We start from the raw sequence: 288,358 nt of genomic DNA on the forward strand, positions 1-288,358 counted from the left end.
TGGTTACCAGACCATGGCACTAAGTGCCACATCCAGTCTCATCTTAAAAACCTCCGGGGAATCATAGAATCATAGAATCAGCTGGGTTGGAAGGGACCTCAGAGATCATCAAGTCCAATCCTTGATCCACTACCGCTGCGGTTACTAGACCATGGCACTAAGTGCCATATCCAGTCTCTTTTTAAAAATTTCCAGGGATGGAGAATCCACCACTTCTCTGGGCAGCGCATTCCAATGTCTGACCACCCTCTCTGTAAAGAAATTCTTTCTAATACCTAACCTAAACCTCCCTTGGCACAACTTGAGACCATGACCTCTTGTCTTGCTGATGGTTGCCTGAGAAAAGAGACCAGCCCCCACCTGGCTACAAACTCCTTCCAGGGAGTTGTAGAGTGATGAGGTCTCCCCTGAGCCTCCTCTTCTCCAGCCTGAACAGACCCAGCCTCCCTCAGCCTCTCCTCATAGGACTTGTGTTCAAGTCCCTTCCCCAACCTTGTTGCTCTTCTCTGGACCTGCTCCAGCCCCTCAATGTCCTTCCTGAGCTGAGGGCCCAGAACTGGACACAGCACTCCAGGGGTGGTCTCACCAGCACTGAGTACAGGAGCAGAATCACTTCCCTGGTCCTGCTGCCACACTGTTCCTGATCCAGGCCAGGATGCCTTTGGCTGCCTTGGCCACCTGGGTACACTCTGGCTCATGTTCAGCTTCCCTCTGTTACTCTTCCTCTGTGTGTGCTGCCTGCTCTCCATTTCTGCCTCACCTTTGCACTGACTCTGGTGTTTGTCAAACCCTTCACAAAACCAACTCAGGAGCAACATAACCACATCTTTTTCTCTGTGTTATTTTTTTCTGGATAAATGAACTGAATCAGGTCAAAAGGTAAGAGCTGAAGTTTTGTTAATAATGAGCAAAAAAATTTATTCCAGTGCTACCTGTTCTGATTCTTGATTTAATTGAGCTGTACCCTAGGATGTCAGGTAAGATTAAGTCTGTTCCTTTTTCTCACTTGTAACTGACCTCCACTTTTGATCCATTCTCCTTGGAACAGGGCCTGTTTCTCGGTGGGAGTTAAGTCTGGCACACACTGTAAGCATCCATCTAGTATAAATGACTGCTTTTGGCACTGAGTGTAGAAAGTTTAGCCTTATACTTGCAGTTGACAGCAAAATGAAATGAACATTCTAGTTTTTTGGGGTATTTTTTTAGAAGAACTTTATTTTGAGATAAACAAATAGAAATATGTAATCTTCTCCCTCTTTCCTCAGAAACCTGTGTGTTCATTAATAGCATTTTTGAAAGTGATAGTATTTCTAGAAACTCTGATTCTCTAAGAAATCTAATTACTTCTTTCTCCATGTCAACTTTGGAAGCATTATTCAAATATTTTATAGTCCTAACTGCACAGAGCACTTTAATCCTGTTGTTTGTACATTGTCATTCTACTGCCTTCTTTTTGCTTGCAGTCTCCCATTAGACACCACAGGCACATCCTGGTAATCTCAAATTCCAGCAAAGTGTTATCCGGCAATCAATGTCTGCCTACCCCTATATTTACTTTTCCACTCCTTGCATATTTTAAAATAAAAGAACTAGACTCACAGTCTTTGGTCTAGGACAGTACAAACTATGACTTTAAAAAAACATGTATAATTGGAATCTGTCCTTCTTAGTCCTGAGCTTGAGGATACCATCTCTTCTCTTGATCCTTTATCAGCCTTCTGATAACTCCAAAGGATTCATGTTTTTTGCCTTCAGACAGGGATGCCACCCTGGAGAAAGTATTAACAGAGCAAAATAAGATTCTAATCTCTTAGCTGAAAGGGAGATGGACATGAACATACATCACCAAGTAACGGGACCTAAATGACAGGTCCTAAATTTCTGTGTAACCTACTAAAGTGAGAGTGCCAGGAGTTTGGAAGAGCAGTAAGTCTCTGCTACTGGCTCTCAGACCTCTCAGAGAAAGGCAAGGTCAGTGTTTGCAAGCTGAAAACCAACTCTTACCCTGTCTGGTAAGAGCTTATTTGTACGTGATCATAGAATCATAGTTTAGTTTGGGTTGGAAGACACCTTTAAAGGTCATCTAGTCCGACAAGGTTAAAACTTGTCATACTGCAACAGGCCCTGCTGAAACAGCTGCAGCACCATGTGACTACTGCTATTTATCACAGAATTGCCATTAAATGAAGCCTTTTTTGCAGCATCATATCTTACTGTATCATTATGCATAATTTCCTGGGGTTTTTACCTTTTTCTAGACCAAATTAAGCAGATCAAATCAAGGAGATAAAACCTCATTTCCTTGCAACCTTTGAAATTTGTTGGGAGTGGGCTAAATGTCACTTTATCTGTTCTAATTTGCTTCTGTATTTCTTAACTGCTTCAGAATCAAAATGATCTGGGAGTTAATAGGACTGCACTTTTCATAGTTCCACTCTTCATCAACTGCATTTCATAGCATGGTGTGTCAAAATTTACCTTATTTCTGCATGTGCTTCAGAAAATAAGTGTTTTGTTTCCAACTTTTTTCACTGTGTGTGAACTCCAACCTCTCCCATTCCTTGACTGATAAACCAGTCTGCTTTTCCAGTTCAACAGCTTTGTTTCACAAGTACATCACCGGGTGAGAAGCACTCGCAGGCAGCTCTGCTGACAGGGGAAAAGGCTGCCAGAGCAGATTTTAGGAGTGGGGAGCTCTTGCCACCTGCATTGTTTGGAGATTTAACTGAACAGACTGGTGAGTTGACTTGTTGCAAGGCTGCCTGATCACCTTCTGCCACACACCCCTTTCATAATGATTTACCAGCAGGGATGAGGTCTCCAAATAGACTTAGAGCTGGCATGCACTTTTTACAAGATTTCACTACAATTCCTTTCTAGTAAGCATTGGGTTCTTTTATTTAACTTATCATTTTCTTATAAGGCATGAATCAGTCAAACATCCATAAATGTGTGACCAGTGTGAGTTGTTTTATGTAATATAAACACTGCACGTTCCAACAGGAATCTTGTTTGTTGTGGAATTGATTCTTCCAATGAACCTTTCTCCTGGTTCAAAGGAACTTTTTTTTTTTCACAGTGTTTGTACTTCTCTAGTCTTTTTTTAGGGAATTCAGGTTAGTTGAATTCCTTTGTCCTTTCTTTTGCACTTATCAGGTTTTATCTGCCCTGCTTGACCAAATTAAGTAGGTAAGTTTGTTCTCTAAGCAACAAAGAGGAAGGGTTATGGTTATCATCCATACTGGGAGAAATGTTCTGAAGAGGGAGATTTGCAGTAAATGGATAAATTTCTATAAGTCAGCCAATCTGATGTTCCCTGTCGTAGCTTGTACCAACCAGTCCTTTTAATGGATAAAAGAAACAAAACAGTAAAGAACATCTTTCTACTGAAGCACTTGACTTTCATGTACGGATTTTTCTCTGGAAATAATCAAATTTCCTTTGTTCATCTTTTTTTCTCACCTATTGGTAAAGTAGATGCATATTACCTTGAACATCCAACTTGACAGACAATGGAGATTTCCTTGAATTTTTTTTTAATGTTAGAAGTACCATGATTTGGATAAGGAGTAGAAGAAAATGCTGTTACATAAAAAATGGTGTTATAGTTGGACTTTTGACCCCATAAGAATGAATGTTGAAAGACGTGACAGAAAGACAATATACTGGGTACTTTTCTGATTATCATGTATTTTTCATGTGTTATAAAGATGCTTTGTAAAGAAACTTTTGCTTAAGTGTTCCATGAGATTGTCGAAGCCCATAAATTCATGGAAGCTTTTAAGTTCAGTGGAGTTGTGTTTGATAAAAAATATAATATTTTATTTTCCCATAAGATTAAGCAGCTGTAAGAGTCGTACCACTGAATATTCTACCTGTGATCAATGTTTGTCTTTTTATTCTGCTCTACTTAGCATAGTTCATTATCTATCAGGAATAGAATATGTCTCTTAGTTGACAATTTCAGTGTTTTATGTTGTGACCTAGTGTCTGTTGCGCTTGTTTTTGTTGCTTATGTGGGCTGCAAATAGATGTGTAGAACTGTATAATGGATTGTGTTTAAGTTACTCTATACCATAAGGGTAGGTAGTTTTATATACCCCACAGTGGGGCTTGCTAACTTTCACAGAATTTCTGATGGGGAAGGTAGGTTGCTGCAATAAAACCTTAGTCTCAAATCATGCAGTGTGAATAAAACTCTCTGGTAGTTGTGAAGGTGACAACATGAGAAGGTTCCAGGCATGCCAGTGGCCTTGTTTTTGAGATACTTGCTGATATATTGGTATTATGTAGGATAGAAAGAGTTAGCATTTTTTTTTGTCTCCTCATTTTTTACATTTAAATAAGAAGTGCTAATAATGCTGTAATGCGGCCACACATTTATTTCTACTTTGGTTGCTTCAAGGACACATATCTGACTATTGAAATCTATTCTAACCTTTCATTAAGAAAAGAAAAAGTGGTTTATAGGAAGTAAACAATCAGGAAATAGTCAATATATAGGATTACTCTTTTATTTCCTTCAGTGTCTCTATTTTCTTTTAAAGCTAGTTAAACTCATCTCTCCATTTTCATTTTTTCCCTAGGATTTTGTATGATCACAGAGCTTTGAAGCTGTCCCTGTGATTCTTAATTTTTTTTTTATTATTTTCCAGTAGGCTGTAGGGCATAATAGACTGGTGTGATAATAATGGGCCTAATTGAGATGAAGTTTAATGGCTTTTCTCACACACTTCATCATTAGGCCAGTGGCACATTTTATTGTCATCTTTTCTCTGTGGTTGTTGTGCTAGTTGGTACTAATTATTCAGTGTTTCAAGGCTATTTTTTTTTTTTTTGATGCCTGAGTCCTTTTTTTAGTTTGTGTATCTTTTTGGTTATTTTTCTCCTCCTCTCCCCCCCCTTTTTGTCTTTCTTTTTCTCCACTGTTATAAAAGGTTTAATTCCATCCAGCTTACCATCATCTGGAACAAAATATTTCTGTTTACGAACTTTTTTTGTTCATCCAGTTCATGGCTAAACAATTTGCATATAGCTCATCAAGTCTGTTAATCATATTTGACAATGTTTAAAAGATATTTTAGACAATCAAGGAATGAGTGTCATGAATATATCTCATGGACAATTCCTCTTACCATTATAACAAGGAAGGAAAACTTCTCTTATTTCTGAAAAGTTCAATAATATCTGTAGTGATCCTCAAGACACAGAAGTTTATCCCCATGCTACTAATTCTGATTACTCATGTGATAGTACTGCTCTACAAGTTTAGAAAGGATAATACCTCTGAAAGGGTAAATTTACTTTTTAAACCAGAGACTGAATGCATCTTGTACAGTCAGTCCTGGTTTTCTTGCAATTATGTTGTCAGTGCAGTTGAATGGTTGAATACAAAATGTGCTGTGGCTGGTTCACAGTAACAAAATTAGTTTTCTGGTGGATATTGTAATATCAAAAAGGTGCCTTGAGAGAGCAGTGCTGAATTCATGAGAGGAGAAGGGGTCACTAAGAAGCATACTTTTAAAGTATTACTAAGGTGTAGTCATTAGGAGCAGTTTTTAGTTCCCAAATCAGACATTCATTGTGGACAGCAATGCAATTTTGTCTTGAAAGCAGATTACTAAATGTATTAAGGATTAAACTTGCCTATGGCCCTATGCAGTAGAAAATGTAAAGTCCAGGGACAGACTCTATATCAACATTTAATGAAAAAATTAGTGAAGGTTTACCTGTGCTGACATGAGGCATAATGATTATACCTTTGAATAGTCTTGAATAAATAAATAAAATTACCATCTTAAGCAACTTGCACGAGTCACAGTCAGCGAGCTGTGTCACTGAGCTCACAGCATCCTTTGGACCTGCTGCAACAGCCAGGCTTTGGATTCCATCTGAAAGAGTGAAAGGAAAATGAGGAATACAGCAAAATTCAGAAAAATGGAACTGTATCTCAAGACCACGAAATATTTCTTGTCATTTCCTGTAGTTTACAATTTTAAGGCAAAAAACTGATGGCAAAAATTCTTCAGTCAAATTCTTAGAGGCCAAATGACCTTACACCTTAATATCCTATAAGCACATTTATTGTTGCTACCAGGTAGCTTTTCCCACCTTCTATCAAACTCAAGCAGTGTTAGTTTATGTTCTACATTTTTATTTGCTAGCCCTTAATTAAGTTTCCCAGCTGTGCTGACCTTTGATAGATCCTTCCTCTGATGACAGTGGTGATGATAATGGCAATAAAAATTTTAGGTAAGGGTTTATGCTTAGCCTTAGTTCCTAATATATATATAATCTATATGTGAGTAGTACACAGGTATCAATACCTTTGCTGTTCTTCAAAACACTTCTGTGTTCATAGTTCCCTTTCTCTTTCCTTTTCCCTTCCTCTTGTTTCTGTGTCAATAGTCTCAATAGACTTGGGAAATCAAGCTATGTGAGCAAATGTGATAATCCAGCTTGCTTTCTTTTAGCTGTTTTCCTGGCATCCAGATGATTACTGAAAGTTTAATTTAAGCAATACAGTGAAAACTGGAAGTGAAAACAGTCTTGGAGGGAGAATCTCCTGAAGCAGGAGGTGTCAATTCTGACAGGTACTCAGAGCTCAGATCTACACTGTAAGCAAGGATTTAGTTTACATGCGTACTTTTATAAAAAAAATAAAATCTGCAGACGCTTCTGGACAACATTACCAGAGACCACAGCTAGCTATAAGTATGTGAGATGTAAAATAAACAGAATTTAACCCTTCTGGAAAAAAATTTTCATATTAGATACAGGCATATGCAGATTATAAGCATGGGTTTTTTTCAATTGGGATTTTCCACAAGTTTAGTTTTGATTTTAATTCATCACCTCGCATGTCAAATTTGTCTGCAGCTGCTGTGCTCTTCAACCTGAATATGGGTTTTCTATACTTTCAAAACGCAGTTTGCTTGGCTTGAAGCTTATTTCAAAGCAGAAGGTACTGCCCATGGCAGTGAGGTTAAAACTATGTGATCTTTAAGGTCTCTTCCAGCCCAAATCATTCTAGGACTCGATGATTCTGCTACTGAGATCCCAGGATTTATCCTGGGTCATCTTTTGCAGTGCCATCTGGTGTCAATTAAAAGAATAGTTAGCCTTGTTTTCTAAGTATTCAAGCTGAAAACTAAAAGCAAAAGAATGGAAAAGTAAAACAGATGTTGAGTTTAAGAACAGTGTAAACTTTGCTTCTTATACATGTATTTTTAAAAAAAGGGGGACTTGACTTTTAAAATAGAATCAAGGTAACTTATAATTTTTTATCAAATACTCTTTTGAAGTAATTATGGTTAGTCCTATTTTGTGTTAACCATTAGAAAATATTCGGGAAGCATGGTTTGTGGAAGGTAGAAGTAATTTTGGATTTTTTTTAACTTGGGCTGCAAATAGCTTTATGGCACTACAGTTGCTGGGTTCAGTTTCTACCTTCCACAAAACAAAATTTTCTACCTGAAAGATAGATAACAAAATGTTATCACTTTTCTTCTTTACTTTAAAATATTAATTAAAAGTTAAGGTTTTATTTATTTATGTATATATAAGGCTTTAATATATATGACATGAACATCTAGTTGAATTTTTGCATGTGGGAGAACACCTTCTAACCATAATGGATTGTTTCATGTTCTCCTTTGGCAGTAAAAGTCTCATAACAAAAATCATACCCGTGACAGAACCCTCATTATTCCAAAATATTTTTCTTAGGTTTAGATTAAATATAAAGATGTTGTAATGCATTATCTAGGCAGATAAATTGTTAGCTCACGTTGGCTACAGTGGACAATATCCCTTCATGGCAGTCGACCAAATGGAGTTCAAATGTTGTCTAGAAACTTCTACTCTTTTGTAAGATTGGGATGCTGGTAATATTTGTTTGGGGTAGTGGGATGACACTAAGATTCATCCCAACTTGGACATGCCATATTTCTGGACTTAAGCACTAATATAATTTGAGACCTCTACCTGGAGAATTTTCCCTAATTTTTTGTGGTCTCAAAAAATTTTGTTCTTTTGCAGTTAATAAAAACTAAACCAAAACATATAGGGTGGTTTTGTTTTGGTGTGGTTGTTTTTGTTTTGTTTTGTTTGGTTTGGTTTTTTTTTGATTTGGTTTTTGTGGGGGGTTTTTTGTTTGTGTGTTTTTTGGGGTTTTTTTGTGGTTTTTTTTTTTTTTTTTTTGCTGTATTTTGAATCTAGCAGATGGTATTTTAGAGGTCAAAAAGACATGCTGCCTGTGCAAAAACTGGATCTCAGTACAACTGTAACTTGAAGTTACTGTAAAAACTTACTAAGCAGATTTTCTAATTGAACTGATTGACCCAATCCTTTGTATCTTTCAATTTATCCTTAATGTATCCATCAAGCTGTGCCTCAGAAAATGCCTAATTCTGAAATGCTAGCACTTGGAAGACATCTACCTTGATTCTTAATACTTTTAAGATCTGTGGTTGGAGTAATCTGATTGACTTAAAATGGCCTTTTTTGATTAGTGAGAAATTAAAGAAATAACACCAGAATGTCAGACCATTTTCAGAGATTAAGCATCAACATGAACTGTTGATTGGCTTCTCTGGGCTCAGTCTAGAGTTTATCCATCAAAGTCAAGCACAGATGTTTGTATTCTAGGCTGAAATGGGATCAGAACCTACTCCTGCTTCATTTTTTTGCCTTTCTTTGCATCATTAGTAGTTACCAAGGTCAATAACTGAGCTTGAGGTCAAGGAGCTAATGAGAGCTGTATGGCTGGATCTGTCTGCTGTTAGTACAGGTCACATCTGCTGCACAGGCATTATTATTTTCACCAGCAACTGAATCCTCTTCAGAGCAATCTTTAAGTCTTCCTTCTATGTGGAGTTTGTCACTGTGTGACCTGACTTGCTGTAAAGGTTTAGGTGCTTGTTCATTCGGGTCACATTTGAGATTCATGGAAAGAGAGGTGAAAAAGGCTGTGTTTCTGTCAAGGTCAGTGTAATGATGCTGATGATAAGAGTAAATTCACCTGCTAGGCTACCTAGCTAGAGATGAGCTAGGCTATGTGCTTTAAATTCTATTGACTAGGCTTGCAAAAGGTACCTTAAAAAGCAGGTAGGTACAATATTGACTCCCTGGAATAAATACAGGCTCATCATGAAGGTCTAGTAGAGAAAAGAAAAAAAAAATGTCATCTGTACCTTCAGTCTCTTGAAAACACGAAAAACTTGACCATTACCTGTGTCTGTGTTTTTGCTGGTTTGTTTTTTTCTTGGTTTTTTTTTTTTTTCTGCATTGAGAAAAACTCTTTAAGCATTATAAAATCTGGGAATCTGGGGAATGTTAAGTTTCAGCACCTATCTCACCTTTTTTGTAATCCAAGGTTGCAGCAAGAGGAAGAATACGGTAGACCCAATTATGCAACTGTAATCACATCTAATTATTCATTCCATGTGATGTAGGCAAGCATTTCATTTTTTTGGTACTTGTGACAACAAATTGCTTCTTACCAACATCATCTCTTTGCCAACAGATGGCAGCAAAGGATTGAAAAGGAAATTGGCTGTATTTTGTTTGAACAAATAATTATCTACCAAGGAGCAATCAAATATCACTGAAGGCATGTTTTCTTCATCTCAGCACCATGAGATAAATTTTTAAAGATGCTTTTTAGTGATCAGACAACACAAGAAAAATAAAACTTGTGATTATTCTTCAGGGTTGTTTTTAAGCTCATCTATCTGATAATGTGAATGCTTCAAACTGAAATTCTTCTTAGTATTAAGGAACACTGACATTCTGTTGTCAGCATGCACAAAGAATCAGACAATCATACTCTGTTTTTTTCACTGAAATCTGTATTTTGGATAAGCTTATGGCACATGACAGTTTCCATGGAATTTCCTGACAGAAAGGCCCAGATTCACAAATGCTTCAGGAGCATGGCTTCCTGCATGAAGTTCCCAGCATATTTTCCCTCTGAGCACGGATGCTCAGGAAAAGAGATTTGAGTTGGGTGCTGCAGGAGTAGTTGGCAAGAGACAAGCAAAAGATATACATGTGAAATCACAGACCCATAGATAGTTTGGGCTGGAAGGGGCATTAAAGCTCATCTCATTCCACCTCCTGCAGGGGCACCTTCTGCTAGACCAGGTTGCTCCAAACCCCATCCAGCCTGGCCTTGAACATTTTCATAGTTGGGGCAGCCACGGCTTCTCTTGGCAACCTGTGAAAGTACCTCACCATCCTCACAGGGATGAATATCTTCCTAATGTCCAGTCTAACCCTGCTCTCTGTCATTTGGAAGCCGTTCCCCCTTATCCTATTGCTTCATGCCCTTGTTAAAGGTCCCTCTCTAGCTCTTCTGTGGCCACTTCAGGTACTGAAAAGCTGCAATAAGGTCACCCTGGAGCCTTCTCTTCCCCAGGGTGAACAATCCCAAATCCTTTTGCTCTCCAGGACTTTGGTGCTTGCCATCTACCATAGAAGAACTACCTTCACCACCTGGAAAACCTTTGGTGAGAGACTAAAGGCAGCACAAGTGACCAGAGCCTGAAGCTGTAGGTGACTTCCAGATCAGAGAGCATTGTGTCAGATCAGCTCAGCTGTGCACCTCATACACTGCCTGGCTTGGTGGCAGTGCCACACTGGGGTGGCTGTACTCCTTCCAAACAAAAGCCGGAGTTTCTGTAAAAAAATGTTATTCCAACTGACCATACAAATTTGAATGAGGACTTTTGGACAGCTAGGGATTACTGCAGGCCTGGGTCATACTTAATGTTCTTCCATATTCCACGGAAGGCTGCTCTGTGCTTTGCTTTCAAAATACAGGGGTAGATGGTGGTGTTTCCAGATGGGTCTTAAGTGATTGCCAAGTTCAGCAGTTGCCAATCTGTCTTGGGCTGGTGGAATTACTAATTAAAGCTGCTTTTTCTCTTTCTCTGGGCAGTGTTCCTTTCTCTATTTTCTTTTTCTCTTTTAATCTCTTCATACCCAGTGTTTGACAGCCTTTTCACTCTCCCTGGTCTTTTCATGCTGCCTCTTTGCCTCCCATTCTGCTTCTCTCCTGTGTCTCTGTCAGACTTCCAGTGCTGCAAAGAGGCACAAGCAATACTAGAATAAGGGTGTAATTACATCTTTACTTTGCTTTCACATCCTTGCAGCTGCCAGCTCCCAGGAATAGCGAATCTTGCAAGGAACCAGGAAATCATGGTGGTGCTTACTGCCTTGTGCTCTGCCCTTCTGCAGTGTACCAGTTAAAACAGCGTTGGATCTGCTGAGGTACCAGTTAGAACAAATTCCCAGGAGGAGAGATTTAAGTTCAGTTTAAATCAACTAGAAGCACACACACTCACATATTCCACCTCCTTGGAGAATGACTGAGCCAAAATTTTAAAGGTACTGTGATGCTGATAAAAGAAATATAATATATTGCTGAGGTGAAAAACAAATAAAAAAGAAATAAGAATATGTGCTTGTGTGATAGAGTTCAGTTCTGCTCTGATCCAGAGTCCTTTTATGTATTTTCTCTAGTAGTTGCTTGACTAACCCAATTGGCTGTGATTGAAGTACCAAAGTCTAAGAGTTAGACATGAACCATAGGCATCTTTGGGTACTGGTGTAGTGTATTGTACAACACAGGCAGAAATACAAGAGTGGTGTAACTCAGTTAAATCTATATTATAAGAAATCTATTCAAAGTTTGCTTTATAGATAATGGAAAGTTAGCTTACATGTCTTCCATGTGTAGACTGTTCTCTCTTCAGCTCAATAGAGAGCTGAAAGAATCATATATTTTAATAATTTTCATTAGTATGTGTTTTCCAATAGCCACTACAGGACCAGGATAATTGGCTCTGATCTCATTGTTAGCATTGACATTCCTATTGTGCTTGACAGCGAAAGAGGACCAGTGATTAAAACACTGATAAATTGAATAAATTGATACAAGTAATATTTAATTTGCTTATTTGCTGTCTACTCTAGTAAAATATTCGTGCCAATCTGGATTTGTGCCATTATGTCTGCAAATTGCTCTGGTTTTTTTGTTATACAGTGTATCTTGCTTTGGAAAGGCACATCATTACATCTGAAAATTTTTTTGATGTCTAAATAGGTATATTTTGTAATACTGCAGTTATTAAATATGATATTTCAGTCTTGCTGCTTTGAACATTCTTCTTTTTCAGAACTACAGAAGACACTGGATTTTGTTCACCTTAAACAGAGCTGATACTGCACAAGAGGAAGGGATGGGAATGTTCCAGTTGAGTGTAAAAACCAGTGAGTCACTGAGAGTTGGTATAAACAATTAGAGAGATTTTGATTGTAGTGTGAATGTTCATAAGAGAAAAGCTTCTCTTTTCTCACATAATACCATTCTCTCCACCTACGTGTAGTCTAGGAATTTCTTATTTTGTGAGAAAGAGTTGCCATAAATATACTGAGGAAAAATTTCTGATTGTATTGTGTTGATAGATTTGCTGTTACATGAGTTATAATGCTCTTACATTACCTGTACAGCTGCCAACAGTGCTGTCTTTGATGCAGGTTTCCAAGAGTAAGAATTATGAGGCATTATATACATCCATCTCTCTCTCTCTCTCTACATATCTGAGAGGACTGATACAATAATGAACCACCCAAAATCATAGTGCTTTGTCTTGAAAACATACTTCAGCCTTGATCATTTTTGCTTGAAAATATTATGTTAAATGGCAATGTAAATTTTAACCAGTAATAATGAAACATTGTTTTCTTGGATATAGACACAGTAATGTAAATAATTATCTCAAATGTTTTAAATAGTTATTATTTTTTTGAAACTTACAATGGAAAGAATAAAAGTAGCAGAAAATATATATAGCAAAGTAGAGTGAGGGGGAAAAACAAAGAGAAGGAAGAAGAAACAATTCTTTGTGCTGGGTGGGGGTAAGATGCATCTGAATTTCAAACATCCCCAATGGTTTTACTCAGCAGAAATGATCTGCAACTCCTTTGTGTAAGTAATATCTCAGCAAGCCTTGGAACAAACCCTCACACCCTACTGACTTTTAATACTTAGCAGAAAATGAGTTACTGAATAAAAGATGCTACAAGTTAAAAGGGTCTTTCATTGGGAGTCCAAATAAATGCTGCAGAGAGTTGGTGTTTTTGCTGTCAGGAACAGGTGAATTATGTTTCCACTCTCATCCCATCTCACACAACTGCTTACAGCTTTTCTAACACATACCTGGGGATCTCTCTTCATGTGAAACTTAATCTATTTATGTGGAGGACAGTTAAGAGACTAGTCTGCTGCTCATTAAGGAGTGTAAAAGAAAGCCCAGGATAAGGAACATGTTTAAAACAGTACCCAGGAGAGCAAAAGGGTAAGCAGGGGATTGGAATGTGAGTATTAAAACAGTTTTAACTGTCATTATTTTTTATTAAGCATTGAGAAGTCTGAGGAGACTGTATAACACTAAAGATTTAATTCTCTATATGGTTTAGGGGCCAGGAGAGAGGATTTGTTTTAAAACACTGAAATGAAAATGACCTGGCATAGTTTTTTAAAGGAATAAAAAAAGATACAAAAATGAGACTCTGAAAAACTAATATAAAGTCATTGATTTCTGTCCTATCCCTTCCTTCAAGGAATCATTTATTGAAAGCACCACCAGAGAGGCTCTACTATTTTTATAAGGGTAAATCTAGATTAAGGTTTAGCTATGCTCAACCGACATGGTGTGCAGAGCTCACCTCATGGAAAAAATGCTGGGAAGGTCTCTAGAAAGTTCCTTGGAAAAAATGAGCTTGAGAAATCAGTAGCTCACTGAAAATAGATAGTAAACATTTATGACAAGTTAAAAGAGTTTCCTTGGCAGGTTGGCAGCCTTTTGCTATTGAATTATTGCATGAAAACAATGCATTCTTTTACTCCTGTAGTAACCTGCAAACATTCTCCTAAATATGTTTTATTTATTACGTCAAATTCTTATTTTCTTAATCCTAAATGCCAGTGTTAAAAGTCTCTTGTGACAAGTATGAATGAAGCATGATCTGCAAAAGCACTGACATTTCTAATACTTAAAATTACTTTATACCTGTTGTGCGGTGCCATAACGCAACAATTCACTGCATCAGCAGTAGTAAATCTGGATATTAAGGACAGCTTCTCATTCTTGGAAGCCAGAATGGATCAGTTTTATTTTGGATAGCACTGATAGCACTTTTCTGGCTAATGGGGAAAAAAAAAAAAATCAAAACTAAACTCCCCTCCAACAAAAGACACACAACTTTTATTCAATTTAAATTAAGAAATTAAGTTTATATCAGTGGAAAGAAACATAGACAAGGATTTGTCTTCTCAAAAAATATGATTCCTCCACAACTGCTTTTTAACTTACCTAAAAAAAAAACCAAAAAAAACCCCCCCACATAAGCTGAAATCTCTTTGTTATATTATGAAATATATTTCTATGTGTATGTTGTATCTGTGGCAGCCATGGTGCATGATTGATCTGTGAACATAACTATAATATGGAAAAAATGCTTTGGATTTGCATGATCTCAACCCTGCCAGCACAGAATAAATCCACTTTATTTCACATGAGATCTCATGTCCTATATTCTGCATAACTAAACTTGAACATCGGTGGAAGAAGAACGTGTGTAGAGAACTCAGGGAGTCTGGTGACTGTTGTTGAGGCAAATTCACCTCTTAATTTCCTAGAAGAAGGACTTAGAAGATCCAGTGTTTGTCTGGAAGAATTGGGAAGAGTCAAGTCAACAGCAGAGGTTTTCAGCCCTCAACACTAAAATGCTTTGCTGAAGGCTTCTTGTCTTTGCAGGTTCATACTCAAAGCCTTGCACTGTGACTTTCCTCCCTCTGCCTTCTCCCAAATTCTGAGTTGCTACAAGTTAATGAAAAACTTCATTCTCTTTTTCTTTCTTCTTTACCCTGGTTCTTCCTCTTGCAATAATTGTCTACAAAGTTTGGTGCCTGATAGCAGCAATAGCAGATGCTTTCTAGGAAGTAATTAGCTCAGTAGAGGTTTTGTTTTCACTTTTCTTCCTAAAAAGACTTGTATTTTTAGATGAGAATTTACAGATTGAATTTTGTAGTTGGTAACAATTCTGAAATAATTCTGAGATATGTTTTAATTGACCCGTTTACAGGAAAAATGAGTGTGAATAGAAGAATCTATTGAAAAGCCAGAGACATACAAAGTAGAGAGCTATAATATGGTTGCCATAGACACAATTTTATATTCTCTATTTACTGCATTGATAACTACTTTGTTGAAAACCAGGGGAAAAAAAATTCTGAAACAACAAAACCAAAACTGGGGATGTTCTGAAAAGGCTATTGTCCTTCCTATCATAAGGAGATTATTTTCAGAGCCCTTCTAATCACTAATTACCATAAGGAGATTGTCCAACAAGCTCCAGTTGAATATTTGCATGTGGAAGAATATATTCAAGATCAATATGTAATTATGATATGCATGGCAAGATTTCATAGTCAAATTTAGTAAAAACAGATGGACTTGCTACATATGGGTAGTGGAGATTTAAATCTAGTAGGAAAAGCATAAATTCTGTAGATATACAACAAGACTGTAAGATTCCTTATTCTTCCTTACCAGGAAGACAGAATGTTAATTCATCTGAAGTCTGTTGCTTTCTTCTTTTGTACATAATACCTAAAATGTCAGTAAGAGTTGATACATATGTGCATGTGGGATAGAAAAATCTACAGCTTTTCACATAGTTTTGCATGTTATTCTACTAGTAAAAGTCTCCATCAAATCACAGAAAGTTATAATCTCTTCTTATGGTATTTGGATGTCACCACGATACCCACTAAGCCCTTGAAAATTCTGTTTATTGGAAATAGATGCGAGATAGATTTTTAAAATGTCAAAGGGAAGACTTCATTTTGTCTAACATAAGAAGAAAAATCCAGACCACTCATTTTAAACCTTCGGTAGCTGGAATAGCTGCTAAGATATTATTGCTTAATAAAAACTTGACAACCCAACATGTAGGGATTTAATAGGTAACTCCATTAACAGTAACCAGAGCAGTTCAGCTAATCTCTGCCATTGTAACTACAGTGCTGACAAGCTCAGCTGTTCCTTCAGATGAGGGAATTGTGGCAACTTAAAAGGTGATAGTCACAGAGTGAAAGACATTGTCTGAAGAAGAGTTAGGATGTTTTCATTAACATTAAAGAGCTCTTGCTATTCATTAGGCAACTTGCTCTCAAGACCACATGAGAATTGTCACTCGTAGTATCCTTTCACAAGAAATGGATATATTGTATAGAACTGTGTTTTACCTGTCCCCTTATGGAGTTTATGCACAAAAGCAAAATACAGGAAGTTTAGTTTTTTTGTTAGGTGAATTTATTTTATCCTAAATTTTTAACTGATTTAAAAGACCTTTTACTGTTATGCTCAAGTTAGCATACCACGTCCTGAGCAGTGGTGGTGACAACATACATATACAGGAAGTTGAGTGGCAACATTTGTATATAAGAAGGCACCAGACCTCAACTAAAATGCTGTTTCAACTTTTTCAGGCCAAGTTCACTTTCCTGTTCCACTTGCACTGTACTGTGTCTTCCTGGTGTTACACACCAGCACCCCTCTGGCATGTGGTGGGGTTAGTCCTTGGTTGTAAAGCACTCCAACAAAAACCAGAATTAGGTTCTGGTTATGGAGTCAAGTTCAGGAGGGCTGAAGGTGGCACAGTCCTCTCAGCCGGGCACTTCATTACTGGGCTGCTCAAGATGGCAACAGAACCAGCGGCTGGCCAGGCAGAAATTTTATAGGCCAGTTACCAATGTCCAGTTTACGAAGGACCTCAGTTCTTCTGCAGTTTGTTTGACCCCAAAAAGGCAGTTCCAGAACACAGGTGGTCAAAGCAGGAAGCAGAACACAGAAATCAAATGTGAGTGCTTCAAAATAAGGATACAGGGTTCCACTTGGCTTCTGATCCCTCTTTAAACTGTGGCTAAATACTTACCCAATTAAAAATGTGTAATAGATGTATGACAGAGGATACCAAGCACATAGAAGGAAGATACTAAGTGGTTATGAGTTGAAGCCATCAGTCTTTGCTGTGACTTCAGGGGCAGGACTCCACCAGGTGCATTGATCGTCAGTGCTGATGCTTGTCTGTGCTACGTGACTTGAATCAAGAACCTTAATCAAGAAATGTCACTGGAAGAATGCTGTGTGTGACCAAAGGAACGGGTGCATCTTGAAGAGAACAACAAAGATTACCCAGGTATAACAAAGATAAAATGAAGCCAGGTGTAGCCTTTTCTAATCCAGAAGCCCTTTGTTCAGTAAATTGCTAAATTGCTCAGTGAGAGCCCTCTGTGTTTGCTCAGGATTATGGGGCATCGCAGACTGACACAGTTGCTGTGAGAATTACACAACACAGAAGTGTTTCTTCTGTCCCTGCTGTTCTGAAGTTTATTTTGAAGGGCACCAAACTTTACTTCTGTGTTAACTGTTCTTTGGTAATAACAAAATGAAAAATATTATTGCTGAACTTTCTAACTTATAATTTTGGATAAGTCTCTAACATTGTCTTGCTTACAAACTGTGACCTTTTTATTCTTTTGAAAGTTTTCCTAGCTAATGAGAGGCATATGTTGTTTCCAGTCTCATCTCCTATGCAAACTAGATTGTTCTGATGGGATTCTGTTTGGTTAATGCTTTTAAGGAATGAGCTTGTAGGAACAGACAAGAGAAATGAAACTGAGAATTAGTTGTTTTTTAGAAACACATTCACTATAGAGTTTCTTCTGCAATACCCAATTAAAATAAGAAATGTTTTTTTCCCCCTTGCTTTCTTCCTTTTGTTCCTTCATCACATTCTTCCTTTTAAAGTGACAGTTATAATTATAAGTCTGTACATGTAGTCAGTATGGAAACTTTCACCTAAATGGGGTCCCAGAATTGGTGAGAATGCATGAAATGTCACATTAAAGATTGTCTGTTGCTAATTTTACTATATTTTCATTTTGTTTCAAATATTATTTTGGGTACTTTGCTTGAAGCTTATAAAATCATTAAATCTTTAATCTAAAATTGTGATTATCTAGGAGCAGAATAATAGGAAATTATTCTAAATCAGCAGAGCTACACAAATACGTGAATTGCTATTTAATTAAAAAAATGTGTCAAAGCTATGCTCCAGTGTATGGAGTTATACTTTTAGTGTTCAGGTAAGTAAAATATGTACACTGTGTATGTCTTTTTCCTTTGTGGGGCAATAATAAACCTTTATCTAGATGCAAATTGTTGCCTTCCTCCATTAGTCATATCTAAGGTTTTATTTTAATATCTTCTTCCTTTGTCTTTAGCACTGCATTTAAATGTGGAGCTACACTGTAGTGTTTCAGTTGGGTTTTAATTGGCTTTATTATCTATTGTGTAGAACTTAATCAATTCTATTGGATGTTATCTTCAGGTGCCTACAGTAAGGGCATATTATATTGATTTTTCATTTTTCACATCAAACCCACTGCATACATGCAGTTGTTGCTGTGTTTGCTATTGACAGCGGGGTTATTTACAGGCACTCAGTCAAAATGTAACATAGATTTGGACAATTACAAACTCCATAGTATAGATTTATTAGACAGCAAATAGGAAAATAGTAACTTGTGGCAGCTGACTATCCAAGACGAAGGATTCAGGGGTGTGAAGGGCTTGGAAAAAGCATTCCACTTCAGTGTAAGAGTTCTCCAGCTGAAGGTGAATGTTCTCCAAGATTCTGTACTGATGAGTGAAGTAAGATGCTGCCTCCTCCCTATCATGAGTGCTCTTATGCAAGCAAGTATTTGATTTTTCCAAATTGCAGGTCAACATCCTTCATGCTGAAAATTTTGTAAAACTTGTAAAACCAGTTAAATTCCACAAGTGGGGGATTTTGGAGGTAGATGAATGTGCTGATTTTGGCTGGGGTAGAGTTAATCTTCCCACTGGCTGGCATGGGCTGTGTTTTGGATTTGTGCTGAACACAGGGGTGATAATATAGAGATGTTTTTGTTATTGCTGAGCTGTATTGCTTACACAGAGCCAAGGCTGCTTGTCATGCTGCCACACTGGCAAGGAAATTGAGGGTTCATGGGGGGGCTGTGAGGAGACACAGCCAGGACAGGTGTCTCAAACTGACCGAAGGGATAGTCCAGACCATACGACATCATGCTCAGTATATAAGTGGGAGGAAGAAGGAGGAGGAGGAGGGTTATTAGAATAGACAACATTTGTCTTCTCAGATAACTGTTATGTGTGATGTGGTCCTGCTCTCCTGGAGATGGCTGAATACCTGCCTGCCTGTGGGAAGTGGGGAATTTAAGCTTTGGGGTTTTTTTTGTTTGTGTGGGGGGGTTTTGCTTTCCCTATTGAACTGTCTTTATCTAGTTTTCTAGCTTTTACGCTTCTGATTCTCTTCCTGATCCCACTGGTGGTGAGGGGATCAAGTGGCTGTGTGAGGCTTGATGGCTGGCTGGGGTTAAACCACAACAATGAAGAAAATGTAATTGAATACTAATCCCAATTTAAAATTCAGTTGTGTATTTTTACTGCCAATAAAAAAAGAATGGGCAATTCATCTTAATTGTGAGGAAAGAGAGGTGAACTGGAAAAGGCAGATGGAGCATGTAGACAATCCTAACATCAAATGTAATGCTGTCATCCTTTCACTGTATTTTGTCCTGTGCAGCACTGGACCTTATATCTACATTTTCACAGACTTGCTGATCCAGGTGCAGTTGTCCATCTGAACAGAGCTTTTGGGGAGATAAGGTTTAGAATTCAGTTTGGAAGTGGCCAGATTTGAAAGCTATCCTTGTGTCTAAATTAAATATAACAAGTTTTAAATAATCTGTTTTAAATTGTGCTTCCTGGTTGCCCTCCCCCTAGAGAGCAGTATTTTATGCAAAATGGTTATTTTTTTCCCTTGTAGTAGTTTTTTTATCAAGGTTTCCAAGGTAATCTTAGAAACCTGAGATTCTCTCCGTAGTTTTTTTTTTTTTTTTTCTGATGCTGTGTTCTACACAGGGAGATATATATTATCATTTATGATATTTTACTTTTTCCCTTCATATAGTAGATGTTAGTAAAAATCTACAGCCCAGTTTTGTGCCTATTTTTTCCCTGTTGCTGAACACAAAGTGGATTGACTAGAGTCACACAACTCTTTAGGAGTATAGGTGTGTTTTTACTGACAAAAAGGGCTGTAATCAAGCAGGCTACCAGTAGGTGCTAAAGAAATGGTGCAAATAGTCTTGTATTTGTATTAATTTTCTTTCTAGACCTAACTCTGTCCTTTTAAGCTGAGAATAACTTCTTATCAAAAGTTCCTAAAGTTCTTATCAAAATGTGGAGAGGTTTGGAATGGTTTCAACATCAGGATTTCCACAAAATCACCTGTTTCAATTGACTAAAATAGGGAAGAAAAGTATTTTGGTAATATGTAAAGACTTGCTTGGCTTGATCAGACATCCAGCAAGGGTTTTTAATTCTTTGAGATATTTTGGGTGCCAGTGAAATTCCTTGGAAGGAAGTCAGCATTGCCTATGATTTGATGAAAGTGGTTCTCCTTTGTCTTTGAAAACACATCTGTACAGCTGGATACGGTCTGACCCATGTTCTGAATTGCTGGCATCTCTAAGTATGTTTTACCTTACATCTTTTAGAGATGCATTATTACCACCCAGTCTCTTAGTAGGAATGGTGAAAAAGAACTCTGTTTTAAGCTCCATTCAGTTAGAAAGATCAATGTCAGAGAGATTTCCCCGTTTTAGAGAAGCCACTGGTCTCTGCTTGCTGGATACCCTTGAACAGTGTTAAGTATTGGGTTGCACCAGTACAATGCATTACTCTTGCTGATAAAAAGCAGTGCAATTTATTGCTTAAATGGAATTTGAATAACATTGTTGAAATCGATAGTAGCTTCTTGTCCTTATAAAGATAATTGATCTTTTTGAAGCTCTTTAAATACAATGAGCATTTGCTTGTGTTTCCTTCCATTGCTCAGCTTAACATGTTACCACAGAAAAATTAAATGTTGCTTGTAAAATGACTGTAGCACTCAGTGGTTTTTACTTCTCCAACACTTCTTATGTCTGTTTTAGCAGATTAACTGTAAATGAAGATAAGAGCTGCTGCTTTGAAATGGGCCATACAGCAAGCACATTTCTGTGTTGCATATGGAAATCAGTTACTTGTGTGACCTCTGGTCACCCTACAATATGCACTTCACAATCCAAGATTATTGTTTTTCTTGTTTTCCAATATTAGTCAGATACCTCTTTTAGTCCCTCTGTGTCGATCTGATCTGAAACTTGGAGTTCGGAACTGGAGATGCAGAATATCTTTTATATTTCAAATATATATGTACACCTTAATCCTGCATTGACCCAGAAATGTGCAGTTCACTGCATAAGCATGTTAGGAGCATGAAGCAGAAGTAACCTTGGAGATTGGTGAGAGAACAGGTTTTCAGACTCTCTGTTCCCTATGATGATACTGTAAAGAAACTGCTTCAGCCTGTGTGTGATGGGTGTCAGCCTCTTCCCACTCTCGACATTAGTTCCTGTTCAAATATAATGAATTACAGAATAAGGATCTGCTTTGTAACATTGCTAAGAGAAGATTTTATTTTTACTATTTTTTTAAGTATGCGAGGTGTTCTACAAATTTTTAGTTGCTAAGACTGTTGGAGAAAATCCCTCCTGTTTTAAGGTCTGAATTTTCATTTCATTTGTTTTTGTGTATACTGAACATGAAAGTTTCGGGTTGTGTTTTAGTCAGAGCAGAGGGTAAAGATCTTTGAAATTTTCAGTGGATCACCTCCCTAAACAACTGCCAATGTGAACCCATTAGAAATTTCCCCAAAGGAGTGTGATTTCTTTAAATTTTTTTGTGATTTTTTACTATCACCACAAAATTTTTTGCTCGCTTTTGCTCTTCATTTATTCTCAATTAAAACTTGCCATGATCAGAAGTAGAGCCCTATCATTCTGCACTGCCACTATGATGTATTTTATATAATTTTAAAGTGATAGAAATTATCACAGATAAATTATACAGATTTTATACTAAGGGATTAAAAAGTTGTTAATTTTTTTAAATATGTGTTACAGTCTGAAATGGGAGGGGAGATCAAGTCTTTCCTACACACTGAAATTTTTATCCAAAGATTTTCTCTTTATATCTAGTATTAATAAATTTTACATTACCTTTCATCCCACTGCAGGTGACAAAATTTATCACACACACTCCAATGGAGCCTGTGGCTGATGAAGAGGTTTTGTTACTGACCTGATGATGGCTGATCACCATTACCTTCCATGTGTTCTGTCAGGTAAGTCATACAGTTACTGACCTGTGAAAATGCTGCCCTATTCCTTTGCAGCACAAGCATTTTGAACTGGCTTAGCAGCAAATAACTTTATGCATAGAAGAAGGGTAGGACTTCAGACCTTCTTGCATAATGTATTTGCTTAAAAGTGCAGAAAGTGTTAGTGAACAAGTAAATATTAAAAAAAAAAAAAAATCTGAATTTAATTACTGACTGGCTGCTGTTGAAAGTCACTGGGTGTGGCAGTTTGGTGGAGATGCCATGGGTGAGGGTAAACACACACACACACACGTCTCTGAGCGACTCTAAGCTGAAACATTCAGCACTCATGCAGCCAAAAACAGGATCCACAAACCAGGATCCAAAGCCTTATCCCCTTCCCTTTTCTGGCTGATCAGGCTGCAGGTCTGTTGTTGAGCTGGAGTATGAATGTGATGTGTATGTATCTATGTATGCAATGTGCATCTCCTCAGCGGCTGGCGTTAGCCTGGCTGGTTTGTGGCTGGTCCCTGCATCCCTGCTCTTCCAGCTGCTGGCACCTGGGTATGTGAGCCTCCAGAACCCACAGCCCCATTTCAGCTGCTAGTACAGAACCAAGTGGTCATTAGGGAAAAGTCCCTGTACGACTGAGCAAGCTAAAAGAGCTGCAGGCTGGCGAGTTCAGAGTTAGGCTGATGAGCTGGTGCCCGTGGCCACATGGAGCCAGCACAAAGTCGTGGCCTGTAGCTGGTAGTGGCAGTACTGAGCTTACTGAACTGCAGGGCTGCATGGTTCCATCTATAAAGGCAAGCTGAACAACATATGTCAAGATTCTTAAAAAAAAAACAAAAAAAGCCTGTTTTTTTGGAAGATTTTTCCCAGCAGTGTACCATTACATACAGTAGTTTCACTTAGGCATATCAAACATGGACTGAATTTGGCACTGTAATTTGACAACAGGTTTCACTAGAAGTGTATCCCATGAAGGTGTTGAGAACTTGCTCAGTAAGGCAGGGTATTTGTAATCTTGTGGTTTACCAGTGTGGATTATTTGCTCTTTAACCTGCTAGTCTTATTTCAGCTCTTTTTTTAAGCTTGCATTGCAAATCCAGTGTGACCTACACAGAGCAGTTTACTGGATGATGATGAGCTTTCCTATAAACAGGAAAAAGCAGTGGTTCTGAGGGGTTTTTTAGTGTTTATCAGTAGGAAAACAGAAGTGGTAATTTCTTTTAATTGCCCAACAATTTTATTATTGAAAAGATGGAATTTACAGGAAGCAGCTGCAGTTGTAACTGAACCAGCTCTTTTAATGTGTTCCTGTTTTTTTCCTGTATTATATTATCTAATGGTGATAAGCTGCTGGCTTCAGTCAAATTTTGAAGTACAATAAGAGTTGGATTTATCAAGCCCTGGAATGAATACTCCACTAGTCTCACTGAAAGACACCTTTGTGTATTTGGTGGTTCTGAATTGTCTATAGAAATCCCATTCCTTATATTAAATCAACTTTCATTCTTTGTTCTCTCAGTACACAAGAATTTTAAGACTCATAACCTATTTCTGTTTGGTTTTTCTCCCTTTGTAGTTTTTCCACCCATCTCTATGTTGTTATTCAGTGTGTAAGAAATTGCAGCCCTACAGTGAGCGTACACTGAATTAATTAGCTACTTTCTGGAAATACAAATAAATGACAGCAAGATCAAAATGAAAAGTGAAATGGGGAGGACTAGCTATTGTCACATCTACAGTTCTAGTGTTCCTAATTTTAAAATATGTCTTAAAAAGTACTGTAGTTCCTTTATTGCTGAATCATATATTTTACCAGTGTTGCTGCTCTTCACGTGACCAGGTCCCAGACCACAGAGTTGTCCCTGTGGGTCACACCAAACTCAAAACTTATATATAATTTCCTTTAGGTATCAGATCATGTTTGAAGGCTTGTGAACAGCTGATACAGCTAGTAGAATATAACTGACTCATCATAGATGACCAACGTTTGCAGTAGGCCAGAAATTCCCCTCAACCCTTTTGAACCGAATGTAATTTGACTTTCTCAACAGCAAAGAACTGAGGTGCCAGTTAGTGTGTGTGTTCATTATTCTTTTCCAATCTGACAGCTCTTGTCCGATTTTAGGAAAATGCAGATGCTCCCTGTGTGATCACGGTTGACTATTTGTGAGAGAAGAAAATTTGGTGGAACTGTCTTATTCATCGCAGACTAAACCAAGAGTTTACTGTTCTACCATGCTTTTTAGGGATTATTGGTACTAGTCTTGATTTGCTGGCTTTGTCCTGGTGAAAATCCCATTTGGTACAGTTTTAATTCACAACTGGCAATAGAGTATGGAAAATTGCAATGTGACCTGCTGCAGACCGAGCATATATACTAAATTGGCAGCTTAAATATGAAAGATGGGAAAATTAATATTTTAATTAGCTTATCCTCAGATAGTTATGTGTTTACTGAAAAACCCCCAGTGCTTGTAGTTTACAGAACTTAAAATCTTGTGTGGTGGTATTTTTATGGAATGTGGGGAAATTGATATTTAAGACATGTTCTTCCCCCAACTCACCTATGTTCCACATTAATATTGAATAGGACTCCAGAGAGATATGACTGTGCTTTTGTAAGTCTGGACAGGCAGTTGCAAAACACTGTTGTAATTATATTTCTCTTCTCATTTGAACGGTGGAATTAAACAAATATTTTCCTTTGGAGAAAAGTAACAATTTGATGTTAATTGCTTCTATCTGTTTCTCAGCATTGTCAAATAACTTATTGTAAAAGCTACTTAATATTTCCAGGGGAATGCCATCTATTGCATAACTTATTTCCTTTGCTGGCTGTTTCGTTTGATGTTTAAACAGTAATTGGAATGAAAGGAATAAAGAAGCACTTGTGGGTTGGGAACCACTCAAGGGATTGAGAATCTAAAGCAGAACAATGATTTTACATTTTTCTTTTGTTAGCTTTTTTCTTTTCTTATGTGAATTATGTGCAAGTAAGAGAGATTATAGTGAGAAAAATAAAGGGAGAAGGCAGAACTCATTTAGATCAAACTCACTGTGCCTAATAAGCAGACAGAAAAATCTACAAACTGTCTAATCTTTACAGTTCATTCTTAGCCTTCCTCGATGTCATAGAATTCACAAAATCATTCTGAAAAAGGAAATTAGTCTATTAAAAATGAGAAAACACAGAAACAAAGCTTCAGCATCATTCCAAGAGAGAAATGGCTTCTAGCTACTGTGGAAGGGACAATCATTAGAAAAAAGCAGGAAAAGAAAGAAAAAGCATCTGCAGTAGAGATTTTCAGGAATGAAAAATATGCTTGGATTACCACATTATTGAATTTTACTACTGTAGGACATATTAAAGGACAAACTAACTCTCTAGCATACATCCAAAATATACAAGGTATTTGCATGTGTAAAATGTCTATAAATATATGTTTACTTCAAATTCCAAGTATCAGTAGAACTTATGGGCTATGTAAAAGCAGTAGAGCTGATAACTTACAAATATTTAGATATTGTTTGCGTTTGTCATTTTTCAAAAGTGGCTGGGCAGTAGCAGGAAGGTCTTGTTTTCCTTGCCCTGGCTTCTAGGGTTTGAGACAGGGAAAGTGTGTTCAGGTGAGAAACTGGTTATTTCCTGAAAACAGCCAACCATAATTCAGCTCAAAGTACTTCTCTGGAGTAAAGGATAGAATTGGCAGGGAGACACAGAGTAAGTTGTATTCAGGAATGTTAGCTGCAAGGCCCCAGTGAGGATCAGGACTGTTTCACCTCAGGGCTCTGGGCATCTTGGAACCTGTAGAGAATTTCTGAGACAGAAGTTACAGAATTATAAATCACATTTTAGTGGAGGCATACCCTGCTGTGAATGTCTTTGAAGGGAGGATGAATTCTCAGTGACATATTAATCTATCTGATTGTTCAGTGGGAGCTCTGAGTCAACCAGTGTCACCACTTCTTTTGGGGTGCAAAGTGAGATTTTTCCCTACCTTTCTGTCACACTTTAAGGGTCTCCTCCCTGCTGAATACATGCTGGTTTGTGAAACCACCCCAACTATGTTGAAGAAATGAACTAGAGATTTTCCAGTTTATCACAAAAACAAATTCATCAACTATGTTTTTCACTTATGAAAAAAACGTTTCCAGATACTTAGTGGTTAATTATTTTACATAAAAAAATTAAAAAGGTACAGGTGAAATTCAAAGAAAGATATTGTATCAGAGGTAAAATGTAGATATTGCACTCTCTAATATATCTGAAGTATGTTCTATCTTTATTTCATTGTTCTGGAAGAGAATAACCCTGAATTTTTTTTGTGTGTGTTTGAATTTTCTATTAACTGAATTCCGTCAATTTGACAAATGAGTAAAAATTTTGCTGGGCCAGTTTTGCATCTTTCTAACCAATGAAAGATGTGACTGGTTTTCTTTGTCCACCTTTACTCTTAGTATGGATTTGGGCAGTAACTGATCACAGTTCTTATTTCTGAATGCCTTTTTAGTGTAACTGGAGGCAGGCATTTTTAGGGCAGTTGTTTAAGTGTTTAAGTGTTTCAAGCACTGAGCTATTGCCAGGGTTGAGTTTGTTTTTTTTTTTGGTTGTTTTTGTTTTGTTTGTTTGTTTGTTTTTGTTTTCAAATTTCCCCTTGTTCTCAGAAACGTAAACTTTTTGCACATTTCCTTCAATTGCAACATGACAAGGTGACCACGGATACAAGCTCAGCAAAGGAAGCTCTTCAATACAGAGAATATGCCAGTTCATGATGGAATATGCTTTAAAAAATTCATAAACCTAGTCTTGTTGGTTTTGTTAAAACTCTTACAGCAGACTTGTGTGTTTTTAATCTGATCTTCTTACATGGTCTGATATATGAAGAGCAGTCAGCATTCTTTCTTTATAAAACTCTGTTGTATTAAAAGAGAAAGCCAAACTATTCTTAACTTTCTCTAATAAAAAAACCTCAAAAAAACCAGATGAAGAAGCATTTCTAACTAACCTGTTTTATTTTCGTGTGGTTAACTGAAGGAGCTGTAGAACTGCACCATTCCCCAGTCTTGTAGCACAGTTTGATATGCAAATATATGTAACTGGTAGGCTGGGATTCCATTTTTCTTCTTCTTTGATATGGAAAGTTGCTTTTAGCTGAAATGATACTATTTATTTGCTCAAAAGTCCCCAATTTCTGAATGCTTAAGTGCATCACAGGGTGACATTTTTCTTCAGTGAAATGGAAGGAAACCTCAAACTGGGGCATTACTCCATTATTCTTGACATCTTTATGTGGGAACTAAGAAAAAATTAGATATTTTGGAGCATTTCTTCTCTTTCATTAAAATTGGATGCTCAAATACTTTTAAGGATTTCAATTAACTAAATTGAAATCTTACTTTTGTACGTTCCTTTCCATATTCACCTTTTAATTAGATATAAACAGTGTTTACACGCTTAATCATACCTTATTTTAGTAAGAGTGTTTTCAAGAGAATTTTTTCTTTTAATCACCACTTCTGTCACTTTAAAGCTTTTAAGGCCTAAAAAAATACCTTTTTTTTTTAGTTATTTAGAGTACCTAACTTGTTTTTTTCTGTCTTTTAGTGTCCAAGTAACATAACTAAATACCCAGCAGATGTGCATTTGCACCTTAAGGTGAATAAGGGTATAGATCCAGAAAGGTAAGAGCCAGAATATAACCCTCTGTGCTTGGATTTCGCTTGCTCATGCAGAGAACTCGTGTAGCTTCCACTGCTGTCTTGTACTTTTCAGTCTCACAGCTGTTTTCTCATCAGCAAAGGGATTTTTCCTTCAAATTTTTACCCTACTCAGTGTGGATTTTTTTACAAATTATTTTATAGACTGCTGTACCTCTCACAAATAAATACTGAAGTCTATAAATATAGGTTAGCAATTAAAGAATTAAGAATGTGGTTTACAGTTTCCTTTTAAGTCTTTCTCCCAGTATGTCTGAAAGCTTTTTTGTACCACAGCCAAATTTGGAATAACTCAATAGTCCATTATAAGTAACAAGTAAGAAATCTGAAAATGAAAAAACTCTGAATATATTGCAATAGGTCAGATTGGCTGTACTTGGAACTATTATTCAAATAACTCTGGGGCCGTGTCTTCCTCACCTCAGAGCAAACACACTTGGTCAAAAGTTCTCTCTGAGGAAGGAGGAGCAAAATATTTACAAATGTCGGCATATGAATTTCTGTGCCATTGGAAATTAATAACTTGTTTTTTTCCTGATATTTTTCAAAATAATTGTAATTAGTGTTTGGAACAGTAATTTCTCTCTCCAATAGATTGAGCACTCTTGGATTTTGTTACAGTATTACCCCTGCCCTGACAGCTAGTGATGTGGCACAAAAGGATCAGATCATTAGGTAGAAGCAATAGGTACTGAGACCTCTACAGCAAATTGAAACAGTTTGGGACTTCACTCCCTTGGAGCAACAGCACCATCACATATGGGTTCAAAACTGTGACAGACCAGTCACTGATGTCCCTACCTGTACCAGAGGGTTGGAACTAGACAATCTTCAAGGTCCCTTCCAACCCAGACCATTCTATGATTCCATGTGGTCCATATTTTCCCACGGACTCCTTGAATGCAGAGCACAGTTCAGCCTCCTTTGGATGGCAGTTTACACCCACCAAACCCACTGTGTGCCTGACCCTCATGCCTGGGGAGTCAGACCAATCAAGGGTTTTCCTCAAAACGGCTGCACTACTCTCATCCAACTTATTAGTGCAGACTCTACGTGCCCTCCTTTGAGCTGCCAGTTTGGCAGAGGGATCTGGGTACAGGTTCAGAAGGAGGTGATTAAAAGAGCAATGTGAGAATGGGTCGAAATTGAAGAACAAGAGTATTTCCTGGAATCCAGCAGTTTTGTCAGGCATGAGCTGGGAACTGAGTTTTGGCTTTATAGCTGAAGTGGCTTTGAGATAAAAGTCTTTCAATCTTCCATTAAGAAAATTGGCCCACCAAAATCTCGCTGTCAAAGTCCTTCCCCTCCCCTCTCAAGAGTGTGTGATAAATGTTTTAAGTTAAGGGCTTCAACTGATTTTTGCAAAGTCTCATAAATGTTCCATATGTCACTTTCCCTAAAATTATAATCTATTATCTCACTCAAGTGGAATAATAACGCATAGAAAAAACTAAATTTATCCCAGGTGCCCTAGCATGTTGATTCTTCATTATGTGTTAATTGTTAATGGCAATTTTCCATGAAGCATCTGCCAGTTACAGTGAGCAGAGCTTCCAGAAATGATATATTAATTTTAAGCATAGACACTAACAGTAGATAAAAAATGTTGATTTTTGTTTAATCTTTCTTTACTTACTTTGTGTGAATAAACTAACTGGGCATAATTATTATATTAAGCAAGAGCACAAAATATTTTGATTTATAGAGCAGCATAAAAATAACATTTTATTGAATGTCTAACTTAGTGGAATGTTTTTATTTCTGAAGTACTAAGCCTTCACTATGTTAGGGGTAAGGCAATGAAAAATATCAGCTGAGATATTAAACTAGTATTTTTATATACAAACAGTCATATAATACTATTATTATATATATTCTATATATTATATATAGAATATACTATTATATACTATTGTATACTTTAATACTATACAATATTAAGATTTAGGAATAGGATTAAGTTCAACTGGTGTTTAAGACAGGATATAATTCTGTGTTTCAGTTCTTGTTTCAAGATAAAAGAACTTGTGAAAAAATTAGAGTATGATAATAATTTAATTTTTTTCAGTTTTTTGAGCTGTGCTTTTCAGCACCATCACCACTGTGGATTTAAACAAATCTAGTTGAGGTGACTAATGTGTGCCTTCATGTTGTCCCATGAATTTAAATTATCAGTTACAGTGTATTTTATAAATACATAAAGGGATAATAATAAGTTATAATTGTTTTGAGAACATAGAAATAATTGGGGTTTACTACATTTCTAAGTCCCTTTGGGATCTATCTTTGGACTAAATATAAATAGTGGTCTGTTCAAGTTCTTTATGCCCTCAGAACTGAGTGAGTCTTTGGCTGTGTCTTAATTCCATCTCATTTAAGATTTGTGTGTGCAGAGTTGGGGGAAACAGCCACCCAGTTTATCCTGATTTGTATTATTATATTACCAAAATCACAGCAGGTCAAGGCATGATCTCTGTCAGTGTCTCTGCTTTCCTTGGGACAAGAGCTCATGTCAAAGTAGTACGTGTCTGAGTGTTGTTTCCATAGTGAAAAAGTCTACTCTGATAATGCATTAGCAAAAAGTTAATATTATTTTAATCCTATGGTTAAAAATGCTATACCTGTATTGAACAATGACATTATAGCAGGTAGATTTATGATGCATATTAAAACTAGTTTTTAAATTATGTCCAATCCATTACCCAGGTAAGGAACAAAAGGAACAGCAGGTTCAGGACTGTAATTTCAGTGTTGTTCTAACTACTTTCAAGAAAATAGGTGATATAATTTTATGTGTAATCCAGTATAGATATGTATGTAAAGGTACATAAAATAAAATTTAAGGAAGTTTTTTATAAATAACTTGAAGAGTTACTTGAAGAGGTTTCTGATGAAAAGATTATAATAGTATTACTTGACAAATATTCAAATTGAGTTCCTGATGGTGTCATTGAAGCATGTTATATTATCCAGTACTACGTTTCTTACACATCTTTCGTGTTCATTATCAACTTCTGCAGTGAACCTTGTTTATATTGTGGAGTTTATAAGCAAGATTTGCTGTTTAAATGACTCAAATAATCAGGAACTGATTATATGAAACATGTTAAAGATGATGGGAAGAAAAAGCAGAATATATTATTCCCTCTTCATAAAGCTCTAAATGTTCTTTTTGATAAATGTGTTTTTGAGTTGAATGTGATTCAACCTGTGATGAATATTTTCATCATACATGGCCAATTTCCAGTGAAAGTCAGGAAAGCAGTGTAGTTTTCTCTAACAAATACTTTTGTCTTGTAAAACCTTTTTTTTCCACGTGAACAAAACCCAAACAGGTGAATTAGAAACATATAAAAGAAAACGGGCATTCAGTGGACAGGTGTAAACAGTTTTCATACTGTTTGAATAGAAGAAGGACGTCTCTGTATTACAAGATAACAAATACCTTATGATTTTCAAATACTCAGCCTGCTGAAACTCAACATGAAGTTTTAGGAAGGCATCCGTGACAGATCAGTTTTCTTTTTCCCATTTGCAATATCATTAAATGCATATGATTTTATCCAGTTTGTTCCTGAGTTCAGCATGTTTGTATTTGATACTCACATTAATCATCAAGTTTGGCTTTTCACAGTCTGCTTGAAAAGAATTTGATAGATATCCAGAATATATATTTATGCAAAAAACCCACCTGTTTCCGTTTTCAACTAATGTAGTTTTGTTGTGCTTCTCAGGAATCAGACAAAGAAGTAGCATAACCAAAGAGAATCAGTTGTGGGAATATAGAAATTATCATGATGAGCTGCTTGGGATAGATTCCAGATAATGAAGCTATGTTTTAATTCAGATTTCCAAGAATGGCTGAGAGGATTTCGAGGCTAGAACTGGATTGTGGGGAGTACTAAATGCTTCTGGATTCCTGTTTTTGTAAGCTTTTATGGGAAAAATGCTAAGGATCTTGCAATGTGTACCTCACCTTGTCTGTTCAGGTGTACTGTTTACTGCATGTACCCTTTTTGGCTATCATATAATGTGACAGTGACAATTGATTCTGAATAGGAATAAGTGGTGGCAAGATTCTGGAGGATTTATAGTACAGTGGGAGATGATCTCTGTGAATTGGGAAGGAAGACACTTCAAATAATTTTGTTCACCAGGGTTGACTGTTTATTTTCAGTCTTGTAGTGGCTGGAGTTATTTATCATATTTAGCATGTTTCCATTATAGTATTGGTCTCCTGCTGTTGAGCCAACAGACCCAATTGAGAACTCCCTATATTTTTTACATTTAAAGTAAATTCAATAGGAAGACAGAAGAAATGTTTCTGTACTTGTCTATGAAAAATTGTCTGTAAGTAGACCATACCCTTATAAAAATAATCTTCAAAATCAAAGAGACTTGAGCCTATGAAAAACATGTTTTAAAGAAGACTTACAGAATTTGTAGAATACATCCCTGATGTACTTGAAACCACTCTTTGACATTTTTAAGCTAAAATATCAAAATCTCCACCTGTCTGAATGGAGTTTGTTATATAGTGCAAATCAATGTATTTTTACATATCACTACATCATTCTGCACTCAATGCTCTGAGGTTTCAGAGACCATTTTTTTATCAATGCTCATAGGAATTAAATGAAGTTCCAGGTACAAAAAGTAGTTCTTAATATGGGTGTATCTTTTTCAAGTTGCAAATACAATTATCCTTTCTGCATCAAGAAAGAAGTTCATCAAGGCACCCTGTACAGAGGTCAAGGCAGCATCACTTCTCATCAACTTAATGCAATGTATTTGTCCCAAATTCCATGTAATTTGTTCAGCCCATCTTTGTTTAAGAGAAGAACCTCTCTATGTGAAGGTCTACTTATATACAAATTGAACAACATTGAGTTTTGTCAGCAATGCAATTTATGTAAGCAAAACCACTGATCCGGGTAGCAGTATATTGAGAATAGAAATTGCAATACTCACCTACTTGAAATTTTAAAAAAGAAGTCTCTCTTTTTGTAATTACTAATTCAGTAATCTCAGATTTACACTTCATTGTTAATTGAAGCAGTGTTTTCTCTTCCTGTACTGCATTTGTCCACAAACAAATAAATCTCCAATAACATCAATTTTCAGGGAGTTACATCCTGCTTGGCATTTCCTGGTAAACCTTCTCTGTTTAATCAGATGCATTTTACCATTAAATCACCATAATTTCATGAGCACTTTATATTTAACTTCACTGGCCACCCATTTAATATTCGAGGTTTTTACTTCATATTTTGTTATTTCTACCAAAGAAATAAGTAGTGTTACCTTTTCATTTCTAGTATTGCCATTTTGTGCTGAAATGATGTTGATTTTAAGGGTCTTCTGGGTTAATTTAACACTGAGAAAAAGAGAGTGATGCACTGACTAACTTGTACTGTGTTCAGTGGACCTGAGACATGGAGCAGAACCAGCAAGCAAAACCCCATTTTACCAATTTTCAACCCCTCATCACCATTCAATTCGGAGGAAGATATTCTGTCTGAAATGTTGACAGGAATGGAACAGATCTTTAAAAAAAAGGAAGAAAATAGGTAAAGCAATGCTGCCTGTTGCTCAGCAGAGATTTGTTCTTAATTTGTTTTCATAATTGATTAACACATTCGAGCATTGTAAGCTAAAAAAAATACCTGCCAGTTTAAAAGACTGTATACAATATTGTTCCTTGCTGAGATCTCTGAAGTCAGCATTGCCTACGCTTCCCTTCACGATCCAACCCAGGAAACCTGGAGATTGTCTTTTTCCCAACTTGTTCAGACATTCTCTTATGGTTTTTTATCCCTTTTGCTATTTCTTTTCTTGCATGGTATGTTGGTTCTGTATCATTTCTGAGCCATTCTATAGCACTGTATCCATTATTTCCATGGAGTCTTAGTTGCTCTCTCAGAAATCAGATCCTTTTCAGAATGGTATGCCTGGCTGTAAAATGTTGATAGGTATTTCTAGATTCTTGCATTCATACATGAGTTGAAGTCAGATCCATGAGGTATTTTGTGATTGGGAGGCAGATATAGAAAACAGGCTGCTGGACAGTAATCAAACACTTTCCTTTCTTTCCTGTCTGTTCAAATAAGGGGTAAAAAGCAACATATCATATTGCCTACTGAGCAAAATGCACAGTAGTCCCAGCCTGTGAAGTGACGCCTCACAATGGGTTTCTCTTAAAAGAGAACCTATACCTGAGCTACAGAATATGTTTTCTGCCATCAGATAGGAATTCAAAACTCCTGCCAAGAATAGAGGTTATTTAAAAAAGACACCTTATAAAAAATGAAAACATCCAGAAGTCACAATGATGTTACAACTCCAAAGCAAGAAAGAGTTCATGTATTTCATACGCTTTTGAATGAAATGCAGTATAGATGATAACATAGTAAACTTGTTTCTGTGGGGGAGCACAGGGGAAGAACTACAAAACATTTCCAATAATCAGTTAAGCTCTTGAGGTATAAAGCAATATGTTGAACAAATAGAAGACTATTTTATACATCATGAATAGAAACTTTAAATATAATCTACTCTTCAAACTATCTGATGTAGTAAGTGTAGCAAGTAGGCCAGGTGGTCAGCAGAGAGAAATAAGAACTGAAGCTGTATTCCTTTGAATAATTAGCTGTTACTTTAGTTAACTTGAACATCACGGGTGAAAAGCTGTAAAATAAGGTTTTTGTATTAACACCCTGGGCTCTTTATAAAGCAGAGTCTGTGAATCCTCAGAAAAACTTAATTACTGCTTCTGCAGTGTGGAGGCTTTTTTGCAAGTTTGGTTTGGTTTGGGTTTTTTCCATAGGCAAAGGTCACAGCAGGATTTTCATTTAATACTGAGACTAGGAGAGAAATCATAAATAAATGAGTGGACTAAAGATCTTAAGATGTTTCAAGAGGTGTTAAAAGTGTTTTGAGTGGCCTTTGCTACATCCTGTAACTGTTTTTTAACTCTTCCAACCTTTTTTTCTCTTATCTCTTTGGTTTCAGTGCACGAGCACTGAATACAAGTGTTTATGTATTTCTTATTTTTCCAGAGCATTTTAAGTCCCCTAATAGTCTAAACTACTGATATAGTAGTATATTAAATTTTCCCTTAAATACCTTTTTATGTGAATATATTACATATTTATATACATTATATATATTAAAATCTGTATATTTGTGTAATTGGCCGTGTATGGAGTGCAACCATCTCCTGGAGTGCTGGAATTTCGGGGTGGATGTAGACTCTGGCACTTGAAATATCTATCAGCTTGCAAAAACATAACTTGTAATCTTCTCATGTTATCAGCACAGTTAGACAGTGCTGTCATTTTTAACTGTGCTTTCAGAGAACACCTTTGTTTGCTGAAGAAAAATAATATTTCTTGGATTTTTGGATTGTCCACAGGAGAAGCTGGATCACATGGCAACTCAGATTAGCCTTAGTTTACACAATATTATGCAAATGTAGATCCACAAACAGTCACCTCCAGCCATTTGCATGTTCCTCTTCATCTGCAACTGAATGTCTTGATCAGAACATTTTAAATTGCTGCCTTTCTGTTCCAGTTTGCTGGAAGGGAGTGGTGATAGTCTTTGCTGTTTAAGATGGATGGTTCACTTGTAGTTCACAGGAGGAGAAAAAATTTCCAATCATTCTGCACCACTGGAGTCTGGCATGAGCTGCTGAGAAAAAGGAGGATAAATGCCATCAGAAAAAAGCAGATGTGAGGGTGCTTTTCAATGGAGAAACTTACTAAAACAGGTGGCTGAAATGCTCAAAATGACAACCTGACAGTGATACAACTTAGAATTTACCTTGTTTTAAATACCTATTATGAATAATTTAGCATAACTGACAAATATTTTTTTTTCCAAACCCCTTACATATTGAAGTCATTCAGTCATAACAGTCTCAAGGTAAGCAATTGTTTATTTTATTGTCATTATGTTTTTTTTTTTCACTGTTTGAAGAAGTGCTCTTTGTGATCATATGTTAAGTATTGCCATGAGATGATTGGATTAGTTGCTGCCACAAATAAATAAATAAATAAATAAATAAATAAATAAATAAATCCGGGGAAACAAAATTTTTCCCATCTTTCATGGAGAAAGCTCTGAGGATGTGGGTGAGTGGTTTGGGCAAAAAAAATGCAGAATTTATGTTAAGTGTGAAAGCTGACTTTAATCTGGACTTTCTGGCTCTACCCATGATTTTGTGATTTTTAAAAGCTGTATCTGTTTTCTGTGGATGAAGTTGTTCACTGCAGAAGAGAAGGAAGGGAGCAATAATTTTTACCTCTTTTGTTAAAGTGCTTACTACTCTGCTCTTGATAAGACATGATCATGAATATTTTTGTATAATTCACCAGTTCAGTTCAAGGATTAAATCATGATCCAAACAGATTCTATCAATATATATGTGGGAGAAGCACTTTAATTACCTGAAAATACAACTAGAAGCTTCAGAGTTTCCATACCCTCTGTCACTGTGGGATAACACTTTCTTAATAATTCTCTTCCTTCTCTACATCTACTTGAAGTTGCACTTCTGCAGAATTCATTGCAGAAGCAATGAATTATGTCAGAGTTCACTGTGTCTCAAGCAGAAGAGGAAAGCCTTGGGTCTGGAGTTAGTGGTTTCCCAAAGGGTACCAATATGTGTTTCTGTCTGGGAGGAAATCAAACTAACTAAATCTGATTTTGCTGTTTTTTTCCAATTTTCATTGTTCTAGTGAATGCAGTGATTGTTACTAATTCTATGTCAAAGTCTTCTACCACGTGCTGTTGCTAAGAAACGGGGCTGTTGTAAGTGACCCAAATAAAAGAACAAATTTCTTTTAAATTCGCTATAAAAAAAGAGAGAGGTTATCTTCGTGATATCAGGGTTTTTGCTTCATGAATTACCCCAGTCAGATATTTAGCTTACATTTTATATGTTCTTGCTACAACAGTAGATGAAGTCTTTAATGTTGAGTGTTTGGAAGAAGGCCTCAGCTAAGTGCATTTGAAGGATCCCTCCAGCTGAAAAGCCCATGACACTCTTTAAAGAGTTTATAGCTCTGCTGAGGAAACAAAATCTTATGTGGAAGCTACAGAGCAGTAGAACTCTGTCAATAACTGATTCTTCTGGTTTTTTAGCTAAAGTAAAATAAAAGAAAATAGTCCAAAATGGCCTGAACCTTGAGAAGGGTGGAGAAGATGACATTTAACACAGAAAATATATTTTGGCTTAAGTGTAATGATGTGATTTTTACTTTTTCCAAATTAAAAGAGAAACTTCATGTCACAACAAAATAACACTAAAAGAAATCACCACACAATGAAAAGATAAGAAATATGTTTTTCCAGGTAAATCTCCTTGACAGATTTGTCATTAATTAGCAAAGAAAAAAATTGTCTAGCTTGAAATTAATTTCTATTCAAATAAGTACTGCCATGAAACACCATCTGAATAAGGGAGAGGGCCTAGTTTTCAGACATCTTCCAAATGCTCACATTTAAATCCTCAGGTTGTGACTTAGTGTATGGATGGCAGAAATGCTTTTTGGAGCCAAAAATGATGTCAGTGATTTCTACAGAGAGCTTGATGACACAATTCCATAGTATTTTTCCAAGCCGTAGATGATAAATTACACTATTCATATATTAATGGAATTTTGTAGCCTTGCTATAAAGTGTTTTTGAAAGCTTTTTTGCTTCAATTTCTGTTTGACTTTGAGTGAGCCTGAACTGTCAGTAGTGAAATAGGATAGAGTATGTACAGATGAAACTAATTAAATACTACCTGTCACTCTTCAATTTGAAGCCCTGATTTGAGCTTGCTGTCTCAACTTTGATTATTAAAATACCTATGGTAGTTCTCTCCCCACGTTCCCTGTGAGTGTTACTAATTAGGTGTCAGGATGTCAGTGATTAATGTAAAATCATGCATAAATTACAAATAAAGCCATACACATGTACAGTGCCATTTAACTATTTAAAATGCTCTGCAGCTCAAAGTACACTAGTGATAACCATTTCTGACCTTTGAGGTGGAGTTTCATTTCCCTGGAATTTCACTGATGGATTGATTAGATGATAACAGTCAAGTCAGAGTCACAACTGTAAAACTCATTTGTCACAACAATATAAAAGACAATCTCCATCTGTTATTATTCAACAGATTTGATCTACTTTTTAGTCCTAGGACTATTTGTCATTCATGGTTTACGTAGTGGAGGAAAATATAATTAGGGCCGTAGTCCTAAATAGTGATTAAGACTTAATCATGATGAACACAAACAGGTAAATAATAGAAATAGGTCTCGGAAAATTGTGCATTTTGCTTAAATGTGCCTATCTACTTTTTTGTGTTCGGTTTTTTGTTGGTTTTTTTTTTCATAGGAAGAAGATTACAGGCGTTAAATTATACATGATGAGAGATGGACAGAACACAATTGTAATCATTCCTGGTATACCTGAAGTAGAAGGAGTAACTTAGGGGAAGAAACTGTCACCAGTGCTGAGGTAGATGCATCTCTGGGCTTCCTGGATGTCCTGCGGTGTTCTTGATCTGCATCCAAGTGCAGTGGAAGTGACTGAAGCCCAGACAAATTGGTGATTAATAACTGCAGGTCACAGAATCCAGTCAGAGTTGTGTATTCCTGTGCTACTTTTGCTAGGTAGCACTGAAATCTTCTTGTCTACTTAGCTGTTCTGTAACTTTAGGGAGCAATCTCATGTCATAATTGTTTTGAGAGCTTTTCCCTGAACTGGTGACTGTTGTCTCCACTTTGTCTCATCTATTCTTTATCAGAGCCGTCATGATTTTTTTCGTCTTGTGAGTTGTGTTTCGGGTATATTGAGAAAAGGGGAGACTTGCTAGGAGACCAACCTAAAGTGTTTTGATGCTTCCATTTCTTTGAATGAAGGATTAAATGAAACCCAAACTAATGACAAAAAAAAACTCTCTTCCCCAAACTCAAGAAATAAAATATAATGCTTCCAAATATGCATGCTCTCCGTACCCCAGCTGCTCTGTAAAATTGTTTTTTGTGTGTTGCAGTTTCTCTGTTTCTACCCAAATATCAATTTCCTGGAGCAGATGCAGGGCTCTCAGGATCTGTGCCTTACGGCTGCTCTGCCATCCAGACTGCTTGTGCGCTGCAGGACCTGGGAACCCAGCCCAGAACTTCCAGGCTTCCAGCTCTGCAGCAGGGAAGCCCCAAGAGTCCTGGATTCGACCCACAGTTTCAAGGTTTACAGGTTTTGTAATGCCAACAGAGTAATGGATGGAGCTCTTGGCCTCATGGTTCCAGAATGGGGAACTGGGGGAACGAGGACTAGATCAAGGGAGGACAGCACAGGAGCACCTCGGGATGGGAAAGCCATGGGATACATATCAGCCCTGTGAAGCCTGATGTGAACTAGTGAAAACTTTGGTATGAGGTGAGAGAGTTGAATCTGTGTTTTCTGAATTCACTTCCACTCTGGATGCCCAAGAGTTTCTGTAGTTCTGTCCTTCAGTGTCCTCCAGTCTCATGGCAGGGCTACTGTCTAACAGACTGGTTGCATAAGTTCAAGTCTCTACATCATCTTGACCGGTGCTGTGATCCGTGGGTGCTACAGCTCCCTTGAACACCCAAAAATGGGGCACTGGGCAGGTAGGAGAGGTCGTGTGTTCTCTAGTACAGTCAGGAGTTTGCACCTCATTTACCAGTATAATTCTATAGATCTGCTTTTCGTCAGATTCATGGGGGATCAATGCTGGAGAATCATAGTTCTTTTTGTTAAAACACAGAGCTCTCAGCACCACAAACCCCTTCCCAGTTACCAGATCCAGGATTTTCTAAACATCTGGTCATTCAGCAGAGCTATAGAGAGATTTGTAATAAGCAACAGAAAGAAATTGAAATAAATATTCATTACAGATCTGTCTGAAATTTTAAAGTCCAAGATGAATGGATTTAATTAGCTCTGGACACTTTGGTTTTCCTATAACTCAAATGTGTCAACTTTACAATGTACAGACCCTTGGGCCATCATTTGAAGTGAGTCATCTTTATTTTACAGTGTTTAAACTGGGCATATATTCTGGGGTTTGTGATACTCGGTAAAATCTGACAAATTGTCACTGGGGGCTTTATTTTCATACCTGTAAATAAACAAAGAATTGTTTTACGACGTTCCAATAAGTCTATTTTACGATCAGCTGTGAAAAAGCTCAGAGAACCATTTTTAGAAAAGGCAGTGGATCTGCATTATTATGCTTTCAGTTAAGGTAATGGGAATTCAATAGAGTCCTGTCTGGATATATCCTACCAATGGTGCAATGAGGATCATTTTGGTAGGCTTTAATTACTTCAGTGCTCATCTGGTGAATTTTTTATTTTTTTTATTGTGAATCATGTATTACAGATCTAGTACAGAGGTGCAAACCTAGATATCTTTCCTTTGTCACTCTTTTAAATAGAGATACAGCACAGAAGTACATCCAGCAGCGTGGAGTGTGGAAGACATGACATTACTAGGAACTTGGAGTTCAGGTCATGCCCACTTTGGATCATTTACTTTTCTTTCTCTGGGATTATATTACAAGCTCTTTCCTTTAAGAGGGCAAGGCTTGCTCCAGATTTTAGTATTGATGTGTATCTGAAAATGCATGAAATAAATGAAGATATCAGCCAGGGGCCAATTACATCGCACACTATCAAGTTATACTAAAAAGACCTGAGCTTTTCATTCAGAAATGACACTAGAATCATACTTGTGAGAATATTTGATTTGTTTTATAAAAGACTGTTCAGAAAAAGACAAGATAAATTGCTAGTTTTATATAGCTATATAGACAAATTAAAGCAATAGATTCTAGGGTGCCAGAAAATTGTCCTTGCTCTTTGGCTTCTGCCCACGTATATTCTTTGAGATCTTGTTTATACTGGCGATTTGCTTCCGTTTCAGTCAAGGACAAGCTGCTGTCAGAATAGCTAATCTGTTGTAAATGCCAGCCCGTACTGGGGTCCCATTAGCATGGTCTGTCCTCCTCACTGTGGTTCCAGGGAGCAGACATTTGTGCCAGTCCAAGTGACAAACTTCATTTCCTATGCTGGACTGGGTCAGTGTGAGGTTCTGAGGTGGGTGAAAATATTGTTGCTTACAGCTGTTGGTCACTGCTCTCTCCCTGCTCTCTGGGAATGGGTCTGCCCTCTCCCCTGTTCATCTCTGCTGGTGCAGCAGCACATGTGGCTGGACTGCTCCCCTGCTGGGACACACAGCTGGCGCAGGTAAATTTGGAGGAGTGGCAGTTCTAGCACAGAAGAGGAGTGAGGGCAATGAGACACTGGGGTGGCTGGTAGGCTCAGCTACAAGCAGGACTGCTTGTCTAACCTAGTCCAACACTGCCTTGTGCAAATAACCCACTACCTGGTTGCTGCTGTCCACAGAGCCTGGCGATATTCTGGCTAATAGAGGCTTTGCAGGGGCAGCCAAGAAACCTGTTGCCACTGCCTGCATCAGTATTTTAAAGGAACAACTGTGAGGAAATAATGTTACAATTCTCAGATGGTATCTCTTGTGTGTTTGCAGAGCAGAATGCCAAGCTTCTGAAAAGGACACTTTCATCATCTCTATTAAGGACTAACATATTCAAAGTCATGAGCTTTTGCAGAAGCTTCCCATAGAAGAATTCATTTTGCCACGTTCATTCTTTTCAGTGTTAATCTGATTCTTTCCTCGTTGCCAAAAAGCATGAATAACAGCTTGAAATGCTGGAACCACAGAACAGCTAACTTTGAGGAGGTATAAAATGTTTTAATTCTCCTGGTTCAGATATATAACACAAGCTTCCCTGGGGGAGTATTTTTCCTTGTTAACTCATTTATAAGATAACTGAAGCTACAGGTGTTCAGCTTTAATAAGGCATTAGTGAACAATTATATAAGACACTAAAAATAAATCTGAAGTCTTTGCATGGAGGAAATCAACACTGAGTGAAAAAAATATTTAACAGCAAAGCTGCACAATCAAATAAGGGTGAAGATTTTTAGAAACAAGAATTGTTGGATAACATCTTTAATACATATAGAAAGGATGTTGAAAGAAGAAAGGGAGGACTGTATATTTTTATGTGCAAGATATGAAAAGACACCAATAATATATAAAAGAATAACTGGTGCTAACACTACTGATAAAATCATTTTCTGCTTGAATTAAAGTGTTCTTTAAAATATTGTTTTAAAATAGTGCAGAGCCAGCTTTCTGCTAACAGGCAATGCTGTATTCTCTTGATTTATGAAATCTCATTTCAATTGCAAACCACTGGCTCTTCTGTGTTTGTGCCTGGGCTCTGGATAATGCTGCAGACAGCTCAACCAGCAGCATTGCTAAGAGAAAGAGAAAATTAGATGTATTAAACCTGAAGAATCAGTGACATTCAAATAATAGTTTTGCTCTTGTATTTCTCATCTTTTACAAGGAATTCCTAATAAAAATTCTAATGCATCTTAGCCTCAGAAACAATGATCTGTTCTATTAACCTTAACAGAACAAATTTAGGACAGAGGTTCTGACACTTTCTTAATTATAAGGAGATATCAGGGGAAGTGCCTGGCTCCCATTTGTCTTCATCTGAACTTACCTTTTTCCTCTTCACAGTTACATCAGATTCCCTCTCAGTTTCAATGTGAAATGGTAAATTAGACCAATGCTCATCTCTCATAGGAAATTCCTTTCAGGTTTGTTTTCTAGTGATATGAATTTGAGACACAGGGAGGTGGGAACTTCAACAGTTCAGTGTCACAGGAGTGCAGGTCCTTCTACCTCCAGCATGACTTGTCCTCGTAAGCCACTAATTATGTTTGTAAAGTCATCCATGAATACCACTCTTCAGGTCTCATAAGATGCTGCACCTCAAAAGCTTGTTCGTGGGGATAAAGCCAGGTAACAAAGCCAGTGTAAGTGGCTTATCGCTTACCTTTATGATGTTCTCAGGCAAAATTAAGGACTATATAACTGAGGCACGGGTTGTGCAAGAAGACTGAGACGCTTCAACTCTGTACAGGGCTCTGAAAGCACAGGAATGAGTCCCTGCAACGAGTCAGTGCACAGCATTGTCCAGAGTCCTGAATACAGCCTGCAGCTGGGAAATACCTCTGCAGCACTCCCAACAAGAGAGCTTTGTGATCATCTCACACTAGAAAGCACTGCAGTTTCAGATGAGTGAACAAGTGCAATATTTGCTCTATCTCTTAGTCATTCCCAGCAAAATAGAGAAGAAAAGGTTATCTTTGTACATCTGTGAGAACTGCTGATGTTTGACTTACTGTTTGTCTATTCTTACAACAGATGCAAGATATGGTCCAAACTTTGCAGTTATTAATTGGATTAAGTTATGATAATTCTTTTTAGCATTCTCTTTTTTTAGCATTGCATGTGTTTCAATGCAGGTATTTATTTTATCCCTCTATATTTATGTACATATAAGTAGACAAAAATACAATATACGTATGTTTATACACTCACAGAAGTTCCTCTTTCTGATTTTGCAGGAGATGCCTCTACATCTTGTTGACTCTAGAGACTGTATGGTAATAAAACTCTTTTTCTTTTTAAAAAATGCTTCAGGTTGGAATTGGGCCACTGTTTTTTTACATAAGTTCTTTCAGAGTCAGTCAAGCTTATAAATATTTGGTGGCTACACTTGTTTCTTTTTGATAAGGTAGGAATAACTCTCTTCCTTGAAAGCTGATTGTGGTTTTGTTCTTGCTAGTTAATTTAAAAGCTAAAGTTCCAGAATTAACACAGGAAATACTATTCTAGGATATTCTTTGAAATTCTCATATTTAAGGCTATTTCTAGATATGTATTTTCACTACAGAAATAGAATATATTTTTATTTTTTTCTCTGCAGTTTCCTGAAAGTTCATTAAATGCTTATATATCTTCTAAGTTTATTAATAGCTTTTTATTACCACCTGTAAGTCATAGCCAAACTGAGAAAAATCAAGCAACACGAAATAAAAGTGAGAAGCTGAGGGTAGCATTAGGTACACAAGTAATTTTTAAAAGATAACTGAGGTTTGAAGGAATATCTAGAATAATTACAGTACACAGGGCACAGAAAAGCAATCTGGTAGCTGTTAATTATGTTGTGATCCCCTCCTCTTCTTTTAAGCCTGGAATTCTGGGGAATTCAGTTTTATTTTTCTGTGAGTTTTATTTGTTTCTTCATTTACATAAAATCTTGGCTGTTTCTGCTGCGTGGGAAAAAGGTCTTAACCCCACAGTCCCCATCAAGAACCTGAAGTTGTAACTGTGTTTGGCACATTTATACCTGAATATATTTTTCCATTGGATGCTAATGCTTTAATATATACTATTTCTGGTTGTTCTTTCATTTTCATTAAGTTTATATCTATTAATCTATATTACAAAGCTTATCTCAAACATATGCATTTTGTGGCAGTACTACATAACAATTCTGAGCAGACCCTTACATTTTCTGCTTTCTTACTTCTGTGTCTCTGCTTATTGCAATTAGACCTTTCCGTAGCTAATGAAACATATGTGATTTGTTTGTTTTGTTTATGCCTGAGGACTGAATTTGTTACTGAATAATACAGAAACATATGCAAGGACAAGTATAGAAAACGGAAAAAGGGATGTGTGCATAGAGGATATGTGAACAAAGCCAAGTGAAAGAGGTGTTAAAGCTTTGGCACTGCTCAGTGCAGGTGGAAACGTTTATGTCACTACTTGTGTGAGTAGAAATTCCCCAGAGGCTGCACAAGAATTGCTAGTGTTGACAAAAAATTAGTAACTCATATGAATTTTTACCATAAGTGGAATTAAAAACAGCAATCAGAAGAGTTCAGATGTTGAATGGGCTTATGTTGGTAAGATATGACTATTTGTTTTCCTGTCCTGTGCTGTGCTGACAGATTCTGAGCAGAGTGGTCTCTACATCCTGTAGAAAAGACAGTAAATGAACATCCAAGTTTCACTTTAAACTATGTTAATATTTGGGCTACAAAATAAATATTTTGCTAAAATCTGTTCTATGAGATCTCAAAGCAGGTTCTTGTTTAAGAAAAGGGTGATATAATTCTACCCAAGATGAACAATTTGAACTTTTTGTCCTGACACATCTAGTCATTACTAGTCATAGAATCATAGAATCTTGGAATAGTTTGGGTTGGAAAGGACCTTAAAGATCATCCAGTTCCACTCCAAGCCATGGGCAGGGATACCTTCCACTAGACCATGTTGCCTAAAGTCCCATCCAACCTGGCCTTGGACACTTCCAGGGATGCGGCAACCACAGCTCCTCTGGACAATCTGTGCCAGGGCCTCACCACCCTCACAGTCTAAAACTAGTTCACACTGAAAAGTAGTAATTTTCTTTTCAAAACAATAATTTTTCTCAAGCATAACAGATAAGATGAAGGGAAATCCAGTTTGTTTAATTATAAAGTTTCAACATGCTGCAGACTTACGTTAATGGATTAGATTTTCTCCCAGAAATAACTTTACTGGAATTGCATCATAAGTGAATGTGGTCCAGTTCATTTTATAATTATATTTTGAAGAAGTGCAGAACTGGGGAAGAATGAAGTCTTATATCCATCATGTATAAAAAATTCTGCCTTTGATGTTTCTTTGAGAAACTGCTCTGATTTTTATAGCAGCATAGTGGGTGCGGAGGTTGCATTTTCTTTATCCACAACACCTGCTTTTCTGTGGCATCTGCAGTGATGTGCAGTGTCAATACTGTTTTGCTCATAAACTTTGACAGATTCAGTGTATAATCTCTGACCCTGCAGGCAGACTTCAACTCTGCTGTCCATGTTGTGGAATTAATGCCACACAGCTCGAAAATTTGCCTTGAGCATGTCCTTGTAATATTTGATGGGCCTATCTCTCAGTCATTCTCTGTATTTTAAATAGGCATATAGAGGCAGCCCTGAGCAGTATTTGTCCAATATATGCATTGAGTGCCCACACCAGCACAACTAAGCTCCAAGAATCACTAGTTCAATGCTTAATATTTTATTGGGAGTTTAATTTTATATGGACTTTAATATCAGCCGAGTACCCTCCATGGGGAGTATTTTGTACAGATAATCAACCAGCAGAAATCAACTCAAAGTCATTGTGCCTGCTTAAGGATACAGTGATTTTCTTGCAGTAAGGCATTCAGCTAAGTTCTGGAGTGCAATGTAGCTCATGTGCATTTAGGAGAGTGACTTTGTAAACTATCCTGAAGTCTTCATTCTCTTACACAGCACCTTGTTATACTTTTACACAGAAAAAAAAAATTAACGCTTCAGACTTTACAAATGCAAGAAGAAACTTCAATGGATCTGTATTCTTTCCAAAAACACCTAATGAAAATGAAAACCAAATAAACTTGTAAGAGACTAATTAGTAAAACTACTGATCACGGGGTCTAATGAGTGAAGTTTTTCCCTAAGAAAGTATGATTAAAAACAATGCACACTGGACACAGTAGGCAATAACTGTGAAGAGATATTAATGTTGTCTGTAAAGAAAAGGTCAGTGGCTCTTTAACACCAGCTTTCCTAGAGGAATAGAAATCCTGCCTTGCAGAGTTCAAATATTTTGCCTCACAATCTAATAGGATAAGTTCTTATTAAGTAAGGAGACTACATCCTTACAGTCACTTTTCGTCATACTTGGAAAACACAGTATTATTTAGGTACTAAAATTGGGTCCTCTTTGTTATTAGACTTTTTTTCCTCAATAAATTAATTGTGTTCTTATATTTATTAATAATATAAGAAATATGTGCTAGATAGGAAAAATGAGAAAAAATTTTTTTTGAGCTCCAGATGTCACACAGAGATAATAAAAAGGGCAGCCCAGCCCAGTGATACCCATGAGGTATCTATTACCTTGTTTTAATAGCAACCTGATATCTATCTTCCAATACAAGTGACCTGGAGGGGAATGCCTTTCCTAAAGGGTAGCAGATATACTCCCTAGAAAGCATAAAATTATTGTGATTGATTTGCTTTGAGAAACATGGTTTCTAATTTGTGAAACTGATATTTCTCCTGTATAATCTTTGTTTCTGAGACCTCACCTTAAACAAACAGAAGAAATGTGAAAATACTCATTACTTTCAGAAAACTTTCTGCTGCCAGAATGTTTGCAGCGTGAAATAAAATTAACTATGATGGATATTTCTGTGTATTATGATAAACTTGACAATGTTAGTGTAAGTTATCAGCTAACTGGTGAAATGTCTATTCCAGCTATGCATATTTCATTGATAAGAGATAATACTTTTTTATAGTTTAAGTGGGTTTTTGCTGTTAGTGTCTTGTACTACTGTAGTGACTACTTTAATGCCAATTATTTTTCTTCCTTCCTATCTTTTTTCTATTGTTTTCCCTGAGGGAGAATGGAAAACAACAACAACAAAAAAGGTTGGGGATTTTTCTTGAGGAAATCCACAGATATGCATTTCACAGTTAAACAGTCTATCCAGGTTAGTTTATTATATGCATATAAGACCACACTAGTGAGTGTGTGTATATTTATGCATGTATATATGTGTTTTAACACAGAATTATAAAATACAGCGTAATAGTTGGTGCACCATTGTCTGGGAAGGGAGTTACTCAAGTAGGTGTCCTCCAAACCATAAAGTTTTATCTGCACTTGTTTAACCAGCTAAACCCAACTGTCTGAGACCTGCTCATAAAAAAAAAAAAAAAAAAAAAAAAAAAGTAACTGTTTTTGTTTTGTAACTGGGTCTGGTTTGTGCTTTATTATTTTAGGGGGCAAACATGCCTCTGATCACACGCCTTGCTCCCTTTCTGGCTGATTTCCCTTGTCTGTGTGTAGCCTGAGGCTGTTCTACCTCAGGTGAACGTCAGACATTTAGGTTGCCTTTGAATTTCAGCGTTTCCATGGATCAGATCACACAGTCCTCATCAACTGTGACATGGAAGGCAGTCACTTTCGATCCTGAATTAAGACAGCTTGCGTATGCTTTGAGCTTTAATTATTTGAGTCATACTGAAGATATCGTTAAGAAGACGTAGCCTGAAGTTTTCTGCTCATATGTTGGCAAATGTTTGCAGAATCAGACTCTAATTTCACAAATTAGTTTTGTGGAGAGACCTACAAGGCAGGCAGAGTTTTATAGACTGAGGGGAAGGTGGAAAACAGAACAGGTTTTCGAGAAAACTAAAGATTAATAGAAACCATATGTAGGACTCCAAGTGATTCAGTGGGGTCTAGACAGTTGCCCTTTCTTGCTGTTCGAATGTCATATGCAACAACGACAGAAGCCATATGTGAGCCACAAATAAACCCTTCCTAACTCATGTCTTCTCTGTTTAAAGTTTAATCAGTCTGGTTTAGCTGAAAGAAGATGAATGTTTAAGAGTGAAAATGTCACACAAACAGCATATCACTGTGTTGTACCGTGAGGTATGTTATGGAACTGAAATCATACAGTGGCTATTATTCCTTAATGAAACTCAGTGACAACACTAACTCCAAAATCTCTACTTACATTATGATGGATATATCTCAGTCTTAATTCTTTCATATCCTACCTTTCCTTGTGTTCTGATTTTCTTTGCTTCATACATTCCCTGTTGGGTTTTTTTTTGTTGGGTTTTGTTTGTTTGGGGTTCTGTTTGTTTGTTTGTTTGTTTTTACTGGATGTATTTCCTCATCTTTGTTTCTTTTTGTCATTTTCCTGTGTGTTTCTCTAACATGCTTTTCCCTATATACTTTTGTTATTGCTTTTAGGCAACTGGGTGTCTTTCTCAATGCTTTGCCTCCCTGACTCTTTATTACATACGAATCTCAACTTAAAATTCAAAGGGAAAAAGAAAAACTTTACTGTCTGCTTAAAAAACAAAATAATCAGGAACAGTTTCAATTCAGGAAGAAGGACTTGTCAGGAACTTCAATTACAATTCCAAAATTGATTGCAACATGGAGAAAATGGTTTTGCTATATAATTTTTCTTTGAATAGGTTGTTCTTCTAGGTAACATTTGAGAAAGACTAACTGTAGGCTTGAAAATCTAATGTAAAGAATTGAAAAAATAAGAAAACATCAATAAACAATTATTTAAAAGGGAGAACCATAGAAGAAAGAACAGAAAAAGTACTCATTCACCTATGAGTTGTATCTAGTACTGAGTTCCCAGTTTTTATATGGCCTATTTTGTCTTTCAGTTTCTCATGATCACAAAATCTGGTTCCCAGCTACCTGCCTCCCTTGCAGGACTGCAAATACTTATTTCATCTTCAGCTGCTGCTTTCACAGAAACTTTCTGGCATGGGTTGTGTATTTTCCTGTTAGCATCATGCAGTATCCTTGCATCTTCATCAAATGAGGTGAGTAATATTTTCTGGTGGACCTGGAGTAGTAATGTAATGCAATTATATCTCTTTGATATTTCCACACTACTACGATTATGGTAACAAGTTACCACCATTTTCTGTAACAGTGGTGAAGAAAAACAAGGAGTAAGTAAGGTGAAAAGTGTTCTTAATAGTATCATGAAATATTAGGTGCATGAAATGGAAGTAATTATAACATATTCAGAGAAAAAAAAATCTTTGGAATGCCTGTGTTTTCTGCTTTGTTTTTTTTTTTCTTTTCCTAAAAAACTGCATTATGGAGTGTTGGATGCCAAAAGGAGAAAACTGTCTCCTTAATTAGCATCAGTTTTTGTCTATCTCACCGGGACTAACAGTTTGTCAGTTGGTAAGTAAATATTTGACTCAAATGTAATCAGTGACTTCAGCATTTACACATTGTTTAGCTGTCATAATATTGGGAAATTAGATTTTTCCCAGGCCAGTGCAAGCATTAATGTTCAATCCGTCACAAAGCTTAGGTAGAGTCTGACATACTTTTAAAGATTTATGCTGTAACACTATATTTAGTAATGGTAATAAAGTGACTAAATATTATATTTCATTGTAGTGTGCATTTCCAAGCAGTTAAGTTATTTAGTCACTATGTGAAAAAACACAGAGATAGCGTGACATGAGATCTCTGAACTAGTTTTACTTTTAAATCAAAGTATGTGCTATATTAACAAATGGCAATATTAACTGAGGCAGACTAGAATAATTCTGCCAAAGTAAATGCTCTAAGTGCTGAACTATTTCCCTTTGAACCACTGCAACTTTTTGTGTAACTGGTTTAAAGAGCAAGGAGAGTTTCTACTCATTAGGTTTGTGGACAGAGTTCCATTTTATTAGGATTTAGAGTTGATTCAGCTTTTCACTGTGAAGTATTTTGAAGTTCAATTAATTGGAAAGAAGCACAAAAATATTTTCTTATATAAATAAGCTTCTCAGTTTTATTACTGAGTTTTGGAGCTTGACTCTGAGGACACACCACAAGATAAAGCTCTGAGCATCTGCAGTAGCTTGAGAATCTCTTGTCCCACCGTTTTGCTATTCTTATGCTGTCCCATGACATTTGCTCATTTGGGCTGGAACCATTTCTGTAGGATTTTGCTCTGAACTGCATCAAGGATTTGCTGTATTTTCTTTAAAACCCAATCTCGGTCCCAGCAAGGCCTTACAGTGCAAACTAAAGGGGATGTAGTCCATGAAGGCAGACAAAAATAGAAACCAAATTCTGAAATCAGAGTTATCACTAATCCCATCTATTGGGGAACTGTTTCGTTACATAATGGCAGAAGAATTCTGCCACGGCCTGAAGTGGACTTTCACACTTCTGCAATATGTTATATGTTGTGTTAGGGGTTTGTCCTTCCACAACATGTCAAAGGTTTTCTTAACAAGTACTCCCAACTTCTGCAAAATAATCTTTTGTATTTATTGAAAGTCTGTGTTTCAGTAACTGAACTTATTAATGGAATATAAGTTTTAAAACACTTATGTAAGTGAACAGTACTGCTGAAATAAATTTTATCGAAATGCTAAGTAAATCTGTCAATTTAGAACAAAGAAAAATGTTCAAGAAACTATAGAAGATGATTTTCCCTTAACACTCTAAAAGGTTTTTTATTATAATACAGAAAACAATTTTCCCCAAAGCCAATGTGCTTCATTTCTGTGGATTGTTTGTCTATATGCTCCTTTCTCCTGATGAAATTTCCAGAAAGTTATGCATATTCTTATTAAATGTGTGATCAGACCCTAATATTTATTTCAGGTAATGGAAAAAGTAGCTGGAAATTGGATTTCTGTGTTTTGCAAAACACACAGAAAATAAATTAACTTATAACTTGCTCTAATCTTTGAGCACCAACCTTTATATTATTTACAGTTCAGGAATCTTCTAAAAAATCTCATTTAGTGAAAAAATTATTTTTGAGAGGTTTATTGTCAGTCACCTTGCTGCTTGCTTGGTTAGTCCATGTCGCTCCACTTCCCACCAATATAGACTTCAAGACCAAAACTACAATTTTCTTCAAAGGACTTCAGAAATCTTCTCTAAAGGTTTACATTTTTTGTTGAATATAACAATCGGGTAAATTCTATTAAAAAAAAACAAAAACCCCTTTGAACATATTTGACTCTGCTTGTTTCCCCAGGGCATTATATGATAGAAATCGTAAGAAGTCTGTAGATATCTGATACCTAATGTTACTGAGAAGCCTGACTTTGTCTAGTAAGCTATCAGTCCAAGAGTAGTCCAGACCCTTACAATTTACTTTAAAATAAAATATAATTCCCTCTTGATATCTACCTCTTTTTTTAGTGGTGAAAAACATCAACTATAAACTTTATCTCGGAGATATAATTATTATTTCCCTAATTGTCTTCAAAGAGTTGAAGACAACTAATTTTAAGCAAGTCAATATTTTTATGTAGTTTTAATATAAACTAATATACTATACTTTTTTCAAGAATGGTTAACTAGGGCTTTTGAAAAAATCTCATGTGCAGTGGACATGAGAAGACTGGGGCTGTTTATCATACAGAAAGAATGAATAAGAAGGAGCACAGTAATAGAAATCACAATGAATAATTGTGTGCCCAGGCAGATTAGTTTATTTGTTTAGGGCTTCATTCACACTTTCTAACAAAATAAGACAGCCAATCAATTTAAAGCATATGAATGAAAGTAATTTCTTTACCATTCCTCATTAATGCATTGAATTCCCTGCTGCCAGAAAAAGTATGGGGACTGTTTCTTAAGATTCAAGAAGGGGAGGTGACACAGGGCGATGGTAACATCTACATTTCCAACCTCACAAAGTCTCTACTACTTCTACAGCATGGTTAATCCTGTTATAGAAAAGTATTTTGCAGGAAATATATTTTCATACTACTTAAGCAATTAAAACTGAGGCAAAGAAAAGTATGGAAACATTTTTATAGTGATTCAGTTTTTACCTGACTTGACAGTAGCCCAGCCCCTGAGATCTAGTCTAGTATTTTCTCCATTGAAAACAACATCTCACCAGTGCTTGTTTTCTTTTTTCTCCTTCTGTTCCTTTCTTTTGAGTAATATTTTAATTTTATTTTTCGTTAAATCATCTCCAAAAAATGGAGAAATTTTCTTAAGATAATGTAGTTCAGTTGTGTCCTTCTGCTACACTACTCTGTTTATCCAAGAAGTTCAGTAATAGGGATTGAAATTGTGTGAGATGAAGTTGGAGACAAGAAAAGTAGAGTGCTGAGCAGCCAAGAAAGTCAACTGAGAATAAAGCATAATAAACTAGGAAAAAATAGAATGAGGAATAAGGAAATTAAAAGGGAATTAGAAGAGTTAGTTGTGATGGAAGACAACAGTGAAGAAGATAGAGAAGCAAACAAGAGGCAGTTAAACACCCTGGCATGGGTAAAGAAAGAATTTAACACCCTTTGTCAGGCAAATATTTGCTGGTGTATTAAGAAGTCTAGAAGATATAATGTTTAACAAATCTGAACTCCCTAAACATCCTGTAGCCATAGAAAAGGAGAATGTGGTCTGGATCAATGCTGATAGATTGATACCATATTTTTCTGCCAACAAATTAATCACAGGCTCTTTCTTTATTCACTTTTCTCCCTTTTATGTTGTAAATGGCTAGCAGGAATGTTTTATACTTCAGACATTTTTAAAAGGGAGCAAAAAAAGGCCTTTTTGTTTTATTTTGCTGATCACACGCCGTATATCTTAGTGTGGCAATATTCTCTTCCCATCAATGGTTATTGTGAACAATTGCACAACTCATCATTAATTGCTGTCTTAAACTGAATTTTAATTAGTAGGTTTCACAGATAGGATAGTTTCCTAGATTTTTTCTCTGATATCAGCAGTGACTGAATCCTAAATATTATCTGTAATGAGGAAAATTAACCACACCAAGCTCCCACTCTTCTTCCCAAACTGAGCTCGTTTTCTCACTCTGCATTTGTATAGGTGAGTTATCTTTCATGTTAAGGTAAAGGTTGATTGAGCTTAAGGTAGTCACAATATTTATTAAGATTCTGATAAATTCAGTGGAAACAAATGCAGTAATCTCAGGAGACCAGACTATCCTGTTTTTCATATGCCAGGATCACGACTGAGCCATCTCACCTAAATATTTATTTATCATTCCCTTTAATATTGCCTTTGTTAAAACAGAAAAGAAGTGATTAAAGCATTAAGTGCTGTATCTTGAATAAAAACTGTCTGTAATTTAGATAAGATTGGGGACAAATAAAAGGAAATCGGTGTTTGGTGTCTGACAGGAGCAGACAATGGAGACTAAACATGCATGACAAATAATTAAGCTGAGATAGAAAGCTAAGCTTAAGCAAATTCAAAAAAACCAGGCTCATGATTACATTTTAAAGCACTGGATGGAAATTTAGGCATCCTAAAAAATGATGAAATTATATCATTGTGTCTGGAAAGCAGCCAGTAGTATTCTGCAAGAGTTGGAAAGGAGGTGAAGTAATCCCTGACTAAGGATTGCAGGACTCTCTTGATGAATACTGAACTGTGCAAGAAAAAAGAAAATTAATTCAGAATCAAGGCCCCACTGTCCTGTACTTGCCATTATTCTATATGTAGTAAAGGATATAAAAAAAAAAAAGATTTTCATCTATGTTTGGAAGACACTCTACCTGGAACATTAAAAAGACACAAAAATTGGAATGTGTGAGCGTGCCCTATACCCCTCTATGAATTAAACTCTAGGGAGATCTGTATTAATCTTTCCTCTCCCCTCCAATACAGTGTTAAAAATCAAGGAGACAAATCTTGTGGTCTGACTGCTGCTTCAGCTACTTAAATCCCCAAATTGCACACCTCCACTGCCAGCAGTAAAGTCCCCTTGATCTTCAAATTGTCATTCCTAAATCTTACCAATGTCAGAAGCTGGGTGACTCTCAGACTTAAACCTCCAGTTCCTTTAATGCACAATTAAGTAGAATAATGCAGGATAAAGTATCAAGATAAATATGATGAGACGTTTATAAAAGAGAACAAGGAACAAAAAAAAACCCCAATTATTTTTGTCATAGTTAAGGAAGCCAATAAAGCTTAAAGCCAGTTAACTTCAAGTGAAGTTAAAGATAAGCACATGCCTTTGTAGTAAATTGTGTGTTATCTAGTGAGGTACAGGAGGGATAGTCCTTCATATATATATGTATATATATACACATATGTTGTTTTCTGAACTTTTTCTTTGATGTATACACAGCAGCTGGGGGGCTCTGGGGTTTCCTGGGTTTGGCAGGTTTAGCTCTGGCTGTGCTTGGGGCACAGCTCTGGTACCCACACACACTTGACTGCAGCTTTAGGGCAAACTTGGGTTTCATACCCAAATCTCACTGACAACCTCGGTGCCTTAGAGCTGGCAACAGGTAAGTTGGACTCTTCTGGAATTTGGAGATCACATATATGTTAATGCAGAAAGTAATTTATAAACTGCTGAACTGTTTTCATTCACTGCCTTTATATTCATACTCTTCTAATTTGCATCATACCAGCAACACTGTCTTTGGGAAATGGTTAGAGAAAAGTTGATTGTACTTACAATAATCATGTCCAATATCTGTTGTTAATGCAAGCAACATTCATAACTCGCTCTGCATTGCACTGAAAATGTGAACCTCAGTGTTGTCCTAACGATGATCTCTAATAGGGTGAGGCTTTTCAATTCAGCTGATGATGTTTGTTAAACTAAAGTTTGTATTTCAGCTCACAGGTAGTTGGCACATAGTGGCACTGAAGTACAAATTACTGTTGGAGTTCCCGTTGTTATGTTTAGTTCTTTAGCCTTTAAGAGAATGAAAATTAAAAAAAAATTAGTGACTAGTTTTATAAGTGTCATAGTCCATTTCTTAGCTTGATTGGTCAGAAACAAGAATTAAGTAGGAAGAGATACTAAATTAGGGAGAAGATGCTATTGACATAGAAGTGGGTATGGAGTAATATATTCTGTATTTGCTTTGCTTACCAGTCAGTGGTACCAGAGTGCACTGTCACAGCTGGTAGGAATTGGGTTAGTTTTTAAAATTTTATTTTCAGTCATTAAATTAAATAAAATTATCAATAATAACAGAACCAAGTACTGCTATGTAACCATTCCTCATGCACCGTAAATGCACAGACAGTTCAATTACTGTAATTTGCTGGCCAAGCAAACATATATTACAGCTTGCAAGACTTCTTTGCTTTATTATTTTCCAGCACATTTATCAGGCATCTTTTATCAAGGCATCTGTGGCTTAATGATGAGTTTATAGTCATTGTCCTCTTTGACAGTTTCTCTGTTGGCCTTATATATTATACCCAATTCTGAAGTGAATTTGTCTTGCCACGCCCAAGGCAGGATTGGATGAAATTTAACTGAAAGTCTTAACTACCAAACTTGTCATATGTAATGCACTTATTTTTATCATCACTAGCATTTGTCTTTCTTTGATATGAGTTAATTTATATGGAAATTAATAATATTTTGTACTGTAAATAGGACATATATGTATCTCTTTTCATGTCTGTCAAGGACAGCGTCTGGTTTTCTTTTTTCCTGAAGCCTGTACTCCTTTTATATAATCCATTTCATTTACAGCAATGCATTGCATGAAAAATTTCACTAATAACTCTTTTATAAACACAAAATAAATATTTCTTTTTTTTTTTTCTTCTGGAAGTAGTGGCTTATATCTTTGTTTTCAAAGACTAATAAAGCAGAAAAGTTAGCAAAAATGTTTGTAAAGCAAAAGCATTAGAGCTCGTAAGTGATTGAGAAAGGATGGAGTTGCAGAGAGGGAGTACTGCTAAACAAGGGAAATACTTAATCCCGTGCTCCTGGTCTGCTGTGGTGACTGAAAGTTGAGGTTTTGAACAGGCTTACAAAGTGCAGAGGTGTAGTCATAGATGTTTATGACCTTTTCTGCAGGCAGCTCTTCTTCTCCTGAATCCAATATTAAGAGCTCAGGGTCATTCTGCTGACTCATTATGATTAGTTTTTCCTTTGTTTTAAGTGAGAAAAATCTATTTCACACCTTTTCCCTTGGATAAGATGATTCCTGTTTTGGTTTTGGACTTTTTTTTTTTTTGGTGAAACTTAAGGGTGAAACTAGATGTTACCTCTGATGCAGGTTTTATTGTTAGAGCCAGAGTGACATCCCCCCCAACTCTGAGAAAATCAGCAACAAGATACTCCAGAGCTTCTCTGAACATCACTTTACCTCTCATGTGTGATGTGTTCCCGCAGTCCTGGCATTTATGGAGTTTCTGACTGAGAAACAGCTTCCTGTGAATAAAAGCCAATCTTGTATTCACTCCCTGTCCAGCTCCAAGTGCAGGCGGTCAGCTCAGCCCATCAGTTGGATTTACCCTCTCTCTCGTCAGCACTGCCGTCTGTCAGGGGGTCACCTCCTAGTCCCCAAGGGGCAAAGTGCCCTCTGTTAGCTCTGCTGGCCTGTCACTTTTAGTCACTGGACTCTCTGCAGTAAGTCAGAGTGAATTTCCACAAGTATTCTTTGTCAGGTACTTTGTTTTGTCTTGATTAGGTGAAATTAATATTTGTTCCTGTGCTCTCACCTGAAGACACTTTCTCCTTAGTGCAAAAGGCACTGCATATGTCCAATTGTTTGTAGTCTTTGGACCCTTCCCTTGCTGGTATATTTGTGGGTTTTTTTCGTAGAAGAGCACATAGCAGATCTTAGCACATATGTGGTAACTCAGGGAAATTAAATTAATTGGTTAAAATCATACAGGGGGCTGTCATAAAGTAAGGCTTCTGGATTTCTAATTTTCACACTAGTGTTCTGAGTTAGTGGATGTTTATCCCTCTTTCGAATACATTTTAAGCAAACCTACCCTTATGTTTCTTAAGCTGTTTCAAAAACATCCTCCACTGCATATACAGGAACATCTTCTGTATCAAGATGACAAAGTATATTCTTTCCTGGCTAACACTTAAGGTCATTTATATATTTGTTCTGTCCCAGTTGAAACTAAAGTCCTTTTCCACCTACTACTTTTCTTTCCAGCATCTGTCTTTCCTGGCTGCAATCCTTCTGGATTCTAATTAGGCTTCCAATGGCTTGGCTCAGGGTGTAACCACAACCAATTTATCATTCTCTTAATCTCCCTCCAGGACACTCATTGAAAGAATAGTACCTGAATATTGCCTCTTTATCTACAATTTCCAGTCTATATCAAACATGAAATCTTGACAGATGGACTCCAATCTGTCACAGTGAGTTAGTGTATTTTTCTTCTGATTGAATGTATTTATTGCACAAAGTGAGATGGAAAAAAATGTAAAGGTGAATATTTAAAATTTGAGTTATAGAATAGCTAGTTGGGTTGGGCATTTCTTTTGGGTGAGTTTTTTTAATTTTTTTTTTTTTTTTACAACTGAGAATCTGGATTGTGTTAGATGAATGGGAAAACATCATGAGAGTTGTTTTCATTGTGATAAGAGGAGGAACAGATCCGATCATAACAAAAACAGATGTAAAGCCATAACGTAGTCCCTCATGTTATCTACTCTACACTCTCACACTGACCAGCAAAGAATGCAAGGAAACATTCTGCCTTCTGCCAACAGAGCCTCTGCCAGCAAATCAGTGTGTAAGATAGTTCCTGAAATACATTCTGTGTAGAAAAGTGTGATAAAAAAAAATATTCTGCCAAAGTGCTGGGCCAATCAATCAAATGTTAATGATGGATCATGAGACCCATTTGTTGACAAATAAAACCTTGTGTGCCCTGCCAGGGAAACCAACTGTGTCACCCGTCTTTCAGTGACTGCCTGAAATATTATTTGCAGACGGAGAATTTATTGATGGAAGGGGCTGATTCTACAGCAAGTCCATCCAACTGAGTTTGCAGGTGCATTTTAGCCTTAACTCTTAATGGTCCTTGGCCCCACAGAGAATATTGAAGTGTTCCCTAGACCAGGGGTTCTGTGGGTGGGAATGGACCAAGCCCAAGTATAACACAGGCTGGTTCATTTAAACCCTGCAGCTGGTTTCAGTATTTTTGGCCACGTGATGCAGATAGTATGGCTGCAGGCTGGTACAGGAATACTAAATGATGTGTTTTATTCTGGGAGGCAGCAGAGCTGAGCTATTATGTTTAAAACCTCAGAGGTTCTCCAGTAGTGATCAGAATTGGAATTCCTTCTATTGCCATGCCTACGAGCAGGTTTGGGAAGCTTTTATGGAGAGACCAAGTCAGCTGGCTATCAGTATGCTGGTACTTTTTGTTGCTCATGAATATTTTTTTTTGTTTTTCCAGCACTTATCTAACAGGCACAGGGAATAACTGACTGCCCCAGTAACTCTGAGTGATGTTGTAGGAGATTGCCATTGTAGGAAAGGGAGTACTTGACCAAAGGATCACTGAGGTGTGTATTCAAGGATCCCTGGCTCTCTACTTGCCTTTACATGCCAAAGTAGTAATGCTTTATTCATAGAAGCTGAGGAAGGAAATTGTGATATAAACCTTGTCACTATTTGTTACTTCATTTTTCCAGCTCCTTTGACCCAGCCCACACAGAAGTAAAAGTCTGGGCTCTTGAGGAACTTTAATGTTAAATTGTAAACAACCTAAGAAATAGCACAGTTACCTCCAGCGTAGTAGGTGATGACTGGATATTCTGCATTGTGGTACCTAAAGACCTCTGTGTAATGACATTAATTTCTTTGTTTTATCACATAGTTTCTGCTGATTATTTGTTTGTTTTTCTGTGCTGTGTTTTATCTAAAAAACATAGTAACATGAACCCTACCATTGCCTTCATAGTGCCTTCCTACTCAAAAGGACTGTTGGGATGAAATGTTTCCTGGGAGAGAGATTTTTTAGGAGAATTTTTGAGCTCTCAGGATTCCTTAAATGAGGTGAAAACCCTTTGAGTAATGAACTGAAATTTACTGTGGTGCTCTTGTGCAAAAGAATCACAAAAGGCACTTGTTAAAAGTGCAAAGTTTTAGCCCTCTGTGCTATTACAGATTTTTGATTCCCTTAGCAAAGGATAGAAGCTATCTTGTGCTGCAGCGCTTGGGTGAATGTTAAGGTTTTGATGTTTTGTGCCAAATTTTTGATCTGGCATTTGAAATTCCCTTTTCTTTTGTTAAAGGCACACAACTTTTCTCTTCCCCTTCAGTTTCCCTCTGCCCCCTTCCTTATCTCTCAGAATATTTTGTTAGTATCTTCGATTCTATATGCTATTTAGTTTTAAAGTAGTTAAGGAAATAAGAAACTGAAACATCCAAGTTTTTCTAGAAGTGCTAAGTAATTTTCCAAAGTAATGCATGTCCAGAAAGTATTTGACTGGTTTGTACTGGACCCTCACAAAATATTCAGCTTATACCTGCAGCAAAGCATGAGAATTTAATTTCAAAAGATTTGATTTATCTGTCATGATGTTAGGTGATTGATGTTGTATTCTGGCATAAACAAAAATATTGATTATAACTTAAATAGGAAACCAGAAGCTACAGTTGCAAAGATGAAGTCCCTTTGTCATACTTTTCACAGGCAGATATAAGTGAATGAAGAAGCCCCTGTTGGAGGTATTGACTCTCACCGTGCTGAATCCTTGAACATGCGGTTTGATACGAAGGACATTGGGTAATTTTAAGAGTTCACTGACCGACTAGTTTGCTTTTGGAAAAAAAAAACCCACCACACTTTGTTGTGCATTCAAATGCTGCTTTGGGTTTTGGATGCAGAAAGACCATCATATGCTGCAGCAGTCTGTGCTCTTCCCAGCAAGCACAGCACAACCCCTCTCTCTGTCTCTCTCGTAATCTCTTATGTTAGAGAAACAGCTCCCCAATCATTTACAGGCTCATAAACACAATCCAGCAGCATCCGTCTGCCCAACAGAGCAGGGAAACAGCTCAGAAATGAAAGCCAAATAAAACAATAACTCATGGCAAACAAACAGGCAACTACAACAATCAGATCATGCTGCAGGAGCTGTTCCAACTACCCAGACACTTCATTAGGCATGGAATAACAAAGGAAAATAGACCAGAGTCATCTCATTTAACTCTCTTAGGCAAATTACGTCTCTCATTTTTCCCCCCAACTCCTATTTATTCTTGCTTTCTGCTTGAGGTGAAGAAATGCAACTTAGGTCTGGAGACAAAATGAGTTGTGTTTGGAGCCACAGGACTGGGGATTGAAGAGTTCTTGCATTCTAGTTTTTCTGTCACTGACATTTTTCATAGTCTTTGGTACTATGGCAATTTTCAAGATCAGGTTTTTGATTCTTAATTTATAATCTGCTCTACACTTGCCCATAACTTTTAGACCATAGTGGAACTATGTGATAGAGAGAGAATTGTCCCTCACCGTGTATCAGATACAGAATAAACACTTTCTGCACCACCTAATACTTAACCTGGGCTTTATTTTACTGATTTGAATTATGCACATCCTTAAATTACAAGGGATTTGTGTGGCAGGATCATGCACACACACTGGCATATACACCACAAACCCCAGCCCAGTGGTAGGAATGCAAAGGGTGGGACCCCTTGGCAAAAGAAAGGGTCCCCAGACCATGAGAGACCTCATCCCAGAGAAGTTTCTGGGCCATCAGCAGATGTGACCATGACCTCTGACACAACCTGGTTTAAATGAGACCCCATCCAAATCCCCCAGGGTTGGTTTCCCTCAGATCAATGGGTCCGTGGTCAAAGTCACCCACGGAGACTGCCAAGGACTGAGTGCCCTCACACCCTGTCCCTCATGATGAGTGACTGTTTTCCTTCTGGAGCCCCCTAAAAGACCGTTTGGGTGAAGGAACTGATCCCCTGGATGTCCCTGAATGAGAGCCCTCCCCTGTGTGTGTGTGTGTGTGTGAGGCTGGGCAGTGTTGGGTCACTGCTCTGTCCATGTGGTGATGATGTCTCCAATGAGTTCATTAAGCCTAGAACCTGTTCCAGGGCACTGGAGTGTTGTCTTTGTGGTTATCACTGTTGGTTGTTAGTGTTGGCTTCTGGTTTTGGTGGTGAGTTAAAATTTGAATTTCTTCTCTGTGTGACACTGTTTCCACAGGCCTATATGACAATGTGAAACCAGTGTTTAACCTTGTCCAGAGGGGAGTTACCACCTTAAATCAATTAATGGTTGTACTTTACTTTGCTGATCAGTGTGTCAGTTGAAACAACTAAGAATATTTTAACAATCACTGTAAGATCTGCAGTGCCACCTTCTAGACTGAACTTTCCATGTGTTGTTTTCTTTTTTCATCTATGAATTCTGTGTTTTGTGGAAACCTCTCCTTTACAGGGCTTGTTCAACATTTGGGAAGTTTTTCTGTTGCTTCTGGCCCCAGAGGAGCTCATTGATCTGTTCCCTCCTTCTCTCTTCCTTCTGTGTGTTCAGACACACATTCTCATACCTGCAGACTTCTCAGATAGAGACTGGTCAGATTCTATAATATCTAAAGTTTTCATCCTTAAAAACCCCTCATCACATGCTACCAAAATACAACCAAACTGGTTTTTATGAACCATTTTTGTATTTAACTTAAAATATAAGGGTTTAGTAAGTAGACCAAGTCTGCCACTTATTAGTGCTCAGATGTACGTAACACAATGTAGACTAAAAATGCCAACGCTTCAAGATGCCAATAGTTTAGCAAGATAAATGTACTTCAAGTCTTCTAAGAGAAAATAACTGATGAAACCAAGATGTAGATTAAGACTGCAATGCTGATGCTCATACCAATACCTGTGTACATCATATGTAAAAAATCCTTTCAAGCCATTATTGAATGGAGACATCGTAAACAATGGATATCCTAAAGTTTGGAAAAGGTCACAAGCATCTAACTCCTTCCAGTGTTCTGTTGAACAGGTGGGTGGAATAGTAAATCTGTGAGGTACTTGAAGCAGTACTAAACCTGTGAGGTTTTAAAGCTGATTTCCTTAACTCAGAGGGAGCTTCAGATCTTTGAAAAGCAATTTGGAGCCTGGGGCTTCGGAATATCCACTGCTGCAGAGGATACAATTTTTATAAAAGGAAAAAACCCCAAATATAATACTTAGATCTTCACAGTCTATTGTTAGGATTTTTCTCATTAGGTAACTGATCTAAACACATTTCCATCATTTAATCAAAGCTGACAAGCTTTACAAATATTGTTGAGCAGAGAACACTTTTTCCCAGCGTTACGCGAACTGGGATTTTTCTGCAAGATATCCGTGTGACACTTTCCGTGACTTGTTTGCGAAGAGGATCATTTTGCATGCCCTGCTTGTTGAATTGGCACTTGTGGCATTTGATACTGTGAACAGTGGATGATAAGGATGGCACTTCTGGGGGTTTTTGAGGCAGTTTTGGCTGGCACATCACAGTTTCAGTGCTCAACAGGCCTCGCTGAGCCAGGTCATTTCACTGATGAGCATGTCATTAGATAAGTAGATATTAAGGGAGAAACCAAACAGCAGAAGATAACTTCAGTCTCTTTCTGCAGTCCTTGTTGAACATGTAGGTAGTAGGATTTATGGCAAACATTTTGGGCGTGGCAAAGAACAGTGCTGTTTAGGAGTTATCAGATTTAAACCAAAGTAAGCACTGCTAGTACTCAGTGTTCAGCTGGTGACATCTCTCTGCATGGAGAAACGTAGGATAATCTGTATTAGTTTTGTGACTGGTTGAATATCAGTTGTTAAAATGCTAGAAGTCTTCTACACTGACATCAGGTGTACGTGCAAATGTGAGATATTTTGCTAGGACACTGGTGATTGGTACATTTTTTTTTTTTAATCATACCTGTTAATTTGTCAATGTACTGATTTTTGAAGCAGGCAAAACAACAAAAATGCTTTGGAAAAAAGCTATTCTACTGAAATGCTCAATTCCTGTATGTAATAGTTCATTCACAGATCTATTCTATCCCTTAAATCAATAGCAGTAGGAGATGTTCTATATATTATGCATATTAATTTCTTTGGAGAATATTAATTTACATTCTGTGTAACAGTAAATCATTCACTTGAATTCTAATATTCAACTCTGCATAATTTCTTGTGAAGATTTAAAAAACTCTGTACACCAAAGACACATTCTGAATCAAGACCATGGAGCAGATCATATTGGTGAAAGAGGCAAGGATGTTCTGATGGAAATCAGACAGATTAAACCATAGCACTGGCCAATACTGTGCAAAACTGTCACATATGTGACAAATAAAACAATAGAGCTACATTTCCTGGCTGTAACTGATGTATTGGGTGTGAAAGGAGACAGTATTTTGTATGGATGGAAGTACTGCATATTCCTCCTTCCCTCCCCACACATACAGCCAGATGTCAGGGGCAGTGTCCCACCTGTGTTACTGCTGTGTTTTTTTGAGAGAGACCCAAGTGAAAACGCAGCCTCTGATCAACACCTTTGGCAGAAATCTTCATGTAGAAATATTGCTTTACACAAATTGGGAAACACTCAGCCCAGGAGGAAATTCCGCTGGAACCTATTTCCTTATGCTTTAAATATTTAGCTTAATTGCCAGAGATGCAATTAATCATGCTCTGTTGTGCCCTGCCTAACTTCTCTATCCTGTACTGAGCAAAACTGCCCGTGTTGCTGAGTGTTCAGGTGCTCTGCTCACCGGGTACTTCTTATCTCTCTCCACAGACCAGTCAAATGCTCCGCAGTATAAAGACTGTTTTCTTCCTCCTCTCTCCAGCCAGATTTCTGACTATCATCACTCATGTGAATGAAGGCAATCTTTCTTTTAGTTTTTGAACCGAAAGCCAGTCTTCCGGTTCAGAGACGAGCAATCTCTTACCTTTTTTATCTTCCCTGGTGAAAATCCATTGGCTTTTGTTGCAGCAGTCCGGCACGAGCCACTGCTTTTGCCAAGGGCATTTTGCCTCCCCAGAGTGCAGCACTGACCAACTGCCCCTACAAACTATCACACTGCACCCTCATGGTTCAGGGTTCAAGGACCCGTTATGGTGCGTCTGTTAAATTTAGTGTATCCTGCTAATTTCGTTTCTGCAGCTAGATGTCTCTCTTTCCTCCGTTTTTAAGGAATAGCAGGGGACCTGCTCTTGCCTTTAGAAAAGACTTCTTGCCCTCCATCATTTGTCCATTTTAGAGGCAAATTTTTGCTATAAATCTGTAACTCAGTGAACATGTGGCTTGATTTTGCGCCTAACTTTTTCAGATCATTGATTGTTTCCCTCTATTAATCTGTTGTGGCCTGAGGCTGACCTATGTTTTTGCTTTTCGTCTTCCTCTGTGCTTTCCAAGCAGGATTGTAGATAGAGACACTTTCTGCCTGTGGCATTCTTACTTTCTCTTAATCACTGTGGTTTTCCACTTCATGTTATAGTTTGTATTTTGTGATATGTTTTAAGTCAGAAATACTGTGATGCAAGAACTGAAATCTCTGGTGGAAGAGGAGGATTCTCTGTGTGCTGTTCTGGAGAGCAATTCTTTTCTCATAAACACTGTATGTGCTGTAGGGTCATAAATGATGTTGGGTTTAGTGAAGCCAAGTGGAATACTTGGAATCTGGAGAGAGCCTGGCATATTTTTACCATGCAGTGAAAATTTGGGGGGTTTTATTTTAAAAGACTTTCTTCTTGTTCATGCTTTCTCTTGCATTTCTCGTGTTACCTTTTTGTTATTCGAGGCTGTCCTCGGGTTGTTTCTGCAGGTGTGGAATGACTGACAGAAACCACAGGAAAGGTTCTTGTTTTGTTCTGCTTTGTAGTGAAAATAATATTGTTCCTCTCATGTCTTTCTCTAAGCTGTTAACTCTAAGGCTAAAATACCTCCAGCTATTGTAGCCCAGCCAGTCAGTGAGCACTTCAAATGAGTAAAGTACGTTGCTATTCCCCTCATCATAAAATGAGACAGCAAAGACAGAAAAAAAAAATATATCTATTTGTATTTTCTAAATTTTTCATAAAAAACATTTTCTTCAAAGGGTGTTTGGAGCTGGGCCCAGGAAAATTGTTCATTGTTGTTAAAAGAGAGCAATTTATCAGAGCATAGGAAAACTCTATTCCTTGGTGTTTGCTGTTGCTTGTACAATGCTAGAAATTATTTTATATATATATATCACTTGTCGTGGGATTTAAATCAGTTTTTCAAGTTTTTAGTATAATTAACATCATACTTTTCAAATTTTGAAGATGTTATAAGCCAGAAATAGCTTTATGTTAGCACATATCTCAGGTGAAAATAGTATTTGTGACATATAAAATATAAAGTAATAGATTAATTATTAATAGATTACTCAGACAACTTGTTCCATTGTTGGCAGTAAAGCTGGTATGCAGTGTGCTTACATATTGTATTATACTAGGTCTCTGCTAGGAAATTTTATGAAGCCTTTAGGATAATATGCCCTTTTGATTATAACATGGCTGAATGTCTTAAGCTACTTGAAGTTGGGTAGGTTGGGTACACTTTTGTAATTGTATGTTACATAAAGTATGTAACATATAAAATGTATTTGTATTAAATATACACCAGTTACTTTAGTAACATTATTGACATGTACTGACATACAGTAATGTATACTTATATATGAGTATATATTAAAATTTTGTTTTGCAGTGAAATATTGGTGTAAGTGTGCAGTGCATGCTTGCAAATGAAATTCCATCCATGTAATTAATCATTAAACTTTTCTGAAAACCTCTGAGTACCTTGAACTTTAGGAAAGGAAAGAAGAATAGACACAACATTTCTAAATGTCGAATTTCTTAGTTTGGCTCAGGAGTTTAGACTTGTAAAAGTCTAAACTTTTTATACTGTTTGCATCTTGGAGATGTGTGGTTGTGTGGGCATATATATTCCTGTGTATATTGTGTATAAAGTAAGCTATTCTTGTCCCACTTGTATGTTCAGTTTTGTAGGAGGTTTTTAGCTCTTCATTTTTTGTTGGTTAGCAAATAATATTTAAAAGAAGTAATTTGCCTAAATAACAGTATTCTAAATATGTTCATCATTAAGAGAAGGAAAATAGTATGTATTTTGTAAAAAGGCATTGGAATTTATTAAAGTCTCATTCATGGACAATGCTGACCTGTAAGTTGTAACAGTGTGTGAACACAGATTTCTGGTCAAACTCTACATGAGACTATGTTTTCAAAGACAAAGAAACACACACAGGTATATGCAGATAGAGACAATCTCCCTGTGCCTGTGCACTCAGCTGGACACGTCCAAGGCAGGTTTGGCTGCAGAAGCCACCCCTGCTGAGGTGAGAAGCAATCTGAGTGCTGCCTGCTGCACGAGGGATGGGTGTCTTCAACAGCATCAGGCAGAGGCAGAGTGAACTCCCACTGAGTGATCTCTGTCCCTCCTGTCCAAGGAGAGTTCGAAACAAGATCATTTCAAAGAGCAATGCAGTGAATCAGTCCCTGGGGTCAGGAGTGGAGGGGAGGCACTTTCAGGGACAAGGGTGTGTTCTCTACCCTACCTGGACTGACATCCACAGGGAACTTGGGTCACACACTAGCAGCTTAAGTTCCTGGGAACACTTCCACACATGTATGTGAAAGCTGGGCTCCTAACATACATCCTAAGTGCATGCTGGGCAGCCAACCTTTGTACCTATGGAAAGTTCACCCCCATCTCTTCTGCCTGCTCTGTGGCAACCTACAATAATAACTCATTAATCAAGTGTCACCCTTACTAATACAGAGGAGTTCTTCTTTTATTGCCTTCATTTATAATAATTTAGTTTATACTTTACAATGTTATTGATTTTATGAAATGGCTCATTACATTTACACAAAGCTAAATCATTCAATTAGATGCTTTAAATTAAGTCATATAAATTTCTTACTAGATTTACTGTTGGATTGAATTGGAAATCAAGCCCTAAGGAATTATTTTTTAAATAATTATTGGGAAGGCATTCTTACTTGTGTCATAGGCCAGCAAAAGAATATAAATAGCTCAGCAAGATTTTTTTAATTACTAAAAGCTAGATCCCGTTTTGTAAACTGCTGGATGGTTTAAGGAGTGGAAAGTTTACTTGACTTCTTCTGCATGAACTTGAAAGGGGAAAAGCACCATCAAAGGAGGTCTTCTGTAGGTTCAACTAAATGAAAAAAACAGTATTCTGGAAAAAGATTCATCAGTCAGCCCTTCTTACAAAGGTATGTGCATAGACACTGAAAAGACAGGAGAAGGGTCAGTGTGAGACCTTGGCCTCCTTGTGCCTTCTGTGCTGTCCTGCAAAGAAGGGGTGAAATCTGGTCCAGGAAGAAATCAGTCCACTAAATAAAAACCTCTGTAAATATCAATACCAGTAATGAATGAGTCCAGTGGTTTTAAACATGCAGGTTTTTTCAGCTTTTCCTCTTACTTTTCTGCTGCTGCTACTGTGGAAGTTCTTCTAACATATGCAATTAAGGAAATGAAGCTTTTTTTTTTTTCTTTTAAAATTGAAGTGAGGAGAAATATACATTGGAGGAATACAGGCACATCAGAGGCAAGTGTGTTCTGAAATGCTCAGGTGAGTTTGGAGCACTCATCTTTGTGATAACACAGTGCTTTTGAACAAAGTTATCTTCAGTTTAGAAGCAGTGAGAAAAACACATTGTAGTTAAAATCTCAGTAGCTAAACAAATAATTATTTGTAATACAAAATTTGTTTCCTTTTTGAGGCCATTGCTGAGATGTTGGGATTTAAAGCACTGACTGTGCACTGGCACCTCCTGTCCAGGGCTAGCCCTACAAAATATGCATTTTGTTTATATTCCTGTGTCATCTTGACTATTTCAGGTTAATGTCTTATTTTTTCAGTGTTCTTTAGTTGTCTCTATCTCTTTTCAGTGTTAACTGCAGTGCAGTTTTAACAATTTGCCTTTCTATTCCCTTTGGAATAGTTTGTCTTGCTGCTCTCCCCTCAGCTTCTCTTTGTCAGAGATGACAGGGTTACAATATTTAATTTTTTTGAATAATTAAAAGCCTTGAATCTTTGGTTACCCTCTGCTGGACTTTCAGCTTAAAAAACTCATAATTAGGTGGTCTGAGTTCTTCAAAGTATTCCAGTAGTTTCCTCTGTCTATTAATAAAAGAAGACTTTTGTGTTAGAAGGGAATCAATCTGTTCTTCACAAGGAATTATATTTTGTGTGCACATGGAGTTTCTAGGGGATATTTTTAATGCCCACTAAGTGTACCTTTTCTTTTTTCCACTTTATCTTGATTTCTAATTGTTTCCAGAGTTGTATATAATGTATTTACTGAAGAATTGCCTCTTTTCATTTCATTATAAATTAGTGGATTTTATATTTACTGTTCTTCTATGTTTATTCAGCATTACCTAGATCTTCTGGAAAAACATTTTTTTTAACCATCTTGTGTGTGTGTGTGTGTGTGTCTTGTGTAATCCTTAGTAAGCCTTTTCACTGTGTCACCTTAGAAGCAACTGTTGAATCTCTAATCACATTTCTGTTTTAAAGAAAAGACACTTCTGTTTTTTTTATATGATGTTAAAGATTCTCCTCTTCACTGCTTTTCTTCACAGTGGGATGTCCCATCACCAGTGCTTGACCCATTTCTGCTGCCTGTGGTGCAGTTCTCCTCAGCCTGTCAGCTAAAGACACAAAAGACTTTAGCTTGAAACAAGTCTTGCATACCTGTCCTCTTCTGTTGTCAAATTAACTTTGGGTCAGTCATATCGATGCCCTTGCTAGGACAGAGCTCCTTGGCTGGGAGATCAGCAGAAGTACTGTGGATGGTCTCTTTGGCTTCTCTGGTTTGGCTGAAAATGGAACACCACCACTTCCCCTCCCTCGTCGTGGTGCCGTCTGCAGCATTTCCAAGGGCTCCTGGTGTTTCTGAGAGCTCATCATGGGTGAGTTGGCACTGCTCTGCCTAAGTGTGAACTTCATGGACAACACAAAACCAGTAAGATGGGGACATATGGGGAGGAAATGGCTTATAAAGCACATCTCTCTTAAAGTTGTCAGTATCCCAGTCAGTGGAGATGGGGAATTCGGTAAATGGATTAATTAGAGAAGGAAGGAGATCAAAGCTACCTATTTGTTTGTCTTTGTTATTAGCTCACTTCATGTGTACTGTCTGGTTCAAGCAAGCATCTTATCCTATCCTACACTAGAGGGAAAAGAATAAAGCTCTTTGGATTATTTTGCAGTTTTACTCAGGAAGCTTTGATTAGTTCAACCCCAAACTCTCCAATATGATTTAGATTAGAAGTCTCTCACATCTCAGCAGCATCATGCTGAATTGCTACTCTGGAGTTGCTCCTTTTCATACTTGTAATCCTTGTTCTGCTACATATAAAGTAATTAAATATTTGTTGATTTAGAGCTTTTAATCTGAGTCTCTCAAGACCCGTCTTGAGAGTCTTTACCAGCAAGACAGTTAACATCTTTTCTCTGTGTGTCCCCCACTGAATTTTTAATTATTTATTCAAAAACCAGTGGTTGAAAATCAAGACACATCTACTCAAAATAACCAAGGAATTGATGGGGAGAGTAGTCACTTAGGAAATGGCAGCAGACAGCCCAAGTGAATTGCCCACCGAGATGGAGACTTCCATCCCTTCAGTTCCCAGGCAAGCTCTCAGAGTGGTCTGAGGAATTTGAAGTGTGTGAAATCCTCCTTTCTCCCCTCCCTCCACATGCCCTTTCCTCTTTTATGCAGTTTCAAAAGAGATTTTGATGCAATGTAGTACATAACACTTGCTTGTTTCTCAAAAAAAACCCCAACTATGGTGAGTAGCTTGCTGAGAGGTTGAGAAGAATGAAAAACGTTTATGTAGCACATAAATCATGTAGCAAATAAGTAGTTTTGGAACACTGCATTTCATTTGCCTGTGGGGAATTAATACCAATCCTACAGGACAGAACAGAAAGAATAAAATTGAGTTAAATAAACCCAAAGAGGTTTAGCCTTACAAACTCACCACCAGCATCAGTGCCAAGCATTAATTCCTTTCCTGCTGGCAGCAGGAAGGTGGGTGAGACAATACTGTCAGTGGCACAAATTAAGTCACTGTGGCAGAAACACAACACAAATAAATAGGAAAAACAATGCAAAGAAAAAGAGTCCGTTGTTGCTGCATAAACCTTCTTCCAAGCTGGAGGCACAGAAAAAGGAAATGTAATGGCTTGTGCACGTCATCTTGTAGCCTGACAAGCCCTTTCAGAATAGAAAAAAAAAGGAGCGGAAGATGCCAGGAGAGGTCTCACTGCACATTCTGATAGAGAAAAAGGGCTTGTAGGTAGCAGAATCTCCTTCTCAGTAGACTGAGAAATAGAACAAGTCAACTCTGCTGAGCCCTGGAAATTTAACAGAAACCCTCATCAGGATTAAACTGAGAGAGGAAGGATAGCTGATAAGAACACACAGGGTTTTTTAATCACTGCCATTTAACCGCTATAATATTACAGGCCAAACTTCTAAGACCTGTTTTCACAAAGGAAAGAAAAACATAAAATCCATATTTAACAGATCTAGAAGTTCCATCTCATTTAACAACACAGAAGCTGATTTTTCTCTTGTATCAGATTACAAATTTAAGGTAAGAAAAACACATTTTACATCACTTTTTATCTATAAACATCATACTGATATAAAGTAAAGTTATCTGTTGTATTTAAGCTTGGTTTTTTTAACAGTTTTAGCACTTTTTACACATGATCCATTTTCTTTACTATATTCCCAACTCAGCTGCTTGCAGAGAGTTCAGAGGGCTTCAAACTGAGGTAGAGGACATAAATAATGTCAAAGAAAAGGGAGTAAGTACATGTCCCATGTGCTTCTCGCAACAAGTTACCAAGAAATTACTGTGAAACAACTGTAATTCTTATAATAATTTAGAATTGCACACTTGTACAGTATTCATTTTCTCTTCTACTCCTAAAGTAATTTAGTCTGGCTCTACTGATTTAAAAGTAATGCATAAAGTCCAGTACCCAGAACAACCTGGTTCCTTGCTAACTAAGAGTGTACTTAAGTAGTCCAAATTGTTGTTTCTTCTGAAACCAGTGCTCCAGACTGGCAGGAACTGGGATGTTGTCACATCCATTAGCTAGAAGTAGTACTTGGAGAAGAGAGAACATACTGAGAGAATACAGATGTGCGTATCCTCTCTGGACAGCATTGGATTTAAGTTTTTTAGTTATTAAATGTCAAGAAAATTCATGTCACAATAAACAAGTAGCTGACGATAGAGACAACAACTTTCCTTGGATGTGAGTACTCTGCCTTATTCACTAAGACTGCACATGGGCTTGTGTGTGCTGTAATGCTTGATCCTGTGTGCTTCTGTCTGCCTCCACCTGAGCAGTTTACCTGGGGCTGAGCCTCATGTGGATGGGGTAAAACTCTAATTTTTCAATTCATCTCACACATATTTTTTCTCCCATCCACAGCGAACCCTGGGCAACATGGGAGTTGAAGACAGATTACCTTTACTGCATGAATCCCTATTGTGGTGCTGCATTAAGACCACAACAGGCAGGAGAGGAGTGAGAACTGAGAACAGGAACAGGATTGTCAGACTGACTGGGTAGGTTTGAAAGGAATAAACCAGGCCAGCGGCTGCACCCATACAGCTTCTGGGATTGCAGTGATTTCACAGCAATTTTTTTTCCACTTGATGCGTAGAAGTTTCCCCAGCTGATGGTTGAGGTGTCTCATTCCCAACTTGTGCTGAACTTGAACAAGGGGGCTGTCAAAAATTTAGATATCCAGAGTGGTCTCAAACTGTGAGGCAAAAAGAGTAGTGATACCCTCTTTTGTTTTACTGAGTTCATGCTGCAGCAGCGCTTGCTGTGAGGTGCTGGAGGTGATCATGCTATTTTGAATATGATTAAGTACTTCATTTTGTTTCTGCTTCACTGTCAGCTCTGAAGACCCCATCTACTCAGCACACAGCCCCCAAGTCTGAGAGGTCAGAAGGCCTTCCTAGCTGAGAAAGGTCATTATTTGATAATGCCAGTTGGTAGCTGACATCCAAAGTTTATATTTATAGCCATGCTTTCTTTAGAAAGTGTTCTTGTCCTACAGGTCTAGTTGAAGACAATAAAAGCTCTGACTTCCAGGATTCCATATATTAACAGATTAAATTGTTCAGGTCATTAATTTTACTGTGAGGCAGACAAATCATTTTTCTAGGAGTTCAGAGGAAGATTTAGTTCTTATACACTTAGCAGTTGATTCTGGAGAATGTTTTTCATCCTATCCCCAAGAAAAGGATGTCTACATTACACTAAATGCAGCACAAATGTAAGCTTAAAAAAAAAGAGAAAGGCATTTAAGTATATTTTTTAACTTAGGGACCTAATGCTTCAGGAACTCCCAAGTATACATGTGTGGAACCAAGAGCTGGACTCGATGACCCTTGTGAGTCCCTTCTAACTCAGAATATTCTGTGATTCTGTGAATCTAAGAGTTTCATCTCTTAAGGAACCTTTGAGAATGCTTGGGCTTGCAATTCAACAGTTCCATAGTTATTACATTTGCTTTTAAGTTCATCTAACAGATAACCTTGAAAAAGAGAGATGGCTGTTGCAGAGGCTGGTGAACAAGAGAGCTGACCAAGATTCACAGGGAGATTTGAGAAGTTGAAAAAGGAAAATGAGGAGGAGGGAACTTGCAATGTAAATGTGATTCCTGTTAGCTTGGACAGCTGTTTGACTTGTCCAAATCCTTTGACAGCTGGTATTATATTGATGAATTCTTTATTTAAATTATTTAATTTTTTAATGATTCAGTATGTTTATTTGACTTCCTTGTCATCTAAGATATTAATGGGTGTAATTTAGCCATAATTTGCCTCATTTAAGGAAGAATCCTGTTTTAACTTGCCATAAACAAGTAAATAAGCATTTAATTGGCAAGCTGCTTATTTTCATCTACTTTATCCCATTTGAAGGTGAAGATTTATTAGCTTCTCTCATGTATACCTGGATGGAAAGAACATGTTTAACAATAGTCATTGATGACAAAAAATAGTTTCTCACTTGACCACACGTATTTTAAGTTACTTGAAGTACAAATTTAATCAGTTGATATTTATTTATGAGAACTGAAATTAATTCTCTTCAAACTGCCTTTGTTAGGCTGTTTCTTAAACTATTCTAAGTTTATATTGGTTGTTAGTGATGCATGGAAAAACACGGACTTCATCAAATGAACAGAGAAGGAAAATTCTATAAATCAAATATTTATATGTACGTATATGTATTCCTTCATATTTTTTATAAAGTTATTTAGAATTCAGAATTTAGTAAATTATTTTGAGTGATTAATTATTCATATTGTACCAGCATAGAAAAAATAAGGATGTAAGATTCACTTCATAATTTTTTCAGTAATTTTTTTTAAGGTATCATGACAAATTTCGGAAAAAGAATCCAAATGTTTTAGTGTATATTTAAATTAAATTGTAGAATATATCAACCCAGACATGTATATAAAATCAATAATTATGATACAGTGGTAAGAAAGTTACCTTCCCTCTGTTAATAGAAAATAATGACACATTTCAACAGCAAGAAAATTTGTAATAGTAAGAATTCAATTAAACTAGTTCTTAGCTTAATCTTTCCCTTAATAAATGCTTTTGGTTAGTAATTGCCAATTGGAATATTGGAAAATTAATTAAAACCCATTATCTGATATTGAAATGCTCATGATATAGCATATGAAAAAAAAATAAGAGAAAATATATTCTCAATGCTACATTTTCCTTCTACATATTAAAGAAAAAAATGAAGAATTGGTCTTTGAGAAGCTACAAGTGGTTCTTGAATACAAGGTTAAAACTTGTACTAATACACTGGAAAAAAAAAAAAAAGACATTCCTTGCCAATATGTGACAACTCCATGAACAAATTTGTGAGGAATACAGACAGGACCACTGGGGTTTCCTTCCTCTCATGTTAGTTTTGCAATATATTCTGCCAAAAATCTTGTTTGTAACATATAAATGAGAAATCTAGGATTCTGATCAGCACTTTTGTTGATAATTAGCAAGTTTAAAGCCTGCAGGAAGTGAGTGGTTCTTTTCATATCAGGATATGATTTATTTTGGCAAATCACTACTCCATATTTCAAGTTACATCACTGAAGTATGGTGATACATCAATCCCATATGAGAACAGAGGGGAAAAAGACAAAAAGCAATGTGAGTACATTTCTTGGAAACACTTACTAACCACAGTGGAAAGGCAACATCCAAACTGCCCCAGTATCATCCAAGGTATCCCATAGTGAGTGGTAGAAAACTATTTTTGCAGCAGATTCACCTGCAAAATTCTTCAAGTTTATATCAAATTCATTTGAAGTTTGGGATTCATTCAAACCAATTTAAATGTGAATTCATTGTTGGAGTGGTTCCTATTTTCATTTGCAGACATGGTGAAAGGGAGCATTGTCTGATCCTAGAAAAGCAAAGGGAATGAACCAATCTCAGGGTTACCAAAACTGTGTAAATCTATTAAAGTGATATATGAGTGGTAGCTCATTATTTTGTGTTTTTTCTGCTCTTCCTTAATGCAAAGGATAAGGAGTTTGTGCAACTAGCTCATTCTTGGCTCTTTGAAGAGCACGTGTGTGAGTATCTGGAATGTGGACAATCAAGCAGTATTCCTGAGTTTTCAATCAGCATGAAGCACTGCATAATTAGTCTTATGCAGTTATTGCTGTGACCTTCCTCAAATCTTAGTTTCGTAATCATAAAAACTTGGTGTTAGCATTTGTTTGTCAGCCTCATTTTAAATGTCTTTGCTATTTACTTATATTACTAATACATGTAAAAGGGTATCACATAGCACTTTGCATGAAAACTAATTTCACTTACTGTGGTCAAGAGGTAAGATTGTAGGTTTGAGCAGAACTGTCTGAAACAATGTTCCCAGGTAGATGCAAGAACAGCAGTTCCCCAAAACCTGAAATAATAAATGGCAGGCTGTCTTTCCCAAGGGCATTTTAGGAATATTTAGCCTGTGAACACATATGAAAACTACAGTGGACTGCAAAGAGTACTCAGTATTATTGAAACTGAAAGGAGGCAAAGAGGTGTAGAAATGAATGGGCTCCTAGAGGCTTTTTTTATAGATTATGAGGGGAGGATGTGTTATAATAAAAGGTAATAAGAGCTTTCCTGCCTTCAATAGACTCTACCTTCAACTAACCTACAGCTATCAGGAGTCAGTAATCCATGTTGGATAAAGAGACTTTGAGGAGCAATTTTATTCTGTTGCAATGCACCAGTTTGCACAATGGATTTGTTCGCTTTTTGCAGTCAGCCTTCCTGAGGGACAATATTTCTGAAGCTCCACAAAGAAGCACCTTTTCTGTTTTCATTCTGCAGTCCTTTAATTGGATTGAATGGACTGCAGGGGCCTGGAAGTTGGACTGAGTAAAATTTGCAGTCTTTGAAAAATCAGCCAAACAAAACATGTCAGGTGGTTTCACATGACACTGGGATAAAGTGAACATAAAAGGAAAGCCTATTTAAAGAACAGTGCATTAATGTTTTAGTGGTGTTCACTTCAGGCCAGTACATTTTACATGAGTCTTCTTCCCTTATGGGAAAGTAATATGCTCTGAGTTGACTAAGTGCAGATCCTTTTCATAAGAGGTTGAAGGAATAGGCATTGGGAATGCAACAACAGTGGTGTACTGAGCTCAGAATTGGGATATAATGCCATAAGGCTAATTAACATCATGTTCTCCCATTGTGTTCCCTTCGGGGGAATTGTGGTTTTAAATGATAAGTATGTAGATTGAAACATTCTTAATCTAGGCAAGTGGTGCAGTAAAACATTGCTCACTGAATAACAGAAGGAATACAAAATGGAGTATGGGTGGTATATTTCAAATGAAGTGCAGAGTGTCCTTTTTCACCTTTTCATTGTGCTTAGTAACACTGATTTATTCACTGAATAGAAGATGGAAGATGTACTGTAGACTGGGAGTATAGGGTTTGCTTTATTGCAATCTATAAAGAATTTCCACTTCTGATGGGTTTGTCCTTTGGAATATTTTTCCTTTGGTGCAATCTCCATGCTCAGCAGTGACAGGAAAAGTCACACAGAATCTTTTTGAAGGGTCAATAGAAATAAGTCCATTGATTTGCTAATTTTTTCCTTGCATATGTTAGATGCTTCTGAACATCTCTTATAGGCTGCTACTGAAGCAGACTCAGTGGTGCAGGCAGGATCTCCTGCCACTGAGAGTTCCTACTTCTCAGGCACTAGTTAGAAAACTTATTGCAGAAATATGGAATCTTTTCTTTCCTCATCTCTTATGTCTAAATTGGTACCCAGGATGTTTCAAGACAGAAGTCTGACTCATTATGTGTTTTGGCTTGTTTTTTTGGTTTTTTTTTTTTTCATTATGACCCTTATTAATTTATCTTTTTATTAACTACTTTTTCTGAGAACTTTTATTCAGTGTAGATAAATAAATCATGACTTCAGATGCCTACATGCACATGTTCAAATAGAGTAATATCATCTTTAGGTGGACAGTAGAAAAATACATCAATTTACTGATGGAACTTGTTATGGACAGCTGTATTTTCAACTTTTGTTGGCCACAAATGTCATCCTTACAACCAGGTGTAGCTGTGCATCCTGTGTGAAGAGTTCTGTTCAGTGACTGAATACATTCAAAGATGTGGTGAGAGAAACTCCTCACCTATGCACAGCAAAGGATTGAAAAGTTGCATATGAGGTAGGGAACCATTCCTTCAGGAGGGCTGGTTAGCAGGCTGAGACTTCAGCAGGATGCTGAATATGGCTGCGGAAAGAGAAGGGGAAGGTGCATTTTTCTGTGAAGATGCAAGAAATCCACTCTGGAAAAAGGGAAGACTGTGAGTGTAACAAACAGCTGCAGGGTGAATTGATGAATCAGACCAGGAAAATAAGTAAGAGAAAAGTCAGAGAATACATTATTCCCTATTTGAAAGCTGCACAGGTAAAACAAGCATTGGATGGTAAAGAGGCTTAGTATGAATGGGCACAGCAGCTGAGCTGTGCTGGGGTGATGAGGAGAATGTATTACTATTTGGATTCTTCATAGACATTATGGCTTTGTAGGCCTTCTTTGCCTTGAACAACGTTTTGTCCTATTTTTGAATTAGGCAGAATCCAAATACCTCTAGCAGAGCTGAATTTTGTGACATGTCTAGGAATAGCAGCAATTGTAGGTCTGAGTCCAATGATTTTGAGCTGCAGTTCAAACTTCAAGTGTAGTGCAGATCACAGTTTAAAATGCCTGACAGTTTTTGATTTGTCTTCTGTCACTGAAGGAGAGAGCAAGTTAAATGGTCTGTGGTAAAAAGCGATTGAACAAATCATTTTAAAAAAAGAACAAGAAGAATGCATTTCTTTTTCTGCTTGGTTGCTAGCAGTAGCTTTTTCAAAAATTCTTCTTTCATAACAAAATAAGTAGCACTATCTATGTAAAAAGCTGCTTGTGTTTATGTTTACATATATATATATTCCCATGTATGTATCTGGCTTATATATGAACACATGTACACACTGTAGGTGTAAATAACCTTAGCTCACCACTTCTAAAGAACATGCAAAGATTTTCAACTTTTTCTTCATTTTCCTACTCCGAAGAGGCTGAAAACAGGAAGCTGTCATTTTCTGAAGTAATGGATAAATACAAATAAGAAAAGGTTATTGCATCTCTCGATTCTTTTTTTGTACAGCAACTCTTGTAACAAGGGGAAACCCAAAATGTTTAGGATTTGTAGCAGTATTATCCTTTACAATTAAGAGCATATATGATCTACCTCAGCCACAGAAAGTTATATGGTCTGAGGAGAATTTCTCAGGGCTTATAAACAATGTATATGACAGAGACAAATTAAAGCTTGTGTTTCATTGAGTGATGGAGATTTTTAGATTATATTTGACTGAGGGCTGAATACTTGCTTCTTGGATGTCTGCTTGCTTGTAACTTTTTTTGTTTTGTTTTGTTTTTTTTCTGAAAGAGATGGTTCTGTAGAGGTTTTTTTAATCTGTTTGTTACACTGGAGGTTTTGGTCATTCCCACTACCACCCCTTGTTTTGCCCTTCTTCTTCTGTGCAGGATGTAATACTTGTTTTCTGAATCATGCTGGAACATATTTTGGGAATTCATAGGATTATCACCAGGACTACTGCTATCAGGCAGAACACATGCACATTTTATTATCTCATCCAACAGGTTTTCATTTTCTATGCACATTGAGTCAGCAGAGAGGGGGAAACATGCTGCCATTACTACTGGCAGAACTCGATAAATATTATAAGTCTTTTCAGCCCTGCAGAAGCTCGTTCTGTCATGATAATTCAAAATCTAAGTCCTTATTTCCTGTCTCTTCCTTTCTCTCCTCTGCCCTTCTAAAATGGCTGGTATCCTGACCCTGATCTGCCTAAAAGATGGTACATATTACTGGGCTATGAGTTGGTTCAGTCAGTCAAATGAATTTGTGGAGCCTCTGAAATGTAAACATGCAGCTGCAACCAGTGTCTCCTTTTGGGAACTGTGGTCTCTGGCAGTCAGTTTGGAAGATAAGGCAGGCACATTAAGTGAAAATAACTATTAAAGAAACTGGTTACATTCACTTTCTAATACCCTGCAGAACACCAATCTGATAGTTTAATAATCTACTTGGATTGAATAATAATTTGTTTTGTATATACAGACTGCAGAGCATGTGGATCTCTATTTTGAGTTGACTAGCACTGTAAAATCTTGTGGGGTTTGTGAGAAAAACACAGGGTGAGCTTATCACAGGAACCCCATCCATGTGAAGTTGACTGTAGGATAGTCATTGCATGTGGGCTTCTGCTGTGGACACCAGGTGTGACCCCAAACTTTTGCCATGTACACACAGGCATCAGCAGCTCACATCTTCTTCTCTTGTCTCTGGCTTTCCCTGTTCTCCGCTTCCCCAGCTGGAAAAAAATAAAATAAAATCAAGTTTTTCTTGCAGAATTGTATCAGTATGAGTGCACATACCCTAAATACAGCTCACTGCTCACAGATCAGCTTTCTATGCATTCCTGACCAGGTTGCCTCTCCTGCAGAGCCTGAGGCAGTTTGATAGGAATGGGATACTACACCATTCAGTGAGTGAGAACCAGCTGTGCTCTGGCAGAATAACCTACCAAAATGGGAATTTCCCCTCCTGCAATCTGTCTCTGGTAGTGCCTTCGCAAGTTTGTTGCATATACATGTTTTTTTATTTTAAACAGACATTTCCTTCCTCCTGTTTATTGTAGATTGGAGATATTGTAATTAAACTACTGTAGGGATAAAATTTGTTCCTGTGATTTTTAACATCCCTGTATATCTGAAATTTAAGGCTTAAAACTCTTGGTGTGACACGCAATGCAATCTGTCCAAATCACTTACTGTTTTTGTTTTGAAACAAAAGTGTCTTTTTTCCTTTTCCCATTACAATTCCTTTCATTTGTAGGTGACCTCTGTGTTGTGGAAGAAATGTTTCTCTTACTGTAAGTTTCCTTTGTTGCTCATTTTGTCTAAATATATTTTCCTGACTACTTATACCACTCCTTTTCTATCCATTTGGAGTGTGTGATCCTTTTCTTCATGGATTCTTCCCAGCTGTACTTGTCCTGAACCTCTCAGTCCATCATGTGTCGTTTTCAACTCTGCAGCTTTTTTTTCCCCAAAGTTAATCCACTGTTCCTTGTTCTCTTTTTCCCATTCAAACATATGCACAAAGAGTTTGGAAATTCTGTGTGTTCTAGTTATAACTGGACAGAAGTTAGATTTGGAGTTTGTATCTCTCCTATACAAAATTTGAGGAAGATGTTCTGTTATCTTTCGTTGTATTAGCGATAATATTTCTGTCACTGTCTATTTCAGAGTAGAAAAAAGAACATTTAATTAGTCAGTGCGTATTTTCACAATCAGAAACCAGCCCATCTGCAACAAAGTTCATTGGAGATCCTCTGCAATGTAGGGCAAACCCCAAAAGCAGTCATTTCATAGTATTGGAAAGGAAGCATTCAGTTAGAACTTAACTTTGGCAGTATGAATAAGGCACATGGATAGAGAAGAGGAACTGTGCTCATAATTCAAGGACATTATGGCAACAAGCTGAGAAATCTATTTTTCTAATAAGCAGAATACTCTAAGAAGTAAATAGCACATACTTTCCTCTACTGCACCTATTTCTTATAGCTTAATCAATGACAGCACTGTGAGAGCAAGCCTTTATTATCCCTGATCATGCCTTTCTTGGGTTTAGATTAACAAGACTCAAACTCTGCCTGCATTCAGGTGCTCTAATTGTCACTTCCCAAGCACGTCCTTGACACGTTCACCCTGTGCATTTCTACAAGGTAGGCCTTGAAATGAAATTCAAGATTTTGAAGATCTAATTTTTATCTTGCTTTCCCCTATGCTGGAAACACTTGTCTTGAATGTACAAGAATTGCTCTGATGTGGGGCAGTCAGAAAATACAAAGTGTTCCTCTTCAGGTGGTTGGAATAGATGAAAGCTCTCTGCCCAGCATACAGCTGGGAGAGTGCAGAGAATGAATTACCCTCCATAACCCTCTAGGTACTGAAGAACCTGATTTTTTTTTTTATTTTCCAGCTGTGCCCTCCTCTGTTTATGTTTTTTTTTTTCTTTTATGAGCCTCATCATAGGTCTTTAAATATGGGATGTTGTTTGCTAAGATACCACTCCATTATTCCGGGAACATATGTTCGTGACAAGTACAAGTCATGAACATTTGAATAGTCTCCATCTGGCATGAATTAACATAGTATCATAATAAATGAGAAGTGTTAATACTAAGAAGCCTGTCTGGGAATTCTAGATTTAACCAATATTTATAACTATATATATGGAATTTGGGTTTGGTTTTAATTTGAAGAGCAGAGACAAAATTATTGGTTTACCTTTCCAGAAGAGACTGCAACCCATAGGATGCTTCCAGTAGTGTAATTCTTGAAATAACCTGATTATGCAGTAAAGTGTCTGTGAAATACCCAGGTGGTTTTTAGCTCTTAAAAATACTTCTAGGGAAAATAAGAAATAAAAAAAAATAGAATATGTTACTATTTGTTATAGTGATGACAGCAATGCATGGATGCCATTTCAGCATTATTTGTTAACATATGTACTTTAAACCCTTCAATGCCCCTTGAGTATATAACATATATCTCGTATCCATATGGCCATATGGAGACACTGCACTCATTTAAATAACAAGTGCACAGTAAAATTATCTTGGCCCCAGAGTGCATGTTGTTTATAGCAGGGAGTTACTCTTACTTCCTAAATTAAACAATTTTTTTTTCCTACAGAACCTTAAGGCTAAACTATTAACCAATATAACTTTTGAGACAAGATGAACTCTTAGCATAATATAACTAACACTGGTCTTTACTCACTACTGTGTATTCTGTAGAACAGTCAAATATATTTTAAAAAGTTTGTGAGTATATATATATATAAAGCTTTACTGTACATTTCTGCAATCTTCAGAAAGCTTTCTCTGTTTGGCTTTCAGTTTGTTTTGATAATCATGAAGTATTTTTTGAATGCGTGGAGAAGATACACGACATAACATCACTTTTGGAGGCTGTACTTTTTGTTGTGGTCTTTGCTAATACTGTTGTATTTAAGAACACAACGGCTCTGCTATGCATGAGTTAGACATGATTTTATTCTATCAGGCTTTCCTTTTCTGGCTATATTCCATTTAAAGTTGAATTTCCCTTGCTACTCAGAGTGTACACATGCTTGTGCCATGTGTACACCTTCCCTACTGCCTGAAGTGGAATAATTTGCAGTAAGGAAAATGTTTTCTATGTGGTAGAAATCTAAAAGGAAACGTAAAGGCAGAATTCTAAGGTAAAAATTTTACAATGTTCTATGTAAAAATGTACAGAAAGGTCTATTAAGATAAGTTGTGACTTATGGAGCATTTATAAATGATAAAAGTGTTGCGTAGACCTTCTGAAAGTCCCAGAAATATTTAAGCCAAAAGACAGGTACAAGGTTTCATCTAATGACTGGGGTCAAGTTTCCCCAAAACGACAATGAGCAAACAAATTCATGCAAAAGGTTTCTATAGCCATCCTGCAGCTCAATAGGTGATTGAAGCTATTTCTTTTTTTTTTTGTTAAAGCTATTTTGCTTAGTTTTGGTTAAAAAGACAGACAGTAATGCTCCAAATTCCTCCCAAGTCTTTGTTTTGTTGTAAGTTTTGGGAAATGAATGCATCCTGGAATAGTTCTGGGTTCTGTTATGTCTTGTTAGACACAGACAACATTCACAGCATTTGGCCAAAACTAAACTTTGGATGTGTTCACAGGCCCAAGGCAGCCTCAGGTGGAGATCTCAGGTGTGAGGGATCCTGGAGCCCTTGGCCAGCTCACTCTTTAGCCCACATTTTTATCATACTCTGCTGCAACAATTTCCCCACAGTTCTCCACGATACAGTGTTTGTGAGGAGACCCACCTTTGTTAGGAGACATCCCTTTGGATTCCTTTGTACTTGGCTAAGGTATTCTCTATAGTAACATTCATTCTGAAGAAAATTAGAAATTGTACTGGCATGAGGAGTTGAAGGTATAAAAACACATGGAACTGTGAATTTTCTGGGGATTTTCAACAGTGATTCATCTTTTTTGGTGAACCTCCTGTGAAAGCCAGTGAAAGAGAAGCAGGATTTTTTTTCCCTTCCTCTAGATATGAGTATGCCACTGTGTAAGAGTTGGGAGTAGGATGGGGGCAGAGTCTGGCAAATTGCATAATTCAAGTCCTGTTTTTAATAAAGGTCCTTTGATTTGGCAGTGTGGAAGAAGCAGATGGGTGGTGAGATAGCAGTCTCGGCTGGCTGCCACCCCCAAGTAACATACAGCCTCCTTGTTTGGTGTGTCTGGGCGTAATTTTCACTGACATACAAAGAAGTATTTTTAGGAGTGATGTCAGTTCATTGGCTGAACAGCATTGTTTGGCTTGCTGAAATGATTCCCAAAAGCACTCACTGCCTTTGAGAACGGCACTTTCCTCTTTGTATAATGTCATTATTCTGCATGGTAATGACTGTTTTGAAGGGCAGGTCAGGTAGTCAAATAAATGTGTGGTCGGTGCTTTCTGATTGTTTCTAAAATAGGCAGGCCAATTTCTGCTGAAGGAGACTGAGGCTGAAGTGTGCCAAAAATCATTCTGATTTGCTAGAGAAATTTCAGTAGCTGTAAGCACAGCCAGGGGAGCTGGGCTAATGTGTGCTGCAAAAATGATCATGTAATGCTCACAATGTGGTCATCTTATCTTTGTGCCTCTGTGCAGCCCATACAGCAGAGACAAATGGAGAGAGGCAGCAAAACTGTCTCTGAGTTGTGACCCAAAAACATAACCGTAGTAATCACAAATAATTTTGTTTGTGCTGTGAATGCTGCTTGTGTAGATATGTGTGCAGTGTTTAGTTACACCAGTGAGGAAACACAATTCATTTGGGTTATTTTCCATTTATGGCAGTAAGAAATGCTAGAGATTTTAAATAAGGCTTTGAAACTCTGTGGACTGAAGAGGCTGCACTACAAAAACCTCTACCTGAACACCTGCAAAACTCTTTAAAACATTTCTGAACAATTGAGAAATAGGTTTGTCTGGATTTCTGAGGAACTAGTCTCCTAAGCCACCAAAGTAATCTGCAGAATTCCATCTGTAATTACTGAACACAGGCAAATAGTGAGGAATAATAAGAGGAAAAGACGCCTAAAGTTGTTGCGCTCTTACAATGTGTAATGAGCATGTCGGGTAATACAGCTATTCTGTATGGCAAAGTGCAATCTTTCATCCTGTGTCAAAAAGCTTCCCTAAAGTGCTTTTCATATTAAAAGTGTCCGGTATATATCAAGGTTTTTTCCTCAATTTTATGAGGCAGAAATTGAAGAATGATTTGCTAAGATCACTAAGAAATCAAAACCAGAATGAGGAGCTCAATTCTACTTTCAGTCCTTTCCTTTACTCTCATGACATTTTAGGAGTTTAGGAATTTTTCTTTTTAAATAGTTTTAGAAATGGAGGAATGATACATTTAAAGACACCAAGTATTACATCCAAGCCAGTGGGGTTAATTCATTTCAGCATGTGCCTGTCATTTTGTGTCACTGAATGCTAAGCCTTCATTTTACAATTCATCTAAATGGATTTGTTCCCGGCTTCGCAGTAAATTTATTTTATAAAAAAATTCTGAGCTCTCAGCAGTATTCTTGACAAGAATCAGTATTAAACCAAGGTATTCTGGGTTACACTGTGAAAACTGAAAGAAGAAAAGCCAGTGGTTGAGTTATCTCACAGCAGTGCCAGCCGTGAGCTCTCTCCTGGTTTTGGTGGTTTTAAGTGTGGTGGTAAAGGTGCTGTGCTGTTGTGACTAAAGATGGAAGTTTTTCTATCTTATCTTTCATCAGAACAAAAGTATTGTGGAAAACAAGGCACTTCAGTGCCAATGAGCTTATCTTCATGTCTGGCACAGGATGAGCACCTCCAAAATGAGGCTGGGAACCACAATTCAGAATTTGGGTACCAGAAGCTGTGTTTCTGCAGAGTTTGGGGGAATGGCCTGTTCGTTTCTTACCACCTTTTAATTTTCAACACATGTTCACATAGATCTGTTCATCTTCATCCCATGGAGGATAGCAATTTTAGCTAGTCACATTAATCAGTTCTACTGTTAAAAGATAAAAGCAGCATGTACTTTACAGCACTAAGGGATATGATCAAGGGAATTGGTACTGACCTTGTTCCTCTTGGCAGTTGTTCCCAGCCTGTATTTAAATGAAGTTCAGTGCTTTTGTTTCATTTCCCTGGAAGTGCCCATGTGCCTGAAATAATGAATTGTTCAAACAGCAATTTTAACCCAGGTCTTGAAGCGTGAAGTTTTGTGACACCTAAGTTCATCTAACAGCTTGCTGCTTCCTACTGGGCTTCCTCTCTCTCATCCTGTAGTCCAGGCACTACTCCAGCTTCTCCTGTGTCAACTCCAATACTTGTCACTTTTTTTTTCCCTTCTGAATTATTATTTTGCTGGCAAAAAACTGAACCACTTTCTTGTGAGGTCAGATGAGCACGTGGCTGGTGCAAGAGAAGCTGGGAGCAGTGGGACTGCCCCTTTTGACATTAGCAAGCCCTTCAATCCTCTCAGGTGTCTCACAGGGTCCACCACAAGCTGTATTTTGGCAAATGCTGAAAACTGCTGCCAGCAGCAGCCCTGCTACCTCCGACCCCTGGTAGTACATTCCTTCCAGTGTGCCAGTCCTGGAGGCCCTGGTATGTCCCATCTGAGATGAATTGAGGAACAGATATGATACAACTAATGAGTTTTAAAAAGGAAGTAATGGTGCTGGAGTAGTTCTTCTTCCCATTTCACTGCAAGACTCAACAACTGGTTACTCTGGTGTCACATCTCCTGGTGTTCTTGGGGTTTCTGCTGACTCAGAGGTTGTTACATGAGATGTTTTCATTACTACCAGCTTGGTTCTGTTGATCTAGACGTTAGTGGAGCTATTCTGGACTATCAAAGCAAAAAAAAAAAAAAAAAAGTGATATTTTTTGAACTTCTGAGACAAATCTGATGTTTTTTAACTCAAATTTGTCAATTTGTTATCAGCCATAACTGTGAGAAGCTGTGAGCTGCAACTTAGAGACAGGAAATTCTTAAGCAGCTTTGTAACTGAAGGAAGCATCTGCCTAAACTGAATTGACCCATTATAATTTTAAACAGACCTGAGAAAATCCACTTATATCTAGTGAATTCTGTACTATTAGAAACATCAAGATTTGTATTTTCTGGGCACCCCTGTACGATCTCCCCTGACTAAGTAGCAAATTCCCCATTACTATTGCCTACTCATAGGACATTTTTTACTGCTTTTATGACTTTTCCAAACAGGTCTAAGAAGCGAATCAATCATATTAATGTAAGACATCTGTCAAAATAGAAATTCCGAAAACTTTTGAGAAATTAGAAGATTACGGTATTTGACTCATATCCAGTCTATTAGGATTCCTTCCATCCAGCAGTTATTTAAGCAGCTGTTTGCAGAAGTCAGTAAGAGGTCTGTGTGCTATAGTCGTGTGTGTGGCTTCACCTTCCCTCACAGCAGTAGCAACGCTGTTACTAACTGGCAACAGAAACAGCTGATGTTGGCAGAAAAGAGTTTGCAAACTTGACTAAGTGGGATTTAGCAAATTAGATTGGATCGGGTTATGTTGCAGCTTAATTTTGTTTTGTATTTTAAAAGTTGTCCTGTAGTGATATTGAGACACAATGCACCATTATATTAATGCATTATCATATTAAGGCTTTGAATGTATCTCTTAATTCTATAAAAAGTGGGTAACAGCTTGATGGAGTGTGGATTCTGCAGTTGTTACTGATTCTAGGATGCACTTAACTGTTTGGGGGGTTTTATATTTAAGAGAGTAGATTCCATTTATTTTATTTATCTTATATATTAGGCAATTGAAACTGTTTGTGCTAAAGGTCTTTGAATCTGTCCAGGAAAAAAAAGTTCAATTGTATCACAAAAATTCTAGCTCCAAGTGTGGTTTTTTTTAATAAGCAAACAATTTTTATATTTTAGCAGGGCATCATTTTGTAATTTTACTTGTGTTTGGAATAAATCTATTCTTTAGGTTGTTAATTTTTTCTTTAGCTAACCTATATCCTGAGTATTCATTTATTTTTTTCCTTATGTTTTCTTATTAAGAGTTTATGAAGTTGATATGAAAATATCTTTTTTTATGTGTTCAATTTTTGCTTGAAAAAGTTGGTTCTGGATTTATTTATCAAGTGCAGAGAGTCTGCTGAACAATATGCCTTCTGCCTGATTCTGTTCATGATGTTGGATGATCACGGTGACAAGTAACCTTCACAAACAAATATAAAAATATTTTAAACAGGTTGTTCCAGTGATTTGCACTTCTAAAAAACTTTGAATTTGCTGCCTATACTACTCTGTTTTGGGACCTATATTTAAATGAAATGAACCTGTATTTGTAGATACCTGTTTTGAGACATTGTTGTTTTAATTGCAAAATATGAAATAGAAGATGAGCTGTAGAATCCCCATTGCAAAACACAACTTCTATAAGTTGGACTAGATATAGAGGAACCACTGCTGCCTCCTCCTGTGCAGTGTAATTTGTGCTTTCTGGCTGTGTTTTTCCCAAGGAGAAAAAGACCTCCCCTCCCAAACTGGTCACAAAACTCGAATGTGTATGGTGTAAAGAGTTTGTGTAGGAACTGGCTTGAGATTTAGGGAAAAAATATTTGAGTTCTCAATAGAGATGTAATGAGCCACCTGAAGCCTCAATGCTCAAACTGCTTACTTTATCAGTTGGGCTTGTAACTGCCAGGAAAATGTTCTTTCAGCTATATTTATGTAGAGCATCCAGATGTCAGTTTGCTAAATCACAGTCATATACTCTCTAGAGAGATTTTAGGTCTTGTTTCTAGTTAAACGATCCAGCAGGTGGTAATCAGAATTCAGATCAGATGTCAGCTGCACCAGAAGTTTTCGTCATCTCCCCCTCCCGGTTTGTGTGCCTGTTTTCATGTGAGGTGGGCAGAGGAAAGCACAAAGCAGCACGATAACTCTTTGATTGCTACAGTAAAAGAGGTTTTACTGTAAGGATAAAGCAGGAAATGCTAATGACATCTCTTAGCAGCTTACTTTGGTTTTCTTAGTTTGAAGAACTGACTCAATTACCCATTTTAATAATTAATGCATTGTGAAATCTAAACTGAAGATTTAGAAAAATGGTATGTGTATAATGTATTTTAAATTTAACTAATTTGTTCTGAATTTTATAGAGAAACAGCAAATTGAACCTTTTCTTTCTCATTCACTGATACTACTACTTTTTCATCCCAAGTGTATAGTTATGTACTTTACCCTTAGTTTTTTTCTGAAGCCATCACTGCTTTTTGGAGATTTTTTAATTTCATCATAACTAAATCTGAAGACTTCATATGTTTGAAGTCTTCATGGTTATTCAAAATCTGTAAGTGTGGGTTTATTGAGAATGTTTGATGATTGAACAGGTCAGGTTTTTAAATTCATTAGGTAGGAACATTGGTAGAAACATCTTTGCCAGTAAGTCAATTATCAATTACATTTATTCATTAACTAATGTTTTATATGAAAACTATATATATTCATTGTTCTTTTGCATAGTAAGGCAGTCTGAAAACCACAACTTTTTACTTTTCAAGTATTGTCAATGGAGTAAAGGGAACATAAATACTCTCTGTGATGCTTTACCTCCCAGGATAGTATTTATTCTCTGATTATTGCCTAACTATCTGGTTTTATCTTATATCTGTGTCCTCTAGCGGATTACTCTGCTATGCAAGGTTGTTTTATTGCATGGCCATGTGTGGGCAAGAACAACCAATGAGGATACAGTTAAAGATGTGGATGGAGTTTTGGTATTTGGAAAAATGGGGGGGGAAAGCAGTAAATGGAACATACTTGTCTCAAAACTTTTAGACCAGTTTTATTTCTGGTGCACATGTCAGCTGAGTGTGAGCCCCAAGCAGTAAAGCAGTGCTTTGTTCCAAAAGAGAAGAGGCTGAGGGGTGTGCTCATTAGATGCAGTGCAGCATTCCTGGGGAAAAAGAAACAAACCACAAACTTTTTTATAAAGGTAGTGCATAACTTAGGGCTGTCCCTTGATGGCAGTAACTTTTGAACTGAAAATTTATATACATTTCACGTGCTTATTTTCCTCTGCAGTTCATGAATAAATGAACTAGTAGTGCAACAACAACATTATAGCTCAGGGTACTGCAGTTTTTGTAGACTGTCAAGTAGATGGTTTATGCCCATACCAGTGTGGTGTATGAACTCTGTCAGAGCCTTGGTCACCTCGAGATGAATATTGATAAGACTCAAATGCTATAGCAATCAATTTTGTATAATTTTCTCTTTTACCCCATCTATTGATTTTTATGAGAAGGGAAAGTAAAGGAATAGTACTGCTGCCTAATTTTACATCTTTCTTTCTCCTTCTTCCTGTTGACATCACAGTACTGTGGGTTATTTTCCATTACCATAATAGTATGGCCTCCAACTGGAACGTGTGCTGTTCATCATAGAGCTTTGAGCCCAGCAGTTCAGTCAGTTTTAACTCTGCTTCACTGTCTACTTCTCTTGTTTGTGCTATGTCAGTTTGTCCATGAGACCTTTATGAGATACAGCATTGGAGGTCCTGCTGAAGTCAAGATCCCCATCATCACTGCTCTCCCTTCATCCTCTGAGCACCTCTGAGCACAGGAGGGGGCTCTGGGATTCATCAGATGTCACTCTCCTTTGTAAATCCATGCTGACTAAAAAACATTGTCATGCTTTTATTTCATTATTTCCAGTACCACAACAAAAATGAGTCTTCATTAGAAAAAGTTGAGACTAGAAAACAGATTATTTATATTTTCTATTAATGACTTAGAGAAGTCCTACTTTGCTGTAATGTAACCTGTATTACTGTAGATCTGTGATTTTCAAATTTGTAGGAATAGGTAAATATGATCATATAACTTCACCTTCATATGCTATTGTTAACAAACTTTATTGTCACACAAAAAGTGTAAATGCATGTTTTTCCAATATCTGAAAGAAATTGTCATGGTTAGGTACTATTTGGTTTCACAGGTCTAGTTCACATGGAGACCACTTAGAACTGGACAACCACATTTCTGTTAGTGAAGTATCAGGACTAAAGTAGTAAAATTTGTATTTTTTTAAATTGTAGTATCAAAAGAACAAGAAAAAGTGTTTCACTGTTTATAAAGGTTGTTATTTAAGTATGTTAATTGGCCATTTCCACCCTATTTATTATTAACAGCTTGACAAGTTTAGAAAAACTTTTCAGACTCTGTAACAGTAGCTGTTTCTGAGTTTTGCTAATTAATAGTGTCCAATGCATTAATTATTTATTTTCAAGCATGTTTAAAGTGCCCCAAGCGGGATAATTCATGCTGCCTAAAATTAATGTGAAAATGTTACAAGACTGAGGATAGCCAGAAGCAAACTATTTGACAAGGGCTGCAAATCTCGTGTGTGTGTGTGTGTGTGTGTGTGAACTTCAGTGCTTCAATGGATTGCTTGGTGCTGTTGCCTTATTAATATAATTGTCTGTATTAAGGGAATCTGTGTTCAGGTTTTTTTTCCCCCAGAAGAAATGCTGATTAGTGAGTATTTCATGAGGTTTTCTACTCTGTAAACTAAACAAAAGTCAATTGTAGTCAAACTTTCATACACTGTGACTCAGAAATACACGGAAATTTCTGTTGTGGTTTCATTAGCACAGGTAAAATTTTCACACAGCCCATATCTGGAGCAGTAAATATCTGGAGCAGGAGTGCCTGTGGTGAACCATGGTATGCAAAAAAAGGATTTGAATATTATGAAATGATTTATGTAAGTATATGAGGATACTTAGAACCACAAGGAAGATCAAAGATGGTGTCAGGAGTGTTTCAGTGACAAGTATTAGAAGGATCATTCTCAAAAACTGATGGTGATTTCGAGCTAGTATATATCTTGAATGGAAATTGGACAGAGACAACTCTATAAACGTAAAGAGTGGATTTTGTTCTCCAAAGTAAAAGGGAGTGGATCTTGCCACCTCTCAATTAGAGGAGAAAGGATTTCTCTGTCATAAAGCGACAATAAAAAAAGACAAACAGAACCAATGAGGGAAAAATGTAATCTTAGGTAGCTTTTTTGTTTTCTAAAAATGAATGAATGCCTTTTGTTCTCCTTTCTCATTGTATACAGGGACTGTGAAAGGCTTTGCCTTTTCCCCAAGGTCTCCTTCTGGGAAGCAGTGCTCATTTTCCATACAGTGTAATGAGCAGTGCTCATTTTCCAGTGAAATTCTAACATCTTTACTACCTTTTTTTTTCTTCATTCCATATATATTAATTTTTAAATAGCTTTTAATAAATTTTACCCCATTCAATCTGGAAATGAGCCTGAGCAGTGCTCCTTTCTATTTTGATTTAAATTTTTCCTTTATGCTGTTGTTTATCTTTCAATTTTCTTATGAAAAAATGTATTTCAAATTCCAGGTACATTGAAAACTGACACTGATACTTTCTTTTTTCCTCTCTATCCCCATCCATGGCACTGACAGCACTTTTTAATTTACTCCTAGAAGCTGAACTATCTTTAGTGTGGCCATTCAAAACCAGCTAAACCCTGTCTTTAACTTATCCATTTTCTATTTGTTTCTAAGGTCACTACACTTTTCTTAATACACATTTTTGGGGTTTATGGCACCTGCCAAAACACAAGTCCTGAATGGAAACAGAATAATGCATCAGGGTTGGTTTTGGTCTGCTGAACACAGAGTTGCTCTCTGTTCAGCACTCTCTGCCCTGGCCACAGAATCTCAATGCTTGTCATGAATGATATATTTATGCTACTGTTAAAAAAAAATATGGGCAAAGGCAGTAACATGTACTCCCCTACTTCGATATCAACCAGAATAATTTTGTATGTTTTTGTATAACCAGATAAGGATGGCCTGTATTATTTTAGCCATTACATTTATAGTTAGTGAAAAATAACATTGCAAATTTTTTTAAAATTTGCTAATTCAAGACTTAGTCCCAAATGGCTAATGGGGCAGAAAAAGTGAGGGCTTAAATTCAGAGGGCAAGAGTATGAATTATTTTAATAGATGAGATGTACCCTTGCACAGACTCCTGTAATTCATAGTGATTGGGTTCTAGAGTGTTCAATGTTTGATATAGATACACATGTAGGTTTTCTTGCTTATTGTGTTACTACAGTTGAGTAGTTCTCTTATTATTTCAATTCTGAAGTCCGTATGTATTTCTATAAAACTAAAAAGCATAATATTTAGTGAGGGATAGAAAAATGAAAATATACCTTAGTTATGCTTTGGAATGAGCCACTAATTTTCTCTGTTTCATCACATTTAAGTCACAGAGATGTGGGTTTTTTTCCCAGTGACTGTTGAGCTGTATTTAGTGTAGTTGTACCTGGACAGACAATGAAGTGTTGTACTGAATTTGAATATTGGCTTATGTTGACTTTTGTTTGATGTGCATTAAACACTCTGATGTTGAGTTGTAGCCCAGATTCTACTGGTGCTTAATGAGATTGATGGATTCTGGAGAAAACTCTGCTATCAATCTTTAGAAAATGCCACTAGTAATAGGTGGAGTGTAGATGAAAACTATTTCTGAACTAGAATTTAAACAGTGTACTTAAATCAGGAGGTGCCTATGCCTTAAGACATATTAGATTTTTGTTTAAAATTATTTTGTCTTTCAACAGTGAAAATATTACACAGAACATAATGTATGTTCAGCACACTGTAATACAGACTGTGATTTATCTGTTTCCAGTCTTGCCCTGACTTAAACTAGATGTCATTTGATAACTGTTTGACATGGAATTCTTTTTTTGTAGATCTCAGCAAACACCCAAAACAATAAGAACACCCAGATACCCCCCAACACTGATAAACTCAGTTATACAATCGTTCAAACAAAATACAAGAGACAGTTCTATCTTAATTGAGATATTTTAGAGGATTATTTTTGAAAGTGGACCACTTTTAATGTAAAATAACGTGTGGATTTTACAGCTAAATTTTGTGTATAAACATATTCATTTGAGGAGGTTCATACCATTTCTTGTCACAGAGTAATAACTTGTTGAGAAACAATATATAATAACTTGTTGAGAATGCAATATGGGCATTTCCATACTTTTTGTTGGAAAACTGGAGTTTTTAAACTATTAGACCTCTCTTCTTGTAGAATTCTGATCAGTGCTGAAGCTCATAAACTACAGAACCACTTCTTACTTTAGGACTCCAGCCTCTGTACCCTGCTAACTGGGAATAGATCCTTCATCAAGTATTCAGGTGTCAAGCCTGGCAACAGGAAAGAAATACAACTTGAATTGTGTATATTGTCAGCTCAGACATCCCTTTCAAACCCCAAAGTCTGGTCTGAATGCAGATGTACCAGTGCTGTGTCCCATTCTCTCAAAGCAGTGTTCAAGAGATTAGCTTTTGTCCCCGTGTAAACACTCAAAATTCTGTCAAATGCGAATGTTTGAAAAAACTCCAAAATTACTGTAAAACTGAATTTCACCTTTTGCTTAGTTGTGGTAAATTGATTTATAGGGGCTTCAAAATGAGATAATCAGTTGTCAGAGCTCTGAAAATGATTCTATTGTGTTGGTTGTCAGTAAACTTGATTAATTTTCAGTGTTTGCATTAAATATATCTCTACTACTATAATATTCTAAATTATTTTAAAATAATGATCACTTAAACTTTCTCTTAATGGAGCAATTTAAATGGAATGAGTATACAAAATTCTTCCCAGAAATAAGATTTTTCTCTTTGTCTTAAATTTGCTTTTCTGAGGGTTTTAGAAATCTCTTCAATGTGTTTGTAAGGACATAGGCATCCTGTGTTACCCTGTTTTCCTGAGAGCGATCAATGCAGATTTTTATCTTTTGATTACTTCAAGTACTTTTCTGTCTCTTTCTTTGGAGGAAAAGGGTGATATACTATGTAGTCAAACCTATGTTTTATAAAAGCTTTCTGTTTAATACCATCCTGGTATTCCTAAAAGACTGTTCTTGGAAACCACTACATACTTTCATACCTGTTTGAATTGCATCTGTCCAAATCCACTCTCTTCTTTCGTTCTTGAATATCATATTTATTGACCCTCTAAACTCCTTCAGATGAGTTTAATTGCTGGTATTGAAGACAAGCACAAGCCAAAATCTTACTCTGTAAAACCAGACAAAAAGTTAAACAGATTATGACTTTTGATAGATACTTTTGACATTGTAATTTGCTAGTGCTGTTCACTATATTTTTGTCCAGCATCTCTTCCAAACCAGCCAACTTGAATAGTCTGAACTGCCCAAGGACTCATTTTATCCTACAAATGTTTATGCAAATGTGCTCTGTACAAGTTAGCATATTACATCAACTGAGTTTTATTCTCAAGTTTAGCATTTCATTTTATTGGTCTGTCATTAAAAATAACCAGTTGCAAATTAGCAGGGCTAGCCAACCGTCTTTAATCAATGTCCTTAGCAATTGTGAGGTTCAGAATTACTTTCAGAGGCATTTAATAATGCCAGTGTTACATTTTTATGGCATCTCAGGACAAAGGAGTTAATCACGACACAGAATCTAAACTACAGATTGACAGAAATAAATCAGATGAGGGAGAAGAATTCCCACCAATATTATTTTACAAACGGTGGCATCTAATTGCCTTCTGTGTGTTCACCAGGACTGCTCTGAATCTTGTTTCTGAATGATTGATTGCTCAGCTCAGCTGTTAAAACTGGATTTGCAGTTTATCTAAGGCTGCTGTGAAGTGAGTAAGCCTTGAAAATGAGTTGAACGGCGTCGTACATTACTGTTGGCTGCTGCGTTGGTTAATGCAGCACATCCAGCCCTCTGACATTATCACAGGCATTATAATCCTCTATTATTGCAGGGGAATGGCCTGCTATCAGTAATGTGTTCAGGCCTTGAACGATTCAATATCAAAAGCCATTTACTTCTGTGCGATTGCAAATTTGTTCTGTGGATTCCTATTGCCTTACAAAGGTGTTCACGAGTTGTTTGGTCCCTGTGTTCAGCTGGAGCATCCTGAGGAACTACAACTATGTATACATGTAGCATTTCGGTCTGACATTGAAAATGCTGCTGCCCCCACACATAATCTGTGTATGTTGATGTAGAAGGATGTACTGTCTCACTTGTTTTTTCCTCTTTGCTTCTACAACGGTGCTAAACCTGTCTCCCCAGTATCCAAAGGTCTCCAAGGACAGGCAATAAGCTCCAGAGGGCAAAGCACATCCCCATCTTCAGCTGTATCATTGTGCAAAAAGCTACAGGGCAGTACTATGGAACCAGAGAGACAAAGTAAAGTGATGGAGAAGCTCGAGAAATGTAAGGTTTGATTCCCATATTCAAACACTCGAGAATGGACAGCATCTTTCATGATTTTTCAAGCTGACTGAGAAATCAGCTGTACAATATGGCATCTTGCTGTTCAGTCTAGGATTAGCTTGATGAATAGTAATGTTGTATTTCAAATGGCTTGTTTTAGGCATTTCCCAAGTAGGAATATTTTACATGAGTGAAATATCAGCTGAACACAGCCCCAGTCACAGGTTTGTGCTGATATATACAACATATTTGAGTGCAGCTGGTAGGACTAATAAAGAATACTTGTCATCATGTATTATTTTTATTTAGAGAGAAAAAAACATAAAAGATTTAATATGTGTGAATAATGTACAAATTTATATTTATTAAGAGACTGTGTTGTTTTACAGTAGAGGTCAAATTTTGTCCAATCTATTATGAATTTATTCTGTCCAACATTTACCTGTGTTCTTATGGCTGTTTCTAGTGCTTGGTATAGGCTACTCTGACATCTCCTACTATGGTTAAAGTGTAATTCAATGTCATTTTAGGTCACTTTCAGAGCAGAACAGCACAGTTGTGTAGTGGGAACTATATGCACTGGCAGCTTGCCCAGCCACAAACCCAAAATATTAATTGGGAAGCAGAAATGCAGGTGGGGAATACTATGGGCACTCATTCATTCTGCATATCTAATGGGAAGGTTTGATTTTTCGAAGGATTTTGTTATTCCTTGAATATCTCAGTATTCTGCTTACTTTAGTTTGATGCTATCTGGCTAAAATATTTTCTGCATGATTGTACATTAAAATTTAAATAACTCTTTTTCTCGTAGTCATTGCTTATGGGCATAATTTGAAGCAGCTGATTAATTTCTCCATCTTTTCTATGGAAATCAATAATGAACACTAGGAAGATTAATGTTTGTGAAGGAAAAGATGATATAACAGTAATAAATCTTTTGTGGGACTCATATGTCTTCTTCAGTTACCCGTACAGAAACGATCAAGTTAAAACTGGTGCCTAATAGTGACTGGTTGTTGGTTACAACCCAGCAGTGGTAGGAAAGGCAGGTGAGGTCTTTTTGCTTGGGTGGCCCCAGTCCTGCAGCAGAACTCCTGAAATTCTGACCTCAGCATCATGTCCAAGTCCAGGATGCTGTCCTGAAGAATTCATACAGAACTTTTAAAAGCCCTGTAGAAGTAAAATAGCTTTTTTTTCCCATTAGCCTTTTTTTTTTTTTTGGCACCAAATAGACATAAAATTACAAAAAAAGAAAAAAGAAAAAAGAAAACCCTCTTCGAAGTAACGTTTGAGGAACATGTCCGTTTCCAATTCCTTTATCATAATTGACAAGCCATAGAAACTCATCTCCCAAATGTTTCATGACAAATGTTTTGCCAGGACAGCTGAGCAGGCTACACTGAAACAGAGTCCCAGCTGACATGTGAATAATCTCCACCCTGAACAATTTGGAGCTGTACTGAAAGTGTCGTCGGATAACAGATGGGTGAGTCCATGCCACAGCAGCTGAGGGAGATGCAAGAAGTGCCATGTGGCTGGATTTTATTTTTTATTTTTTTCCAAAGCCTCTCTATTGCTTCCTTGCCACAGAAACCTATTCCCTCAGCTTTCAAAGTGAGAAGGAAATTTTATTGTCTTAATCTCAAAGCTCTTTTCCACCAGTCGTACCTAGAGAGCAAGAGGACAAAATCTATGCTGAGACACAGCAAAGCAGTTTTCCTTCACTCAAGAGGTTTTACTTGTGAAGTAAAACATCCATCATAAAGGTCATTTTCACTCTGGTGGCTCTGGCTCCCTCCTTCTAAATAGGCAACAGTGTCAGCTAAACCCAGCTGCACAAAGCAATTCAGATCTCCTTGTGAGGTCCTACACTCCTATCGTTTTTCAGGGGTCACAAAGACTGTTCTTTGGCCATAGATTTCCATATGAAACAAAATACAGACTCCATGGACTATGAAGCTTGATTTTTATCCTTCAGTTTCCCCTTTACAACATCCCTGTAGGCTCTCTTTAGAGGTTATCCTGACAAACACTTAGATGACAGAGAAGCAAAGCAAAAAGGAATAAGAAGTCAAAAAAAAATACTCATGAGAGAATTGTCTCTAGAGTGGGGATATGGCATAGCACAGGTTCCCAACCAGCCCTCCTAAAATTCACATCAAAGAGAGATGATTTTATTCTAAACTGAAACACCAGAAAAAGCCTTAAAATTGGACTTTCAGATTTCTAACTCCTCCTGAGCTCATATATGTGAGTGGGATGAAGACAATATGCCAGTTTATGAACTAGAAGGTGAGCTCTTCAGTGCTCCCTGTTTACAACAGCCTGCCATGAGGAACTGGGAAAGTGATAGGCTTCTGTAAGAAGAGGTGCTCAGTAAGAGCACTGGGTATTTTGGGTTAATGCCTGAGCATTAGCCTGGGAGGGTGCCACACCTGGGAGAGTGCTCAAAACTTGGCATAAGCAAAATCTATGCTGTGTTTCTTTAGGAGACTTTTCTTTTTTCTCTTCCTTTTTCTTTCTTTTTTTTTTTTTTTTAAGGAGTGGTGGTAGTGTCTCCGTGATCCTGGGGTCACTGCCTATTCATAGTTTTTGAGGAGCTGCTGCACACCAACATGACACTGGCAATGAGTGCTGCACTATGGATGTCAGAGGGTGGGTAAGAGCAGTGCCAAAGTGGTCTGGAAACTATCGAATTTCAAGAGCTTCCTCTTAGTCTGGGTTTCCTGAGTCTGGGCTTCTGCTTCTCCTGAGAGACCTCCCAGAAGGGAGGATATGGAGAGAATCCCCTGTATGTCCTTGAATACTTTTTTTCCCCTGGACTCTCTTTCATGGAGCACACATTTATTTACTTTAGAATTTAAATAGCTATTTTAAAAACATGTGGATTATTTCTGTGCTTAGCCATGACTGCACTGAAGTGCATTGCACGATGGAGATGGTTGAAAACCGTAGATTGACATCTATGTACCACAGGTAATTTTCTCATGTGAGAATAAAGTTTTTCTTTCTAGGTGCAGCCTTCCTGCAAATGTGAAATTAACTGCTCAGAGTTTCCATTGGACTTTGAAACAAGATTAAGTTGGTTCAAATGAATTATCTAATATCAATTAAATCATATTACTGCTGTTTTAAGGAAGAGCTTTTAAGATTTTTGCAAATGGAATTTAATTGAATTTGTGCAGCTTTATAACTTACATTAACTTTTTGTCCACATTCATGTTTATCTCCTTTTGTTGTATAACAAAATACTGTTGAAATAATTAGTGAATATACATAATGTGACAGCTTTGTGGATCTCTGCTGCCACTAGAAGCTCTTTGTTAACAGGATGTAAATGTCATTACATAATTCGTTTTTCATTGAATCAGAGGTGCCTTTGTATCATTCTTGCTGTGCTATGGTGGTGTAACTTTCAACCTGAAAAAGTACTATAACATTTTTAGTGTGAAGCATTAGGCAATTTTGACTTTAATTATTGGGAATATCAAGCTTCATAGCTTTCATCTTGAAATATGAATGAAATAGAAGCATTAATATTTATTTATTGGTATTATTTATAAAGTGCAACACAGATGTATGTGTCCAGGGATTTCTTTCAATTTTTAATATATACTTTTAAAACAGGACAAAATTAATAATTAAGAAATTCCTCACACATCTAAATTACACCAGATAACATAAAGATGCACATTATAGCAGCTCACAAGAGAATACTGCTTGAGAAAATTTTCAACATAAATTTGTCTGATAAGGTCAAAGTAATGCTGCTGACAGTAGAATAAGGAAGAGAAAATATTTTGCTGCTTCCAGGCATCTTCATGTTAAGTCAAATAAAGACTAACAAGAACAACTCAAGATATATAAGGAAAAAAAAAAACACTCAAAGGAAAAACATAGAAAACGTTTTTGTATTGTTGGTACCCTTATAACACTGCATCACTGCAGTGCTGTAGCATATGGAGGTTGTGTTCCATGTTAGCTGAGACTGAGTAAGGCAGCAGATTTAATTATCTCTGGGTCACATAAATGCATGCTTTGCAACCCAAAATCATAATCAGAGTAAGGGTTTAAGTCCTGAAAGTCACGCTTACAATTTAAATTCCCTTTCATTCAATTTTATTCACTGTGGAAAATCTTAAAACACTGAACACAAACTGAAAGTGTGTTTTTTTTTTTCCTTAGCATCACCAGAAAGAACAGAATTTGGAAACTACCCTTGTGCTTTTAGATGCTATGTAAACACAGATCAGATTTAATCTTTGCTTGACTCTTGTGACTTGTATAGGGATGGCTTTTAAAAACTATATGACGACATATATATAGACTACATATAGACATACGAATCTATAAAATAATTTACATGGCAGATATGAATATTCACTCACTTGTTCCTAATTTCTGGGCTGCTTGCTCTGTTTCTGTGTATTAGACTGTACATACTTCATAGCTTAAATGTTTTTTTTCTAGAAATGAAAGTTGACATTTTTAGGCACATTGTGCAGAGCACTAATTGTGTCCTCACTGACATTAATAGGAGTGGTTGGCTCAGCACAGAGCACTGCTGCTGCCGCCTGTGTGTTTAGGAGCAGGATCAAGACTTCATCTCTGAGGTCTTTACAAAGGATGTTATCTCAGATTAACCTCAGTCTGTTCACCTAGAAGTACCCTGCATGCACAGTCCTTTTGTTTTTCTTTAAGTAAATTATCTGTCGTGCTGGGTGCAGAAAGATGAGAGAAGAATAATTCTGTCCTGCAGGCACAGCTTCCCTGATTCAAAGTACCTGTGGCTCTAGGACCCTCCAGCGTGCCATTCCCTAAGACAGTTTGTGAACTTATTTTGGGACAGAATGAGCTTTTATGGACAATGTCCTGGTGATTAGGGAGAATCAAGTGCAGGGGAGTCACTGGGAATGGAGCAGAGGAAAGCAAGGACAGCAGGGAGTGCAGAAATACAGCAATTCCAGAAAAAATGGAAAGGAGCAATGAAAGGTAAAGGCAGCCAAGATCTCGAGAACAGAGGGGGAGAAAGTTCGCTTAAAGCAAATTCCCCACAAGAATAGAGAAATAAAGGGTAGAAATAAGACTTTCCTCTTGTTTCCTCTGGTAGTTAATTGTGTTTGTGTCAATGATGCTGAAGAAAAGGGGGGGATAATATTATTTAATATGATACAAGAAAACTTTACAAGAAAAGGTTACTCATCTTTTTTTGGTGGAAAATCTATGTTTTAAGTGTTGGTGGATAGTTGATTTTGGTTTTTTTTATGAGTTTTATTTTGTATTCAGATTTATTAATAAAATTTGTACAAATATGATCTTTAATTGACATTTTCATTGCTTGTTCAGGTAGCAGTAGACTAAGGACAGTCTGTGAGGAGAAAGTGGTGATCATTTTAATTCTTTGTTGTGTAAGAAATGTTTTTGGTCATCTAATAGTACTTCCAGTGTCTTAACCACTTACATGTACCATTTAACATCTGTTTCTTTGACAAATTTGGCATTGCCACCTAGTTGAAGCAAAAGCTTTGTGAATGCTTTACAATGTCTTCAGTCCAATGCATTTCAGAATGTGTCTATAACCACCTGCAGCTACCTGGCTTAAATTCAGTTTGCAAATCATACACATTTATAGGTTGGTTTGTTTTTTTTACAAAAAAAAAAATGAGAGAAGTCATAAGGGAATATTGTCTATGTCCCCACTGGCAATAATCAGAGAAGTTAAGGGGTAGAAACATGAAATTTCACTCGAGGATGAACTGTCTCATGAACATATCACTGCCCATCTCTGATAAGTTGATGCTGGATAAACTCTTTGAATCTGGCCTTGCTCCTACTGTTGCAAAAGACAGCACCAGGAACTACCTGAAAGTACTCAGGCATAACTTCTTTCTCTATTTACCACAGTGCTTTCACTTTAAAATGAGAAATTTCTTCAGATCTCTTTTTTAGGCTTCTTATACTACCTCAGTTACACACTTATGCTCAGTAACACTTTGCTAACCTGAACAAGATTGTTCTCCCACTCAAAACACACTGAGGAATTTTTGTATCCCTCCAGTGTCTGTATGAATAGGTGTTTAGATTAATTGTGTCAAAGCTGCTGGACTCAACTTGTTCCATTTTTCTTTAATTTTAGCCCAAGAGGTCTGTTTTCTTTCCTGAAATTATTTGTGATGTTTGGTCATATTTCCCCATCAGATGTCCCACATAACCCTAGATGTTATATAAGAAAGCAGAACATATTTCTGTTTTTCAACAGTGGAGTACAATGTGAAGAAATAATACTTTCAAAGATATGTTTTTTTAAGGGTGCTTTTGCAGTGACATATAATTTTAATGTGTTATAGAAATTATTTGGAAATGTAGAGATGAATAATTATAAGAAGTTCCCCTTTTGTTAACACTGTAAGGTATTCTCTTTTTACTTTCATAATTATTTGATACAATCTATAAATGAGGGATTTTCTCAATTCCCTTCCTCCAGTATATTAGTCACTGGGATGGTGGGTTTTGCTTCCCAAGAAATAAGATTATGCTACTTCTCTTTTAAAATGTTTTTCAGCAAAGGCAACCTTTCCTGAGGCAGGAGTTGTAGGCTGTAAGGATGCTTTTCTTCAAGTTTCTCCCACCATACAGACTGCTTTTCTTATTCTTTGAGTACATTATATATTTCTCACATTCAGAATCTATTCCCATTTCATTATTTTTGTCTCTATTTCCTCCTGGTTCATGTGTACTTTATGCATATTTCAGGATGTTTTTCATATGATATGTGAAAATATCTCTACTTATTTCCTACATCAAACTTTGCAGTGTGGCATATTGATTATGGGTTTGGGTGCTTTCTGTCCCTTTTACAAGGACTTATGTACAGGCAAGTTGAAATTAATTTTATAAGTAAGATTTATGAAAGAGCATATGTGTTGTATTATTGTAATTGATTGTTAGAGATTGGACAGATTTTTCTTTTACTGGGGGTAATTAAATTCAATTCTGTACCTGACACTGTATGTTAACAACAAATTTTAGGCTATATTTGAGAGTCATGACTGAAGCCTGCTGTGTGTATTGCTACACAGGAACTCAGTATGGAAGATGATGATTGATCCTTTCAATCTAAAATATCAGTGACTTTTTCAGCAGAAAACTGTAACCATTTTACTGAAAACTTGCTTTCTGAAACTTCAAATTCTACAGTAAAACAGTGCTCTCAAGTTAAAATATGAGAAAAATGTAAGATCTTTTTTTCAGTATTCAAGTAGCATTTTGTATATCTAAGGGCAATTTCAGACTGAGTTTAATCCCCCAGCAATCCCTAGGCCAGGGTTTGAAGCACGTTGGAGGATCCTGAGGCATAATCCAGATCTCAAGTGATTTGCACAAGATTACACATAACAGGTTTATGTACTGAGAGATGGTTATTGTGAGGTGTGCTACAAAATAAATGCACTTACTTTCAGTAGCTTTTCTGGAGTGCATTTGGAGTAAGTTACTTAATTTGTACTCCCCACTGGTGAAACCCTTGGGGCTGTATTACCCACTAGTCAAAACCCACTACCACTAGGCACTAGTAGGGCTACATTCATTTGAAATATGTTCCCACAGAGGAGTTAATGGTCTTGAACTTCTCTGATTTCAGTACTGCCTGGCTTAATCATTCAAGAGGCAGAGGGGAGAGAACTGGTTGCTGCCTGGAGTAGACACCACCACTCTCCACCTCTTTTCATTCAAAGAAAGCCTCACTGTACAGGAATTCATCATTTGAATGCAGATTAAGCACTCTGTGTACACCCCTATCTCTGTGTAGCAGATAGATGTGCAAGCAACTTGACAAAGCTGAGTGCAGTTTGAATTCACTCGACACTGCAGGGTTCGAACACAGCAAATCCTCTCAATTCTTGGCAAGAAACAGAGGGTTGAGTCTCCTGCCTGGGTGTCATTGGAGAAAGACACATGCTGTTCTGCCCTTGACTTTAAAGTTCTGCAAACTTTAGGTGAAGTTTTGAGACTCTCAATGTAAAATAAAAGCAGAAAAATAACCAGTTGGGGTTTTGGGTTTAGTTTGGGGCTTTTTTTTTATATACAAGAGCAGGGAAGTCACTTATCATTTTCTATAGGAGTAACTTGTAGAGATTGTTAAGAAACTAATAAGAGCTCAAGGTCTTTCAGGAAAGAAAAGATTGAATGATACCCTTTTCATTTTGGATTACAGTAATTTATGTAGTGTCAGAGCCGACAGCACAGGCTGTCAAACTTACTGTCTCAGGTATTTATCACTTTTTATTCGAGATTTATTCTTAGAAGTTGAATCATAAGGTCTTATATGACTGAGATTGTATGGTAGGATTCCAGCTCTTTGCCAACATTTTTAAACTTCTGATCGAGACATTTATGCTTATTTTGCCATGAAGTATTTTTCCTTTCTCTGATTAAGTATGCTTATCTATGTTCATTAAATATGGGAAACTCTCTAGATGTTTCTCACCATGATGAAAATAGGAGATTACTATTATATTTAAAGACTAGATTTTTAAAAAAAGTAATAATTGAGGAAAAAAATTATCTATCTGTTTTGTTTTTCCTCTTCAGTGCTAGACAGACACCAAAAACTCCTAAATATTTTACTTGGTTACTCTATTCTTAATATATAGGACATATATATTGACCACATGTTGTTTCACTTTTTTTGTGAGCTGAAATAAATCGTTGTGAATGTCTTTCTGTTTAGAAAAATAATGGGCAAAAATTCAGCATGATTTTAGTCCTAAGAATTTTCACAAGGAGATATGAATATTAACAATACTGAGAATGTGTTCAGCAAAAAATAGATGTCTGATATCCAGAAACTGAAGACCACGTGCTTGCATCACACTGTTACTGTGTGCAGTATAGTTGCTTATTCAGCCCAACATATCAGCATTTTAAATTTGTTCTCCTTAGTACTTATGTTTTGCTTTTCTTTCCACTTGATGTCAGAATATAAACCTCTATTTACTGAAACAGTCATTATATAAAGAAAGTAGTTGTATCATTCAAATAATAGTAATTTTTTTACTCCTGTGAAAAGTAAGCTCTGCAGTATTCAAATAATAATGAAAGACGTCACGTGTGGATTGTAATTGGAAATACAATGAAGTCCAATGAAGTTTGCTCTTTGTGTTTAGTTAATGTTAGTGGATAAAAATATATAGCATTTAGTTCTTTGCTTGTAGTCATCAGCAGTGTCCCCAGAAGAGTTTGCAGATCAGTAGGGGACCAAACCCACATGGAACTTTACTTTAATGCAGTCATCAGCTGAAGTGTATTGCATGAATTATGACCCAACTGCTTATGGAACATCTTCTAGTGATGGACAATCTTTTGCCTTCACTGGGAAAAATGCCACTTTTAGTCTTGAAGTAAAGGGAGTGGCAGCTGCAAGGTCACATGGAAATTTAAAATACACTTTTCTGCTTAGACAGTTTAAAATATTTCAAGTAATATTAATGTGCCTTAATTTAATAAACAACTCTTATCATTAACACATACATTTCCATTTTCATTATGCCTCCATTAAAAAGAATTCTAGAAGGTATTTACTCTGTGTCCAACAGTGTGATGGCAGCAAGTAAGCACATTAGAAAACTGTCATCCAGCCTGAGACATTAAGTAATGAAATAAGAAGGCAAGAGAAAGAGATTTTGGGTGTTTGTCAACCTCTAACAATTTGAAATCAATAAGAATTTGATCATGTTGAACTATACTCAAGGACCATTTCCTAGCTGGATTTTCCCCAGCCATAGTGTTTGAACCATACTTTCTTTTACTTCTCAGCTGAAAAAAAAGAGTTGTGCAGCACAGGGCATATTGATATAATTAACAAAAATTGGTGTATTGAATGGGATAAATGCAATGAGAAACAAATTATATTGTTTATAGCTTACACTGTCCAAACTCAAATATATTTTACTGGCAGTCTTACAAAGTTACCTTTCCATTTCTCAGTGGAACCAGCCTCATGTCAGGTATAAAATTAAATAAGAGATTCCTTTTAGAAGTAGAGGTAGGTCAGTAGTACTATTTACTAAATAGATGTAATTTATCAGCTTTTGTGCAACAAAATGCACAAATGCTTTGGGAAATTTGGATAAAACAATGATAGTTATTAAACTCCATGGCTTCAAAGTTAAAATATGTAGTAATACACGTAAAGAACCCTGTGCTGATTAGTGAGTTAAATTGTATTTTTGCTGGCTATGATGTGTACTTGGGTGTTTGCTCTTTATTACTAGGGGTGTCAAGACAATGGCATCTCTTTGAATGCTTTATATATCTGGACTCCTTAATAATTCATGAAATTAAAAAAATTCACCACATTTCCACTGTATGAGAATAAAGTGTCACACAAGACAGGATGAACACAGTGATATTTATGATTATCTAACATTTATATGAAATAAATTTGCATATATTCTTGATAGGGAAAAAAATTAAGAGCATGTTAACTACAAAAATATAGATATTTTGGAGGGGATTTCTAGAGCAACTCTTTTTGTAATTTTTTCGCTCTTTGTGCTTTTCTGCTACTCAAGAAACTCATACGCAGTGACCTCAGTTAAACTCTGAAAAGCAAAATACATTTTAACATTAAATATATTTAATAAGGAGTAGTCTTGCTTCTTCTGATTGTTTATAATTAGAAATTACTTCTTTTCACTTTGATGTTCAGTTGAAGAGCAGGACTTTTCAAGTCATTGGTGTTGATGACTAGACTGATAAATTTTGATTATTAATGTATTTCATGGCAAGGTAATATTAAAAACAAGGGAGTTATTAGATTAGAGTTCATTCCTTAATTATGCCCCTTTTAGTATTTCAGGCTTTGAATGAAAGCAGAACTGTTACTGTTGGTGGAAACTTCTGGTTTGCTCAGACGGTTAAGCCATCAGTCTTTGGTTTACACTAAAAAAGAGAACTCAGGATTAAACTTGAGCCTCTTGATTAACAGAATTAATTATGGAAATCAGGATGCAGTGAGCCCATTAAAGGGAACCTTTGCTCTCTGTGGAAGCAAGTGCACTATATACTCACTTTCTTTGTTGAAATAAAAAATGTTCCCATCTGTTTTGCTGGTGAGAGGACAGCTGCAAAGCTCCCCAAAGAGGGAGAGCGGTTACAGAGAACTGAAATCATGGATCTGCAGGATCAGGACCCAGCCCCGCTGGTAATTCTGTGAACTTCTGCAAATCAGTCTTTGGAAAATAGATTTTGATAATACATATTGTAAGATTGCAAGGTCACAGACCTGCATGAAAATTATGGTAATGGTATAGAACACAAATCTGCTTTATAAAGAACAGCTCTGTAAATCTTGATGGTTTTTTTCATGTGCTCATTTGTTTAGTTATAAGCTGGCAAACACATTCTATTAGTAGAGATAATGGAATTAATTTTCTTCTTTCTTCATCAGCTGACAAGAGGACAGTTGAGATTTGTTAAGACTGGAGAAGCACTGCCTAGTACTCTATTGTTATGTAAAAGAAAGCTTCCAGAAACAAAAAGGGAAAGAAGACAGTTACCTCTGGCACTTACCCAGTATTTCATAAACAACCAGTTAAGTCAAAATTAATCAGTCATAGTGTGAAAATAATCACATAACATATGTTATTGTTGCTGTTCATTGATAACACCAGTTTTGCGAGGTGAGGGCAGCCTTTTCAAAGCTTCAGTCAGGTATTTCTGCATTACCTTTGGCTGGTGCCTGATTGGTCTAGTAAAGGGTATGGTCTGGTGAGTTCTTGTGATGAAATTCTGGGATAAAAATATAAATACATCAAAATAAAGTAGTTTTTACTTTGTTACAGAAACTTCCAGTAATCTTTTAAATGTTTTATTACTGCACCATGGATAAATGTGCATCCCTTTTATTAGTTATTTCGTGTAGTGAGGTACTTAATTTCAGTATCACATTAGTAGAGAAATGCAAAAAAAAAAATTCTGTTTGAAATTTTATATCAAGACTATGTTCTGATAGGAGACTTGAAGGACAATTGTGATATTTTGAATAATTTGGGTAAAAGTTTGCCTTTTTTTCTTAGGATTTCACCACAATGACTTTTGTTACTGCTTATCTTTCTCACTTTTTTTCTTTTAACATGTAAATTAATATTAGAAACTCCGGCCACCTTTGAAAAACTATTTTTTTCATCTATTTTTTTCCTTTCTATTTAAGAGACACATGATAATACCATCTGTTAATGAGTACAGCGATAAACTACTTCTCCTGCTTTTCCTATCATAATCTGCTTTGAAGATGCTTTCAAGAACTCATTTCCTGTTAAATATTATCAGTCTCAGACTGATTTATTGTGAGATTTTGATCAAAGTGTATCAGAAGAAAGAAAGGTATTCTGAATAAGGTACATCCTATTCAAAATGTGTTATTGTATACTCTATTTCAAACTCAGATTTAGAACTCTCTAAAACAAAATTTAATTGTTTAAGGTGCACTCTAAGTGAAGTCATTTAGCCACATGGAACTTACCCTTTTGAAAGGAATATGGGCAGGATAATGTTTGTGTTTCCTGGTATCTCAGAACTCCTGTACAACTCATGTCTTTTGTGTGTATGTGGTTGACACATCAAACTGTTGTCACTATTCATTTTCTGTCTGCAGTTACCTCAGTACTATTCATTGTGGAAACAATCCAGGCAATGGTGCTCCTGCCTCTCTCCAGGTGTAAATGATCCTCTCACTCACAGAGTCCTGGGATGGTTGAGGTTAGAAGGGGTTTCTGGAGGTCATCCTGATCTAACCTAACTCCAAAATCTGTCAAGCCCATGTTAAGCTCATGCAGATTTTAAAAATTCTAACCCACTCCATAGAATCTGTATTCTTGCTGAGAACAAAGCATAATAAAGAGCTTATTGTTTTTTGAAAGGCACTTGACACTTTATGAGATCAAGTTTTCAACTCCTGTGGTATTCAGCATTTTTTTTTTTTAGTTACTTTGAAAGAACTATTTCAGAACAAATATGTCAAGGAAATAGGCTTCTTACTGAGGCCAAGTTTGATGCTTCAGTCACTCATTGTCACAGTTGAACCTTGATGTGAAGGCTGTTCTTTTATTGTTCTTTACAAATAAGCTAAAATAACATGTTTAAGGTAGTGCAGCTGTGAAGTAATGCAAGTGAATTTAGATTCAATGTTCTGGGAATATCACACCCAGTAATTGCAAAATATATTTGAGTTTGAGCAGTTGTTGAGTCTCCCTTCACTATAACAAAAGTTCTTTTTTAGAGAGAGATCAGATGCTCAGACGCTCTGCTCTGGCACTCAGGTCAGTAAAAATACAGTGATTTATTGGTTAAGGATACAGTCCTCTAAAATGGTCATTTCTAATTTCCGTAGCACAGAAACAAACTGCATCGAATTCCTGCTGCATGATATGATGGGAAAAAAGATGGAAATATAAACCTAAACTGATGACTTGAGTGAACAAAAGGGCTCGTTGTTGCCCAATATTACAGTAATTATGGTGTTCTCAGCAAAATCTTCTCCAAGGTAGCAGCAACACAAATGTTTCTGAAACATCACTTCTCTTTTTTCTTAAAAAAAACTCAACAAAATTTGGAGATTTTGCCTCCTCTTTGGGGATGAAATTATTTCCTAGACAGTTGGCAAAGGCAGGAGATTCACAAGTCTCAGCAACTGTTTTCCTGGTGGAAAAATCTAAGTGAAATGATTAGAACATCTGGCAAAGCTCTTAAATAAAACAGTACTTTGAAACAGAACTGATTCAGTGTATCCTAGGACATTACATCAGTGACATTAGAACAATTAATATTCAAGACGTGCTTAATTATAATTATGCTTCACAGATGTTCTACAGGAAAAAGTAGAACATCGTGCTTTCAGGTTGAGCTCTCATGCAGGCAGACTAATGCAGTGGCACTTTACTTTCTCCCTATAAAAAATGTTGACAAGATTGACTGATAAACCAAAATTATGTGTGAGAATCTCAGCAACAGCACATGTCTAGCATTTGATATTATGTAAATAGTGAATGCTTTGTTTTATCAACTGCTCTATCAACTATTAGACTGAAGAATTTTGCACATGGTGGCAATATTTCTGACAAACCTTTTGTGCTTTAGACTTGTTTAATATAAAGATAATGGTAAAGAAATCAAGGACCTTTATGGCTGAGACATATTCTGCTACTTTTAGCATGAATCTGTGCATTGTTTTTTGTGATCCTCTGCACCACTCATTTGATATCAACTGAAATCAGGAATGCTGTTGCTTCAATGGGTAAATGACTCCCCAGTAATGTAGTCAGCGAAAAAAATTGGGATATTAGCAGCTTATTAAAAATTAACAGTATTTAATGATGCCTAGGAGGTAAACCAAGGTTGAACAGGAAACCCTGGAGACATTTTCCAGCCTTCAGTGCTTGAATTAGAAATTTTAGCACCATTTTTAGCTCTGAAAAAATTTGGTTTATATTAGGTGGTTATGAACTAGGTATAATTTAACTAAGAATGTAGGATATATGTCATTTAAGACAGCTATGAGAAGTCACTACAATTTACTGTTGAAAATGAGCAGTTGCCTGATCAAAACCTGTGTAGGTACTTATATTATTGAAGACAAAGATTTTTTGCTTTGACATCTCCTGTTCTCAAGAAGTTGTATTTTGTAAAACAACAGATTCTCAATTACCAGAGTATCAAGCAACATCCATTATCAGTTTCTCCTTCCAAGAAAAAGTCGGTGTCAGTATTTTTTGTTACTTGCTGAGGTCAAAAGTACAGCTACCACTCTAGATGGAAAAACAACTTCATGAAGTCACTTGGGAATACTGTGAGTTGAAGTACAACCTTAACTCACGTGAAAACAAAAAATGCTTTTACAGAAGACTTGTGTTTAAGATTTGATTAAGAAAAGAGAAAATCATTTACTCTGCCTTCATCAGAATAACATCTTCCAAGGATGAGCTGCAGTTAATTCTAGCTCTGCTCCACTCCTATTTAGCTACCTGTTAATCAAGAACACACTGTTACAATAATTCATGTTCTATGGAAAAAATTTATGGGCATAGATATTTAAAATCAAATATGAAATATATTTCTGAGTTCCAAGAAATGAGGATAAATTATTAAAAACTTCCAGGCAACTTGAAAATGTGTCCAGTACTACTAATTAAAATTACTCAGCTGAGCATCTGAATTTAATTAATTGAATGAGGTTGTGATGGATATAATGTTTATGTTATTTTGTCTGATTTTCCACATCTAATGAGAATTTGCATTTGCTTTCTCAAACTATGATAATTCAGTATATTTATTTAACTAGATATCTCAAAAACTCACTTTAAATATACAGGGTGGGTTTTTCACAAAACTGAAGTGTTCACTGCATACAGTATCTTAAATAAATACTTCAGGTTTAAAAACCCAAAGAATTAGGAAGGTGGTGTTTCTGCAGATCCATATGTTCTTTGCTGTTAATCCCAAAAATCTCGGGGGTGTACGGTGTAACATATCTGCTTGCAGTACTGTTTAAGTGGTAGCTATTTTCATATAGTTGGTGATTTGTGCTGCATTTGGCTTGGTATTGAACTAAAGTAGTATTTACATTTGTACCCAAAGAGTGATTTCTTGCTGAATTCTTCCTTTCTTCTTAATTTTTTATCTACTAAAGCCCTGAGATTGAACAGCTTTGTGTAATACATCCCTCTTTGAATGAGGGGAGAGAAGAAGGGAGAATGGAAAAAGTATTTTCTCCTTTAACTTTTATTTCTCTTACCCAGCAGTTGCTAAACTATTTTTTGTGTAGGAAATGTTGCATCATATTGTTTGGTTCTGCTGACTATAGTATATAGAAAGGCATTAAAAGCAGCAGGAGTTTCCACATTCACCTCTTCTCATGCAGACAGCCTTTTGGTGCTTCTCTTTGAATGAAACAGCATGAATTAGGATTTTGTGGGGTTTGATATGTGTTTCAGATGTCTCTAGCTTCATTCTCTCATGACTTTTAAGGTCAGAGAACAAAACTAGTGATTTTCAAAATTGCTAGTTTTTGAGGAGATGAACTGTTATTAGTGTTGTGGTTTTCCATAAGCTATTGAGTGGTTTTCAGTCTCATCAAGCAGAGCTCTTCAGGTTACTGCTCACAGCATCTCGGGACTCAATTTTATACAGAAATCCTGGAAAAGTCTTTCTGGGGAGTGGGTGTGCAGGGCTGTGTCAGAGCTCCTATTTCATGTGCTGCTGCCATTGAGTTGTGACATGTAAGACAATACTGTCTTGGACACTAAGCTCAACCTAAGCCCGTGGTTGAGCACTTGGCAGGTGATTTTAGACTGAAGTATCTTAAATTTGATCCAAGAGCTTATCTGACCTGCTCTTAAGTGATAACAGGAATCAAGGTTAGTGAGTTTTCCTGTGCTCTTGAACCCTTTATCTGTAGGTGATGTTAAGGCAGAAGACTTAATGGATTCTCATATGTGTTTTTTAATACTTATTTCAATAGTATTTCAATAAGAAGTCTTATTTGCAAAACAAGGAAATAAGACAGCAGACATACCAAAATTCACATGTGGATTCCTTGTCAACCATATGTGCTTGTCGACAATTTATAAAGCGCAGCAGAGAAACGGTACTATTTATTCTGCAGTTGTCTCCAAATATAAAAGTAGTATAATTGGAGTTAAAAATAAAGGGGGAATGTGCTCTGTGTTGTGTTCTGTTTTGAAGTAATTGCAACTAGAGACATTTTAGCTCAAGGTTTCTATTAAGCTTATTAGAAGTAATTTTCTTACTTTGCAAGGTTGTGGCCCGGATTCTTGAGACTCTGTTGCATAAAATTCTATACCTCCCCTTCTCGGGCTATATGACAGGGACAGTAATTAGCACTAAACTCCAAGGCAATTTATTTTCATAAAATTAATAATAATGAAGATAATTTCATTTTTGAAAGGAACTCTGTGCAAAGCCATCTCAGATCACTGCATGGAGATCTTGATTATACACTGAAAAGGAACTATTCACAGAAGGGAGTATTTGCATAGCCCCATTCCACTAAAAACACTCTTAGTCTTGCCAAGTTTCTGTGCATAAAATCATATGCATGCTGTGTTGATGTTATTAGCTTCCATCATTCAAGCTGCTGCAGTCCCCTCTGTATAAATCCTATACTGAAGAATCTTTATATGCCAAGGAATATGATCCCTAACCACTTTAAAGTGTGATGCATTTAAAAGAATGCAAAACAAAGTATGTTAAAATCCAGAAAAGAAGACTGGGAGAATGACTATTTGAATTATTTCTGTTTCCTATCTGTGAAAATTGAATTGACTGACAGTAGAAAGAAACACTTAACTGGTTTTATTATATTAACTTTTATTTCAGTTTCTTGTCTTTAAATTCTATGGTTCCATAATCAAAATCTTGAAGTGAGTTAGAGAAAGCAGCTTGAAACGTTATGGAATGAATGTGTAAATTTTAACCTGATTTGAAAAATGCTGCTCTTGTTTTCTTTCAAAGCAAAGTATTATGTGGCTCATAATACCATTGCAACATGTAAGAATAAATCACTGTACTAAATTGGTGGGCTGACAGACCTTTTAGTTCATGAATTTGTGGTGCCTGAATGCCTTCCTGAACAGAACATATTTGTTCAGACATATTTTGTGAGTCTACTTCACAGCCTGAGCACTGAAACAATCATCTCATAGGAAAGTAAGGAAGAAGCTTTGGTCCTCCCCATTTATCATTCCTGTGCAGCTAAACTGGATCCACATTCTCGCAGTTCTCATGTCATTCATGTCTTCAAAGTTCTGATATTTTGAAATGTAAAAGAGGGGACTAGGTAAGGAAAATTAACTGCTTATTGAAACCAAAACCGTTGGGTTTGAGGGTTGATTTCCTCAATATACAGTTACATCTGATGTGTTCTAAGCCTCTTCTCAGACTTCATCATTTTTGGCCTTGCTGTCTTGGTTCTCAGCCGTTTGCATTTCACTGCTCTGTGTTATTTCAGGCTACATCACTTTCCTTCATCCTTCTTCTGTTACATCTGCCTAGGCTTGGAACCCCATATTGGTGGGTTTTGGTGGAGATGCAGCAAGTCAAGGGACAGAAAATAAAGATTAAATTACTGGGAATTTTTTAGTTTTGCTTTTTGTGTGGTTAAACGTAGGGAAAGCTATTCACCCAAAACACTGCCAAAGGAAACCAAGATTGCAAAATAAAACCCCGAGTTTAGAGGTATTAAAACTGAGGAAGATTTTTGTTCCTTTTAAATGAACCGTGATGCACCCTGCAACTTGAGACTTACCATGCTGGGAAAGCCAAGTCTGAGAGTGAACCAACACAATGAATGTAGAAGGGTTTTATACATAAAAATTTATTTTGATTGTGAGGCTGAGGAATTGCCAATGCCAAATGTAGTGAAATTGAGCTAGGAGGATTTCAGAGCACAGTGTCCTGGTTGAGGCTGTTCAGATTGAATTTTATCCAGTTTCGAGGTTTGGGAATAATATTTAAAACCACTGAAACAAATATTAGTGCTGTTTTCCTCATGTGTTTTGGCTTCCAACTTGAGAATTAGACACTGACTTTCAATTTCAAGTCAAATCAGTGAATTTAATGTTCACTGTGCTATAAATGTAAGTGCTCCGAAATAAAAATATTCTTAAGTATTTTAGATTGATATCCTAATTAAAAAGAAAATTTATTCTTTCTGACTCTCTTCTCTATGTAGAAAATGATGATAACACTAATATCGCCTCATCAGGCTATGACAGTTCCTGTTTTTAGGTGTTGGGCTACTATAGTCAAAAGATTTGTAGAGCTGATGAAGAAAAGAATTATTTTATATTCCAAAAATGAGTTTAACAGGGTGCAATGAATACACATGGATGAAAATATCATCAATAGTATTTACATATTGATGAAAATTATAGGTCAGGTTGAAAGGTAAAATACTTCTGAGTGCTTGTCCAAAGATTGTTGTTGATCCTAAGGTTTTAATGAATAAAGGTGCCTGTTCTGGCATAGGCTGTTTCCAAAATTCAGATGGCTTACTTTACTGCTTTTGTGGCTTAGTTTTTTTTCATTCTTTTAATAATTTTTTAAATTTTTTAAATCTTTTTTCTTTCCTCTGCAGAATTGCTAGATGTCATTGGATCAGTGTGTAAAATTTTAGGAGAGATATGTGGAAGCCTAAAGCAACTCCAGACTATCACAGATGCAGGTGAGACACACTACCTTGATCCTGACAAAGGTAGGTGGTGGAAAGATTGAAGCTGCAGGCAAAAAAAAAAAATCTATCCAGCTAAATACATTAGCAGAGGAGTGTATTGTTCCCATTGCTCACTTTTTATTCATACATCCAGAAAAGTTAATGGTCACGATATGTAGCTGCACATTTGACATGTTTCACGTGTTTATTATAAATTTAATGTGACTAAAATTTTGTTATATTCTACTTGAGAATGCCTCCAGTATGTGATTCGTTTTGATTACTTGGTACAAAAGTTTCTCATAGTATAACCCCCATTCTTCATTGTCCCACATTCTCATTTATAGAGATTTCTTGTATCATGAATTTTGTACAGATCCCTGACAAGGTCCCCTGTGTCACTAAGCTTGTTAAGGTCTGTGCTGCTCCACGTGGTACAGCTAAAATCAATTTCAGTCGCGTTTGACCATTGTGCAGATGGAACATTATTCATGCATTAGACTTTCTAAGTGGGGTAGAACAGACCCTTACATTTATTCCTTACAATTGTATCTGCATTTCTGTATTATATATGGTTCAGTAACCTTTTGTAGAAGACCAGAAGACGCCTCTGGAGGCAACACAATGTGCATCAGAACTGATTTATACTGTAACATCTGTCAACTTTTCCCTGGGACCCAGTTGTGCCAGGATACACATGTCATCTTTTCTAATGACTTATCAAAAGACAAAGGCTGAATGTGGAAAGGGATCTATCACAGGAATGAGTCTGATACTACTTACTGCCATTTTTCCAAGGAATAATGTTCAGTGTACATTTATTGGCTCAGGGATTTGTACCCTGCAGTTTAGTGTGCATTTTGCCCATAGGGTTACCGTTTTTATTCATGAACTTCTGAAAAGGAAGCTTAGAAATGCAGTTGGAAAATGTGTAAAGTACACATGCAATGAATTTTGAAAATATTCCATAGAACTTCACTTTCCTATCCTCTGAAGTTTGTTGAAATTTAAAAAATACTCTAAATCCAACATCCATATCTCTTCCTCTCTCACACCAGCAAACAGAAAAGCAGGCATAGGAGGACTTAGAATAGCCAGGGCATTTTACAGCACTGTTTAGCTCATCTCTTCAATCTCATGTGAACATTTTGCCTACATGGGTGTTGTGTATCTCTGTCATTTTGTATAACCATTATTTACTGTGCCGGGTGAGTGATAGTTGGATACTGAGAGGAGTTACCTAAACTATAAAAGATGTAGAGCCCCCAATTCCTCCTCTCAGTTTTATATCCAGTACCCCTTTATTCTATGGTTATTTTGTTCTCTTACTCTTAATTGAACTAGAATTTCCATCCTAACTTCAGAATCTTTCCTTAACAAACTCCAAATACTAAAGCAGCCTAAATATTCTCATTTTAGCTGGTGAGTTCAATCAAAGACCAAAAACTGAAAAAAAAGATCAGATCCACAAATGTTCCTTTACAAAGGAACATTATCTTCACAATATTAAAAATATAAACACTGATTTCCTCCTGAAGCATGTATTTTTATTAAAATAATTAATTTAATATTTGCATTATTACACATTCTTTTTGGGAAAACAGTGTTTATTACCATATGTGGAGTTCACAAGTATAGACATCTCAGATCCCTGAACTGCTTCAATCAGTCAGCTCTGTTGTGTGTGAGTATGATGGAAATTATGAGCATCTTGTCATGGGAGGTCTTCTTTTTGTGCTTGGGGAAATGACCAGATAAACTATAGCAGTTCTGAACTGTGAGTAAATGAGCAAGAATTTTCCCTTTTCTTAGAAGAGATGTTGAAATTACAATTTAACAGAAAGTACGGAAGTCTTATTTTATTCTCTCTAAAAATATTTTAACTCCTATTTATAAGTAAAGTTGCAGACTATAAAATGGCATTTTATTATGATTTGGAATTTAAATTATTTTGGTTTTATTGGTCAGACCAAATAATAAATGTCTAAGGCCACCCATGGTGCACGTTACATACAAAAGTCAAAAGTAGAATGAAACTATAACTTACACGGAGTATGACTTCAATTGTCTTAACAGATTTTAATTCTGCGTCGTGTTTTATGTCTTTTTGTGATAGCTGGCTTTACTGCTTTTATGCTGATTCAGTTTAACAGATTGACTTATAGGTTAGAATGATCTGGGAGGTTATATTTTTTATTTTCCAGTTTAAATCTTTCTTGTATGTGAAAATACAATGTGTAATTTGTAGGATATATATTTATGAGTTAATGACACAAAACTCTATTTTAAAGATTGAACAGAATGTTATATATAACAGCTCTGTGTTTATAACAGAATTTGAGGTGAAACTACTGTTCCACCTGAGTTGCACTGGCTGTTCTGGGGATAGATCATCTCACTGCCTTCTGGCAGATGAATGTGTTCTAAATAATCTAAAATTCATCAGTTCATGGGAAGAAATGTATCTAAAGAGCTAATTAGCTTAATTAGTGAACTTATCTAGAATGTGAGGCCTGGCTTCAATCTCTTGTAAAGCAGAACAAATATAAAAGAAGAAACTGAGTTTCCCTTGCAATAGAGACCATCCAGGACTTGGTACATTCCTCTCAAATATGGTAGAGTGAGTGATGGGAACTTGGATAAGCCTTTTTCTCAGGAATTTTTTTTTTCCTGTGCAATTCCACACTGTGTTGCTTAAAATCCATGGTGGTATCAGTTAATCACCAGCACTACAATGAGGTTTATCAGGTTGTACGTGGTCCCCTAGTCTCCATGATGGAGTTTCCAAAAACACATGCTAAACAAATTTTATCAAGAAACACACTTTATTTGGTCAACCAAGTTGCTTCTTGTCCATTCTTTAATAATTATTCATTTGGGAAAATGTTAGAACAACCATGCATGTCAACTAAACCATTGCATGAGGTACCACATCCAGCTGTTGTGTTTTAATAATAAACAAAAAGGAAAATTTACTTTTTTTTTGTCTTTTCTTTATAATCACATTTTTACAAACAGCTAACCTGTGCAATCTAGTAGTAGAATATGTAGTGGAGACTAATTTGCTACTTTGGGGCAGAGAACCATAGACTGTTTAACACCTACCTCAAAGATGTGGTAGATCCATCTGTGGAAAGTGAATCTATTAATGGTTTTCTAACTGCGTTTTTATTTAAATCTGTTTATTATGACCATTTCTACAAACATCCTTTGTGCTGCAATGCACAAAAAATAACATTTAAGAAAAATAAACACTGTGGTTTTCTCTCTTGAGATGTCCACAGTTTGAATAAATAATGGAGCCACATTAGCCTTAGAAGGTCAATGGGATCAGAATATTCTATGAAGCTGTATCAACCAACACTAACTTACCATTAACTTTCTGTTCCAGCTGTATTATGTATAAATCTTCAGACCAAAGCTGTGGGTATAATTCTTTTTATTGTTTTGGTCAAGGGAGAGGATTTTTGTCTGTAAACATTCCAAAAAACTTGTATGTGGCTGCCAAGCCAAGTGTTCTGCCTGGCATTTGTGAGTTAATGAAGGAGCTGCTTTAGCTTTAGAGCTGGATTGCAAAATGCAGAATCTAGAGAAGGATATTGCAAGTGTAATGTTACCCAAGCCTCTCTTAATGAGAATTTACATAAAGAATGACCCAGTGGAATTGCAGCAGTGTATAGTGCTGCTGTTTAGGAGAATGGAATCATGTCTCAAGCCTAAAGCAACTTAAAAGTAGGAATTTGAAGTTTTTGCTCTTGGGGGACAAAGTAAGTGCATTTCACTTTCTCAAGCCATTCAGTGTTGATTGATGCAGCCTTCTGTAGGTAGCTGCTAATAGAGAGAAAGACTAAGATCATTAGAATATGCCTAATAGACTGGAAAAAAAATTACAGGCTTTATTTTCATTGTGTTTTCCAGTCAATGAGGAAATAATCGCAAGATGAATGCATTTTTAGAGGACAATGGTACATATAAAGAATAAGGAAACAATACGAAAAGCAAGAGCTTATGCCTGAAACTTGAAGTATTTCTAGATGATGACTAATTCTAATACTATTACAGATTTACTTCTGAGAGCTTCCTTCTCCTGATATTGGCCGTGTTTCATCTGCCATATCTGTGATCACATATCTGTGGACTGGATGATACAGACAAAACAAGGACCCAGCATTCTCCCATCTGTCCACAGTTCCCAGATGAAGAACTATGATCACAGAGTCCCTCTCTAGTCATTAAGGAGAAAAAGAGATGCACATCTGGATAATGGTGGTGATAGGAGAGGAATTATGCTCTGTAAGTCCTGCATTTTACTGTTGGCCATGCACAGAATCTGCAGTTCCTTTTAACTCCATAGTTAAATGTTTGAAGTTTGATGGATAACTTTAGGTTTTGTAGTGTTTCACTACTGTTGCTACTTATTGTCAGCTTATGAAACAATTGTTTTCTAATTACTTTGATAGAAATGATAAAAATGAAGGTTGGTATAAAATATAAAGCACTATCTCATAGTTACTGGCTGGAATAGTTTTTGACATGTTTAAGTTTCCATCTGTGTGTTTACATAATGTAAAACATGAAATGGAAATATGAGTGTACTAAAAATAATTTTAAAAAATCATTTACAAACTCATCTGGGAGACATATGTATGTGTGTATATATATATATATATATATACACACACATATATATACACATATATATGCACACACCAGAGTTCCTGGAGTGGAAATACTTGCTAGGTTAGGAGCTTTCAGTGGTGTTAATTGCAGTGGTCCTGCAATACATCATCATTGATGCTGAGAAAATTCTCCCCAGGCACAGTGAGGGTCAATATTTGATACTGATACATTTAATTTATACTTTCTTAGGTCACTTTTATTTCAGTTTGAAAGTATAATCAAAATTTAGGTTAGTTTTTCTAGTGCCATGAACTGTTAGGAGGTAGATTTATGAAAATGGTAGGCTTTTTAAAATACAAAACTTGGTCAAAAGAGATTTGTTACCTCAGAAAGCTTTTCAAGTCATAAGTAATTGCCCACTACCCCTCTGAAGAAGGTTTATAGGAAAATATACAACCTCCTCCTTATATAAATGAAAAAAGACTGAGATAGAAATGAAGTGATTTCCACAGGGCCATAAACTGCGATTGGAATCAAGATTATTACTGAGTAGTTTGTGATTCCTGCCTGATACCTGGCTGTAACAGTGCTTGCAGAGTCTCCCGTGCCTGTCTGTCACTCCTGGAATTACTGGCCCTGGGAGCTATTTCTCCATGAATGATGATCATAGTTTACAGCTCCAGCTTATTCAGAAACAAGTTTTGTGGACGAGTTCCCTTTTTTTAATCTGTCCAACATTTCACTTCTAGATATAAATTGTGATTGAATGATTTAGTTCAGATTGTTTCTAGTGGAAATGCCACTTCTATAAATTGTTCCACAAAATATTTCCATTTCTGTTAGCGAAAATCAAGTGTTTTCTAGTACTTGGGGAAAAAAATTCTTCATTTCAATGAGTATTACTGCTTCATGCAATTGCATGCTGTTATACCTTTTATTTAGCTGACTCGAAAAGGTTGAGGAGAGGATCAGGCTTTCATTTCTTTCTGCTTCTGGTAAAGTTAAAAGTGATACTTTCACCAAGGTTAAAGGAAAAAGCTTTTGATCCACCTAAAGCAGGGGCCTACACCTGAAAACTTTCAATTCACAGGAGTTCTGCTGTCAGCTGAAAAGTTAAAATCCTGAGGTTCATTGATTCCTGTGACCCATGTAATAACCTCTTTCCTGAGATGATTAAGACATGCAAATAGCATCTGACCCTTATGTCTTCTTCAAGGTTTTCATACAGAGCCACTAAAAAGAGATCAAATAAACTGTTTTGAAAAGCTGGGAGATGATTCAGTGACTATTTTCTTCAAGCCATGTAAAAATTCAACTGCTTGTGCCACCTTAATTATTGCTATATTTGATGAATGTGCACCTTAAACAACACATTCTCTGAGGATCTTTTAGCACAACTAGACTCACCAGAGCTTGCCTCTGGCAGGAGAAGGTTTATAGCTCCTTCTCAGCATATTTGAAAGAAGATTATTGCTGCTGACGCATTGCAAAAAGGTAACATTTGTGTGCATCAGTGACTAAATTGCTTTCTATTGTACCACATCCCATAAAATGACAAACCTCATCAATAAAAAAATGCAATAAAGAAGATACTTTGGGATTTGTCTAGCTGTGGGGAACTAGAGGTACTTAATAATGTTGAATAGCTACATCCAGTGGTAGGTAGGAGGAGTTAGTGCTTCTTATTGGAAAATTACCAACGGTGCTTGATTTTTTTGAAAGATTTTCTTGTTTTTCTAATTTTCCAGGTAAAGAAAGAAATCAATCATGACACCATTAAAAAAAAAAAAATAAAAGGAAAAATATATTCAGAAGTAAGCAAATGCCAGACAAATGCCAAGGGGAACACATTTTTTTAAAAGTCAACATCAGAAGAATAAATTCTGTCGAAGCTGTAATTTTGGGAGGGCAAGGAGAACTATTACAAGCAGAGAGCTAAATAGTATCCATAAGAGATGGAAAGAAGAAATAGTCCCAGGTGAAGGCTGGTTGTTGCCAGATGACCCTGTAGGTTAAGGCATTTGCCAGAGCAGTATATTGAAGAGTTTAATATGACTCTGAAGTAACACCTCCAGTTCACTGGTACTTAAACTGCCTTGTTGATCTTGTTAAAAGATAACAACTTTAATTTATTATTTTTATTTTTATTTTTTATTTCTGTAAAAACAATGCTGTTTGTTGCCTTCAGCTGCACAAAATGGCAAGTGCAGCCTGAGGTAAGTTTGAAGAAGGGCACATAACAATGTGTGTTTCCATGACCTGTGACTTCCCTGGTGACTTCCTTCTAGCAAATCCAAAGAGGACAAATACAACTTTCTGTTTAAGTGCTCTTAAGCACACCTACCAACAGTGTGCACCAATACTTCATTTTAAAGTGGTAAAACATATTACAGAATGCAGAAAATGAAGAAAAAATAAATTAAACTCAGTTCACCAGTTTCATTTAAAGGTCTTCTACAGGTCTAAAGTCTTAGTCTTAAATGTTATTAATCTTTACAACATTGCCAAGAATAATCCTGTTTATTAAAGCGTCTGTTCTTATGCCTTTAAAGGTGGTACTATGGCTATAGTGCCACCAGAAATTAAGATTTCTTAATGTTACATTTTTACCTGATACAATCAAGTTAATTTCTTAACTATAGAATCTATTTCTCTGAATAAGACTGAGCACTTACACAAATTGGCTTTCATAGTAGTGTCATATCTGCTGAAGGAAAATTGCAAGTGTTTGGGAGTGGCTTTCCTTCTCTACTATTGTCACAGAATGATATAGAGACATAGAATTAAGGACAAAATATAGCACTTACATTATTTACTATAGGTGTTTTTACATTTAATGATTGACTAAATGCCATGAACTGCTTTTGAACATATATCTAATAGGTCAAGAAGACCTCACCTTAGAGTGGATAGGCTTGAAGGTAGCTTTAATCTTTCTTTGTTAAAGCAAAACTAATCTTTTCTTCTTCGGTTTTAGCCAAGGGTTACCATCTGTACCACAGCAGAAGTGTGATGAAAAGTAGAAAAGGCAACCAAAAGGGAAATTGAGGAAGCAGTAAGAGTTCTGCAGATATTTAACTTTACTGTTTAGCTCTGGAAGTTATCTATCCCTGTGTATCCTATATAAGCTCTTTGTAATATCCTGGCCTTAATTAATCAGTGAACAAACAGTGAACAAACAGCCAGAGAAGCCCTGAAGACGCAGGCCTGTTTCTTCAGATGGAGCTGCACTAGTGCTTATTCTGTCTGCCCATCACTTTGGGGTTATGTTCTCCTCCTTTTGGCAGGGGTTTCTTTGAACCAAGCAGGATAATACTACTGCTATTTCCATCTGTCCTCTTCTCTGATGAGGGTGTGTTTGAAGTTTATGTTTTAACACTGAGTGGGTTACAAACTGACCTACACTTTCATTGAACAGCAACAAACCTGTTAATATTACATTATTATGGAGTAGATATGAAAGCTGCCACTGGCATTAAAATCTACAACGTTCAATGATTTTGAGTGTTGATTAATTCTGTTTATCTGATAATGCCTCTGAATTTCAGAGAGAATTATGTCTTCATTTATAGTTGTCTGAAACACTGAGATTTTATGAATGTTATAACAGATAATTAACAGGAAGTCAGCAAGCCATTCATTGTTTTCTTGCTAGTTGAAAGCTTAGTTGTACCAATTGCTGTTTTACCAGACTTCTACAAATATTAAAAGCTTTTTTTTTTTCCTGAAAAACATATTTTTGATTACATTAATTTTTTGGTATGTTATCAAATCCTCTGCTACATTTGTAGTGATTATTAGCAGCAGGCTTTCTTTTGTATATAAGGTAACTTTCAAATGTGTGACTTTTTAGGTGACAGACAATGCTTTTCTGGCTGCCTCATGTTGCTTTGAATTAACTTCAGGTTTTTAAATCAAAGACTTCAGGAAAGGCTGCCCTTACATAAACTAATCACTGATGAAACTACCATTGATTAACTGTTGGGCTTTCATTGATTGCACATTTACAGTTCCACGGGCAGATTTCAGACTTTACTTGTGTAGTATTTCTGAACCATAAAAGAGCATTTTGTATATTGTATGCATTATGGTGTGATTGTCAGATGTAAATCAGGAAGAGGGAAGAAATTTTCTTCCCTTGAAGTGCCAAGAATTTTTATATACTTTGTTCCAGATTTGCTAAAATAAGTTTCTTATGCTATTCTCTTAAAATGGATGCATTCAATACAGGTCTCAGCTGGGTGTTGCTGACTTCTGCTGTCTGGAAGGCAAGTGGGAGGAGGTACAAATATGTGCAGAGGACTATCTGAAGATGTGTACTTTTCAGGTGAAGTTATAGAGTCATCAAGGTTGGAAGAGACCTTCAAGATCATCCAGTCCAAATGTTAACACAGCACTATCAACATCACCCCGAAACCATATCCTCAAGTGCCACATCCAGACACCTTCTCTCCAGTCCCTCCCGTGAGAAGCAGTTTTTCTGAATCTCTTGCTGTCCATAACTATTTCTTTCATGGATGTCAGCTTACCTGTACGAAAACCTTACCTTGCAGAACTGCAGCACTCCTGTGTTGAGAAAAGCAAGCAGATGACCTTCCATGCCATTATTTTTGCAATTGTCTAATCAAGGTTAGGCTAAGGAGTCCCCTTCACTCACACCTTCCACATCTGGAGTACAGCTGCTTTTTTCTGCACTTTAGAGTCCTCAACATTATTTTCCTTGGCTCTTTGATTGACTAAATTATTTTGCAGCCTCCCAGCTATATCCTTTGCTCTTTGTGAACTCATGATCCAACAGAAGTCCAAGATTTTTCTTTCAGAGGAGCAAAAAAGGTTGTGTCACTAATAAATGCCAGGTGCATACTGGCTGCTGACATATGCCAATAGGGAATGGGGTCTTGTATCCCACCCTGGACTTGCAAAACTGAACTTAGTTTCTCCCACTTCATTTTATTTCTTCACTTCCACTATAGAAACTCTACTGACTTTTTGAGAAGGAGATTATTCCTGTCCTTTGACTTGTGGGAGTGAGCAGAGCTCTCCAGTATGCCTATTGCTTGGAATTAGATGTTATAGATAGACTGCCTCATTACTGTACTTTCCTAAGGAGACTCAAATATTTTAAGCTCTGTTCTGTTTTAAACACTATTCTGTTCTGATCCTGTTCTGCTCTGACAAGTGAGCCTTAAAGCTGGCACAGCTGTGCTGACTGCTTGAATCCCAGCCCTTCACTTCTGCAGGCTGCAACGCTTTCTTCTTCAGTATTAGTTGTGTCAGATCCTTCCTGGTTTAGACTGAATTACAGACTGCCCAGAGAATATCAGCTGAGCCAGGCTGGAAGTGTGAAAGCAGCCTCCCGAGAAACACAGGGCACCCTTCACCCTTCTCCAAATCCACATGTTCTTTCTTTTTTTTTTTTGTTTTTTTTTTTTTTTTTTTTTTTTTTACATCTACTATACCTTTCTACTTTAGCTTTTCAGAAGGTGGTTTTCAGAGAATGCAATAACAGAGAGCCCGCAGATGAACCCATGTACGTTCTGGAATATAATGGAAGGGCTGTTTTGACAGTTTGGATGTGCAGGTTGTACTGTGGATGTATTTCTGAAATAATTTCAGAAACAATAGCTTTGACTAGTATTTGGTTATGATTCTACTATTTGTGGGATTGTATTTCACTCTATCTTACTATATCTTTGTTTTTCCTACTATGTGGGGAGATGTAATGAGTTGTAACAAAAGCAGATAAGCTATTTACATAATTAATGGTGTTGTCATAGAGGTATCTTGGATCACATTTAGGATGAGATTTCAGACAGATTATGTTTAATGCTGATGTTGATAGAAACATGAGTTCATTGGACTGCTGTGTGATGATCACTAGGGTTGATGATCATCACTGTGTGATGATCAACAGTGACAAAATGGGGTGACACAGGTAGATTAATCCACGGAATAGTGCCACACACAGGAGTGAGAAGATACAGCTACAATCCATTTAGATTTTTTCATTCTAGGTAAATCAAGATAAACAATGAAGTGAAGTTACAAGGAAACAAATTAGAGGTGTTGGTTTGCAGAAGCTAAATAAATAATGAGCAGCTCCCAGCTGCGTGGATTTTATTATCGAAAGAACAGATTTAATATTATTGGGTTGACTTAAACCCTTTTGTTCCATAATTTATGATAGAACTTTATAGTTAACACTTGTATAAGGAAAAGAGTGGCAGAGATTTATGGCTTCCCAACCCACTTAATGTATTTTGGCAAATACTGTGGAGCAACTAGCATTTCAAATAATGAAGATGCTTAAATAAGGTAATAGATTATTCCTCTTATCATGTTCATGCCTATATTTTGCCCAGTAAAGTTTACATGAAGTGACAATTTTATCGTAATATTTTTCACAAAATTTTACTGCTGTAATTTGTGGCATGGCTATAAACTTGTGACTGGGATAGAAAATAGAGACTGGAACAAACTTTTAAAATCAAATAGAAGTGAGACTGTTTGCATATATATATAATCATGATCATATTTTACAACTTTTCTTTATTTGAACATATTGGCTTTGGCAGATTGTTAATTTTGCTTTTAGGGTATGCAATCATATATAAAAAAATGTTTTTATTGAGGTTATAATCTGAGTCTGTTAAATGGGACCAGTGGCTCACATCTTTTCTTCTCAAAGTAGTTACCATCCAGAGCTAAATTGCTAAATAGTATGAGAGGTTTCTAAATAAAGTAATGATTTTATTATTAAAATATATGTGGGAGAAAGCTTAAAATTGAGAGATTATATCTTGCCATATGCACTTATAGAAGAGAGACACTAATTATCTCTCATAAACTTTCTTTGATTTCTCAAATCTAGTACTTTTAAAGCAAAAAGTCTGACATAAGCAGTAGTTGCTGCAGTATTTAATTGTTAGTTTCATAAAGTATGTGGGAGGCAAAGGAAAAAATGTGCAAAAATATAGAGGGAGGACATTGACTTGAATAAGTGAATCCTTTGTTTCACTTCTTTCAAAGTATATTTATAGTGCAGCCTGCAGTCTGTAACAACAAATGTGCTGTATGAGACAGTATTTGGAATTAGTTGTATAGTTCATATATGCAAAGGAAAAGATTTATGCTTAGAAATGAAATAATTACTGTTATATTCTGAATTATGAATACTTAATCAAGGAACCTGCTTCTATGTAATGATGCTGAAGTACTTAACATATATATTCTTACTTCTCTCAATCTACAGAGTTCTTTACCATTCTACAGTACTTAGTGAAGCCAGTTTCAAAGTGATACCTATTAAAAATAAATGTTAATGTTTCAGGAAAGTGTAGATGTTTAGAGGTGATTCATGATTTCTTTCTTTTAAAAAATGAGAATTGTGTACTGCAGGGCAAGTTCAGGAAGTATGAAAGCACTTTACAAAGGAAAAAGATTGAGTTTAGTGTAAAATATTAAAGCTTTATACTGACAGATCTGTTTTTATTTAAATTTTTATTGAATTTTTTCTTTGAAGTAACAACAAGAGACACATACTTTTGGCAGATAAACGATGCTGTGCTGAATGAGTGGCTACTTAACCCTAGAACTGTCAGACACCATTATTTTCAATGTCAAGGAGCTGGAAAGCTTTATGCAATGTATTCTGTTCTTCAAATTAAATTGGTCAAATTTCTGTTCTTTTATACATTTCTATGCCACAGCTACATGTGATATCTAGACTAGCTCAGCAGGGAATGCTGAATTTGGCTCCAGACCTGCTTACAACATGAAGCAAAATTATGCTTCAGGTTATCTTGAAAGCTCAAACAGCAGAGCCTGAAGCACTGATGTTGTCCTTCTTTTGTTCTGAGTTTTAAAATATCCTAATATTTGAAGGAGACATTCTATTGTACTAATAAGTAAATATAACAATGTAAACATGTCTCAAGAGCACAGTGTATGATTCTATGAAGGCAAGAATTTGCAATATGTGAGATTCTACTTCCATAGTTGATATTTACCTGTCAAAATTAATTTGAGGGCATATCAGTATTTAGTGCAAAAATAAAGCCTAAGAAAGCTATGACAAAGAGAACTCAGAATTTGTTATGCATTAGGAATATGGAATCAAAGGATAACTTGAGTTACAAGGCACCTCAGGATGTCATCTAGTCTAACCTCCTGCTCTAAACAGGGTCAGCAATGAGCTCAGGTCCTCATTCAGACTGTTCTTGGAAAGCATCCACAACGTCTCTAAGCAGCCTCAATCAGCCATTGCTGGAGTGTCCTGATGGCAATGAACACCCAAACAGTAACTGATCAGTTCCATGCACTGAAAATACTTTCGATCATTACGTGACCATGAGCTGTTTTAAGCCATTTTCTGTATGTGCAGATGACTACTAATTTAAGATTAGTGGGTTTTTGTAGCTATTACTAAATGTTACTAAACTAGAAGTGAAAATGATCTTAAACTCTAACATGTCTGGAAAATTCTTAGATATTTTGTCAAACAGTAAGGAGCTGGTAAATGAGGACTTTTAAGGACTTCTTGGGTATGATTCATCTGAATAAATGTCAGCTGCTTGTACTGAAGTTTCTACATCTAAGCTACTCATCAAAGCCGCCCTTTGCACTGAGATGAGATTTGTCAGTACAGTCTTTGGGGTTGCCTATGTTTTGTTGAAAGTGTTATACTTTAAATTCCATTGGTCTTATGGATGCATCTCCATTAACTGCTTTTTTGAGGACAGATTGTTGAATGATGTGAATTAGACCATTTATCTTTCCTATTTTGGTATACTTTGACACTTTTTTTTTTTAAGTGTGTTTGTTTGGGTTTGGGTTTTTGTGGTTTTGCTTTTGTTTTTGTTTTTATTAATTGTGTAGTCAAAGGCCATGTATTCTCTGAGCTCTACTGTACTAGTAGAGTACAGGTGAATTTGTCAAAGGCTATGATCTGCTTTACTTGACCACAAGTAAATGGGAAAAGATTTCCCATTGTGTTGCTTGATACTTTGAAGGTCCACTCATAGTGATTTTCTTTGAATAAAAATATTAGATGAGATGCCTGAATCTGAGGTATTACCATTGGTTGGTAATAGGGAAGGGAGAGCGCAGGAGAGACCACCTCCCCAGTGCTCCTTGCCTTAATATTCCCTTTTCTCTCTGATACTACAACAGCATCCATCATTGTCAATCATATTTTATGAAAATGCAGAGTTTATCTCATAAGATGAAATATGTATGGCCACATACTTCAAAATTCATTGTGAAGATCTTGCTGTGTTGGACTGCAGAGATATGAGAGAGATCATCAGCATTCTTTTAGTATTGACAAATATTTCAGTACTAGTATTGAAGTGTGTATCATGGGAATGTTCAAGAGGATTACTCATATTAGAGTCATTTAGTATATTCTTATTGTTTCCTTTTCACTCTCACTAGGCAGGCCTTCCACTCATGTTTTGAAGGAAAGAGTAAACTCAAGAATACAGTCATTTTACCCTGAAATTCCATGATTATCTTCTAATTTATCCTTAAAATCATCTGATGAAAAACTCTGCATAAATTCTTGTCAGAAATTCTAACGTTCTCTCCATTTGCTCACATCCTTCATTTACTTTCCAAGAAGAAACTCATAACACCAGTGAGATGATGAGAGAGGGTGAGTTTTAAACTCCACTAAGACCTTGAGGAATCAAGACAGAGCCCTGAGAACGGGCATTTGAGAAATCCCTGTTGGCTTCATCACCTACTTTTATTCCAGTGGCTGAATTCCTTGATTACAAACTCATGGGAGGACTGTGTTTAATCTGAGAATTATTTTATAATGAAGTATGCTCAGTTAACAAGTGTGATGGTGTGTGTATGGAGTGGAAATTGGTGGACAATGGTCACAAAGAAGTTCCAAAGATGATGAGGAGTCATTCCATTTCCAAACCTGACTTGCTCTTCTTTTACTATATTAACAAAACTACTGGGGAAAAAAGTAATTAATGACAAGTGGTTATTTCAGCCATTTTACTACTCTAATTCAGATGGGGACAGTTTTTTCTCTGCTACATTTTCAAAAGATCTGATTTACACTGTAAAATAGGGAAAAGCTCCGCAAGCACTGTAAAGGCAGAGTTGTGGTAGTTTTGTGTTGTGCCTGAACAGCAGGAAAGGAGAAAACAGGTGCTAAACAGCAACTATTAGCATATGTATACCAACTGATGAGGTGTTAAACATAGTCTCATGCAGAGGTGTCAAAACCCTGGCCAAAGGAACTCTTATAACCTGTTATGTGAAATAATACAGATGATATAAACCACAATGGAATAGAAAAAGCTTCAAAGGCAGAACGTCCAGGTCACAATTACTAGGATATGTGTTTTCAGGAGATTTGCAGCGTGTGTACATTCAAAACCAATGCATTTCTCAACATGGTTAATGACCAGATAATTTTGTGATGCTTTCATAACAAATTATTGCTTCACTGTGTGCTATACCAGTGTAGCCTTAAAATTTGATATCTTATTTTCTTTTGTCACTTCTGTCATTTACTATGTGATTTTTTTTTTCTTTTACTTGCAGTGGAAGCTGGATGCAAGATTTACTGTTCTTAGTTTAAATTGTTGTCATGGTCTGCTGCTTTTCACATTCTGAAATTATCAGGTTCGATTAGAGACTATGCTCTTTTCTTTCATTTTTATGCCATATATTCTTTATGACCATTTAATGAATGCACTTAACAGTAATACATGTGAATCTGATAGTCATGCATCTTTCATTATTTTTTTTCCTTCAACTGTTACTCTCCATTTCATGCCCCAGGCATGGCTTGAACTTGTTTCCTTTCTATTGTCAATATAACCTTCATTGTCTCAGTTTTCATTTTGTTGTCTTCATGATAACTGAAGGATCCAGTCTCCAATTGAAAAGCTTGCTACTTTTGACTATTGTGATTTACTTGCCTGTAATATCTAAGTATTTTTAGATTACAAGAGAGTAAAAATGTTTTATTAAAATAAGATGCTGTTTTCCTTTTTTGTCTCTCTTCCTTTTATTTTTTTGGTAGTTTTGTGAAAGTGGTACCATTAGAAACTGCCAGTCACCTGGATGATGACTCTGGAGTTAATTTGTGAGTCTCACTTGAAAAACAATCAAGTGTCTAAATGTGAAGATCAATCTCTAAAGTTGCTTCATCCCATTGGATCTTGTCTGACCTTGCTTTGTACCCAAGTAAAGCCTCCAAGTAGATTCTGGTGCACTTGGTAATCTCAATGTTGTCTTGTGCCATGGTGACTTTGCTGCCAGTTTGACTTCACAGTATTTTGAAGATGTTCCCAAAGTAGTGTAACAGGAGGTGGGCTGAAAAATGAAAGGGTCCCTGTGAAAACTGTGGGATAAAAGCCAACATGTACTTTAGTTCAGTTATTAATCAAATGCATTATCCAACATATTGTCAATTGCACTCTAATCTTGTGACAAAATATTACAGTTATGACTGTAGTAAATGAGAGTATAATAAAGTTTAGAAGTAGGAATTTTACACAGCTTAACATAGTTCTTTTTCACCCTTAATGGAAAGCAAATGTTCTTTATTATATTCTTTAGTCTTTATTATACTTTGTGCATTGTAATCAACACATTGTAAAGAGACTGCTTCTGCTGATTTTTAGCACAGTGACTGAGGCAATGGGACTTCTGTTATTTTTCAGTGACTGATTATTCCTAGTTGGCTACATTTCAAGAAACTTTTAAGCATGTGCTCCTCTTTTCTCCATTTGGGTTACCTCAACCATAGCAAGAAAGCATTTAAGGAAACAGTCAGGTGTAGTTCTTCAGATCTTGCCAGCCTTGAGACTCACAGTGAGTCAGCTTAACCCGCACAGGAAGGATGAATTTTACTTGACTTTACATTAAGCTACAACCTCAACGGAAAGCTCATATCTTAAAACAGTGGCTGTGTGTTTGGAGGGGAGGATGATGACTTGTATATATGTAGACTCCTTTTTTTTTTTATTATTATTTTAGTTTTTCAAGATTTTTGCATTTAACAAATGAGTCATTCATTAACATGAGGTTGTCACATTCCTGGCTGATTTACCAGGTACTAACTGAGAATTTCAGAACTGAAAGCATATTAGGTTACAGAACTTTTATATAAATCAATTCTTATAAAATTATTTCATAAGAATACTTTCCTGTAGATTCAAAATTAATTGACAGCTTCTAAATAATTAGATTTTTGAAAATATGGTGAGGTGGGCAAATTGTGTTGTAGTGTATCATACGAGGGCTGTGTGATTTAACTGTTAAATGTCATATGAAAAAGAAAACTAAAAAAAAAAAACCATACACAGGAATGTCATATGCTACTTTTCTACAATTACTTCTTTCCTTTAGTTTAAAGTACATTAGTTGCTTGCTGATTCTTATGGTTCCTGTGGCACTAGAAGCGTCAGGATTTAAAGAAAAGTAGACAATATTTTTATTCTGCATTATGTTCCTCTTTTTGTCTAGATTCTTGGTAAATAATGTGGATAAAGATCAGGATTAGCACATTTCCAGCATGGCATTGAAATCTCACTCACGATATGGGTGTGGGTTTTTGGAAAGGAAGGAGCACCAGATGGTCTTAATTAGTGTCCACTCAGATAATAGCAGAACCACTCATTACCAGTAGGTCTTGAGACATTAAATAATAAATCTTCCTCGTTACAGTGTAATTAACTGTTAAAATGTTAAGTGAGGTCCCATTGGATGCTTTAGATGAGATTTAGAATATGGGTAAAAGAGGTGGTATGTTTTCTGTTTACTGCACGAAATCTTGATTGGTAGATGGCTGAAGAAAAGCTTTGGGCACCGTACAGAGGGTGTTGCAGGGGATTAAATGAGGGTGATCACCCTCCACTGTGCTATTAATGTTTTGGAATTCTTTCCTGTATAAGAAGCAGGCTGCAGTAGTGAAGCCCTTAATCCCCCTTGTAAGGAAGTCTATCAGTAAGAGCTTCTGTAGCATTTCTTTGTGCAAGGTTTAATATCTAATTTTTCCAATAATAGGTCATTTTGTTCCCACAAATGTGAACCACAAAGTTAATTTTCTCATTTCTGATGGTGTTAGAGATGCAAGGCAAACTTCCCACCAAATGTAACTGACTAATGTTCAAAATCTGGTGTGAGGGAGTTGAATTTTCATAGCTTAATTAGTGTCAGCAGGTTGCCAATTAATTAATGGAATTCTTTTGTGCCATCTCCAGCTGTATTTAATTAGACTGGTTTTAGAGGAGAGAAGGCTATTGTCTAAATGTAGCTAGGTGATGAAGCTTTTTTAAAAATTGTGCTTTGCACCTTGTTAAAGGCCTTTTTTTTCCCTTTCAAATTCTAAATTCTTCACATTCTGCAAATGAGGACAGTGTGTTCTGTCAGCAACTAAGTGGTTAGCAAGGTTATTAGCTCTGTGATATGACATGGAAGTATTTCTGGATTACAGTGTTTTGGATAAACCTTTGAAGTTCATGAGGAAAAAAAGACCTCAAAGACTGTGATTAATTAAAAATGTATTTGTAAGATCCAAGCTAGATGGTGGTGTAATCCAACCTAATGATATGGCATTTTAGAAGAGGACTGTATTAAATTATGATTGGGAAGACCAGATCTTTATTTATTTTGTTAATTTAAAAGACTTAAAAATGTATATTCTGAAAGTAATGAGCTATAAGTTAAAATTTTGCACAACTCAAGACTTGTTGGAAACAACTGAATATTTATGTTGTTGGATTTATAGTAATGGAATTTGTATATTGCAATAAAATGAACTTTTAGTATCTCTTCATAGTTCATAGTTGGCTTTCTGGTAACTCCCAGTACACCCATTTTAAAACCAGTGATCACTGTCAACTTGGTTTAAATTAGAAAATAAATTTGAAAAAAAAAAACAAACCCAAAACCAACCAACCAAACACTTCACACCTCCTGCCCCCCCCCAAAATGTATAAAACCAACCAACCAACAAAAAAAAACCACAGAAGAAAATAAAATGTAGAAACTTTTTATCTTAGTAATAAAAGTAAGGGTAATGATAATGAATACCTTTCTTTTCCTAATTTTCTAACTAACTCATTAACAAATATAAACACCAATTATCTGCATTTTACCCTTTCTTTCATACTTAATCACCCTTTATGGCCATTCCATAAATGGAAAGGCCCACCCTGAGTATTGACAACAACTGTGGAAGAATTCAGCATGTCAGTGGAGAAAAAGTTTCAAACATTAGCAAGAGGCATAGGGTCAAAATTTAGTCCTTGGTAGCTGCTCTCAAGTCCCAGAGCACTAAACTCCATTTTTATTGAAATAGGTGTGAGTAAAAATACACTCAGTATTCACAGAAAATTAAACTTAAGGTGTAGCTTTATTTCCTCGCCCAGACTTAACTGTGCATCACCACCCTCTGATCTGTGAACTAGGAATGGAGATATTTATCCAGCTGATGCCTCCAGAAGTAAAACCAAGCTCCTAATGTGATGCTCACAACATAAGCAGTCTCAGACCAGGATTCAGATATTACATATAAATTGCCTGAACACAAGTCTACCTGTGGCTGGTTACACATGCATGGAGAGATATCAAATCAGAAAGGCTGTAAATGGTTTTGCTAAACTGTTTAACTGTACCTATGAAAACATGCCATTCCATTGCAGAAAGTCCCTTCACATAGTTATGTATCAGTGTTAATCTCTGCAGGATTATGTCAAAGCATTGTTGGTTAAAAGGCATGTGCACAGCTGGGATCAGCTATTTACTTTCTGTGCACTTTGAGATGAATTTGTCAGTTCATCATAGAGTTCCTTGGGCATCTCTGTCCAGGTGCACTCAAATTGCAGTCACTGCAAATTATATACTTACCTTGGCAAAGCCTCCTTCCTTCTGTACCAGTATAAGAGCTCCAGCTAACTAGAAAATTCACTCCACTGATTTTTTTAAATTAAACAATACAGGCATTTAAGATATTATTTATATCTCTTAGCAGGGAAGAGTACTGGAGGGAAAACCCTGCATGACTGAATCCAGTTTCCTACTGGTGCAGCCAGGCATAGGAAAGGGATTGTAAGATAAATTGATCAAGCTACATCTCAAAGGCAGTTAGGATCTTTATGTTGACTCTGCTGCTTCTGAGTACTGGAATGCTGCTCCAGAACAACACAGCCCGAGGAACTTGCATTTCATTTCTATTTATTCAGATACTCATAAATCTTGCTGCATTCAACAAGACCTTTCCTGTTGTTACTTTATGGTATCCTGAAAAGCTGCTTCTCACTTTAAAACTTAATTTTTAAACCTCTTTAATATGTTTTTAATATCTCTTTTTTTCTGTGTTGAAAAGTGTGTGTATAGTGGCTGAAACAGAAGGATATGTTTTAATTCCTCCTTGTGCACTACTACAGTTGCTGTCAGAGAGCCCTCTCAACAACATTAATATGCAGAGCTTCTAAAAGCCATTGTTTTCAATTAGGTAATAAAATCATTACTTTTGGACTTAATTCAGGAGCCATGTGTATGTAAAGGAAACAAAGCTTTCAAGTAATGCTCATCACTATTTATATAGGATTGGCAATTCTTTATTTGCAAATGGTGGTGTGATCACAGGTAAGGTGATGCATCTCTGCTGACTGCAACTGAATTGATCTTGCTTAGGTCAGCATTTAATTTGGCTTTCTGCTGCAAAGGTCTATGAACAGTGTAGAGTGCTAATAATGTATCCACTAAATCTGTTCTTTATAGTTCAGTGGGGAGGTAGTTGACTATTTTATTGTGAGAAAGACTTATCCTTAAAAGTTAAAGGGGCAGTGATAGCTTTTAGGCTCAACATTTAAGTAAAATCCACCTCTTGACATTTATTTGTTTTATGTTATAACTTTATATGATCTAGAAATAAAGGCTTTTTAATATATACCTAGTTTCATATAAATATGTATATATAGAGAGAGGAGTGACTAATCCAAGCACACATTTTGTTCTCATTTTAAAATAGAGTTGAATCTCAAAAGCTCTGTGGCTTTTTAGAAACCGTATTGGGTTTCTTTTAGAAAGTTTTAGAGCACAATTACTCAGTGCTATCTGTGCCTGATGCTGCCTTTATTAGAGTGACTATGAGGTTATGTTTTCAGATCTCAGTAAAGATTATGGTGGTTGTTTTATCTTTATTACTATGTCATAAAGTGCTATTGTGGTTCCTGTGTTTTGGAATCATGCAGAAAAACTGTGAATTAGGGTGGAGCCAAACTGGAGTTTTCTGTGTAAAACAAAGCTTTTTGGCAAAATGAGAGAAGAGCAAAAAATCTGTAATGGTAAAAATCTCTTCATGTTACTATTGTAAAGAGCTGCTTGGATATACAAACATATTAAATACCTTTCCAGATGCTTTCCCCAGCTACTTGCATATTTTACTTTAATTGTTCTACCTAGAGTAGTGAAATAAGAGTGTAAAGGTCAGGGACTGAGCATTTATCCATAATAAGCTCTAGGTGAAGGAACACAGCTCACAAAAACTAAACAGGATAGGGATTCATTTAAACAGTTATGCATCACTTAATCAGTTAGTTCTTAAATCAGAAGGCTGGGTCTTTGTTTTTATTGGGGATATGCACATTACACACGTTTCTCATGGTCCCCTTCCTTCTCTGGGCTCTTCAGAATCCTACAGGTTTCCTCTCAAAGGTTTTCATGCTCTCCATACATCCTTCCTCACTCGTACCTCCACTGCTTCCACACCCTGTGGAGATCAGCTTGTCAACACTGCCGTGGCACGTGGGGATTTTTAATGGCACACTTTCATGTGCAGGTGTTTGAGACAATAACTCTGTTCTTTCAGTGGCTTGTGAATGGAGACATGTAACTTTTAATAGTGCCTTTAGCAAGTTTTGACTGGTAACAGTGTTATAAGATGGATGAATTGCTTCTGAGCTTAAGTAAACAGGTGCCTTTCATCTTTTTGGCATCTGGTTCTTCAGTTTGGAGCCAAACTGCTGCAAACCCATTTATCTGGGAAAAAAGGGAGTATGCAGTGAAGTAATAAATAGGACAGTGCTCAATCTAACCATAAGTTTTATGATTTTTTATGCAGATGAGCACTAACCTTTGTTTTATGAGTCATTGATATCTCAGTTCTGAAGATCTGCTCATGTGTCTTAATTACATACACATACATCTGTGTTTATGTGAGTCCCAATCTTGTAAAGAAGAACAAAAAAAGAGGTTTATATGATGTGTATAACTTGGGATCATCTGAAGAGGCACAGGTAGATTCTTGTGCTTTGTATTGACTCCACCTTGCAGAGCTGGAGTGGAGGGTTGAAAAATTGAGGGGCTGCACCTTTGGGAGCATTTGCTTTTGGTTTCTTTAATAAGCCCTTTCAACTTACAAGACAGGTTGCAAAGGTTATTCAAAGAAAATGTTGGTCCTGATTTGTGGCTGCTGACTAAGTAGATTTCTGTCTGCGTATTGAAGTTTCCATTAGTGTCAAATTTTTAAATTTAAATTTTATAGCCTGCATAATTTGTTCCTGGAAATTGCACTCAGTTCATTGTAACAAATAAAATCACAGGAAAATAACTTTGCTTTTTCACAGATCACAGATTATTGAATTGATGCTTTAACATGGAAATTTAGCATTTAAGAGGTATGTTATTACTGTCATTTTTGCTTTAAAGAAGCTTCTCAAAAATTACTTTCACTTTAAAACTGCCTAAGTGCTTTACACTAAGCAGAATAAGGCAAATCTGACTCTGAACTATTGAACAGCAGGACAAAAGCTGACCGTTAATAGACCAAGGAAATGATTGGGAGAAAAATGGAGCAGCTGAGTTTAGAGAAACTTGTACTTTTTTCTTAATGAGCAGTTTAACTGCCAATTGATTGGTCATTCAGCATTACAGTAAATGGTCAATGAAATATATAATGATGCAAGACTGCACTTTAACAAGACTGAATCTTGAGGCAATCAGGAATGCTTAAGGCAGAAAAATACATACAGAGGAAATTTCTTTCTGTGCTTAATTTAAAAAAAACAAATGGAGCAATAACAGCCATTCAGGCAGCTAATCGATGGGATTCCTTATTGTGTGTGCTGGCACACTTGCTCACAAAATTTCCATTTTGTGATTTTGTCTTTTGATTGTTTATTTCATGCTACAGGATTTTTTACTGTTAATTTTAGTTAAAGCTGACTGCTAGAGAGTGGTTGAGTTTTTAAGGTATTGAGCTCACGAATCTCTACTTACTTGCTTAATTTTATACCTGGGAGCTTGAGGAAGCTATTCAAATGGATTAAACTGAGAATATTGGTATGAGTTGCAATATTAATTCCTACAATAACGCATAAGTGGGCTAAGACTGAATGCAGGGGAGAATGTCTATCTTTATAAATTAAAAAATATAAATATTTTAGTTTTCAGAAGGAAAATTTAGATCTTAATCAAGTAAAAATCAGAGCACACCACTGTCTTGTTTCTCAGCAAAACCATGTTATCAAACAGTCCTTTGACTGGTGACATTTGCTAGTGTGAATGAGAAATAAAGGAAGAACAAACAGGATTTTTTTTCTTCTTTTCTTTGCATGGGGTGTGAAATGTACCATTATAGGCAGCTGTCAGTGTGAATGGGTTAACATTTACCTAATTTATAATGTGTGAAAATAGACACCTAACAGCAGAGCTGGGATGGAAAGAGAGCAGTCTTTCCAAGGGCACGGTTCAGGTAATGTTTACCCCTCTTCCCTGACTCAGGTCCTCTGGCACTGAATACACTGTTTGGAGGGTTGTTAAATATTTGACTTATACGTTGTGACCTCCTCTTGCAAGAGAGAAGGGAAATAGGCTCACTTTGACATCTCTCAGGAGATCAGGTGGAATAATGGGCAGCATTTACCTTTTTTGATCCCTAGGTTAAAGAAGAAATTTTTCCCCAATAGCTTGCAGTGGCTGAAATTGTTGTTCTCCACAGTGTGACCTGATGATCCTGTGAGGCTGAGATAGCCATAGCATACATATAAAGCCAGCTTTTGGCAGGAGGCAGGTGAGTGACTGATGAGTCTTCCACAGACTATTTTCATCTTCGGAAAGGCTCGGATTTCTGGGTACTATCTACTTATTTCTGGGTAAACTTTCCAATGGGCTTGGAAGGATGAGAAGCTCTTTCTCTTTGCAGTCTCGTGTGTGAGTGCTGCACATGAACAGCTCAACTGTCTCTTACAGCAGGTGCAAATAATAAATTTAATAATCAGGTCCTCTGAAAAATGTACAGAGGAGTTTGGAAATTGCAGTGTTAAACAAACTAATTATTATGGCTTTAAAAACTCTCTTCTGCACGCACAGCTTTAATTAAATTTGATTTTGCACCCAACAGAACTGTCTCTGGGCTTTGCAAAAAGTAGTAGTTCTGGTATTGATTAAGACTGAATGTGATTAACATTAATTATTGATTAAACTTCCTTATATCTTCATATAGCATCAAAGAGAGATTTATTGATGAACTCTGAAAGGTCTCACAACTGCAGTTATTATGCTGTAATTCCTTTTGACTATAGCTTAAGTGGAGCATTTATGACATATCTTTATTCCTTTGGAAATTGAATATAAAGTCTGTCTCCTAAACATTAATCAGCTCAGGCATTTTAAATATTCTTGAAATATCTATCTTTATTGAAGCATGTTTCTGTTGTAGGGTTTTGTTTGGAATTTTTTTAAGAGTGAGAGAGGAAGGAAATGAAGCAATGTAGACACTAGCTTAGGACACTAACTTGAGATACAAGAGAGGCAGTTCTGATTACATGTCTAGAATAGAAAACTCTGTTTCAAGCAGTCTGGTGGCTCTGTTAGTAATTGGCCTTGAATTTATTCTCTTGGTTTTTTAGCACCTTGCTGATGTTATAAAAAAGAAAAAAAAAGCACTGGAAAATGCTTCACCTTTGACAAATCATCATGTTGCAGCAAAAAACCACCACTACACAATTTAAAATTATCATATGAATAAATAATACTCGAGTGAGAAAAATTCTATAAAATCGATCTTCTGGACCTTTGGGAATCAGAATGATTGTTACATTGGATTGTTAATTATGGAAGTCTATTGCAGAATTCTGTCTTCAAATAAATTTTCATCAATTGTAATTTTTCAAGGGAAGTGAAACAACAATTTAGCACCCTTTCAGATTAATTGATCTACCTATTTATCAACTATGCCTTGTGTTCAGTAAACATTCAAATGATGTCTTCTAAATGATGTCTTCTGAATTAAATGAAGAACAATAGCTCTGTTAAAAAAAGGAGGATGCAACAGTGAGGTAAAGAGGATATTGATTTATAAGGGTGACTGTGACCAGTGCAGCTACAGGAACTCAGCTCCAGAGAGTTACAGATCCAAATAAGAGGGTATGGATAATATTAAGGCAGTAGCTCAGGGGGGAGGAACACCCCTTTCCTTACTGTGTCCTGCTGGCTATGCTGGTTAGACAATTTTGGACTGGTATTCATGACCATTCTTATGATTTGTGTAGGGAAATCATTACCTGAATTGCTGAAATTCTGAAAGATGAACGTTCTCCCCACGTGGGAACAAACCTACAACTGGGAATTTTGGACTGTTTTCCAGGTGTATTACTTTTCCCACGCTCTAGATGGAAAAAAAGTCTTAGTGATTTTTGAGGTTGGCTTGTTTGCTTTTCCTTCTGAGAAACCATAGAGACAGAGAAGAAAGAAGAGTCTAACCAGCATCATGTAAAGCAGGATGGTCATCATTTTTCAAAGTAGCAAGATAATGAAATACTTCTTTGGGAACAAGTGTATCACTACTGGCCAATCATCATGTACTTGTTAACACCATGGAAGGTCATCATACTGTTGTAACTACTGAGTTGTGATATTAAATTAATTGGGTTTTGCTCACTGATCTGCATGATCAATATGCAAAAGATGCCAGAGAACAAGTGGCTTTGACATTAAAACAGACTCCCTACACAGCACAATATAAACTGGGGTTAATCCCAGTGTAGATGTGGAGTTTTGCAACAGCTCATGGACAGATACAGTTGGACACTTGACATTGAATACTTGCAATCAATTATTCTTTATTTAAATTTAAGGTACACAGAGAAAAATTAAAAATGTAGGCTTTTAAATTCAATTCACCCAGAAGATGAATTATTTGTACACTGTATATTCTCCTATTTTTTATCTTTGTTCTGTTTGTAGTGATTGATATGCAGAATTCCCGTATAAGAAGAAAAATGTTTGCCTTTACTTTGGATTCATCTTTGGAAATTGAATAGAAACCCCACATTCACTTCTCCATATCCACAGCAGCCCAGGCTGCAGCAAATTCCCTGTTGCACAATGAAATTTCTATTTTTTGTGCTCCTGTTTTCTTGGGATTTTTGATCATGTTGAGTTATTTCAGAAGATGTTAAGCAGGTGTGCTGTAGGGCTTGTAGTAACATTTTGGTTTAAAAGTATGTTTATGAATCTGACTTCATAACACCAAGGGCAAGATTCTTTGCATTAATTTTCTAGACAATTACTTTATATTTCTATAATTGCTTTTAACAATTCTGTAAGTAGAACTGTAAAAAAAAGTTCTGATTTTTTTTTTTTACAGATTTTTTTTTCTTAAATCTTCTGCAAGCTGGCAATACAGAACGTTTTACTTCCCAGTGTTTCTGTCTTTATTTTTGATTTTATTGTCATAGCATTAGCCATGTTACTGCAGTTAAGCCATTCTCTAACTTCTTTTTCAGTATTCTATAGACTACAGAAATAGATCCTTTCATAGTAATATCACCTATGCATGGGTATCTAAAGGGTTAAAAGCGAATTATTTTTCTGGATGCATTTTAATATATTTTATATTTTGAATTGAAGTGTCTTAACAGGAAGGACACATTTAACATTCATCAGTTCTGGTCCTGTTTTGGTTTTTTTCTGTTTCCTACAGCTTTCCCTTGTTAATGTGGGATGTAGCTTTTGATTATCTGTGTAATTAATGAATAGATGATGTCAAGTCATTTCCTGAGCTGAGAACACTCAAAGAGAGCATTTCTTAATAGTAGGAATTTCTTAAATTATGTGGCCACTATTTAGAAGTAGAGATAGAAGTGCAGATGAGAATATAGGAGATGGAGAGTTCTTTGTTAGGGAATAACTATAAATAATGAGATAACACTATCTGAAGGCTTAAAGGATTACTATGTTAATCTATGTCCCTCTGAGATAGGATTTTTAAATCTCTGAAGGTAAGCAGTGTTATATCTGATATGGACACTTTGCAAGAATACCAGAAAAAAAACCTCATTCAGGCAATAGCATGTTCTCAGCTACAATGTGCAAAGAGCAAAAGCTCTGGCACTGTGGGTAGCTGGAAAAAGCACACGATCAAATGTATTTGCAAAGTAAGGTAATGCATCAGTTCGCTCTTGAAGAGCCTTGTGAGCAGTGCTACGTGCCTACAGGTATTCCAGCAGGGAATACTGGCAGCCTGCAAACCCACAAGCAGAATGTGACAGATTTAAACAGAAATGTAAAGCATTTTCTCTTAAAAAAAAAAAAAACAACAAAAACTCGTGTGAGGTGAAAAGTATGAACCTATCAAATATTTTAACTGTTAAAAGCTCTAGGGAGGTGATGTTCGTAGGCAGGCTTTTTGTGTATCAATGAGTGACTCAGATAAAGGAAAACCAGAACGGACAGGTTTAGCTTGGAGACTTGAAAATAATTGTATTCCAACCAGTCTTAAGAAGGAACACACAGAGTATATTAACAATGGATCATGACATAGATTCTGGCACTTCGATGTAACTGTTCATGTAAATTACCAGCAGCAGGTTTTGTGATCCTCTAAGTTTTGTACAGTCATTCACAGCTCATTAAACCTTCACCAGTGCTGTCATTCACTAAATACAAAGGTAGCATGGGAACTGCATAATTGAAGTGTTTTAGTCAGACTGCTGTAGCTAAATTTCTAAACAGTAACCACTTTACCTGTACCTCATTGGAGTTGTTTGGAATAAGGATTAGTGCAGATAAGGAAAAATGTGCATCCTAGTGGACCCCAGAAGCTTTGGTCATTTATCAAACCTTATAGATCTTCCCAATGTTTAAGAGGAGTCTAACCCAGCTAACTTAAGAATTTTTGGCCTGAATTCTTTCATGCTTCTCTGACAGAAAATACAGATATTGTGAATTTAATGAAACCCTCAGAAAATCTGCCTTGTCTTACTCCAGGTTGCCTCACACTCTTCCTATACCACTACACTACAACTCTGATACATGTAATGGGAACAACTATGTTTTCAAGGACTTTATCACCCTATTCAGTCCAATTTCCTGGTGCCTTGATTGTCTGTGTTGCATAAATATTAATTCAGTGACAACCTCTCTTTTGCTTTGAACTGATTAGTTTTCTACCTAAGTTCTCCCAAACACAGGTGTGTTTCTGGGAGTCAATTGCTGCAGGGAATTCTCCCATGGTACACCATGGAGGAGACTGACTGAGGTTTGGTTGTCCCTTCCCTTGGACACCACTGTGGCAAACTTCATGCTCTCAGGAAGCTCATGTGCTCTGAAGGCAAACTCACAGCTGCACAGAGCACACCTGTCATTGCAGGGCACAGATACCTCTCTACAGGTGGGCTGCAACACAGCTCTCACATCTTTTCAATATTGATTAAAAAAACCCCACAATACCCCAGGTGAAAGAATGGGACACCATGGTGTGAAGCTCAGAGGAATCCAGGGCCACTCTGCACGAGCTGTCTGCAATCTGTGACTCATTCCCTCGGTAGGGACATAATTAGCAGTGAAGATATAACCACAGTTTCTTCCTTACAAGGTCCAGACTAAAAATACTCTATGTTACAAACTATTTGGTCACAGAAGAAATTATGAAGAAGATGGGGGTTTAAATTTTCTTAGGAAAACGTATGTTTCTGCTTCTTTGTTTTCTTCCAGTGACCTCTTCTTACTTCACTTGCAGTAGGTTCTGTGTATGACTGATGAGTAGTGAGGTGTCCCCAGAGTGCCTTTGTCTTCCAGGTGTAACTTCCCTTGATTTTACATACCATGGTCATCCAATTTAAGCACCTAAATCTACAAGTTCACCGTCTCCTTCATGGAGTCCAAGATGCTGCTGCCTTTCAAAAGGAGAGTTTTGTTCTCCCTTCTGACATGAGCCATAGGATGATCTGGAGCAGCTTGGCAGGAAACTAACAAGGCCAAACAAAAATAGTTGTCATCATGAATATTTGAGCTCTGTGGTCACAGCAACAGAGACAGCACAAGGGAAGGGGTGGGAGCATGAAGGAGGAGCACCAGTGCCAAACACAAGGTCTCACTGTTCATTGGCAGCACATGGCATGATCAGCTTAAGCTGATGGTGCAGCCATGGGGTCAGGCTCTTGAAAATAGGAGCTAGGGGACTTGGAAAGAGAAATCCTTATTCTTAATGTGTTGCACATCTATTGAGTGGAACATTGCTCCTAATGTTATTTGGGATATATGTATTCCAAAATACTTCATCGTGTTTGTAACCAGCATTTTCCAAAGAATTTTCAGCTCTTGAACAAAGCAGGGTGCGCTACAGTGGTGCTGCTCTTTGCTTTAGTTCTGCATTTTAGTGCTAATGATAAAATCCTTTTTTCCTAACTCAAGGCAGGTTTTTATATGTGAGAATGTTCTTGTTTTCCATTGCTGCTCAATGCAGTCTATTGTTTATGTAATTAACATAATTATTGCTAATTATGTAATTACTGTAAATACATGTAATCAGTGATTCTAATTTGTAATTATAGAATTTTGATGTTCATTTGTGCAAAAGTCCTTACAAACTTAGTATGGGAAAGAAAAATTGGTCATATAGAGCAGGTAATTTTAAACATTTGTAAGAATGAAATTGCACATTGTTTTTGCCAACTGCCAAAAGGAAATTAGTTTTCATTATTTACTAATTGGCTATGCTTTTTTTTTTTTTATAAAAGGTAATAATTACATTACAGAAGCCTAAAACCAATTTTCTCTCCTCTTATGTTACAGCTTAAATGAGTTAGGAAAATATTAGATTAGTAGAGTGTAGGCACCAAATTTAACCTGTAATTACAGTAGCCACTTGAAGTGAAATTACAGCACAAAAAATCTAACCAAAAAAAGATAAAAATGCTTTTGCTAAACTCCCTTTCCCCTGTCCCACTCTAGGAAGTAGGTTATTTACAGAGAACTGGCTATTGCTTTCAATGTAGACATAAAGCTTCTGCTAGGGAGAATGTAATTACCCAGTGGAGAAAAAAAGTCAGATGGAAATTAGCTTCTTGCCATCTGCATATTGTGGAATACTTTGCTGATTAGCATATTCTCAGTTCTCCTCTTTTGCCTTCAATGGAAATAGAGCAATTCCTGCAGTCTTAAAACTCTGCTTGGGTCTCCTTAAGCAGAGATCAATAGCTATGGGTCCAGTTTATAGTCCAATTTTTGTTTCTCTTTATTGTAGCTCTTGGTTGCTGATATTTAGATCTTATTTTGTCAGAGAGAATCTATTCTGGTGCTATGCAAATTGCATTTGCATTTTTTTGTTCAGTAAAAAAACTGGAAGTTAAAGAAATTTATTCAAATCTATCTTCACTGTACTTTCCATTTCCAAATAATAAATAATAAAAGGAACCTTTACCTCTAGTTGTCTTTTGTGTCATGAACTACTTCACACAAGATAAAGTGGAAACTTTTACACCTTTTATTTTTAGTTATTTGGAAGAAAAGAGAAGGAAATAATGAGTTAGATGTGCAACTGTGAAGTCAATGATGATGTTTGCTCCTAATATTCAAATGAGAAGAGCACTAGATAAGGTTGGGGAGATACAAGTTCAGATTTCAAATATTAGTCTAACTGGTTAAGCTTTAAAAGAGAGGATCTTCCATCTGTTTTTGTTGAAGCTGTTTCATTTTATGTATTTACGTCTTCAAAGAGAGTAAAAAAGCTCTGGCTGTAGCTGATGATTAGGGCACTCTCCAAACTTCTGAGCATTTCTGTGTTTGCAGTGCAATGTGAATTTGTGTTGGTGTTTTTTACAGTTTTTTGAAATTCTTCCACTTTCTGTCCATCTCAATTCCATACAATGTTTCAGAAAAATCTTCTGTGAAAATATTTCTTTTTTGCTGACAATTTTTTTTTTTTTTTTGAGAGGGGATGGTTTCCACATAGTTTCCATTTTGTTTAAAAATTTTTCAAGGGTCAATTTTCTAAGCCTTAGTATTAGAAAAATATATAAGTTTACCCAATCCTCTGTTTATCTCACAATAGATTGTGCTTGGTGGTTTTTTTGTGGTGATTCTCAGCATCAATAAAATAGCACAGGTATTTCTACTAATGTTTAATGTATGCTATGCTAAACATATACATAGACTAATTGGACATTGAGGTATCAGTTATATTTATGTCTAATGCAAGTTTTGGTATAATGTTATATTATAACCAGTTATTGAACTGATAGTTTAAATTACTAAGAAAAAATGTTTTTACCTTGAATGCAATTCACATACTTGAAGTATCTTTGTAAGGTATATAAGTAGAGTCTCACTGTACATTCCTATCTGGTAATCTATACATTTCTACTGTCCTTAAAATAAAAATTTCTTCAGATTGTAGAGAAAAAGTTTCCTTAGATATAAAAATGGTGTAATTCAGGGGAATTTTTCTTTAAGTTGGAACTCACAAGAGTGAAACCCTATGTTAAATGTATTTAATTCTGTAGTTAGAAATCATCATTTCAAGCTGAAATAGCAAATTTGGAAAAGACATATCCTCACAAATACTGGACAAAGAATTTCTTCTCCTTATTCCTTTGCATTTGACAGACACAGGTTTGCGTACCTGTATCACGTCTCAGTACATGCTTCTCTCCTCCTTTTCTCATCTATTTGGCTGTGATCTGAATTTAACCATTGCTTTCAAAGTGCTTTTAATCTCACTTTTCTTTTTCCTCAAGGTTACGTGCAAAACAAGGCTTTATGTGGCTTCAGAATCCTCCAAAGATACTTTAAAATATCATTGGTACTAGAGAAAAATATTTATTTTCCTGTTGCAGGCAAAAGTTTAGATTTATTTTTGTGATTGGATTGTCTTGATAAACCATGTCTGTGCTTTCTTGGCAGTTATTTTGCCTGATCTGTTTCTTTTAGAATAATAGTCAAATGCTTCTGTTAAAACACAACTATTTGACATTTCTAAAATTCTCTTTGTATCTATTTCCATCAATTCAATATGTTCAAGTCCTAAATGTACAAGAGTAAATAAAGACATTTTGGGGGAACATGATCCTACATATGAAACCAAAGTTTAGACCAGCATATATGCCTGGGGAAGTGGAAAATTCTGTGTACCTGCATCTTCCAATGGAGGTACAGCTCTCATAATGAAGTTTTAACATTTAATGTAGGTAAATGGAAATATTTCTATATGGAAAAGGAAGTTTGTCTTAAAGCAATCATCTGTTTACTATCGTGTTAAGAATACTTAAAGTACACATGTATTCCAAAAGAGCCTTGAAAGTTTCCTTCAGGGAAAGTTTATTCAGGTTTTCCAAATAGAAAAAGACCTCAGAAAGTCAGGAAGCATTTTAGCTTTCCAACTGATGGATGGTGGGAGCATTTCCATGCAAGTGTTTCCTTAAGAGTCCACATAGAGACAGACAGGTCCTTGCCATTGAGAGTTCTTTGATCACATCCATTTGAGCTCTTTTTAATGCTTTCTAAGGTACTTTTGGACTGAAAAGTTGGGGTTTATCAGTGGTGTTTCTGGTTCTTGACATATGAAGCCTAGAATAATCTCCTTTCTGGGGTGAGCCATGATTTGTCATTTTGCTCCCTACCTAAAGTAGAAGTGTTTTTAATACAGTGATAAATTTTGTAAGTGCATCTATTTGTGACTTCTAACGATAAAATGCACAGTAGCATATTCATGGTTTATTGGATTATAAACCTGAAGTCCTTTGAGCCTTTTAAATGATACTCCTGGTCTTGGAGCAGAACATGCCTTCTGGATTAAATGTGAAATTTCTTGTTATCCCAACACAAAACCCCCCAACCTTATAAACGTCTTCATTAAATGGTGCCTGGAAGCATTGAGTTCCATGTGTTAATAATGTATTATATTAAAAAAAAAGTCTGTTTTAATAATTAATTCCCAGTTATCATTAGCTCTTAGATCATTTATGATGAGATGGTGCATTTTATGTCATATAATACTTTATCTTATATGCCTGTCTTATCTTTTTTTAAATCAATGAATGCAACATGATTTTTTTAATAACTTCTTGTTGAAAAACTGTGTAATTAATTTGATTGATTAATTTAAAGGATAGTATTATAATCTAAACAAAGCTACAAAATACATGGTCTGAAACAGAGCAGTATTGGTGTGGTAACCATGGATGAGATTTCTAAATTCTTTGCATCTCATTTTTGTGATTTGACCAAAATGTTAAAATATTGAATGTCTCTAAATACCATAGATCGATCAAATTACCTTATAATATACTCTCAGTGGATTTTTATAACAAAGGAGTGAAGTTGAAAGTGCTGTTAAAATATCTTCAGTCAATGTTTTCCAGGCAGATTGATAGCACTGTTACTCTTGCTGAAGATCATTCCATAATCTAAATCTACATCAGCTGCTGGCTGTTGGTTTTCCTTGATGAAGTGAGAACCTGCTTGCACTCAGTTCCATACAAATGTCGGTTTGGAACAGGTCAAATGTCAATGTTTGTAGTGCCAAGAAAAAAATATCATGAATATGAAGAGAATTGGTGTCTTTTTCCAGTGAGAAGTGATCGCTGAAGTGACAGGATGACCTCCAGCCTATTTAAAACTGGCTTCTAGAAGCTGAATGCTGAGGATTCTGCCTTTAAACTGACAGAGTGATGTTTCTAAGACCTAGAGTGAATGCAATTTTTCACTGCTGTAACAGTTAAAAATATAAGTTTTACCTTCTACTGTGGATGGAATGAGTATTTGTGCAGGAAAAAGGTGTGGATTAGGATTCAAATTTTAGAATTTCTGCAATTTCACCCTATTTTCTTAGGTCCTAGAGAACGTGCAGGAATACACTGAGAAATGAATATCACCAATGACCCTACATGCATTTGAGAGACCACATGGATGTGGTACTCTAAGAGGCTTAAACAGTATCTTTTCCAGGTTATTGTTATGAAATCAGGTATCAGATTATGTTGTTTATTTTTAAAATACAAAATTTCTATAGGTTTTGCAAAACCTTTAATGATAATTTGTAAAAGCTGTAGATAAATGTATGGATTTATTGGTTTTTTTCAGCAAGATTTGGTTAGTATACAATATGTCTCATTCCTAGTCTGGGAAACAGAGCTTTGATTTAATTCCTAGAGGTGAACTTTAATTTTAACACATGCACTACCAATGGCATAATTTCATATTTTCCATTTTTTGGAATAAAAACATTAAGCCAAATGCCCTCTCCAAACAAAAGAAACAACTGTGGTTATGCATTACTATTCTTGCAAAATTGGCATGTACCCAACAGGTCTGAAATCAAAAATTTTCTCACAAAAAACATAGATGATGGAAATCTCCTTGAGCCGAATTTGAACATGTTATCTAGAAATGTGACCTGTCCTTGTTAGACCTGTGGGTTTTTCAATATACTATCATAAGGATGATTTTTTTTAATATCTCACCACACCTTAAAGTAACAGAAAAAAGTAGAAAGCTATACATAAAGTTCCTGTAAACATATGTACCATTCCAAAATTTCATTTAAAAGAAGATAATAAGGCATTATTTGTAGGCTAGATCTGTCCTTCCTCAGTGAGCTGTATGAGGCAGATAACATGACTGGGATGCTCTAGAGCAGCCTTGTGATTCTACTTTAATGCAGCAGAGCCCCTTTTGGTCTTTTCTGTGCCCACACCCTGCTGCTGTGACTGTGCTCCTTCTGAGAGCCAAATGAGTGCAACATAACAAGCACAGGGCCTGTATAAAATCTCATTCTGGCTTGTACCATCAGTGAATCATCCTGCTCTTTCTCAGAATGTTGTCTCCAGTTCAGCTGTTGCTATGCAGTAAGTTCTACTTATCATACTCAATATTTCTTTACATATTCAAAAGCAACAAAAGAAAGGGATATCCTTATATTACAAAAGCAACAAAAAAAATGGGAATTTTCTTCTTCCATCTTCAAAGTGCAGGTTGGACATTATTTGACACAGCAGAGCACACACCCCACTGACAAACCAAACCAGTCATACATGGGTCAGGGTGGTGGCTTGAGGAGCAGCTGCTCCTCATAAGGCCAGTTTTGAGACCACCCTTAACATGCTCATAAAGCTGCAAGATTGTGGGACATAACAAAGCTGCTGCCGTGGGCTTCCCTTTATTATGCCCTACTGGGATATCAGCTTCTAGAAAGGAGTTACTCTTAATATCTGGATTTTGTGCATAGAAATAGGATTATTTCATTGTTAGCAAAATTTATGTAGTGCTGTGCATTTACATAACAGTTTACAAACACTGACATGCTTCCTGCCCTGAAGATATGAAGGAAGGAAAATAATTTTTTTTTTTTTTTTAAGTGGGTCAGTGCCTAAGGTGTACTAATTACAAAACTGCCATTGGGGAGAGAGTTGATGTATTATTTTTTAGAAATCTTGGTATCTTAGTTTGCTTATCTGCCATCAATATATTCCAATTGTTTCAGGGTGAATGGTAAGTCAAAAATATTTTTCTTGAACGTTTTGCCTTCATCCTGTTTGCCCCTGTCACAAGCTGCCATTGCTTACAGTTTTCTTGATGGTTGTGTTTGTATTTCCTCTCTCTATTACCATGCTTCAGAAATACTCTGGAAATAATGCGTGTTTTTGAAAAGATCAAAGCATATAATTTTTCTTTTTGTAGTTTTGGATGAAAGGGTGATTGTAGTGCAGCATCAGAATATGGAGTGCAATGTGTTAAAGGATTTGAAACCAGCAAGTGCAGCCAATATTCTTCTGTGTTTAAACCCAAAAGGACAAAATTTGCTACGAGTTACATTTTCATGAATATAAGGCTTTCCTCTGCAATCAGCAGAACAACATCATTGCAAAGTCTCAGTACATGGGAGGAGGATTTGTGAGGGAGTGTCTTGTGAGCTGCCTCTCCAAGCCCACAAAGCTTAGTTTTTCCAGCTGCTTCAGCCAGCTTTTTGTGAACTGTACGTGTGACACACAAGATGTTGAAAAACACGTAATTGCAATGAGTCAGGAAGTGTCTGCTGTTGCATTATGTTTGTAAAACTGTAACAACATCACGTGGAGAGATTGAACTCAGGCAAGGCAATGCAGGCAGCAGTTGCTGGGTATCCCTCATCCATGTGGAACCTGCTTATCCATGGACAGCTAAGTATTGAGCTAAAGGGACTGGTGCATATACACAGAGACTGTTAATCAAGTAAGCATGAAAAAACACAACCAAAGGTAAAGGGAAGTGAAAAACAGGATCTAGTGGAGCATGTGTTAATCTTGTGGAGATTTGGCCTTCTGCAATAGCATATTACATATTGCTCCTGAGGAGTATGAACTGTATTGCTCTCAACCTACATATAAATGTGTTCAGAGAGTAAGTGCAGTTATAACCTGGGCAAAAAGGCTGTTAACTAGAAAAGCTTCTGAATGGAGACGTGTGATTGCTCTCAAATAGTTCTAGAGACTAAGATAAACAGTATATTAGTAATTTATCAGACAGCGTTTAATCCCTCAGCTTTGAAATCAGAAGTCTGGTGGAAGGAAGAAGGAGGTCAAGCCCAGTCTCTGAAGAAAGAAAGAACTTCAGTGTTCCTTTTTTTTTCTTTGTGATGGCTGGTGAGCAAAAATCATTCTCATAAACTAAAGCAGGCGATGTTATTTGCATGGTCAGCAGGGAAAACCGTGAGGAAGAATTCAGCTTTCAGGAAAACACTCTCTCCTTGGCCATAGACTGATAAAATTGCAGGAGGCTGGAAACAATAAAGAGTGAATGCAATGCACCATTATATTTATGCTCTAGGAATAGAAAATGTTGGAGTTTTAAATGCTTAGTTGTTAGTGTGAAATTATGCTACTATTAAATGTCTTAATTTGCATAATTTTTCTCTCGTACAAGCCCAGTTTTGAGCACTTTCTCATCTGTCCATTTACAGATAATGTGGGTTTTGATTACCCTTGAGTTTGAAGGGAGGGATAGCCCTCATAATATGCAAACAGCCTTACAGAATCTCCTCTTCCTGCACAAATATATGAGCAAAATCAGAAATGCTTTTGTAGGTAGGGCTGTTGCTACCCGGGTGTCTGTGAAATGGCAAACATCACCAATCTTGTCACACGTGGCAGGGTAAAAGTAACACTCTGCAGGCCAGGATGGAAGATGCCTAGAAGCCACAAGTTTCAGTCAAAATTATAGTCTTCTGACAGCTTTTGGATGTGGTATTACAGTAATAGAACTTGGAGTTTTTTGTCTTAGGGATAGGCAAGAAATAGTTCAGCTCCAAGACTATTGTTATTGTTTGTTCATCTCAAAGGGCTCACCTGCATCACAGCAGGGAAGTGACTTCTGGTTGAAGCTGGGGTACTCCAAGCCTTGTGCAGCAGATGCAGAGATACCAGTCCATGTACAGTATAACTCAGAGGCCAGAGTGCTCAAGCCAGTAAGTCCTGATAAACTCTGACTCTGTAAATGAGCTATTTATGGTACTGCATGAGTGGGATGCTCTGTGGCACGTTGGCACAGCACTGAGCCATGCCAGTGTAAGAGTGCAGGGCACCACTGTCCAGGGAACTCTGCAGATACTTGCACTGCACAGGTGTGTCCAACAGAAAAATTGTTCTTCAATAATTTAAATAAAGCAAATATCCATCTCTGGGTAATGGAAGGTTTGATTTTAGGCAATATATTAAATGAGAGCAATTAGTAGTGCAAAGAAAACAGAGGGAAGGGAGGAGAGGGTTAGGCTATTTGATGTTTTAATGTAAGTTCACGGCCTGAAAGTGTTTTACATGGGTGGGAATGTGCACACTTACCTCTGTGAAATAATCCAATTCCATGTGTGTAAATGCCTGTTGTTCTCTATAGTCAATTTAATCTTAAGGGATGTTGTGAATATATTGATGCTTTGAAATAATCCTTTAGAAGGTCAGTTTCTGTATGGACATGATTAAGAATATTACTGGTGTTGTAACAAGTGTAGATTCTTCCCCAGCTTCAGGGAACACTGTACTACATATTCATTTTAGCTGAACTTAAATAAGGACTCCATTATGTCTTTCTTTAAACTACAAAGGCACATATAACTGTACACAGAATCCTTGAAGATAGCCTTTGTCTGGTATTTAAGAGTGTTAAAGCGTCTCATACTGAGACTGCAACTTAAGAACTTGTACAAGTCAACAGCTGTGACCTCAGCCAAGCAGGTAACTGAGTTTTCAGATAGCAAGCTGTGCCTCATTCTTCTTTGGCCAGAGCTATGTATATTTAATTAGTGTCCTCTCACCTTCACGCTACGTGTTTTCCCACTTGACGGTTCCTGGCATCAAAAGAATGTCCTTGAGAAAAAGTCAGGCCTATTGACTCCTAAGCATATTATTTGACTTGCTGTTCAAGTAGTCTGAAGAAAGAGCTGGAAATAATGAAAGACACTGCAATGTGGAGCTGCCTTAACTGACAGTGTCAGGTGGGTCGAAGCTATTGAACAGTTCCTATTAAATTAGCTTACCTTCATCTCAGCTAGTTAAAGCTGGCATGCTGACAAATTAGTTGCTTTCTGTATATAAAAGAGGAGAGGCAGGATGAGATTCCCATTTTGTAGCTTAGTGACAGTAGATATGTCACATCACAAGGTCAATAACAATCTGTCCATGGAAGAAATGTAAATGTTTGGCTGATGTCAATACATTCTGGATTAGATTGTGAAATATTCATTCCTATAGCAGATGAGCTCATTTGCACTAATAAAGACCACTTTATTCCAACCCAGTTAATTACAATACTTTATATTGTCTGTTCTAAAATCTGATTACAGCTTTTGTTTAGCTTTTCCAATATTAGCTCTTGCGCATTCTATGCTATTTCTATCCAAAGAGTGCTAATAGAGAAAGTTAACGGACATGCTTGGAATGTGAAAAGGGTTAGGGGCTTATTTATTTATTTTTGTTCATCAGAACAGATGGATTTTACAGTTTTCTTTAGAGGGAGACTCTGAAAGTGTCATGGGCTGTGTTTTAAATTCAAACAGAAAACATTATTGAGGTTGGTTGGTTGCTGTAGATGTAGACTGTCTCATATGGCTAAACTCAGATTTTAGGAATAAAAATGCTTAAGAAGGTTAAACTGGGTTTTGATCCTAAAGTACTTGCTGCCTAAAATGACTGGACTTCTTTATCTTTTGGGAGTAATCTCTGGTAAGGACATCATGACCTGTGTTTAAGCACTGTTAGAACACACTGCTAATTACTGCAGAGCTACCTGGTAATGTTCTCACTTAAGTCACGGTTTCTTATATACCAAAGTGAATGTTGTAGATGTTTTAAAATTAAAGTATTTTGAATTTTAACTACTGAAAGCACCAGATAAAATGAATATATCATTTTTCTGGAGGGCTGGTAAGGTTTCTTCTTTATAGGTGTCTTTTGATAAGGCTGTTCAGTTCTGTGAAGAATTTCTGTCTCTTCGACTTCATAATTTTTTGTTTAAATTTTTTTAATGAGAATATGAGAGTACAGTAATTATGTCCTGGAGTATAGTACTGAACTTGCTTCTATTGTTTTCAGGATGTCTGTAAATCTGTGAAGTTTCATTATTGCTGAATTTAGTCTTGCCAAGTCATTTGGGCACAAACCAAAGCTCCAAGCGAACAATGTAACTTCTGAGCTGAAAAAGTGTTGTACTGCTCTTTTACCTAACTGTGTTGATATCTAACTTTTAAAAGTTATAAAATTATTTTTTGACATATTTTGAGAATTTAACAGAATCACACAATTTGAACCTCATTTTCCTCTTAGGAAGGTTATATTGACTGTAACTATATCTTCATATCTTCAGATACGTACAGCTTTTTTTCATTTGTTTTCCTTTATTTTTTCCTTCATTAAACTGATCTATATAACTTGACTCACATGTATAAAATGCTTCTCAGATGGTGTCTTAGTGTCTTATCTTCCAGTAACCTGGGAAAGATTTGCATTCAGTTCTCTAAAGAGTTTATAAGGTGAGGAATGCTTACTAATACTTTTTTTTTGGCATCACCTTGCTGTGTAGGCAATGTGAACTGTTTTCAAGTGCTTTTTACTTCTATTGTAGGGCTCAGATTCTGCCCAGAATCACACAGGGAATCAACTTGTACTTGATAATGATCATGCACATGCAAGCAAAGTCTCATGTGCAAAGGTGACCTGCAGTAAGACACATTCTCTGGTTAACCCTCTTATTTCTCCCATGGCATGTCTGTGCACTGGTGCAACATCTGGTGTGACCCTGTGCATCTATTGTGCATCTTATTATGGCAGAGGACCATTATATGATGGTCTAAGGCGTGGAATGGGCACGTCTCTGCATTTCTGTAAACTCAAGTCACAAATACAGCCTCAGTGCCCATTCCCCAGGAACAAACAGCACTCTTATATGTAGTGAGGACTTCCAGGTAGTTGTAAAAAGGTTAATTAATGTGGAAGTGAAAATTTTAGAGCTGCCTTGCAGTTAGACCTCAAATACTGAGGAATTTTTTCATTGGGTGGAAAATCACAACGTGCAGTGTATTTCCTAGGATTCATCACGAAACCCCTCCTTGTATGACACATTTGCTCTTGTGTAAGGAATGATGTTTTATCAATATTTGTATCCATTTAACAATTATACATCCTTAGAAATGGAAAAGACAGTCATATTGCATCAACATCTTACTGGGAAAACACATGATCCTCATTATAAATAAATTATCTGGAATAAAAAGGGAGCTGGTGCTATATGAACCAACCTATCAGTCTGATGCCTTGGTGTATATCTGGAGGCAGAAAAGAAATGAAGTAACTGCTATTCCATGCTTCTGATTCTGATGAACATAGAATAGAATATGAAAATACAAAGATATTAAAATTATAAATTTTTCATCTGGTGTGCTCAGCAAGCTTGTTCTTTTTGCTTTATCCCATCTTTCAAGCCTGTGAGTCTTTTTACTTAGGTTGGTGAGCTGTCTTAACATTTTAAATCAGCAATAGTTGGAATGAGCACACATAAATTATCCACAGGTAGTGGGGTCTCTAAATGAACAAGCTCTCAGAAGATATTCAGAATACTTGTGGCTTCTAACTTGCAGTTCCTGATGTCCTATTTGTACCTGTCTACCTATTTTCATCAGAAAATATGGAGGACATGTTGGGAAATGCAGTGAAAATTTTTAGTTTGTGGAATTAGCTATAGAAGGTGATTTTAATCTGTGCCTGAGCGAAATTTATTATTGGCAAGCAATTTTAATCAGAAATGATATGACATCTGCTATAGCGGCATAAAAGTACATAAATATTTTTGTATTCTCAGTAGAAAAATAAACATTCCTGGAATATCTAGTCTGTAATTTTACTTCTAAAACATCTCCCTACTTTTAGCAACAATTATTATTGACAGATACCATCTATACTTTGTGGCACTCCCTTGAATCCAATTAACTGCACGATGATGCCCGAAGGTATCGAAAATAACAACCCACACAAATATCACTTTTATCGGTCCGGAAAAGAGTTCTTTCTATTGAAGTTAGCAAGGACTTGATTCTTTTTCATGATGTTGCATGTATTGTTTTATACTGAAACTCAGTTTCAAACTCATCCCTAGAGAGCAAGAACAGAAGCATATGGAAAGAAACACAGAACAAATTACCTATTTTCTAGTTGTGAAAATACTGTTTTGTTGGTGAGTGTGTTGAAAAGAAGCAGTTTCTGAACTCTGGCTGCTTCTCAAAAGCTATTTGGTGGTTAGAATGCACTATCCCAGCAAAATCATGTAGATTTTTGTCTGTGATGTGGATTTTCTTGTTCTTTCATGCTTCGTATTTTGTGATGTCGTTCTCCTCCTGTGAAAAAGTAATCAGAACTAAAAAAGATAACAGATTTTGTATGCTGTCAGGAAAATGGCTACTGTGTTATTTTTAAAGAATGTTTTGTTTGGTTGGGTTTTTTTGAGATTTTCATGTAGAAATAGAGATATCAAAGGGACACAAAAACCGTGTATAGGAGATGTGTTTGTGCCTCTGTTTTCAGTAGAGCAAGGTAAAATGAGAATATCGTTCACCAATTAATTAATTGAAAAGAATTCACATTATTGGGTTATGGAAAGATATTTCTAACTTAAGTCAGGCTGAAATTCCCTGTTGTGGAGCATAAAAGAATCTTCAAAGCAAGTTTACTACTCAGCAAAACATTTGATCACATGATAATTGATTTTGATTTTTCATAGCTATTTCTGTACTATTTGAAAAGTCTTAGGTTATTAGTATTTTGTAATTTTAAAAATATTTATCTAAAAAATACTAGCGCCAAGCTCTGTGAAGTTTTTCTGGAAAGAAATTAAGCTGCTTACTCAGTTACCTTAAGTTAAACAACTAATGTGCTGACCACTTGCCTCAGCTTGAAATGAGGTGGCAGGTAATTCAAAGGAGAGAGTAAGAACTCTGCTTACTCCATAGTCTGTAATGAAGTTTGTCTGAAATCATACAGCATCTCTTGAGGGAATTAGTTGGTAAAGGTAGGGTGACAGTGATGGGAGACTGTCATCTGAGTGACAGTTCTGATATGACCAGCAGTGGCTGGTAAAATAGATTTCAGCATGACATCCTATTTCTGGTGACAGAAGGTATATTGCAGTCGTGTTTTATGATGGAGGATATGCTGGCCAGGAAATGTTGGTTATCCCCATCTGTTTTCAAAATGTTTAGTGAGATCTGTAGCAGTGAACCCAAATCTACAGCATCCAAAGTATAGCACATAATGGAAGGCAGTGTTAGTTTTGGCTGGGTCCCAAAAGCCTGTCATGGAAAACAGAACCAACACCTTCTGGCCCAGGAAGGAGGGCTGCCAAAGGTCCTCTTCAGTGCTCCCCTGTAAAGTCACCATTAACAGTAGAATTCTTACCTCTCTAAATGGAACTGCAGATATGAAGTGAAAAATGTGACACACAGCTTAAAAACGTGACTTGACTGCTGTTTCAAATGAGTACCTGGAGGTTGTATCTGTTTGCAGGACTGGGACACTTACCCTGTTCCCAAACTTTCTTTGGCTATATTCACACACTTCAGCAACAGCAACTCTTAAATCTAAGTTTCACCACTGAAGTGTGAATTACTCAGATTGTAAAAGTTACCAGTTGTTGGGAAGATATTTGGTAACTATACTGGACTATGAGTGGGTAACAGCAAGAAGCTGAGAGAGCTTAAGTTTAGGTTATTACCTTGAATCATGCAAACCAAAGAAATAACTCATTCTTGAATGATCAAATGGTAAAGGTTTAAAATTTCTCTTTGACTTATGTCCTGCTCTCAGTTTCATGCAGATTTTCTGGTCACAAGTTTCACTAGACTGCTTTTATGTATTCAGACAGTGCTACTGAAGTGCTGCTGCTGAGCTCACAAGTTTTCTCAGAAAAGCCATGAAGCAGGGGCAAAATACTAATGGGATGCTTTGACACCACTCCATCAAATATTAAACCTGTTTCGTTTCTTCTTCACACACTAGTCATTCCAGCAGCTCTGTTTTAATTGTTTAGGGCTCATTTCTCACAAAGTGGTATACTTGTGACCCACTTTTAGTGCCATCTTATCCTTAACAGGCAACATGGGAACTGACATAACTGTAAGAGACTTCCAGGTGCTTCTCACTGCTCAAAGGAACAGCTGCTATAACACTCCTCTGATCCAGCTGAAGAATTCTTCCATTCACGTGGTTGAATTTTCACACAGTGGTTTCTAATTTTTCCATCAAATAGGTTAAAGGCAAAAAGCTGAGAAGAATAGGTCTCCATTTAGGAAGAGAGATATTTGAGGTTTTATATTGGCCCCAAATTTACAATGAACCAGATAAATTTTGCACACAGGCTTTTGTAAGTGTCCAGAGGTTCAGAATGAATCTCAGCAAGCCTGGTAACTCAAACTAATTTCATCCATGGCTGCTGTCCTAGTTGTTTATTATATATTTACTGGTAGTATTAACCCACATTAGTTAAAGCCTACCAATATAAATGCTAATTTAAAATCGTTAACTAGTAGCAATTTCTGTAGGGAGATGTTGCTGGACACTGCTGTACCCATCATCTTAAAAAAATAATGTTATTTCTCATTGTGAACTAATTTAGAGCACAGGAACAGTATGTGCCATAGTGAGAGTCTTAACTGTAGCTGTGGTACCAACATGTTGTGTAAAGAACACTGGGTAACGTAGGAGATTCTGAGCCTTGCTAAAGTTTGTGGCAATATAGGTCTCTAACCTAAATTTTGCATTCAGCCTACTAGACCATGTGGTTACTGCCAGTAGGAGACTGCCACCACTGTGTTCTAATTCTAGATAGAGTTGCTTGCCCCATCTCTGTTCTGTAAAATGCAGCTGGTAATAAACTGCCAGCTTGCTTACATTTCCAAATGGCCTTATAAATTGCAGAAAATGCTTCGTGTGAGGGAACAGTCCAACTATATGCTTATCCGAACAGAACTGACAATTATAACGAAATCTGCTGCTCCTTTTTCTATTATATACTCTTGCAAGACAGAGAAGTGCTTATGTATAGAGTTTTATCTGAGTCTGCTGATAGTACTAAAATCTTTCGGAATCTTGATGGAAAGTCAATTGCTTTTCTCAGTTTCCTCACCAGCTTTGTACATGTTCTTTCAGCAGTACCCTTGTTAAACCTAAAGATATGGGAAGATTTTCATTCAGTGGTCTTTTCAGACTTCCCCCCCCTCTGAAGATTACATAATTATTCTGGAGAAAGAGTGGAGTGCAAAGAAGGTATTTCTTTTTATCCCAGTTCTGATATTTATTTTACAGTGTGCATTCATCTGCTGATAATTATTCAGTGCTCTATGCTAGGATAAGGTATTCTGCTGAATATAAACAGTGGTGCAACTTTTAAAGGTATTAAGCAATGGCAGCTTCTTTGAAATGAATAGCAGCTGCAGGTATTCTATCTCTGCTTACATGATTATGTATGAATTTTATGTTTTATTTTGCTGTCTATGTGGTACCATTATGGTTCAGCAGAACTAAATCTGTAGGGAAAAGAACTAATCAGATAGGAAGCTGAAACAGGATATAAATGAGTTCACTATGTAGTCAGAGAAGATATATAAAAATCATATTCATTGTGGGAAGGGAGAGAAGATTAAAAATAGGTGATGTGAAATGTGTTACCATTGTTTGCATCCAAATTAAAGTTAGAACATGAGCCATTCATGAGCAAAAGGAGCAAAAGTATAGAACATGATTTCAGTAAAAATTATCTTGGCTAATCACACTTTTCAAATTATATAATGTCTAGTCTGTAGATAAATTCTTCTGAATTAATCACACTAAATGTTAGGACTAGAAATAGCAGGTACCTTGGTTTGGGAGTCCGGGCCTCTCTATCATTAGGAATTAAATTATATAATCCTATTTGCAAATGTTGAAGGATTTATTTTACAATTAATTAGATTTCATCCCTGACTATTGCTGTGAAGTGGTTATCTAAGCACTCTAAAAACTTATTCCCAGTATAGGTATGATCAGGCAGAATTACAGAATCACTGAATCACTGAGGTTGGAAAAGACCTCTGATATCATCGAGTCCGACCATTGACTGATCACCACCGTGTCAACTAGACCATGGCACTAAGTGCCTAATCCAGTTGTTTCTTGAACACTTCCAGGGATGACTCCACCACCTCCCTGGGCAGTCCACTGCAATGTTTAACAACCCTTTTAATGAAGAAATTCCTCCTGATGTCCAACCTGAACCTACCCAAGTGCATCTTGAGACTGTGTCCTCTTGAACTCCTGGTTGCCTTGGAGAAGAAGCTGATCCCCACCTTGCCACAGCTTCCTTTCAGGTAGGTGTAGAAAGAGATAAGGTCACCCTTGAGCCTCTTTTTCTCCAGTCTAAGACCTAAGAATGTCAGTTCAGAAATGTGGAATAATGGCATCTTATGAATTTGTGTCATTCTGTTCTATTCTGTGGTATCCATTTTCCAAATACTGGTTCCAGAAGATTTTAGAGGCAATTACATAAATTTAGTCTACTAAAATCTCTAAACTGTGAGGTGAGTATAATGTATCCACTGAAAAAACCACTACATTAAATAATTACATTTAAGCACATTAATAATTGCATTTAAAGGAAAAAGAAAAAAACACCGACAAGTTTTCTTGTATCTTTCTACTGTGGATTGGGTGTCATACTTACAGAACAGCTACAAGTAAGTTTAAATAATTTACTACCTCTAATTCATGATGTTTCACATTTAATTATTATCACTTTTTCTGTCTTGGGAATGCACAAAGAACCATCATGCCTTTAAATTTCTATTGAGGTAGAAATATACTTTTTGTGTATATTTCATTCTGGAGGTGAATGAGATGCATTAAATGATAGCAAAAAATGACAGGGTATGGGAAAAAATTGGAAGAAGTTGCTAAATACTTCTCAAGGAGGTTTCTTTAGTATGTGCACAATTACTCCAAATTCATTTGATAGTTGCCTATTTAAAAATTATAACATATTTAACAGGAATATAGCTTTTTGTGTTTCAGAAAAAGGATGATGTATGCAATGTGACATGAAGTCTTGTAAAATGTAAACCAGAGATGGTTTATAGGCTGATGCATCAATGAATGCACAGAATGGGATTGGGCTTCAGTGCCCTCACATGCCACAGTGCTGAGGGTGTTTTATACATTTGGGTAGATATCCAGTTATTAGATAGAATAGAGTTGTCATCAGTTTTCAATACCAGTTGCTTAAGGCATTTTAAACATTAGTTGAACTAACAAGAGTTGCATTTAAGAAAAGGAAAGCAGATATAAGAGATACGGAATGTGTTTACCAAAAGACAAAACACATGGAATTCAATGTGTTTCTTCCTGTTAGAAATGAAAGACTGTTATTAGTTTCACTAGATAGAAGGATGTCATTCTCCTCTAAATGTTTTACAACTGTTTGTTTAGGGTAACATAGTGTTTTTCATTCATGGTCCTCTTTGTTATCTATTAGGCACAAAACCAAGAGACTATTGTGTTGTTCAAACATAAATTTTTGAACAATAATGTCTTTTTGTGTACAATCTCAGATATACTCTACTCAACCTTATCCTCTCTGAATTTAATAACAAAATTAATTGTGGCTCCTATTAAAGAAATTCCTGTTGCTCCAGTTCTATAGGGCCTATATGGTCAATACAATTTGTGTCAGCACTGTATTTGATGTAATTTGAGGAAACATGGCTGTACTTCAATAAATCCATGGTTTCTAAGATCAAAAAAGGCTGTGAATGTAAAGCAAACACATGCAGATAGGATTTGTCCTATAAGACATTTTTAACTTCCATTATAAGGAACCCAGTTTTTGAACACCAATATAACAATTTGTAGGCAGGTATATGTGGCAGTTGATAGTGCTTAGGAAAGCAAATTAGACTAAACTGCGTATGAAAGCAGTTTTTCAGGTAATCCATCTGTTGCTAGAAAGCCAAAGGAATAATTTTTCTTCTAAGTTACTCTTAAAGATCCCTGATAAAAGTACTGTCAAGAGTTATGATATCATTTTACCACCCAGGCTCTGGTTTTGATAGTCATCTGTGACTCTCTTTTTGATTATCAGAAGAGAAGGAAACAAAATATTCCAGGTAAACAGATATTCACCCAATAGGGCACTAAGCATAAAGTTTTGAACTTCTTAATTGATATGGCCTAGATTTGGGGCCCTTTTAAAAAGCTCATCTCACATTGATGTTCAACCAGTTAGAACAATAGAGTAATATCCTTTTTAATTAATGGAATGATATTTTTGAAAGAACTTCAAATTACTTTTTTTTTTTTTTACAATGTATCCAGTTCTGTATGTGCAAACTACTTTTCAGACACTTTATTTGGTATGTAATTTCATGATAAATTTTTTTGGTGTACCTTAAGATTACATTTCAGGCAAATTTTAATATTTCAGAGAGCACATTTCCCAACGGCATATGAGCTTTTTATTGTTCTTACTAAAACAGCACATATCATGTTCCCACAATCAGTCTCTTAAACACTTCAAGACTTTCTATTTGTACTGCTACGTGTGGGATTTGCAAATCTTGCTGGACAGATCCTGCTTCCAAGTCAGAAGGCACAAGTTGGCTCTGTGGCAATGCATTATCCTGTTAGACTTTATCCAGTCCCAATTAAGCCACATCTTTTTGACACTTGTATCAGGGTTTTAAAAGCATAATTTTTCTTCCAATTTCAGCTTTCTTAATAAGATCTCAGAAAATGTTCTTTGATTCTGGTCTTGGTGCTTTCAAAAAGTTCCACTTCTTTTTGTCATAGAAGCTACTTCCTTACCAGAAGTGAGGTCTTAACAGTTGAAGCCATAATTAGAGGTAAATTGCCATCCTAGGGGAAGATTTGTTCCACTGCCTCATTCAAGTAAGAGTTAGTAAGGTGTTTTAAGTATATTACATATTATGCCAGTTTATATTCATATGTTTTGTGTCACCCAAGTAATGTGATGAAAGGTAAGCCAATTTATTATGACAAACTGTACAGGTAATTAGAACCAAGTTCAGATCAAATCTATTACTACACTAAATCTTCATTTAAAATTAGTTGCAAATGGACTTCATAGTGTACTCTGAATGCATGAGATAGCAGAGTTCAAATATCACTGTCTTGAAAAGAAACCTTTTATGAATCTCCTTTCATAAAATTTTACATTATATGACAGAGTTAATACAGCAACTCTCGGAGAACTAAAATTCCTTATAAAACAAAGTTTCCAAAACAAGTGGGTTTTAAATATTTCCCTTTATTTGTTATTTGATTATTATCATCTGGTTATCTCCATTTTGTCACTTTTTAAGGAATTCATCATCGGAGTTAGGCAAAATCAGTTGTCTTGGATATTTCTGTTTATGTATATGTAGAAAAAGATTTTCTCCTTTTCTGTTCTGCATCACTAGTCTGATAAGTATGATGATGAATGCTGTGAAAGCATTTATACACACTTTCAGCTTCCCAATCAGAAGTTCTTTTCATTATACTTGAAGTGTAACCAAGTCTCAAATATCAGTTCTGTGTTGTTGAAACCTTTCTGTCCTAAAGTCAGTACCATATAGATTCTGTACCCATTTGAACTTCAGCCAATGGCCAGTAAAAATTATTCTTAGTGGTTTAGACACCATGATCAGATTTAATAGAAAATTAAAATATTTTTAAATTCTTCTTGATGACCAAGCTCCTTTCCCAAAGGATTTTTGCCCCTTAGCTAACCTGTAAGGGTAGATAAACAGGGAGCCAGCACATCTGAGGTTTTTCTAGTCTGCTGAGCTCTACAGACTGGCCCAAACCACATCTACAGTATGTAGGTCTAAGGGAAGGCAAAAATACCAACCTGACTTTCTCTCCTGCATTAGTAAGAGTTCTTCCCTTCGCTTCTTATTAATGTATACTGAGTTTGAAGGCATATATATTTTCTGGATTCTAGTCAGACAGTTCATTTGAAGGTTTGGGGTAACCTTTTGGCAGGTCTCTTGTTTGCCCCTCCCTTCTGATTTGCTAAAAACCCCAGTACAAGTGTCTGCACTGAGACAGAGATGATGCATAAAGCAAGTGTGACAGAGGAAGGTCATAGAGAAGACATTGCTCTGTGGAACTGTGATCTGTGAAAGGCAGGGATGTGTGAACTCAAATTTATAGGCTCTCTGTTGAGACATTTCCAGAATATTGCTCATAATACCACCATATTCCATCAATCATCCTTCTTTGGGCTTGTTCTAACTCACTTCTTTTAAAAGACAAGGAAAAAAGATATTTACAACTTTCCATTTGTATTCTTAGCATGAATTGAAGCTTCATGAGCACTACTTACAGGGTTTATCTTTTTTTTTATTTGATTTATCATTTTGCTACTTTTTCTAACCCAGTTACAATTCTAAACGTTGCTTTTTGTTGAGACATACAATATGACATGCAATACATAGTATTGCAAACAAAATACTATCTAAACACCAACTCCAATTTAACAAAGAGTTGAGGTTTTCTGTAATTAATGCTGTCTGTACATTCTTAATCAGCCTGTCATTAATCTGAATTTCAATGTCTTTAAAACAACCATCATGTTATTTCCATTGGACTCTACCTCCTTTAAAACAAAATGCTCAGTGCTCAAATAATGCTCATTTTTTTTCCTTTTCTTGTCCGAAGTTATGATGTGCAAATAAAATCACGCTATCAAGGTGGAATTAGTTTCTATCTGGTTTTTGTATAGAATTTGAAAAGTTTACTGTCAAGACAATAAGATGAAAAATCTCCCTGTAACAAGGGAATTATAACTAGGGAATCAGGGTACAAAAAGGAGATACAAATACTCTCTCAATAATACAAATACTCTCTCAGTACGGGATGCTCAAAACAAGGAAGGAAATGCTGGTATTTTTAGCACATTCATAATTATGTGGAACTTTGTATTTTTATACCATAGCTTCAGTGACTTGATTAGCTGCTGTAATACCATATCTATAGGCAAGATCAATTTTCAAAGCTGTATGTTTGAGAATTAATGGATACCACACTTTCCATGGGAAAATGACTACCTATATTAAAACTTAAATTAAATATTGTGTAGTACTACATGTGAATTGTGCAACAAAGGTAATTCTAACTTGTATTTTAAAACATCTATCAAACAATCCTTTTTCCTTTTTTAACAATGATACATTTACATTCCAGTTCTACTGGAACAGACAAATGTACAATAGGTTTTTGTATCATCCACTAATCAGTCACTAAATATGAGACAACCAAATAATTCTTTTCAGGCAAGTTTTATTCTCATGTTTTAGGTTTTCTTTTGCAGCTCTGGCACTTTCATGTCTCCTTTTTAATTGGTGAAATTTCTTCACTGTTTTTTCATTACATTGTTTTTCCACTTCTAGCATCAGTTTTGGAGGTTTTCAATGCAGTGCTCAGACTTTGCTGCTCAGCCCAGCAGAACATCTTGCTGGGATGACATCTTACTGCTGGTACATCAACTGACCCTGGGTAGGAGGGAACACTTTACTGGGAGATTTCAGATATCTCCTGTAAAAAGCATGTTCAGTTTTGTGTCTCAATGCAATGCAATGTTTCATAGAAACCATTTCTCCCTACCTTTGTCTGTTCTTTTGGTTCATTCTCTTCACTTAGCCAAGAGTTTTTTTCCTAAACTCATTTTTAGTTCAGTCCCTCTATATTCAGAAATAGGCTTTCCATCCCAGTGTCCTCGCTCAGTCCTTCCTAAGTGTCCCTCTCAGTCCAGGTGATAAGCATATAAGTGATATTTCATGTTTTTCTATACTGTCAGAGCACTTTCTTCTATTTTTTTTCCATCGACTGACAGCAGCATCCTGAATTCTAGAATAATATGGATTTTTCTGCTGAGTTTGGTGATGTGTCTGTACTGAGCCCTCTTCAGCTGCACCTTTATTATTGTGTAAGTACAGTCATCCTGGGATATATAAAATTTCCTTATGGCACCCTAAATTTGCTTTAAATGGTCTAGAAAATAATGGCTCTACCTACAGTTAATATAAGCAAATAAATAGGTGATGTAGAAAGCTTAAAACCACTGTTTGGTACACAGTTTCTCAAGTTAATTAAGAACCATTTCAGCCTGAGGAAGAACTGATAGGGTAGTAGGTCACTGTCTCTACAGCTCTGGTTATAATAACTATTTCCCAATTTTATTCACACATTGCAGTGACTTATGAAAATTTCCCAAACATGCATTTCTTGATTCAAACCTGGATTTAGTTTTTACAGAGACTGTTTTTCAGGAGTGCAGAGGGAATCAGGTCTGGTGGGGGGTTGGCAACCTGGGTTCACCTGACGACTGGTGGGAGAGAGAAGTGATCTGGGGGTTCAGGGGCCCCTCACACAACCAAAGGCATCCAATTCCTGAGGGTGGGATCTGCACAGGACTGACTAACCCGCAAGGAGTGAAGGGAATGACTTCAGCCTGTGCTCATCTCTGCTCGCTGCCTATGAAATATAATATAATAAATTTGAAGGGTGTTGAGCCATGGTTTCTATTAAATACATAGGAAACAGGAGAAAGCACAATTTCGGTGAAAAATACACCCATAAGTAACTCCCTAGAGACTCACTGTGGTCTGGGGATTAGGTTTGGGATTACTTTCAGAATTTAGCAGTGACTTATTGTGTAATTTTTTGTAAACCATTTAAACTTGGAATTTTAAATTTTCTATTGAGAAATGATGTTGATAATTTTCTGTCACATGCAATAGCATTGGTAGAGAATGGTGTACCTTTTCTTCTCTACATTAAACCAACTTCTCCTGGTGCCTGGATTTCTCTTTTTTTCTATATTTTTTTTAAAACTATGTCTTTTCTGGTCAAATTTCTGGTCAAACTTCTCATGACAAGTGCCCTCCTGTCTTCTAACCATGGAACAAGATTAACTGATCTGTATATATATGTGTGTGTGTATGTATAATCAAACCAAAAACATAACTGTCTATCTTTTGATTGAATATATGGGAAATGAACCTGCAAAAACAATACAAACAAATAAGTCCTCCAGGAAAATTAAGAGAGGGAGAGACCAAAAGAGGAATTCAGCCACTTGGTCTTGATTACTAGTTGCTGTTACCTCTTCTGTTTAGAGACATCTGGTATGTGAGCCATGAGACAGGGTTTTCTGGATAGTGTAGGAGTTTTATTTTTTTGTGACTGCTTCTTAATTCTCTGTTTTTTGGTCATATATTAGGGGTAACTAAATGACCTTGCAGTAATCCTGGACTGTTCTAACTCAAGAATGGACACTTGTACAAAGCCTGAGTTGTCTTGCCTTCATAGCTGCTCATTTCCAGCATAGTGGGAGTGCTTCTGCTGTTACCACTCAGTCTAGATTTGTATGTTACTGGATACCCACTCAAAAACTTGGACCTATTGAGGGGATACCAGTTGGTGCAGCAGTAAAACCTTGTGTAAAACCTCCACTAGGTGTGTTGCTTTCTGGGCTATGCAACCTTCTATAAAATGAAATATGGGAGCAGAGACTGCTCCAGTTATACATTTGTCTGTATTGACTCACCAAACAGTCCTCCTGGGTGCAGAAAATGAAATGGCTTCTTGTTTACCTGAGGTAGGTGAATAATTCACTACTATTTTACGTCTCATCATTGTAAGTCTACAGATGTCGTGGTGGGTGAACTCAAACATGCTTGTGCTGTACTATTTACTACTAAGTTAACTTCTGTGTAACAAGTGTTGCTGTTCACTCCGTGCTTGGGTCTCACCTATACAGCAGGAACAGCTTTAATGTATTTCTTGAGCTGAGTGAATTATTCATTAGCATTTTTGCATGTCTTCTTGCTGTCAGCCCACAAACATCGTGCTGGAGAAACTTAACATTTGTCTTATGCTATTTACTCCTACATTACCCTCCACGTATTGGACGTCACTGCTCACCTCTCTGCCGAGTATCAGCTGTCTACCAGCAAATACTTTCAATTTACTGTAGCAGCATTGCTGAGCAGCTGGAAAATAATTTTTCTAACATGTGGCAGAACAAATTATTGCACAGGAGGGGGTTAATGGAATTGTCTGCCAGAGGAATAAATAATTGAAAGGACATGGATCTACTTATTAGCTTGAATAGAGGCTTGATGTCCTAAATTATACCTTGTTAGAGGTAGAGAGCTTATGCTTTGTTTCAACAGAAGCTGACTTCAGGAAACAGTGTCAGTATACCTGATATTTTTGTCTGTCACATATATCTGAAGAAGCTGAAAAACTAGAAGTTGTAGTAATTCTCATTTACAATAAAGATACTATTAATTTTCTCTATGAAAAGTTTTCTCTGTTACAGTGACAAAACAGAGTCAGAAGGGCTGAACATAAGGTGCCATCTTTGAAAACATAACTACAGATATTTTATTTTGATCTGGCTAATGCTGCTGTTAATGGCTCCATGAAATTTAAACTTTTTACTGGGTTCTTTTCATAGAGTTTTTGCACATTGTTTTTTAAATGAAACTACCTGAGTGATACAGCACAACTAGTTGCTGTTTTCATATTAAAAGCTTAAAATAAACTATATGTCATGCATATAAAGTTGTACCTGTTTTTTCTGCAGTTGTTTGTAAAAATGACATGGGTACTTAAAATTTAATTTCTACATACTCTTTTTTTTTTTACATAGAAACAAAACTCGAGGCTGACTGCTTAGAATAATATTTATTCTCTGAATTTGTTTATTGTTTAGCATTACTTGCAAAAATAGCCTTACACAATTTTCAATAAGGAAGAAGGAAGCATTTTCTTAAAATTAAAGTTTTGGGTTTTTTAAAAAAGGAGGAAATTGAATGTATTATTTTGAAGTGCGGCAGAGCAGAAACAAGTCAAGGTATAGAAATTGCTAAACATATATTGTTTTGGTTCTAAAATTATTACATGCTACCATTTGGACAAGAGGGCTGGATATTTAAAAGCAAAGAAAATAGCCCACGAAAATATTATCATGTACTTCTATGCATATCCAAGTTGTAAAAGATTTTTGACAATCTTCCTGTAAGTAAACTAAAATACAGGTTAGAGACTGCCAAAATCGGCTTATATGAAAGCTGATTTCAGCTACTGATAATTTTACTGAAGCCTTGTGTTCTTCATTCAATCACCTTGGAGTGCCAGCCTAAAGTTAATCCTGGGATTCTGATGCAGGACTGCTCTATAGCAGAATTACCCATAATTGCCTCAATTCCTGCTGACTGGTTATTTTTGCACCAGTGACTCAAATTAGGCACAGCTGGCCCGAGTAAGTTGGAGTTTAATAACAGCCAATTGTCACAAACTCGCTGACGGTCAATGTTTTTGTCTCAAAAGGTTGAAAGGAACAGTGACAGTTCTCTCCCCTCTCCCTCCCCAGCCTCTGAAGCAGGAGGGATCTTCTTTCTGAAGCTGAAGAAACGTTAAGTTGAGTAAGCTTCTTCCTGTGGGGAAATGTTCTTTTGCCGCTCTGAACAGTTGCCATAATATTGAGGTGTCTGTACAAACCACATGAATATTTGATGGGTCTTAACAACAAAGGACAGGAAAGATCCTGTTCATTTTTGTGTGTAGGCATTGTACATTGGCTCAGTGAAACAGAAACATTGAAATTAGGTTTAAATTGAGAGGCTTCTTACTTGAGGGGTGGGTCACCCAGACAGCAGTGAAATCTTTACAATTGAAATGAGTCTGACAGTGATTGTTGAGGCATCATAATAAGCCTTACCTACTGCTGTTGGCTGATTTTACCAAAAACCAGCATTGAAATCCAGAAGAATGAAACATAGCAGCCCACAAATCAGCCAGAGGAGAGTTACTGCTGAACAGGTAACTGTCTGTCTGGATCTGGCTGTCACTTCTGTTTGCTGCTTCTAGCATTTTACATAAAATGGGATCTGAAGCTCTTTTTCTTGGTAGAGATGGGAATGTCTTTTGTGGTAAACTTGGAAGGACCACCTTTTTAAAGGACTTAGAGTGAAGATTACAGTTCTGTCAAAAACAGACTGAAAATATTCTGAGAAATCAGCTGCTGAATAAATCCATAGGTTTGTGATGCCTAATTTCAAGGCAGTGCTTCAGCTGCATTTTGTCAAAAGTCACAAGCTTTTGAAAAATTCTCTATTAAATTCCTGCTGGCTGTATTGTACCAGGGTGTGCACACTTGTTCCTGCATATGAGAAGTTTAGATCCTTTACTGTGTTTGCTTCAGTGCTCACCTGTCCAATTAATATGAAAGAATCCCTTGAAGTTAATTAATGTTACATCAAAGAAGACCACTGATCACAAATACCAATATCAGTGAATGAAAAACAGTATTTCTACTCTGACCATCTTAAAACTATCTTGGAACAGTGACAGTGTGCATTCAAAAGCAAAGTGCAATGCAAATAGGCATGCTTGGAAATGGTGGTGTGTATTTGCTACCAGAATATATAGTGAATCCAAAGATACTTGCTGCATATGTCTTTCTTCATTTTGTGAGACCTTTAAGAATCACAAATTCCAACATAGAGACAGAATATTAAGACATCCCCAAGGGTAAGTTGAATAAAAATTCCCGAGAGCCTATAAATCTATTTGAAGGTGATAACCTAATTACTGGTATGCCTGTCAAATCTCAAGAAAAGTGATAAGTACAACAGTAATTCTATGAAATATGGACTTTTACTTATCTGGCTTGACCTTTCCTCCTGCTCTTTAACCCTTCTGCCCTTCAAGTCTCAAAAAATGGTTGCGTACAAAGAAAACTATAATACAGACTTGTACTTGGTAAGCTGGAGATGTTGAGCACTTCAATATCTCATTGAATCCTTCACCCTCTGAGGATCTGTTTGGGAGCCAACATAATAAAATGAGCATAATGGGCTTGTGTTCGATTGACCATTTGTCCTTTTGTGAAAAGAAAGGTTCCGTGGGACAACAGGCCCTGGATGATACTTTGAAGTTAAATTTTGGCAAAAAAAGAAGTTAGCTGAGGGTGGACTGAGCTCTGTACTGCCCTAGTTAGTGACTTTCGTCTTGGAAAGCAGGTCATTCCTTGGCATTACTTGAGTAATCCTCTGTTTCAATACGGAGAAACCCAAAGAACTGAACAATAAACAGTTAAATCAAGGTCAGAACAACAAGTTAGTTTGTATCACCTCTCTTTAATCAGTGTTGGTCCAGAACCTCTGCTGACCTGTGTGGATACCAGCTGTCAGTGTAAAAGCTTGACCAGTTCCCCTTAATGAGAACCCTTTTTTTTTCCACATATACGCTTAATAAACATTCTGATTAAATTCATAGACCAATCAAGTATCCTAAATGATGGAAAGGATGATTAAATTTGAAAATTAGCAAAGTGATGGAGAGACTAAAAAAATACCTGCAGTCTTTAATGAAATGACTTTTATACAAATCTGGCAATGCAAGTCAAGAAATTGCACACCAAATTCAACATAAATGTATTTATTTGAAGGAAAAAAAGTAAGACTAGATACTTTTTCATGCATTAATTTATTTCTACTTAATAAAATAGCAAACATGAAAGTTTGCATAAGCAGTATTTCACATATCAGAAATGATTGTATTCAGCTGATTTAAACTCTAATCAAAGTCGTAGTTTGAAGAACAATACTATGAAGTTCTACAGATTCATTTCACTATATTCATGCTATTCCCACTAATTCAGCAGGTCTAGTCAAATAAAAAACCTGCACATAAGGGACTCTATATGAAAACTGATAAATGGGTTCAAATTTTACTTTTAGGTCTTGAATACAATAAATCCAATATACTCTTAATTGCACTCATATAAAGTATTTTTGAGCCATAAGTAATTAAAAGTCAGAGAAAAAATATTCAGTTAAAGACCTAGAAATGTTGTGTGTTACAAAAATAATAGTGGACATAGTTCTCATGAAAACACACTTTCTCCTCTTGTTATATATTTCCAACTGAGTCACATATTTATTTTGATTCTTCCACTCCCTCTCGCCCCATTTTGTCAGTCATATATTTTATGTGTTATTATTCACTTGCTTGCAGTGAATTGCTTTTGATCTATGAAAACCATACTTGTTAAAATGGGTGGTTGACTGAGATTCCCTGTTCTAGCCTAGGAAAAAGTGGGTTTTAACCTTCTTATAGGTTTATTTTTCCCTCTTCATATAGCTATTCTTTTTCTTGCTTGAGAGAACCTCTAGGCCTCAAGACAGATTTCAATGTTTAATTTATTTTCATTTTTGGTAGGCTTCATTCCCTAAGTGTGAAATAAACTCTGCTGCTTGTATTACAATTTTATTATCAGCAGCTTTCAGTCTATTCAGTGCTCTGCTTTGTGGTAACAGTCTTTGGAATACTAAATCAAGAGGTGTTGTTCACTGGCAGTTCTTCTTTTGTCTGTCAATTTGGATTTATTTTTTTCAATGCACATAATATTTAGAATATTTAAGGCTACAAGAGACCATTTGTGATTGTACAGTCTGACTCCCTGCTTTACCTGATTACAGAATTGCATTTACACCAAATCCCCAACTTTTCTGGCTAAGCCCAGCCAGCTATTTGAAAGTCATGTGAGACAAGTCAGAGCTGATAAGTTTTGTATAGGACACAAAAATAACAGGACCTTTTGAATTGCCAGCTTAGGTTGCAATCAGGTGGATACAAACCACATTTAAGGGAAGGAGGGTCCTCAGAGCCCTTCAGTTATTTCCCTGTGTTGGCTCTCTGAGGGTCAGCCTTGCTGAGCTTTTCCTGACCAGCTGAGGACTTGCCTTTGGGTCTGACTGGTGTTTATTACTTTGTTAGGTAAGTAAAGTGTCATGTCTGGCTTTAACCTTCTCCTTGTGCTTTGGCTGTGACTGTTCTCCTCCACCTCAATCCCTGTTCTTGTGTGTGGAATTCTGTGTGCTGCCCATTTACCCCAGCTACAGCCCTGTGTTAGACTTAGGGAAAAAATTCCATGTATTGCCTGACACAGGTCTCTGCTCTAGGATCAGCCTCTGTTAGAGTAAGGTGCTGACTGTATCCTCAGCTTTTTTAATTGCTTCAGAGGCATTTATTTGAAAGACTGGGGCAAGTCTTTGTTAAAATGTGTTTCTGTACATAGGAATTCTTTTGTGTCCAGTTTCATCTGTTCACTACACACTCATTGACAAGTGGTTACTCTACCCCTCCTCATTCATGTTGTCAACTCACACTCCAGATAATTACAATTACAGGAAATATGTGCTTATTTGCTATTTATGTGCTTATTATAACTGTCAGTAAAAAATCCCAGGAGATGAAGATAGTTGAGAGGAGACTGACCCCAAAGTACCTTTCATGAGATTCCAGGCTTGTCTTAAAATATGGGAGGGTTTTCCATTTCACAGAAAAAGAACAAACTTCTTTTTTTTTCAACAAAACAGAAATTATGTACTTGATATTTTTCCTGAAAAGTACAGCAGGTGAACAGTTCAGCAGTTATGTTAAAAGACCTCATTAGGCAAGCTAATTAAATGTGGCTGGAGCAGGGAGCTCTTTATTTCTGGTGCAGAAGTTGACTTCTAGTTGACTTATCTTGAAGATGTATCTGTATGCCTTTTTACAGGCCAGAAGCTAGCTTACCAACAAAAGAATTGCAGTGTCACTGTGGAAGTATACCTATTTCAGAAGTGTGCTACTTTGTTTTTAAAATGTTATTTTATTTTGTTTTATTTTGTTTTGGTTTTCTGCTGCAATTTTTTTCAGTGCCATCTGCTCTTCAGCTTGATTTTCTGTATTTTGTTTCCATCTTTAGAAATTAAGAAAGAAATTAAGTTTTACATGTTTCCAAGATACTAGGTCCACTTGTAATGATGCATATTACAAACAATTGACATTTGCTTGATCTCCTATTATTACTGCAAACAGAAGCATCCATAGAGACTCCTAAAGAAATGAAGTATTTCTCCAGGCACCACCTTTGGACAGTTCAGATACTTTAACCTAACTTTTCAACAAGAGACCTTTTTAAACTAAATTTATATAAAAGTACTATAGCTTAAACAATATATTTCTAAGGAAGTCCCCTGGATTTTATGAAGTTACAGAAAATCCAAATGACACGTAATTATTATCCTCTTTGCAGTTATAGATTGGAAAATGCATTTATCAAGTACTTAAGGACATCTCAGCCATTCACCCATCCAGATGGAAGATATTCTTTGTTGTCAGAGGTATAATAAAATAACAGGATTATTGCACCAGCCAATTTTGCTTTAAGTGCAAGCTTTTCTCCTCTTAGCTGTGATTTCTGATTGCCAAAGCTTATTTCATCAGCAGAGACATCTCCTGAACACTATAGTGCTTTATCTATTTAATTGTGTTTAGGTTTGTAAGGGCAAAGCAGATTGTAATTAACTTCCAGGAATAAAAGACATTTTATGATTTCCAGTAGCTGGAAAAGGACAGGCACTATCATAGTACATGCTGCAAACAGGCAGCTGAAAGTCCTTGAGCCCAGAGTTGCACCTCCCATCTCTCAGAGTGAGTAATGTCCCAGGGATTCCCTCTGCTTCCCCAAATAGCAGTGCAAAACCAAAACCATGTGAACTTTAACTGTTTCCTGAAATCTGGAACCAAAAAAACAAACTGTTTGATTTATGAAAAGGAAATGTTTCTGCAAACTGTTAAGAGACCTTTTTTCAGAGTTTGCATGAATCTTCAGTGCTTTATAAATATTAATTCTTATTTTAAACTGGAAATTATGGAAAATTATATTATTTATAAACGTGCTGTCTTAAAAGGAATATTCTGTGCTCTAGAGTTCTGTATTTCCAAACTTGAAGTCTGTCCTATAAGATGTTTAAACTAAGTGAAAGTAAAATTGAAATAAAAACACAGTAAAATGCTTTCATTTATTTGATGTTGTGGATTATTTCCACTTACTTACAAAGGGTTTGCATCCTATAACTATGGGAACAAGTTCTTAAAGACTTTAAGACCATAAAATCACAACCTTTGATCATTTTAGCTTATATAATTAGGATATTACCTCCAGGGTAATTTTACCCCTTTTTTAACCACTGAGGGGTTGTAAGGGATTCAAGATTTTTCTCAGCATTTTGCAGTTAACATTAACTCATTAACATTAATGTTCTGCATTTTAAAAGCATATTGAGGTCACCAATTGCCCTGACTTTTTCTAGGATTTATCTGTCTGCCAGCACGACATGGGAGTTGTGCTGGAATACTTTTTCAATGAGTTTGGTTTTTATCACATCTGAAAGCAAAAATGTGAGTTGTTTCTGAAATTGATTGCAAACTATTTTACTGCCATAATTTTTAGGATAAGGGAAGACTTTTAAACTGTAATATCCTTAATAGTAGGCAATTAATAAGTAGATAAATTGGGAAGAAAAAAATTAGTTCAGTTTTTAACTGATTCACGTCTAGTCATTCTCTATCAGTGTTCCAGAAAAAGCTTTAAAAAGGTGAAATCATTTCCAGTAATGCAGGAGAGGATGGGAAAATTCTTAATAAAAAATATAAGCAGTTACTAATGTTTAATTTTTCAGCAAATTTATTAATATACTGAAGATTTTTAAAGTGCTATTGCTAGCATATATATGGCAATATACTTTATTACCTTTTCCATTGGTAGGATGGTTTGCAGCCTTAAGTTTATGTACTTTGTTCTGTTTTGGACCCCTCCCTACAAGAAAGACATTGAGGGGCTGGAATGTGTCCAGGGAAGGGAATGGAGCTGGGAAAGGGTCTGGAGCTGAGGGAGCTGTGGGGCTCAGCCTGGAGAAAAGGAGGTTCAGGGGGAACCTGTTCACTCTCTACAACTCCCTGACAGGAGGGAGTAGTAAGGGGGGGTGTCAGTCTCTTCTCCCAGGGAGAAAAGGACAGGACAGGAGGAAATGGCCTCAAGTTACACCAGAGGAGGTTTAGATTGGTTACTACTAGAAAAAAATTCACAGAAAGGATTTTCACAGATAAATGTGCATCACCTTCTGTCTTTACATACTGACTTATTGAAGTCTCTTCTTCAAAATTTGTAGACTAAAGTCTAGAATAAGATAATCTTTTCCTCTTACCCAAGATAAGCCCCACCATTAGGACTTCTGCTTGACTTGTCTTCAGTAGGAGCTGAACATTATGTCGGTATTGTTCTATTATTTGATTATTTTCCATTAGAATTTTTGTTTCCTGGTACAAGGGGATATAAGGGGACCTTGTTCCTGATGCAAGGGGACCTGTAGTGCATTAGGCAGGAATTTCTCAGGAATGTCTCCTGTCAACAAAGGAAGTAGATGTGTAGAAGTTTTCTGAATTGCTGGTGGTTCATTTAACATGAAAACTTCCTACTTCTGCCTTCCCCCTCAACTTCTTTTTAACTGCTTAAGAAATTCATCATCCAAACTTCTGATAGTCCAGAGCCCAGCCTTCCCACTGTTTATCCTTTTGATCTCCAATTCCTGAACAGTTAATATTGCTAAGTAATATCTCTACATGCCAGGAAACCTCCTTTTTATTTGCTAAGCCTTAAGGAAGGCACCCATTTCTCATGTAAAATTTCGTGACATTAGACAGTCTTTAGAAAAATCTACTTGGTTTCCATTTATAAAGATCCCTGAAGTTTTGTCAGAGGAAAGAGAAGAAATACACAGAAATAATAGAGGTGATTATGGTTAATATTATACATCTGCCACTGCCTTTCCAGGCAGTATTTTATATATCTACTAAAGATGGAGTTATCTATACATAATCTATTTCTATAACCCTACTTAATAAAATGAGATGTAATCTCACACCCAACAATGGAAAGTGTGCTTAAAAACCTGTGGGTTTTGACCCAGCTACTGTTCTTTATTCAGAAATGCCAGCTTTCTGTAGAGAAAGCAAACTCCAATATCAGGCCCCAAAAGTTTTTGAATCACATAAATACTTTTTAAAGTAAAGTTAAAGGTTGTACATCCTTGTATAAGCATCTGGTTTTTACAGTGCAAACAATGATAAAGAAAGCAAAAGCTGGAATAAATCCAACTACATAACATACAAAATGTCATGGCAGCAAAAAAAGTTTCAAACCTTCAGAAGCTCTAGTTTTAATTTGATCCCTTTGTGGAGAATATTTTAATAGGAAGCTTCATACTGTGACAAATCAAGTGACTGTGTGTTAAACTGTTTGGGGATTTTTTTTGGTTAGCTTTTATTTAAGTACTTCATTAAGTGTAGCTCTGCATAGGTATGGTATCTTTTGAACTGTCATTTATAAGAAAAAAATGAAAACACTTTGTTATTGTAAAGTTCTACTTGAAATGCTAGTTGTTGTGACTGGATGCTTGAGAATACAAAGCATCTGCTTGGGGTAGGGATGTCATATCCCCTTTTCTTGACATAATAAACTGTACCTAAACTGAACCTCAGCTGATCAGAGGATGTGGCCAACTCGCTTAAACAGCAAAGTGATGTCCTGTCTTTCTTGCTATTTTGGTGTGTAGAACAAACAGAAGTCCAATAATGCACAAAGCAGAATATTTTAGGCTGTTGGCTTTTTTCCCCAATGTATTTACAGTATTTTTTTTTGTTTCACTTTATAGTGAAAGTAAAAAAAAAAAAAAAGACAGAACCAGAGAAAAACCAAACAGAATGATTTCTATTCGTAAGAATAATTTACTGTTTGAAGAGTAAGCTACTTGACTTTAACTGAAATGAAAATAAAACTTTAACAGCTTTTAATAAAGGTATTTGGAACAAAAATTACCTTGGTAGAACACCAATAGAAACAAGACAATGCAAGCTGCTCATAATTGTTTCCAGATTCACTCATGTAACAGCAATTAGCAGTTACTTGTATCCTGTCTTTAGTTACACACCCGGGTGAGAGTGACATGTTGACCCAAGGTGAGGATTTTAGTTTTGTGTGTTTTAGGGCCCTCACTCACTTAAAATCCTTTCTGGAAAATTTTTTTCTTGGTGTTTCAGTCAATTTCAGAATAATAATTGGGAACTAATGAGAAGTAGATTGTAAAATACCTTTGAATGTTTAGTCCTTTACTCTCTATGGCTATCACTAGATAGCCATAATAAACCCCACTGATAAAGTTATCCACCTTTCAACTTGAAACTGGAAGAAATTAGGAATGTATAATCAAGGAGTGCCTGACAGATTAGGTGAGACTGGTGACCAGTTTAGTAAGTCTCAATCAAATGCTTCAATTGGTTTAGAGACACAAGTAAAAAAACAATCTCCTTTAGTATTTGTAAATATAACAATAGATCCCTAAAGAAAATCATTGACAAATTAATAATCATGAGTGTGCACCATAGTCGATGTATGGCAGGAATTTCACAGCCACAAAATGCAGAAGGTCTTTGTTCTTGTGAGTTCTACATATGTTCTAGTTTAGGATGAACACTTATTGATCCATACATCAACTGATTTAAAATCTTTGGCTTAAGGCTTGTGTCTTTTACAGTCCGTGGTACAACAGAGCACAATTGGAGCAAATCTGAGTAACGGTGAGAAAATAATGTTAGAAACTCAATAGCTGAGAAATGCAAAAAACTTCTTCCAGGAGATTGCCACCATGGGGAGGAAGTGGGGAGACATAAACTATTACCACAAAAAAAGAAAGAAAGAAAAAAGGGCAAATTTCATGCTTCACAGACGCTGCATTGGGTAAGTTCATGAAAATTTCAGGAGTGTTGTAAGTGGATGCTCATTTTCCACTCATACATATATACATATGTGAGGGCTTGGCTATTATCCCGTATTAACTTCGATTTCATAAGCTCCAGAAAAGCCATAGTATTTGTCTCTATAGTGGTGGCAATGTCTATTAATGTTATCTTTTGTGATTTCATCTTCTCATAATGTCTGAGAGCTCTGCTTTAAACTACAGGCTGTGATTGTGACTGGTGAGATAAAAATTTTAGTGAGATAGAGAAAACTCACGCTTCTGTGTGTGACAAATTGCAATGACAAGGCTGTGTTGATAGCAGCTTATGATGTGAAATGAAATCACAACCACAATACCATAAAGATGTGTGCTTAGGGCATCTTTACAGAGCTCCAAGTGAAGGAAGATATGGTCAAAACGTCTAGTAGACACTGTGTTCCTTCCCTGCACTTCATTTATTGCTAGTTCTGGTCAGTACTGCTCCATAAAAATACTTCATGCATTTCAGCTTTCTTTCCTTTTTTTTTTTTTGTTTTGGCTTTGCTGTGTATCTTTATTCCAGCTGCTGTGTAATGGATACAACCACCATCTAAATATCAACTAAATTAATTACACAAATACAGTAAATGCTGGAGTGTGTGACATGGCCATTTGATTTGATTTCTTAGATTGGCTGAACAATCCATTTGAAGAACAGGCAACAAGAAAGGATAACTAACCCCAGTTACAGAAAGCACTGTGAAACTTCAGGGCGTTGCATCAATTTCTTTATTCATATTAGCAATATGTATGACTGACAAAGTACAAGTTGGCAGGAGAAGTAACTGTGTTGGTGAATCTCTTCTGGATATTAAAAGTTCAGTTGCCTAAACTTTGAAATCCAAAGCCAATTTTTTTATATTAAAGACAGCTTTGTGGGGCTAGCAGGTATAACACAGGATGGACAGGACACCAGCGCTCTTCCAGAAGCAGCAGCGGGAGGGTACATATAAACATGGAAAATGGCAGAAGAATATCTACTTTCACAACTGAATTATTGACTAGTGACCAAAATTTGGGATTCTAGAAGGTAAAAACATGTCTCTGGGAATGGCAGAAAACAGCCATTACAAAACTGAAATGAAATAGAATTCAAAGTTTATATAATTTTTAATAATCTAAAATATTGCTAAGGCCCTGAGGGGAAGAAAAGAGTGTCTCCAAATTGGGATGCACTTTTGGAAGTGATATCCTTTCAGTAAAGAGATGTGCACTCAGAGAACAGTTGCAGATATCCTTGAGATTATTTTAGTTTCCTGATATTATCTGCTAAATAAATTGCTATTAATGGAGTTTTTCATCTTCTGTATAACTAATTGTATCCATAATCAAACAGGAGAAAAAAGAAAGCTAGAAGAAAATTTCCTTTCAGGCATAAAAATAAATATTATTTTTATTTCTTGTATATTAATTTGGTTTTAGTTTATTCTTTATAGCATAGATACTCTAGTTAACTACCATTCAAAGGGTAACTATTAATTATCTCTTGCCCAGTTGCTGTAGAAGGTGGTTTGCTTGCTAAGATTCAGGCATGCTATGTTATGCTATACCATGCAAAGTCTGTTTTTTGTTATTGATTTCTGTCCCATCACACAATTAAAACAACAAAAAATATATTCTTAATGAAGTGGGAAGAGTGCAAACCAATAATCACTATAAACAGCATTTCTGCTGTTGATTAAAGAACAAGCAATAACTGATAATGGAGCATGCAAATATTATTTTCTACCGATAGGTGCCACTATAAGCTAATTAAGCTAAAGTATTTAATGACAGGTTTAAAGGACACATTAGAAAAACATATTAAAAAAATTCCCATCAAAGTGTGTAAGTTATGTTAGTGAATTTTTATTGTCTATCTGCTTTCTTTATCTTTATTGTAGAAACAGCAAGGAAATCTTGAAAGATGTTCTGGGGCAGAAGTGGAGACCAGTTCTTTTTTCACAGTGACTTCCAAAGTGCTTTTTTCCCTTTTTCAGAGGGAATGCTGCAATGAAGCTGGCACAGAGCACAGGTAATGGACTGCATCAACCTCTAACGTGGTGTCTGCAGCCTAAAAACCCTCTCACCTCTGCTGCAGTTTAGCCACCAACTAAGCAAAAAGAGAGATTTGCATCACACCTACTCTTGTTCGACTTTTCAGAGACAGGACGAGTGAACTGAGTAACTCTGATATTAGTTGTATCTCCTCATAATTTATCCTTTTATACAGGGCATAACCCTTCTTGTGAGTGCTGATGGCAAAGTTGGGGTTCTGTCCATTTCCTGCTTCTTCTTCCCTTTGCCAAGTATAGCTGAATACACACATCCCTTGCTTTTGTCTCTAACTTGTAGATTTTGTAATCAGTCTCCTTTTTCAAAACACAGAAATTCATTAGAGCTCTTTATCAGACAAAATTTTCATGGAAGAAGAACAGCAGAGAGTGACCCACTTCAGCTGAGTCTTGCCAGTGCACGTTTCAGCAGCTGGACCTAATTTATAGGAAAGAAATATTTATTGTGGAAGAATAGAGTTAACTATCACTGCAGCATTTCTTCAGTCAGATTTTCCATTTTAACCATCATAAAGAGATATTTCAAACTCAGCCTCACCAAAATGCGCCTCATGTGAGGGTTTTGTTAGCAAAACCATGGAGAATAGCTGCATTTTTTATGTGCAACTGAGCTCCTAACCTTCTCCCTGTTTGGTGCCCTGCTGTAGATATCTGTAGCCAACCATGTAATTTAATCTCATTCCTATTCAGTCTTAATGGAAAGATGACCTTTCAGCAGATTAGAATTGATTTGTTTATAAATCTGCTAGTCTTGTCAAAGCTTTGTTCTTACAGACAATAATTTTGCTATCATCTGCCTCATACTTATCAGTTTTTCATAGCAGCTGTAAAGATACTTTTTTTTTTAAATCTACCTTTTTCTTTTTAATCTTTTTTTACTATTTTTTTGGTACAACCTTGCTTGGCATCTTCTCATCCGTGTTCTCTGTCACCCTCCAAAGCTTGGACAGTGTCACTTGTGACACATCCCTCTGTCTACCACATGAAATGTCACAGATAGTTCCTTCTCTTTAATTCCTCTGCTCCTCTGTCATTTTAAGCAAACACATCTATACTGAACAAGGCCAGATCAACAGGAAAATATGAAAAGAAAGATCTCCTTGTCAACATCAGCAGTGCTTTTCATCCAAAATTTGCTTTCTTTTCAGTTGGCTTTGTTCTAGTCATAGTTGTATCACAGTTGCATTATCTGTATATAGACTGTAAAAATTCAGATAGTGTCATTGCTGCTTTTTGTGGCACTCACCACACTGAACCTTTCATCCATTTTACAACCTGTCTTCACTTCCTCAGTGTTGTTTGGGTGGGGATTTTGTGTGGGTTTATTTTTAGAGTAATTGACTTGAACCTCGAGTTAAACCTTGAACAGTACTCTGTTCACTGTGGGTTGTTTTTGTAAGGAGGAAAAGTTATGCACTTCCCAGATTTAACAGGGAACATGGAATTAAATGCTGTGCAACTTTTCCAGTGCTGATTGTGAATTTCGTATCATATTAAATCAATTTATTTCCAAATGCAAGCATACAGGTGGTTGTACAGAAAGGAAAGTCTTGAGAAATATTAAGATAAAATATACCAAAGAACATCCTGTTGGTGGCAGCAATAACTTACATTTAACTTGTTGGAAGTTGCAAAGGTAGCAGAGCTCCTTTGCAGCCTGTAGTGCCTGCATGTGATAATGGGCTTGCTGTGCATTTGAACGCTCTACATTGATTCTTATCTCTTAATAACTCTTTAATCCAGACTTAAAATCACGCATCGGGTGTAATGTACAGCTAATATTTTGTGTAAGCTTGTGAATCTGGACTAAAGAATAGTGATATGCCATGGATGCCTAAAGTTCCGGAAAAATTACTCTGATTGTAGTGTTCTGGGTTTTTTGATTTGTTTTGTTGCTGCTATTTTTTTCTTTCTTGTAAGAAGAAACATGGTCGTGTTTGTGTGTTTTTCAGGGTGCAATAACAGAACTTTTGTACTTTCTGCACTCAGCACGTTTTGGATACTGACTATAGAGATGTTCTTCCAGGAAAAAAAATGATTGGAATAATTCCTTACACTTACTTTTGTAGGGTGGACAGTTCACAGTAGTGTGTGTTGCATAGTAACATACAGTGAAATGCATGCAGACACATTAATTTGGGTTACCAGCAGTAATTGCTCACGGAGGCCAATTTGGGCTGAATATACACCAAACAATTATTTGAAGTTGAAGTAAGGTGGTTCTTTTAAAGTTAAAAGAACTTAGACTCTAAGTTTTGTATGAAGTTGTATGTTCTTAGAAAGTTTAATGAGAATTTCTCCACTCGAAATATTTAAATACAAAATCAAACAGAAAGAAATCTAAAGGAACATTCTGGCTTCTTTAATAGGTATATTGGTTCTGAGTATATTTAAAAAGTGGATATACCTAGTAGGGTCTTCTAAAACCTGAATTCTTTTATTTTGGCCAGGAGAAAACAGTTCCTTTTTCACAAGAAAAAGAAACTTGCTCTATCACTGGAGATGGCTTTTTCTGCATTTTTGGCATGCAAATATTCACATTTTATACTCTTAATAGCAAGCCTCATGTCAGCACCAAAGGCTGTATCACCCGAAACACAACTGCCCACTCTCATAGTATATGCAACTGAACATAATTTGTGCACATGAACATGTTATGATCTCTCAATTTTCCACTCCCTGGCTTTCTAATGCAGCCCTTTGTGACTGTTTTCCTTAGATGGTGGATCTGATGTTTTCCAGAAGACACACTATAATTTCTCACCTTACATCCCTGTGAGAGAAGGGACTGGGAAGGCTGCTTCTCTTAAAGTATTTTTCCACTGTTATCTTTAAAAAAAACACTGTCCTTTCTCAACCAAAGCAAACTGTTGTTGACTTGTTTCATTTTTTCATTAGAAGATTTGAAGAAGTCCTCAGAAATGTACAGGCTGAGAGAGTTGGGGTTGTTCAGTCTGGAGAATTGAAGGCTCTGGGGAGACCTTAGAGCCTCTTCCAGTGCCTAAAGGGGCTACAGAGAAGTAGAGAGGGGCTTTGGACAAGGACATGGTGTGACAGGACAAGGGGGACTGGCTTTAAGTTGAAGGAGGGTAGATTTAGATTAGATATTAAGAAGAAATTCATAACTGTGAGCGTAATGAGGCCCTGGCACAGGTTGTCCAGAGAAACTGTGGCTACCCCATCCCTGGAAGTGTCTAAGGCCAGATTGGACAGGGCTTGGAGCAACCTGTTTTAGCAGAAGGTGTCCCTGCCCATGGCAGGGGTTTGGAACAAGATGATCTTTAAGGTCCCTTCCAACCCAAACTGTTCCATGATTCTATGATATACATATATATCATCATATATTTTACTACAGTGTAATATTACACTGTAGTGCAGTGCCAATTGCTGAAGTAGTTTTGCATAAGTACTTTGACACAAAACTTTTGAGGATCATGGTTGTATGTGTTTTTTAATGACTGTTTCTGTGCTGCAACTCCAAGTCTGAGCCAGACAGTGCAGAGTGATGTGTAAATCAGCAATATCTTGTTACAACAGTGACTCCCAGAAGCAACCAGTTGTGAAGTGTTTCTGTCAGGGTTAGTGAGGAATAGATCTGTATTTGGCAAAGGACAAAATGAGTCCAGACAGAAAGGACAGACAGAAAGCAGCTGCCCCCAAAATGTTAATGAACTGTCATAGCTATTTTAATTTCAACCATCTGTACTCAAAAAGAAGACAGTCTATCCAGAAGAACTGTCTGTTAGAGCAAATCTAGAAAAGACTGGAACACCTGGGTTCTCACAGAGTTCTGGTGCCAGTGGCTTTGTCACTATTGTTAAATCCTGGGTAGTGATCCAAAACCTCTATTTTCCTGTCACGACTGAGAAAACCGCAGCCGTTCCTGCTGAGCACAGTGGGTTGCACACAATTGTATGTGTAGGTGTAACTTGATCTCAGTACTTACTGTCCTTTCACTTCTAGAAGAAATTATTCCATTTCTGGTCCTTCCCCATCTGGGAGCAGACCAGACTCTCTTGTATCTTTTCCAGCACAGCCACCGATTGTACTGGTTTACTCCAGAGATGAGGAGATGAAGCCATACTGCACTAGAGAGTGTGCTTTTGTGGGTTTGTTGGTGAGCTGGCTGGGTGTTTTGTTCATTAATTTATTCTCCCTTTGCCACCCTCCATCTCAGATTTAGAGATCGTTACGCAAAATGCTTCAATTTGCAATGAGGGGGGATTTTTTTTCTAGTGACAAAGAAAAAAAGTTTTACTGAGGTCCTCATTTAACCATCCCAAGGCTTTTTTTTAAAAAAAAGCAATTTATATTTAATAGAGTAATTGTGAAATCAGTAAATTAAACCAGAAATTAGCCCCCACCCATTTTTTTTTTAAGCTACAGGATATATATAGTTTATACTTTATGCCAGGTAAGTTTTGTACAGAATCTCCTGTAATACCACATTTCTGAACAAAAGCATAGTTTGCAAGACTGTGTTGGACAGCAGCAGAATAGATGTCCATGGTCATTAACTTTCATCAAGCACTTTCGACTGTATATTATTACCACATAAATGTAGTTTGCATCCAGGGATCCAATGCAATGTAATGAATAACATAAATTTGTTGCCTTTTGTCTGAAATCACTCTTCCAAACTTGTAAATATTTTCTTATCTCAAAACCTGAATGCCTGTTATTTCCTTGTCCTTTTTTTGCTTTGTTAAATATGGCTTTGTGTCACAGAAATTATTTTACTGTGTTGTTATACCATGTTATATACTTAACTGAAGATAGGACACTTATGGAATTACTGTTCATTTGGTTTGTTTTGTTTGTGTCACTGCACTTAGCAAAGGTGTTTCTTTGCAGAGGAAGTCTTCTGTGTTTTGCTATTGTAGAACTAGAATTTTTGGGGTTTCTTGTCCTGAATGAATAACTAAAGTATCTCCCCACTTAGAATTTAGTTACTGTTTTTTCCTGTCAATGCTTATTTTTATGCATGAACATTTAGCATATTTGGCTGCAAAGAGGAAGACAAATACAAAGCACATGAGGGCTGATTGTCTGCATTGTCTGTATTCCCAGCCAGCTATGTTAGCCAAGATCCAGGCCTGAAATAAATACAGTTATTTTTATTGTTCTGGACATCTTTTTCAATATGTACACTGAATTGTGACAATATTGTTCACTTTGTTGTGAACATCAATTCATAGATTTCCAAACCCTCCCAGCAGATGTGACAGAGCTGGGTAGGCAGGGATGTTCTCGACTGCAGGGTTAAAAGCCTTTGCCATTTGAGGAAACAACTAAAATACAGTTGCTCTTTCAGAGCACCAGGGTGGAATTCACAGGCTGTGGCATTTTATCCATCTTTCTGAAAAGTCTTTAGCTAAAAAAATATTTCAGAAGACAAAGACTCCTTGGTATGTGGCCAATAGTTTTTTCCAGGAAGAACTCTTGTTGTTCGCTGTGCTGAGTTGAGGAACTGCATGGGGTGTGCTGAGGGAACAGGCTCCAACTCATTCAGTCTCAGATTTGATGACATCTAGATTATTTAGCTTGTTGATTTTTCTGTCTACCTTTTAAAACTATATAAAGGTTAAGGGAAAAGTATTGTTATAAGGCTGGAGCAGTGAATTTTGTGACCTTCAAAGAACTTACAGGTGTTTCATTCTCAATGGGTTTGTTTTCTTTTTATATTATGCCTTGAAGTATGTCTCCATCATCTTACTTCAACAACTGAGACCGTTTTTTTCCTAAAGAGAGCTGGTTATGTTGAGTACTAGGTTACATTCCATAGCTATGTTCTCCCTACTGACTGATTTGAGCTTGTTGATATGAATGACAGTCTAGGATGTCATTGGCAGTTAATTGAAATAAATTCTTTTAAGATACTAAAAACGTAGCTGACTCCGCAGAAAGTAGAAACTTTGTGGGAAGTTGGATGTTGCAAGATGGGAAGGAGGTGCAAGTGGTTGTTTTTCTGTTTTTAAGCTGAAGTTTGGCCTAATTTAAATTCTTAGAGTATTAAATGTGCTACAATATACTGTGAAAGAATTCTTTAAGAATACCCTGACAATGTTAGAGAATTCAAGTTGGTAACTCTTCAGTGTCAGACCTTTGAACTGATTTGGTTTTGTTCTTCAGCTTACAAAGCATTTTCTTAATTAGATTAGCCTGCCACAGGCTCTTGGCAAATTCAAGCTTTAGTGGCAATAAGAACAAACACAATTAATTAATCCATACATAAGAAAGGAAGGGATAAATGGTTCAATTACCCTGGCAGGAAAAACTCTGCTGTAACCTCAGAGCCTCACTACAACTCATTGCAGTTTGTATAACCATGGGTTGTACAAATGTGTCTAGTGGAAAGCATGAAAACCTTACTATGACATACACTTCAAAACTTACTCTTATTTATAAAATTGCAATCCAATTGCTTATTTTTCACTTAAAAGGGTTTCAAATTTTCCATTTCAGAAAGACAAAACTGGCCTCAGAAGCACCTTATGTGTCCTTATTACAAACATTTAAAGTTGGCATTAATATTTATTTCAGTAATGTTGCTTCAAAGTATGGTCTGATGTTTTAATTTTGCATGACATTTGAGAAGCAGCATAGTCTAAGTGATTTTCTGTAAATATGTTGACTTCATAATATTAACGACTTTATTCTTTAGTGTAAATTAATAGCACTGTTACCATGGAACACTTATTCCTTTAATTTCATGTAAATTTAAATTTTATGATGTTTGCTTCTCCAAGATTACATAATCCCTTTTTATTGAAAAGAATCACAATTATGCAAATGATGATATCCAAGGAGACAAGCAGCAATTAACTGCAAAAGACAGGCTGTTACCAAAAGAGTTTACTCTCAATGAACAAAACAGGACCTCCTTTATAATAAACCTTTATTTAAAGAAATCAATTTGGCATAGTTACTAAAAGGAAGCAATTCATTCAGACAGAAGTTTCTAGTCTTAGGACTATGTTCAGTAGTATTTTTGAGGTCTTTTGTTTGACTACAAATGCATTATTTCTGTACATGTAGGATGGAAAACAGAAAGCTTCAACATCAGCATGGATCTTGCTGACTTTGCTTCTAAGAAAGTCCATAAAAGATTTGCTTTTCTACCTGTTAATGAAGCAAAATAATCATCTGTAAGCATGGAGTTATTCAGTGTGATAGTTTGAGCAACTTGGTGTGGTGGAAGGTGTCCCTGCCCATGGCAGGGGGCTGGGATGAGATAATCTTTAAGGTCCCTTCTAATCCAAATTGTTCCTTGAGAGTCATCAGTCACAATTCTGGAAAGGTAAATAATGCTCAAAGGAACTGTGTGGATTACTACTAACCTCCCTGGAGAAGGCATGCATTTGGATACAACCATGTGTCATGCATTTCACTTACACTCCAAATGATACCGCAGCCTCCTGTGTGCTTTGGAATGCACTTTAAAATGTTCACAGATGGCTTGAGAACATACTTAAGAGCTATCTCTCCTTGGATATCTTCCCTGTGCTTGATGGCAGAGTTGTGCTGCTCCAGATACGGGCAGACTTGCAACTGTAGGCAGTGTATGTGCTGTTAGAATTAATTTTGCTTTCCCAGTTCCCTGTGTAGGGAGCTAAACAGTGTTGGAGGAGGAGGAAGTAGCAGCTGGATTCTGAGGTGAAAAGATTTTTTTCCTCAGTAACTTTGATACTCTGAGCTGTTAAGGAGCCTCAAGGCAGATTGTGGAAGGGAAAATAGGAGGTGAGGGTGGGATTTGAACTGATCAGAGAGCAAGCAAAGGGTGTCAGAGTTTAAAGTGTAGCAGAGCTACAGGACAGGGCTCACACATGAGCTACCAAAATCCTCTCTGCCACTGCATACTAGGTAATACATGTAATACCAAACATATTTTTGCTTGCCTCTTTACAAGTAATAGGTAGATGTGAACAAAATCTGGGTCTAGGGCTATATCCTCCAAGAAGAAACACAGACATACTTTTCCTTCTCCACTTTTTCTTCAAGTGAATCAGACAAGGGAGCAGCCTGGGCAGGGCTCCATCAGACTCTAGGGAGGCTGTTTCTTCAAACACAGTTGTTACAGTTGTGCATGAGCTCAGGAAAGTCTCATGGCTGCCAAGAGTCTGAAGAGTGTCAATAGATTCTGTGTGCTTTAAATCACAAGAACTGTCAGAAAGTTTCATAGCTACAGATAACTGAGATTAGTGCACCTGGAAAAATATTTTTTCCATTAGTGCCTTTCCCTCAAAGCACTTATTAAATAAAAAGCTCCCTCCACCTTAGACAAGGAAAATAGGTTTCAGAATTTGTCTGATAAGTGTAAAACAGTGAGACCTCATTTTGTGCATTCTATTTGCACTTCTCAAAACGGTTTATGATGTGTTAAATAATAGGTGTGGTAAACATAGTGTATCACATTTTATAGGTAGGTCAACACTGAAAGTAAAGATATTCTGTGAACTCTACATTGAATTCCTTCTTATACTGGGCTTTTATCTGTAATGGTAGCCATAGAGATAAGAGGTTGTGTACTGGACAATTACCTAGTCTGAACATGTTGAACAGAGACAACATCAACAGAATTACAGAGTTGATTTGTTTGTTTTCTTTTTTTTTTCCTTTTGTTTTGGTTTTTTTTTGTTTGTTTTTTTTTGATTTGGGTTTTTTATCAGTTTCGGAGGGTTTTTCATGCTTTAGGGTAACACTAATGTGTAAAAGGGTTACTGTTCTTTTAGAGATGAATGTCAGACAAATGTCAATAATGCAGCTGATATGCTTTCCTGATGCACTGTTCTGGGGTTAAGGTGCAACTATGAGGACCATAGAGAGGAAATTCAGAAAGTTTCTGACACTGTGAAAAGGTTGTAATAAACTGTGTGCAGGAGCAGGGTAAAATTGGCATTTCAGTGCAGTGTGAATGTCAAGTCATGGAAAGGTGTTGACCTCTACCTATCAATTATATTTACGTTCCTTCTCTGAGCTCCCAAGTGTTTGCCTCAGAGTTGCTGATACTTCTCAGCTGTCATTAAAAGCATTACAGAGCTCGGACAACCTCTGCTAAGTGGAGTGATTAGATTTTCTTTGGTGAGTATTATGTACAAAGAATGGGTTTGACCATGTCTTTTAAAAGTAACACACTTTGGACATCACGTGTGGTAACACACAGAAAGGTCATGGTGGAACACTTAACCAGACAGATCCACTCCAATGTAGTTTGGATTCAGCTTTCTCAAAAACAGATTTATTTTTTTTTTGTATGAACTGAGTAAACCCAGCAAATTGTCTGAAAAGTCAAGTTTCAACCAGCCAGAACCTACTGAGTTTATGCTTTATTAATAAAAAATTAAACCCAAGGCAGAAAGTGAGCATTACTGATGATCACTTTGTAATGCCTGTACAGCAAAATGAGAAAATCAGCTACCAGGGTATAATATAGGTTGAGGGAACAAAAGCATCTACTTCTGTTATTGCATTGGGTAAAGAATATTGTTTCAACTTTTTATTTATTTATTTATTTAAGATAGAGTATGGACGACTAAAAGCACTTTGGAGAAATTGATGTAATGTACAGAAAAGCAATGAGCAATTTAAAAATAACTAGAGTTTTTAACTGATATATTCAGTTGTGAGGAGTCCCTGTGTATATTTTGTATGGAGATGTATTTAAAATGTTGCAAATTTAATAAAAACATAGAAGAACATAACCATAATTTTAGTCTCTATGCTATTGTAAAGATACTGGGAACAAGAATCTAAAGATACAGTGAAGATGGAAAGAAAAAGTTAATGTTCATGGAAAAGTTGTTATGAGTGTATAATGTTATGTATGTATAATACTTGAAAAAGGTATTTGTGTGATTAATGTGAATTAGGTAAATACCTAATTTGTACCATGTTGGTACAAATATGTCTCTTCTCTAATTTCACTCTTTTAATTTACAATGACACAGGTATTCTTCATTTTATATATTCTAAGTAATACAACAAAAAGTAATCCTCAAACCCATAGCCCTAAAACTGCAGCTGCGACAGAAAAATAAATTATATCCTGTTAGTTACTGCAATAATTAATTTATCTAGCCATCAGTTAATCTGTACTTGTTTTCTGAAATTTCTCCTCCCATATGTAAAATACTCTTTCATCACTTTTTTTTTTCCCCCGAGTTCAGAGTTTGAATTGGTTTTAATTCCAGACCAAAAGACCCCAAACCAACCAAACAAAAAAACCTCAACTCTCAGTTAAACAAAAAGGCAACTTCACCAATCTAATGAAGCTGAAAAGGTTTTCCAGAAGGGACAGAATTTATGAGAAAAGAAAAGCTGAGGAAAAAGTCATATATGAAGAAATAATATTGAATATATGGTGGGGTTTTTTTTCAATTGCTGCCTTGATTTCCCAAAATGTATATGGTTCTGAACTCCAAGGAATTTATATGAGATTCTTGGAAATTTGAAGTTTGTCCAGCATTTTGTATTCTTTTTGGCTATAAAATATCTGTTCACAATGCCAACTCTTGCTTTGAGACCAAGAATCACTTTTACATTTGTTTACAAAACCTATAGGAGGTTTTTATACCAAAATCTCTCTGAAGATCTTAGTTTAGAAATGGTGAACTGCCCTTGGGTAATAAAGTGAAATAGGTGATATTCATATGAAGAGAGCAGAAAAGAGAGGAGATATCAAACACTCAGACATCCCTTAGGAAGAGTTAAAAGTACAGACAATCTGATGAACTAACACAGAAGTATTTTGGTTCTGTTTGTGCAAAGGAGATTTTGGGGGCTTAGTGGGAGAGACAAAGACGATTGTACAGAGAGTTACTGGTGAACTGGCTCCAAAAGACCTACAGATGATGAAAAGCCCAAGGCTTTGCATGGATGAGGTGAGATGAAATCTCTATTGTCTGATCTCTCAACTATTCTTTCTTGAAGTAAAAAGACTTTTTTCCTCTTAGAGCTACTAACACTAAGTTTTATCCCCTAAACCCAGAAAAGAGGCACCAAAACCTGCCAGAATTAAGTATATCCCTATATGGGAGCATTCCTGATACTTACTGTAGCAAATGTTTGAAGGAATGTATCTGTATAAATAAATATTAATAAAATAAAATCCCCCCTTCCCTCTCCCACCACTCCAAGTGATATCAGAGGTAGGGGCAATTAACTATTTTTATTCTGTGCAGCATTTCATTAATTTATTTACTATTATGAAAAACTTACCCTTTATAAAACAGTACAAAGCATATATTTGTGTTTCATTAAGTATTTTATGTAGACTGATTTTTTTTTATTTTTTACTTTGAAACAATATTTTTTTCAAATACTGCAACTATATACTTTTAAAAATTATTCTATAAAAAGGAGTATGAGGTACCACATATTCACCATTTTCTTATCTGACCCTCATATAGGTAGAGCTGTGAAGGGAGACCTGGCTCCTAAATGTGGTCAAACCTCAAAGGTCAGGATTTGAGAAATCTCCTCCTAAATTTGTCAGGCTGAGATTTACTACTCAAATCCAATATTTGCAAGTGCTTATACTTATTTATAAAACACACCTGATAAATTCAACCAGGCAAAAACAAGTCCAAGCTGAAAGCAATGGTGCAGAAAAGAACTCTGAAAAGCTGGAGCAAAAAACCTGAACTTCAGAATATGTGGTAGATACAAAGTTGTATGAAGTTCCAAGGTAGGAAAGGGAAAGTCAAATAGGAGTGATGAGACAGAAAATAAATCAATCCTGAGTATAACCTGAAAATGTTACAAAAAAGGATGTAAAGGTAAAAACTAAAAGAGTAATTAAAAATGTTAGCTAAAAATAAAATTAGATGTAAAATATCAGAATGTTAGTTTAAATTGATATAATTTACAAATTTTTCCAGAGATATTTAGAGAAAAAATAGAAAATTTATGACTTTTGTATCAGAGTCTAAAAGAGGTAGGAACTTCTAAACTCACTGCATTCCCAGTCATTTCTTTTAGGCTTTTGATCATGGTATAGAAATGTAGCTTGTACTGTCTTTGTAGGATCACTTGTAGATGACTGGCTGAGTTTCAAGTCCTTTTTCTCTTGGGAAGTCAAGTCTTTTCCAGCTTCCTAGTAATTAAAAGGAAAAAAAGCAGACTCCCACTGTGAAGGTATGGCATTTCAGTACAATTTTTATAATGCTGGAGCAGAATGATTTCATAAGCTTTGGAAGGACAAAAAAATCAAGTTAGTGCTTTTGGTTCTACATTACATTATATTCTGTATATTCTGATTGCACTCTGGTGTGGTTGTCATTTTATACCTCTGAGTCTGAGCCTTGGCATGAAAATGTTTGTATGTTAAAATCCACCTCTTGGAGAACAGCTTGCTTTCTGTATCTCAGCTGTGTTTTACTTGAAAAGATAAATATGTTTTTACATTTTTAAGCTTCTCAGTTTGTTGTCAAGTTCAGGTTCCCATGTTCTTCAGTCTTCCTTAAAAATACAAAAACTACTTATTCCGAACTCAAAAATAAAATAGGTGACTTGAGGTGTGGCCATTCAATCTTTAGTTTACATAATGTAACCAAAAAAAGGATGTAAAAGAGCTCACTGGACAGCAGAAAAATACTGATAATTATGATAATTCAGAAAATACATGTTATGGGTCAATCCTACTGTCACAAATTACTGTTGAGTGTTGTAAGCCTGGATAGAAAATACAGGCAGTCTCATGTGTGACAGAAGTCTCCAAAGAGAATCTCACTGTAGGGTATATCCATTATATTGGATCCAAAATATACTGGTGGTGGGTTATAAATATAGCCAGAAAGATGTGCAGCTAAGTCTTCCCTACACTGCCAGTTTATCCTGCGGTCTGTAGTAATCACAATTCACAATTTGGACCAGAGGGGGGGGAAAAATGTGTTTTCAAAAGAAGCAATAAGAAATCCCAGAAGAATGAATATTCCATCAGGAGAATATCATGAGACGAAGTATTCTATTTATATTTGTATTGAATTCCTGCTGTGAAGGGAATTGCTACAATTTTACAGCATCATGTAGAACTTTATGTTTCTTTAGCTGTGAAGGTGTTCAGGTGTTTAGGAAGGTTTTTCTTCTCAGCTTGCTTTGTTTTGTATCACTGGTACCTTTGTCTAAAGATGTTGGTTGTGATTTGCCACAGGTTATGACTTGCACCTGTCATAGTTACAGGAATAATTAAGATAAGAGACAATCATTTAGGAAGCATGAAAACATTACCAAAGTATCTGTAATGTTTGTACATCATCTGTATCCAGCTCTCTGAAACGTTCTTTTCTCCATGTCACAGTGCTCAGTGTAAGCTGCTGCTTCAAAGAAAGGACTTTTTCCATGGCTCAGTTTTGACCCTTGAAACTACAGATCTTATGGATGTCAGGTACTGTATAGACAATTTTTGAGGCATAGTCTAAAACCAAATAATCTTATTATAAACTGCTGGGTTTAGAAATGTCCTCTGAAGCAATACACTCATTTGAAATCAAAGTAAACTTACTTTGAGAGAAACATGTCCCTTCCCTGGAATGAGAAAACATAAGAAAACAGGTCAGAATGTCATAGCTGGTACGGGCACATACCTTACATGAAGAACAGCAAAGAAACAGGTGGAATAGACAGAGCAAAAATTCATGACTTCCAGTAGAGTAATTGATTTCATCTTCCTGGCAGTAGCATTTGGATCTTAATATTTAAAACAACACTTGTGGTAAAAGTAATCGAGAAAGAAAAAATAATAAATAAGTATGAGAACTCTTAAACAATAGATACCCTGTGTAGGGTAACACATAGACATAAACACGTTTAAAGCTTATGATTGTCTTTTTTTGGTTTCATAAGTGTTTATGGTTTGTGGAAGGTATAAAGAATTATCAAACAAAAATGAAAAGTAAAATAAATAGATATTAAGATGGGAAAATATGTTGTTTTGGGATCTTGGAAATGCTACAAGTGAGAAGAGTCTGAGTTGTCTAAAGTCTATCGTTCCCAGTAAGGGAATATATAAAGACAAAGTAGCAAATTTTAGTCATTTCAGGATGGCTTCTTTTCTCTCTAGTCATTAATACATTTTCTCATACTAATAAGGCTTTTGAGACTTTGAAAGAAAGTTGGGAGAAAGTGGTACTCTCCTTTTCTTTTTTGAACATACACAATTAATTAAATAGTAAAGAAAGGGGGGGTTGGGGTTTTGGCTTTGGGTTTGTTTTCTTAATCACATCAGTGTCCAAATGATTCCGTGTGTTGTTTAGAATTTTGCTCATATTTTCCAAACTTTGTGGTAAAAAAAGTTTTATTTTCACTTTCATTAAATCACTGGTCAGTTAGCCTTTTTAGTATTGTTCTCATATTTTTTATTTATTTTAGTGGATTTGTAAGAGCATATTGACTATAAAGGACCACTGAAAGGTCTAGCCTAAAAAAATTTATAAATGGAGAAACCATTAATAAGCTACTGAAGAACTCTCTTTCCTACTACTAGGGAACTTTCTAATGTCTTAGGCTTATTAATTGATGGTTTATATCGGTTTACTCTTCTTCCAACATCCTTATTCTCCTGGTATTTACTTCTCTGGTGTGTATCACCCTCCTGAACTTGTAGGGACCCTACCTTTGTGAAGCCTTTATTTTTCTGGGATAAACAAGCCAAGGATTTCTAATCTTCACTAATTTATCAGATTTTGTTTTCCTGATCCCCCGCCCCAATCCAGAACAATTTCATTTGATCATATTTTTAGTGATATTAATTCTTCCCTACACATATTTCGAACACCTCTTTGAGGTGTCTGTGTCTTAGAATAGTATTTAGATTTCCTCAGCTTTATCCCACTGTTCTTTCTGGTTTGAGCCTTATCCTTTCCTGTTATTTACTTCCAACTGAAATTCTTTTTGTTATCCTTTAAAAGAATACCTTGAAACTTTTTCTTGCTCCTGTGTACTCATTTAGTGACTCGTGGTAATTGTGTCTTTCATTTGTAGCTACAAATATAGGTTAAGATATTTCAATTATTTCAAAAGCTTACTAAATTTTTCCTTGTGGTCTGAAGACAGGCAGGGCACATGAGAATACCATACAGAAGGTATCCTTTAGTATGCTCACCAGAGCTGACTCATAAGTTTTGCTGTTTGTGAGTAATGCTCCAATCTCCTACACCTGCTCCAGTAGCTTTTGTGCTGTTCCACATCATTGTGCATGGTTTATGGCAGCAGTCTGAGCACAAGATTAAGTGCTAGAAACCCAGAATCCTGATGCATGGCATAGATCTAACTCTGACTGATATGAATCCACATACTTGGACCCCTTCCATTGAAAGACCAGTATATATTTTTTTTTTTAAAATAACAGATTTATTAGTGAATAAGCATTCAAAACCATATGGTAACTATCATAAATGATAGCAAAAATTTGGTATCAGAATCTGCAACAACAAACTCGATATGATAACCACATTATTAAAGAGGCACAGTGCCATCCACTCCATCTTTATTCTAAGAGCTGGGCCAGGAAAGGTCCAAAGATGGTTGGAGGTCTATTAAAAAGTGTGACTTTAATAAAATTGTGATATGAAAAACATATTCCTCCTTGCTGAATAAAACATCTGCCTTCTAAGTTGTGTCTCTATGGCCATAGAACACTATTGTCTGAAGGTATTTAGTACTTTAAAATCTTTTTGTCCTTCCAGGACTTGAGAACTGAGTTTCCCTAGGGAGCAGTTCTAGATCACGAAGATTTTTGTGATGCTTACTCAGAGGCTGTAATTAAGTTTGAAATAAATGAATAAAAGTAAACCTAACCTGTCTAAATGCCAACACAGAGAGTCTGGCTGTTCAAACATGAACAGTTCTTTGCTATCAGCATTATATGCTCTTGCATATGCTCATTCTGTAGCAAATAACAGTTAAACAAATACAGTTGCTTCATCCACCACCAAGTAACTCATGTTTAAAAATTTTAGTAAAGCCAGATGTTCTTATGGTGTCTCAGCTACAGAACACCTTGTGAGTGACTTAATGTCAGTTTAGTTCAGGATCCTTGTGATCATGCAAGTCATCCAACAACAGTGTGAAGCTCATTCAGAAAGTCCTGTACTGACAGAAATTAGGACATTTTACTGGACTATCTGATTTCACCAAAACATTTTAGCTTGTCACCATCTGAGATGCTTCATTGCAATATCAGGATAACTAAACAAAAAGCTTTTTCTTTTGCACATTTATCCAGGCTTCAGTCTTTAGAGTGGAAACAGGAGGAGTATATACTATGATTGACATATATAGGAGAAAATTAATTCATTTAATGTAGAGGAGAAAGGCACTTAAAATAGAATAATGACAGAGGAAAATTGTAAGCTTCAGAAATGGTTTGGAAAATCTTAGAAGTATCTACTAATGTTTGTTTTTTTCTCCTTTTTTTTTAAGAAATAATCTTTCTAACTGTCTTGAATGACAAATATAAAATGTCAAAATCTGATACTTCATGAGAGGAGAATGGTGAAGGATTACAAAGCAAAAGCAATAGCAGAAAAAAAGAGGAAGATGTGGATTTTCTTTATCAGACTATTATCTGACAACTTCTGTTTTACTGTCATTCTACATATGTCTTCTAAGAAAACAGTATTTTTATTCACAAAAGCTGCCATTTTACAATGCTAGGAAAAGGGGAATTTGCAGTTTTACATCATTCAGTGAGAAAGAGAACACAGAGGGGGATAGGCAGTCACCTACTTTCTCTAAAGAGGCAATTTATTTGTCGTCTTATAATGACAAACTCACATTCATCTCTTTCTGACCCTTTTCACTCCCTTTCCTTCTGTCTCCTCTCTCTCTTTGTCTCCCCCACTCCCTCTTCCCCTTTCTTTCTGTAAAGCTTTTCACATCTAAGCCAATTACTTTGCAGTTTGTCTTCTCCATGCCTCAGTTTTCCTTAGGGACCGTTTGGAAGTGTTGGGTTGCATATTCCCCTTTTGTGGATTGCCTCAGACATGTCTGTGCTCTGCCTCTCTAGCAGAATTTTGTGTCAGACACCCACAATGAATAACAAAAGTCTGTCTTTGACAGGAATACATATACTGACCTTCAATTAAGCTGCAGGTTAAGACAATACTGGAAAATCAATAGCTCATTTTCTGTCTTTTTTGCTCAGATTTTGATGTTTACTAAGATAAAGGATGACAATGCTGAAGGCAGGAATTTTTGCAGAACATCCATTGACGTTGCCAGAGGCTCAAGGGCCAGGTGTGGCCTAATCTTTGCAAAGCTCCCAAACACCAATATGTCAATAGATATCAACTGTAGCTTTGTACAACATCCACTGCCTCTGAATTTTCATCAAGCAGCATTTTCTGTTCTCTCCAGTCTTCTGACCCAGAGGTTCCAAGAAAGGGTCATGAGCAATCCAAAATCACTTCATTGGTGGTTACAGTTACTGTGAGGAAAGTCTGTAAAATGAAGGCTTAAACTCTCTGTATCTAATTTTTAGGTTCAAGCCCTAACTTGCAGATTGTGGTGTGCAACTTTAACTTTCCTACTTTTTTTTGGATATGTGTTTGTGAGAAGGAAATGGACACCCAGAATGGAAAGGGGGCATTGAACTCCACATTTTTGGCACATACATATCTAGAAAGGTAATTTTTACCTACAATTTACTTTTGTCTTATTTTACAGTGACAATGGATTAATAAACTTGTGAGGCCAAAATGAATGGTTCAAGGCAGGTCCTATTTCTAACAAAAGATAAAAAATCAGCCAAAAGATAGATAATTTGGTATATAATAGGAGTAAATATATCTTAATTGATTTATATTCTTTTTCATTTTGACAAATTTTGAAATAACAAACCTTTATTTTTAATTCGAACATGTTTTTTTCCCAAAGCAAAAATATGATAAATTTATATTTATGGGAAATACTGTTTAAACATTATGAGTAGCTACTAAAAATTATTGTAACAGTGAAAAGGGAAGGACATGAGCCTGGTGAGAACATATTCAGTCCTGGAGCTTCTCCCTGTGCTGTGTCAGGAGAGCTCACATGGTGAGGCTGCCTGCCAGGAAGAGATGAGGAGAGTGAGATTCAAGGAAGAAAAAGATGCAAATTGGAAGGACAAAATAGTAGGGGAGAAAGGCTAATTATCTGTCTTCCTCTAACTCCCATTCCTCATCTACTGCTGTAATGACAAACTGTTTGACCTTAACTGTAGATGGAAGTTTTTATAATACCCTGGATTTATCATAGATGCATTCATGTGGGCAAACACGTAGCCTGAGCAAGTCAAGTTTCAGTCAAAAGAAAATTGGTATTTGCAAAATATCATCATGAAAATCGTTCTTTCTCCTAAACATATTTATCTTTTGATCTGAAAGATAGTGTTTGTTCTTATTAAACCTTCAAAAATTGATAACTCTTAATAAATTTTGTTCAAATCAAAAATCAGACGTAAAATTTGAACTTGGGTGAATAGTTTGATATGTTATGCCATGTTGTATGGGAAACAGTCTTTGGCTTTGCCCTGATGTGTGTATTGGGCCTGCAAATTAAATATTTGTTAGTGGTACAAGCTGACCTGGCTGGATGGAGTGGTATTAACCAGCTCTGACTGGCAGCCTCCAGTCCTTGACTAAAGATCTGGTAATTGTGATGTGAGACCCCGAAGCAGAAAAGTATAAAAGGTCAGAAAACTCATAATGTCCCTTACAAGCTCCTGAAGGGAGTATTTCCAGGACACTGCCTACCTGCTAACTATGAGTACAGAAAGAAGGCGAAGAGTTTAGTGTGAGGGAAGTGAAATGTAACCATGTTCGTGTATCTGAATAAGAAATCTTGTGCTCATTCTGTGTTTTGTGCTGGCTCCCAGAGCACCTTTTATTTTCTTTCACGTTTTGCAAGTTAGCATCTATCCTTTCTTCAGGTCTGGTTTTTGGTTTTGGGTTTTTCTTCTGTGAGCCTTGCACATCACATTCTAAAAAAGAATGAAAAGGGTACAATTCTCCTCAGGCGAGGTTTCTGCCTACCCAATAATCCCACTGACATGCTGCTTTCTGAGGTACTTGCTGTGCATGAGTGCAAGATTTTACAGAGGCAGAGTAGCAGAGAAGTGCTGGAGGCATTCTTCTAATGAGCTGTCCAGGTTACTTTCCGATTCTCTATTTTATATGCCTCCCTGATTCAGGAGAAGCCAAATACTGGGATGCCCCTACCATTTTTTTCCGTGCAGGTTTTAAAGAGAGAAGAGCCTGTTTTTTTTCCTGAACTTGTTCAGCCTTTGATTTTCAGTATTAAAAGTAATAGCAGTGTGCCCTCGTACATAAACAATGAGGGTTCATATCTTTAATAGTTGGGATAATGATTCCTTTCAAAGCTGTGCAACCAAGTTAATTTCTTACATGACTATTTTATTATCTCTTTAAAAGGTGAAAATAAACTCATCTTTTCCATTGATTACATCAAAACAAGGAAGCGGAATTTAATATGTTGTTTTCTTCCTTTCCTACAAATTGTGCAGTGATAAGTAAATTAAAAGCATCTTCTTATGTGACTATGAAGCCTGGTTGAAACTTTGTTTTTGGCTTCTTAACTCAATTTCCATATTTTTACTTTGCATGTTTCCTGACAATGTTCACAGATGTTAGAATCAAAGTATATTTCTGAAGTGAAAATATAAGCAAGGATCTGTTCCCAGTGTAGTTTAGCAACTCAGAAAATAATAGTAAAGTTCTATAAGGACAAGTGTTGAGGTTCTATTTCTTCCCCAGATCATTGTGATTTTATAAGAGATTCTTCAAATTGTGATTACAGAATTATACAGTGAATTTTGTATAAAACTATCATTACTTCCCTTAGAAAATGATTTCATAGATTAATGCTTTAATTCATCTTTTATATTGAAAGTAGATGAGCAACACAACTGGAATGTCTACTTGAAAATGGAGAAAAATGTACATGAATGTGAATTTTCTTACCGAGAAATTTAATGAACTAGAGAAGCAATGATTCACTCAATAAATTGAATAAGGCTGTATTTTCCATAGTTATCACCTGTTATTTCACTCTTTAGGAGGGAAAAAATTAATCTGGTCTTAAGGGAGCTGATATGGAAGGAAGGGAAGGATAAAGTATGTACAAAGTTGGCATTGAAGCTAATATTGCATTTATATTGTTTCCATGCAGAAAATAAACAGGAAAACAACCCTGCCCAATAGACTTTTAAAAATATGATTCTCAAGGAAAACCGTATCTACTAAAATTATAACAGAATTTTGATGGAGCTAAGTAATTAACATATTGACTATAAGTCTTGAGTCTCCTTTTCTCATTGGTGTTTATGAGCAGATTTTTTTAACAGATGTTAAATGGTTTAAATAATCAAGTTTTTGAAATAAGTTTCAATTCCACAGATCATGAGTAGTTCAGTAGGTATTGACTGCTGGAGGTTGGGGTTTCGTGGTAAATCAGATAAGTCCCACAGCAGGAAGCATTTCCAGCACAAACACTTTTGTGTGTGGATTTTACTTTCCTTTTGCAAATACTGGTGCACAGTGCTTTGAAGTTAACTTTGCACAAATGTGCATGGCAATAAGTTAGTCACTCAAATGCTCATGAAAACCAAACACCCCAAAGGATCTGAGCATGGCCTAGAAGAACTGATTTAATAAAATCAGCTGAATATTCAGATAGACTGTTTTCCTAAAGAAAATGCTTATACCAGGGACAGAATCTTTATACCGACAATTTTGATATGTACCTCTCTCACTCTAAAATGATGTCTTTGCCCAGGGGGGCTGAGGAATTTAATCATAGTCAGCTTATGGGGAGATTTTATTTAAAAAAAAATATAAAAGGCGATTGAGAATGGCAGAGTTTACATGAAGTAAAAATATTTTAAACACTTAGAGCTTGAGTGAATGCAATTGCATTCACTTCTGTGTCATCCCAAAGCCTTTGGAGTCCATCAAATGCAGTTTTCTCTATGGTTTCAGGAAGAGTGGTAGAATTGCCCAGTTCTATAGCTCAGGTTCTGCTCTGGATGAGGCTGTGAGTTTTTATTTGGTTCTGATCCTCTGCTTTTGAAAACCTTACTTTGGCACAGAAACCAATTGTGAAGTACTGCTATCTAACATTTATCATGAGGAAGTGTGTCTGCCTTAGCTAAATGTGTTCACATGTTCACAACTTTACTCCAGCTGTGTTTTGCAATCTATGCATTTCACCATCACATACATCTTTCAGCTGTGAGGCCTCCCAAAAAAAGTCTTTCTGAAGTCTTTTTCACTGAGATGAAAAGAACTCTTCACTGAAGAATATATATTTTATTCCCAGATTCCTCTGCTATTTCTTTATATGCAAGGCTTTAAAAAAAAATCATTTTCTGAAAGTTTTCCTTTAAAATTATGAGTTTTGGGATGGTGAAATCCCAGGGTTAGTTCTTTGACTAGGATTCAACATACCAATCCTTGACCAGTCCGTGATCGCAGGCCTAATTTAGTTTTCAGAAATCTGCTTAAGATGTGCAGTAAAATGTAAAGATTATGTTTTAATGATATGCTGACAGAATTTGGCAGCTGATATGACAGAGCTGAGCAACCTGATCTAGTTGAAGATGTCCCTGCTCATTCCAGGAGTGTTGGATTACATGACTTCTGAAGGTCCCTTCCAACCCAAACTATTCTATGATCTTATCCCAGTAGAGTTTTCACTGAATAGTGTCCCTTAATGTGTTCAAATTACATCTAGAAATGTCAAAAACATGAGATTTTCAGGATTACTCTGGGTGTAAAAAATAATCCTTAGCTTTGAAATGACAGGATATAGAGAGTTATTGTTTATTCTGAAACTACACTGAAGAATTTACTTTTCTTCATAGCTGTCCTCCATTTACAAAATCACTTATTTGGAAATTCAGAAGTGAAGAAAGAATCCAAATATCTGCTATACAGATATTTGGTCTTTAAATATAAACATATGTTTATATTGTGGTTTAACCAAGTTGTGAAGTACAGCTTGAAGGTGGCATTCAAATCCTTATATAATTAGTAAGTTTAAATTTAGATAAACATGCATTAGAATTTACAATTATCATCAGAAACTTTGTATTTAAGGTCCAGATATTAAATTAGTTTTCTCCACTGAAAGTAGCCATAAGAGATCTAAATTATGGTGGTATAATATTTTATTAGAGCTGACTTTGTCATTCAGCATCTGGAAATTGCTTCCAAACCATTGCCACGTTTTCTGGATAGAGCTGAAAGGAATGGCGAAAGTCTGGAAGTGTTTATTTATAAATTTCCTCTCTCACCTTCTATTTGTCCCAAGTGGTTGTGTGGGAATGTGAAAACAAAGGTATGACCCCTCTCTGCTGCACTTGGCAATTATTTTTAATGCTTCTGTGAGTTTTTAAATAGAAAAGCTTGTTTAGAGCTCCTGTGGCCCCATGTGCCATTACTTTTTAACATTGCTCTGAAATAGCAGTTGCAGAAATCAATGAAAACAGGGTTAAAATTAAATCAAAGACATTGTGGATACAGTTTGTTCAAAAAATTTTCTAAGTGATACCTTAGATCATGTCCTTTCACAGGAAAACTGTTCTTCAGTTTGTCTTGCAAACTCATGCTTGATATTTTGCAGGAGTGACCAACCAGTTTGTTCTGGTACAGGAGGTTTTATCCCTGATTTTAGTTCATCTGTTGCCATCCAGACTAAGACCAAATCAATGCTGATGTTTTCTGACCTCTTCAGTTGCAATGTCAGTTATATGCTGCTCCCATTGAAATGCAACTTCCTTCCACACCTGGAGCAATAGGGCTGAAAACATCTTGGGGTAACCTGGGCAGAGCATGGCTGCCACCATCAAATCAGACTGTAACTATGGATTACATGGGAACACACTTTCTCTTAGTGAATTCTTGAAAAGGACTCTGTGAATTCAGTGATTTTTTCAAAGGAACTTCTAAATTCTAGATGACAGATTAATCTGGTATTGACAACTCTTGGGTTTCCATTTTATTTGGTGTCTGATACATGTCTGGTGTAATAAGTTCACATGTGCAAAGAAATGAACCACCTTTTTAAACAGCAGTTGTGGCATTACTGGGTGCCTTATAGATTACAAATCATAATCATGCATCCTTCTGGATCACTTTAGGTCATTCTAAATGACATAGTCTGTTCTGTTCTATATGAAAAGAATACTGTAGATGTCTGGCCTGGATCATGGAAACACATTCTTGATGCAATTAAATCACATTAAAAAATAATAAAAAGTCATGGACTGCAAGTACCGTGCTTGCAATTTAGAGTGTTAAGTGAGAAATGGGCATTGAAGAAGATGTATCCCAGCAAAAATGACAAATGTGTAAATCATCTCTGAACAAGCTCTGGTGGCTCTTTTATTTCACTTCTTACTAGTTCACCCATTTAGATTTGATGGGTATATTTCATTTTTTTCTGAGGTGTGTTAACAGTATGGTAACTCTTGCTATATTCTTTTTAAGAATGTAAGAGTACAGGAATGTACTACTGAGAATCCTGCCAAAGCAGATTATGAATTCAATTTAGATTGTCTGGGCCCTGTGATTTTTTTGTTTTAACGTCAACTATTGAAGTGCCAATAAGGCATGACAAATGATGGCTGCTCACACATGTTTATGGCTAGAAATATTTTTACTGCTGAGCTATTAATATGTATCATCAAAGAGATAGATGAAACAAAAGTAAGTACAATCTCTTTGTCAGACAGAGTCCAGTCATGGAGACAGGAAGAGTTATGACTATGGAAAGACCTCTGGTTTGAAGAGAGACTGAAAGAAATAGGCCACAGTAAATATGAGTAGGCTGAGCAAAGAGAAGAAACAGTAAACACGAGCTGATCTTGCCTGGATTTTACACTGAGTGTATGTTTATGAATTAGTAGTCTTTTATTCTTTGATTCCTATTAATATAATTGAAACTATCATAAATTCTCTAAGCTTTAGAGATCAACCACATGCTCAAATGTGCAAAGAAACAAAACTACTACTAGAAATAATGTTCCTCAGTTATCCTGTAAGACGGTTATGTACATTTTCTGTAATGTTTGGATAGTAAATTTAGACTGTTCCTGTGAGGAAAAATAGTAATTTTTCTTCACTCGTGTTGTAGAAACAAGGAGTGCCATATTGCCATACAGTAGATAGAAAAGTATTGGAGCAATTGGGATCACTAATCTGCTTTCAGTGCTTGAAATTTGGTAGAAGGACAGTTAAATGTAGTGCGGAAAGCCCTTCATGCCTGTAAGAAAATGAAAGTATCATGGCATTCATTTTCACTGCATGCTGCATTTACCAGGTGTTTTCCACTATTTTAACTGTAATAAGGTGACCTTGATGTGCTAGATTTAAGATTTTGGTAGCTCTTTATACTGAATTCTGATGATCACAGCATTGAGTCCTACCAGCCTGCAAGTACGTGGCCAGCTGACCCAGAACACAGAAACATAAACATTCCAATTCAAAAGATTTGAATCTGAATAACCTTCCTCTGTATATAAGACATAAGGATACTCCATGCTGGGTTAAAGGCAAATGAGATTATTAGACCTATGTTCTCTATATATAGCTGTAAAGAGACTGTGTCTATCTAGCAAATGTAACATTTCAATGCAGTTATATTTCACAGCTAGTTACTGAATTCCCTCATGCAAAATACAAATTAATAAATGGGCCTAAATATCACACTGCACACGTCAGCAGAATTGTTCATGTCCTTTAAACACACTTTATTTGGAGGTAAAAAGACTGAATGTGGATATTTCAGTTATCACAGTCTATAGGTTTAGCATAATACTGTGAGAGCCTACTTGTATTTCTGGTTTCCATTACTGATCAAAACTTCGCTATATGTGGTAATATTTTTCTAAAATCTGAAGGACAGAAAGGAGGAGAAAAGTAAAGCTTGATAATAAGAAACTTGTCAATGTCAGGAATATCAATATGACTTCACTGATGAATACAAGATGATGATTAAATTTACTAATTTTTACATATCTAGGAAATTTTCTACTTTAGGGGAAAAACACAACATAATACTATGTACTGATTTATGTCACCTTATTTTATTTTACTTTTCATGTGTGTTTTTGGAAATCAATGCCTCCAGAAGATATAGTTGTCTGTAGAGATACCTAATTTGGTAATATAGAAGTATCTATCACATCTTTATCCCAGGACTGCATATAGTTGAAAACATATAGCCAAGATATTTGAATGATTAGAGAACTTCCTACAATTAAACCAGCAATTTTTATTTTTTATTCCTTTTTGTATTCTCAGCAGAGGTAAATAACTGTTAATTATAAACTATATTTGTTTCATTTGAGATAAGATACTTTCAAGCTGAGAATCATTATCTTTTTCAGAAAAGGAACTTTACCACTTCTTCACAAATTATTATCATATTTTAAACAATTATTTCCTTAGAACAGCTTAAGCATGGTGGATTATTCTTGTTGCCAGGATAACCTTTAAGCCACTAATTCCCAAATTCATTGGATTCTAGCCCAATATCTATCTTCAACAGTTCTCAGACTAGCATGGATCCTTATCATAAAACTTTTAATTGAAAATGTTCCAACAGGGGTAAGATTTGGAGGCCACCTGTGGAATACTTGGTAAGGTGTTGAAAACATAATTTGGTAACTACAGCCGTAAACTAAGAATCTTACAAATAAGAAGCTATTTGGCTACCAATGGGTTTACTTTTAGCTTTGGGGCATTTCTGGAGTGATATGCTAAACTGACTCTCTAAAGCAATTAAATTCACTTCTGAAAAATATTAAGACTCACTCTCCAGCTGTCACGGCATAACCAGAAGGAAATGAGTATCATGGGAAAACTAAATTCTTGCCTCTCCTGGGCTTTTCTTCAATTATACATTGGTATGTCACAGGAAAGACACTTATTGACATTTATGAAGTTTTATGCAAATTTATCTTGTTTTTTTTTTTTTTTTTTTTAATAACACTTTGAAAAAGTTACAGTTTATTTGTTCAATTGGATTCCCAGCTCCAATGTAGATCACATACCTGGCCTGTTTTTTTTCTTTTATGTGTGATCTTGTCAAGTTGTTGTGTGACAGACAACATTTGGTTGAGTTCTTTGTTCTAAATTTGCATGTTATTTCATTTATAAAGGAGTGATTAGGCAAGGTGACAGTGCCTGGAGAGAGGGGAGCTGGTGTCTTTCCTGGGGAAACAGTGAGTGTTGTCTGGGGAGGTTATGCCAGGCAGGAGGGAGAGACAGGGTCATAACAGCAAGCTGGACACTCACAGAGGGTCTGGAGGCAGAGCAGTGCAGGGAACAGATTTCCAGGCCTTGACAACTTTCTGAATAACCTTCCTTGATCAGCAGGGGTTATTAAGATTTTGCCACTGCTCAGGAAGGTGCACAATAGACTGAAACTCACCTGGAAGCAGGGATTTCTCTTGGTACTTGTTTTTAGGTTGTTTCTGTGATTCTAGCTGGGTTTACTTAGCTATTTTGAATATCCTCTACAAAACCAAATATCCTTATTTGTTTTCCGATAAAACATAACTTTTGAGTTAGATGTTTTTTTAGTCTTTTTAAGAACAGCATCAAGACAAAGCTACTCTAGAGGACTGAATAATTCAGAGTTAAATTGCTGTGAATTTATTTCTCCTATCTGTTGACATGATTGATAAAAAAGTAAGAAAAACTAATTCAGAATTGATTTAATAATTTATGATATATTATTTTATGAAGTTATTAATACATAAAAATATGTAAAGGTGACAATTTTTGCTATGTCTATTTTTTACACCACATTCAGGGGTTTGGTTGGTTTGTCAGGTTTGTTTGTTTAACAGTAGTAGCCTTCACAGTAGTTCATTGAGAAGTGTAGTGGTGCTTTTGTTTTGATTCTCTTTGGATCAATGGAAATAATCAGATTTCAAAATTTTCAGTCAGTGCTACTCACACAGAAATAGACCCAAAGTTTAATTGATCTACACTATCAGTCTTACTACTTGTAAAGTTGGCCTTAAAAGCTCAGATTTAGTAATTTTTCAATTTATCAACCTGTAATTTGGTTGGTTCTTCTTGTTTTCATTGTGTTAAATTTTTCCTACAATTTCCCCTTTGCCACCATGGTACTGCTACACAAGAGCAGAATATTTGTAACAGAATCACAGCCCTTTGCAAAGATATTAGACACAGGTTGGATGTAAGAACACATCTCACAGTGAGCTGTTTTTATATGAGAGGATACAAACAAATTTTAATCTGATGCCTGTTTGCTCATCTATATTCAACAAAGAGCATATAATGTCACTGTTTTTCTCATCTTAGAGGTGAAGATAGAATGTTAGCATGGCCATGCTTTGTTCTTTACCTGACTGTTGAATTACCATTGGTCAAGACAAAGATGTTTATTGACTACATCAGAATTTTTTGTTACACCTGGTTTGCTTGTTCTAATTTGTTTTACTGTGTTGTGTTTGTAGTTAAGCCTGGTGTGAAGAATGAGGAGCTCATGAAGCTCATTATGCTTCATTTGATTTGAAAATTAAATTTTGCAATTTGAGACTTGTAAACACTTTTGAGAAGCATTGCTTCCTCTAATGGAAAACTACACATTCCTGTAGTGTTGTTAGGAAATGAATTTGTACCATGAATCTTTAATAAGTCATTCAATATGCTGTGCCCTTGGGCTATTGATATACCAGGAATTGTACCTGTATTCTGGAAAAAAAAGTGCAATTTGGAAATCTTTTTTTTTCTTCAAGACATGTAACAATCTGAGTCTTATTAACTTTGTAATGAACCACAGCTATTTCAGCCTTTCCTTCTTACGCTAAAGCTTCTCAAAGACAGAATGCTTTCTGTCACATGTATTTCCCACCACTCAATCTTGGCACATTTGTTCCAGCAGAACTGAAAAGAGAGCACAATTCTGTTAAGTATCCCACTTTGCAGTATATGTTGCATATATTTTCAGTATCCTTTAGGGTCTCTGGTTGAGTCAGTTATGATTGAATCAGACTTTGAAGAGACCAGACAGTGCACAGTCTCCTGCCCACGCACCTTCAAGCCATACATAAAGTATTTATTAGAAGAAGGCTGAGAAGAGAAGACCAGGTTCTCTTTCCAGAGGTCTAATGTAGAACTTAATGTGTTGTCTGTGGATAACAACACAATTTGGGTATAACAATACTCTTGCAGAGTCCCTTGAAAAGATGCCTTTTTCTTTGAAAAAGAAATAACCCATATTTTATGTGTTCATATGCAGTCCCATTCAAAAATGTTTTTAACAATTGGAATCAATAGATTTAAGAAAGTCTAAGTGAAGCATAGTTCATTTATTGTATATAAAATGAGAGCTGCTATTTTTCAAGAAGTTTTTAGAATGTTTAGACTTGGAAATTAGTAAATTCAATTTTAGAAGTTGCTTACCTGGAGTTAGAAAAGAAAACATGTCCTATTTAAATAGCCTCTGGCTAGTTTTTCAGAGATATAGATTTTATTTCTTACACTTCAGGAAGCCATTTCAATAAACTATTTCTATTTTTTTTTAATTGAAAAGTAGAGATAGCAGCAATATTCTTCTTTGGTCTTTTCTGAGATTAAAGTTTTTCATGTAGAAATTACTCTTAAAAACACCTCAGTATATTTATTTATTCCATAGACATTTTTCTTTTCAAAATGCTTTATTAAAACAAACAAGCAAAAACAGAGAAAAGAAAGGACAAAACTGTGCCAGACAGGTATCATTAGATTCCCAAACTTAAAATAATTATATGTTCTGAAATTCACTGATGAAGGTGGGAGTGATCAGTAGTATTTACCAGTTGTGTAACTCTATCACATGGATTGTTTCATAACTTTTTTTTATTTTGTACTCAAACTGCTATTATGGAATTTCTCAGATTTGTTCCTAGTGAGTATATGATCCTAAAACTATATTGACTATAGATACTTTTTTAAATAAACACAATCAGAGGGCAATTATTGACCATCAAGGAATCCAGGACCACTTCAGAATGAAATTTTAAACCCATAAACATGAGAAACAGATTATATCCTCCTTGTAAGAAAGGACCTCTTAGGCTAATAAAGAACTTGGTATCTCCTTCCAGCTAAACAGTACTTAACTCTGTTTTTCTAGTACATATTTCTCTTGGTGTCTCATCCCTCCCAGTTCCATGTATATCTTGAATACAATGTCTGAAACTCCTATTCTAACAGAAATTCTATCCTTGCTGTGTAAATAAGGGATCACTTCATGTATCTTGCAACTATTAACTCCTGTTTGTAGATTCCAGTATGATATTTGCCTTCAACAATGTCATGACATTGACTCATATTTTGCCCAGACTTTTTTTTCTGAAGAACTCCCATCTGATCTTTGAGTCTTTACTGTGTATTTCCAAAACTGATTATCCCTGCTTCAGTGGTTCCTTCATATGCTGAAATTTGCTTTTAGAAATGTGTGTAGTTGCATCTAAGATTACAAAAGGATGTAAGGGAAACTAATACATTTTAGTAATAGCTGTTGATTAGGACTAGTCACAATGCTAATAAAAATTTTTGGGGAGCTTTTGAGTTTTAGTGTCTCGCCCTCAGTTCAGTTAAATGTCTAACATGCTCTTAGAACTAAAACTCTTAAGTTGCATTGTCAGACTGAGTTAAGTAAAAAAAGGACAGAAGCAGACACGAGGCTCCTGCCCAAGAAACTTAATTTTAGTCTCAAATTCCATACGAGAAATTGTTGGGGTTTTTTTGCGTGGGAGAAAAACTGAGCTGGGTTGTTCAACCTGGAGAAGAGAAGGTTCTGAGCAGACCTTAGACCCCCTCCAGGGCCTAAAGGGACTACAAGAGAGCTGGAGAGGGACTTATGACAGGGGCAAACTGACAGAGGGCAGGTTTAATTAGATATTAGGTAGAAAATCTTCCCTGTGAGTGGTGAGGCCCTGGAACAGGTTGCCCAGAGAAGGTCCATCCCTGGAAATGTTCAAGGTCAGGTTGGATGGAGCTCTGACCAACATGATCTAGTGAGGGATTGGAACTAGATGATCTTTAAGATCCCTTCCAACTCAAACTGTTCTTTAATTCTAGGTTTGTATTCAATTTTGAAGTTTAAGTTCACATGAAAAAAAATCCTATTCCATGTGCGCAATCTAGGTCCCAAGTTAGCAATCGAGTGTTGTGAGCAGGGAATATGCACAAGGTCTAAACTGCAAAGAGAGGAGCCTTGTGTAAGGCAGGTGGGTTAAGTCATTAAAAGGCGATGCCTGAACATTTCAACTCCTGACTCCTACATAGGAGTTCTCTCTGTCTTTTCTAATAATCTGAAATCTTCCACCGGCAGTGAATGCTTGTATTGAGTCCCATTAACTTATGCAGCCATCACTACATTTCCTATGTAAATTGGGGGGGTTGCTATGGTTACCTGCTGCATAAAACAGCCATTTGTGCAAGCCCAACAGGCCCGACTGATGTTGAACCCCGTGGTGTTCGGGATCTGCTTTGATCCCAAGGAGCCAGTGTCAGATCTGTGGTGAAGAGGACAATACTGCACAGACATCCTGGCCTGTGTGTAATCAGTGAGTGTTTCTTCTTTCTAAGATTAAACCCACAATCTGATCTTCTTCAACATGGGAAAAAACAGCCACACAGTTATTTTTTAAGGATTTTTTCATTTTACATTGAATTAAGACAAATAATAATTTGCGACAATTAACTGTGACCTTTGGTGTTTTGTAATAAGACAACTCTAAATAGCTATTTTCTAGTGGAGAATAATTTATTTTGTGATTACATTGATTTCTCCATTAATTTCTCCATTATTGTCTTTGCATATGTTTTGTATTAACCAGCCTATTAGTCTTTTTATTTTTTTTTTATATTGCCTCAGTCTTTCGCTGCAATAACAGAAGTCACTTTTCCTTAATTTCTCTAAAAACTTGGCACATTTGAGGCGCGGTGAGCGGACTGCAGTAGTAGTTGAATGTTACACAAAAGGTTCTGCAATGGTTAAAACCACAGCAATGTTGTTTAAGTACAAATGCTACATCATTCACACCTTGCTGTGTAAGAGGAGCAGTGTTTGCAGAAAGGCTGAAGCTTAGAGCTAGATTCGTACCAAATATAAAAGAAAGCAAGCAACCAAACCACCTGATGAATTGGTACAGGGATTACCTTCATGATACTCATTTTTCTTTCCAGTCTGTACCTTTACAGCCTTTACTGTGGAGACAGAGCATTGTTGTGTTTTTCATTGAATTTACTGTACAACCTGGGGGTTGTTTCATTTTCAACCAAACTGAAAAGTTTTCTTGTTAACTCATACATAGACAAACCTGACCTCATTTGCAGAGTCCTCCCAACAGTCATGTGCCTTTCCTGAAGTGTGCTCACCCCTTTAAACTCTCACTGAACAGCAACCTCAGTAGGCTTGAAGTTATTTCAACAATCCCCTCTTTAATCATATTGGGAATACAGGCTCAGAAAGGCTTTCCTCTCATGAGGCTGGTTCTTTAAATTTATCAAGCTACATTTGAATGAATGTACTCTTTCTTTCTGTTGTGTCTCCTTCCTCTCCCTCTCCCCTTACCCCACAAGAAGGCTGCTTCAGCATCTCACCCCTCCTGAGAGTTATAAACCAGTTTCTTGTTTGTAGCCTAAATTTCTTCTTTGCTTTAATGCTGATGTGACAACACTATCAGAAGCTTTAACAGCTTTTATTCCCCCTCCCCCAGTGATTTCCATCACTAAAGTATTTGTAAATTACAGTTGTTCAGTCACTAAATAAACTTTATTGTGTATTTAAGCTGATGCTTAGAGTAATTCTGAAACACAGAATGCCTACAAATTTTGGCTTGATTTCTCAGCAACAACTTAGCTTGAGTCCTCTGGTGAGAGTAAGAGTGTTTTTGGAGACTGATGTGTAGGCCCATTCCCTTGAGACAGTAGGAGATAAACTGCTCATTAGAGGTCCTGAACACAGCACCACCATTTCTTCTTTTTCCCATCCCCACTTCTCCATCCCAGGTCTATTTTCAGCCTTTAGAAAAAAATCCAAGACTCCAAACAAAGTCAAGACAGAGGACTAAAATATAGAATGAGAAAAATCACAAGAAGCTGCCTATGAAGAACTGGAGCTCCTATGATTAGAACACACCAAATGTGACCATCAGGGTTGATTGTAGATCTCAGTATTGATAAATACTTACAGTTTTCTTATTACATGTGTTTAATCATCCTTCAAAAACAAAGTTCTCTCACTGGACAAAAACTGAGGACCTGGTTTTGAGAGAAAAGTCAAAACATATGATTGAAAGCTACTATTTTTCCATTGAATTGATACAAACAAGTGTTTCAATATAATTTGCTTATTTATTTTTTTAGTAACATTCTGAACCCTAATACTGATAGATCTAGGCAAAATAACTAAATGTCTTCAGCAACTTGAAGGCAGTGGCCTATTACACATGCTTTTGGTCTTAAAAGGCTCTCTGAAAACTATATGAGACTATACAGTTCAGCGTAACCTTTAGCAGAAAGTGACTTGCCTTAGGTGCTATTGCATGCCTTGTTTTTTGAATTTTTGGAAAGGATTGGAATATTATGATGTGCAGCATTAAGCTGAATATGGTTAAAGGCTGAACGAGCGACAAATGCCTCCGGAAATGTTTAAAGAGAGCCATCTTTTTCACAAGGACACTTGAAAGGAAACAACTTTGAAAAGAAAAAAGATAAACTTAGGGACATTCACTTTTTATCAGAAAAAAAAAAGGTCTATGTTTTATACAGAAAAAATTTTCATTTAGTAAAAGAAATATTAAATGTTCAAAGAGATGTATTTCTTCTTCAGGAAGATTCATATAAAACAAAGGAAATTTTCTTACAAAAAGAAAGCCTGTCAAATTTTTCAATCCCTTAAATTCAGAACTAGCCATATTTCCCTTTATTTTCCATTAGATGTAATCTTCTAAAGTCGTGGCAAGTTATCATCTCTCAGGATCTGGATTTTAAATGATAACTTTGAATGAGTCTTCGAGGACCTTAGATATAGAGATAACTGTAGCTACACAGTTATGTAATAAGGTAAGAATTTGGAGTTTAAATACATTTTGAAATACCTGTTCCTTGTAAAATTATTTCATTTCTTTTCTGGATGGATTTTTCTATAATGTGAAGCACACAAAGGTACGTATGAGTTGGTTGGTTTGCTACTGATTAGTTATTTTCCTTGGAGAAGGGCTTACTTTAGGTCTTAAGGAAAATGGAGGAGACCTGGTTTGGCACTGAGGGATTGCAATAGCTTGGAAACCTTGTCAACAAATTTTCTGCATGTTTAATTTTCTAACTGCTATTCATCTTTGTATTTCAGTAGTGAATAGCAGTGCTCTTTATTTGGATACATTCAGAAGGTAAAAATTAACCTTAAGACCTATTTTGATCACCTTCCAGTTAAAGTTCAATGACTACTTTGCTTTTTATCATTTCAATTTTTAGAAGAAAATATTTACCTGACAGAAAGGGGTTGCTAGGTCTGATCCTTAGAGTTATTAGTAACTAACACTGAACTCAAAAGATGTTTGGCACTGTTAACATTAAAAGCAAAAGGATGCCTTTTTTAATTCAGGAATCCAGTCTTCCTCTGCAGATAAGAAGTTGTTTAGGAGCAATATTTCTATAGAGCCTCATAAATATTCAATTTTTATTTTTTCAGCTATAGGTACAGTAGTTTTCTGAACTGCTGCATTCTGAAAACAAGCATATTTTTAAATTAAACCAAGTATGTTTGACATAGATCTGCCAGGTTTGGGTAGGCATCATTCATATTATGAGAGTTGCAACTTAATTGTTCTCCTGGCACAGCAGGGAGGGAACGGGAGAGGCCAGCATTGCACCCTTGTGGGATTGCCTTCATGAAGGACAGAAGAGAGATGAAAGCACACTGATATATTTGCATTAAAAATACATTTAACAAACCGTAGGAAAGAAGCAGGTAAAGAATATTTGAGTACTTTCCCAGCCTGATATTCATATTTCCAACTTAAATCTCCAGCATCTGATTAAATAGCACCACTCATTCCATTAAATACGTGTGTGGAATGAACACACATTTTTAACATTGGGTTGCAGAAGTAATTTTAATTAGAAGAAGGCAAACTTTTATATAGCACAGAAACTTTTATTTTTCTTTCTTTTGTTCTCAGATTTAATTGGACATGGCTTCTGTGAAAGTTGTTGGCTGTTATGATATCTGCAATTTTGGAAAGGGAAAATGTATCTTCCCACGAGTAAAGATAACCAATCTGAAAGCACAAGGTTTATTGTAATTTTTGAATGCACTTCATGAGAAAGATCCCATTTGGGATCTCTTTCTCCTCTTTGTAAAGAGTATTATTTATTATATTATTATAATAGAAAATAGCAGTTTAATGTTATTTGTTTACATCAAATGTCACCTCACTCAAACTTGACATTTTCATATGCTACTTTTAAATTTGATTTTGTTTTACTAATAACAAAATAAACATCTGAGACAGGTTTTTTCCTTACTGAAAAATGTATGCAAAAATATATTTAAAACTGTGTGCAACAAACTTTACCCAGAACTTAAGCAGTGCAGCTTAAGGGACTAGATTGTACAAAAATGGGAGTATGCTTTTTTCAACTTGCTCTCCCCACTGGAATTTGCAGTTAAGCACTGAAGAGAGCATAGAGACTGAAGCAGGGAGGCATAAGGGTCTTCAGTGAGGGAAAATAAAAGAGAAAGTAAGAAATAAACATGGGAGGCAAATGCTGAAATGTGTATTCCTTCCTTCTGTCCATCTTGAACTGTATTAAAAGCAAGGCTTTAACTGTAATATTTTCATTTTCCCTCATTAAAAAAAAAAATTAGTTTATTCTGTACTCTGCTACATTAGTTTTGTGCAGGGTGACTTTAATACAGCTTTTGAAATCAGAAACCTCAATTCAGTATGGATATCACAAAGCACAGTCTGCACCCACCTTGTGTGAAATCCTGACCCAGTGAAATCAATGGCAAAATTCCCATTGACTTCAAAGAGGGTTGGATTTCACACCCAATCTCCTCTTCCTTTTTTCTTCAGCCTCTCTGCTTTTGCTAAATGGGATTGCTTTTCCCAGGTGGACCTCTTAATGCTATGCACAACGATCATTTCCACTTTCTTTTATAAAATAGTGCAAGTCTTCTGAGGAAAATTCTGTCTTTTCTTCTTTGTTTCCTTTTATGCAATACTGACGTCCTCCACAGGAAGGCCAAAGTGCCATCCCCTGCTCTGTTGTCTTAACGGCATTTTGCCTCATTTTTTTCCTCACAATTTAAGAAGCCATGGTTTTCAGAAGTTCACATGGTAAGTATCATTTGGTTACATATTACAGGAGCACAAGTTTTTGATGAGAACTCTGTTTCACAATGAATATTTATATTCACATGTAGTCAATCATACAAATACCTAAACTGCAATGTATTTTTAATTGCCACCTTACTCATAATCTCAACTCTGCTATGTTTTAATCATGTCATGTCATCTTCTTAACACTTCTTTAAGAAATAAACTAGAATATTTTATGTTTATGTACTTTAAAGCAACTGACCACTTGTGTTACTTTTGGCATTCCATTTAAAAGCTGAATTCTCCATTCTTTGCTAATTGAAGTTTTTTCTATGAAGACCACTACCATATTTGCAGGTGTGGTTGTTTCTTAAATCAACCGATGGAAGGATCTATTTACTGCAGATCTAATGTTTTATCTAATTGCTATGCCTTGCCCTTCAATATCATCAGTGCATTCATATATCTTTAAGGATTAGGCCTTCCCTTAAAAATAACTACTGAACAAGGCTAAGCCATTTATTAGGAAGTGTTGGACCCAATGTACAGACATTTTCTTTGTGTTAGTTGCTCAGTGGTTATTGCTCTTATTTTCTATAAATAAGATAAAATCTTTTTATAGCTTCTTAAATTATGAACTACACTTTTGATTATATATTAATCAAAAAGAAAAGAAGCATAGACTAAGCCCTTAAATGTTTGGAAGTTTTTTATGTCATCTAACCTAAGAGATTTCCACAGGTTTGAATGGCTTACTCTTGCTTCCTCATCCAAAGTCAGTAAGTCTAAAACTTTCCCTTTTGAACTTTTTTGCAGCAGAAATGCACATACTAAATAGCCAAGGAAAATACGTGGATAACTCAGGAATCTGAATGCACTTATGGAAGACTGACTTTGCCTGTCATGGGAGTAGGTGCTGAACCATATTATGACAAACATGCTGACTACTGTATGGACACGAATAATCAAAGTGCTGACAACAGTCCCAAGCTCATCTTTTTGGACAGCTGCCCTTCTGCTCTCTGCTAAACTTCCCTGAGTTATAGAAAAAAAATCCCCTATACCTCTAGTAGTAGCATTTTGTTTTGTCTTTTGGCTCTGCTTGACCCCAGTTAAGAGACCTTTTCTATTTTTTTCTTTTCTTTCTATACTAATTTGCAGTTATATTCTGTCTGATATGCCTATACTGCCTAAATATGTAATTTGACATTTCAAAAGTTATTATTATGGTTCAGGCCTAATAATATTTCTTTTTGTTCAACACCACTGAATAATTAGTATACTTTAAAAATCATACATGGTTTTTCATGGAAGGTCTGCTACAGATAAGCAAACAGGAAAACACAACTATCATGCACAAATAATTCAACTTGTTGAAAGCAATTGATGCTGGACTGGTTAGCAGAAGAACTTTTACATCATTGGTTATACAGCTTATAATTTTTAAATTTTTGACAATTCTTTTTGTCTCATTTGGTAGTTTTGCCCTTAGGTCTGTTACTTAACAATCCTGGTTCATGTACCTGTCAGGATTACTTTGCACAACATCTGAGCCTTCCAGAACAACAGCTACTGCCCTTATTTTGGTGTTCTGCAAATTTTCTTAGTGTGCACAGTGTCCCTTTCCAGGTCATTAACATATTTACCTCTAGTGACCCTGAGGAGTGACACTAATCACTGGCCACCAGCTGGAACTGAACTCCCAATCTCATCCCAACAGTTGATCCAATTTTCCATCCAACTTCCCTCACTCACTTTGTACCTTACCAAATTCTGTGAGTCAAAGGCCTTGCTAAAATTGTGAATTAGATTAACATCAACTGATGTCCCCTTGCCTACAGAGCCTGTCATCTTTTCATGGCAAGCAATCAAGTTGTCAGGCATAGCACGGCTTTGGAAAGGTTGCCAGAAGGATTCGCTCCATAGCCCTTCTAGGGACAAAGGTAGAACCCCTCAGCTTTCATCTCTACCCTCTCTTTGATCAGCTGCTCTGCAGCAGGTGCCTAGCACAGTATCACCTATGCTGATCCCTTATCTTCTCCTACAAGCTCTTCCTCTGCCTCAGGATGAACTGGCTGTTCCAGCTTCTCCTCTGCACAGGACACAACCTGTTCTCCATGCCTTCCCAACTCTTTTCTGAGCAGCCTCTCTCTATCTTTATTTTCAAGTTTGATTTACATAGGTAAGGTATGATTTTGAAGGTCACACAAGAAAAAAAAAAAGCCACATGTTCTTTGCACTTCATGTTGAGTGTGAGAATAGGAAACACAAGAATCTGCTTTAATATTGTCTCACACCATGTCTGTGTCATCAGCAACTACAAAGAAATACTTCATAAGAGATATTTTATCTTGAAATTGGTGCAGGTAAAAAATAGAAGAAATAAATCTAGGGCTTATAAGCAAAGATGGTTTAGAAAAATAGTCTTAATATCACCTGTGACAGATAAACAGAGTTTGAAAAATGCTTGAATTAGTACAAGCTACCCATACCTTCTATTTATATTTTCTTTTTATCTTTGAAACCATATACTCTTCTAAAATTGTCACTGCCACACACAGAACAACAGCTAGTGGTTAGGTAAGACTTTCTTGGTAAGGTAACAGTAAAGTTCTATGTATTCTTTCAGTACGATTGTCAGCTTTTTTCTTGTTTTTAGCTTTAAGTTATCCAGTTTATGGGATAGTATACCTCCCACAGTCTGGTTAATAACTATGATAGCACTGTAATAGTCTACTAAGTAATGAATGGAGTAGCTTGCAAGTTTTTGCCATGTTGTTTTTAAGCTCTGTGTGAAAGTTGGATTCTAAGGATTGGAAAGGATTTGTATTTTGTCCAACTGTATTTGTTTTTCTATTAATGTGAATAGTTGAAAGTGTTCATCTATTTCTTCTCTTCTTGAAACATCTGCTTCTGTACAATGGGATTATTTTTGTGGTCAGAAGTTATGTTGGACTCCAAGGCTGAATGGGAATATTCAGAATTACTCTGGAACTGTATCCAGTGATAACAGTAGGAGTCTAAAATATTCTATTTTAAATATACTATGACTCTCATTTAGGTAAAATTAAATTGAAATTATGCTGTTTAATATTTACCATATTTATTTTTGTAAGTTTGGTTTGTTGAGGGTCTTTTTAGATAGTTTTAACCTATTAGTGCAAAATTACTGGTAATTGTGTTAGAAGTATAAGATTTTTAAATACCTTCATAATAAATTCCAACAAAGTTTGCTTTCTGAAATAATTATATATGAATTTTGATAGTTCTGTAATCACTGCTGTGTTTCTTTAAAATTAAATTATATGTTCTTAGCTGTAAGAAGTCACACTAGAAAAAATCGTGGGTAAGAACAAAGATTTCCAGATTTATGATCTCACAAGGAACACCTCTAAAGTGTATGTGGCACAATGATTAAAGGTAATGCTTTTGTAGTTCATAAAATTTCAGTATTAGACAATAAAAGGTTCTAAATGAGATACAAGACTTTTTAGGAACTCAGACTAACTAGATTTAACTAGAATGCTATTTATTTCTATTATGTGTGTAGGGAAATGTTAAAGGAGTTGACCTTCCACTACCTACCACGAAAGCATTTACAACTCCATTAAATTGAGGATATATGTTTCAACTAGTCTGTCTGCCTCTGAGACATTTAATTTTGTCAGTATTTACTTTTGTTGGAAATAAAAGGAATTATATCAGTAAACTGGAAACACAAGTTAATGTGTCAGGATTATGAAACATCATGTTTTCTGATATTTGAATTTTTAGTGAGTGAGACTGCTGAGGCTCTGAAGGATGGCACAAAAGAAGGATTGAAGATAGAAAGTATCCTGATAAAAACTGTCCTTATTCACTGGCCTTATAGATATTTGCATCCATTTTGAATAGTCATGTTTTTCTTTTTGAAGATTTACTACTGATACAAGGATGTTGTTCCCAATTTTACCAGCTTACCAGTGTTCTGAGTATTTATTTTCTTGCTTTCAAAATACATGAAATATACCATTATGAACCATTTACCCTTTAGGTTTATTATTAGTTTTTAAGTAGTAAAAAAAAAAAAAAAGGTTGCAATCTACACACATGATGAGGCAAGAATATTGGAGTAAATTAATGAAAAATATTAGTTCTATGGTAATTTTTTTTCTTATTTTCCTGCAAACATAGTAAAGCACTTGGAAAAATGAAGAATTAAACTGGATAATCAAATTCAGTTTAGCTTCAGATGCTGGTGCACTGCTGTTAGGTGAGAAAATTGTTTTCCCAGTTGTCTAAAGGGCAGGATGATACAATTTAAAATCAAAGTACTGTCAGTCACATTTGCTTACAATCTGGTGGGAAAATGGCAGTTGTCACAATTTCTGACAGAAACTCTTTGATGTTTTGTAGAAAATGATTTTGATATTAAAAGTTGTATTGGTTTCTTAAATTCATATTAACATTGCAGTTTAAAGTCTGTCATGGTGTAAAAATTACTCACAAACCCAACAATGGCTGGAAGGATTAGCAGACTCAAGTGGAGAGAAAGTCTTTTAATGTGCTACATGCACAAGCTTGATAGTCTTCTCAACATTTCCCTCTTGCCCAAGTCTATAATCCTCTTCCAGAGTTTGACTCAAGGAGCTTCAAGTCTTCCTCTGCTGTCCACAGGGAAGGTATTTTCTCTTTCATTGTTTCCTTCAAAAAAGAGAGATGAAGAGGAAGTGAGGAATGAGGAAAATAAGGAGGCCAAATAATTTCAAAGGTCAAACGAAAAAAAGAAAGTCAAGGATCTTCCTGTGAAGCTTTTTGAAGTTAATCAGAGGGTTGGTTTGACATCTGCCAACAGTTCCTCTGACATTTAGACAGGTTTTTCACTTATGTTAAGTGAATAAGCTTTGGTTTATTTTATAGCTTTCCATATGTTTGTATTCTGAACACATTTTGAACAGCGTCATTAATGAGTCTTTTTGTCTTTCAGCAGTCAGTCAAATCACATTTTTTTAAAAAGGTTTAAAAAGTGACTTTTCTGATATTTAAATGCAGCATCTACAAGAGGCTAGATTAGATAGTTTAAAAATCTTTGGTTTAACACAGGTTATAAGCTTTTATGCCAAACCAAGAAGCTACACTTTTTTGTAGCCAAATAACTTTAGTCAGATGTGCTGTAGGCTGTGGTACATATAGAGTGCAACATGAACCAGATAAAATTCTTCACTTCTTCTCTAAGTTTCCAGAGATCTTGGATTTCTGAAAAGATGCACACTTTCTTCTGTTAGTTTAGTCTGGTGGTTTTTCATATTTACCTTCCAAGAGCTGACTTTTAAATATCCCACAAGTATTGTTTCAGAAATGAAAAAAAGGAAAAAAGTATTCAGAGTTTTCTGGTGACAAGATGGTGAAGATTGGAAATTATTCTTACTTAAGTTGGCCTGTAGGTATTTCTTAATGTGCTTAGATTGTTGCAAAAATGTTATTTTAGTAAACTGTTGATGTTTATTCTCTTTAATGGAGTTTAATTGCCACATAATTTTTTCAATTTACTGAGGAAACTGTTTTCATTTATTACATGTATTTCTCTCTATAGCCAATTAACATCTGGACTTTGAGGCTCTAGTTAAGCAAGTTAATGCTTAGTTAATGCTTGCTAGTTAATGCTCCAGGGTCATCCCCACACATCACCAGGTCTTCTGCCCAAATATGGCTTCTACAAAAACACACAACAATAATGTTAAACAAAAGCTAATTATCAAATGTGAACAATGAGTTGCTTACAGCACATGGTGTGTTGAAGTAGTCATTTAGCAAAAGGAAATTATGCAGATTTCCAGTGCTTATGAAAATAGCATTTTACCAACATTATATGCTCTCAGAGCCCCAGATTCCAATGGTGATGAAATATGTGAGAGAAAGATTGAAAATTTTCTGAGTGACCCCTGTAAACCTCATACAGTAAGCGTTTCAGTTGATAAAATCTATGCATGATGGAACAATACAGTTACAAATTAGAGTAAAGTAAAAGAATTTGCATTCCTGTTTTTTCCTTTCCCTGTCTTTTTTTGGCGTGGGAGTGCCAACATTCTTTATTCTATTCTTTGTTCCACTCTGGCTTCTTGTCAGCAACATTACCTAAGTGTAAGACAAAATAACATTTAAATCAACCCTTCTAAGTGTATGATTCTGCAGATTCTTTTGAACTGAACTTAATATAGCTTCATGCCTCTAGTTTTGGAGATCAATTATACTGCAAAGAAGTATTTGTTCAAGCTATGTTCTGTTTCCCATTTACAGCATGTAAACTACCACAAAAACATCAGTGGCTAAATCACAAACTTTCTCATGGGTCCCCTGTGACTAAATCATTAATGCTCCTTCCATCTGTAAAAACTTTGAATGTAGTTGCTTACAACATCTGAGTACAAGTAAAGAGATAATATTCTTTTGTCCCTTTCAAAGATCCGACCAGAAAGGAATTTTTTAAACATAACTTCACACCATAAAGCAATCCATTTTCAACACTGTCCTGAAGGATAGATTTGTGACAGAGTAGACACATGTATTTCTATTAGTGAAAGTGATGTGTATCTGTAGTGGAAGCTACTGCAAGTCTCCAAGGTCAAAATTCTTCTTCCTATATCCAGTTATGTGAAGGAAGGATTTGGTTGCCTTCACTACAAGTTGCCAGCCTTGAAAAAATGGCAGAACTGTTGCAAATGAGGATACAACTTACCTTCCTCTTAAAAGGCCAATCCTATGTAAATCTCATAAGCTAATTTTGAAAAAGTTATATTGCTTGATAGTGCAATTACAAATGACTTTTTAAAAATGGCTAGAAGGATATTGTAGTTTTTAATCATTTGAACACAGAAGGGAGTCTGCTGTAGTCACCTGGGGCACCAGGAGAAAAATCTCTACTGCAAAGTTTTCTCTTTCTTTTTGGTGACATATATCTAATTGTCTATCTAAATTGCAATAAAGACCTCAAAGCATAGGTTACACTTATTTCCAGTTAATAACATTTGGAGATAAGAGAACATTTTCTCCTCATCACTCCACAAAAACAAGCTCAGACTGAAATTGTTCTTTTTAAATGAATGCTTTTAAATGAGATTCTGTAAAGGGTAAAGCAGAGTATTTATGATAATACACGCAAAAGAAATCACTTGTATGTGGTTTAATTGGTACATTCATGAGCCAGTTTCCTCCAAACCATTTGCTATACAGTTATTTTATCCTTGTGTCCTAAGGAAAAGGTATTTGTGTGATAGCATTCTCTCCTCACTCCCTTCGGTAAATGTTGAATCTCTTGGCCAATTTCAACCAGATTTGACAAAGGGACAGAAGTCTCAAAGATAATTAAGTTCCTACAAATTTCATGACAAGTGGTGTAGAGGGGATGGGGGACAACTCAGGTTAATACTCTACTGAGAAACACCACCAGACAATTTCTGGTAGATCCACTCTGTGCCTTGAGCAGACACGCCGGTGTCCAACGGCAACGTGAGGTGCTGCAAATAAAGTGGGACTCTCTGGGGTACAGACAGAGCTGAACCACAACAGAAAAGATTAATAATTTAAGGGTGGGCAGTAACTGTTTTGCAGTGGGCATGGAGAGGTAGTTGTCTTGTGTGAGGTCAGGGAGGAAAGTACAAAATGTGCTACTTTAATTCTTCCAGTGACTTAAGTTCTGTCAACAATTCTCAGAGAATTGGACTTGGTGGGTGTAAGATAATAGAAAACTTGCTATTTTCAGAAGGCAGGACTTAGTAGGAGACTGAATGTAATTTCACAGTGATGATGAAAGCTTTATATCTGAGATGAAAAATACCAGGAGGCAAAAAGTCCTCAAATATTTGTGCGAATTTAATAGGGTATTTCATCAGTGTGTATCATTATTATGTTCAATTGAGAAAAAGAAAATAACCTTTCTTTTAACATTCCGTAGCCTAAACTTTAGATTAAAGTAGAATTCCCTTTATGAATGATAACATTTTTCACTGAAATCTTCATAGTCTGAAGCAGTAGCAACATTTTTAATGGAAGTCCTGTTTGTGACAAAAGCTTATTTTGGAGAGGTCACAATTTTCTGTGGAACATGGCCATTGGAATGGAATCTCATTCTGGGAAAGAAGCATTTAATTCTTGTCAAATAAAAATATTCTTATTTTACTTTTAAGAGAATTAGAAAGAGAAGTATAGTAATGATACATATACATATATATTCATGGGGTAGACAAGTAAAACTACATAAAATTACATAGTCCATTGAAACAAAACTTTCCTTAAAATACAAGTGGCTTCTGAAAAGTGTTCACCTAAATTTGTACATGGAAGATAAATCTTTTAAAATGCAGTTTGAACATATATGAACAAAATAACTATCAAGCCCTACAAGCAGATATACCCTACTTCTTTTTTGAATTTTAGTTATTTATTGAAATTCGTAGTTTGACCTCACCCTGGCAGAAAATGAATTAAGCAACAGCTTATTTATCTGCAATAGGTTCTGCAGATTAATGCACTCTTACCTTGTGCTTCCTGTATTCCTTCCTTTCAGCTTGTCAGTGTTCAGTGCAGGGAGTGTAACAGAAAGTTGTATTTGAAGTTAAAAACAAAGAAAAACCAAACAAGAACAACAACAACCAAACAAAAAACCCCCCAAACCTCTGACAACTATAAAGAACTAACTAGGATCAAGATTAAAGACAGAAGTGGCAAAAAATGCATAAAACTGTTTTAAAACTTCAGGCATTGTGAAAGATAGAACGTGAAAGGTTTATATAGATATGGGTGCCCTAATGAAAGAACAGAAATTTGATCACCATTGCATTTTATCATGACATTGTTTGGAATAAGAAATGTGGAACAAGAAATCCGACAGCCTTTTGGCAGCTGGGTAGTCTCACAGAACTGTCTCCTTTATTAATCAGCAAACAATACACTGCAGAGAGGCAAGAGGAGTTGTGTCATAGTAGGTGGACAAGATATGATAAATTGGATAGAAGTTTGGAAGTGTCTTAGTAGTGATTCAACCAGGGAAAAAGCAGGCAAACTCAGGAAATAGACTGCAGTGGATAAAATCATAAAAATGCTTCAACATTGCGGACTCATCGAACAAATGTAAGTTGGGCAGAAATGCCATAAACAGGCAAGGGAGATAATAGCAAAATAGTGACCTTTTAATGGAAATCAATATCATTGATCACAATAAAAAACATATTAAGAGCATGCAAACTTACAAGAAGCCAGAAGTTCTTATCTTCAATGCTTGCATTATATCTTTTGAATAAGAATTTCTTCACATTGTGGTTAACTCTAGTCTTCCACAGACTTCTCGGCAGCTAAAAACAATAGATTTTTTTTGTGACTTATGTAAAATGTTGGAACCTATTTGGATTCAAGGATCTTCAGGAAATTGCCTAAGATATCACTAGAATACATATGTATGCTTTATAGGGCCAAGGCCTACAGTTTAACAATTTTTATAAAAATAGAGGTTGTTTTGAGCCAGTTAATGGAGGCATCTTAGGAACTGAAGCTGTAGTAACTGAGTCATTTAAACATCATAATTATATTTCTAGCTGAAGAAATATTTCTATCCTACAGTAATAATGAGATCCAGAAATATGTGGGAGTCTATGAACTGAACAGTAATGATAAAAATTCTGACTTGGTCACCAAATTGTTTAAAGAAAGAATGAAAAATACATGTTTTTTTGTATTCAGTATATTAAGAAAAAATTAATTTCCAACTAACTATATTTAAATCCTGCATTAAATTAAAATTCTCACAAATACAGATTTTCTACTCTGGTATGTTACAGTCTACTTGTTTCAAGAAAAGTTGATCTACCATGTAGCATATTATTCTGGATTTTGGCAGGATATCAGTAAAAATATAATAATTGTTCAAGGGAAAACATTTAAATGCATATTATACTTTCAAAATAATTATTAGAACTGCACATATCCCCCCAAATGTTCAAATTATATGTTTCTATTGCAGTTATTATTGTAAGTCTGCAACCTTTTTTTAATGATCTCTAACTGAAAGGGCAGCAGTCCTCATAAGACTTCTTGCTTTAGAATGCTACATTTGCTTTCTTTTGTCTGCATTTTGGACAGACTACTAAAGAATTTTTTTTCCTTAATAAGGCAAATTGAGCTCGTCTAGGCTTTGAATTGAAAGAAAAAATATGCTCAAGTGTAATCTTAGCTGTATCCAAGGAAACCAGTTGCTTCACTGGAGAATATTCTGTATTCCATTCAATAGACTTGGGTACTAGAAAAGACGACTGGTTTGGACTGAATCATTATCCTCAAGAAAACATAAAGTCTAAGGTTACCTTAAAGGTGTTTGTTGTTAAAAACTAGTCAGCCTCATGATCCCCCGTGTGTTTACTCTGGATATCTAATCAGATGTCCTCTGGCCCATCTGGGCTGAACTGTTTTACTATTGGTCTAAACCAACTTCTAATAAATAGTGAGACCATGGAATTCCCAATCACACTTGTGAGGACATTTCTTTATAAACATGCCTGGTGGAAGCTGCTGGATGAAAGCTCTAATCCTGAGTAACTCATAATTTGATAATATTAATTTTGTTATTGTTGTTGTTTGGGTGGGTGTTGGTGAAGGGTGTGACTCAGCAAAAGAATTCACACATTTCTGCAGAGCCTTAGTATATATTCCCCTTCTGTAGATGGAACAGCAAAGGAACTGAAAACTATTTTCCATAAATTACTTCCCACTGTGAAAAACTAAAATGCCTTGTTAAAAACTGTCTAATATTATTGTCTTCTTTTTTCTGTCTGTGTAAGAAAGGACTTGCAGAGTATAATGATGACTTTCTAAAAGTGTGAAGTGTGTTGGTGTCAAGAGAATGGGAAAAGAGCTTTCTCTGAAAAACCTGCAAGTTCCAGAGAGACTTGCTTGCTGGATAGAACAGTCTGTGCACCAACAGTGTGAGAGAAGTGTCTGAGCTGCTAGAGAGGCTGCTTAACAATTGGACAGAGAAAACTGGCAACTTCAGAGTAGGGGCAGAAAAAATTCATCCTCAAATTCCTTCAAAATCTTTGGAATCATCTAGCTTTCCTGGCTTTCCCTGATATCTTTGTAAAATTAAAAGTAAGAAAAAAGTATTCTCCATGCAATTGGAAAGATTTTATTTAATGGTATCTCTTTATGTCTTTGTGAAAGAGAAGCATTGAAGAAAAGCAATTAAAATAGTGAATATTTATAATATAAAAATGCCAGGCATAGAACAAGTGGAAGGACATAGTAGGATGATTATCCTGTGTACTGTATCAGGAGCATCATGATGGAGGTCCTGACATAAATGGAAAGTGGGGTTCAGGGATGAGGTTTGGGATGCGGTAAAATCAAAAATTAGAAACTAAGAGATCAAGGTTAAGTTTTGGATGGTTGTTTTTTTAAGTAACAGGAAAAAAATAATCCATCATCCATTTCTGCTGATGAAGTATTACTTAACTTGTATAACCTGGTTCAGATTAAAGCTGAGTAAAAATGGCTGTACTGCTTCTTACCTCCAAAACATTAAACTGCTATCAACTTAATACCTCATTTATGCATAGTTGAAACAGCAAACTTCATTTGTATAATTTTACTCCTCTGAATGTGCCACTGAAATGGAGACACCTCTCTTTGCACAGCCTGGCACTGCTCTTGTGCTTTGACTTTTTGCAGTAGTCTCTGTGGATAGCACTCAGAGGAGCCCACAACATTTTAAAATGTGGCTTTTTGGCACATGAGTTCCGAAAGACCTGACTGTGCTGTGAAATGGGATTTCACAACTCCTTGACCGAGTCTGTTAGTGAATGTTAGTAAAACTCTTAGGATGCATTTTCAGAGGCTGAATAGGGAATAAGCTTGACTAGAAAATCTTTTAGTTTCCAGAACTTTGAAAAGCAAAGGTTATACAACCTATCTGACACAGAGCATCTTACAATCAACAGTCACTTTAGAGAACAGAAATCTTGACTATATCTTAATTTCTGCTAATGTATGTTGTTGTTTCAATCTAGAATAAGGAATTATTTGGAACATTCTAACAGACATCATGATATTTCTGTAGCAGAATTTTAGTGTTTAGAGAACTGAAAATTTTAAAAAAATATAACTAAAAGGGATTTCCAAGTAATTTTTCAGAGAGTATTCTCATTTATTAATTGATTATATGTTTCAAAAAGGAAATAATTTTGGCATTATTTTCTTTTGATACTTGGTCTACATTCAGTTTCAAAAGATCAATGCCTCTATTTCAGGCCAATATTAATGTTTTTACTCTAATGTAGTTTAACTTCTTAAGGTTTCTAATGTGGCCACATGTGATGTCTATAAAGGATTCCTTTTGAACATTTTTGTCTCCATTCATGTCAAAGAGAAACAGCATTAGCATTTATTTCATCAGTTAGAGATTAATATTGACTAAAATCAAGAAAGGTGTTTTTTAAAAAATACATGAAACATTTGACTTCTTTTAAAATTGTATTAGAATTTGCACAGAACTCTTTAACTATGTTATTCCAGCTGGTTTTGTCTTCTTTTTAATTATTAACTAAATATTTTTGATTAATACTACTGTAATTTTTATAATGAAACAAAATAATTGTTTGATCAGTGTGTGAATTGAGTAACTAAAAAAGGCTATTTCTTATAGGAAATGTACAAAATACTTAAACTCACAGTCTATTTTTCATATAGTAATCCAACAATTTAGTTATAATTCAAAGATATGTGTCCTGATTAGTATCTGCAATCGAATAAGTCTATTTATTAACTATGTTATTCATAATATTTTGCTGAGTATTGTGTGACATCTTACATCATCTAGGGAGTTCTTGCCACTTAGAAAAGTTTTTCCCAACTAATTCAAGTCCTTTAGAAAAACCCAAACCATAAATTCTTTCCAGTGCCTGTGGCAAGATTTGGAGCAAAGACTAAGACTAGTTTCAGATTATTTCAATAGTAGAAACTAAGCAACAGCAGCTTCTTTTTAAGTATGAATAGATAGATTTGCAGACATTAGTAAACCTGAAATGAAAACAAACTGTTTTGATTGCAGTTCTTATGTTGCTGAAGGAATGGGATGAAGTATCATGGACCCAGAGGGCAGTCGGGCACTGGAACAGGCTCCCCAGGGAAGTGGTCATCTCCCCAAGCCCGACAGAGTTCAAGAAGTGTTTGGAAAATGCTCTCAGGTACATGATGTGACTCTTGGGTTGTCCTGTGCAGGGCCAGGAGTTGGACTCAGTGATCCTTGTGGGTTCCTTCTGGCTCAGGATATTCTATGTTTTATAGTGCTGACATGGAACATAGGCGGTCAAAGCTGCATTATACAAGTTTATAGTCATGTAAAATTCACTCTGCAATTCGAGTCAGATGATGGCCCCTGAGGAAGGTAAGTTTGCATAAAGCAAGACTGCAGGTTCTCTATAAAATCTGAAATGCAGTTTTGAATATTAAAAATGTCATTTCAGTACTTTTTCCAATTTCAGCACTTTTTCTCTGAGAGTGTGGTAGCAATGCTGCTGTTACACTCCTGCCCCACAGAACAGATGCAATCTGTGACAACACTTGCTCCTTATGGCTTTCCTTTTGTGGCACTGAGCCAGCACAGGCTTGGTGAGAAACACAAAAGGAAACCACAGAGGTGAGTTATACTTTGTTACCTCACACCTGACTCCAGGAGAGATGTGTTCACTCTTTATGGAAGACGTGTGGAATGCTTACAGAAATAAAAAGAATTGTGTCTAGCTTAAGGAAAGCAGCCAGATACCTGCCAGTGTTACAGAACTGAGAGCTCAGCTGCAGATGGCATTGCTTGCTGGAGCAGTCAGCACTGGATCTCCAGTGAAAGGGATGATGCTTTAAACATTACTGTTAAGAATAACTGCAAAGCACTGAAGCTGTTGCACTTGGAGATAGCTCCCTATGTTCAATTCACATTTCTAACAATGTATCTTGGACCGCTAATGATTGTAGTTAGACTAGAGACACTTTTATGTTTTAAGAACTAACATGAGAAATGGTTCCAGGTACGAATTTAGTTGCTGCAGTATGTTGTCATGGAAATTCCTTGCTGTGAGCTTATTTTACAAAATCTATGTCATTTATGTGGGGAAACAGTTCCAGTGCCAAGGCTGAATGCACCATTCAGACTCAGTTCCTTAGATGGCCTGGGGTTGTGGTCAGGAGGGAAGGACAAACAGAAGAGGAAACCTGCAGTGATTCTTCTATCAGCTCACACCTCTGTGTAGTCCGTGCTGTCAGGGCAGAGTTTCCCCATGTTCCTGCTCTGGGATGGGATGTGAGCTTAAGAGAAATTCTCTTCAGCTGCAGATGCATCTTCAGCACATTACATGGGACAGTGGCTTTTGACAGTGCAGTGATGGAGTGACCTCTGCAGCTTTTTGCACTGATTGATTTTCATTCCCACTGCTCCAGCACTTTACATGAATGTATCAGTTGATCTGTGACTATACAGTGCTGAAGAGCATTTAATTTTCAAAATTAATAAACTTGGCATTTAAAAAAAAAAAGGAAAAATGGTTAAAATATTTCTGAAATGGACATTAGTGATGGTAGAAAGAAAATTGTTACTATTTGGCTGACATTAATCTAATGTGTATTGATTTCACTGTATTTCTTTTCTCTTGAGGTATCCCGAACAGTTTTACCTAAGTCTTTTCATTTTAAATCATGACAGAGGCTTCACAATAGCCCTAAACTCTCTAAGTCTTGGAGATATATGTTCTCCAAGCTGCAAGTACAAAGTGAGATCCTTTGGGAGTTTGGGAAAGCAGAAGTTTTTGTTATTTCATTTAGCTGAGTTTCATAAAAGAATATATGTCACCATAAACCAGAACACATCATCCTCAAACACTCAGGAAGACTGACTTAGCCATGCAGCTTTCAGCCAAACAGGGTTTGGAGTTTGGGTTTTTTTTGTTTTGGTTTGGGTTTTTTTTGTTTGTTTGGGTTTTTGTGTGTGTGTGGTGGGGGTTTTTGGTGTGGTTTTGGTTTTGTTTTTTTTTCTGTGCTTTTGTGTTTTTTTTTTTTTTTTGGTTTTGTTTTGTTTTGGGTTTTTTTTGTCTTGTTTTTGGGAGAATTTAGGTGCTTTTTTTGAGAAAAATGGATTTCTCCTCATTGCTACTAGGTTTGACAGTCAGTCCTCCTTGTTACACTCTTTGCAAGTCTAATGTTTATTTATTTATTTTATTTGGTAAATTATGTGAAAGAACTTGCACAGGTTCAAGCCAATAAAAATGTTTTTGATATGGAGGTAAATAGACATTTAAATGCAGTTTTTAAAAGCTAAACTATCCTTCACGTCACTTAAATTGCCTTACTCAAAGGCAATTGGGGAATGAGAAACATGCCTTTCCTTATGTTACCTTACTTCTGTATTCAGAAATGTTCAGTTTAACTTCAAGTTTTGTTCATAACTTTATGCATGAATGTGAAAGTTACTTTTAAAGTTCTGAATTCCCACTCCCAAGGAAGAATTATTGAGCACAATGAAGGATGTGTACTTAAATTATACCCTGAAATATTGAATGAGCCTGAGAGAGAAGTTAAATTTATTTTTTAATGCCATTTCTAAAAACGCACTCTGTTTATCATGAGTCATTTTCTGGTAAGCCCTAAAGTATGGATATTATACTTTAATATCATTTTCCGTAACATTAAATTTGCAATGGAGAAAGGCACTAGGTCTGATTCATCATTTCATTACTCTGCTCAGATTTCTTTGACTTCAACAGAGTAAATTGGAGTAAGATAAAGGACAATCTGGTTTCCCTTCTACATTTTTTCTGATTAGCTTTTTCTGTTTTCATTCCAGAATTTCTTATGTTCTAATCTGAATGAAATCATCAATGAACCAGTTTCAACTAAAGAGTTTTTTGTTGTTTTTTTTTCATTTGAAAGTGCCCCAAATAATCTGAATTCAATGGAAGCAAACTGCAACTGAAGAGTTTCTGCTGCAGCTTTAGAAAATATTTTAAAGAAATATGATTAGGTAATAGCTTAGTTGTAACTCAAGCATCACTGAATGCTTAGATGAGTTAAAGAAAGCTCAAAGGGGCATAAACACAAATAATAAAAACACATTTACCTATTATTGTCTGATTATTTTCTCAGACTACTGATTGTTTCCCTAACTGGACATTCATCTGACTTCTTTGGATGCCTGTGCCTTAACATAAATGGGATTCTCCAGACTCTAATTCTCAGTGTTAAGCAAATTTTGGGTAATGATTTGAGGGCCACCCTCCTTACAGATGAGCTGCCAATATTCAGTGACCAGTGTCAACATCACAAATATCCAGATGTGAAACACACACTTTTCCTGTCCTGTTTATAGTTCGCTTCTTCACCAACAGCTGATGGCTAAAAACAAATATATATATTAAAGACATGAAGTAACTATTTAGGCTACCTAACAAGTGTAGTGATCTAGATCAATCAAACAAAGAGACCAATGCCACTGTCAGTCTTTGCTATCTACTGTCTTCCTTGTTATCCCTCGACACTGGATGGAAAAATCTTATAATACATCCAGATTTTTATTCTTGAAGCTTATTGACATCAACAAGAGTCCTGGGTCACTGCCAGACTTGTACCTTCTCATTTTTATTGCTTGGTTTCCAGTGTTGAATCCAAAACCAGTTCTTGTCAGTGTGTGGAAAGATTACAAAACTCAGAGTAGCAATTTCTATGTAGGAAATAGGGAGCTGCCTTATCCCAAGGATGCACTCTTAAATCTTGCCCTTGGGAACTTAAGGACAGTGGATTTGGTGTATTCCCCACTCTGAAGCTCTTCCTGTCAACAAAGTATGCTGAGTAGGATCATTCCCATTCTTTCCCCTTCAGAAAGGGGTGGAAGATTCAGACATGATTAAACGGGGCAGGGGGGGAAACAAACAAAAAAAACCTCATAAGAGGAGTCTCAATAAGGACCCTATACTTAAGAATTACTTCTGTTCCCTGGTAAGAACTGTGCCCTGGCTTTGACTGACTGACTTTAATAAGTAGAGAGACTTCCAGTCCATCCCACTGTCACTTGTATAAACAGCACTTCAGTAATGGTGCAGTAAAGACATAAGGTTGTAGATGGTTATTAAATCTGGAGTTCATATTAAAGCTGGAGCTCCTAAATTATATACAAGCTCCCCAGATTATCACAACTCGATCCTCAAAACATAATATGGATCAAAGTGTCATGACAATTCATATTTTCCCTTAACTTGGAATCCAAATTACTCTCTGAGTAAAGCATAAACAAAGACTAATAGAAGTACCTACCACTTGAATTCTTACAATGGCAGTGTCTTGCTTGGAATGAAAACTTTAAAACCAGCATTTCTTTCTCATTACCTAAAAAATATAAACAAGCAGAAGGTAAATACAGTCATAAGAACACCAGCCAAAACTCAAGAGAGTTCTCAGAAAAACAAAACCTTCTAGTTATCCTTCTTGGGCCAGTAAAGTGATGACTATATGAGCAATTCCCAGTGTTCTCACCCACTTGACATCTTTTTCACCAAAGTAGTGAGAGCTGAGAGCAGCATGATGAGAGAAGGTCTTGTTGATACCTACTGTATTTATTATATATGGTGTATTTGCACAGAGTACCACAGTTTTATGTGTGCTATCTCAAGTGCAGCACTGAGAAAGACCTCAGTATTGCACTTAACTAAAAACTAACACTCTAAAGGTTATTTGGAGACTAAATGTGGAAATATTGTCTATTTTGCTATTCCAGAACATGGGAGAAGATGCTACAGGTCCAACATAAGTGCATGGCCTTCTAGGCATTGTAGGCTATGATGTTTCATCATGATTTTCTGGGCAACACACTTGACTGATAGTGTCATATTTTTCTAAATTTACGATATTTTACGGATTCTTGTTATTTTGGGTAAGTACTCTTTGTTGATCTTCTGGGGCTGTTTCCTCTGTTGGAATTTTTTTCAGTATAGACAGTACTTTCCTTTATAGATCTGCACAGGAACGTATTCAATCAGTGCCTTGAAGCTGTTCTGTGTATTGATGTTCAGATCTTTCTTATGAAGTAACAGTGGAGACATTTAGTTATATGCAATAAATAGGAGGTTTTTAAGATTCAAGACTGGTATTGATTTATATTCGTAGTGGTCGGTCAGAACTTTTAAAGCAGTCTTGATACTGGTGCAGGAGTCTTAGTGCTTGAGACTCCCCAGGGATAACTCTCTTTCTTGAAGTGGCTTAGTTTTTCTGTATATTTTAGACTGAAATATTCTAAATTCCATATATAAAAAATGCTATACAATATTAACTACCATCATTTCTGTGTAAAGATCGCAGCTTTTCTGCTTACAGAAACTACCAAAGTTCTTTTTAGGCATCTAAAGGCAGAAACTATATTTATTTAGAAAGACAACCTAATGGAGTGAAGCTGCTGTTCATGTGTGCTTGTCTCCTGGGAATGATTTGCTATTTGGAAGTAGAAATGGTTATTGTAGAACAAGAGCTGCAAAGCACTGCATGCCACAACCTGCATTTTTATCAGCTGGTCAGTCATCCCACATTATATTTTTTCCCTTTTCTCTCATAATAGAAGATTAAGTAGTTAAAACTTTTTTATGGGAGCAGCTGAAGCCATAAATTGTGCCTGATGAATAGACTAGTAATAGAGGGAATATATTAGAGAGGGAAAATTAACGCACCAAGGTCAAATGATGTGGATAAAGATACAAAGAAGAACCAGAATAGACAGAACATAAGGATTTCTTGATCTTATTTCTCCTCTTTGTCTGATAGATTAAGGATCTCTTTGTCTCATCTATTTGGTGAAAGAGAAGGCTGCCTTTTGTGTGGTGTATCTGATTATGCTGACTATTTTAGGAGCTGTGCTCAAAGCTGTTAACTGACTACTCTATATTGGATGCAGTTTTCCAGAAACCACTTGGGCAGGATAGTGTTTTATGCCAAACAGTTGCTTAACAAGCAAAGTAAGCACCCACTGGATGCATGTGCAGGATTATTCAAGCACTCAAATAACACAAAGGCTTAAGTGTCGATTTGGAGCCCAAATATACATCCTAAGCATGGAATAATATGAATGTATGACATGGTTGAAATCACCCAACACAGCAAATAGTCAGATTCTGAGGCTTGGTCATTACCCAGCAATGACTGTGACTTTATGAGAGGAGGAAAGTGTTGAATTAAATGAATCTTAAGTACCTTAATTTTATTACAATCTTCCTGTTTTTTTTTTATTACTGAATTCAGCCCAAAGTCAATCCTACAACAAAGCATGTGTACCTACCATTTAAAAAGTGAACCAAAGAAACAAATAAATCAGTATCTTGTGCTTTATCATCAGAATTGTCCATAACCAAAAGCTTTTTGAAAAAGTTCTGTGAAGCATCAGCATAATATTTAATTGTATGTTAAAGCTAGTTAAATCAGCCACCAGATATTCATAACCAGCCACATTCTTTTACTTTCTTCCTTCTTCACATATTCTTTTTGGTCTTTCTGCTGTTGCTATCATTTTGGATCCCAGATTCTCTCTCTTATTATTGTAGTAGATAAAAATTAAGCTTTTAAAGAAGGTATTTCCCTCTTATATCCTTTCTGTAACATGCTGTTTAAAGAAATTAAAAAAGATATAAAGTAGGAAAACATGACTAATAATATAGTGGGGAGGAGGGTGGTAGGAATATTTTTGCTGTTCTGCATTAATAGGAGATGAAATTTCAATAGGCACTTAGACTTTTAAAACACAGTTCCTCGCTGTCTTAAAGCTTTTCACACATAACCTGAAAGCTATGGTTAAACTAAGCTTTCCTGTTAGACACACATTTTCATTTGATCCATAGTAATTTTCCAATATTAATTTTGCATGTAGCTAATTATAATAGTAGCCAAAAGTAGGGGTCTGATTCACCACTAATTATGTAAGATTTATAATTTATGTTTGTGTATTGGAGGCCCTTAAGACTGAATTTCTTTCTTCTCATTTCAGTTCATGTTAAATCAGACTCCAACTGAAAATTTACCTTGATTTTTAGGGAAAGCTTCCACATATCACCTGGAGGTCAGCAAATACTTAAACTCTTTACTCAGGCTTCACCGATTTAACATGTGCTCACTACTTGCTATTTAAGTTCATCCTGCTGTGCTGATGAATTAACAAACCATAGGACTTATGGTTATCCTAATTTTCTTTTCTTAGAAATTTAATTTCCTGCCAATGAATGTGTGCTGATACACCCACAGTTTTTTTCCAAAGATGGAGATAGCAGCCAACTGCTCTTTATGTATTAACTCATGACCATGTTTTTCATCAGTCAGGAACTGCATCTAGTTCTTTACTACTTTCATATATACATTTTTGCTGAAAATACCTGGCCAATGACAAATTCAACAAATTAATATTCCTGGTATTTTTGCAGTCCTGGGCTATTACTTACTTGAGTGCAGGCAACATGACAGTGTAGGGCACATTCACCACTGAACAAAAGAAGAAAACATATTTTTATCCCCCCCAGTCACATAACAGATTTTAAAAGTGAAATAAATATATAAAACAAAAACTTTACTAAAGCAGCTAAAATATCCTTAAGTGATTTTAAACATGTTTTTTATTTCCTTTTCAGCCTACGGTGTAATTATGAGTTTTTATTGGAGTAAAAAATTAGATATTAAATATTAGTTCATTTTAAATGCATTTACAAGTGGGTGTGGAATGATCTCATGTGTTTGGCTTTCCATTCTGATTTACAAGTTTTGGTGATTATGAGCTTCCTTTTCAAACCTGTACTTTTGCTGACTTTAAATAGCATTTGTCTTTCAAAACCACCCCATTAACACTATTGCTGCAATTTCCCTGTATCTGTGCACAGCAAAGCAAAATTTGGCTGAACAGCAACGAGATTGATGCTGGTATTTGATTCTTGCAATATTTAGTATGCAGAACATTGGGTTTTGCTCAAAACTTAGGGAAGTGAGCATGAGGGACTTAAACACCTACCTAAGTCCTATAAATGCTAATGGATGCTTGGCATGCTGCAAGTCAGTGTAAACATGATCCTACTGGCAGTGTTCTCTAACAGGTGCTGAACATCTGCACCTTTTGTAAAGTTCTTTAGAGCTCAGAGACAGCTTTAAAATGAAGCTGTTACTCTCTCATTTTACACCTATTTTTTCTGAGACTTAAAGGTACCCTGCTTAAGAGGGATAATAGAAAAGAAACAGGAGAGACATGAGAATCATGAAAAGTTGTCATTGTTCAAGTTAGGAGTCTTAAGTGTAAGTACCCTTATATGATGACAGTTTAATCACTTCCTGGTATCTTCATGTTTGGATATTTTGGTCTTTTCAACAAAGGTTTTCAGGGAATTGGACAGAGAAGTTGCTGTTTAAAGTATCTCAAAAAATAATTTTTTGAACAAATGTAACAGGGCTCTGAAGCAGGATCAGCTAGCAAGAGTCTTATACCCCAAAAGGATGCTAGTTTGGTTATATTTCGAGCAGCTTTATGTTTAGTCTGTCTTATAAATTTGGGGTTTGGATGTCCGTTGTCATGAGGACAGGTTTTGTCACTCAGAGTCCTTTCCTGATGAGAACATTCAAAGAGAATAGTGCAAAATATTGTTAGAAATAGTTATGGTGCTCTTTAAAATAATATTTGTTTTCTAAATAGAGATGAAAAATTAAATATATTCTTTATCAGAAAGCATTCAGCTGTTCAACAGGAAATAGAATGTAGCAAAGTGCTATATTCAGCTCATCAATATCTCTACTAACAACATAATCTGAAAAGTAATTCCCTTATTGGCACATTTAGCACACCCTTTTTTATGCATCCCTCTGTCAAGGTTGATTGGAATCAAACCAGTCAGACAGTCAAATTCACTAATTCCAACAAGCAACAACCTCTGGTTACTCAGTTATCAGAAGAGTGCCCTCACTGAGCCCACTGCAAGGTGGATCAATGCAATTATCATCCCCTGACATATGGCGAGGAGCTATGAGTATTTTCACATGAAATAAATTGAATGGGACACAAATCATTGACTTATGTCAAGGAAACCAGAGACAGCACCTGAAATATAGCGAATTTCAGAGGGGGCTGACAGGCAGTGAGTGAGGAAAACAGAACTGCACGTTGTTGATACTGTTCTGAACAAAAATCACTCAACCCCTGTGCAGCTCAATATTTGTTCTGTCACCTGGCACAAGTGAAGTGCAGTAGGATGTGCTTCCTGGATGTCTTTCTTATTTATGCAATTGTTTGTTTACTCATTTACATATTCTTTCCAGAGGGTAAATACCCTTATTCTATTTAACAAGTAAGTTTGATAAAATGTAATAGGGAGTGCTGTAACTGCTGCTGGCAATCCATATGGAAAAATAGCAAGGATTTCAATATTCAAAGTGCTTTCCACGCTCTTGCCAGCCCCAGCAATGAAGATAACAGTTTAAAAACATGGCACTTTCAGTTTTCTTTTATTTTCTTTTTAATCCAAACACGGACTGTCATTTTATGAAAAAAATAATACTGACTTAATTTAATTTGAATACTGGGAATTTATTACAGCTCATTAAGTCTATATTTAAAGATGAAAAGGAAGTGTGGTTCAGTGTGTTTAGTTCAGCCTATTTGGTGCATAAAGAGATAGCTGCACCATCTAACTTCAAGAGCTTGTGGTGCCTAAACCAGAAACTAATCTTAAACATGCAATGAAATTCATAACAAAAGACAGATTTCTTCAGAGGGCAATTCAGAGTAAGAATTTAACTTAGGTCCAGAGAACACCCACCTTCTACTTTTAGGTATATAGTGTGTGACTTCTAACTTAGGCACTTCAGTCAGGGGATTGAAAGAGCATATGAGTATCTTCTATAACTCCACGAGGACTTGGTATGGAAAGAACATTTTCAACAGTGATTTCTTTTAAAACTATAATTTTTCTGTCTTGAAATGGTTCATGGATATGGGTGATATTTAAAAAGTAAATGTAATTCTGCAGCTAGATTGAGTGTAGGGAAGTACAATTCCCTAGTGAGTGGAGGTTGTGCTTTTTATAATTAGTGTATCTAATGTTATTTCATTTGTGCTATACTTTTAGAAAATATGAATTGAATAGGCTATGAATGTCCAAAGGTTAAATATCTGCAAGAAAAAAATGCAACAATGGTAAATGGAGACACATTTTTATATTTCATTAGATGTGTTTTTCACCTTGTTTTGGCAAGTATTTGAAATAATTTTGTGAGATGCCTTGAGTGTTACAGATTTGTTCAGATACGTGGTTGCTGAATTTCATATGATGTGAGAATTTTTTTTAGAGTTCATGTCAATAGGTGTTTTAATATAACTCTGCAAGCCTTTTGGTTTGACCGATATGCTTTTAATGTAAACTATCAGTTGTTTTGAGACATATACTGAAATAAGGGAACTGGCATGTGCAGAGTATACAGTGAAGGGCATTTGAGCTTGCCAGAAGATTCAGATAACTTTTGAGCAGTTGGAATCAGTGTACTGGAAGGGATAGAAACTCTGAGTAAAGATCAGAGGTTCATTTCTTAACTTTTATTCTAGTAGAACCCCCTGACTGCTTTCTGCAAGTCCAGTTTTTCAGGAAAAATGGAAAACAACAACAAAAAGCAGCTGCCTAAGGATTCACTTTAGCGCTTTTTGAGTGTTCTCCCTTTTGCTTCCCTTGTGGTTGTCAAAGCTACCTTATTCTTTCAATTACCCCAGGCCTGGGCATTCTCTTTCCATAGACCATTACCTCCTAAATGCCTTTTGGCTTTTACTCAAGTCTCCATCCATCACAACCTCTCTCTGAAAAGCTTTAAAGGGAGCAGCTCTGTCGAAAAGTCTGGAGAAACAAGACAGCTTTCAGGCCTTTCATACACTGACTGACCAAGCAAAGACTGGAAAAGAATGAAGCAAAATATTAAAAAATAAAATGGAAAATGGTGTCCCTGTCATAGCAGGGGGGTTGGAACTAGAGGATCTTTAAGGTCCCTTCCATCCTGAACCATTCTATGACTCTATGGAATAGACTTATGGGAGTACAATGAGTTTTTATTCAGAAAATGACAAATACTCAACAGCCATTCTTGTCCAGTCTGTCCTTCAGCTGGACATGGTTCAAAACCTATTTTTTGCTTCCATTTTTTGATGTGTTTCAAAGGCTATTGTGGCCTAGGAAAGAAAGTGCCTCAGAGCCTAAAGCCTCTAAGTTGAGCTCTATCTAACCAGTGATACATTCCCCCCATGCTCCTGTTAAAGGTCAAAAAATAGTGTTATTCAGGATATTTCTGTGATTTGTAGATCTGTAAACACACACACATGCAAATCAACAAAAAGCCAACAACAAAAAAACAGCAGAAATATTAGATCAAGGTTAAAACATCTTTCATTGCTCAGAGTGAAAGAACCTTTTCTGAGTTTAAGCTACTATATGTAGTTTTACCAGTAAAAAGAAGGGTTAAAATGAGTTTGGATATAGCTCCAGTCACTGGAGCACAATTAACTCTCAGCCAGCTAATCTTTGCAGAGCAGATTCTTCTTGCCTTCTTATATATAAGAAGTTGTTACCTAAGCATGGGTGTATGATTAATTTATTTTGAGACTTATATCATACTTAAGTGGTTTCTAAAGTAACAAGGTAACTAAAATATCGAGTAGCATCATATTTATATTCAATATTCTCATGTTGCATCAGATAATTATTATTGAGACTGTGTTCATATTCAAATGCTTCCAAAAGTGATTTTATAAAAGCTTACACAACATTAAACATTGGAAGGACATAAAAAGTATTTGGATCAAATCCAAACAAGAATCAGAAATGACTGATACTCTGATTTATAAAGAACTGAATTTCAAGTACTTAAACAGTATGGGAATCCCATACTACATGTTCCATATAATGACTTCCTCACTACATCTTTTCTATTCTCTTCCCAGGAAAAATAAATTGCAGGGCTTGAGAAAAGAACCTCTTTTAAACTGAGTAAAGGAAGAGAGAGAGGTGTGCAAACTTAATACTGTCATACACAATTTATCTTCCTTTATTTTGGGATTGATCATTATGGATGAAGATGTCTTAACATCTGGTACAAAGTTTTGCAGTTAAATATCAACCAAACTATGATGCCTCCATTAAAGAAATTCAAGTATATTTATATATATATACTGTTTGGGGATTTTTTCAGTTCCATGGAGTTGTCTGTCAGTACCATGCAGAATATGTAAACCTGATTAGTAAGTTGCTTGTAATTGTATATAATTAAACCTTGGACTTATAAGAAGGTTAATGAAACACAAATCTCATGGCAACCACACAGCAAAACAGTGAAGGTTAAATTCTCCCCTAAATTTTATTTTGTAGCCTCCCCAAAGCCATTCATGTCTTAAATGGCAGAAAGTTGCTAAGACTTTAAGTATCTGACTTCAGAGTTGTGTAGAGGTATTGTAAGGACAGTGAGAGGAAAAACAATTGGTCTAGGGAGCATTCAGATAAAACCAAGTCTTATCGCTTCTGTTGTTCAGAGAAAAACAATTTAACAATTGCGAAGCTTCTCTTCCCTCAAGGATCTGCTGCTCACTCCAGTCCTGCCCTCAGCTGCTGTTGTGCTGTCCATTTATTCTCTCCAGCACCACTTAACAACAGGTGAGCATGGACTAGGAAGCAGCATGTGCTGAGAACATGAACCTTTGCTAGCAATTGTAGCTGAAAAAGAAGGGAGGAAAGGGAGTTCAAGAACTCAGAGTGCTGGAATGCTCTTGCAGCCTTTTCTTCTACTCATACATAGCTGCATCTTACACAGATGGGAATAGAAAGCAGATTAATGTGCAGATCCCCTCCTAGTGATTTTTCTTTTTAAGAGACTGGTTCACCACAGGCAAAATATCCTTTTTTTTCTCTCCTAGTATTTTTATCTTTAGTCTTATTTATTTTTGCAGCATACTGGCTTGTCACTTATATGAGAAGCATTTATTTTTTTCCATAAAATCACTCTTTCCAATATGTTTAATCTCTGCTACTTTATTAAGTAAGCTATTTTTAAAGAATTAAATTAAAAACTAAAGTCAAGAATTATTTGCAGACCCATACTTAAGCAAGTAGCTACAACAGGATTAAGCAAATCCATGGATACTACAAGGCAAGTCCTGCAGCTATGAAACCATATGTGGTATCATATCATTTCATCTGTGTGGAAGAGACAGAGTCTGCCCCCAAACTGGGTACTGTGAGCAAACTTGTATTGATTTAGTTCCTGCCAAGCCACTGAGAGCTGCATTATCTTAATCAACAAAAGTAGCAGTAATCCTGGGTTTTGAAAGCAGTTGGAATGTTTGCTCTAATAGATATGAAGACATATAATACTAATGATATTTTAGACAACATAGACTGGAAATTATTAAAAACAGATGTTTTATTCCCTATATTGTTCTCTAAATAAATCTATAGTGTGCAAGGCAGTCATGTGGCTGAAAAGCAGACAGGAGAACAGCAATAAAACAGGATAGGGGCTATAAAGCCAGGAAACAGGTAGTAAATACGAGTTACTATTTAAAAGGTTCATGCAATTACTAAGGGGAAGCAAAAATAAAACAGAGCTATAAATAGTGAATAAAGTAAAAAGGAAGGGTTTTCAAAATGAATAGTGTTTGGTTTAAAGATAATTTTGTAAAACCAATGTAAGAAATAATAATTATACCAGGATTTGAAATCCAGCTCTTTCCAGCCCTGGTGAAATGGAAAGGTTTGTCAGCTATGACTGGAGAGGATAAGAAGAAACATTTGCTAAAAATATACTATGTAATCCTCTAGCCTAGGTGACATAAGTTCTGGAGGCGTAGAAGAACTAACTGTGTTGTCCTGGACCACAATTAACATAAACAATAACTAGAAAACAAGGGTTGCACAAAAGATTGAGGTTATAAAATTGCCCAAGTATGGAATAAGTTAAAAATCATGACTTGGGAGTTATATATCAACTGGACTGATTCTAAGTAAAATAAAGGAACAACTGAGTTGTGACTTTAAGACAGTTAATTATTGCAATGCTGATTCTTTTATTACTGGTCTGATTTTCCAGAATTTGTCTTTTCAAACTTTCTGTGTTGTTCCATTCTGACAGGCTTGCAGACCTGGCAAGAACAGTCAGTATTATGATGTCTGGATTTCTCCACCTTCTTTGTGATTGCAGTCTCCAATTAAATGGAACAACAAGCTGTTTTGTGGATTAAGTTTAAAAGTGACACCCTCATAGAAAACAATTTAAAGTTGATAATGGGTTAAAAAGAAAGTACTGGGCTGTTACTGAGTAATTAATATTTGCCAGGGACATATAGAGAATGTGTGAGTTTGGCAAGTGATATAATATTTCTGTGGTAAGAAATTATAAGAATGGTGGGATACCAACACAGAGCATGGGATGGGTTCAGTTGATGACCTGATTGAAGAGGCTGCTCAAGAGCAGCCATGCAAGTGCAGCATATTCACTGTGTCAACCCATCTTTCCTCGGGGCAGAAGTTACAACTCTATTAATCTTCCTCCTTTCTTCCAGTACTTGTGGTCATAAGAATGACCTGGAGCACTTAATTAAATGGTCACAATTGAATACTGATATGCATAATGATATGCATTTCAAAACCAAGGCCACACACTGTGCTTGCAGAGTTGGAGCTCTTGTGTAGAAATACAGGAAGTTAAAAACGGATTCAATGCTCATCATGAGGAGATACATGCACCCCAAAAATGGACAAGATAAAAAAAAAAAGAAAAAAAAAAGAAAGAAAATGTAAGTAATTAAATACTTTACTGTTTTTTCCTGTCTGTGCTAAAAATACCACAGTTCAAAAGGAATAATAAAATAATCAAGTGGGAATAAAGGAAACTCTCCAAATACATCCAGAATTTGGAATAGCAAGTCTTATGCTGCAAAGAGTTGCCTTATCCAAGAGGAATATGAGAGAAGGCTTTCTCTCTCTTTGGAAGTGCTTGTGCATGGGTGCATGTGAATCGTGTGAGGCATGATGAGCCTTCTCTCCAAAGACTGTTAGCTGAGGTTGGAGACATTCCTTGCCTAATTAGGACAGGATTTCCAAGCTGTCTGTCAGAGGAGGCAAAGATGCAACTTCTTATCATTCCAAATGTTTGATGTGAGCTGGAACAGCTTTCTAAGATGTGCATGATTTAATTTGGCTTTTCAGAAGGAATCTTCAACCTGTGTGTACTGAGAAATCATCCTGAATCTTTTGGATGGTCTATGTGTCTTCCTGGAGCATTTCATGACAACTTTTTTTTCCCCCTAAATACTCTCATAGCACTTAGTTGCACGAAAACATAACATTCAGTAGTTTCATCTAGTCATCTGACCAACCAGAAATTAATATTTGTTTTACTTTCTATAGGAATATTACTTTATCATGACTCCCTGGATTCTTCTCTCCCTTCTGAAACATTAGGGCTTTCCCCCAGTGAAGACAGGATGGTAAACTGTGGATGATGTAGGGAGATACATGAGTTATTTCTTGGCTTGATTGATAAATTTGTCCCTCCTGTTCAGGGTAGAAAAATTCTGTTTTTCAGAGTGTTTTCTGAGAAGTCAGATTTTTTGAGTAATTGAAATTGCTGTTAGAGGGAAGTCAAATGATATAGAAGAATAGGTGGTGTACAGGGGGTTGACTTCAGAAGCCTAAACACATTTACCTGTGTGTTAGTTAGGTGCCTAATCTGCAAAACCTGTCTGGAAGTGATTTGTAGTCAGTAAATGTGTTCTCCAGAGAACAATCCAGCCTACATATTTTAAGAAGGAATTAATTATCTTCTGGTAATTGATTGTGCAATAAATTGATATTTTAGAATTAGACTCCACTCCTTACTTTCTGGTGGCTAAAATTAGGTGAATTGGATGCCACCTACTGTGATAGAAAAGCCTAATAATGTATTTTTTCTATTTGAAATATTGCTAACTTGACATTTGGCTACAGACAGGTGACATAGAGCTCTCTTTTTATTTAGACTATCTGATTTGCTTTTCAGGAATTGCAGAGTTACCATAGCAGTATCATTATATTAGGAATTGCCACATAATTTGGGCCACACACAGAACATAACCATTACAATAGCTCTGTAGTTATTAAATGGGAAAATGAAAATGGCTTAGTTGAGAAGCATCATTACTCATAAATGCTTCCTTTGTATTATCCACTGTATTTTTCTCTTAGAATGAATAACAGTTAAGATCAAAACAATTATGCCAAATGTTGAAAGTAATTGTACAATATCTATACTCAGACACAAGATTTATAATAGATAATAAGAACATGATCAAAATACAATTACACATGCAATTTGTTTTGATGTACACGGTATTGTGTGATAAAAATGCTTTAATTCAAGCCATCTTTTTTGTTGTTTTTGTTTGGTTGGGGTTTTTTATGTCCACTATGATAAACTAGATTAGCAAAATAACATTTATGAATTGCAGTCCACCTTTTAGTGGGAAATCTATAGAAACAAACATCTTAGAAGGAGAAGATGTCTTATGTTCTCAAGATTAAGTTTCTCTTTTGATGCATAAAGCTATGCATGTTGGGGATTGAGGGGAGGAAAGGTTACCCATTAACCAATGTTAACACAATTTCTCTTTCTAACTAACCTGTGCAACCAGATTTCTCATTAAAAATTAGAGAATTTTCTAGTATTTTATTTTAGAATATTTTTTAAAAGTTATTTATGTAATCTGATATAAGGATGTGTATAAAGATCTGTATTAGAGAAGGGATTAATGTAACTTTTACTATCATAGTTTGGTTCCTGACAGTGCTGTTATTTCTGTGAGCAGATGGAATATGATGTCAGACTTCTGTCCAAGAAGTAACAGCATCATCACATCATATGGTAAGTCACTTTGCTTTCCAAAATATGATGATTTTGCTGCACCTCCCTAATACTGTTTCTTTAACCTCTATTCTGAATTTTGTACTAACCATTCACTGCCTCATTTTCCCTGGGATATCCCAAACAATGGATAAACTGTGAGTGTGTAGCTCTGTCTGCTTGTTTTCATGTACAGCACAGGTACAGGTTGAGTAGGCACTTGAGCTTTTCCATTCCTTTTCAGCACTCTCCTGCTATCAAAGTTAAAATAGATGTACTCCTAACTCCAAGTGTGAACTTCCTGTTAAAAAAGTAAAAGTAAGTGCTAGGAAGGAAGAACTGACTTCCTGGATGTCAGAGGTCCCTTGACGGTGCTAAACTTTAATGGAGGATGAGCTGCCTCTGTTTTTCCGTGCTGAGATCCCTACCTATTTTGTCTGCTCAGACTGACAGGTCTGAAAATGAATGATTTTTCCTCAGTCATGATGGATACCATTTCTAGACATATTGTAGCATAATGGACAAATAACTTCTCCTAAAGACTTGTCATATAATTTGAAGTAAAAAAAAATTGTACCCAAGACAGACATTTCTATCTATATCCTCTGGGAATAATGAGACCTTAGAGCAAAGTCTAAGGCTAAAAGTTGGTTCAAAATACAATAATGTGATGTGCCCTTATCTTCCTTTTCAGATAAGACAGGCAGACTGTTTCTTGCACTGAAAATCAAAGAGCAGGCTGTAAAACCATAGGAAATAAAACCTGACAACCGAAATCTCTCCTTTCTTTTGAAAAATATTTCTTCCAGAAGTTGGTTTTTACTTTTCTCTCCTTATTCCTTGGTGATCCCACTTACCTAAACTGTAGTGACCATAGTTGAGTCGCAAATGATTCACCTGAATATGAAAAATATAATCCTCCTTATTTAATTTCAAATATTTGTGTTGTTAATAAGCTACATTGAAAAAAAAAAAAACCAAACAACCACTTGCTGGATAACAGTTAGAGCACAGAACTGGAGATCACTCAGTCCTCCTACACTCCCAAGTGTAGCAGATATTCAGGACAGAGAGATTTGCAAATTGTTATATTGATCTACCCCCATCCCTCAAACCCTTACAAGTTCCTTGAGGTCTCAGAAGCAGCTGGTGCTGATGTTGTGACTCTCACTAACATGAAGAGCTTGTGAAGCAGAAGGTGGTGGGAGGTCCATGATTGCTTCAAGTCAGTCAGTGATTTACTTGTATGTTTGTGTAATCTCATTTATACAATCTTTTTGTTGTGCCCTGAGGAGAAGGAGGCCACTGTTGTTGTTCACCCCTCTTCTTTCCTTTTTTCCCTAACAGACCTGTCCCCTGAGCACCTTCTGAGTTCCACAGGTGGAGAAATGCAGTGACCCTACAGCCAAAGGGCTGTGATCTCCTGCTTGCTCAAAGCACCATGACCCTGTGCTGTGACCCTGACTGCAGTATGGGAGGCAGCTCACTGAGCTGGAGAAGAAGGTCTATAAACCTCTGAGAATATTCCAGGCTGAGGGGAAGCCAGCTCCAGGGCATCAGGTTGGAACTGTGCAGAGAAGAGCTCTCCTAGGGGAAGACATGGAGCTGAAAGGTCCATGTGTGGAATAATTAGTGACAAAGTCATGATGGCTTTTGAGAGCTGTGTCACCTTAACACAGAGAACATCAGCATGTAAAGGAGTAACATCTCTACTTGCCTTCAGCCAATGGCTCAGTAGTTTCCTATTATCAACACAAGAGGTCAGAGAACCAGCCTGGTTCTGTAGAACTCTCTGTGTCAGTGTAAAAACTATTTTTCCTCCTTGGGTCATAAGGTCAATCAGTGCCCAAGAGCTGATTGATGAATATACCTATTAGTTGTTCCAAATGCTAAAGGTGCTCATGGTGGGCTCCAAAAGCTCTTTGCATCTATAGTAAAGGATCATTGATATGTTCTGAAAGCCCTACTGTGGGAGGCTGTCAGGGGCTGTTACTGTGGGGTGACTGGGATGCTTCTAAAATGTCACAGTCCTTAACATTTGGATGTGTTCCATATAGGAAAGGACCACTCAGGAAATAGTTTAGAGAAGGCTAAAAAATAGACTCAGGGAAGGTGTGATATAAGAAAAAAAAAATCTGAAAAAAAATAAAGAAAAAAGATTGGCATCTCTCAAGCATTATTAAGTACATCAAATGTTAATCATAACAAAGGATGTAATTTGTTTTAAATCTGCATAGTCATACACAGAGAGAGCATTATACTATAAAGCATGTAATCAGTATTTGGGTCCATGATGCTCGTGCGTGACAATCTGTCACTCTACCTGTTTGCCTTACAAATTGCTATGTGGAACTGATTAATTGTTTTTTATTCATTAACAAGAGAGTCCTGGTTATTTCTAAGTCTCTCAAGGTTTCACAGTTCCTTATTACTGGAACCTCATCTTTTTGAGAATATAGAAATATTGAACTGCTTCCTTCATTGGCAGTGAGTAGGACTCACCTTCTGTGGATGATAAAACAGGTGTCTGCAGAGGGGTGGAATGTCCAGGGTGTCTTAAGTCTGCAGATTTGGGTAGATTGACTCAAAGTTGTGAGTAATCTTTTTATTTGGCAAGTATGTTGGATTATCCATACAGAAAAGTCAACTAAAATTCCAGAAATACATTTCAAGATTTGAAAAGAAACATACATACAGCCTTTTTTTCCCCAAAATTTATTTATTTTGAAATAACATTTCATCCAGAAAGCTGTCTGAAACTAGATACCAGATTTTAAGGTTAAAATATATAGCTAAAAACAAAGCTTCATTTGACTCAAAACAACATCTGTTGTTTGTTCTAAGCAAACTAGAAATTGATTGACCTAGAATTGATTAAAAACTGTAGTCTCTCACTAAGCCAAAAACTAATAACAATTTTTTCACAATCTAGTGAAGTACATCTTAACGTTATATACTAAAATATCTGAGCTCTATGGGAAATCGTATTACAAAATCCCTATTGACATTTATGAGGAATATTACGATTTTCAGCCCCTAACCACTTCATATATGTAATTTCTCTGGAGGTAATATGATTTTTATTTACTGGAAGAGAGTCTCTGATGAACAGACTGTAATTAATTAAATACATTAGTCTGTTCTGTTTAAAGTATAGACTTACAGGATGCAGGATGGACCTGTTTCTAATACAGAAGATGTAGAGTGGCCTTAGCCAAGACTACTGTAAAAAAACAAAATAAAAAAAATATAGCTTTTTATTCCCTCATTTACTATTTGGTAAAAATACTCTCCATTTCAATGAGTTTCTTCCTGATAGGAAAAAGGAATTGCAAGTGGATTATATCCATCATCTTCCAACTAAGGACCGTGGTTTCCTAGGATGTATAAATCCTTGAATGTTCAAGTTTTCCTAGAGAGCGTTTTCTACAGTGTTTAACTGGGATGCAAAAAAAAAGGTCAAGCCAGAAGTTTCAAATTTTGCTGCCTAATTGCAGAAAGTCCAACTGTGACTGGGCACCTGGAGTGTTGCAAGTGCATGGTAATAGTGGAATTCAAGTACTTCATTTAAAGGCTATTTGAGGGTTTATAAAACTTAGTACTAAGTGTCTTTAGAAAGGGATACACTGAGAATTAAAGAACATGAGCTTCAGCTTTTATTGCTACCTCTTAAATGACAGTGGGATTGCAGTCCACAAATTAAATCATTGACCACAGCCCTCATTAAAAGTCAATATTTATGGAAATTACCGCATTCTGGGATCTGAGAAACTGAAGCACAGAAAAAGCAATGACTATTTCTGTGGCGTACGCATCAATATTTTAATAACACCACTGAGGCAAAGTACCTCAATTATAACTTCACTGTCTTACAATGAACTGTTTGTAAATATCTGAAAAAATATTTCTTCTTTCTTTTTTTTTTTAAATCAGAAAAGGCATTCTTACAAATGTAAGTATAACAACTAAGCTTAAATAAACCTGTTCTCATGATAAATTCTTCAGAGCTTCTAGTAGCTGAAATGAGTTAAAAGAAAATGCAAACCAACTCTGATGGAGGACAAAAAAACCAACTGACCGTGGTTGCTCTGGTAACAAATTGCCTTTCTCTGTGAGTGTGTGTAGGGATGCATGAATATGAGACAGATATCTGTATGTAGCTCATAGCAAGTTGCATATTTGTACATGTCCATTTACGTGAGCATCATTCCCTCTCTCAGATTCCTTCACATGTTTTATTACCCATGGATCTATGTGGAGTTTTTTCCCTTTAAATTTCATTAATCATCCTTGTAAATGGAATGCTTCCCTTGAGTGACATTTTTATGTTAAAATTATATTATATTTGATTTGAAAAGCAACCTAATTAAGGTAGGCTTCCTGTAAGCTATTTAAGTCTCACCTCCCAGTGGAATCATGGAACATTTAGAAAAATAATGAATTACATCTTATATAATCTTTATTGCTACTTTTTAGAATGAATAATATATTCAGTTTGGTTTGAAATAACATATCCCTAAGGTACAATTCGTTTCCACAAATTAGATTGGTCCCTCACATACAAGATTATTAAGCATGAAGAAGAAAGTTATTGGGTTCCATGTTCCCCTAGGAACAGTATTTTTTCCTTCACATCTAAGCTTTAAATGTAGCCCCATTCAGTAAAATCTGGTAAATAGTTAAAAGAATGATGCAGTTGCTTGGACTTGCATATTAACCTTATTTAAAATTCTCCTCCTTTTTGTTTTGAGCACATAATTGATGTGTACAGCTCAAAGAGAAACACGAAGAGCAGAAATACTACTGTGATTCTCTGTTTTTATAGGTTCTGAATGTAGTCTTAGTTCTCTTTCTAGCCTTACCCGTGTTCTAGTTGATTAAAAAACTCAGTGTGATTCACTCTGATTGTCAAAGAAGAGTTGAATTATTATTTCTAGACAAAAAAGTGATTATACCAGTAGTATGAAGTGGGGTGAAACATGTTCAGTGCAGAGTTACCACTAAATTATTTATAAGTCTGATAGTTCCTCTGGAAAAGGCTTGAATATCAAGTCATGTGATCAATCATGGAAAATTATTTGCAAATGATGGAACAAAAAGATCTTTTTTAAAATCATTGCCCAAGACAGTCATATGGTTCTCAGTGTGTTCTCTCTATAATTACATTAAATAATCATTTGTTTCTTTTTAATGAAGGTGGAGGTCTATATTTGTTGCAAGTCACTTTAATAGGCTGGGAAAAACAAATACTACTGCTCAGAGCTGAAAAATCCACTCTGTTATATTTTTACAAACATAGCTCTATTATTGTTTATACTAAATAAGTAAACTAGTAAAATCAAAAGTGGATCATGCAGTATTTCCTGCCATACCTGCTGATTCTGTTAAAGCGTATTAGTTAAAGTAGTGAAAAGACTATAGTTATTTTTAAAATGGGTTTATAACTATATCTAAAAGTCCTGTTGAAATGGAAGCATAAAATTTATTAGTTTCAAAACTAAAAAGAATATGAAAATAATGCTTCTTAAAGTTGTTTTTTTCTGAGAATTTTTTACCTTTTTTATTCTTAAGTGTTTATTTAGACTAGTTTCCCAGAGTTATATCAGCTTGTATTCTGTTAGTAATTGAACTAAATTCATCCATCCATCCATCCATCCATCCAATCTGCTCCCTGCTACAAGTAGGTTGTCCCAGTCTGTTTTTGACTGATATCAAAAATTCATGTAGATTTCTACTCTTATGGTTAAGATTATACAAAACCTGATGCAGAGGATGGCTAGAATTTTAAACCCTGTTTGCATCTAGCCTTACTTATACCTAGATTAAAAAATACAACTGGTAGGAGCTGGGAAGATCTAGCATATTTGAGATCTTATGCTGTTGTTGCCATCTAAGGAAAAAGATTTTGAATGAGGTAAAACTACTGTTAAAAGCTCATTATAAGCTTTAGCATCTTTACAGATCAACACTAATAGACACTTATATAAACCCTGGAACTTTTTTCTCTACTTTTTTTTCCTTGGAACAAATTTTTTTCCTGTAGGGGAAGGTATAAACTCACTAAACTTTCCTCAAATAAAAGTTATTCTGATGGATAGAGAGATAAAAATGAATTGGGAGGCCATGGTTCAATTGTTTCCTCCTTTATCTTCAGTGTAGAACCTTCTCACAAAGGTGAAGGCGTAAGGAGGTCAAGTTCCCAAAGCTGCCCAGTGAAAGACATAGACTTCACTAGTTAGCACTTTGGAGAAGAAAACTTAGAGTAGTATCACAGTTCTTCAGCTGAAAAATAATAGAAAAGGAAAGGAGAGATAAAAATGTGAGATATATGGTTTCAAGGAAAAGAACCTTACAATTTATGGCATGTGTGCACACATACAGTATAGAACAACAGGATGAATTATACCCCTCTTCTTTCTGTGTTTGAACATGGATTTGCTTTTCCTTTGGGTTTGGTGTTTGTTTTTGTTTTTTTTTATTTTAGGAGAAAAGTTGATAGCTTTTTGCCATAACTGAGGGGCCTCTGCTATTCAACCCAGCCACAGCTGTAACTGATTTCAGGTATTTAAGGAAGTGGAGCATGGAGAGGGAGAGGTTGTCTGTAGTGGTCTCTACACCTCTCTCTGGCTCAGGGCTCCAAGGAACCTCTGCAGGTACAGTAGAACTGCAGTGTCAGAAAACCAAGTGTTTCTGCACTCTGGAATGTTATAACAGGACTGTTGTGAACTCTGTGCAGTTCTGACTCAGCAAGAACCACAAACTACATCAGTGACAGAATATTTGTTATGTTTCCAGCCAGTTGTTTTTTTTTCATGTGGTGCAACTGGATAGAATGTGCAAGTTTTGTGCATTGCAGACATAAATACCTCCCTTCAGAGGTATCATCATGTCCTGGTGCCTCTTCTCTAAATTCTTCTGTGTCTGAAGTAGTTTGTTGCAGCACTCCAGTCCTACTGCTACTGGAAGTTGTTTCATTCTAGATGAGACTGATGGGATGCTCTGCCATGTGGACTAACTGGGGGACAAATCCAGAACTCCATGTCCAAAGCAGGGAACCTGAATATTTGGCACTTGCTGGTTAATATGCATGAGTTTACCTCTCTCTCTTTTACTTTTGGTACGAAGGCTCTTGGCACAATTTTACTGGTTTATCTGAATTTTCATTTAGTGGATTTTGCTCCCAGTCAGGTTCTTTACAAAGCCATCTCATGTGGAATTTTTCTAGTTTAGATTATGGGTTGTGAGTTAGGCAAGGAGTCTTTATATTAAAAACATCTCACGATATAAAGTAGTTCACAAATTTTGTTTCTTTAATTCCTTCAGCTTATAATGTTTTCCTTGTCCAGGATGATTCATCTATGACAGGTGCCTATTTTTCATTATCACCAACTGTGAATTCAACTTCTCTACTGCTGTGTCATGACAAAATATCTTTGTACTTTAAAATTGCCAGTGGTGTCAGCACAGGTCTGGGAAAGTGATATGTGCAGAGACAACACCTTGGGCACTGTTCAAGAAACACTACTGTGTGTTGAACATAAATACCATTTATTTGCTAAAGAATGCTTAGGAAAGAAAAGGACTGGGGAAATGGAGAACAGAGAGAGAAAGACATCTAAAAAAAGGTGAATGTGGTTTTGGTTGCTGGATCCTAAGTCTTTGAAAACACAGAAATCAGAATGGGATTCATAGTGGCGATTCTGCATAGCAGCTCAGTCTGATTCCTCTGCCTGAGTTCTAGTTGGCATTTAAATCAAAGACTAGCAGTTATTATTTACAATATCAGATTTTGTCATCATTCAGGAAATGCCAGTAGGATCATATGACATGAGAACTGAGGGTTACCTGGATTAACGTTTATTCAAATAGATACTATATGTATTAAAGCTTTCTGAAATTTCTCTTGTGGTTTGTGTACTGACTTAATATAAAGCTGCTACTACTTCACTGGTGGTCTTTTTTGAAGAGCTGTTAATGGTTATGCTTTTTAATATAAACCTAAAATGCCAGGGAGACTCTGAATTTCATCTTGTGTCTGAAAGAGTATATGACTTTTTCCTAGTAAATCCTATTTCCACTGAGGCCAGTGGAACTTTTCCATTGATTTCAATAGCATTACATTTTTCACCCTTAATCTGTGCAGGTGACAAATAGACCATAGCTTGTACATCATAGAACACTCTTCCAAAGTCATCAAAATGCCTCTGAATCATCATAACCAGAATTTCATACACTCTATGGTATATTGGCCTTCTAGGAACTTGGATTAATTCTGACAAAGACTCAGTAGTGAAAAAAATGGTCACTGACTGTAATGAATTTGTTTTCTGACCCTCTTCCTGCTCTGAATTCATAGACATTCCAGGGTCCTGTTCCAATATGTGTGTCACTTACAGATCCAAGGTTCACTTTTCCTTTTCCTAACGAGATCTACAAATAATAAAGCTAGCTGATTATTTTAAATCAGTATTGGGGGGGGGAGGGTAGGGAATATAATTCAGAAATAGCTTTCAGTTAATAATATCCTTTTATTTTTCTTAAGGAACACCACCCTTTACCTGCTGGCAATGCTTCCAATGATGCAGCCCAGCTTTCTGAGCTGCAAGTGAACACTGCTGGACTATTCCGAACATTTGTAGCGGCACAGCAACTTCTTAGGTAGTATCCCAAATACGTTCCAATTCCAGCACCGAGGTAAGTTTCCTGGCTTTATCACTGTCCAAACTTCAGTCAGGCTGTATGTGGTTGCTGCACACAGTATTTTGCATTAGTTATGAGCTGTGAACCCACTCAATAACAATGAGTTATTAACTAAGGCGAATAAATGCCAAAAGCTGGCTTCTACTGCAGTCAGTGTGATGACTGGGGTGATAGGTTGCTTTTCTTCCCCTCTGTATGATGTCCACGATTCCAGTACCTTGTATTTTAATGACAGAGCCTAATAGCCTAGTGCTTTTCTTTTAGTCTGTAAATATACTGAACAAATAGCACAGAGTAACAAGGGATATATTGGTTAAAATGTGGGATCACCTCCAGAAATGTCTCAGAATTAAATGGCAAAGTATCTATCACTGTGTCTGAAGCACTAGAAAAGGATTAACTTTGGTGCCTTGTTTTTGTGTGTGGGAAAAGATGCATGTGTTATTGATAGAGACTTTTTGCTTATTTGAGTATTTTAAATTTAAAAGTGGGTGATAATGTTCAAATCGGTTTGTAAAACCAAAGCTTTACATCAGAAGTGCACAGTAGGAAAGTCTGTCAGCTTTGCAAGGCACTTTGTATTGTCTTTGTTATTAAGCAGTGAAACTCTGCAATGCAAAGCAGAGGGAGCAATACTAACCCATAAATAATTGCCTTTGTTATTATAAGGATGGCCGTCGGATCAACAGTTGTGCAATAATCCCCTCGTTTGGCAACAAACAGCCTCATTTATCATTAGCTTAACAGTTTAAAAATTATACTGACTAAATCGAAATATGCAAATTGATGTTATAGCTAAATAAAGAAAGTTTGGCAAAAATCAGTTGATGCTGAGTGTTCATGAGATTTCTACAATTGTCACATGAATTATCACTCTGATATGCAATAATATAACCATAAAAATGAGTTTGCTGAGATTTATAGCAAACCTAATCTGTGTTCCTCTTGTAATTCACGGAGAGGAACAATCACATTTGCTCTGCCTGAGAACAGAGCAAATTTGCATCTGCAGTGACTCTACCTTTTAGGGTTTATTACTCCCTTTCATGTGTTGTTTGTGCCTGAATATTAAACTGTAGGAGGGTAAAATTTAGTAAAAAGAATCTTAAAAAAATCCTGCACTATCTGTTTTCTTTTGAGGGTGTTTCTAAATGAAAGAAAATTTGAAAAGAGCATACAGGCTTGGAATTTAATGACTATACTTAACTATATTGGAAATCTGTATAGACTCCAACCCCAAATTTGTGTAATGCCTATAGTTCCTGCATGGCATATTATATAAAGACGTAAAAGGCAGTCTGTACTCTTCTTTTATTTTAGAAGCAAATTGTACCATATAAATTGCATAACGAGCTGCCTAGATGAATGTCCCAGGCTCTCTTTAAGTCTGTAAATAAATGGTGTGTTTCTAGAAGATATGCCAAGTGCTGCTGTCACTGTGTCTTATGTAATGTTCTGAGTGCTGCAAGGAAATTTGTTCCTAACAGAATGCTTGAATACCTGAAGCAGAGTCAGTGCTCGAAAACAGATATGCTCTATAAGGTTGTTTCAAATGCTATCACCTGTAGTCCACTCATGCTTGAGAAAGAGCTTATGTCTGAATTTAAATCAAGTTAATGTATATTCAGATTCTATTTATTTGATTTCGTCTCCACTTGGTAAAGTTCTTGCAAGACCTTGAATATTTCCTATCACCTTGCAGAGACTATAACGTAACTTTCTGTCAATTTTAGAAACAGATAAATTGGTACTAAAATGTTGGATAATTTTAAAAGAGTTGAACAGCAATTTCAGTCAGACTTATTTGTACAAAATTCTACATTTCCTGTGCTATTAGAAAACTTTGGTTTGAAATCTCCAACTCCACAGGATCCTGTAATGAATTTTAATTCTTGTTGAAAAGAGAACTGCCATATTTTATGCCATTTCCTTGAAAGAACCTACGTATAATTCAGAGTCTAAAAAAAGAATGTCACTACCTGTGTTCAAAAAACCTACAGGATTCTATGGGCTCTTTTTTTTTTTTTTTTAATTGTATCTATACTTCCTATACATTGAGATGTGAGAGAAGGATATTTTAATTATTTATTTTATTGTAAGTGTTAGAAAAGAATAAAGCAGTGCTTCTTACACTTAAACATTGAGATATGGCCCTATCAGCTTTACTAGAGACAAAACTAGGGACCATCTGTCAAGGCACACTCTTTCTATAAGATGTCATACATGAGTTATGGAGAAATAATACCCAAATAGTTATTTTATTGATCAATTTGATGCCCAACCTTTTTCTGGGTGACTCCTGAGATTCCCTGCTTTCAGACTCTTCTGCAGATAGTGCTAACCTGATGATTTAGCTTGTAGATTTTAGTTTAGAACAGGTGTGACACAGTTTTATCCTTAGCTTTCCACTTATATACTGATCATATTTTCAACTTTATTACGTAGCTGGCTACTCTGTAGCTGCTGGAATATGCTCACAAAACCCAAGCAACACAAAGGAACACTTGTTATTCAATAACATATATCAGAATTCTCCTGCAAGTTGTTCCCATATCAAAAATCCAGCAGCTAAACCTGTCACTAAGGCCACTAAAACCAAGGTCTAGAGTGGCAGTGGGTGTTTTTGCCATGAAGTTCACCTATACCCCACGACAATGTTATTTTCATTTTTTATTAATGCCAGCCTTGTGTTGTTTCCAGAATTCCAGATTCACATACAAAATTCTCAGATGTGAACTTCACTAACAGCTTGTTCCAAACCAGCAGTAGATGGGCCCACCCACCACTCCTCCAGTACTGAGCCATCAGAGATGTCAGAGTGGGGCTCACAGTTACACACAGATTTGCATCACACCAGGACTTCTCAACTCTTACACACAGTTGTGACTTCTGCTCCTTTTGGCTATTTTTTTCTGTTTATACAATGGTGACAGAAAATAAGTTGTTCTTTTTTTATCAGAGTATATGATTCAAATGTGTAATTTTGTAGGGTTTCAATGCCTATAACTGGAAAGGTGCCAATTTCATAGTTAGTCTTTTACGATGTATGTGAGCATTGAAACAGTATAAAATGGTTATAATTCATCTTCTGTGAAAAATTTTGGTGATATTTAAAGGGCAAATCCCATTCAAACATTAGGAGAAAAAACCCAAAACATAAGGTCCTGAAAACTGGAAACAAATTCCAACTAGAAAAGAAAGAGACAGCTGAAAGGAGCCATCTTTTTCTAAAATCCGTCTAGATATATTTATGGAGTCTCACATTCAGCATCATCAAACTTCCAGTAGCTATAGAAGGAAAAGAAATAACTTATGATGTCCTGGTGACCTGTATGACTTCGTGTCACACTACCATTCCTCCCCATCCAGTTGATTCACTTCAAAGTTGTCATCAAATCCAATTTTTTCTGCAGAGGTTCAACTTTCATACCCACTCCTGTACCAAGGCAAGTTAATATTTTAGAGATGATCCCTCCTTGACTGCATTAGTATATATTGAGTGTGAGAGAAATCTGAACTATAAAGTTATGTTGCCTGTTCCTGAAAGGTTTTCTCTGCACATCTCCCGATTTCCAGGATGATCTATCCTTGCACAGAGCATAGGCTGCCTTCCAGTGCAGAGTGTAAGTTCAGACAGTCCACAAATCCTTTCTACTTCCACAATAGATGATGTCTTGTTGTCCTTCTAGGAAGGACACTGAAACCACTGCAAGAAAGGAATTAGTCATTTGTTTAATCTGACATTAATGCTGCAAGAACAAGTGTGAAAGCTACCACAAAACTAGATAATGCAAAAGTTGTCAAACTGGCCCACAGAGGAAGTTCTCTAAAGGATTCTTCAGGATTTCCCTCAAATGGACTCTGAGGGCTTTTCTGCAGGAATTCAGCTAAATTGTTTTCAGCTTCTGATAGGGAAACGAACCCAGAATTGTCCGATGTATGATGCCTGTGGAGATACACACATTTCTGGGGCGTTGAAACTGTAGGTTGGGTGACTCATCACACAGAAAATACAAAAGACAATGCGGAAAAAAACTCAAACAACATGACCATCATGACTTTTGTTCTCCTTTTCTTTTATGTGCTTTTTTTGTTCTCTAGTTTTCAGTTGTTAATTTCTTCATTGTCTTTAATTAGGATCTTGCTTGACTTCTTTTTCTGGTACAGAACAAGGCTTCCAAATGCTTTCAAGCTTCCATCCGAACCGTTCAGAAGAAAATAGAGCTTTCCAAATGAAACTCAGAATTACTAAACTTACATATATGATTAGTTACAGTGTCTGAAATGGTTTATATTACTTTTTTCCAATTTTCCTAGGCCTTTTTCTCCTTTTGTCTTGGTGCCTATTACTATTTTTTTCACACTTTTAATATTTGCTGTGTTGGATGAAAGAAAATTGTTTTAAAACTTATTTAGAAAGCTCAGCACTCTGTGTTCTTGGGCACAGACAGAAATGTGCCAGTGTGACAAAGGTGCAAGCAGTAGATAGGCAGAATGCTTGTTCAGAGTCATGTGAAGGAGGATGTTTCTTTAGGCAGGTATAACATCTCCTCCTACCCCCAGCTCTAATCTAGAGCCAAACACTTTATATGAAAGAGTCAAATAGACACTCTTTGTGTCTTCCAAAACAACTCCTTTTCCTTTCATGGTTTCCAACAAACTCCTTCATTATGAAAATTCATTAATTGCGTAGTATGGTGTTCTAAACTTTGAGAATCTTAGATTTCCACTGAAAAAAATTATTGATGTAACTTCTTGCCTATATCTTCCTTTGTCATATATATATTTCATTACATCAGTATTGCACCACAATCTCAGTGAATTTTTATAAGGAAAGAAAACATTTCCTAGAGCATGCAGGTGTATTTCAGCACAAGGGTTTGATTTGCCTCCTGCAGGGAGCCAAAAGGAGGTAGAGGTGAAGGATGGCTTTTTGACGTCATTAGTCCTAAATTGTCATCAGCACTTAGGAAATCATGTTGCTTTTAGCAGTTCTTTGTGGTCCAACAGCTCTGGTGCTTTGAAGCAGTTGGTGACCAGATGATACAATGACCTTCAGAGGGGCCTGGGATTATCACAGTCACTGTTACACAAAGACACATTTTTTCTTTTAAGATGTGCACCTTTATAACTGATGGTAACTTCTGGAAAATAGGAGGTATGTGGATATTATCCAGCAAGTACAGCTTTGGCTGTTCTCCCTGGGCATTGTCATAGTCAGTACATTTGGGGGAAAAGGCAGATTTTCTACACTTCACCTTTCTTTGCGCCCAGGAATAAAACCATCGCACACAAAAGAGGTTCCTTATTTCATTAAATACATAGTGAAGCTAAAAATAAAATTAACACAGTGGGAATTTTTTTAAATTTTTTTTTTTAATTTGATTTCAGATGTAAAAGGGAAAGCGCAAAATGCAAATTAGCTGTTTTTTTTAGAACCACATATCAGAGGCAGAACTACTGATATTTACATATGATTAACTTCCTAGAGAACCTGACTTGTACTGCATCCTGTCCCAAGTACATCACTACCAGGCAACTTCCTAGTGTGATAAGAGCACACTCAGATAGTTCCACCTCTCTTCTGTGTTTTAAGTTTATTGAACATCCCTTTGTACCTCTTTGAAGTGAATGTTCAAAAGCAATGCATCGACTCTAAGGGGTAGGGACTTAGCTTGGATAAAGGTGCAGAGCACTACTGAGCTCCAAGAATCGAGTCCTGTTAATTGCGTGTGAACATTCCTGACTGCTCAGTGCAGAAACTAAGTGCAAGCACAGGGAATCCATTTTGGTAGGTAACAGCACTGCACAGGTTACAGGAACAGCTTAAGAGCTGACAGTCAGCTGTGTGCAGGGGGTGGAGTAAGCCTGGTATCTAAAAACATTTGTAGTTTTGTGATTTGAACTTTTTCCAGCTGGCTGCGTCAACCTCCTGAAGTCAACAAGGCCAAGTGCAAGGTCTTGCAGCTGGGTCAAGGCAACCCCAAAAACAGACACAGTACAGCATCCAGCTCTGGGACTCCCCAAAAAAGAAGGATGTGGACCTCTTGAAAAGAGTTCAGGGGAGGGCACAAAGATGGTCAGAAAGCTGAAACACCTTTGCTATGGAAACAGGCTGAGAGTTGGAGCTGTTCAGCCTGCAGAAGAGAAGGCTCTGGGGAGACCTTAGAGACTCTTCCAGTGCCTAAAGGGGCTCCAAGAGAGCTGGAGAGGGACTTTGGCATGAAGTGAGGGCAAGGGGGAACAGCTTTAAACTGTCAGAGGGTAGATTTTGCTTAGATGTTAGGAAGAAATTCTTGACTTTGAAGGTGCTAAGGCACTGACCCAGGTTGCCCAGAGAAGCTGTGGTTCTCCCTACCCTGGAAGTGTTCAAGGCCAGGCTGAATCAGGCCCTGAACAGTGTGGTCTACTGGAGGTGTGCCTGGCCATGGCAGAGGGGTTGGAACTAGATGATCTTTCAGGTCACTTCTAACCTAAACCATTCTAGGATTCTGTGAATTATTCTGACCAATATATATAATTTTCTATTTAAGAATAATTTTTGGGTTTAACTTCTATTCCCTACAACATTATTACTTGCCTAGTAGTTCAGTTTTTTGAAAATCTTTATCTTGGTGGTGGTGAGCCTCTGGTCTCATATGTTCAGGTGATTCAACATCACTTACCCCATATAAAATCAAGCTTTGTCTATGTATGGATCTCTTTGGCATCCATATAAACAACTGTCACATAATTCCAACCATTTGTAGACCTTGCTGGGCCGAGCACAAACTGAGGGCTGTGTGTAGCCATGAGGAACCATGGAGACTTGATGCAACCATCCATGTATTTCAGAGTGGTGACTGCAATTGTGGCAAGTCTGATCTTTGGAAGGTGTTCATGAGGTAACACTTAAGCTGTCATGAATACAGCTTCAGAGACTGAGATGTAAACCTGTTCAGATCTTACATAGAGAGAGGGTGAAAGGACCAATTGATAACCCTAGGGAGCTTGCTTTATGCATTTGTAATGACACAAATAAGCTCTGATTCATCCACCATGGCTTATCATCCATCTAGGGAAGTGTTGGAAGTGATCTGTGACTGCCTTATGTCAAGCTAAAATGAGTAGGATCCTGATTTACTTCTTCCTATGCTTGTTAGGAATGAAATCTCTATATTGACCCTCATTAATCCTGATTGTGAGGTATCAGTGCAACTTGCAATGCTAATGGCCTTGCACCTGCCATTCTGCTCTGCAGTCCCACTTTCTTTGTTCAAGTTTTTAGAGAGATGAAATACTCAATGTGGGTTTTTTTACTGAAGCTCCTGCTTCAACTCATTGTATTCGTATGGTGAAATGGCTGCACTTAACATGGAACAGACATAAGAGGGGGAAGGTGACATTAAAAAAAGAACATCTTCTCTTGACTTCCTTATGAAAAAAACCAAACCAAACCAAACCCAACCAAATAAAAGAAGAGAAAATCCCTAAAACTACTACAGCATTATTGTAATGATAAATTATTAAGATAATATATTATCTTCATTCATTACAGCCCAAAAGTAAGGCAGTGGAAAGTAGCAAAATCCAAATGACTTAAAATGAAAATCAGAATGTTATTGCAAATCATGAGACTGCGAAGAGAAAAGATTACTATAGAGGCAATAAACTCTGTTATTGTTTGTGCTGTAAGAACTTTCTCTAATTTCTTGGACTAGCAAACAATCCCATCTAATTACAAAACCATTCTTCTTGATTAGGGTTGGCTAGTCCTTGCTTGTATCTCACTGTGTTTCATGAACAGAGGAGCTGAGAGTCCTTGATTGTGTGATAGTCTTGGACAACTCTTGCTACCAATTTGCGTTTAAAAAAAAATGACTCTGAATGCAGTTCAGCAACCTGCATTTGTACCCTTCCAGGGCAACAGAAATCCTACTACATCCCTCAGGGGAAAGCCTTGCATGGCAAAGAGGATAAAGAAAAAGGATGGTGTTTCCCATGTAGCAGTCTCACTGCTCTCGGAACTCCCCCAGCAGCCATCAGTGAGTGCTCAGAGCCCCGGGCATGGCTTTGCTGTGCTGGGGGATCCAAACAGGGATGATTTCCCTCAGTTCTCTGAAGAATTGCTGAGGCTGAACCACGAGGAGCCCTCTGGCCACACTACAGTCCCCCAGGCAGAAAAGTGCATTGGCAGAGCACTTCAGTGATGGCTCAGGCAGCGTTGCCTTTGAGCTGTCTGCACAGAGCCCTGAAACAGTCAACAGCTTCTAACAGCCTCTGAGTGCCATGCAGGGCATAAGTTGTGATGCTAACACAGTGGTGAATGCACAGCGTGCCTACAACCCTCACCATGTGTAGTGGTTTTACTGTTTTGGGGCTTTTTTACTTCTCTAAATATTTACCTTTAAAAACAAAACAAAAACTAACACTATTGTCCTGAACTCTAAAACTTAAACTATTGCTATATGCCAGTTTAACAACTAATATGCCATCTTAAGATCTTACCTGGCTCTTTAAATTTCCTTTGAAAGGCTAGCTAAAAGCATCTCCTCTTTAATTGAAAATCACTCAGAGAGAAAGTCTCAAACCGAGCTTTAGATTAACATGGAAAGAAAGACAGTTGTCTATTTGTTGCATTAAAACTATCTTTTTTCCCTCACATAAAATAACTAGTTTAATGGTTGCTGAGATCTGAACTGTGCTGTTGTGTTAACTTAAACACTATATTCCCTGTGCTGATGTGATATTTAGTTGGACTGAATAAGAAAAAAATAGTGATAAAGGAATATTTTATAACTTATCTTGATTTTTTTCCCTCATCTAGATGAGTTTTGCCATGAATTAAAGCTAAAAGTCTAACGATTCAACTACACAGAATGCTTCAAAAATGGTCTAATTTGTTCAACAAACATTTTTCTCCTTGCAAGGAATTTCAAGCCTGCTCTAAGTCTGACCAAGTTTTAAGTGCAAGGAATTTTCAAATGATCAATGATGTTATTTTGTATAGAAAGAAAAGGCTTTATATGCCCAGTATACGCTTAAGGACCAAGACTAGATGAAGAAATTCAGGAATTCACCCTTGCCACCTGAGTGGGGTAAATCTGAGTCTCAATGAGACTACAAATCACTTGGATCTGTAAAGCAGATCCCAACAGCATTGAGCAGTACGTGCCTGTGAGTAGAGTGTCACTGTAGGGTGAAATAACGGTAGCTAACACAGAGAAGGGTGTGTAGAAATAATAGCAGCTAACAGGCAACAGGAATTATTTTTATCCTAAATAAATTTCTCTTTTTAAAAATCAAAATGTATATCACCTTTGTAAAGTGTGGTAATAAAATATTCTGTACATTAAAAGAAAAAGGAAAATATGGCATATAATGGAACACATTCCTCTCAAAAAAAAAAATTAGGAAAATTGACAAGAGTGCTGAGGAAGCATTCCACAAAACAGATGATTTTTTCACCTGAAAATCCCAACTGTAGTGATAATAGTGAGATAAGGTTACAGACAAAGGTAGGAAAGGAGACATTTAATGGTATTTCAGTTTTCTAGCTCAGTTTCTGAGGATTATCTTAAATTAAATTAATTCATCATTTATTAATAGCTTTTTCCTTATTTCTCATTTAAAAAGTCCTATTTTGTCCAAATACTTGGATTATTTTTATAAGACTTGTGGCAATCTGGGCTGTATGCTTTTTCTCAATGACACCAGAAAACACTTCTAAATGAAGTTTCTATCAGTGTATTTCATTCTAAATTCTAAATTCCATTTTAAAGTCAAAATGACACACTTATTTTTCTTCCACTGCCCTTTCTGGACTGTGATCCAGCATGTCAAACCATAGACCATGTGAACTTCTGCAGCACAGAAAATACTAAGCCTGCACCTAAAAGGACAAATTAATGCCAAAATTACAAATTGCTTCCCAAGTATGAAGATAACATGGATATCAGCCTTGGATGAGAGAAACACTAATCTTGTTCATGTTACTCATGCTGCTGCCACGGTGAGAGCAATCACCTCATGGAAAAAGCACAGAATTAATAGTTGGATTATTTGACTTCAATTTTCAGTTAAGTTCACAGCTCCTGGTACAGGTTTAGGTAAGTAACTGTGTGTCAGCTCCAGGTTAAAACTGGGTTTGTCTCCTTCAATTGGAAATACAGTGAAGTCTACTTTGAGTTCTGAGACAAGATGATGGATAACATTTTTTGTTCAAGTTAGAAATGTAGATGATAGTAAAGAATGGGTAAAAATCTCTCTTGCTACTGAAATATACCTTTTGCAGCAACTGCTTTTCTGCTAGTGCTGAGTTTTGTATTTGTCAATAAGTTTTATTCAATGTAAGTACATGTACCTGTTATTGGATTTGTGTGAAGAGATGCACACATACACAATGTTTATTTTTATATACTCTGTTTTTACATATGCAGGTTATGTTTGTATACCATTTGTAGCATGAGTCTAATATTTTGTGTGTATCTAGATGAAACTACATCTTGTTCCATGATCATATCTAATGTGAGTTTAGTGCTCAGTCTAAAGACTTTCTTCCTAGTAAAGAAAATACTTATGGGAAGTGCTTTAATGTCCAGATGCATCTCTGTTGAGAAATAAGTAATCATCAATACTTAACTTTGTCAGAGCCTCCCCTCAAAAACTTCACAATTCACTTAAATGTGTTATCCCTGTACAGAATCCCAGAATCATTAAGGTTGGAAAAGACCTCCAAGATCAAGTCCAACCATAGTTGGACCATATTTAAACTTTCTAGATTTAGACCAACTTCCAAAACTTCCTGCACAGTCACTGGGAAGATGTTTATATAAAAAACTCTAAAACACACACACAAAAAGGCCCCTTCATAACCATACAAAATTCTCAACTTATGAGCACTCAGATTCCTTGAAATGTAGCTGATCCAGGCTGTCCCTCTGAAAGCATTCCCCCTCCACTCAGCATTTCAGGAACCTTACTTCTGAGTTAGATATTTTCCAGATACCCATTAAGGCCAAGAGTGCCTTTTTTTTTTTTTTTAATATGATGTCTTCTTGATGATGTGATCATTTCTGTAGTTTTCTGTTTGTAACAAGCAACAAATATTTACTGTAAAGGGGAATTTTGAGGGTAAGTATCTTGGTCTATGGAAAATTTTGCACTTATGATGCCAGTATGAATGTCCAGCTTGGAGGGAAATTTTCCTCCCTTCCTGTTTTACTAGTCAATTAGAGGCACCTAAAGTAGAGAAAGCAATTAATAAGGATGATTAAATTTAAAAATGAAAATGGTTGCAGACAAAGCAGAGAGGAGAATGGAACCTGAGGACTGAGTGAGCTGGAAGCACATGAGGAAATATGGAGAAACAAGGAAAAATGAAAATGGGAATAAGAAAGGGGGAAAAAGTCACAGAAAAACAACACTAAGGAAAGAGGGACAATTAAGATAGTGAAGACATTTCCAGACTGTGACAAGATACTGAGTCAGTTTGTGTCCTGGAGAGGAGCTGTCAGCTACAGTTTTAAATTAAGAAAACAAAAAGGTTTTCAATCTTCATATAATTATATATTATGATAGTAGTTACTAGAGAACCTTACATTTAGAATGTAGACTTGCTAGGTGAAAAATAATGCAATCTGAGTCAAATTTCTTCTGTCTGTTAGATTATATTTCCTGAAAACAGACAGGAAATAAGTTATTCTTGATATGAAATGACTCAATGCTACACTAGATTAAATGGCAGGAATTCTCTTGATTCCACAGTTCAGCATTGAGAAGAGGGTCTTTTTCTGCATTTGGCTCAGGAGGTAAAAATTTTAAAATTTAAACAACTTGGTGAAAACCTATCAGAATGTTAGTTCCTGTGAGAGCTGCCTTTCTTATTATTCTTCACTTCAAAATAACTCAATTAAAAAAAAAATAAACAAGAACCTTTCAGTTAGGTCTTTGCTCTACCTCATTTTTGGGTGGTTTTTTAATGTTCTCAGAGTTTCCTCTTCAGAGATGCTATGGGGAATTTTCTCTATTTGGCATAATTATTTATGAGTAACTCAGTTTGTAAAATATATGTAAAAGCCATCAGCAATCTGTCATTTTGCATCTGGAGCAAAATCCTTCATGCTCCCTGAAGTATAAGACTCCAAATTCATCCTACTGTAATTTTATTGGCTTACACTTCACTGACACTAGACAACAGTACAGATTTAGTCTGAGTCATATTTTATGATATTCCTGCAAAACATTTGAGAACTTCCCTGAAGGCAATGATAAAACACCAAAAATTTGGTACCTGGGAGGGAAAAAGTAAATCAGCTGCTTGAACTTAAATCTCACTAGAAAACATGTTATTGGATCCCTCCTCTTTCCAAATGCCCACTGAAATACTTCACAGATGTTCAGTGAGAATCAGGATCATGATGTCACTTCTTTCTTCTGGAAACATTTGCTTCAGTTTTACCTGTCTAAGTTGACAGCACTGATATCACACAGGAACTGAGCAATGCTGGCCAAGAGCTGGACTAAACAGGTCAGTGAACTTCAGGTACTGCTGGGAAGGGAAGTGTTTGGAGCATTGCAGGTATCAGTGGAGATGTTTTACTGCCTTGTAACCTCAGCAAATTAGCCTCTGGATTTTGAATGGGTCAGTGCCTGCTATTAGTACATCAGGGATTTACAGCCCTCAGATTTTTTAAAAGTTTTTACGCTGCTCTTCTGAAGATCACAAGGTACACCAAGAGGTGTATTGTAACCAGAATGAACAGACTGACTATGTATTGACTTAGTGCTTTTATTTCTAGTCTTGAATGAGAAGAAAATGTTACTTGAGGTCACGGGGATTTGAGTCAGGTGGAATACCAGTGTCTAGAGAAAGGGAATTATTTTGTTCCCTCAGTCATTTGAAAAAAAAATCTAAAGAAAGTGCCTGCAGGCTAAAACTTCATCTTTTCTGTTCAGTCTCAAACAAGAGAAAAATGGGAAATAGCAGGTAACAAAGTGAAAGTTAGACTATAAATAGTCCACCAAGCTCTTATTTTAATTGCAGATGTATATTCTTCATGTAAGCTATAGCAAAATGACACAGCACAGAGATCCAAAAGTTATGCAGATGGATTTTGTCATTATCTGTGCCATGGCTGGATCATAAGATGCTTCTACAGTCTTTTATTTAATGGTTATTTATTTAATATTTATTTAATAATTAAAACAAATAAGCCAAACTACTATAAAAACACACAATATTTTCTAGTATTCTGTTTTTAAACTTACTTATATTTTCAATGATAGTTCCTGATCCCATTTCATTCTTACCTTCCATTCTCCTCTAAGCTGTATTTCACTTTTTTTTAGTCTGCCCACTATTTCTTTTGCAGAATTTCTTTCTGAATATTTTCTGTATAAATCTGGCTTGAACAAACACTAGAAGTGAAAATGTTCATTTTATCCCAGGACAGATATTTTTCTCTGTTGGATGCTTTCATTTGACTTACCACCCCCTGAGGTTTTAACACATTTTGACAATTGTTCTAATTCCAATCTCAAAAAAAAAATATTATTTAGCATTATTTCACTGTGATTGACAGTGGAAACTTTGCAGTTCATTTCAGAGCTGCAGCTAATTAGTCAGTCATTACAGTGTGCTTCAGTTAGATGGCAGAACTCAGCACTATTTTCTGAGCCAGTCTTGAGGGCATGACAACAATGTGTCATTTGCCAAGGACCACAAAATGAAGGCTTTCACTTTGGCATGGTGGAAGAAAAAATGAATCTTTACAATAAGCTCCATGTTTTAATGCTGGATCACCTCTGGAACTGCTATCAAACTGTGCTTTGACCACAGCAGGGAAGCGTTTGATTAACTACCAACAAGAAAGAATGCGGTGAACAATGAGACATCAAAGACAGCAGCTTCCTGACAGCAGTTATTGAACAGTGATTAATGAATGACAGAAATGAAGGATGTATAACCTCCAGTATATTTGAGAGGGCTAATAAGTATCATGAGGTGAAGTTCAAAAGAGTCATTAATTGGTAAAAATAAAGAGCAACAACTTTAGTATATGTTTAAAATTTTACATTCGGTTTGGTCTAAAAAAGATCAACTGTACAGGGTGACATAGCTCATACTCATATTGCAGCTTTCTTTCTTAGTGAAAAGATCTTTTTTTAATTGGTGGGGAAGATTTACGTTGATTTCAATAAACTTTGCAATAACTCTTAAGATACTGGCTGCACTTTAATAATAAATTGTTCTTAGATTTTATTGTAGCTAATTACTGTTGAGTTTTCAGTGGCCAAACTGAAGAATTTAAGGAAGAGCAGAAATACTAGAAACAGTGATCCGAAATAAGGTGAGAGGTAATTGAATATTATTAACAGGTCAGTCATTTTTTATGCCTTTTGTCACCTAAAGCTAATGGCTCAAAAAAACTGTTTCATTGCAATCAGATACAACGTTCAGACCAGTGCCGGTCTTCTAGTTCACTTATACTTTTCTCATGCACTGCAAAATCCCATTCAGATTGGTAGAAGTGTGATGATGGGGTCATGGTGTTGTCAGAAGCTCAAAACTATGGGTAAAACTTGGCACTTCATGAGCTGCTTTCCTCTGGAGAGCTGCTTGATGTTGGGGCTCCCCTTGCAGCATGTGATCCTCGCTGCTCAACGACATACTGTTCAGCCTGGAAAAGAGGGGCCCTTCCAGTGCCTAAAGGGGCTCCAAGAGAGCTGGACAGGGACTTTGGACAAAGGTATGGAGTGACAGAAAATTGGGGAATGACTTCCCATAGCCAGAAGGCAGGTTTAGATTAAATATTACTCTTTGCTGTGAGGGTGGTGAGGCTCTGGCTCAGGTTACCCAGAGAGGTTAAGGATGCCCCATTCCTGGGAATGTTCAAGGAGAGACTGGATGGGGCCCTGAGCAACCTGGTTCAGTAAGTTCAAGACACTGAGGTTCCTCTCAGTCTTAACCAAGTTCTTGGAACTGAACAAGTCCCTCATCCACAGCTGGAGTGAGGCACAGGCAGTGCTGTTCTCACAAAAAGAGGCCACTGTAAAACCTCTGCTCCCCTTGGCAACAGCACAAAAATTAGGGCAGTCATTGGGATTAGAAGAGATCAGATTCAGCTCCTTCCCCTGCCTACAGGGATTGTTAAATCTCTCAGAAGAGTCCTAATTAGTGTACTATGAAGTATTCTATGGAAGAATGCTCTTGGTTGCTCCTGATGTTATTGCACTTGGCATTAAATAATTAAATCTTTGCTGGGGAAAAGATGCAAGGGAAAGGCAGGGGAACGGAGTGTCAGGGGAGAGGGAGAGAAAGAGAGAGAGGACCAACAGGACTTTCAAACATAATGTGTGAGAAACTCAGATTTGTATTGTCATTCCTATAAATACACCAACATTACACACTACACAGCCATTGAAGGATGATGTACCTCTCCATCCAAGTAGCTTCCTTTCTACTACACAAATCAAATTTTCTTTGATTAAATGTTAAGTGATTTTTGGGGAACTCAGACTGTCTGTTGTTGCACAAGCTCATAGCACTTCTTTCCTGAAGGAAGGGTTGGACCCCTTCACTGAGCAGAAATGCATTTTTGTCCCTGAGTGGTTAGACTAGGAGATAAATCCTTTCAACAAGGTTGCTGAGGAGTGCAAGGCATGTAGGAGGGAGAGATTTATGTATGTGATCTTGTTACTTCTGAAGGGAAAGTTTAACGTGTGGTAAGGTAGATGTATGGCTGAAGTGTTTAATTTGATTGGGAGCTGTAAGACCAGTTTGTGTGAGTGCTCCTCAGTCTTTGCTGTGAAATCAGTATGTTGTTTTATTTTTTTGGGACATGGTTACAAATGGAAATGGGCTTTTCTATTTGATATCAGTCATGTTTGTGAATGCATAACCTATATATTTCCACTGATACAACTACTTAAAGCTATACAACTGTATGTTGTATGGCTCAGAGGGCAGGGGAGGGGTTCTACTGTGAGGGAGACTTTAATGCTGGCTAGTTATATATTTTTGCATATGCATCTACATATAAAACATGTAGAAAGTCGTGCTTGGGAAATTATTTCTTTGGTGACAGTTTTTTAATTGTATCTGTAGTCTCTGCAGGTGATAGTCTAGGTATATATGGTTTTCAGAAACTGCAGATTGAGGCAGTGATGAACATGTTCAGTAATTGTTATTTCTGGGCTTTTTGTAATGTTTTAATAAGACAAAGTTATACCTGAAGTTAATACTTTTCTGTGTGAGATTGAATATGTAATCTAGTAATAATAAGTTCCCTTGTATCATTCCAAGATAGCAAGCTTTCTGCATTTATCAAAAGTTTTGGGGGCTTGAGAAAAGAAAAATCTTTTCTTGAGACTTCCATCATTGCCTCAGTCAGGCTAAAAACAATGTTTCACTGCTTTTAAACCCAAGAAAAGGGAGTTATAATTAGTAATGTTCACTGAAGGCTTTCAAAGACTCTGTTACAGTCTGAAAATGCTTCAAGAGTTAGGGAGGGCAAGGTCAGAGTTTCCAGCATTATGATCCTGTTAGTACAGAGCACTTAAGCTAATCTGTGCTGTATTAAAACTAAGTTAACCCCAGTGCTCAGAAATGGGGCTGAGAGTTCAATAGGCAGCTCTAAAGAGTTTCTGGAGCCTCAGAGTCTCTGCCAGGCACTGGGAGCCTCCCTGGCAGTGGCTGATCCATCTTCCCTGGGAAGTGCTCTGGCTGCAGGTGCACCACCATGGTTTTGAAGAGAACTTGCTGTACAGCAGTGCTAATTGTGCATTCACAATACCCAATATGCTCTCTCCTACTAAACAATCTGGCTTGAGTCCCTCTGGAAATCAAAGTCCATGCATCTTGCTAGATATAAAGATTTATATATGAACATGATAATGTTCTTGATTTGGTATAAGCTCTTCAATCCCTCATTTTCCCAAAGAAGGATTCATTTCAGTAATTAAGAAAATTATCTCTGTATATAATTGTATTTTTTTTATTCCTGTAACTCAAAGGCACATTATAAGTGCAAAATAGAAATCTAATATTTTGATAGAAAGTGACAATTACAAAAGAAAGTTATTAAGCTTCTATTCATCTGGATTCTGGCAAAACCTTTGGTGCCTTATGGTGATATTCTCTGACTGCATCTGTGCTGTAGAGACCAGACGGCTCTGCAAAGCTTTACATTTTACACACTCTTTAACTGTGATGCTGCATGAAATTAAACTACAGTTACATTATGAAGACAGACTCTTCTGCATTCATCTGGAATGGAAGAGTAAGAGGCTTCCAAACTTGAGGGAAAAATGCGTTTAGATGCTCCAACTCCAGAGGGTGACAATGAGCCCTTCCAGTTTCAGTATTGCAACACATCTTTACTGTCAGACATTTGTGGTCTCTTTGACTGTAATTACCATTTGTCACTCAGTGTGGTCAATGAAGAAGTTACTGTCTTTGGGATTTACTTGTTGTGACTCTCTTTCATGTCAAAATGTGTCTACAGGTACTGCTGTCTTGTCAGACCAAGATCACCTCATTCCACCTGTTTTAGAGGGATGGTCTTTGCCTTGGACATTTCTCCAGGCCCTCAGGTGTTACAGGTTGTTCTACATGGGTTGTTTAAGGAAACACCTCTCACAGCAAACAGCTGTATCATCTCAAGGCTTTCACAGAATCACAGAACATTCTGAGTTGGAAGGGACTCACAAAGGTCATTGAGTCCAACTCACAGGTGAAGAGTCCCTATGTGGCTCAAACCCCAGCCTTGGCATTATTAGCACTGTGCTCTAACCAACTGAGACTTGGTAATGGCAACAGCTTCTCAACATTCCCTGTCTTGACAAGTGCCATGTGCATGTTTCTGTGACATCTCTGTGAAGCTGGTCTTCCATGTATCCCAATGCTTGCAGCACCTCAGTATTGGCCTTGTTTTACTGCTGCCTTCTGGCTGTGACTAAAAGCTGCATTCCATGCTCATCAGTATTGTGCTTTCCTGTGTCTGCCTCTTTCTAATTATTCATTGTCCACTTTTAATTGAACTCCAGGATCTTTAGGTCAATGCTTATTCCTCTCACATCATACCTTGATCAGTGGTAGAAAAAAAAATATAGAAAAGACTTTATAAAATGAATTTGGTAAACAAAGTGATGAACAAAAGTATTTCTTAATTACTGTTTACCCCATACTAAAAAAATGTCCAGATTAAACCACTAAACTCAGTTAATAAGCCAGTCACATACATAAAGTTCAGTTGTGCTGACTTTTGTTATAATCAGGAGATTATTAGAATACAGCAGATTTTCCATGCAATGTCAGGGACTTACTGAGCCATGAAATAGAGTGTGTCAAGCCCTGGCCATGCTCTGCTTCCACTGCTTATGTCTGTGGTGGGTGTGAATCCCAGCACTGGACTTTTGGGCTGGTGGGCTGTGAGTGGGAGCAGGCTCTTGGCTATAAATCTGCAAGCCATACTAATCCATAGTCTGCCTCAGACCTCTTGGCTCTATAGTTTTTGGATTCTGTAGTCATCCGAATACCTTTTTCTCTCAAGGATTTCCAAACCTAGGGCACTGCTTTTTGGGCTGGATTTCAAGAGTATACTACTCTTTGAGAGATTTTCCTTCTATTACTTTTCTATTGCCACTTATTTCTAGAAACTCATTAAAAATGTAAAGATTTCACCTCAGATAAAAGTGGCAGGGGCTTGCACAAAGGTGTCTGTCTCTTCTCACCTAAATATGATTTATAATCTAGGTATATAAACATAAGGCCACCACATGAAGTAGAAATTAAGCTTGATATTGCATAAAAACTACCAGTTTGTCTTCATTTTATCTATTTACCTTGCATAAGTAGTTTTATGACATCTTTTGAGAAGGCCAATTCTTCTCAGCAAAAGCTATAGGTGTTTGCTGGGGAAGTAAGGAAGTGTAAATCACTTTTCCTCTCCTGAAACTATTGTTTTTCTGCTGAAAGTTCAAGGCTTTGCTTTTTCTACTTGTGTGATGAGTTGCATCTGCATAAGTTGGTATTTATTTACAAAATCTCTATGGAAACTATATTTGATCAGGACAAAAGACATCAGCTATTGAATCCTGTCTCCCATCCCATCATGTCTCTGAGGTTTGTGGCTGTGGTCATATCACAGTGCAGGATTTCTGGTTTTGACAAAAGCAGCATGTTCCTCATTTTATTGCTGGATATAGTTTCCTCTGCTATCAGTATAGGACATTCTTTTCATGCCTATTCTGCTGCTCATCTGGTGCTTCCATACACACATTTCTATCCACACTTCATTCGTATCCATCTTCATACTTCTATTACGAGTCTTTCAAAGGACATTTCAGCAACATACAGAACTGAGCAAATTAAATTGCATTAGCATATTAACAATGTTAAATGCATTATATACCAGCCCTGAGATACCACCAGTTTTATAGAAATTGTCCTCCAGAATGAAGTAACAATGAATTGAGCTAAATATGTACCTCTTCCTATCCAGACTGTGGCCTGTTGCAGTTATGTGTCCTCCTGCAGTTACCATTTCCCCTCTAAACATTAAATTCCCAGCTTTGTTTTTTTTTTTTTTGTTTTTTATGTCTGCCATAACTTCATGATGAAGACTTCCAGAAGACATGGAGACCTTTGGAAAACACTGTTATCCAAATGGTAGTTAAAAGGCAGTGCATGAGTTCAGCCTCCTGCCTTGCTACTTCATTTACCTAGGACATTCTCAAGCTTGCTGCAGTATCTGTAAGGAAGTAAGCTAACTTAATTGCAAAGTCAATGTTAAATGAATTTATAAGTCATGCACACTTTGCACAAGTATCTTCTTCCATGAACTTGAATTGTCACGTTAATTCAGTTTTCTCCTAAAGGGCTTTGAGAGTGATAATCTGATTTTCTCATCTAGTTTCACATGTAACAGACAAACAGAGATGAGGAACTACTGGCCTTGAGCATACAATCCTTCAAATGCATAGCAGTATTTTAGGAGTCTTAAAATATAATAAACTCAATGTGTTGTTTTTTAAAAATACACTCAGAATGAATACCTGAAAAATATGCTGTATAATAAAACAAGATATGAAGTGATTGCCTTGAGAGTAACTTATAAAGATAATTTTTGCCCTTCGACTCATGCTCTACACTGAGCATTTCTCTCACATATTAGTTTCCAAGTGGATTTTGGTGCCAGTAAATAATGAGTCTTTGAAATGGCTAGAAGTCAAGAAAGTTCTCCTCCTAGGAATAAAGAACACTTTTTTACACACTCCCCTTCACCCTCCAGACTTATTTTGGAAGCAATCTGCAGCTCCAGTGGATAACCCACTCGAATTTGAATGGGCAGTCAGTCATAAGGCTGTCTGAATGCCCAAGGGGGATGATGTGCTCCTTAGTTGTATGAAAAAGAGAGTATCAAATACAAAAATTCCAGAAACTTTTCAATTAACATAGCTGTGGTGATAACAGAAGTAAAGTATCTGATTCAGCTACCTGTGTATTTGAGAAGGATTTTAGTTTCTTTGAAATGCGTTGGTCAAGAGGGAATGAATTCAAGAAAATCCATGGGTTTGAGTTGATCAGGAGACTCTTAGATATTATAATCATGGTCCTCTCTGAATTTAAAGAGTTTGAATCTTGACTCTTAAGCATTCTTGAAGATGTTACCCTTTCACATCAGCTACCATACAGCAGTCAGTAGGATTCCAGTTTGAAGAGGAATAAGTTGCCTTCTGACCAGAGCTGTGTGGTGGGAGAACACTGAAAAGTGTATTTTGTCACATGGAGGGAGTCTTTTGTTTCTGGCCTCCTGGACCAGAAACTGAAATGATTCCTTGATAACTGTTGTATTGGCAGATTTCCTTTTCTGGTGTTTTAATTTGCTTATAGCAGGCAGGATGGTTGTACAGATTTCCTCTTTTGTGATGAGGAACATGTTGCTGTGTTAATGGTGCAGGAGAATGATTCTCCAGGTTTCTATGGATCAGCCTTATCTTTATTTTTTATTTATTTTGACATTTAAATAATAATACTGTGTAGGTGCAGAATTCTTCTTAGCAATGTCAAAGACTTGCCAACAAAGACCCAGTATCTCTTTTCAGATATGCATATTTTAGATACCATGCTCTTAATTCTAACTGAAATTCTGTTGCTTTAAAATAAATAAATAATGAAGTCTACTGCTCTTGTATCTGTCTCTTCCAGCCTTCTCCTGGTAATAAAGAGTACTATAAATGATAGCTGAATCTGGTAATTAGACAAGACTTCCCTTTTCTGTCCTGGTTTTTTTTTTTGCTGTAATGCAGTTTGTCTGTTTACTGGCTTGAGGTCCCTTCCCCCTGTGAGACTTATCTTTTTAATGGCAGTCATTTTTAACATGCACAATTTTTCTGTAAGCATGACATTCACTATCTCTATAATAACAATCATTTGGCTTATGATTTAAACCATTACAGCACTGTACCATGCTGTGAGACTCAAATACTGGCTTCACTTTTACATTGTTTACTTTCCTATCAGCATGTTGACAGTTCATAACTCTTGGCTACTTCCAGATTGACTGCAATTTTTGTAAAGCTTTAAAGGAAATAAAGAACTGCATCAGACAATTGTTTTTTTGGATTACTTACCTAAGCATGCTGTAAACTTGGTATCAAGATGCTGAGCTAGATAGTCCCTTTAACGTGGCATGAATGTGATAGTAAAGTGTGAAACAGGTGCAGCATCATTTTTTAAAACATATCTGAAGTGTAATAGACAAAGATCAATGGAAACCTTTTAACAACATAAAGTCAAGATGGGATACATTAAGTACTAAACTAATATACCAACTGTTGCCTGGCCAATTTTTTTCCCTGTTCTACCTCTCCCCTCTCCCTCATTTGAGGTAGACTTTTCTTAAACATTTAGTTATGGTGATCTGTGAGGGTGAAGGAAACTCCTATTTTAAAGGAGATGGCTTTGTTTGAATTAGTGGAATGTATTTTGCTTATTTAAAGGTTCTACAGAGTTCTTTTCTCCCTGCAATCATTTTACATGTTTGTCCTGCTCTTCAGCTTTCCAACTGAATCTCTGTAGCCAGGAACAGGGAGAGCATTGCTAGGAAAACTCATCTGAGGGCAAACAAATTCTGAAAACTTAACATAAGGGACTCTTCAATATGAACAAATGACTGGGGAGTTGTTTTTAAAGTGATTTACAACTGTGATAATTTGAGTGGAGTATTTTTACAGCTGTTTCTCAAGTCATATCTCTACCATGAGATTCTGAGACACCTTTTTAGTCCTGTCTTATTTCAAAGATCTAAAGAATTTTTTTACACAGTAAGGAATTATTTTTTAAAGATATCTAACATGAGGTGTACATACATTTAACTTGGGTAATGTTTTAAGAGACATACAGTTTCTGGTCTGTACATTTTAATCTTAATGAGCCTTCCCTCTAAAATACACAGGAATATTCTATATATGTGTTTTCTACACATGTGAGTGTAAATGTTGCTATAGTTCAAAAATATGTATTAAACTCCAAAAGTTTTGTTGTACTCATTTTACTATGCTCTTTTATTTCTTTTCATAATTAGAGTTTGTTTCTTTTGTAACAACTGTTTTGTTATTAAAAAGGAGAACAGAATGAGGGAGAAGTTTGTGTCTTAAAGATGATTGAAGCCGCCTGTCATAGGCAGTGCAGAGTCAGAATTTGGTTTATGCAAAGATAAATTTGTTTAATAAAATCTCATTTTCTGGGCTTTTAATACTAATGAGCTGGAGAGCTTATCCTTTCAGATACTACTAATGACTTAGGAGTATGTTACACTATATAGAAGTACGTGTTACCAAGTTGCAAATTTATACCACAAGTTTACTTTGCTCATATTTAAGCTTCAGGAATCGTGTGATTGTTGTGTTTTAAAGAAAACATTTGCAGTGTGTTTAGTTGTAGATAAAAAGCTTGAAACTGTGGTTTTGAGCATTCATTTTAAAGACTTGACATGTAGAGAAGTTTGAAATATTTCAAAATGGCTTTTAATAAATCTTATGTCAGGGGAACTGACTGAAAAGTTCTGAGTGACTGGAGTTGTAGTCTAGTTTTTGCATATGGCAAGCAGGGTTTATAATGAGCAGGGACGTACCTGTATCTTGTCAGGATGGGATTTTAGGGGCACTGTGGGTGGATTTCATTTGAGTCAACTTTCTTTTACACGACCTCCTGTGAACCCTGGGGGCACCATGCTCACTCTCAGTACCTGCAGATGAAAATGTTTGTTTTTCCCCAATTTCTTATCTTCCCTATAAGTGTTTAATAAATTTGTACAATTTAAATTTATTTTAAAGAATATTTTGTACAATTTTACAATCGCGATCCTGCTAGCGTAGAAATATTTCTAAACCCCACTTCCCATTTGTCTTGTATTTTAGCATCTGAATTCACATTCTTGTAAAAGTAAGTGGGGAGGAGGAGGGTAGAGGAGAAATTATACTTGAAACATTCTTCTTCCACTTGAGGTTTGCCTTTGCTTTCCATCTTAAAATTGAAATTGATGGACAGAGAATAATTCGTGTTAATGCAGCTGTTATTCAGTTTGAAAGATATCTAACGGGAAGAGAGTGCTCTTAGCTGGGGAACAAAGGGTGACAAATGTCATTCTGCACATCAAGTTTTTCCAACACTGTCCCTGAAGCAGAGGGTACATCAGCTTATAAAAGAAGAAGAAAAAAAAAGAAAGAAAGAAAAAGAGCATTTGAACTAGTACAGTGTCAATATGCTAGAACAGTCTCCTAAACCTCTTGTCATCTGTGATAAGGACATCAATAATAGTCATTGTCAACCTTCATTAAGCTCAGATCATCCATTTTTGTGTCCCTCAGGATGTTTTTCATTGATATTTTCCCTGGAAAGAGAAAAGGCCCTACATCAACTAGTGTATAAAGCTTGATTTCTTTCCTCAGGGCTCTTAGTAGAGGAGAAACAAATTATTTTAATTACTCTTTTTCTGTTTTGATTTTTTTTATTATTATTATTTGTTTGTTCAGTTGGTTTTTCTTCTGAGTTCCTCTCGGGTGCTTAACCTGTTTCTGGATGCAGAAGAGCTCTTGTTTATTAATCCATATAATAAAGTCTAAGAAAAAGGGAATGGAAGATGTTGAGAAAAATAGATCCATGCTTCCCCTTCTCTAGGTGATGATAGTCCTTTGCTTACACATGTCTTGACTTTGGGTTTGTATTCTTGTTAGCTCTTGCAGATTCACTTACCAGTGACCAGCACCACCTAACTTCTTTAGGAAGTTAGAAAAGACAACCAGAAAGATAAAATTCCTGGCTAAGGATTGAATTTGAAGTCTTTGCAAACATGGGAGGTAGGTGTTTTGGAGAATAGATGTTGGTATGTTCAGAGATAAGTGACTTAGTTCACTGTTTGATTTCTTCTTCTGAAGAAAATGAAGTTATTTCTAAACTCATTTAGTGTTGCTCTCTCTTCAGTGATCTCAGCAGTCTTTCCAAAGTGAGAAAATACACACCATGTCAGAGGAGGAAGGCTCACACACTCAACACTGCTACAACTGACAAGGAATTGTACATATAGCACCTAAAGTATTAGGAGTCCATGACTTGAATTGTTGCTTCTTTTGGAATTATTTTCTATACAATGAACTATTTCCTCAGATCTTGTTATAGATTCTGCCTAGAAAAAGAGAAATATTCTCACAGAAGAAAAAAAAAAAAACTTACTAAAAAAATACATGGAAATCCCCAAAATACTTGGAAATTAAGCAGACTTTCCTGAGTCTGGAAAGAATTGAAACCAGATATTAGGTCCAAAGACACCCCTCATATTTTATGTTTATAGATATATTTTTAAAATTTAAAATTCAGAATCTCAAACCTTTCTCTTCCAGACCTCTGTGAATTTAATTGCACAAATTTGCTTGTAAACTATTACTTAAATCTTGTGTAACTTTCACTATAGGTTGGTGGTGTTACACTGACAATATTGTCTCTATTTACCCAAAACTTGAACACATTTAGTGAAAAATTACAGCACAAAATAAAAATAGGTCTATTACAAAATCCCTGGAATTGGATGTCATTTTCTTCTTTCAATTAGATCTACCAAAAAAATAAAATTCTTTTTTTTTTTTTTTCACTATAACTTTTCCAGCTAAGTTGAATTGCATGTTCAGGTTCAGTTAACAATGTAACTGACGGTAAAGCCTGTTAAAGAACTGAATGTGCTTCCAGCCTGGTTATAAATAAGTCTATTCACACATTCTCATAACTCTGAAATGAGTTTCCAACAAACCTAGAGTGACCAATTTCGTACGTGAATAGCTGTAAAGTTTGTGTAATCTTCATTATTGTTGGGAGATATCTGACATACTGTAATCATATTTTTGTGTGCCAGGCAAAGAATTTGGTGAGTAGAAAGACAGCTCTGCTAAATATAGGACCTAGGGTACATGAAACAGTCTTTCTTAAAAATATGCATTGGTGTAGTTTCATCTACTAGTTAATTTATTTGCTTGTTTGTGAGGTTTTTTAGGGTTTGGGGCTTTTTAATTAATTTTGATCCACCAATCCCACTCAAAGTTTCATTAGTGCAGTGTTTGCAGAGCTCAGGAAATCTCTTTCTCCAGTGTCACTTTTAAGAGACTCTTCAGGTGGTGAATGTACTCATCATCCTTCCTTTGTCAGTGTTGTGGGACTTCATTACTGTGAGCAAGCACTTAAAAGGGCAGAGCCTGCTGTGTGAGAGACCTGTGCAGCTTATGAGAGAAGGTACCCTATCGTGTCATTATGAGTTGTCAATGCAATTGTACCTCAGGCCATTCCCACAACATATCTAATTCTGTTCCCCTCTGACCCCTTTCATGGTAGAAAATGGTAGAATTGTGCAGTTGTGTCTTTGAAAAGTGGTGTAGAGACTGGCACAATAGATTCCTTATAATATCATAGAGCATATTGAACCAGACTGTAGAGATTTTGAAAGGGTTGAAATTACACTGATCATCATGTGGGGCAGTTAAGTCTTATCTTCAGTCTTAAAAATAAAACATGGGTATAATTTTTTTTTTTTTTCATTGAAAGCCACACTATAAAATGATGCATGAAAGGATCATGAAAATGATGGCCTGAAAATACACCATGTTTTTTAAAGCAGCTCGAATCCAAGGATTCTGTGTGAGCCTTTCTAACACCAGGGTACTTTTCCTGACCCAAACCCTACACAGGGACTGCGTTCTGTGAAGCAACTTAAATGTCTCTGGCCTCAAAGTTGTGTAAGAATTTTATGTGTTTGAGGAGGTTGGAAAAACAATACTGTTCCCTAATATGGCTTATTATTAAGAGAAACATGATGTTTTCTCTTAGAGTGGACTGGAATTGGTGTATGTGGCACAGCCCTTACTCATGGACCCACAATCTACACCAGTTATCTGAACCATGTGTTGGTGGGAATGCAGTTACTGTGACATCTGGTCACATCCTCCAGCTGTTGCAGAGAAGGGATGAAGTCAAAGGTGTCTGAGAGGAGGGAGGAGCACTGTGGGATCCTGCTGGGTGTAAGTTTATGGATGACAGGCAGGCATGTGAATCCTGAATTTATATACAGGTAAGCACTTTTCTTCCTCACCTCACTTTTATACTTGGCTAAAACCATATTTAGTGCCTGATTTTCTTCTCGTTGTATAGTTGTGAGAACATGTAGTGTAGAAAATCTTGATTTACTCCTTTTTCCTCTGCCTACCCCAATTTAAAGCTGTAGTTCCTGGGAGAAGGCACAGGGATCTGAAAGAAAAATTATGTTCGCCTCTTGGCTTTCTGTTGTAAGCATAATATTCAGAGTGTTTTTGCCATATTAATGTGCAGCTCATAATTGTTAATATTGCCAGTGATTTACTGATGAGCCTCTTAACTTTAAGCAATGCTGTGACTCAATCCCTTTCCCTGTAGCATTAAGAACTAATTTGACAGTTGCTACAGGCAAAGCTGCAAGATGACTCAGATTGTCAAATGTCCTTTGTCCTCACAAATGCAAAATCCTCCAGCCAAGTTTCAAATGCAATTCCATTTTATTCTAATTTATTGTTCATTTCTCCTCTTGACACAGCAGCTCCCTAACAAGTCCGTACATCATTACTTAAATGCTTGCTCACAAAGGACTGTTGTCAATCACTGGCACAGAACATCAAGCAGAAAGAATGTCTGATCAAACACATTTTGAAAGCTCTGCCACAACAATAGGGAAAAGCTAAATCGAACTGGGGGAAGGGAAGGGCTAAACAGGACTTATTTGTATCAAGCAGATGAGATTATTTTAAATAGGCCTAAGACGCTGAAAATCAAGTGGAATTAATTCATTTCTAGATACTGCTTAGAATGCATATTTTTTAAAGCATTGATTATAATGCAAGTGGTGAAAATACTAAAATACTAATACCAATGAGCACAGCAAAAATGAACCATCAGACCATTCAGACCTTCCTGAGGCTGCAAAGAACCTTGGACTCAGTCTGAAAATTACTAAAAATAAAATGAGGAATGGTTGCTCTGAGGGTGAATCACTCCTGGGTCATCTATATTAACAGTGATAAGAGCATTTTAAATAATCATATCTTTTTCATGCATTTTCTTGACTCATAATCTTGATTTTATTTATTTTTAAATGCCCACAAGAACAGAACATCTGTGGTTCAGTTTTACAAACAATATGTTTGCTTTTAATTTATTCTAGGATATAATTGTTCTTTACATAATGTATCAGACTCCATCCGTTCAAGAGGTAAATGGCACAATGGAATTGATCAATTTTAAATTCAAAATACTAAAATAGATTTTTTCCTTTTGTGTACCTCAATGAAAGTAATTAGATTTTTTTTTTTCTAATCTGAGAGGAATTTAATGACAGCATATAGCTTTGAACTTCTCCTGATCCCTGCACTGTAGCTGCATACAAATCAATAACACACTTCACTTACAAGAGTTTATGTCCTTGTCAGATCAAAATTCTGGTCACTCAGGGCTGTCACACTGAAGGTGAGCTTTGCACATCTCCCTGGATTTCTTCATCACCCCTGTTGGGGCAGGGAATGGGAGTAGGAGTAAAATAGCAATGGTTGAACGATTCTCTGCCAACCCTTCTTCATCCCAAACCTTAAAAATAACAAAATCTTTCTCAGAAATGGGAAAATGTTTCACTCTCTGAGGAATTTCTGGAATGATGTTCCTCTGAGGGTGTCTCAGTGGGTTGGGCAGCAAGAACAGCTGACTGGGTCTCAGTTGTACTGGACGGGCTTTTTCTCTGGGCACTGAGGCAGGAGACCAAGAGGAAAAACAATATATGATGATTTAATGTAGCAACAACTCGCATAAAAAGACAATGAAATATGGATGGAGTTATTTTAACACTAATTTTTACCTACCTCACTCTGAAATCACCTTATAAATTGCTTTAATGTGATTCCCTATATTGGAGATTTTTAAGTAAACCAAAAAACCCCCATGGTCTCCATTCTCTGAAAATATAATATTCTTATGTTCCACCATTTGGCTTTATACACAGGTTCTTAAGAATATTAATTAATAATAGTGATGATAATAATAATAATAATAATCCTACACTGAGGTGAAGAGACTTCTGAAGGTGAATTTTTACTGAGCATGAGAAAAGCTGGGACCTCAAGTCCTGGATTCAGGGTCTGGATTACACTGCTGCAACTGCAGCCTGAGCTAAGGCTATAGCATGGCTGCTCATGGAGTAAATTACAACATAAATATGCCATAACCTTTTTAAAAGATTCTATAGAACCTTTGGGATAGCTCCATCTAAAATCTGGGAGCATAGTTAACAGCAAAGACATTTGTAGTTTTAGTGGCATTGGAATCCATCCATGATAGAGCATACAATAATGAAAGATAATATGTGTATTGGGAAGGGTAATGGAGAAATAAGCTACAGTTATGAATGGGACAAAGTCAAGCTACTGAATCCACTCAGTGGAAAGGAAAAGCTACCACAGCATCCTCTCTTTATGATTTTATTAAGCACATTCTGTCTTTTGTTTTCTCACACTATGAAATTATTAAATTGTTATTCAAAGATACCACCAAAGAAACAAATGTTATCCATGATCAATGGCATATCATTGGTAAACTTGCAACACAATTGTGTCCTTATAGCATCAATTACATTTTTGAACAACCTAAACTCACCATCTCAAAGCTGGAAAGCATTTCATTATCTAAAATTTTTAACAGGTAAACTAAAAACTTCTAGGAAAATAAAATTAATGGAAGTGTATAATCTGTTCAACATTAACTTCAGATTTAAACTTAGAGAAAAAATATTACTATCAGTAGGTTTTCTCTTGTTGAATGTTGGTTATCTTAGTATATCCTTGGAATACTGTAGTTCCAGTAGTATCAGCATTAAAAACTTCTAAATAAGTTGCATAACTTGACCTCTGCTTGTGCTCAACTCAGAAAATATGTTGATTTAGTAGTTGAGGTTGTTGGTAGTTCAGGTTCTGTTTTGAAGTGCCTTTTTTCCCCATGTAGAATTGATGACTCTGAACTGAGTCCTGACTTCATTTCAGAGATCAGAAGCAGGAGGAACAGTAACAAGTACCATTTGGATTGGATAGAAAATGTGATATATATTTACAGTGGACAAAACTGAGCAGCACCAGCTGGAAAGGGAGCAAAAGAAAGTGCCAGTGTTAAGTGAAGTGTTGGTTTGATTTATATTGGATGGGAAAATTGGTGGTAGGCTTATTTTACTGAAAAATTAAGTAAGAATCAGTAGAGTTTTTAAACAGTACAGATTGCTTTTGAGTTAACAAACCATAAAACTGATTCAGTGCTACAAAAATGGATAACCACTACTTTATTCTTTTCTCAGTTTTCTTTTACTGATTTCATGAATCACTACTGTGTCATAAACTAAGGTCTTAAAAGTGAACTCGAGACAATAAAAAGAAAAGCCTTAAAATATTTTCCTGGGATTAAAAGACTGTTTGATTTACTTTTAGCTCATCTAAACTTGGTTGCATTGACAAGGTCAATATTTAAGTCATTTTTTCATACTATTATAATAACTGACTGGGGAGAAGATGGCAATTTCTTTCATTTCACCTTGAGCAGAGAATGGATGGAGATGTAAAGTTAAGCTTTTTGTAAAGTGATCCTCTCTAAAAAACCCTAGTTTCCTTCCAGGCTGGGAAAATCCATGCAAAGGAACAATTAGTGATTTGTAACACCACCAAACATATATTTTTACTGGAATATTTACTTTCTGCCCTTTTTTTTTTTAATGGGAACCAAAGAGTCCATAAAACTCTTTGTAAGCAAACAAGCTGTTAAATTATGTTTAAAAAAAGCTTCTGGACTAGATAAAGTTCTTGAATGGTCTTACAAATTATGTATTAATTAACTTCAGAATGACTAGAAAGTATCAAAAATGGTTATGTGCAGGAAAAAGCCTTTTACAAGAAGTCCAACCCTTCTTAATAGTAGTAGCTTGCAGCAATAAATACATATTTTTACAGGAAATGCTGTGACAGCTTACATATAGAAAAATTTCCAGTATCATTGTTATTATCTGAGCTGAAATTCCCCTCGTTTATCATTCCTAACCCCTTTGTTATTCTTCCTTCTATAGTATGGAAACTAAAAATTGTTTAACCTGGGAGCCTGAGGGCTGCTCTGTGTCACCCAGAAACAGAGTCCCGTCAGGAGCTAAGCCCCTGCAAGAATTCAAAAATAAAAGACCTGGCAAAAGGGTTAACTCTGTTAAGAAACAAGACTCTCAGAAAATGGTCAGACTAAAATGTAACTGTTACCATCAAACACTACATGTGTTGTTTGTAGAATAAATGGGCTTGCTTAGTACATATTTCTTACCTCCTAGAAAACAAGAAGAGAAAGCAGCAATTCTGTTAAAACCCAACTCTTCCCCTGTCTTCTTTCCAAGTGCTCTGAAAAAAACCCCAACCAAACCAAACAAAACAAAAGCCAACAAAAAAACATTCCCTAAACTGATTGACTTTCATCAAGAGCTCTTTCAATGTCACAGAAATAGATTTCATTGCTTTTGACAGCCTGGCTTGATGCTAAGCTTGTATCAAAACCCTACCAACAGGAAAAAGACTGCTGAGTTGAACATAATGGTCATTTTAGGGGGTTTTGCTGTGCCTGTCTCTGTGGTGGATGTGATTTCCTCTATTTTGACCCCAAGAAGCTTTTACAGCAGCTCATTTAAAGTTCATGTCTCCAAAAGGAAAATAGTGGAAATACAAAAAGCGAAATGATCAACTGCACTTTTATTTCGAGTAGCCCTCCCACTGTCCATGAGCTCTGCAGGGAGCAGGAGATGGGAAATCAGTGTTGCCCTTAAAACAGAGGAAATGTTTTTCTAACATAATATACATGAAGCACTCCAGGATTCCCACTCTCTGTAAACGACTCGAAGACAGTAGGTGCAGATTCTAACGATGTGGCCAGCTCTGCTAAATCTCTGCCCTCTTCAAGCTTCCCGTGCTCTTGTTGTCTTTTACTGTGCACTTAGCATTATCTGGCCTCCTGAGGGTCTGTGAATAATGCCTCCATCAGCAACTTTCACGTCTTCTGAGACTCTACATTTTTTGAAGTAGTTTGGTTCAAGAGTGTAATTGAAACTAAGCACTGAACAAGTATTTTTATACTGGCTACTCTGAAGGTCTGGTCTCAGACTGAGTGAGCCCTTACATGTTACTGTATCATTTTATTTTCCTGCACAGTCATTGAAAAAAACCCACAGAAACCATCAAACAGCTCAGCTGAAGCCATGATCATTCCCTGCTTCAGTGTCTTCCTCTTTGTCGTCCATCAGCAATATCTGGTCATGGTAACTTGGGGAAGGAAACATGCTGTTTCCTACCATACCATTTCCTGATAAAGCTGAAAAAGGGCCACAGCGCTTTATTCTGTTTCTTCTTCCCCAAATTCTGATCAATGGCAATTTCCCAGATACAGTCAATAAATCTGCTGCATATACACAGCCTCTCTGCTTGCAGTTCACTTGGTGGTGACATCCCCTTAGGGTGTGATAGAGAGGTACCATAGAATATCCTGAGTAGGAAGGGACCCACAAGGATCATCAAAGTCCAGGAGTTGTCCATTGAAGTCCAACTCCACGGCCAAAAGGGAGCACTGGAAACACGATATCCAACATTTTGCCTCCCATCCTCCTTAAACAATCATGTTCTGGAAAGAAGAAAGAAACCAAAACTCTACGAAACTGTAGTAACATCTGAAAAGTTCATAATTTATTCACGTCAGCTGGGTAATTAGAGTTTGCTCTAATTTTTGCTGAGGAAGCACAACTAAGTTATACTTTTGTCCTTAGCTATGACTTTTTGAGAATGTGACTCAGGCATGGAAGGCATCTTGTGTTTAATATTCCAGTTTGGTGATGATATGTGGAAATCTGTTCCCTTAACACCTTGTGAGATTTTTTTTGTTGTTTTTTAAACTCTATTTTCCCCCAGTTCATACAGATGTAAACTTATCAAGTGGAATATGGTTCAAATAGTGTAGAGAAATACAGTTAATTGTTTAAAAAACATTTTTTTAAATGCTGTAATTTGTTACAAATAAGTTGAATTATAAACAGCAAAATTAAGCTTGGTACTAATTTCTCTTGCGTTCCTCCCAGTTGGCAAAAATAGAAAATGGCTAGTCAGCTTTCCCATTGTTTACATAGTTTTGAGTTTTTAATTAACATAATCTGCTTATTGCAATGTAGCTGTTAATTGCAGCCAGTTGAAGGAGAGGGGTACAAATTGCTGTTTATGTAGTTGAAGAAGGAGCCAAATAATTAGGCAAACTGTTTCCCATATAGAAAATGACAATATTTTCTTTCTTTACACAGAAACATAAATAAATCTGTGACCAACTGTTTAGACACCATTTAAAAAGCACTGTAGCAAGACGAAGAACTTCAATACATTCAGATTGGTTCATTTCTCCATCAACTTGCCTGAACACATTTTTTCTTTTTTAATGAAAATGAAGTTTCTGTCAAAAAAGAACTCTGTGCTCAGTTTTGGGGGTTTAGGGGAGTGTCTGTAGAGTCTCAGTGATCTGTCCCAAGGCTACTCTGCAGCAGAGCTCTGAAGGTGCAGCAACACGAACTCTGGAGTTTAAGTATCTGAGACTGTAGCTGAAGTTTCTCTGAGTTTTTTATAAGGATAACTGGAAGTGTCTGTGGGAGTTCCAAGACTATTTTAGTGTCTTAATTATTTGCAATTAAAATGATGACTGTCTAGGCACTGAGTATTTCTATTTATTTTCCTCCAAACTGAAGTGTTTTAGCAAGAAAAAAAATAATAAATCTGTTGTTTTGGCAAATATTCAGATGATAGGCCTGTCTCTGACCATGCTTTATTATTATGTATAACTCTGCAGAGCAATCTTAGGCAAAGAACCATTAATTTTTACTTTTTCTGCAAACCTAAGCAACAGATACAAACCTAATTACAGAACTGAGTTTTGTCCCAGC

This window comes from Manacus vitellinus, unplaced genomic scaffold (assembly GCF_001715985.3).
Source record: "Manacus vitellinus isolate BGI_N305 unplaced genomic scaffold, ASM171598v3 scaffold_19_pilon, whole genome shotgun sequence".
In the NCBI taxonomy this organism is placed as follows: Eukaryota; Metazoa; Chordata; class Aves; order Passeriformes; family Pipridae; genus Manacus; species Manacus vitellinus.